Source organism: Ochotona princeps, chromosome 8 (genome assembly GCF_030435755.1).
Source record: "Ochotona princeps isolate mOchPri1 chromosome 8, mOchPri1.hap1, whole genome shotgun sequence".
Lineage (NCBI taxonomy): Eukaryota > Metazoa > Chordata > Mammalia > Lagomorpha > Ochotonidae > Ochotona > Ochotona princeps.
The window spans coordinates 26,103,016-26,391,373 of NC_080839.1; the positions used below are offsets into that span (position 1 = coordinate 26,103,016).

The window sequence follows — 288,358 nt, forward strand, 5'->3', positions numbered from 1 at the left end:
TGTAGGTAGGGAAGAGAGAGTCAGGGATATGGACCAGTCCATTTTCAGAGGAAATGAGTGGGCCCAGGGAACAGACTGGTTGGCAAGTGATTTTCTTTGGAACCCAAGTGGACCCACAAAATAGACAAACCCCCTGATTCTGGTGCTGACAAGTTTTGGGGAGGGGATGGGTGGAGTGTACTGCTGACATACTGTCTTACTAGGCACATGTCTCTTCAGATACGCCTCGGAGATGCTCTCAGAATGATGTGGGCAGTGAATACATTAATTCCCAAAAACCCCAGTTCTTGCCTCCCACAGAGATTGAAATATTAAGCAGAGACTGATATTGTATGTAAATAGGAGCAGAGTTTATTTGGCAGTGAGTGAATAGAGGTGCATTGATGCGTGAGTGTGGGCTGTGCCACACACACAGTTATCCAGCGTAAGTAGGCCAGACGAATCGCCCATGGCAGAGAGAACTAAAGATGGAACCTCCAAGTGAGTAAATGAGCACAGGAGAGGTCTAACCAAGGCAGGGCTGGCAGAGAAGAAGCTGAGCAGCGTGATGCTTCCACGTGCATCCCATGGTGGAAAGCAGTGGGAGCAGTACCTCTAACTGAAGTCCAAGACCAGAAGAGAGCTCTCTCTCCCTTCTACCTCTTTTTATAAGGAAGGGGGTGGTAACTGGATATGCATACAGCATAGGATCTTAGCATGTGCCTTGGTCCCAGATACAATAAGTTTATCTTGTAAGATGGGCATATCAAATAATCAAGGGTTCAAGTGATGGTGTTATATTGCAAAGATCAAGAGATTCCAGCTCAGTCCACCTAACTCCCCGCCTACTTAAACCTGTATCAAGAAGAGATGAAAAGTCTGTGTAGGGCGACAGCATTATGACATAGCACATTAAGCTGCCACCTGCAATGCCAGCTTCCCGTAGGGTGGTGGTTCAAGTCCTGGCTGCTCCACATATGTTCCACCACCCTACTAATGTGCTTGGGAAAGCAGCAAAGAATGGCCCAAGTGCTTGGGGTCCTGTGCTCATGTAGGAAACTTGGAAGAAGTTGTTGATTTCTGGCTTTGGCCTAATCCAGCTCCAGGCATTGTGGCTGTTTGGAGAGTGAAACAGCAGATGGAAGACCTCTCTCTATCGTTCTTTCTTTGTAAAATCTGCCTTTCAAATAAAAATAGATAAATGCGTAAAAGAAAGGAAGGAAGGGTGTGTGACAGGTGGGCATGAGGTGATCAGAGATTTGCCTTGAAAACTTTGTCTCCACTGGTTTAAAGTATTGATCATGGCCCCAGCTGTAACTGCCTAGGTTTTGTTGTACCTTAGGCAAGTGTTACACTGCTGGGAGAAAAGCAGCTAGTAGCTGGTGGGCATTCAGGGCCTGGTTAAGGCCAAATTTGTGTTATCGATACTAGTGTCCCAGCATAGATGCCTATTTTTTTTAAAGATATGTGAGGGGGCCCAGTGTGGTGGCCTAGTGGCTAAAGTCCTCACCTTGAATGCACCAGGATCTCATGTGGGCTCTAGTTAAGAAAGGGGAAGGCAGAAGGATGTCTCCCAACAATCCTCCCACCCAACAACACTGTAATTGGCTAGAAGGCATGTCTATCTCTCTGGTTCCTCCAATCATGTAGTAGGTCACATACAACATGAATGGCTGGCAGATATGCTGCAGGTCAAGTTCACCACATGTGCCTGTGGGTCAGCTGGAGGTCACACACACCACATGTGGCTGGCAGGCAATGTGGGACCACAACAATTGATTCTCAGAGTTGCTTATCAAGGAAATGCCAGGACAGCTCTTCCAACGACAGAGAGACTCCACCACTCTCGCCTGTATGAGCAGTGATCAGGCCAGGTTGAGGTCTCAATGAGCCAAGCCCATTGACAGGGGTTCCCCTGGGGACACACTGTGCCATGTCCCTGTGGCCTCCCACATAGGTCAAGCAGGCAGAGAGCCAGGGGCAATCTCCCACAAGAGCTGAGAATGCAGGTGGGCCATGCCAGGCTGGGTGGAAGCACCTGCCAGTGCCCACCAGCAGGCACAAGGTCCAGGGCTGAGAATGGGCCTGGTAGGAGAACTTGGGGAATCCCCTACTAGGCTACTGCTCCCACTAGGAGTATGAGCTGGGGCTGGAGGTAGATCAGGTTGGGCAAGGCTGCAGCAACCATTCGTATGCGTATGGACTAGGTTTGGGGGTAGCCCAGACTGGACTAGATTTTAGCACCCACTGGAGTTGACAAGAGTGAGAATGGGTGTGGGACAGCCAGGCTAGGCCACAGCACCCACTGGTTCCCATGAGAGTCAGGTCAGGGGGTGGACCAGGCTGGGCTAGGCTGTAGCACCCACTGGCGAGAGTCAAATTGGGTGTGGGCCAGTCAGACTAGGCTGTACCTACTGGTGAATGCCAGAACTAAGGGGCCTGCCATGTCAGGCTGGGCCTCAGCTCTTGTCAACACACGTGAGATCCAGGTCTGGGAGCAGACTTGGTAGGGGAACTTGAAGAACTCCCCTACTTAGGCCGCAGCTCCTTCTGGCAGGTGCCACGACTGGGTGCAGATCATATCAGGCTGGACCACAGTACCCCTGGCAAACTCATGATTCAAGGCTGAGAATGGGCCTGGTAGGAAGTGTATGGGCACTCCTCTGAAAGGCTGCAGCTCTCTCTTTGAGCATAAGAGCCAGGGCTGGTGGTAGACTGAGCTGGGCAAGGTGGCAGCACCTATCGGCATGCATGTAGGCTAGGTCTGAGGATGGGTTGAGCTGAGCTAAGCTGCAACACCCATAGGTGTGCACAAGAGCCAGAGAGAATGCAGGATGGACCAGACCAGACTGTAGTACATCCTAGTACACAGAAAACTAAGGTTTCTGTGTACTAGGGGTTAAACCCCATAATGTTGAAAACTGTTGTTGATGTTATGTTATGGCATTTAATTGGTCGGAATGATATTCTGCCAGCTTTGTCTTCAGACCAGAGTTGGTCTCTCCAAGAAACTGTTGAATTGAGCTGGACAATAAGATACTGGACTCTCTGCATGGCACATGCTTGCATTGAAAGAAACAAGACAAGATTTGAACTGTAATACTGAAATAAGGTGGAGCAATCCACCATGGGGGATCCTCAGAGCCTATGATACGTTGTTACAAAATGAAAAGCAATATAAAAATCTATGTAAAAAAAAAAAAAAAGAAAGAAAAACCGGGGTTAAGTGTAGGCCTGGAAGGGGTTATTAGGGGTCCCCCCAACTAGGCCAAGCATGTGCTGGTGTGCATAAAGACCAGGCCTGTGGCAGGCTGTGCTGGGCCAGCTGCAGCAACCATCAGTTCACGTGAGAGAAGGAGCTGGGGCAGAACTGACAGGCCATGCTGCATCTACCACTGTGTGCATTAGCTGGTGTAGGTGATGAACCTAACCTGATCCTGCATTAGTTGGCACACACTAGAGTCCATCTGTGGTTACCCCAGATCTCCTGAAGCATTTCCAAGACGTGCCCATAACCTTGGGTTCTCAGGAAGACCTTGGGTTGTTGGAAAGTCCCAGGAACATAAGAGACGCCACCCTGCTCCAGGATGAAATCCTGGTTTTCTTTTGTAGCTCAGGCAGTAAGTCAGTTGCCCCAAGGTGGTTTCTGTGTGTGGAATTGGAAGTACCTGTTTGACTCAGTTATTCACCACTAGACAGGCCATAGCACTTACGATTGGATCATGGAGACTACACAAGGCTTAGACTAAGAGTGTGTGTTTTGTGCCACTATTGTTGACTGCATGGCTTGTATCATGCTCTGGTGTAAGCTTGGTTGACTGAATGATTCCTACGAGGTGCCTGTGCTCTCTTAGTTGATTGGATAATTGTTGCTTAAAAGTCCCTAAACATGGCTGACCGGGGTGGCTCCTCTCTTCTACTTGCTGGGTTTCGGGAAGTCCATCGTTCAGCACTGGCTGATAGATTCCTGAGCCTCCAAGAGTCAGCCTCCAGCTCCGGCTCATTTGTGGAATAGATTTGATTAACTCACAACATACCCATGAGGGAGACAGAGCAGTCTCCTGGCTCCTGGCTTTGGGGTGGTTCAGCTCTAGCCATTTCAGCCATCTGGGGAATCAATCAGTAGGTAGAAGATCTCTTTGTTTTTCTTTCTCTGTCGATGCCATTCAAATATATATAACAATGCGTGCACAACACAGAAATCCTGAGGGGGTTGACCAATGAGGGAGTCTGTCCATGTGAGGGTGGAATTTGAAGGCCCAAGTCTGACGTCAAAAGCCCAGATTTAATCAAATCCAAGAGAATTTCAAGAAGTTCCAGGAAGTGGAATTAAAAGATAAGTCTAACAAAGTTGAAATCCATGAATTTCAAGAGATCTTCAAAAAAGTTCATGTGTTATAAAAAAAGTTACGCAGATTTCAAAAACAGATTTACACCAAAATAAACTTAGCTCTCTCTCTCACCTAAAATTTTTTCCTTAATTTAAAAAAAAAATTTATTTATTGGAAAGACAGGTTCAAAGAGAGGAGAGACAGAAAGATCATCAGTCTGCTGTCCCACTCTGCAAGTGTCCACAACAGCCTAAGCTGAGCTGATTTGAAGTCAGGAGCCTCTTCCGGGTCTCCCACGCAGGTTCAGGGTCCCAAGGCTTTGGGCCGCCCTCGACGACTTTCCCAGGCCACAAGCAGGGAGCTGGATGGGAAGTGGAGCTGCCGGGACATTGAACCAGCGCCCATATGGGATCCTGGTGCCTGCAAGGGAAGGATTAGTCACGGGGCCTAAGCTTAACTTTAATTCCAATAACTTTTTATATTTATGGTGTTGTACTTGTTGTGTGACATCACTTTGAGTACGTGTCCAGTAGTGGATCTGACAACCCCGCCCCACCACCCTCCTGCCGCATGGGCATTGGGGCTGCAATGTGCTGTCTTGGGGGTTTGGTTTGAAAGCCTAGCGAGCAGTGACCCCCGGTGGCCGTGCTGGGCTCTGCAGCCTCAACCTGCCAGTCCCCAAGCAGTGGGAAGCCGGCTTCTGGCTTCTGGGCTTCTGGATGACAACGCTGTCTGGGAAGAGCGGAGTCTGCCCAGTGATTGTGAGGGTGTGTGTTTGCACACCAGGGTCAGGCCCACCTCTGCAAGCGAGGCTTTTTAACACGTCCTGCTCAGCTGGCTGACCTGATCACCACTCTATCTCCCCCTGGTGGGGGATCTGAAAAGCGCAGATCCTCAAAGCAGGGACCACGAAGAAGGTGGTGTTGTGGGCGTCGTCGTTCATTTCTGCCACTGCCCGCCCACGGCTGGAGTAGTTCACTTGGAGCTCAAGTGATGCCCTGAGGGGAGCTGATGGTTGCCTTCAGCTTGGTCTTGCAAATCTTCCTTATTATTGGTGAGAACCACAAGTGCCCCCTTGCCCCAGGGGTGCTGATCCCAGGGCCAAGAAAATACTTTTTTTTTTTTCCTAAACAGGGCTTATGGCTTATATCTCCATAACAAAAGAACTGCAAAGCAGTTTAAACACCCAGTAGTCTTTTAAAAGGCAGCCCCAGGGCTGGTTTAGGTTGAAGGACAGGACAGGGCAAGATGGGCGGGGGGGGGGGGGGGGGGGCAGCCTGATGGGTTGTAAGCAGGAGGCACACTGCAAGTTTGTTCTGATTCTCCTCTCTCTGAGGCCCTGCGTGACAGTCCAACACCCTGACTCTGGGACAGGGCTCAAGACCGACTTTGGGGAGAATGGTCTGCTTTGGGGGAGAGAAGGTGGGAGCAAGGAAGGTTGGAGAACATCAAAAGGTCTTGCCTCTGCTGCCCTCCTTCAGCCTAACACATGACCCTGTGGACCACAGAGGTGATGTTCCAGCTCACACTGCGATGGCAGTGGAGTGATGATGCTGCCCCATGATGCAGCTCTCAGAAGGGATCCCGCCTGAAGCTAGTACCCAGCAAGGAAAGCGGCCCCATGTTGGGGTGCTGCATTCTGAGCCCAGTTACATATATGGTCCACATGGGCCTGTCGCTTGGGAGTGGCCAAGAAGAAGCTTGAGCCAGGTCACACAGCCAGGCAATGCCCCTGGAACATGGCCACCTCCCAGTCCAGGCCCTAATAAACCCGCCTGCTGGCTGTTTCCTCTGAGGGAAGCAGAGGCTGGGGTGTTGGGGTGAGGTCTGCCTTCCCAGGGCTTCCTGCTCCACCAGCCCACCCAGTGCTGGGGGTCCCAGTGGCCGGACAAGCCTGGCCATGACTCACCCTACAGTCTCTGTGTATTGTTGACCATATCTATCCCAGAAATGAGTCGGAGGCAGACTCTTAGAAGCTCAGAAATCTTCATTCACTGGCCAGTGGACTATCCCGTTCCACTACACGTGCATGGGGGGAGCAGCCCTCTTTTTTTATTTTTGTTACTCTTAATTGGTATTGTTGTTGGGTGCAAGCAAGATCATGCCAGAAAGTCTAGGGTTTATTTCTTTTTGAAAGATTTATTCATTTTCCTTGCAAAGTCAGATATACAAAGAGGAAGAGAGACAGAGAGGAAGATCCTCTGTCCGATGATTCACTCCCCAAGTGACCACAACAGCCAGTGCTGTGCCAATCTGAAGCTAGGATCCAGAAACCTCCTCCAGGTCTCCCACACGGGTGCAGGATCCCAAGGCCTTGGGCTGTCTTCCACTGCTTTTCCAGGCCACAAGCAGGGAGCTGGATGGGAAGTGGAGCTGCTGGGACTAGAACAGGCGTCCATATGGGATCCCGGGGCGTTCAAGGTGAGGACTTTAGCCGCTAGGCCATGCCACCGGGCCCAAGTCTAGGGTTTGTTAAGGAGTCATTATTAACCAAGCTTGGTAATAACAGGGCCCACTAGAAATAGCAAATCACAAGTCCATATAGCAATCTAGCCAATCGAAATCCCAAGAGGAACAAGTGGTCATTACCCTTAAGTCCATCTGTTAAGCTGAAGACCTATGTTCCAGCTTCCCCAGCAATATAAGTTATCCTAAGGGATGAGCGAAAAACCTGAGTACACTTACTGCATTCATCTTGCCCTGACTTCTCCGCCCACATTCCATTTTTGCTAGGTTCCACCTTTCCTGAAACTCTTGACAGTATACAAATTAAAAATACAAAGATACCTAGCATTAACATCTTTACTGTCCTGCCCAAACAGTAAACAGCGGGTGGGAACACAGTCATACAGACACACGGGGCCATGCTGAGGGGCTACCTGTCCTCAGATTCTGTCCATGGGAAGCCAGAGAGCAAGCAGGTACTGGGGAGGTCAAGAGTTGGAGTGGCAGGGGCAACGAAAGTATGTGACCAAGACAGTAAGAGCCCCTCCCTATGATGGGTCTGGGGGGGAGTGGTTACATAATAGTGCAGTACTGCCCCCTCCCTCCGAGGTTCCAAATGATGATAGGTGAGCATCACAGGTGCGCGGGAGGGAACACCTAGATGCAGTGGGGAGAGTGGCTTCCAAGCTTGTTACCCTGAACTCGCTGCCTACTTCGCAAGGGTATGTGGTTGGAATCATAGAGTCAACTAGCTCACATCAGTGTATAATACCAATTATCCAATCAACTGTAGTGGCATGGAACACGGATAACCAATCAGTTTAAACATCCTGCACTCTAAACTGTCCAATCAGAAGAGCTGCATCCCACCTAGTAGTGAATAATAATACAGCCAGGCAAACAGGTCCTTCCAGGTACAGAAACCAAAGCAAGATCTCATCCCAAAATAAGATACCTGCTTGGGACAAGCACTCTCATTCCCCTTTCAGGACTTTCCAGGATCTCAAGGTTAGGGCAAAGGTCAGGTTATGGGCACGTGCCAGAAATGTTTCAGAAAACCTAGCCTTACTGACACCATTTATTGTTGTTTGGGCTGTCACAATATAATTATGTACCAAGTTTTCTATGTCAGAATTTTGTTTAATTACTAATTTTTCAAGATAGAGTATTTTTTTAAAAGATTTATTTATTTTCATTGCAAAGTCATAAGAGAGGAGGAGAGACAGAGAGGAAGATCTTCTCTGTGCTGATTCACTCCCCAAGTGGCTACAATGGCCAGAACTAAGCCGATCCGAAACCAGGAGCCTGGAGACTCTTCCTGGTCTCCCACGCGGGTGCAGGGTCCCAAGACCTTGGGCTGTCCTTGACTGCTTTCCCAGGCCACAAGCAGGGAAGTGGATGGGAAGCGGGGCCGCCAGTATTAGAACTGGCGCCCATATGGGATCCCGGTGTGTAAGGCAAGGACTTCAGCTGCTAGGCCTCCATGCCGGGCTTGAGACAGGTATAGCAGTTCTTCTCTTCCAAATTTTTTTTTTAGACTTGTATATTTTTACAAAGACAGAATTTCAGAGACATAGAGACAGAGGAAGGCTTTTCATCTGCTGGTTTACTCACCAAATGGCTGTAGTGGCAGGAGCTGTTTTTATCTCATCCTAGTATATCTACTGTGGGGATAGGAATGTGTGTGCACCCCGCTTCTGATGGTCATGAACTGGGGGCCCCAGATGGTCAAGAAAAGGAGCACTTTCCAGGGGACATTCATTCTCCCAATGCCTTTGTGCCATGGGCCTTGTTATTTACCCAGTGGTAGTGATGTGCCTCATTGAAGCTAAGACAGCCTAAGTTATTTGCTTCATGATAAATCCAGATGTATTTATTTACTTATTTGAAAGGCCAGGTTAGGTTCACATTAGGAAGTTGACTGATCTATCTAGGAAAAAGTGTCATTGGTGCAAAAAAGAGAATAATAAGCAAGCCTAATTTCTTTTCTTTCTTTTTTTTTTTTTTTATTAATTACATTGCATTATGTGATGCAGTTTATAGGCTCTGGGATTCCCCCAACCCCTCCCCATACCCTCCCCCCATGGTGGATTCCTCCACCTTGTTGCAGTATTACAGTACAAATTCAGTCAAGATTCTTCCTTTGCAAACAAATACCAAGCATAGAGTTCTGCATCTTATTGTCCAGATAAATTCAACAGTTTCTTGGGGGGACCATCTCTGGTCTGAAGGTAGAGCTAGCAGAGTATCATCCTGATCAATTAAAAGCCCCAACATAACATCAACAGCAATTTACAACATTATGGAATTAATTGACATGGTATTGAATAACCAATATGTTTTAAAAAAATGCAAGTTCTTAACCACATCCTGTGACTACTTAATTGACATTTCAATTTTAGTTTATATACAGAACCAGCAAGCCTAATTTCTTTTAAGAATTATTTTTATCTTATTTGAAAGGTAGAGAACAAGAGTGAGTACCCAGCGTAGTGGCCAAGTGGCTGGAGTCCTCACCTTCTGTACACCAGGATCCCATACAGGCACTGGTTCTAATCCCAGTGGCCCCACTTCCCATCCAGCTCCCTGCTTGTGGCCTGGGAAAGCAGTCAAGGACGGTCCAAAGCCTTGGAACCCTGCACCCACATGGGAAGCCCAGAAGAGGTTCTGAGCTTCTGGGTTTGGAAAGGCTCAGTTCCAGCCATTGTGGCCACTTGGGGGAGTGAATCAATGGACAGAAGATCTTCCTCTCTGTTTCTCCTTCTCTTTGTGTATCTGACTTTCCAGTTAAAAAAAAAAAAAAAAAAAAGAATAGAATAGAATAGAAGGAAGGAAGGAATGAACCAACGAACGAACAAATAAAATGGATCTGTGTAGGGACCTGATCCCAGAATAGTGAAGATAGAGGACAGGAGTAGCCAGTCTCCTGCGAAGCAAGAACGGGCTGAACAGCGGCTGCAACCAACGAGGCAGGAAGCTAGAACAACCAGGCAGTCCTACCCAGGATGGCTTTGGGGAGCTGGGGAAGGGCTTGTGCTGGCCCCTTGCCCTCCCTACCATCCCTGGTGGTCAGGGATCATAACGGAAGTTTCCAGGAAAGCAACGGCAGGCTGGGGGAACCAGGAGCTGCCTGCCTCCTCCCTAGGTGGTCCCAGCCGACTCAGCAAACCTCTGAAAGGCTCCCCTCGGGGACACCAGTGATCTCCATCTCCTGGAAAGGGACTCCATCCCACCTGGCTGCCATGTAGCTCCAACCCTCCTCTTTTCTGAGGATGAAAAATAGAACATGAGTATGGGCTGAGAAACTTGAACTTGAAAGCCCCTGCCCTGCGCTTCATGTAGCTGTGATAAGAAAGAGGCAGCCAGGCACCTAGTCAAGGACAACCTACAGTTCCAGTGTGGCTGACGGAGTCCTGTGGCCTCACTCTTGGGCATTTCAGACATTGTTGTGCAAAGCTGCAGGCTGAGGAGGCTTTGCTCCTGGGAACAGTGGGAACAAATGCTCCCCTCTGTCTGCCACCTGTAGTGCCTATCTTACTTGAGCAGAAATCAGCCTGGATTGACAGCCCAGGCATGCAGCTAGATACAGGGGACTTGGAGACACATTGTAACTGTTGTGTCTAAGGAGACAGGGTCTTGGGTCCCCCTGGCCACTGACTTTATTTTATTTTATTTAAAGATGTATTTATTTTTATTGCAAAGTCAGATATATAGAGAGAAAGGAGGAGAGACAGAGAGGAAGATTCTCCGTCCGATGACTCACTCCCCAAGTGACCACAATGACTGGTCTGCGCCGATGCGAAGCCAGGAGCTAGGAACTTCCTCCAGGTCTCCCATGTGAGTGCAGGGTACCAAGGCATTGGGCTGTCCTTGACTGCTTTCCCAGGCCACGAGCAGGAAGCTGGATGTGAAGTGGAGCTGCGGGCGATTAGAACCGGAGCCCATATGGGATCCCGGGCATGTTCAAAGCGAGGACTTTAGCTGCTAGGCCACTGCACTGGGCCCTACAGCAGTCTTCATACCAACTCCAGGGGTGTTGGATGATCCTTACAAAACACAGAGGGTCTCTTAGGTAATTCTTGGCGAAGTTGGTGCGAAGCATCCAGCATTTGGTCCACACATATTAGGGAAGCCAGTTCAGAGACAGGAGATGACTGGGCCAGCCATCCAGCTGGTGAGCTGTGGGGACAGGAAGCAGGTCACCACCAGGCACTCTACCTCTGCTCCATTTCTGGTGCACCCCTTCCAGACTCCCCTCTGTAAAGCTAAACCAACACTGTCATATTTTGCTAAACCAAAAATAATCACTTCTTTAAACTTGAAAAACTTTGGCTGCTTCATACAGTTCCACACACCACAAGGTGGCTGTCGGGATTAAGATAAATGCAAGTCTAGTTGAAGGCTGTCAAGCATTTCTGCTAACTGGACTAGGCCCAGCTTGTGTATAGTGTTTAAATCCCTACTCCACCACTTCCTTGCCATTTGTACTTGGCCAGGTTACCTGACTCTTTGCATCTCAGTTTCTTCATCTAAGTGGTAGGGGTATCATATAGGTTAGCATTCTTCCATTCTGGAAGGCAAACACTCTGGGTGAATTCACTTGCTATCAAGTTTGGACCCGAGCCTGTGTGCAACTTTTATGAGCCCCACTTAGTGTAAACAGCATGGGAATTTTTGCTTTTTTTTTAAAATATGTATTTATTTTTATTTGAATGGTAGTTTTTACAGTGACAGAAGGTGAGATAGAGAGAGGTCTTCGACCTACTAGTTACTAATGCCCCAACGGATGGAGCTGAGCTGATCCAGAGCTGGGAACCAGGAGCTTCTTTCCAGTCCTCCACAGGAGTGCAGGGGCCCAAGCCACTTGACTGGGCAAGCAAGTGTCCTCTGCTGCTTTCTCAGGGAGCTGAATCAGAACTGGAGCAGCTGGGACTGGAACTGGCACCCATATGGGATGTCAACCTCACAGGTCTCCCCAAAGCACTGAACTGACTTCATATTGCATAGGGTCTTTTCATAACTGCAGCTGTTCAGTTTTGGTAGGTTTCCCAGGTGCTGTATTCTAAATTTACACTCTGGGATGAGGGGGCCAAGGCATTGGCAGTCTCCCAGAATCTTTTAACAATCCGAATAGGAACTTTGTAATCACACTCTTATCTTGCTAATCGTTATCTCCTGTGAATGGGGCTTCAGACCCACCTCCTGGCTAAGGGCCTGGCAAAACTGAAGATGGCGGCCCAGGAACTTGGCTACCTGCCACCCACGTGGTAGGCTCCCGACTCCGGAGTTTTGGCCATTTGGGCAATGAAAAGCACATGCAGGATCTCTCAATTTCGGGGGAGAAAAAAACCCAAAACCTCACCATTGGACACACCTGGGCCATACCGTAGCCCTTAAGTACCTGAGAGGTTATCGAGAGAATGAAATCACTTAATCCGGCACGTAAAAATGCTTGACAAAGGAAAGCTTTGCATAGCTGCAGGCTTTTAAAAATAACTGTGCAAAGGGCCTCGCCGTCAGCTTTCCTCAAGTGTTTACAAAGTGCTAACAGCCGTTTCCCTCGCCCCGTCCCTAGGAGCCCGCCCTCGAACGACAGGGGTTTCCGCCAGCCGCTGCAAGCCGCCGCGGCGCCAGGACCCCTTCCGGGCCGAGTGTGGGTGCCCCGCAGGGCGCGCAGGCCACCGTGCCCAAGCGGGCAGCGCCCCCGGCGCACACGGCGCTCCGGTGCTCGCCCGCTTCCGTTTCGGAGAGGGAGGGCTTTCCGGGGGCGCAGAGCCCGGCCAGCGCGAGCGCCTCGGGGCCGCTGGGGGGTGGGGAGCAGGCGTCCTGAGGGAAGGTGCGGGCCTCCGGGGCCGCCGGACGCAGCTGTGCGCGCCCCGGGGCGGAGTCTGGCGCTCCGGCCGCCCGCGCGCGCGGAGCCGTCTGCTGATTGGGCCCCGGAGCCCGGGGCTTCCGGCGGCGCGCGCCTCCCCCCAGGTTTCCCGCCAGCAGGAGCCGCGCGCTGGACGCGGTGCTCGTAGGCAGGCGCTCCCTCCGAGCGAACGGTTGGGCCTCGCCGAGCGCCGCTATGTCACGGCAGAGCACCCTGTTCAGCTTCTTCCCCAAATCTCCGGTGCTGAGCAAGCCCCCGGCCAGGGCCTCACGCGAAGGCGGTGACGCCCGGGCAGGCACGGGGGCCTCCGCTTCCCCCGGCGGGGACGCGGCCTCGAGCGAGGCTGGTGGGCCTGGGCGCGGGCCCGCGGCGGACTCGGCGTCGCCACCGAGAACGAGAAGCTTCAACGGAGGACTTCGGAGGGCAGCGGCGCCCGCTGCTGCGCCTGTCAGGTAGCAGCTGGGGTCAGGCTTGGAGGAAGCAGGAGTTGAGAGAGAGCTTTTGTATTTCTCTGGTGGCGGAGGCTGTAGAGGAGAGCGGGCTGTGCAGGGAGAGAGCTCGGGCTCTCGGGGCCGCGCCGAGTTGAGGCGCCGTGCGGGCTGAGGAGACGCGTCCCGCCAGGTGCGGGGCCGGGTGGGGGAAGGGAAGGTGCGTGCCGCGTTGTGCTGGGAGCCCCCGGGGGGCCACTTCCTGTCCCTAGCGCGGCTGCCGACCTGGGCCGCCGGGACAGTTTACCCGAGTACAGGTGGGGGTCCTAGGCTTGGGGAGGGAAGCATTCGAGAACGGATGGAGAGGGGGTGGGGATGGGGGTGTGTCGCGGGGGCCGATTGGGCGGGGCGGGGTGTGAGCTTTGTTGTGCGTCGGGGGAGGAGCGGAAAGTTCTAGGGGTCCGCTTGAGTTGGCCACGAGTGTGCACCCTAGTCTGAAACTAGAATCCTGGCTTTGGTGCGCGTGTCGCTAGGGGTGGGGTGGGGGGACGTTGGTGGCGGGGTAGTGTCACTGCCTTGAGCGAGTCCGCGGAGAAGGAGGGCACCGTAGTTGGTTGTTTCTCCGGGCGCTGAGAAACTCCTACAAGGTCCTGAAGCGGCCGGTGTGGACGTGACGCCGGGACGCCTCGGACTCAGGGCTCCTCTCGGTTCTGGGCACTTGGACGCTCTTTCAGAGCTTGGCTGGTCTTTGGGCAGCGGCGACATTTTGAAAAATTCGTTTTCACGGCATTCATCGGCTAGTTTGAGACACAAAGTATTAATGGTGGAAGGTTGAATGGTTGGGGTGAAAACGCATTTGAGATCAGAGCTAGGTTAGTGGTTTTGAGTAATCGATTTTGTATGTTTGGAGTGTAAGGTGTACCGTGGGAATTCTCAGATAATTTTTTTAAGAAGTCAGACTAGTAACAGGGTGGCTGTCATTTAAGAGAATCTTATAGCTGTGATTTAGTAGACTTCGTTTATGGGCAACAGCCAGTTTCGCAGTAACACCCTGGGGTAATGCCAAATGCAGGCTGTGTTAATGAATGGATTCTCCTTGCACCCAAAATAAATGGTACATTTGTGGTAAGGTTACACTTCACATGCATACTGAATAGCATTGTTTTTTGAAGTCTGAGTCTATGAGACTTGGAAACAAAACAAAACAAAACATGATCTCCAGTGAGAAGCTGCATACTAGGTTTTTAAAGGTAGGTTATTGAACTGGTCCCTGCTCTGCTGGACACAGTCCCAGTTGCTGTGGGTGCAGCAGTGACAAGAGGCAGTGCTGCAGCTAAGGTGAGGAGCAGGCGCCAGGCTTTGTGCCATACACGAGGGCAAAGATGTGAGTCTGCTGAGCTCTCAGCTCTTGTAGCCCACTGAGACCAAAAGTTTACACCCAGGGAGCCAGATCCTGCTGGGGGGATGAGGAAAGCCAGGAGCTCCTCACCCTCAGGCTGCTGCAGCACTCAGTTGGACTGGCTTGGAAATCTTTAAAAGGCTGGGCCAGGCATGGTAGCCTAGCAGCTAAAGCCCTCGTTTTGCATGTGCTGGGATCCCACACGGGTTCCTGGCAGCCCCACTTCCCATCCAACTCTCTGTGGCCTAGAAAAGCAGTCGAAGATCGCCCAAAGCCTTGGGACTCTGCCCCGGTGTTGGGACCTGGAGGAAGTTCCTGGCTCCTGGCTTCTGATCAGCTCAGCTTTGCCCTTTGCAGGCACTTGGGGAGTAAATCAGTGGACAAAAGATCTTCCTGTCTCTCATCCTCTCTGTGTGTCTGACTTTCCAATACAAGTAAATTAAAAAAAAAGTGTTCAGCTTTGACCTTTTTCCCTAGCCACACTGTCTTCTACTCTGAGTTGCCCATTAAGTCAGCTTCTGATGAACAGGAGTTACTGGTTGGAGTGTCTAGTCTGTCCATCTTTTTATTTATTATTCTTGGACAGACTTACAGAGAGAAGGAGTGACAAAGATCTCTGCTGGTTCACTCCCCAGCTGGCTGTAATGGCCAGAGCGGACCAGTTCTGAAGCCAGGAAAGAGCTGCTGCTTCTGGGTCTCCCACGCAGGTACAGGGTCCTAGGATGGGCAGTTGGGAACTCGAGCAGCCAGGACATGAACTGGTGTCGGTATGATATGCTGGTGTTTGGAGGTGGAAGATTAGCCAGTTGAGCAGCTGTGCTGGCCGCTAGCCTTTCCATTCTTACAATGTGTTTACAAATGTTTGTTTTTACTTACTTGAAAAGCAAAATGACAGAGAGGCATGGCTGGTGGCGGCCCAAGGTACCCCCTGTACCACAGCACCCTCTTTAGTTTGGCCATCTTTCATTCAGGAAGTCCACTGTGGGATTTTTTGGAAACATCTCTGGCTGAAGGGCTTGTGGAGGAGACTGCTTGGGTTGATTTGGTAATGGCAGGAGAGCTTGGGAAGGCGCTGCAGTAATGAAGAGGCTCCAGAGGCATTTGAAGAGGGGCAGGCAGTAAGGAGATTCGTTGGTGTGTAGGATGGTCAGGTGAGGGGAGGGGAAGGAGCCAGAATGATACGTGCTTCAAGTCAGTGGCTCAGAAAAGTAGAGGACATCACGTGCACATTTAAGGATCTTTTCCTTATGTTTGATCGAAGAGAGCTTGATTGTCATGTGTTGTGAAGATTGCTTTTGGTCAACCCTGTTGGGAGTTCTGTGCCCCTCCTGGATGTTGTTTCCCAATTCTTTCTCTAGATGAGGGAATTTTTCCCTTACTATTTCACTAAATACATTGGTAACCGCCCCCCCCCCAAAAAAAAAAAAAAAAAAAAAGAAAAGCAGAGGACATCCAGAGAGGGTACTTCAGAAGGCAGTGGGAAATGTGTACTCTGCAGAAAGAGACCTGGTGGGGACTGCAGACCTGCTTTTCACCTAAATAGAGTGACTGCAGCTCCATTTTTCCGTGAACACTTGATTTATTGGAATGGCAGAGAGCTGCCAGCTGCTGGTTCACTCCCCAAGTGCTTGCAGCGGATTTGAGGAAAGTGGAGGCTTGGAGGCAGGTGCCCCTCAGGGTGGGCATCCGGGGGAGCTGAGGGTGAGGCTTGGGTGCTCTGGTGGAGCTGCCACACAGGTTCCCCATGGTTCAATGCACCCGGTGTGGCACCCCGGGTCAGCTGCTCGGTTGTTAGCAGGCCTGCGAGCTGTGGGTGAGACTTCTGACCATCTCACTGTGGCTGTGCACAAACCTTGGCTGCTGTCCCATATTGGTCCCGTGTCAGTGAGGTCACTCTTACCTCTGTTGATGACAGGTGCTAGAGAAGTCTCTTCTGACAAATGTCTTTAAGAGACTCTCAATAAAAGATTTATTGACTTATTTGAAACTCAACTTCAGAGACACAGGGAGAGACAGAGAACCTCTGTCCGCTCTTTCACTTTCCAAAATGGCCCCAGCAGCCAGACCTGGGTCAATCCGGAACCAGGAGGTCTGATCCTGTTCTGTGTCTCCCTTATGGGTGCAGGGGCCCAAGCACTCAGACTGTGCTTGACTGCTTTCCCAGCACAGGAAGGAACTGGATCAGAAGTGGCCCCAGCAGCCATATGGGATGTTAGTGCTTCTGCCTGCCACGTCACCAGCCCTTGCTGGTATACTTAAATTATGTGTACACACGCACACATTCATATGTGTTTTTTTGGAAGGCAGTTACGGAGAAGAGGGAGAGTGAGAGATCTTCTGGTTTACTCCCCGGTGGCCAGGGCTGGAGCCAGGAGTCTGGCGCTCCATCTTCTGAGGTTCCTGTGACTGGCAGGAACCCAAGGTCTTGGGCCAATCTGCTGCCTTCCCAGGAGCATTACCAGGGCGCTGGATTTGAAGGCTAAGGCCGGCTTGGTCCCAGGCATGTTGATGAGTGGTGGCTTACTACGCCACACTATAGTATCGCCCCCTGGGGTATTTTTTTTTTATTCACCATTTTTTTTAAAAAGGTTTACTTCTTCCACATGTATTGGATGACACAGAGAGATCTTCCATTGCTGCTGATAATGCTTCCCAAATAGATGGCTTCAGGGCTCAGGGCTGGACCTGGCCAAACAGGAACCTGGCACCCCATCCAGGTCTCTGACATGGGTGTGTCAGGGACCATCTTCCACTGCTATCCCAGGCATCTTAACTCCAGCAGGGAACTGGCTGGCTTCACAAGCCGCCGCTTAACTCACTGCCACAATGCCTGCACACTGATTTCTGTGGAGCAAATTTCTTTTCACATCTGTGACTGTTAGGCCTTATTTATCTTGAGAAAGCAAACATGATGTAATTTAAAGCTAGAATTAAAAGAGAAAGAAGGGAGATAGCACCATCTTCCATCCAGTGATTGGCTCCCCAAGTGGCTGCAACAGCCCGGCTGGGGGTCGTTCTGGAGCTTCATCTGTGTCCCCCGTGTGGGTTCAGGAGCCTAAGCATTTGATTGCTATCTTATGCTTTCCCAGGTGATTAGCAGGGAACTGGTTCCACAGTGGGGCAGCTGGGACTCAAACCAGTGCTGAGATATGTGATGAAGCTGTCACAGCTGATGGCTTAACACAGTACACCATGATGCCTGCCCCTGACTTTAGTTATATGGAAGCTTTTATGTTGATCATTTTGAACTGTCAGCTTTTCCTCTTACCCTTTTCCCCCACTGGTTTTAAAAATCCCAAGAGGGCCCGGCGGCGTGGCCTAGCGGCGAAAGTCCTTGCCTTGAAAGCCCCGGGATCCCATATGGGCGCTGGTTCTGGTCCCAGCAGCTCCACTTCCCATCCAGCTCCCTGCTTGTGGCCTGGGAAGGCAGTTGAGGACGGCCCAATGCATTGGGACCCTGCACCTGCGTGGGAGACCCAGAAGAGGTTCCTGGTTCCCGGCTTCGGGTTGGCGCAGCACCGGCCGTTGTGGCTCACTTGGGGAGTGAGTCATCGGATGGAGGATCTTCCTCTCTGTCTCTCCTCCTCTCTGTATATCTGGCTGTAATGAAATGAATAGATCTTTAAAAAAAAAAATCCCAAGAATACCAAATATTTGAGATGGATTGTTTAGAACTCTGTAATTACTTACAAAGCATGATTAAATCTCATTTCAGTCTATAAATTGAAAAATTCCAACATTTTGGTATTCCAGTTTGGTTTATTTGATAGATGGAGCAACGAGGAGCTGGAGAGTTCTTCCATCTGCTGGTTGACTCCGTGGTTGGCCACAACAGTCAGCTCTGGTCCAGGCCAATGCTGGGTGCCGTGACTGCCATTCCAACAGCAGGGTGGCGGGGTGGGAGGCGAGCTCCCGGGACCTTCTGCCTTTGCAGGTGTATGGGTAGGAAGCTTGATGGGAAGTGGAGTAGCTGCATTTCCAAGAGCATCCATGTTGTAGGAAAATGCAAATATTTGCATAGATTAAAATGTTACTTTTATTAGCATTTTTGAAATGTCACAAGTGTTAGATGCATTTTTTAAAAAAACCCTTAAAAATGAAAGTTGACACATTAAAAATAATAGATGTGAAATTTTTCCTTAAACGGAGTGAAGAAAAACTTTATTGAGGAATATGAAAAATATCTAGCTTTATTACATAGTACATTGATAACCTGCTGAAATCTCTTTCTGGCTCAGAAGCCACTATTTCTTAGGCTAGGATTTTTAAAGAGCATGGTTTTGTTTTTTTTTTTTTTTAATTTTTATTTTTGAAATTTATCATACAGTTTTGTATAGTCTGGGATTCCCTTAAAGAGCACATATTGTCTTCAGACTTTTTACCCTTGAGAGAGCTGTGTATTACTAACTCTTCCAGTTAGCATTTTAGAGCATACTGCCTGCTTGCCCTTTCTTCTCTCCTGTTCCCCACTCAACTCTCCTGCTAGTGTTGGGTCACTCCTAGAGTGGCCACAGCTGCCAGGCCTGGCCCAGACCCGAACTCCAGCCAGCTCTCCCATGTGGGTGGCAGGATCAGAAACCAGAGTAGCCAGGACCTAAACTGACATGTTGATATGGGATGAGGACATTCCAAGCAGCAGCTTAACCTCCTGGACCGCAAAGCCTGCCCCAACCAGCTATTTTCTAGCAGCATTTTATTTTATTTTTAAAAGATTTATTTTTATTGCAAAATCAGATATACAGAAAGGAGGAGAGACAGAAATATCTTCCATCTGATGATTCACTCCCCAGGCGAGCGCAACAGTTGGTGCTGCGCCGATCCGAAGCCAGGAGCTAGGAACTTCCTCCAGGTCTCCCATGTGAATGCAGGGTACCAAGGCTTTGGGCCGTCCTTGACTGCTTTCCCAGGCCACAAGCAGGGAGCTGGATGGGAAGTGGAGCTGCCGGGACCAGAACTGGCGCCTATATGGGATTCCTTTGTGTTCAAGACCAGGACTTTAGCCGCTGGGGCCTTTTTTTTTTTTTTTTTAAATATTTGAATGGCAATCTAATGGATTCCCCATGTTCCCACAACCACCGGGGCTGGTCCTGGACGAAGCCAGCACTCAGCCAAGAGCTTGTTGGCAGGGACCAGGTACCTGAGCTACCGCCTGCATCTTCCTAAGATGAACGTTGGCAGGAAGTTGGGTTTTGGAGTGGAGCCCCGCTGATGAGAGTTTTGTGTGTCCTAAGCCACATCTTAACCACTGCACAAAATGGCCACCCCCATTTTTGAGGTCCTGAGACTCTGAATACTATGTAAAGCCATTTCTACTATATTGGTATGAGTTCTGAGATAACTTTGGAAGTCTCAAAGTTTTTCCTCTGGGATAAAACTGGGATAACATATTTACCAAAATCAGTGGGGGGGGGGGGAAGGGGAAGTCCTAGAGCCTTTGAACTGTACCATATTATAAACAAAACTACTCTCAAATATTAAAAATGTTTTATACCAAAAATATATACCAGCTTATTGCTGTCATACTAAGATTATAAGCTGAAATTAAAAATGTTTTCCCTTACCAGGGTTTTTTTTAAGATTTATTTACTTTTGGGCCCCGGCGCAGTGGCCTAGCTGTTAAAGTCCTTGCTTTGAATGTGCCGGGATCCCATATGGGCACCGATTCTAATCCCGGAAGCTCCACTTCCCATCCAGCTCCCTGCTTGTGGCCTGGGAAAGCAGTGGAGGACGGCCCAAAGCCTTGGGACCCTGCACCCGTGTGGGAGATGTGGAGGAAGTTCCTAGCTCCTGGCTCTTGGCTCCTGGATCCGGATCGGCACAGCACCGGCCATTGTGCTCACTTGGAGAGTAAATCATCAGACAGAAGATCTCTCTCTCTCTCTCTCCCCCTCCCTCCCTCCCTCCCTCTCCTCTCTATATATCTGGCTTTGTAAGGAAAAGAAATTTTTTTTTTTAAGATTTATTTTATTTTTATTACAAAGTCAGATATACTGAGAGGAGGAGAGATAGAGAGGAAGTAGAGCTGCCGGGATTAGAACCAGCGGCCATATGGGATCAAGGCAAGGACCTTAGCCACTAGGCCACACTGCCGAGCCGGGAAAATAAATAAATCTTTCAAAAAAAATTTTATTTACTTTTATTGGTTCACTCCCCAAGTGACCGCAACGGCCATAGCTGAGCCAATCCGTAGCCAGGAGCTTCTTCCAGGTGTTCCATGCAGGTGCAGGGTCCCGAGGCTGTGGACCGTCCTTGACTGCTTTCCCAGGCCACAAGCAGGGAGCTGGATGGGAAGTGGGGCTGCCGGGATTAGAACCGGCACCTGTATGAGATCCTGGCACGTGCAAGGCAAGGACTTTAACCACTATGCTATCGCACTGAGCCCTCTCCTACCTATTTTCACATTTAAATCAGAACAGAGTTGTGCTTGAGGACAGAAGGAGCTTTAGAGAGGCAGGTTTGTCCGTCTCATGTTTCTGCTCAGGAAAATTTGAACCGTGTCCTTTGGTTTTCCTTAGGCGCAAATTCAGCTGAGATTCCTGAAATCTGTCGCCTCAGACAGACATGCAGAACACTGTTGTACTGGGGCCGAGTGTGTTGGGCCCCTCCAAGATGTGCATTCTGCCTGCCTGTGTGGCACTAACACCACTCTAGAAACTTGGTAGTCCTAACCCTTCACCACCGCCTTTTACTAGTAAGAGACATTCCTGGCCTCCTTGTCTTCAGTAAACACTTTGTGTGTGTTGTAGCCTTCCTCCAAGCCCCTTGGGAGGGAGTTTAGCTGGCCAGTGAGGGGAGAGACCCCACCTTGTTCACACCAGGGCTTCCCATGTCCTTATGATTGGCGTTGTCTGCCTCAGCCAATGGCAGTGTGATGCCCCAATCTGCTTCAGTTGCTGTTTGCTGGCCTCCTTTGGTCTGTTACTCAAAAGTTAATGTTGGGGTGTCAGGCTCAGAGTTGAAATTGCCACTTTGGATACAAATTATTTTCCTACTTTAGCAGCAGAAATGAAGGACTACAGTGCTGTAGTTTAAATTTCTAGCCCCCATCTGCAGTTGCTTTGGTGACACCAGATCAGATGGTTTCCCGGACCTTAGGACAGCCTGTTTGGCGGTTGTTTGCTACCCATTTAGGGGCAAAGTTTGAACTTCGTTTTTACCAGCTACACCTGTGATAAGTATTTTTGAGTAGCTAAGGGCTCTAGTAAAGGGGAAAGCCTGCAGGCACTTTGTGAAGGAGATGTTTGAGGTTTGACTCCTGGTTGATTTAGCTTGAGCCTGAGGCAGTGTTTGTCACCAGTGCAGGTCATCATCAACTTCCGTTGAGAGAATGTAGGGATCTGTGAAGGCCCTTAAAACAGCACAGTCTGAAATCATGATGCTGTTTGCGATTCCCTATCTTAAGATTTCTGTAATAAGAGTTTTAAGCTTTTATTTAAATTTTTTTAAGATTTATTTATTTTTATTGGAAAGGTAGATAGAGAGGAGAGACAGAAAAGATGATCATCAGTCTGATGATTTACTCCCCGAGTGGCTACGATGGCCAGTGCTGTGCCAATCTGAAGCCAGGAACTTCTTCCTGGTCTCCCACACGGGTGCAGGGTCCCAAATCTCTGGGCCGTCCTCGACTGCTTTCCCAGGCCACAGGCAGGGAGCTGGATGGGAAGTGGAGCTTCCGGGATTAGAACTGGTGCCCATATGGGATCCCGGCACATTCAACGAGAGGACTTTAGCTGCTAGGCCACCGCGCTGGGTCCTTAAGTTTTTATTTTTCCTTTGAAAAATAAAATTCATTTGAGAGCAGAGTGAGCAAGCTCCTACATACTGGTTAACTCCCCTAAGGTGTACAAGGGCACCAGGCCTGAGCCTGGGCACGGGAGCTGTCAGATGGGTGTAATACATGGTTTGTAGTAACCAGTCTCTTTGGAGCTGGAGCCAGGAGCCCAAGGCACTATGGAATGTGGTCAAGCGAGTTTTAATTCCTAAGCCAAACACCCTGCTCAGTGCTCCTGTTTTATGGTTTGTGATTCCGGTTAAATCAGGTGACTTTCATTAACTAAATGCTGTTCAAAAATATAACCAAAAAAGTTTTGTGATGTGCTGAATTTTGTAGTGGTTCCACAGAAACATAAAGGAGGGAGGGCCCAGTGTGGTAACTAGTGTCTAAATCCTCACCTTGCAAGCACCAGGATCCCATATGGGTGCTGGTTTGTATCCTAGCTACTCCTCTTCACATCTAGCTCCCTGCTTATGGCCCAAAGTCTTGGGACCCTGACTTAGGTGGGGGACCTGGAAGAGGCTCTTGGCTTTGGATCGGCTCAGCTCCAGCTGTTGCAGTCGCTTGGGGAGTGAGCCAATGAGTGGGAGATCTTTGTCTCTCTTCTCTGTAAAATTGTTCGTCCAATAAAAATAAATCTTTTTTTAAAGGACAAGAAAATCTTGGTTTTTATTTTTAAAACAATGTTTATTCTGACTGGATCCTGGCACATACAAAGCGAGGACCCCAGCCACTAGCTGCTGGCACCAGGACTGAAATCTTGACTTTTAGTACTTGGCCAGGATTATCAGCGGTCTGGCCTTTCCATCACGAAGGGGGTGTGCTGTTAGCTAGCTTCTCCCCATGGGGCTGAGTGAGTGAAGATGGAATTGCTGTTTTGATTCTGGACATGCATGCACTGCCCATGCACTCATTTGTGCCTTGAGCTTTCCCATAAAACTAGCTTGGGAGCAGAGAGGATAGCAGGGTTCTGTGTAGTTTTGCAGTGCTTGCCACACATCATGGTTTAGCAGGAAGCAAGTTGCAGGCACAGGCTAATGGGTTAGTTAATTAGTGTAATTATGTAATCAGGATATTTTAATGCCACGGGTTAGTCTGCTTCAGAAAATCCATGAAAAAGCCATGATTTCAACTTTTCACACTAAAAGTTTTTAGTATACTACCATCTGTAGTTACAGGCACAGCTCCCTGTGATTTGGAGAGCACTTATTACTAGCGTGCGCCTTTCTCCTGGCACCAGAGTCCCGCTGTAGTGCCAAGTCTTGGATGGATGATTCAGAGACATGGTTTTTCACTTTACTTCCATTTGTGTCTTGCAAGTTAAGTATTGTATTAGCTGGCTTAAGTTTTAACGGTTAATTTTAGAATTTGTGTGTTTGAATAGTGGCTCTAGATTTCACAGGTGTCTTAGTGATACCTTCCTTGGAATTGGATTTGCAGGTAATTGCTTTTAAAATAACCTAATACCAAACATTAACCAAATTATGTATTTCTTTTTGACAACAGTTGTGACTTTTCACCTGGTGACTTGGTTTGGGCCAAGATGGAGGGCTACCCCTGGTGGCCTTGTCTGGTGTACAACCACCCCTTTGATGGAACATTCATCCGCCAGAAGGGGAAATCGGTTCGTATCCATGTACAGTTTTTTGATGACACTCCAACAAGAGGCTGGGTTGCCAAGAGGCTATTAAAGCCGTACACAGGTAAGAGGGTTTGGGGGAGGGGCGTGATTGCAGTGGCCGGGGTGAGTGGGTGATAGATCCCAAACAGTGAGTTGGAATGTATTTTGCCACAATAAATGACAAGAGTGGAAGGTGTGAAAGATTTTTGGGCATGGGAATAAAGTGTAGCTTAGGAGAAGTGTGTAGCTGGTCTTCAGTTTATTTTGTGGAATGGAGTTTTTCTGTTTGATTTCCTTTGAGTGGCTTAGAGTGAAATTATGTCTTTATGGGGGGAAAAGTCATCTCATGACTGGCATTAATTATCAGAGTACCAAGTTCAGGATTATAAGGCTGGAGTTTTAAACTGTCTCCATGTTGAAGGAACCAAATGATAGTGTAAACATAGTGTTCAGGATACTCGGCGTGCAGATGAGCGACAGTGTCTGGGAGTTGGAGACAGCATTGCCTGGCCTCCAGACTCCTCCGTCATAGCCCTCAGCAGTTCCTCAGAATAGTCTCTTCAGTGACCTGAGACAGTAGCGCTAACAGGTGCAACATATCTCTTCAATGAGGCAGGAGCTGTAAAAAAGGGTTTGTATTGAGACCCTTTCTTAACATTATGCTTCCAAGAAAAACTGACTACACTTTTACATGAAACTAGTTTTCTCCTAAAGATAAGTGCAAGTGAAGTGAGAAACGGAGCACAATAACCAGGTTCAGACTTTGTGCTCAAAATATTTTTTCCACAATCCAGTTTTAAGGGGCTCATGCTGTAGTGTAATAGGCTAAGCCTCTGCCGGCAGTACCAGCATCCCATACAGGTGTCAGTTTGCTGTGGCTGCTCCACTTCGAATCTAGCTCGTGGCCTGGGACAGTAGCAGATGGCAACCCAAGCCCTTGACCCCTGCACCAAGTGGAAGACCCTGGAAAAGCTCCTGGCTTCAGATTGCCTCAGCTCTGACCACTGCAAACACTGGGGAGTGAATCAGTGGAATAAAAATGTGTCTTTGTGAGTCGCATTTAATAAAAACACTAAAGTACAGTTTTAAAGTGTCTCTGTGATCAAGTTAAAGTTCAAATTTCGTTATAAGAAATGACAGTTCAACATACTAAGCAAGAAGATAAGGAACGGAGCTCTCCCAGTCAATTGGGGTATGACTGAGCTCTTTGCCATGTATGTGATTGGCCTGTTTCTCCCCAGACACAAATATGGAAACCATACTTGGAAAAGAACTTGAATTGGTCAAAAAGCAACAGATTAAAAACACTGCCGTGTTTATATACCAAAAAAATGGAATGGCCTACATATCCATGTAATCACAGCTTAATGTGTCTTACAGCTGCATCCCCTTCACCAGCTATCTAGTGGTAAAACTGTTCTGGAGACATTTGATCCAATCTCTGCTTTACAAGTAAATCTAAAACAAGAATGCAACAAAAAGGCCTCCTTTTTTCACCCATGCCTCTCTGCTCATTTGTTTAAAGATTTATTTGGAAGACAGAGTTAAGGGAAGTGGCCGGGTGGGTGGGGGAAAGAATCTCCTAGCTCGCTCCCAGTGATTTGGGCTGGGCCAGGCAGGAACCAGGAAACTCCCATCTGGGTGTCCCACATAGATGGCAGGGCCCAAAGATGGGCCATTATTTGTTGCTTTCCTGTATGCTTTAGCAGAGAGCTGAATCAGAAGTGGAGTAACTGGAACTCAAATTGGGATGCTGGCATCAGCAAGTGGTGGTTCTGTGCACTTAGCCACAACTCTGGTCCGTGTGTACTGGTTTGGGTAACCCAACAGGTAACCATGGGAGTTAAACTTGGTAATTTGAGGTTCACTGGTAACCTCTCCTTGATTGTTGTCATTCTTTTTTTGGGCAAGTGCTACAGGTTGAACCAACGATCCAACAAGTTCTTGTTTATGAATGTATTTCTAGGTTCAAAATCAAAGGACGCCCAGAAGGGAGGTCATTTTTATAGTTCAAAGCCTGAAATTCTAAGAGCAATGCAACGCGCAGATGAAGCCATGAGTAAAGACAAAAATAAGAGGCTTGAGTTGGCTGTGTGTGATGAGCCCTCAGAGCCAGAAGAGGAGGAAGAGATGGAGGTGGGACATTGCTGTTTTTGCCGTTAGGACTGGGGGCAGGGAAGGGAGAGACTGGTATTTTCTTGTTACATATCTGTTAGGTTTAGGACGCACACATGTACACACCTGCACTCCAGGTAGCAGCTAGCACCTCCCTACTTGTTGTTCACAAGCCTACTTGGAGGACGAGGCTCTGCAGGTAGCAGTGCCATTTTGGAAAGCAGCAGTCAGCCAGGAACAGTCTGGTTGTGGTCATGGAATCAGGTAGTAGTCCTCCATAGGAGGGTGGACCCAGGTCCTAGGCGGTAAGTATCTAGGTTGATGCTTTTCATTTTAATACTTTGTGTTGTATCCTGCATTAATAAAAAGTAAATAACTACAAAATACAACTTGGACTTCAGATGGCAACCATTATTGATAATTAGTTCATTTAAAGTAAATAAGAGGTCAAGAGGTATGGTCTCTAGTTCAGGAAATTAATGTACCGCATCCCACAAGAGATTGATGTTTTGTTCCTTATACATGAAATAAGGAATAAGATAAGCAAGTTAAATATAATGGGTATTTTCATCTTAATATTTAGGGTTGTGGTTAGGAGCTGTGGCATTAATTGGAGGTTGAGAACTTGCTGTTAACTATGAACAACATTTAGCTTACTACTTAAACACTCAGCTATAGCTGGTCTTTAGAGGAGCGAGCACTAGCATCATTATAGATGGCTTATTTTTTTTACCCTAAATGTATAAAATGGTAAATCTCAAAGTATGTCCACTCTTGTGGTACTTGTGACCTGGTGATAGTACTGAACTCACTTGAAGAGCAATCTCTGAACCTTGTGTGATACTTCTTGATTGTTAGGTAAACCTGAAATTGATACTCCTTAAGAAAGGGTTTCTTTTGGAAGCTTATGAAGTTGGAGGTGGAGAGCCCCAGCACAACTGCAATTTCCCAAATTGTGCCAGCTATTTTCCAAATATTTTTTTCTTGCCTGGCAGGTAGCTGCAGGTAACGCATCAGAGAAGAGTGAAGAAGATAATGTAATTGAGAGTGACGAGGAAATGCAGCCTAAGGTGCAAGGATCTAGGCGAAGCAGCCGCCAAATAAAGAAACGAAGGGTCATTTCAGACTCTGAGAGTGACGCTGGTGGCTCTGATGTGGAATTCAAGCCAGATGCTAAGGAGGAAGGGAGCAGTGATGAAATCAGCAGCGGGGTGTGTGACAGTGAAAGTGAAGGCCTGGACAGCCCCATCAAAGCTGCACCCAAGCGAAAGAGAATGGCGACGGGCAATGGGTCTCTTAAAAGGAAAAGTTCAAAGAAAGAAGTATCGTTAACCACCAAGCGAGCACCTGGCATTGCAACAGAAACCAAGAGCACTCTTAGTGCTTTTTCTGCTCAGAATTGCGAATCCCAGTCCCAGGCTGGCGGAGCAGCTGATGATAGTGGTCGTCCTGCTACCTGGTACCATGAAACTTTAGAATGGCTTAAGAAGGAGAAGAGAAGAGACGCATACAGGAGGCGGCCTGACCACCCTGACTTTGATGCATCCACGCTTCATGTGCCCGAAGATTTCCTTAATTCCTGTACTCCTGGCATGAGGAAGTGGTGGCAGATTAAGGCTCAGAACTTTGATCTTGTCATCTTTTATAAGGTGGGGAAGTTTTATGAACTGTATCATATGGATGCTCTTATTGGTGTGAATGAACTTGGGCTGGTATTCATGAAAGGCAACTGGGCCCATTCTGGCTTTCCTGAAATTGCATTTGGCCGTTATTCAGATTCCCTGGTGCAGAAGGGATATAAAGTAGCACGAGTTGAACAGACTGAAACCCCAGAAATGATGGAAGCAAGATGCCGAAAGATGGCACACATATCTAAGCATGATAAAGTGGTCAGGAGGGAGATCTGTAGAATCATCACCAAGGGTACACAGACCTACAGTGTGCTGGAAGGTGATCCTTCTGAGAACTACAGTAAGTATCTTCTTAGTCTGAAGGAAAAAGAAGCAGATTCTTCTGGCCACACTCGTGTGTATGGTGTGTGCTTCGTTGATGCTTCATTGGGGAAGTTTTTCCTAGGTCAGTTTTCAGATGATCGCCATTGTTCCAGATTGAGGACTCTAGTGGCACACTACCCTCCAGTACAAGTCTTGTTTGAGAAAGGAAATCTCTCCATGGAAACTAAGTCAGTCCTGAAGGGTTCATTATCCTCTTGTCTTCAGGAAGCGCTCATCCCAGGCTCCCAATTTTGGGATGCAGGCAAAACTCTGAGGACTCTCCTTGAAGAAGGGTATTTTACAGAAAAGGTAAACGTGGATAGTGGGGTGATGCTACCCCAGGTGCTTAAGGGCATGACCTCAGAGTCTGATTCCATTGGGCTCACACCAGGAGAGAACAGTGAGTTGGCCCTCTCTGCTCTTGGTGGTTGTGTCTTTTACCTCAAAAAATGCCTTATTGATCAGGAGCTCTTATCAATGTGTAATTTTGAAGAATATATTCCTTTAGACTCTGATGTGGTCAGTACTGCCAGACCTGATGCTATCTTTAAGCCCAGTCAACGGATGGTGCTAGACGCAGTGACCTTAAACAACTTGGAGATTTTTCTGAACGGGACAAACGGCTCTACTGAAGGGACCCTGTTAGAGAGGATCGATTCTTGCTGTACTCCCTTTGGTAAGCGGCTCCTCAAGCACTGGCTTTGTGCCCCACTCTGTAACCCTTACGCTATCAGTGATCGTCTAGATGCCATAGAGGACCTCATGGCTGTGCCTGAGAAAGTCTCTGAAGTTGTAGACCTTTTGAAGAAGCTCCCAGATCTTGAAAGGCTGCTGAGTAAAATCCATAATGTCGGCTCTCTTCTGAAGAGCCAGAACCACCCTGACAGCAGGGCCATAATGTATGAAGAAACGACTTACAGCAAAAAGATGATCATCGATTTCCTTTCTGCTCTGGAAGGATTTAAAGTCATGTGTAAAATCATAGAGATTATGGAAGATGCTGTCAGTGACTTTAAGTCTAACCTCCTGAAGCAGGTCATTACTCTGCAGACCAAAAATCCTGCAGCCCGCTTTCCTGACTTGACTGCAGAGCTGCACCGGTGGGACACAGCTTTTGACCACGACAAAGCACGCAAGACTGGACTGATTACTCCTAAAGCAGGCTTTGACAGTGACTATGACCAAGCTCTTGCCGACATAAAAGAAAATGAACAGAGCCTCCTGGAATACTTGGAGAAGCAACGCAGTCGACTTGGTTGTAGGACTATAGTTTACTGGGGGATCGGCAGGAATCGTTACCAGCTGGAAATCCCAGAGAATTTCACTACACGAAACCTGCCAGAAGAATATGAATTGAAATCTACCAAGAAGGGCTGTAAACGATACTGGACCAAAACTATTGAGAAGAAGTTGGCCAGTCTGATCAATGCTGAAGAACGGAGAGATGTATCCCTGAAGGACTGCATGCGGCGACTCTTCCGTAACTTTGATAAAAACTACAAGAACTGGCATTCTGCTGTAGAGTGCATCGCCGTGTTGGGTAAGACTGTTAATGTTCTAGGATGCCTAAGTGACAAGTTGCACTAAGGGGGCTTTCAAAATAGTCCATGGATTAATGCACATACATGCATATTTGCCTGTCACTCAGCAGAATGGCTAAATTGGCCACAGCAGTTACTCACTCAAAGCTTGCTTTTAATTAGGAGTTGCCCTCCTGCCTTCAGGTTTGAGTAACTGAACAGAAAAGACTGATAGAGGGTCTATGAGGAAAACTCCCCCCCCCCTTTTTTTTTTTAAAGATTTTATTATTGTTATTGGAAAGCCGGATATACAGAGAGGAGGAGAGACAGGAAGATCTTCCATCCGATGTTTCACTCCCCAAGTGAGCCGCAACGGGCTGGTACGCGCAGATCCGATGCCGGGAACCAGGAACCTCTTTCGGGTCTCCCACGCGGGTGCAGGGTCCCAAAGCTTTGGGCCGTCCTCGACTGCTTTCCCAGGCCACAAGTAGGGAGCTGGATGGGAAGTGGAGCTGCCGGGATTAGAACCGGTGCCCATATGGGATCCCGGGGCTTTCAAGGCGAGGACATTAGCCGCTAGGCCACGCCGCCGGGCCCTCCCCCTTTATTTTTGACAGTCTTTACATAGATGATTAGGACACAAAGGGTCAAGGGCTACAGGAAAGTGGGTAAAATGGAAGCTTTATTTTTAGATCCTATTTCCTAAACCAGAGAGGAAAGCGGTGATCGCGGTCTTCATCCTCTGGTTTACTCCCCAAACGGCCACAATGACCAGAGCTGAGACCTTAATCTGGGTCTGCCAGGTGGGTGCAAGGGCCCAAGGAGTTGCACCATCTTCATTGTTATCCCAAACATGTTAGCTAGTGCCCATATAGGATGCCACTATAGCAAGTGGAAACCCAGCCCAGTGGCCCCAGATTTACTTTTTATTCTATGCGTGTGCACCGTAAAAGATGGATCTTCCTCGTGTTAGGCAAAATTATTACACTTTGTTCCCCTAGTTTATTTTAAATGCCCTGATTTATGCATATAGATGATGCTAACCTTTTCAAAAAGCTCCCTTGCTGTTTTGCACTTGTTTATGTCCCATGTTCTTTTAAAACCACAACAACCATAGTGTCCCCAAACTTTTAACAATTTCTTTGATGAACACTTCTATCTAATGTAATGTAATAGAATGGGTTTTCAAAATGGTTATTAGCTTTTTAATATACCATGCCAGTTAGATTATTTGTTAATCACAGGGTTTCATCAAGAGAGACAGGTAGTTTAGCTCTGTGTTGTACGTTGTTGTTGTGGGTTGTCATACATTGGTTCAATGTCTGGATTTTTCATGTGGTCACAACAGCCTGATTACTTGACCGCTTACTGCTTCCTCCCAGGGTCTGCCTTAGTGGGGAGCTGGGAGCTGGTGTTGAACCCAGGCATATCTGCACTGTCAGGCCTGTTTCCTCCCATTAGTCTTCCAGTCCTGATACTGGAGGCTCTATGACCTTTGAGGGGAGAGAGATATTTGGGTCAAAACATGAAAATACTGAGACTGGTAATTTAGCAATAAGGTTTTATGTGTTGGGCATTTACGGATAAATGTTACCTCGATGCCAACTGTTAGGTAACTATGTGTGGTACTGTGGTGACTATAGCATACTACCTGTGAAGGAACACCAAATTAACTAACTCTTGTTGCCTCTCTAACAGATGTCTTAGTGTGCCTGGCTAATTATAGTCGAGGGGGTGATGGCCCCATGTGCCGCCCAGTAATTCTGTTGCCAGGAGAAGACACTCTTCCCTTCTTAGAGCTCAAAGGATCACGCCACCCCTGCATTACCAAGACATTTTTTGGAGACGACTTTATTCCTAATAACATTCTGATAGGCTGTGAGGAAGATGAGGAAAATCACAAAGCCTACTGTGTGCTTGTTACTGGACCAAATATGGGCGGCAAGTCTACCCTCATGAGACAGGTAACTGATTCTTACCTTGTAAACACCACAGAATGTTACATAAAATGAAGTCCCTGGTGTACTAGAAGAAGTGCCTTGTGTTATAGAAGTGGTAGCTCTTGATGAGTTGATTAGACAGTGTCAAGCCAGGAGATACTTTGACGTGACAATTCAGAAGGTACATGTATGCAGGAGTATAATAATAACAGCTATATGAAATCATGTTTGTGGGAATCTTTTTAGGCTAATGGCTGACCTCTTCAGATGAAACTTGGGAAGTGCTTTTAGGGGAAACATGTGGCTTTTTGATTTCTCCGGGACTGGTTGCTGACGCTGCTCCCCCGCACTGTCACACTTTGTCCACAGTTCTCCATGTGCAGTGGTTCTCACTTGCTACTGAGAACACATGAAAAACCTTCAGTGGATGTATCCTCTGAGATGAATTAATTTGATCCAAAAAGTGAAGGAGAAAGCAGTTTTGAAGAACTCCCGGGTTAATTCCACTCTGCGGCGTGGGTTAGAAAGCAGGCTCGAGTGCTGTATCTCCTTAAGGGTTTTTTAAGTTTGTTGTCTATAGGTATTTTTAATACCAATCATAAAAAGACCTTTTCCTCCCTCATTCACAGGCTGGCCTATTAGCTGTAATGGCCCAGATGGGTTGTTATGTACCTGCTGAAGTGTGTAGGCTCACACCAATTGATAGAGTGTTTACTAGACTTGGTGCCTCAGATAGAATAATGTCAGGTGAGTTTGCTTTTTCCACCAAGGGATTTAATGATCTGCCTCTTAAATTTGACTTTTCTAGTGCTTCAGCTGCAGTTTAAGAATCTCAGATTCTTGTCACTTATGTAGCTTGTGATAAAACTCAAACCTGAAAATGGGATCTTGCTATATATAGGTTTATTAACATGACCATGTATTTGATTTTTGTGACCTTTTTTTTAAAGGTGAAAGCACATTTTTTGTTGAACTGAGTGAGACGGCCAGCATTCTTAAGCATGCAACAGCACATTCTCTGGTTCTTGTAGATGAATTAGGTAAGAAATTTAAAACATCTGAAGCACCTGGGGGCCTTTACCTTAGTGAGATCAGAAGGGATCACTTTTTAAAAAGACCTTTTAAACTCCACTTTACACCCCAAGGACTGCTTGGATGGATCTGTTCATGGAATCCTTATTCACTAACTGATCATCCTCTGAGCTTGTTTTGAACCTCCTGCACAGCCTTTTTGATGTCAGAAGGCAGATCATGTAACATGCAATGTTCAACTTTCACAGGAAGGGGTACTGCAACCTTTGATGGGACAGCAATAGCAAATGCAGTTGTTAAAGAACTTGCTGAAACCATTAAGTGTCGTACTTTGTTTTCTACTCACTATCATTCATTAGTAGAAGATTATTCTCAAAATAACGCTGTGCGTCTAGGACATATGGTATGTAGAAATAACTTATAATCAAAAGTTTGTTTTTTGAGGCAAAATGGGTACATGACTAGAATAGCTAATTAAGCTTTGTTTTTCTGTTTTTAAGGCATGCATGGTGGAAAATGAGTGTGAAGACCCCAGTCAGGAGACTATTACCTTTCTCTATAAATTCATTAAGGGAGCTTGTCCTAAGAGTTATGGCTTTAATGCAGCAAGGCTTGCTAATCTTCCAGAGGAGGTCGTTCAAAAGGGACATAGAAAAGCAAGAGAATTTGAGAAAATGACTCAGTCACTACGATTATTTAGGTAATTATGCATCCAGCAGACTGCTGATGGTTGGGAGGAAGTAAAGGGGCGAGGAATGGCCAAAAGTATAACTTTAAAAAAAATTTTTTTTTTTAAGGGAAATTTACCTGGCTACTGAGAGGCCAACTGTAGATGCTGAATCTCTCCGTAAGTTGCTGACTTTGACTAAAGAATTATAGGCTGCAACTGGAAACTTTGACTTTTGACGAAGTTGGTAAATTCACACAACATTATGATCTAATAAACTTTATTTTTTAAAAATGACCATTTTTTCCATTTTCTTTCTAGGAAATTAAACCCTTTTAATTCTTATCTACCTTCTACATAATGGTTATTGAATACTCCACAATATATTAAGTCTAGATGTTATGGTACATGCATACACTTTCAGGCTGTTTATACCCACTGTCACCAATACACATAAATGGGGGGAGGGGTTATGAAACTGTATAGGGCTGTATATATATACTTGTCTCAGCTTAATGCAGGAAATTGTGAATTTCCAGCAGTTTTGTCTAAACTGTTCAAAAAAAACTATGAACAGAATTCAAATACAGGACTGTTTTGAGGAGACTTTCTAAAGTGTACTTTAAAACATAGTAGTTTTTTACCTTTCACAAAACTGAGTTACAAGAATACTTTTGTTTTACAGTGCATCCCTTCCTAGGAAGTCTCATTAAAACACTCACTTTTTCTAACGGGTAGGGAGATTTTGAATGCTGCACAGGGTAGGAAAGGAAATAATAGTCTTAACTTTTCTTAAAGGATACCAGAAACATTGCTGGATATAATTTAAGATTAGTGTTTTCTCTTTCATAGAAAGAACGTACATACTGGGACATGAGTACAGTTACAGCAAGTCTAGGTGTGCTAACAAAACAGGGCACATTCAAGTACAATAAGATTTTGCTTGAAATTAAAAACAAACTACATGAGATTAAAGCATTAAAATCATATTTCTCAATCTGAATACATGTTTTAAAAAAAATTCAAAAGAAACGCCAGAAGTGCTAGCTCACATTTTTACCATATTACAAAAGCAATTGGTACCCATGTCCATAAAGGCAGCAACAAAGCTGCTTGTCTATTGGAGATTACTACTGCAAATTGGACTGCATTCAATGCTAGTTGTAAAAACACCAGCTTTTCAGAAGTTGGTATCTGTACAAAATTGCAGCTTATTTTCTTCACTTCTGTCCCTTCAAAAGTCTTTACACCGTAATGCTAAAACACCCAGCTTTGAGATCCTGAGTCAATATATTGCCACTTTCTTTTTGGTAGCTTGAGCTTCATAGTGTCAATTGACCTTGTGTATCCATTTTTTAAATACAGTCTGTTCCTGTAGCATGGGCAAATATTTTAAATCTTCTTCCAAAAATGTTTTAAGTTATGATGTTAGAATGGCAGGACTTTGTTTCTTTAAGGGAAGGAATTCAGTTGTGCTGCAATGTATTAGATTCTATGGGTGGAGCAGAGTCATATAGTGTATCTGTATCATGTGTAGGCTCACCAGCTAATGTACAAGGGTTAGACAGTGTTCCAGCACCACAGTCACAGAAAAACCTAAAGCAAAAATGAAAACCCAAAAATTAGGATAAAGTGAGGGGGAAAACAGTTGAGTAACATAGCAAGCAAGCGTGTTACATACCTATCATGTCTAATAAATTCTACATCATGTCCCTGATGGCACTTCTTAATGCAGTTCACACATATGGCATTTCGATCTGTGGTGTTACACGTATGACATCTAAAAAGCAAAACCTTATATTACTTTTCTCAAACATGTCATTAATTAAATAATTCTGTTTAAATTCCCATTGTTTGGTATCTAATTTCTGGGCTTAATTCAGAGGGGAGCTGTTACACCCATCAGACAATGACAGCTGCACTCTGAGCACACGGATCCTAGTGTGGCTCATGTTAGTTCGCTTGCACCCTCCCCTCCCCTTCTCCTTCCCCACACTCATAATTTAGAAAAATACCTGTAGAAATCATGCATGGGATAGCTGGTATAACTTGATATTTTATATAAACATTGGCCTCTACTAACAGCCTTTTCTATGGCATCTTGATTGTTCATTATTTTGTTATCTGTGATAAAAGAAAAGTGAATAAGTAATCCGTGACAACACAAAACTGTAAAGATTAGAGGACTAACAGTTTCTATTTTCAAGAGCTTTTAAATGATGCTAACCAATGAGGTAATTTTAAGAGGTCAGCTAATAGATACAGCAACAGTTCAGAGAAACTTTACATCTTGGATTCTTTCCAAATCTCAAACTGCTGCTAGCCTGCAGTGTGACAGAAGGAATCCAACAGTAGCTCCCGATTGTTTTCATGGCATATTTCATGTATCTATAGGCAGAATAAACATACCTTTCATTGTCACATTAACACCAGATGCTAAAAATAAGCCTCCAAACCGGTTGTTAAAAATCTGATTGCCTTCTAGTGTTGCAGTTGCATGATTTGTAATTTCAATACCTGAAGTGAAATTTTACAAGTAAGTACAAGCATCACTTTATGCATATATACTGTTCACTGAAAGACTAAAAAGATGTATTACTCCTCTGCAGCTGTTTTCTACATTCACTCACAGCACTGCACAGCTAATTTTTATTAATGGCATCTTTAAGCCAACTTATTTGAAGTATGGTTAAGGCAGTTATGTATATATTTGGTTATAACCATGGTTTGTGTGTGTGCATGTGTGCTCCTAATGGCAATACAACTTATTTCAATGAAGAGTTTTTGGGTTTGGCTCAGGGTGGAGAAATCCAGAAGCTGGATTAAGCAATCTCAGATAAATCTATAACAGATAAGGCATTCAGCTATGCAGGCTTCCATTAATGAATGGGGTCATACCAAAAATCAAACTGCACAACTATAAACAAGCCACAGGCAAGCAAAGGAAAGTACAAACCTGCAGCAAATCCATCAAATATTCTGTTTTTCCTTAAGACTGGATGACTATTAGTGCTGATGAGAACGCCTGCTTGAGCATTCCTGAAAATATCGTTTTCTTCAAGGAGACCTATAATAAAATATTTCCTTAGATTAAGCCTAATGCATGTGACAAATATTAGCCTTTCTTGGTTCATATTTAATACATTTTCTTTTAGCATTTTAACTTGTGCATCTCAAAAAGATATTTTCTCCAAAATAATATGTAAGAACGTACTAACCCCTAAACAAAGCTTACTGGCAGGGACAAAATCCAAGGTAACTTACTTATTCCTAGTGCCCAGTACACAGCTCACTCTCAATGAATATCTATGTCCCTTTGCTTAACATATCAATTCTCTGGAAGATATCCAGTCATCTTCTGTTTTATTAACCTGGACTCTAGGGCAACTTCTTGGATTTTAGGTATTAAAGTTGACTTTGTTTTTTATACAGTTTTCTAGCTCTGTTTTGGCTGAACACCAACTACTTTGGATATCCTATACTCCTTTTTCTGGTAAAAAGTGCAAGCTAATCCAGAATTTTCAGTACTGGATTTAACTTTTTCCCCGTCAACCCTATACCTTTCCTAACATACGTGTCCCCCCCCCCTTTTTCCACCTGCATGCCATTGCTTTAGTTCAAGCACTATTGGTTGCCTCTCAAACTCCTTACTGCATGTAGAGAAACCTCATTTCCCAGCTTCAACCACTCTGAGTTTATGGACATACTGCTGTTTTGATTCACCCTTTAGCACATTAGTAGAAGAAATGAAGTACAAAACTTAAGCTAGGAACAGCCTGCTCACTCATCATCTTCTGTTTACCATGAATCCCCACATGAAGTCCAGCCCAATGATGATTTTATTGCACAAACCTCTTACACACAGCCATTCTGTGTTGTACATGTCATTATATGTGGCCCAAACTCCTATCAGATGCCACTTTAGAAAGTCTTTCATTGATGGGATCATCACTGCTCACTGAATTTTATAGAATGCTGGGTTATTGACTTAGGAAGGGATGGGTTTGCATTTACCATTCTCCAGTCCATAAACAGCATGGATTTGCAAGGGTACTGTGGAACTTTTGCCTCAATGCCAGAGTTGACCTGGATTGGATACCTAACCAGGTACACCTTGTCTTCATTAATTTCGGTGTCCAATGAACAGTTGTAAGCAGTTACAAAAGCAATACTCGATGGTATGACAGACATTTACAAACCAATTAATTTGCACACCTAGTTCTATGACTTTGAAGTTTATTGTAAACATGTCACTATTCTGAATAAAAAGATCCAGAGAGAGGATATGAACAAATTTCTGCTATCTTAAAGGCCTCAACTAGCAAAGTCAAGATGGCTACAAAACAAAAATTACTGTGAACATTCATCTCCTTTTACTCTTAAGCACTTAGCTCCTGGACCATGAAGATTAATCTAATGTAATTTCTATTAGTTGACAATGTCACTGATCATTAAAGATATGGAATAATAATGGAGAACTGGGTTTTTCACTAATGCAAAATTAACAACAATACCTCGACCCCCATTAAATATACAGATGCCACCATCTCTTCCATCATGGATTTTGTTTCTTCTTAGTGTAGGATTACTATCTGTTTTAATCCAGACTCCAGCCATTGCATTGTCAAATATTTCATTGTCTTCTATACAGCCTAGACCTATAAGTGCAAAAATTTAGGATTATTTATTTTTTGAAAAACAGATCTGGCTGCTGGTTCATTCCCAAGAGGCCAGAATTCCATCCAGGGCGCCCTCCCAGGTAGCAGGGGCACCAGAATTTGGCATCTCCTGCTGCCTCCCAGGATGCACTAGCAGCTGGACCTTTGTGGCCTGGGAGTCACAAAGGATAGCCTAACCCACAGTGCCACTATGCCCTCCCCTCACTTATGGTAACTACAAGACAAATCTATTCAAAGCGGGATAATAAAAAAAACCGACTTACCAGAATTATAAACTAGAATTCCACCGTTCTGTCCTCCCCAGATTTTGTTGCGCCTAATTTTGGGGTTGCTTCCAGTCCTATGGAAAATAGAAATCCACATTACTCACAGTACTCACACTACCCAATACAATGGTGTACTCAATATAATAAAGTTCAGAGAAATTCAGCAGTAAATGATTCAGTTTTGCTTCATCATCCATGCATTTTCCCCCCAAAGTACACTAAATAAGCTGGGGGGGGGGAAGGAATTAAATGCTTATTTTAATAGAAACTCCCTATTATATAGAAAACGAAAATTTATGATCATTAGGACTACCAATTTCAAGAGGGATATAAAAACTACAAATTATATAGAACCAGCACAAAGACAGATGCTTTCATTTTACTCTGCGCCAACTAACTACACATGCAATATTTTTAAATACACACTTGTCAGTTGAGTTCAAAGGGGTGCATTGGCAGCCAATAATGCTCAATGGGTTGCACAACAGTAGAGCTGAATTCTTATACTACTTTGCTCACCTATACCAACAAAAGCTACACTCTTGACAACTGAAGCCCAGAGTGTGCTGAAAACAATATGGCAATTTCTTCCCTGCACTCTGCATTTCCCTCATAAAGAAAGCCTAATGTGGAAACTTTACCTTATCTGAACGCCAGAATACATATGATTATAGATGTCATTGTCCTCTAGCACTCCATGTCCATTGTCATAAAAATAAACACCAACCTAAAATTTAAAAAAGATTTATTTTTTTGGGCAAGTGACAATTGTTAAACAATAATACTGCCCATTCTAGAGTCCATGCTAATCCTACCTGCTTGCCACTGTGTATACGGTTTCTTCTTAGTACTGGAGTGCTTCCAGTTGTCACCCAGACTCCAGCCAAAGTATTACTATAAACTTCATTCTCTTCTATCACACCTTGTCCTTTTTCATGCTAAATAATAAGTTACATTGGTTATGATACATCCACATCTTGCATAAGTAAAACCAAGTAATTTAAATAGTTACTCTCCCTTAAAAATTTACTTATTCCAAAGAGACTAGATCCACTCCAGATACCTGTAACAGCCAGAGTTTAGCCAGCTAACAGCTTGACCTAGGTCTCACATGTGGGTGCAGAGATCCAAATCACTGGGCTATCTCCATTGGCTCACCCAGGCCCAGGAGGGAGCTGACCTGGAAGTGGAGCAGCCTGGACTCAAATTGGCCCCCAAAAAGGTTGCCAGTGATGCCAGGAGGCAGCTTTACCTGCTACACTATGGTCTCTTGTCTTACTGTCTTAATTTTGTTTTGTACTTTGCAATCTGCCAGAGTGGAAGCATTCTGTTTTCTGTAGGAAAATCTATTTTATCCTAAGATGTATAACAAACTGAAAATTTAATTTTTATTGGAATAATCATTTCAAAATTAGTATGCTTTTTAAAAATAAAAATTAGTACTTTTTATAAATTTTTTACAATATTTTTATGTAAAAACTCATTTAAAAATTCTACACATGTTCAATGTCTAATCAGTAAATAAAATTTTGAGTTACAGTTGCTTTAACACAAAGCCTTTTTTGAGATTTCCAGTATTATTTGAATCAGTTCTACAGTTTCAGATACCACCATGCTAACTACATAGGGCTAATTCACAGGTTCCAATCACAAATATAACTGTTTAAACAAGAACTGCAATTAGAAATTCACTTTTTCAGAAGAAAAATATTAGTACTTTCAGTGACAGCATTTTATTTAATGCTTTTATAGAATTTCAGAGATTCAGAAATCACATTAGCAGAAATATAACACTTCAGTCAGTTCTGAGACATTATATCACGTATGTTTTCAATTTAATCAACTGCTGATGAAATGTTACAGATATATAACAAAACAACAACATCGCCATAAAATTGGAAGTCATACAAATCTTGGCAGGGAGAATAAGAGTCTTATTTATACAGTCTAAATGTAAAGACAGCTAACAAAAAAATTCATATTCAAAAGTTGAGTATATCCTTTCAAAAGTTAGATGTGCTTCCCCAAATCCTTTCCCCCGATTTTGATGCATCAGTTTCCCAAACTATGCTCATGAACTTACCACATAAATCCCACCATGCTGGCCATCATGAATTTTGTTATGCCGAACAATGGGACAACTGTTTGTCCTAATCTGAATTCCTGCTAATGCATTACCTATTTAAAAATAAAAGTTAATAATGTCAACACTTAGAGCCTAGTGGAATTTGATAAGAGCTCTGCATTAGTTACTGGAATCCTATTCCGTGACTTTTTGTAAGCTCTTCATGCCTGACCAGTAAGTAGGGGGAGTTGCGATCTCTCATAGGGTTGCTGTCAAGATACAGACTTAATTCAGGTACAGTGATGAGCAAAGTGCATGGCTCTCACGTTTAGTCAGGAGAGAAAGCCCAGGAACATCAGTATGTAACAGACACTAAAAAATTGTCACTAAATTAATTCATTTACAGATAGTGAAAAATGAGTGCTTCCCCAAACTTCCACAGAAATTTTATGCAATGAATTTGTAAAACTTTATGTACTATTTGAGACTAAGGTATTATTTTATCTCTGATACCTGACATTACATACAGTATCTAGAGTACAGTCGATACTCAGTGAATTTAAGTACTATGTCAGTTCCCCCCTTGGATAGTTTCACAATGGCTATTTTGCTAATATCATGAAAACAGACCAATCTGTTCTACAAAACAAAATCAGACACTTACCATAAATGTCATTTCCTTCAATAAGGCCTCGTCCATCTCCAAAGATGTAAACGCCTCCTTGATTTCCATTAAATATAGAATTTCCCCTAAAATGATGTGAAACAACAGGAAGTATATAACCATCTATCCAGTAAAATAATTGTTTTATAGAAGCAATCGCTTCCTGCAACTTTGAGATTGCTTATGATCACATGACAAATTTTAATTTCCACTGGTTCAGCTAATTTCTCAACTGTAAATTCTCTTTTAGTTCTAACACCTAAAGCTTAGGAACAAAACAGATTCCTTAAAAATTATTTTCAAAACAATGTTTTTAATGTCCCTAAGAAATATGTGGTGAATATTAGCAAGGCAAATCCCACAATTATTTGATAAAATTGGTGAAAAAACTTTGACAAATAACTCATACTTTTTGATTAAATAACAGTAAGTTTTGTTTTTTTGATATTCTTAGTTTCTCTGTCCAAGGATCTTTAAGAGTACTGTGTTACTAAAACAAAACAACAACAACAACAACAAAGAACACTCAGGTTCCAAAGGAAATTCACAGCATCTGCAGCTGCTAATAAAATACTGTGACTGGCTGAAAAAAAAGTAATAAAGAACAAACCAAAACCAAGAAATAAGCGTGTAGTGATACCGCTAGAAAACTTGTTTCAGAATACTAAGATGCCTAGGAAAAACTTTTATGTCAATGCCACCTCAGCTTCTTGACTTTTCTTATTAAATCCTGAGAAGAAATTACCGTCAATACTTATATGAAAATACCTTATTGTTGGGTCACTATTTGAGGTAATCCATACACCTGCAAAGTTGTTTGCATAGATTTTATTCTCTATAAATTGCCCTCTTCCTTTTTCATGGACATATATCCCTCCAGTCTGCCCATGGTGAATTTCACATCGAACCACAGTGGGATTAGCATAGGCTTTTACTTCAAAGCCTGCTATCCTATTCCTGTGTATGTTGCAACTTTCAAAGTAACCCTGTAAAATACAGAAATTATTTTGTAAATGAGTAAGAATGCAAAACAGATACACACTAAATGCCAAGTGATAAATATGCAAAGAAACATTTCAATGTTCAAGTGAAAACTATACAAACCTTCTCAATTAGTCTCACTGTGTATATTCAAAAGTAGGAAGGAAAAAAGGGAAAATATATTCAATGATTGGAATTAAAAGCCAGCATTTAACACAAATTTAGAGTGATGGTACTGTGGTGTCATGGGTTAAGACCCTGTGTGCACCAAATGGTCAATGACTCAAGTCCAGATTTATTTCTGATCTAGCACCTCTCTGCTGAAGTGCTTGAAGACTCACAGAAAAATATCTCAAAATGCTTGAGCCACTGCCACCCATGTGGGAGACTGGATAAAAGTTTATGACTTCTAGCTTGGCCTGCCCCAGTCTGGCCATTGTGGACATTTGGGGAGTGAATGAGCAGATGGGAGATCCTTTTCTCTGTAAGAAAGTAAGCTGAAAGTTCCAATAGGGGTCAGCATTGTGGTATAGCAAGTGAACCAGCTATCTTGGACACCAGCATTCCAATATGGGTACTGGTTCTGTCCCAGCTGCTCCACTTCTGATCCATTCAGCTTTCTGCTAATGTACCTGGATGAAAGATGGCCCAAGCACTTGGTCTCAGGCCACCCACAAAGGACACCCAGATGAGAGTTCCAGGCTCCTGGCTTCAGACAGCCCCAGTCTGGCCATTGTGACCATTTAGGGAATGAAACAGTGGACAGAAGATTTCTCTCTCCCCAACTCAATAACTCTATCTTTCAGGCAATTAAATAAACTCTTTATCTTGAAAAGTTTCAACAAATCAACTTATAAAAAAACGTTGCAACAACATATTCAGAGACTGACAGAGCAACTTAAAAATATTCATCATAGGGGCCTGGTGTTACAGCCCAGTGGCTAAAGTCCTCGCCTTGAACGCGCCAGGATCTCATATGGAGGCCATTTTATCCCTCAGCGGCTCCACTTTCCATTCAGCTTCCTGCCTGTGGCTTGGGAACGCAGTCGAGGATGGCTCAAAGCCTTGGGACCATGCACCTACACGGGAGACCCAGAGGAAGTTCTGGGCTCCAGGCTTCGGATCAGCTCAGCTCTGGCTGTTGCAGCCACTTGGGGAGTGAATCAGAGGACAAAAGTGCTTCCTGTCTCTCCTCCTCTCCAATAAAAATAAATAAATCTTTATAATCCCTAACTATAATCTAGTAAACACTTGCCAAACACTGTGAAATATGGAGGAGGAACAGGAAAATGCATGGAGTTAGCACAATCTGCTTTTCAACTTCAGTGAAGTATCCTTTTTCCAACACCTTGTAAGCCTACTCAACTATCTCCTACTTAATGTGATGAGTTCTAGTGGCATGGATGAACCACAGGGAGGAATGCAGGCCCTGTCTTCCACAATGGCATTATTATTAATTTTTGTTTATAGCTTTTTTAAAAAAAGATTCTTTTTTTTTAAAAATTGGAAGATATAGATAGAGGAAGACCCAGATGAAGCTCCTGGCTCCTGGCTTTGGCCTGGCCCAGCTTCAGCCATTGTGGTCATTTGGGGAATAAATGAGCATACTGTAGATCTCTCTCTCTACCTCTCTCTTCATAGCCTCCTTTCAAAAAAAATGGTAAGAAGATGGCCCAGGCCCTTGGGCCCCTGCACCTGCATGGGAGACCTCGAAGAAGCTCCTGGCTCCTGCCTCTGGACAGGCCCAGCTCTGGTCATTGTGGCCATTTGGGGAGTGAAAACAGCAGATGGAAGGTCTGTCTTTCCTTCTTTCTGTAAACCTGCCTTTGAAATAAAAAATAAATCTTAAAAAATTTGAAGCCATAATACCCATAAAGCTTTTCTTTTTAAAATTGTTGGGAAAAAAGTTGAGATGACAAAATCTACTGAGATTGGGTCAAAATTTAAATACTTACAGAACAACTGAAGAAATGACTAATGGTGTGTAAATATATACCCATCTCTGTAGGGACGGTAGTGCTTTGATCTTTTTCAAAAGACTATGAAAAGTAAGGTGAGGACAGGTTGAAATATAAAATACATTCCTCATTTTCCACAGGTAGAGTTCATGCTTTATTCTAAAGTTCAAACATCCCATGAACAATGAAAACTCTACCAAGAATGTTTAGACACATTATTTTTCACATTTAAAAAAATGAACTAGAGTAGAAAATCCTTCCTCATTCTTACAAATAAAGGAATGTAAATTTTTACTATGCTATAGATAAGGAAAAGGATAATTCCAGAAAAGTCTTGAATATAATTAAGCTGAAGGGCTGTACAGAAGTTAGTTCAAATATTTACGCTGTTCATTGAAGCTCTACAGAAAACAAAACCTCAGGACAGATGCTATCCTACCAAATATGAGCTCTAAGACAAAATCAAGTCAGAAGAAAACCTGGAATGGAAGACTATTCTACCAAGTTTTTTAAACTATTATTGTTATTTAAATTTTTATTGGAAAGGCGGACATACATAGAGGAGAAGAGACAGAGAGGAAGATCTTCCGTCCAATGATTCACTTCCCAAGTGACCACAACGGCCGGTGCGCGCCGATCTGAAGCCGGGAGCCAGGAATCTCCTTCAGGTCTCCCACGCGGGTGCAGGGTCTCAAGGCTTTGGGCCCCTCCTCAACTGCTTTCCCAGGCCACAAGCAGGGAGCTGGATGGGAAGTGGAGCTGCCGGGATTAGAACCGGCACCCATATGGGATCCCAGTGCCTTCAGGGAGAGGACTTTAGCCGCTAGGCCACAGTGCCGGGCCCCTCTACCAAGTTTTTAAGAACTGTGTCATAATACTAAATAACAGTCTGGTAGGCCCAAGACACACTTCGTTTCTATCCTTCCCTTACAAATTTGTAATATCTTACAAATGCTCAGTTGTGGCACAGTAGGTATAGCTTCTGTGAGGCCAGCATTCCATGCAGGCGCTGATTTGACCCTGAGCTGCTCCACTTCTGGTCCAGTTCCCTGCAAATGCACCTGAGAAAGCAGGGGAAGATGGCTCAAGTGCTAGGGTCCCTGCTTCTACATGGGAGACCTGGGAAAAGCTCTGGGCACTTGGTTTTAGCCTGGAATAGCTCCAGCTATTGAGGCAATTTGGTGAGTGAAGCAGTGGAGGAAAGTCTGTCTCTCTGCTTTTCACATAAATGAATAAATCTTTTAAAAAATGAAACTGAAGAACACTCTGGCTAATATTATCTTGGTACTTCAAATAATTTCTGAGTTAAAGAATGTATAAACATGAAGTTTCAACTACATTTAGCTCTGGGAGAGGGTGGCAAAAATAGGTAATGAAATACAACATAGTAGAGTTTCATTACAAAATAGGAGTTCCATTTAGGAACGACAGCTAAGGTGGCTGCTGTGGCACTCCCTACAGCCAGGACTGTGCCAGTCTGAAGCCAGGAGCTTCTTTCAGGTCTCCCATGTGGGCACATAGGTCATCTTCTGTCCTCTCCCCCAACCCCCTGCCCCGCCACCTCCATGAAAAAAACAATCCAGGAAGCTGGATTTCAACTGCAGCAGTCAGGATTTGAATCAGTGTCCATTTGTGATGCTGGCATCACATGCAGCTGCTTTACTTATTACACAACACTGGTCCCAGAACTGATATTTTATCATCACTGTTTTCCATTAAAATTCTACCACTTGAAGAAATTTAAGAGGAATAAAATGGTAGCCTACTTAATGAGACTACTGTCTCTCAAAGTGGTTTCTACAACTGGCACTAGAGTCACTCACAGTAATCTAGGTCCTGTCCTTGGAAATTCTCATTTATTGTATCTGGGATCGAAACAAGAATTTTGTAACAGAAATTACATCTTATTCCCAAAGATCACATCAATTCTCCAAGGACTCTATCATCTCTACCAAGATGTCTGTCATGCACAAATTAAAAAAATGTTTTTATATTATTTTACTTGAAAGAGTTACAGCGATGAGGAAGGAAAGGTGAGACAGATATCTTCCATCCACCGGTTCACTCAGCAAATGGTCATTAAACAGCCAGAGCTGGGCTAATTCAAAGCTAGGACCTAGGAGCTTCCTCTGGGTCTACTTTGTGGGTGCGGAGGCCGAAGGCTTTTGTTCTGTTCTTTACTGCTTTCCCAGGCCATTAGTAGGAAGCTAGATAGGAAGCAGAGCAGCCAGGCCTTGAACTGGCAACATATAGGATACCAGTGCTAGAGACAGAAGATTAGCTTGCTATGCCACTGTGCCAGCCCTTCACTCATGCTTTTAAAATGAATATTGCCGTTGATTTCAAAATATAATGTCTAAATCGCTTTTAAACCCACATTTTTCAATTCAGATAATAATGCTGAAACATATGTGCACCTGAACTGATATAAAGTAAACTTTACTATGAATACAGTTTTCTTACCATGCCATGATCAAATGTGAACACACCAACATCACGTCCATGATGAATATGATTTCGTCTAATGATTGGATTTCCATGATTTTTAACCCAAATCCCTGCTAACGCATTGTTGGAAATTTCATTATCTTCATATATTCCCTAAAATAATCAATCAAGAAATAAACATTTGTAGATCTTTAAAAAAATACTTAACAAAAAGAGAAACAAAATTTAACAGTACCTGTGCATGATCTGTTATGTAAAGTCCAACATTTTCACAGTCACTGATATTGCAGTGCTTGATAGTGGGACATGCTCCTTGACCACTAACACATACGGCAGAACCAACTGAAAAGAAAAATATTTGTTAAAAATCCTTTTAAACAACAACAGTGACTCAATTCTATTACAAAAGTACAACTAACCTGTACATGTACTTCGAATGATACAGTGATCAATAATAGGGCTACAATTTACTGTGATCTCTAAGCAGTGATGGGCATTGTGGTGTTGAGCAGATTTGTCATCAGGGTTAAACTGAAACACAGAAATTTTATTTGCAATAACCACTGCCTTAATCATTTTCAAACTACAAATTTTAAATTTTAAAATTTCTTACCCTTATTGTCATATATCCAACATAGGCATCTTCAGAGCCTTCCATAAAAACAAAGGTTGAATCTCTAGTGTTTTCAATTATAACTTTGTCCGCTACTTTCCCTGGTGCTGTTGAAAAGATGTTTTAAAGTCCATTATTTTAATTCCACTTCAACAAACACTTTCATAAGAGGGAAACTTTTTAAAAACTTAAGTACACCTGAGTTGTAAAGTTATTATTCATTTTATTGGTCATTGATGTTTAATTAGCTTACAGTAGCAATCCTTTAATGAGTGTACAATGTGATTATTAATATATTCAAATCTACACTTTTATGATTTCACCTGTAAGCAGTTTCTTGTATAAACAAAATCACCATCATGAGTAGCCTCAGGAAAAGCAGTTTAATTATAGAATTGAAAAAGAGATCTCTTCCAATTTAGTTCCAACAGTGGTCTCAATCAATTTACCTAGTAAAATCACTAGAGTAAAAAGTTTCTTCAACTCTCTCCCCTTTCCTTTTACTTTTTCACTTTCCCAACTCTATTTTCAATTGGATTTAAAGCTTTAGATCGACATATAATTGAAACCTAAGATAAAGATACAGGAACCTAGAGTGAAATTTTAGTCAGATTTGAAAACCTTTAGGCTGAAAAGTCATCAACACCAATTTGTCTCCCACTCTTATTTGAGGGATAAGCAAGGGACACAGAAGAAGCAGTAAGCACAAATTTCATTAGTAAATATTAATTACTAGTTATCTTATAACGGTCTATGTAGTGTATGAACAAAAAACCAGAGTCCAAATAATAAAAAGCAGCTTTGAAAAACTACAAAGTATTCAAAACATTTTAATTCCTTTTAAATAGAAACTTACCACATTTAGTTTCAAATAAAGGATAAAATAAGCAACTTTTACATTTTTTAAAGGATTTAATTTTAATTTCTATTTGAAAGCTAGAGTTATAGAGAGGAGAGACACAGAAAGATCTTCCATCCACTGGTTCACTCTCAAATGATCATAATAACCAAAGCTGAGTTGATCCGAAGCTAAGAGCTCGCAGCAGGGGGCCTAAAGACTTGAGCCATTCTCTTCTGATTTCCCAGGTCATAATCAGAGAGTTGAATTGGAAGTAGAACAGCCAGGAAATGAACCTGTGCTTATATGGGATGCTGGCATCACGGGAAGAGGCTTAGCTTACTATACCACGACACTGGCCCCAGCAATTTTCTTTTCTTTCTTTTTTTTTAGTATTTATTTTTAATGGAAAGGCAGATATACATAGAGGAGGAGAGACAGGAAGATCTTCCAACCGTTGATTTACTCCCCAAGTGGTCACAATGGCTGGAACTGAGCCAATCTGAAGCCAGGAGTCTGGAGCCTCTTCCGGGTCTTTCACATGGGTGCAGGGTCCCAAGGCTTTGGGCCGTCCTTGACTGCTTTCCCAGGCCACAAGCAGGGAACTGGATGGGAAGCAGGGCCATAGGGATTAGAACCAGTGCCCATATGGGATCCTGGCATGCTCAAGGTGAGGACTTTTGCCGCTAGGCTACCATGCTGGGCCTACAATTTTCTTTTTTCAGTGAGTATCTTCAACGGAAGGAAAGTAATGCTTCCAAGAAATACATACATGGGGTCAGTGCTGTGGCACATCGTATTAAGCTGTCACATCCGATGCAGGTATTCCAAATGAGTGCTAGTTTGAGTTCTAACTATATAATTTCTGATCCAGCTCCCCGCCAACTCACTTGGAAAAGTAGCAGAAGACGGCCCAAGTACTCAGGTCTCTGTCACTCACATGGGAGACCCAGAGGGATGGCTCCTGGATCCAGCCTGGCCCAAGCCTGGCCACTGCAGTGATTTGGGAGTGAACCAGTGGATGGAAGCTATCTCCTCCCTCTCTGTCTGCCTTTCAAATAAACAAGTAAACTTTAAAATACATACATAGATACTATAATTCAACTGGATTTTATGCCAGAAACACTTTAAGAAATCATTATGTAATTCAAATAATATAGAGTGCTAAAATTTTAATGATAATGCATTTCCAAATACCTGCACCGATCATGGTGATTGGAGATTCAATGTATATCCATTCATCAGTATATATTCCAGAATGAACAAAGATAAGTCCATCAAAATGAGCTTCTTGTACCCCACCAAGGGCATCTTCAATAGTATCATAGTACTGTGGGGAGGGAAAAAAGCGTCAGTACAGAACTGAAAGATTATCATTTCTAAGTCATAAAAATACAAATAAAACATACCAACATATTCTCTCTTCCTTTATATCTTGCAGGGTTACTGTAGAAATGTTCAGCAAATCCTGGCTTTACATGTGCACCTTTATACTAGAATGTTAAAAGAAAACCAAATTGATTATTAATGTAAACAAAACAGCACTAAATGAGTAATGTTTATTAGGTATGAAGCATAATTCTCAACTACTTCAACTAATTCTCTATCATAGACCATAAAATGTAAACATCTAGAAAAAGCTGCAACTCAGTCACTATCCAGGAAAGAGTCAGGCTTCTGAACCTCAGGACTGACCTGTGCAGTGTAGATGTACTGTACTGCAAAATCCCTGCCTCCACCCAACCACACAGCACAAGGGCCCTCACCTTCCCACATGATTATCAAACTTATTTCCAGATGTTGCCAAAATCATCCCCAGGTGAGAACAATTCGAACATTAACTAAATGTGGAATTTTAAAACAACTACTGAAAAATAAGTTAAGTAGAAGTTCAGAGAGACCCATTAATATCACAGTTGTTCACAGAAGACTGACATCTGCTGGACTGAGTAAGTTAACATTATCAGTAGTGAAAAGAACATTTACCGGTGGAAAAAATATATTAGTACCCTTTAATATCTAATTTTGAGATTAAAAGGACATTTAGCCACAAATACATAAATCACTACTTTGTATTTATATTTCATACCAATTGCTGGAAACTTTCTTTCCAAGGATTTGGGTGTTCATATTCCTCTGGATTAATTTGGTAGAATTTACCAGGTTCAGGATGCATCATGGGGCGAGTGTATTCAAATACCTCCATGTATAATCGTTTCCTGAAGGGAAAAACAGGGATTAGTTCCTCTGGAAAAAAAAAAAAAATTCCTTTGGATTAGTAAAATTTTAATAAATTGTAATTATCTGAGGGCACCAAAACACTACTAATAGCAATGAGCAAAAACATTAACAAAACACAGTTTTTGGCTAGAACAATGTAATTGCATATGAAAATTACTCCACCCTCAGAATCAAGTCAACTAAGTCATCCTTAATGCTACAAGGGTACTTCAAAAAGTTTGTGAAAAAAATTAATTTTCGGAGGATTCCTCATAAACATTACACACATTTTAAAATGTAATTATCAATAAAATACTTGGACCTTAATTTTTCCTACATCTCCTCTTCAGTCCCCTGGCATTCTAGCAGGAACCATCAAATTCTAGAACTGGAGTAACAGTAACTATTTTATACAGTGAAAAGTGCTTTTATAATATTTTTACTCTTCATCTTCAATGTATACTTTTCCTCTCTTTAATTAAGGCATATAATTTTTCCTTCATAAAAGTAATGTATATACCTTGCAAAATACAAAAAGGCACACAAAGCCTGCATTGTGGCATAGTGACTGGTGTGCCATATTCAAGTCTTGGTTGAAGTCCTGCCTGCTCTGTGTCCAGTCCAGCTTTCGAATAATGTACCTGGGAAGGCAGTGATGATAGTCCAAGGGCTTGGACCTCACCACCCACCCCTGGTGGCTCTCTGGAGAGTGACCCAGAAGAGGAAAGATATTTATCTCTGTCTCTTTGAAATGAACGAATAAATAAATCTATTGTTGCTCTTACAAATCTTAAAATAGCTCCACTTTTAATCTTGCTTATGGCCTAGGAAAGCAACAGAGGATGGCTCAAGTCATTTATTGGTAAGCTGCTACTCACCAATACCCAAAAAGTACTTTCACTCCCCAAATGGCTGCAATGGCCAGAGCAGAGCCGATCTAAAGCCAGGAGTCAGAAGTCTCCCCTGGGTCTCCCATGCAGGTGCAGGGTTCTAAGGCCTTGAGCCATCCTCAACTGTTTTCCCAGGCCCCAAGCAGGGAGCTGAATGGGAAGTGGGGCTGCCAGGAAATGAACCCGTGCCCATATGGGATCCCAGAGTGTGCCAGGTGAGGATCTTAGCCTCTAGGCTATCGCACTGGCCCTTGTTTCAACTATTTAACTGTAACTATCAGTGCACACTTCAGGTCCCTTCTGTATTTGCCTTTTTGGGTAGCACACATCTCAAGACAATAGGGAATAAGTTATCACTCACCACAAAATTGGATCATTAGCAAGTTCACTGAAACGCTTACATACACAAGCTGCTCTACAAAGATCCTGTTCCAGCAAATAAGAGAAGATTTTTAGAACCACTTCATCTGGTAATTTCTCTTGAAGATACTGTTCAGCAGGTGCTGCTACAAAGAGATCAATAAAAAGAATATAAGGAATCTACCCATCACACTAGCCACAACATTCTCAGTATTCCAAGCAGTTTTCATTTTCTCTAACAAACTGTTTTCTTTAATGACAATCATTTATTAAGCATTTGGCTTTCATAGATGGTATACATTTATTTGCATTCATCCTGACGGAAGTATTCTTTCTTTTAGATACAAACCATCTCAAAAACTGGTTAAAATAAGTATGTAAGTATCTTTACATAACAATAGGTCAATGAGGTAAACGTTAGGATTATAGTGTATATTCCATAATAATCACACTTTCTCAATTGAAATATAATGCTCATTTAGCTTTCTTGGTATTTAAACAACAACAATTACATGATGTTACTCTATCCCTCAGTTTCGCCATAGGAAATACCTGACAGATCTTGGGATTTTCCAGATACTCTGGCACGTTTTGCTCGATGGCCAAAGTTCTCGGTAGCTGAAGTTGAGGCACCCTTGAAAAACAAAAACAAAGTGAAAATTAATTAAACAAGTAATTTTAACACACATATTCATCAGTTCTAAAAAATTAATACTCCCTTCTTTGTTACTATTTAAAAATTCACTACAAAAGAAATGCAATTATATTTAACTTACTTCCATACTGTTCTTTGTGGGACACGCTGTTCTTTTCGGCAAAAGAGTTTTTCTACGAAGTTGGTATGGACTATTTTGTGCACCAGGACCTGATTCTTCTGCAACCATATCTGCAGGCACATCATCATCTGTTATAAACAAAAGTAATAAAAGAAATGACATCCATTTTTAAAAAAGGCCCTATGGATATAGTCAATTTTTTTTTTACAAGTTCAAATTTCAAAGAAGTAGGTACAACTTTTATGTGAAATTCTAGTAAACTAGAAAATCACCTAAAAAATTTAGAAGATATTTTTAAAAACGAGGAAGATGTCCATTTGATTAGTGGATTGAGAAGGAAACTGGCATCATTACATGCTTAAAATCAAAATGAGGTGGGGAACACAGTCTGGGAAGCAGTGTCTTAGGTCAAAGGTCTGGTAGTGTTTACAAAGAGGGACTGCTCAGAGTCCAGGGCACTGAGACACCAAACAGGACAAAAAGGGTTGTCCACGAAGAGTCTTCCTGGCCTTGAATGGGCATTCAGAGAGCAGAGAGGAAAGAGGATGGCACGGGAGTGGCAATGGCTGACAGGGAAGACTATATACAACAGAGGATCAAGTAAGTAAGTAGAGCAATGGAAAACAGATGTCTGGCAGAGAAAAATCCAGACTAGATGTTTCCTTAGGGTTTAGGAGATATCAGTGTGAAGTCTTGGTTCCCACACAGATACAGATGGTACATGTTTGATACTGCATATGATCCATAGCCCTACCCTTTACCACAGTCTAGGAACGGTCATATTTAAAAACCAGTGAAAATTCTTCATGACAGATATTAATATCCCTCCAAAAACAAAAACAAAACAACAAAAAAGGTGAATTTTTAGGGTAACACAAGGTGAGCCTGAAATATCTTGTGACAGAAAACAAGAAAGTGCTCAAAGGTTTAGTGATAGCAAGTCAAAAGCATAAGAAGTTAAAATTGAAGAAGTTATCACAACAAAAATTATACTGGTGCATGAAAATTAATACTAAAGGGAAAAACTAATATCAAAGCAACTATAAACCAGAGATTGGCACCCCATATAAAAAAAAATCAAAATAAGAAATAAAAGGGTAGAGGAGGGAGGAATCCCTGTATCTATAAAACTATATCATGGTAAACAATAATAGTAATACAAGAAACTAAGAAATAAAAACAAAGTTGCACCCTGCTTCCCATCCTGTTCGCCCTCTGCTTGTGGCCTGGGAAAGCAGTTGAGGATGACCTAAAGCCTTGGGACCCAACACCCGTGTGGGAGACTCGGAGGAGGCTCCTGGTTCCTGGTTTTGGATCGGTGCAGCTCCGGCCGTTGCGGCCTCTTGGGGAGTGAATCATCAGATGGAAGATCTTCTGCTCTGTCTCTCCTCCTCTCTGTATAGCTGACTTTCCAATAAAAATAAATCTTTTAAAATGGGATAAAGTATCTCCTCATAAAATACCAAAGCAGAAGGAACGGAACAACTCTATACCGAAAATGAACATCAGAACAAAGTGAACATTATCAACAGGACAGAGTGAAATTGTGTGCCACCTGATGGCATAAAATAGCACAGTGCTTCCTGAACAAAGAGGCAAAAACCTGAATAGAATTAAAGAAATATCAACATTAAACTGGTTTTAAAAAATAACTGATCAGGCTCGGCAGCGTGGCCTAGTGGCTAAGGTTCTCGCCTTGATCCCATATGGCCGCTGGTTCTAATCCTGGCAGCTCCACTTCCTCTCTGTCTCTCCTCCTCTCAGTATATCTGACTTGGTAATAAAAAAAAAAAAAAAAAAAAAAAAAAAAAAAAAAAAAAAAAAAAACTGATCTACAAATGTAATAATTGTCAACATCACAAGTCAAGTATTCCAGACTCAAGGTTGCTATTTCTGACTGAAAGAGACTGAAACAACTAAATGTAAGAGTAAAGAATGTGATTCGGAATTAGATCATTTTAGAAAAAGTATGCTCGCAGGACAATGAGTGAAAACTTGGATGGAGTATAAAGATTGGGAGATCATAATCTATTGTTGTTAACTTCATGATTTTTTTATCTCCTACTCTCTATTTTTTTTTTAAGTCATTGATTACATTGTATTATGTGATACAGTTTCATACGTACTGGGATTCTCCCCACCCCTCCCCGTACCCTCCCCCATGGTGGATTACTCCACCTTGTTGCATAACCGCAGTTCAAGTTCAGTTGAGATTCCCTCTTTGAAAGCATAAACTAAACATAGAGTCCAACATCTTATAGCCCAGTCAAGTTCCTTGGCTTCTTGGGTAGACTCTGTCTGGTCCGAGGGCAGAACCAGCAGAGTATCATCCTGATCAATTAAAAGCTCCAACATACCCTCAGCAACAATTAACTTCGTTGTAGAATTAATTGATATAGTATTGAGTAACCATTATGTTGAAAACAAATGCAATTTCTTAACCACATTCTGTGGTCACCTCATTGACATTTCAATTTTAGTTTATACACAACATATAACATACATAAAATAACATGTTTTACATAACATCATATCATCTTAAATTAAGGCAAACATGTGGTATCTAACCATTTGGTATTGGCTCATTTCCCTTAGCATTATGGCGTCATGATTTTTTGAAAACTTCTTTTAGTTCTTCATTTTTAAAAAAAGATCTTTATTTTATTTTAATGCAAAGTTAGATATACAGAGAGGAAGATCTTCTGTCTGATGATTCACTCCCCAAGTGACCACAATGGCTGGTGTTGTGTCGATCCGAAGCCAGGAGCCAGGAACTTCCTCCAGGTCTCCCACGTGGGTGCAGGGTCCCAAAGATTTGGGCTTGACTGCTATCCCAGGCCACAAGCAGGCAGCTGGATGGGAAGTGGAGTTGCCAGGATTAGAACCAGTGCCCATATAGGATCCTGGCACGTTCAAGGCCAGGACTTTAGCTGCTAGGCCACCACGCTGGGCACAACTTTATGATTTTAACAGTTACACAATCTGGATATACAGACTATTCTTGCTTACAGGAAAAAAATTATGAAGTATACCACAGCAAGAGGCTGGCTACTTAACTCTTGCAGTCAGCAGGGTGGGGACTGGTGGTGGTGGGAGTCAGTGTGGGTACTGGAGCACAAGAGCCAAGTTACCCTTTCGGGATGAGCCAGTTAGTTTCCAGCCAATGTGCTGGGAAGGCAGCAATGGTTCAATTACTTGGGTCATACAAGAGACAAGGATGAGGTTCCTGATTCCTGGCTGCAGCTTGGCCCAGCCCCAGCTGTTGCAAGCATTTAGACAGTGAACCATAGATGAAGATGATTCTGTTCTTTCCTTTTTTTTCACATTCTCAACCCCCATCACCATTTTCCAATAAATAATCTTTAAAAAATTATTTTATTGATTTGAAAAGCAGAGTTACACAGAGAGAAAAAAAAACAGAGACACTCAGAGAGATCTTCTATCTGCTGGTTTACTTTCCAGGTGGGTGCAATGGCTGGAGCTGGGCCAAGTGAAAGTCAGGAGCTTCACCTGGATTTCACATGTAGGTGGCAGGGGCCCAAGCAATATGGAAAAGATCAAGAATCAACAGAAAATTGGATTAAGGACATAGACAGCTCATAACTAATAATGAAATAATATTTATCTTGTTGTTCACCCATTTTCAAAACAATGGGCTAGTTATCATTATCATGTCCCGATGTAACTTCCACAGGGGCCAGCCCTGAGGTATATTAGGATAAGCTCTTGCCTTTGGCACTGGCATCTCCACTGGCTGCTCCATTTTGATCCAGCCCTTTGCTCCTTTGTTCACAGACTAGGAAAATAATGGAGGATGGCCCGAGTCCTTCAGCCCCTGCATCCATGTCGGAGACCTGGAGGAAGTTCCTGGCTCCTGGATTGGTATTGACAAATACACTTACTCCTCAGATGGCCAGAAATTTGCAACTGGCCCAGGCTGGAGCTAGGAGCTAGGAGCCTCATTTGAGTCTCACACATGGGTAGCAGGGACCAAAACACTTAAGCAATCTTTTCTTGCTTTTCCCAAGCTGTTACCAGCAAGCTGAACTAGGAACCATCACATCAATTTTCGGAGAACCTTTTTAGGGTGCGGGTGTGTGTCACTTTAATTTTGAAGGCAGAGTTTCTCTAACAGAATCTTCCATCAGCTAGCTCACTCCCCAAAGGAATGAGCTAGGACTGGGCCAACTGAAGCTATGAGTTTCAACTAAACATTCCATGTAGGTGCAGGTTCCCAAGCCCTTGCACCACCTTCTGCTGCTTTCCCAGATGCACTGTCAGGGAGCTGGATGGGAGCAGAACAGTCACTGAAACTAGAACCTGTAACTACTCAAGTCAAAGTGAACTATGATGATCTTACATCCTACTTTACCTACGTTACAGAAGAAATAGGAATTGCTTCAACTTCTTATTTCCAAATCCACACACTCATTTCATGCACATCAATTACTTTTTGTTCCCTCCTGAAATTACAGAAAATTCCTAAGACATTTTTGGCTCACATGCAGCACACACAAAAATATTTGTTACATAAGCAAATGAACAATGAAGAAAGCCAAAAATCCATGGTAGCTGTCAAACTGGCTCCAATTCAAGAACCATGAAATCACGAAGGTTACAGCTAGTAATTTTATGCCAGCAAATGCAAAAACAAGATCTCAAAATAATTTGTTACAAAGTTTAATCATATAGCTTTCACTCTAATTTTAGAACATACCAATAATTCAATGCCCATCTATAACCTACAAAAGTAATAACACTAAAATGCTCCATTTTTACCACAACTTAGAGAAATTTAATTAGAAAAACATTCTAGATCAAATAGATCCAAAAAAAGAAAATGAGATTCATATATGCACTTTTAAGTTTTCCACATAAGATGGTGAAATTAACTGAATACTTTATCCCATTCTAAAAAATTAAGTCATGGCAAAAAATTGGCACAGTAGTTAAGGCACTTCTTTAAAAAAATATTTAAAAAATTTTTATTTGAAGGAGTTGCAGAGAGAAGGCAAGATAAAAAGGGTTTCCCATATGGGTGCAGTGGCCCAAGATTTTGCTGCATTCCCAGGCCATTAGTAGGGAGCTGGGTGGGAAGTATAGCAGCCTGGCATGCTACACAAACTACTTAAGACTGCCTGCATGAGTTTGGTGCCTAGCCCCAGCTGTTATAGGCCATTTGGATAATGAACCAATTGATGGGAGATTTTTGTCTATTTTAAATAAGTAAAATCAAAAACTTTTGAAAATAAATTGCTTCAACATACTATTAATATAAAATTATGGCTGAGATATTTACATTCTTTTTTCAGATCAAATATTTTAAATCAGTATGTATTTTATGCATGTATTTTAACATAACATGCCTTGATACTAGCCGTATTTCAAATGCTCAACAACCATAGGGCACCAACTATTAGCCTAATTATAAAGTGCAGATGTGCACATATCCTATTCATTAAGCTTTTTAATTTTCTTTTAAAAGATAAAAATTTAGTACCACAGCATCTAAAAGGATGCAATATACACAAAAATAACATCAAACTTTATATTGTAACTTCTAGATTTTCCTACAGATCATACAAATATAGTAGAAATGTTTACTACTAACAGGAACCACAGAAATAAAGGCTTCAATAAAATAAACACGCTTCTTTGAACAAGTATCTTTTAATTCTTAGATATTAAACAGCACTGAAAATTTCTGTTATGATTCCATTCTAACAATAGCAGAATAACACACGTTTTACACACCTTTATAGCTACCTAGTAGATTAGCAAAGACTGATTGGCTGAGGTTTAGAGTCCACATCCAATAGGTTATAAACTAACCTAAAATTAAAGAGTAGCTAATGAAATGTAGTCTGTAGAATTGCTCCCCCACAAATATCACACATATTCTAAACTACTTACCCACAGTCACAGATCAGATTGGAAACTTAGGCCAATCTGTGCTACTAACAACTGTGTGTTTAGAAACAGCTCTCAGTTTCACAGTGTAAAGAACCACACTTGACAACTGTTTCTAACACAGTTGGGAACTACCGCAACTTTTCTCCAACTACTAAAAAACAAAACAAAAAACAGAAAACCAACAAAAAACAAAACCATGCAAATAAACTGACAAAGACAAAACTTTAAACACTTTCTAATGTAAACAGCTGCTTTTTAGAAACTTTACTTGGTAAAATAAGAATGATACAAGACATTTTAAAGTTTATTGGAAACAGATTTACCAAAGATTTCAGTGCAAAAATTTTTTGAAATCCATACAGTTTTCATAATATATAGTTCTGTCAATTTGTTGAAAAGGTAAACTTCTTAGATTCCTCACAGAGGGTTCATGTGGTAGCCTAGTGGCTAAAGTTCTCGCCTTGCATGCACCAGGATCCCATATGGGCACTGGTTCATGCTCAGGCTGCTCCACTTCCCATCCAGCTTTCTGCTTGTGCTTGGTTGAGGATGGCCCAAAGCCTTGGAACCCTACGTCCATGTGAGAGAGGGAAGAAGCTCCTGGCTTCAGAAAAGCTCAGGTCTGGCTGTTGTGGCCACTGGGGAGTGAACCAGTGGAGGGAGGATCCTTTTGTCTCTCCTCTCTGTGGATCTACCTTTCCAACAACAACAAAAAAATACATCTTAAATTTTAAAACTTAGTTTGGCAGGTATCCAGTTTGTCTATCCAGTTTGTCTATCCAGTTACTATAAACACACACTTCTGTTGAATTTTTATTGCCACATAAATTACTGACTACTGAATGAGTGAATACATCTATATGCCATGCACTATGCTACACAAATTGCTGAGACAGGTCAATCAAACTTAATATTGTATTTTCCCCCAAGGACAGTAAGGCACTCATTGACAACCTACCAAAATAAAGCAGTATATCACACTGTTTTAACAGGGGCAAGCAGACAGAACCATGGGAACATACTAGAGCAGCAAATTCTTCTTTTTTTTTTTTAAAAAAAAAAGATTTATTTATTTTTACCGGAAAGGCAGATCAGATCACAGAGAGAAGAGATCTTGCTCCTCAGGTTCACTTTCTAAATGATCACAACAGCCAGAGCTGAGATGATCCAAGGCCAGGAGCCAGGAGATTCTTTCAGGTCTCCCATATGGGTGCAGGAGTCCAAGGACTTGAGCAATCTTCCACTGGGGAAATGGAGGAGCAAAGAAGGAATCCCTATACCCAAAAACTGTATCATGGAAAATAATAACAATTAAAGACTGCTGGAAATTGTAAGTACTAGTGGTGGGAAACTACTGAGAAAACAGTGACAGAACTGAAAGATGAAGGTGGTCTGAAGATAATGGTAATAAAAATGGAAGCGACAAATGGGTTTGAATTAATTTACAAGGTAAAATTCTTTTTTAAATTTAATTTTTGAAGATTTTTTTTAAATTGGAAAGTCAGATATATAGAAGGAGAGACAGAAAAGAAAATCTTCTGCCTGATGGTTCACTCCCCAAGTGCCCACAATGGCCAGAGCTGAACCGATCTGAAGCCAGGGGCTGCTAGGAATAGAACTGGCACCCATATAGGATCCTGGCACGTTCAAGGTAAGCACTTTAACAGTTAGGCCATCGTGCTGGGCCCACAAGGTACAATTCTTTTTTTTTTTTTTTTTTAAGATTTATTCATTTTTATTACAAAGTCAGATACACAGAGAGGAGGAGAGACAGAGAGGAAGATCCTCCGTCCGATGATTCACTCCCCAAGTGAGCCGCAACGGCCAGTACTGCGCCAACCCGAAGCCGGGAACCAGGAACCTCTTCTGGGTCTCCCACGCAGGTGCAGGGTCCCAAAGCTTTGGGCCATCCTCGACTGTTCTCCCAGGCCACAAGCGGGGAGCTGGATGAGAAGTGGAGCTGCTGGGACTAGAACCGGCGTTGAAGGCGAGGACTTTAGCCACTAGGCCATGGCACTGGGCCCACAAGGTACAATTCTTAACACCTCATGATGACTGAAGATGGATGGAGGTAAAGAGACTGGAGGACCCAGCGCAGTAGCCTAGCAGCTCAAAACCTCGCCTTGGGCCCAGCACCATAGCGTAGTGGTTAAAATCCTTCCCGTGAACACCCGGGATGCCATATGGGCACCGGTTCTTATCCCTGCGGCCCCGCTTCCCATCAGCTTCCTGCTTGTGGCCTGGGAAAGCAGTGGAGGACGGCCCAAAGCTTTGGGATCCTGCACCCATGTGGGAGTCCTGGAAAAAGCTCCTGGCTCCTGATCAGCTCAACTCCAGCCGTTGTGGCCACTTGGAGAGTGAGTCAAAGGTTAGAAGATCTTCCTGTCTCCGTCTCTCCTCCTGTCTGTGTATCTGCCTTTCCAATAAAAACAAAACTAAAAGGAAAAAAAAAAAGAGAGAGAGAGAGAGAGAGAGAGAGAGAGAGAGACAGACAGACAGACAGACAGACAGACTGGAGCTCAATACTCCGATCTGGAAATACTAATCTGGGTAAACTAAGAAATGGTGGTGTCATGTACTAAAGTAGACTTTTGGAGGCTGAGAGAAGAGGAACAAAAAAAGAAAATGAGCTAAAGTTTAAATTTTGAGTTTGGAGGCACCTATAGATATTCAAATGAAGATGCTCAACATAAACCAAAACATATTGATCTCAGATTCCAGATAATCACTTGTATTGAAAATCAAGAATTACAGAATTTCGTCACTCTGAAAACATACCATAGCAGAGAGTCAGGAAGCACAGATTAGCTATTATCACATATTCAACTCTTCTACTTCAAAAACATTTTTTTTTTTGAAAAGCAGAAATCAGAAACAAAGAGTCAAAGAGAGAGCTATGTTTTACTCAATAGTTCACTCCCAAATGACTACGACAACCAAGAACTGGCCCAGATGGAAACCAGGAGCCTCATGTGGGTATCCCACATGGGACAGAGTTCCAAGCACTAGGGTCATCTTCAGCTGCTTTCAGGACACAACAAGTGAAATAGCCAAGACCTGAACCTGTGTCCACATAATATGTTGGTAACACAGATCTCCCATGTCAACTTGGCCATCCAACTCTTTAGAATGTCATGTAATATGGAGCTGACACCAACTGTCGTGCCAACATCCCATAAGAGTACCAGTTGGAGGGCCCGGCGGTGTGGCCTAGCGGCTGGAGTTCTCGCCTTCAACGCGCCAGGATCCCATAGGGGCACCGGTTCTAATCCCGGCAGCTCCACTTCTCATCCAGCTCCCTGCTTGTGGCCTGGGAGAGCAGTCGAGGATGGCCCAAAGCTTTGGGACCCTGCACCTGCGTGGGAGACCTGAAGGAGATTCCTGGTTCCCAGCTTCAGATTGGCACAGTACCGGCTGTTGCGGCTCACTTGGGGAGTGAATCACCGGATGGAAGATCTTCTCTGTATATCTGACTTTGTAATAAAAATGAATAAATCTTAAAAGAAAAAAAAAGTAACAGTTGGAATCCAGGTTGCTCTACTTCCACTCCAGCTTCTTATTGATACAATTGGGAAAGCAGTGAAATAAAGATGGCCAAAGTCCTTGGGCCTTGGCTTTGGACCAGTCAAGCTCTGGCTGTTGTGGCCATTTGGGGACTGAACTAATGATTGGTAGACTTCTAACTCTGCCTTTCAAAAAGTCATATAATGTAAAGTGGACTGTCCTTTTCAAAATTAAAGCAAGTGAGAGAAAGAGAGAACACTTCCACATATATCGGTTCATCACTCACATGTCAGTGATGGCTGGGACTGGGCAAGGCTATCACACAGGGTGAGTAACTATCTCATGAGGGTGGCAGGAACTCAATTATCCAAGCCATCAACTGCTGCTTTCCCTTCTTGCATTAGTAGAAAGCCAAAGCAGGATCCAGAGATGAGCACAAAATCCAAGTTCTGTTATGACACACTAATGTTTAAAGCTTATTTTATTTGAAAGGATGAGATTAAAGGAGGTAAGGAGAGGAAGGGAAAGTGGAAGAGACAGGATATCTTCCACCTACGGTTCACTCCCCCAAATCCCCAGAACAGCTGGGGTTGAGTTAGCTTAAGCCAGAATTCCACCTTGGTCCTCCACATGGGAGGCAGAGGTCCAGGTACCTGAGCCAAGACCTGCCGACTCCCACGGCACACAGTATCAGGAAGCTGTAGTGGGAAGCAGAGCCAGGACCTGCACCCAGATGCTCCTGGATGTGGGTATGCCAGGAAGCAACTTGATAACTTGCACCACAATGCTTGCCCTGCAACACAAGTGTCTTATTAAGTTATACTAGTATCTTTTTATGTCAATATTATCGGCCTTACACGTACAATAGGCTTGTGGGTTCCAAAACTTTGAAATTTCTTAACCTTAGTTCGATGAAAATTAAAGAGAGCAGATGTTTAATCTACCAGTTAAGACATGTTCCCACATGAAAGCTACTGGGCTTAATTTCATGCTCACTGCAACTTTCTGCTACAGCTTGAGAAACGAAAGTTTCTTTCCTTTGTGTGGGAAACCCAGATTGTGTACCCCATCCACAGCTCCAGCCCTAGAATGCTGAGCATGTATGAAGAGTGGAGTGGGAGGATGTGAGTGCTTTCTGAATCTCTCTGCTTTTCAAATAAATAAATGAAAAAATATTTGCAAAGAATCAATGTCCTCCAGGAAACAGCTTAGTTTTACTTTCATGTTTCCGGTTTCATTTCTCCCAAGATATTCTCTCCAACTGCTTGCAAAAAAGTAGTATAGAATTGATACAGGCAGGTACCTAGCAAGGAGAGGGTTAAGATCACCAGCCCCTCCCTTCAGTCCTACCTGTAATACACACAACTCCCCATGTTGGTGCTGTAATGGTTGCTGCCTGTGTCCTTGTGATGAACTGTAACTAATTATAACACAATAACAAAATTACCACTACTGACACTACTAATCATGCACCTGATGTTGACACTTCCAAAACTTCCAAAAAGCAGCGAAACAAGTGGCACTCAAATCCCAATTCCTATTACTATTCAATTAAATCATGTTCCAAACGCCGCATAAAAAGGGATAATGCTGGACTCTGCTGGGTGCAGCTCTTTCTCCATTCCTTCAAGAGGTTACTTTCATTTTGCCAACAATAACTCTTACTCCTCTGTTAGCTTTTACCTACATTTTGTCCTCAAATAATTTCTAGACTGGAGACAAGAATCTAGACTCGGCTACTGGATCTCACAATAGCTATCCGCTAAATGGAATGTTTAAGAAAAACCCCTCTATTTTAGGGCCCAGCACAGTAGTCTAGTGGATAAAGTCCTCACCCTGCATGTGCCAGGATCCCATAAGGGCGCTGGTTTTAATCCAGCAGCCCACTTCCCATCCAGCTCCCTGCTTGTGGCCTGGGAAAGCAGCCAAGGATGGCCCAAAAAGCCTTGGGACCTTGCACCCACGTGGGAGACCTGGAAGAGGCTCCTGGCTCCTGATTTTGGATTGGTGCAGCTCCGGCCATTGCTGCTTCTTGGGGAGTGAAACAATGGATAGATGATCTCTCCTCTCTGTGTATCTGACTTTCCAATAAGAATAAAAAATATAAATCCTAAAAAAAAAAGCCTCTATTTTCATATTTCTTCCTCCAGGTTTGCATTTTTCAATTTCTGAGGGGTGATAATTTAAAAAATATTTCATTTCCACTTTGTGAAATAAGAAAAAATTTTATATATATATATGGAACAGAAGATCAGATTGGAAAAAATTTATAGAAATAAATTTTAAATATTGTAAAGTTCAAGCCAAATTTAACTGGAAAACAATGTAACTAAAAAGTAGCATTACACTGGGGGCTGGCACTGGTTCATATCCCAGCTGCTCCACTTTTAACCCATCTCCCTAACATGCCTGAGAAAAACAGTGGAGGACAGCTCAAGTCCCTACACTCCTGCACACATGTGGAAGGCCTGGAAGATGATCCTGCCTCCCAGCTTCAGATTGGCTCAACTTTGGTTGTTGCAGCCATCTGGAGAGAGAACCAACAGACAGATCTCTGTTGTTCCAGCTCTCTAAAACTCCACCTTCAAGTAAAAATAAGTCTTAAAAAGAAATCTAGTGTTACACTTAAGCAGATGTAAGTATGACAACAGCATCAAATGCATTATTAAAGAGTACAATAACCTTGGTCCCATATTAGCAATGACGTCATTTAACTGAAGGCTAAACTAAGATACAGATAAATCATCAACTAAATTGTTACTTTCCATCTATTTGCTAGTCATTCAGAATATAAAGTTCAGCGACTCACAGTGTAAGGGAGTAAGGCATATAAAGTAAGCAATACAAGTAAGTGTACTAAGGAAGCAAAGTATTACTGAAGGATAAGACAGGACAAGTCACAGCGACAGACACAAGCCATAATTTTTCCTGCTACATGAAAAAATTTTCTTAGATTTATTTTTATTTGAAAGTCAGATATACAGAGAGGAGGAGAGACAGAAGATCTTCCATCTGTCAATCCACTCCCCAAGTGGCCGCAACAGCCGGAGCTGAGCCGATCAGAAGCCAGGAATTTCTTCTGGTCTCCCAGGTGGATGCAGGGTGCCAAGGCCTTGAGCCATCTTAGCTGCTTTCCCAGGCCACAAGCAGGTAGCTGGATGGGAAGCGGGGCTACTGGGATTAGAACTGGCACCCATATGCAAGGTGAGGTCTCTAGCTACTAGAGGACCACACCAGGACCTGTCACATGAAATTTAGATTTTCAGAAATGATTTTCACTGGCTCAGCTTTTTGGAGAAGAAATAGTCAAGATCAGAAAAGTATGTCAAAATGTGAATAAGGCTGCTTTTTCAGGCCATAAGCAGGGAGCAAGAAGGGACATGGAGCCTCGGGGATTAGAAATGGCAACCATATGGGATGATCCTGGCGTGTGCGAGGACCCTTAGCCGCTAGGCTACTGCACTGGGCCCTGGTAAAGACTTCTTAGAAAAGTTGCCAAAAGCACAGGCAGTCAAAGCCAAAATAAACAAACAGGGCTACATCAAGCTAAGAAGCTTCTGTACAGCAAAGGAAACAACAAAGTGGAGCAGTAATCAACAAAGTGGGAGAAAATCTTTGCACAGTACACAATGTACAGGGGACTAATATTCAGAATTTACAACAAGCTTCAAAAACTCAATGACAACAAAGCAAACAACCCTGTTAAGAAATGGGCAAAATGAGCAGGCACTTTTTTTTCCCTTTCTTTTTTTTTTTACTGGAAAGGCAGACATACAGAGAGGAGGTGTAGGCCCCGGTCTCCCAAGGGTTAACTCCACAGCTTACCTTGTTTCTAAAGGGTAACAGGATGGGCAATCTTGGCCTAATGCATTTTAGGCCCTGGCTTGAATGCAAGTTCCTCTTCCCTGCTTCCTCTTTTGTTAAGATGCCCCCAGGGGAGCTTAGGAGTTGACTGAGCATTGGGATAATACTGGGAGAGACTAGGAAGACTATAAAACATGCAGGATGACCCCAAATAAACGGCATTCTGTTTACAAGAGTGACCCACTGCATGTTGTCTTGTGTTGTCTTGTGTGTTGTTCTGTTTGTAACCCTAGTCCCTCCGCTCGGCTCAGGGTACGTGGCGTTGCCGGCAAGGAGGAGAGACACAGAGGAAGATCTTCCGTCCAATGATTCACTCCCCAAGTGACCACCATGGTCGGTGCTACGTCGATCCGGAGCCAGGAGCTTCTTCTGGATGACCCATATAGGTGCAGGATTCCAAGGCTTTGGGCTGTCCTCGACTGCTTTCCCAGGCCACAAGCAGGGAGCTGGATGGGAAGCGGGGCTGCCAGGATTAGAACCAGCGCCCATATGGCATCCCGGGTGTTCAAGGTGAGGACTTTTACCATTATGCTAATGCTATCGTGCTGGGCCCAGCAGGCATTTTTCAAAAGAACAAATTCAAATAGCTAACAGACATATGAGAAAAAATGCTCAGGCTTCCTAGCTATTAGAAAAATACAAATAAACACCACACTGAAATTTCACCTAACTCCAGGGATTTTGGTCTACATTCACAAATCTATTAAAAACACCTGCTGGCGTGGATGTGGGGGAAGAGGTACCCTACTTTTCCACTGTTAGTGGGAGTGTAGGCTAGTACAATCACTATGCAAGTCAGTAAAGAGAGCTCTAAGACAATTGAAAATTTATTTATTTATTTATTTATTTATTTTTTTGCATAAGTGCAGTTTATTCAGGATGGCCTGGGCTCCCAGCCATCACCCCAGCCCAGCAGGACTGGGGAGAGAGAGCCCCAAGGTTGAACAGCACAGAGTTTTTTTTTTTTTTTAATTATTTATTATTTAACTTCAGTAATTACATTGTATTATGTGACACAGTTACATAGATACTTGGGTTCTCCCCACCCCTCCCCAAACCCTCCCACCATGGTGGATTCCTCCACCTTGTTGCATAACCACAGCTCAAGTTCAGTTGAGATTTCCCCATTGCAAGCGTATACCAAACATAGAGTCCAGCATCTTATTGTCCAGTCAAGTTCAACGGCTTCTTAGGTATACCCTCTCTGGTCTGATGACAGAGCCAGCAGAGTATCATCCCAGTCAATTGAAAGCTCCAACATACCATCAGCAAAAATTTACATCATTATGGAATTAATTGACATAGTAATGAGTAACCAATATGTTAAAAGTAAATGCGGGTTCCCAGCCACCTTCTGTGACCACCTGACCTATACTTCAATTTTAGTTTATACACAACATATAACATTCAAAACATAACATGTTATACATAACATCATATCATCTTAAATTAAGGCAAACATGTGGTATTTAACCTTTTGGGATTGGCTCATTTCCCTTAGCATTATGGTTTCCAGTTTGGCCCATTTGGCCACAAAGAACTGCATTTTGTTTTTTTTAATAGCTGAGTAGTATTCCATGGAGTAGATGAACCATAGCTTTCTTATCCAATCCTCTGTTGATGGGCATTTTGGTTGTTTCCATGTTTTTGCAATTACTGATTGTGCTGCTATGAACATAGGAGTGCATGTTGGTTTCTCATAGAACAAGTGTTCTGGATATATTCCTAGGAGTGCTATTGCTGGATCATACGGTATGTTGAATTTGAGTTGTTTGAATATTCTCCATACTGATTTCCATAGAGGCTGTACCAGCCTGCAGCCCCACCAGCAGTGGAGTAGGGTTCCCTTTTCCCCGCAACCTCGCCAACAAGTGTCGCTGGTGCTTTTATTCATGTGGGCCAGTCGTGGTACCTCATTGATGTTTTAATTTGGATTTCCCTTATTGCCAGGGAACTTGAGCATTTTTTCATATGTTTATTTGCCATTTGGGTTTGTTCCTTTGTGAAGTGTTTGCCCATTTCCCGTGCCCATTTCTTGAGTGGCTTGTTTGTTTTGACATTTTGGTTGTTTTGTAGCTCTTTGTATATTCTGGATATTAGCCCTCTATCACCTATGTCGTGTGAACAAAAATCAACAGCCATAGTGTATGCGAACAGCCCCAAGATGGAAAAAGACTTAACCAGCAAGATACCATTCAAAATAACAGAGAAAAGTATGAAATATCTGGGAATAAATCTAACCAAAAATGTAGAAGACTTATTTGAAGAAAACTACAAACTGCTTAAAAAAGAAATTGAACAAGACCTCAAAAGATGGAGTAACATCCCATGCTCCTGGATAGGTAAAATCAATATCATTAAAATGTCTATACTGCCAAAAGCAATATATACATTCAACGCAATCCCAATCAAATTGCCCAAAATATTCTTCATGGAACTGGAAACAATGATCCAAAGGTTCATCTGGAAGCACAAAAAACCACGGATAGCTAGAACTATCCTGAAGAACAGGAAGTTAGCAGGGGGAATCACAGTTCCGGACCTCTGGACATACTATAGGGCAGTGGTTATCAAAACAGCGTCGTACTGGCACAAAGATAGAGAGGAAGATCAATGGAGCAGAATAGAAACGCCAGAAGGAAACCCACACAGATACAGCCAAATAATCTTTGACAAAAAGACAAACGACAACCCAGGCAAATGGGAAGGTCTGTTCAATAAATGCTGTTGGGACAACTGGTTGATAGCCTGCAGAAACAAAAAAATAGATCCACATCTCTCACCATACACTAAGATCAGATCTAAATGGATAACAGATCTAAACCTACATCCAGAAACCTTCAAACTTTTGGAAGAAAATGTTGGAAACACACTGGAACACTAAGGGGTAGGCCCTCACTTCCTAAAAAAGACTCCAGATGCAGTAGAAATCAAGACCAAAATAAACAATTGGGACCTCATCAAACTAAGAAGCTTCTGTACAGCTAGAGAAACAATCAACAAAGTAAAAAGGCAACCCACAGAATGGGAGAAGATCTTCGCACACGACAATTGAAAATTTATACATGGTATGACCCAGCTAATCAACTCCTTGGAATATATCCAAATGCAGTGAAATCTGTATGTGAGAAAGTGACAATAGTTCAAGACATGGAACAAAATGGCCCCAACTGAAGAGCATTATGCTCTGTTAAATAAACCAATCCATAAAGGACAAAATCATGTTCTTCAATGATCATGCAAAGTACAGAACAAATAAATATATAGGTGAGCAACTACATACATATATTCTTATAATGGAGGCTAACATACCTATAAGTGAAGATATTTTGCAGAATCCATTTCTACTCTCAAGTAAAGGGAAGACTTCCAGTGAAACAGTTAAACAGACCTCAATAATCTGATGCTAGATTTTCAGTTTTTGTCTATTCTTTCAATACCATGGTGCATGTGGGTAGCAGAATGTTGAACTTGTGACTGTTGCTTCAGGACTACAATGCTGTAATTAATATGAGTAGGTGGGGCAACAGTGGGAAAGAAGGGGGGAAATCCTCAAACCTACAAAACTGTACCATAAATTAATTTTAAGAAAAGAGTAATCTATAAAAGAATGCCATGGAATGGGACACATACTTCTTGAAAATATTTAATTTTAGAAAACGTAAAATCAAAATCACACTTTCTTGGTTTTTAAGATTTATTAAAAAAAAAAAAAAAGATTTATTTTTATTGGAAAGGCAGATATCCAGAGAAGTGATACAGAGAGAATAATCTTCAATCTGCTGCTTCACTCCCTAAGGGGCTGAGCCGATGTGAAGCCAGAAGCCTCCTCTAGGTCTCCCACATGGGGCACAGTCCCAAGGCCTTGGGCTGTCCTCCTGCTTCCCCAGGCCACAAGTGGGGAGCTGATGCGAAGTAGAACAGCCAGGACACAAATGTGTTCATATGGGATCCTGGCACACGCAAGGTGAGAATTTAGCTATTAGACTATTGCACCAGGCCCAAGATTTATTCATTTTTAAATTCAGAGTTATAGAGACATGAGAGTCACAGATTGTGCATCTACTGGCCACTCACCAGATGGATGCAAAAGCCAGCACTCGGTCAGACCAAAAGCAGGGGCTAGGACTTTTAACCAAGTCTTCCACACGGATGTCAAAAACTAAACACCAGGACCATCTTCCATTACTTTTCCCAAACCACTACAAGGAAGCTGAACTGAAGTAGAACCAAGATATAAACCAGTACCCATATGAAATGCAGACATCACAGTGGTGGCTTTATCACAGGTGGCAGCTTTACCTACACCATGGTGCCATTTCCAAAGTCATACTTTTCACATGGTATTTTGTTCAAAGTATGCACAGATCAACTGCGTTTTCTGTTTTGAGGTGAAAACCAAGTGAGTGAGCTTCCATCCACTAGTTACTCTCCAAATTTACATGATGGCCAAGGCTGGGACAGGTCAAACATTGGGAACTAGGAATTGAGTAAGTCTTATGTGGGTGGGGACAGTCCTAACTACTTGAGCCTTCACCTGGTACCTCCAAGCGTCTGCATTAATCAAAACCAAGACTCCTATCCAGATATGTGGGAGTTCTTAACCAATCTGTTAAACATCTGCCCTACGAGTTAACATTTTATACAAAAACACCACAGCCTGTACAGCAAGGAGAGAAAGGTTTTCCATCCACTGGTTCACTCCCCAAATGGTTGTAGAGGCCAGAGCCGAGCCCACCTGAAGCTGGGAGTCAGGAGTTCGTTTCAAATCTCCCACATGGATATAGAAGCCCAATCACTGGGACTATCTTCTTTTTCCAGGCCAAGAACAGCAAGCTGTATCCATAGTGAAGGAGCTGGGACTCATGCTGATGCTGCAGGTGGAATCCTAGCCAGTGTCAGTCAACAATGTTTAAGAATATTCTGGACCCGGCGCAATAGCCTAGAGGCTAAAATCCTGCCTTAAGTGTGCTGGGATCATATCCTAAGCTGACCCACTTTCCTTCCAGTTCCCTGCTTGTGGCCTAGGAAAACAATCAAGGAAGGCCCACTGCCTTGGGACCCTGCACCTGTGGAGGAAACCCAGAAGAAGCTCTTGGCTCCTGGCTTCAGATCAGCTCAGTTCTGGCTGTTGTAGCTGCTTAGGAGGTGAACCAGCAGATGGAATACCTTACTCTGTCTCTCCTTCTCTCTGTAAATCTGACAAACAAACTAACTTTAAAAAAGGAATATTCTTCTGAGTCAATGCCGTGGTGCAGAATGTTAAGCTGCTTGTCTGGTTGGCACCCCATATGGGCACCAGTTAGTTCTATGCTCCACCGGGCCCGGCAGCGTGGCCTAGCAGCTAGCATCCTTGCCTTGAACGCACCGGGATCCCATATGGGTACCAGTTGTAATCCCGGCTGCTCCACTTCCCATCCAGCTCCCTGCTTGTGGCCTGGGAAAACACTTGAGGACGGCCCAAAGCTTTGGGACCCTGCACCCGCGTGGGAGACCCGGAAGAGGTTCCAGGTTCCCGGCTTCGGATTGGCACGCATCAGCCCCGTTGCGGCTCACTTGGGGAGTGAATCATCGGACAGAAGATCTTCCTCTCTGTCTCTCCTCCTCTGTGTATATCTGGCTGTAATAAAATGAATAAATCTTTAAAAAAAAAAAAAGTTCTATGCTCCACCAGTTCCTGGTCCATCTCCCTGCTAATGTGCCTAGTAAAGCAGCAGCAGATGACCCCAGTCACTGAGCCCCGTCTCCTCATGGGGGAGACTAGTTTCACCCTAATTGCAGCAGACATTTGATGAGTGAACCAATGGAGGGAAGATTTCTTCTCTTTTTCACACTAATTTTGGCTTTCACATAAGCAAATGAATGTTTGAAAATATTTTTTTCTGGTTCTTTTCCCCTATACAAATTATATAATTTGAAGCTTTGTGTATTGCTTTCTATCTTGCTTTTTTTCACTATGTCATGAATATGAAATGATCATGACACACATTCACAAATTTTCTAATGAAACATGGTTTGCAATGGCTACAGCCATACAAATTTACCTTGATTTACTTAAATGGTCCTTTGCCATTTAACTTTTAGGTTTTTGAAGTCGGCTTTCCTTGTGAACTCTTTCAATCAAGACAAATTTACCTTTAAGAACAGACATGGGGGCCCAGCGGCATGGCCTAGTGGCTAAAGTCCTCGCCTTGAATGCCCTGGGATCCCATATGGGCGCCGGTTCTAATCCCGGCAGCTCCACTTCCCATCCAGCTCCCTGCTTGTGGCCTGGGAAAGCAGTCGAGGACGGCCCAATGCATTGGGACACTGCACCCGCGTGGGAGACCTGGAGGAAGAGGTTCCTGGTTCCTGGCTTCGGATTGGTGCGCACTGGCCATTGCGCTCACTTGGGGAGTGAATCATTGGACAGAAGATCTTCCTCTCTCTCCTCCTCTCTGTATATCTGACTTTGTAATAAAATAAATCTTAAAAAAAAAAAAAGAAAAAAGAAGACATGGGGCAGGTGTTATTATATAGGGTGTTTAGTCATGACCTGCAACTTGCATTGGCGTGTTTCGAAGTGATCCTGCCTCTGCTTCTAGCTAATACACCTGGGAGTCAGAAGACAATAGGCCAAGCACTTGAGTCCATGCCATCACAGCGCAAGATGGAGATGGTTTCAACCTGGCTCGACCCTGGCTAAAATAGGCTTTGATGAGCAAAATAAGACATTTTTCTCTTTCTGTTCTTCTGCCTTTCACATAAGTAAAATGGGTTTGGCCTATGCCATTCAGAATTAAATAACATGATTTATCAAGATAGGACATATAACAACAACTGACATGTATTATAGAACTTGCTAGCAAGCAAGAATGGCACCATTATGCATTACTTTTAGTGTTAATACTAACTTATATAGCTGATACTGTATTTTACAACTGTGCATACAGAGATTTAGGATAGATTAATTCTTTAGCAGACAGCCAGTAGGTGTTAGGGCTAAGAAGTGATTCTGGAACTCACAGTGGTAACTTTCGTGCTATGTAACAACCCCTACCACCAAGAACAATGACAGAAACAACATCAGCCACCTAATCAATAACATCCATCTATAGAAATGACAAAACATAACATTTTTATCAATGTCATCATCATTTTACACACATTTATCTTTCTACTCATAAAGGAAGATCTAGTTATTATTCTGTTCTGTTACCGAGATTTTTTTTTACAGATTTGTTTTTATTGCAAAAGACGATTTACAGAAAGGAAAGAAAGAGCTTCCAACCACTGGTTCACTTACTAAGTACCACAACGGATGGATCTGAGCCAATCTGAAACAAGGAGTCAGGAACTTTTCCTGGATCTCCCACAAGGGTGCAGGGTCCTAAGGCTTTGGGCCATCCTCCACTGCTTTCCTAGGCTATAAGCAAGGAGCTGGATGGGAAGTGGAGCAGCAGGACACCAACTGACACCCATATAGGATTGCAGCACATACAAGGCCACTGGGCCACTGCACTGGAACCTACTAAGATATGTTTTCATAAATGCATTTATGTAGCTTTATTCATTGTAGGCTACCTATTTATTAGAACACCCATCTCTCTACTTCACATTACCATTCAGTATTCTATGTGCTGTCTTTAAATAAAACTTTTGACAACTTTTCCATCTCAAACCCGGTGGCCCCAATGGCCTCCTCTCAGGCCCGATCTTCCCTGCAGTCTGCACCCATGCTCCATATTCTTGAAGACATGTGACCAAAATCAAAGACAGTCATGAAGTGAAATGGTGCAAAGCAGCAGATAAAATGGGCAGCATCACTATTTCTGTGTGGCATGAGATCAGGGTCTTATACAACTAAGGGAATATTATTCAGTTAACCAGAAGGAATGCATCCATGTGGAAAAGATGTCTGACACATTATATTGGAAGAGGTGGTAACAACAAGAAACCTGAAGGCTTTGTAGTTTATTCTGAAATGTTACATTTCAATTAGGCCAATCCAGATTACGAAGGACAGCAGAACAAAGGGGCATACTGTGAACAGAGTAATTCCATGAAAAATAACAGGGTACAGGTACATTATAACCAGTGGGAAATGGTGTTCAATCTGGTTCTGAGTCCTGAGGATACCACTTTTCATATACTGGTAAATGAGCCACCAGTAACCAAATGGTCCTGTCCACAATAAGTAATGTCAGGGACCCTTGGAGAGCCTACAAGAGATGACTTATGCCAATACTCGTATGTAGTAGTTCTTCTTCTTCTTTTTTTTTAAATTTAGTTTTGTTGGAAAAGCAGATTTACAGAGAGAAGCAAAATCTTCCACCAGCCACTGGTTCACTCCCTAACTGGCTGCAACAGCCAGAGCAGAACTCAGCCCACCCGAATCCAGGAGCCAGAAGCTTCCGACTGGCCCCTCACACAGGTGCAGGGTTTTAAGGCTTTGGACCATCCTTTCTTAGGCCACAAAGCAGAGAGCTGGATGGCATGTGGGGCAGTCAGGACATAAACTGGCACCCATAAGGGATCCTGGTACTTGAATGGGTAAGATTAGACAACTGAACCACTCTGTCAGGCCCCTCACACGTAATTATTAAGCTACATGTTTTACATAAATACTTACTGCACTGTTATTTAACTGTAAAAACTTTTTTATTGGTTTCTTTTTCCATTTTTGGTTTAAGATGTGTGATTTGTTTTTATAGCGAAACTATTAAGCTGCTCAACTACTTTGTGGAATGAAAACAGAAAAGCAGGGATATTCATTTTTAGAGCAAAACCCTATACTCGCTTCATGGGTGAGTTACTTTAGACATCAGTGTTATAGCCTCTGTGAGTCTATCTTCAGTATAAATTTTGTAATAAAAATAAAGCCAGCCAAAGGGCCCAGAGCATGGTAGTTCTAGTGGCTACAGCCCTTGCACTGCGTGCACCAGAATCCCATATGGGCATTAGTTTGTATCCTGGCTTCTCCACTTCCCCTCCAGCTCCCTGCTTGTGGCCTGGGGAAGGCTGCCTAGGAAGCCTTTCCTGTAACCGCATGGGAGACCAGGAAGGGCTCCTGGCTCCTGGCTTTGGTTCATCTCTGGCCATTAATAGCAACTTGGGAAGTGAACCAGCAAATGGAAGCTCTTTCTGTGTCTCCTTCTCTCTATAAATCTGACTTTCCAATAATAAAAAAAAACATTAAAAAAAAAAGTCAAGTGAAGTCAAATGTGTAATAATACAAGACTGGTCAAGCCAATCAATCTCACAAAATTTAAATTCTTGGTAAAATGAGAGGGACAGACCAAACAAAGCACACAGCATCAGAATTAGGTTAAAGTTCTGTGAAAACAGATTGCTGTGTTCTACCATCAAAACCTGATTCTGAAAGGTGAACACTGCGCATTTCCATTGCTAAGAAGTTTCTAGGGATCTGTTGGGCTAGGATCACATGTAGAATCACATGTAGAATCACCTCTGGGGCCAAAGCTCCTAAATGCCAAATAATGGACTCAGTCTTTATTCTGTTTTTGCTTTTCCCTAAAGAGGATTCTTTTTGACTAGTGTGGCAACATTTTTCAAACAATTTATGAGATTTTAAGAGGCAGCGATGTATGTATAAGAAACTACAGAGCAACCAAAAGATTCCTTCAATAACAGAAATAAGCTGAGGGGCTAGATTCAGTTTGTGTTAGTGAGAACAGGAAAAAAACAAAGGAAAAACTCAAAATTATATGACTCAGCCCTGGCAATATTTTTGCCATTTTCCACTGGAAAGCTACATTGACATTTATCATTACCATCTGAAACCAGTACATGAAATGAGAAATCATTTTCTGATACAGTGAGATCACTGAACTATTTCTTGCTACATTTAAGTTTTAAACCTGAACAGGAAAAACGTGGGGAAAAGTGACAGATGAGATACTCACGTTATCTCCCAAACTCTTTAACATTGCCACTAAGCAAACATTAGATATAAATGCCTAAAAAGACAACAGGATGTGGCAGGGAACCAACAATGCATGAGAAATTAACAAATTTCTGGAATTCAGAAAAATAAGGCAACGCTGACTGGTAAAGCAAAGCCAGAGTACCTGCTGCCTAGCAAAGGATGGAAGAGTAGACAGATGAAGGACTGACAATTTCCCTCCCAACCTGAAAACACTGAGTACAACACAGGACATAAGTGATCATGTGGGTCTCAAAAATGACAACATTCATTGTAGGCCTACAAAAGGAAGTCAAGTCTCCACCACTCAACAAATGTCAAGATTGAAAAGGGAAATTCCTGGATATTCAAAGACTTAGTTCATAATCTTTCCTAGAAAATCATTTCAAAATACAGTTCAGCAGAACTAAGGACTAAACACACAAAAAACAGGTATTTAGCAATTAATGGAGTCATCTCACAAGAGCAACAAAGCAAAGAAGTCCCAAAATAAAGGGCAAGAAAGTTCAAAGAGTGGCTTGCACTGTGGTCTAGTAGACTCAACCTCTCCCATATGAGCACCAGTTCTAAGTCCTCATTGCTCCACTTCTAATCCAAATCCCCGCTAACGCACCTGGGAATACAGCATTAAAATGGCTGTGGTGCTTGGGTTCCTGCAGCCATGTGGAAGACCTGGAACAAACTCCTGGTTTCAGATCAGTCCAACTCTGGCTGCTGTGGCCATTTGGAGAGTGACCCAGAGGATGGAAACTCACTCGCATGCTCTCCTTCTCTGTAATTCTGCATTCTCAATAAAAATAAAGGTAAAAACAAAGACCAAAGAAGCCAGAATACATTGGAAAAAGACTCCAGAAACGAAGATTTCTTGCAGGATGGGGACGACAAGGGTAGGGGTGACATAACTGACCTTGAAAAAAGCTTTAAGAATGATAAAAATAATTTCAAAAATATAGAAAGAATCCATCAGAATAGCAATTACTTTCAGTGACTTAGAAGAAAGAAATGTAATTCTAGTTCACAGCACTACAGTTATAACATCTCTGCATAATAAGGTGAAGGCTTACTATTTTTCAACTTCTACACAACCTACACAAATTACTGAAAAAAATTTACTGTTACTAATCATAATGAAAATATAGAGCTAAACCATCATAGTGATGAAACAAACCACCATACCCTAGTCATATACAAGAGGGGGAGGTATTTATAGTTATTACTCAAGGAGAGGAAATTTAAAAATTAAGCATGAAGTGTGTAAAGTAAACATGCAGTAATTAAAATTACATTGCGGTTTGGGGGGCAGTACTGAGGTGCAACATACTAGATCACCACTTGTGATGCCAGCATCGCATACTGCAGTGCCAGTTCAGGTCCAAGCTGCTCCACTTCATATCTAAACTTCCTGCTAATGTGCCCTGGAAAGGCAAAACAGATGGCAGGCCAAGTGCTTGCCTGCCTGACACTCATTGTGGAACAGCAGATAGAGTTCCTGGTACCTGGCACAGTTCTGGGTGTTGCAGCCATTTGATGAGTGAGCTCTCTGTCTCTGAGGTCCTTTCAAATAAAACTTCAAAAAACAAAATTTAAAGATACATTGGGATGAGATGAGTGACGAAAATGCTGCAAGAAAGTCATCACAAAAGAAATCAACAATGTTCACTTACAATACAAATACAGTGGGATAAGCTAGGAGGAGCCATAATAGACAATATATATGTGTACAAAAATTCACTCACCATACTCAAAAGTTAACCAATCAGGGAACATAAATCTTCACACACAATTCTTGTTATTAGAGAACGCATTCTTTACATTCTTTTGTGTCTATTTTTATATATTGCTATACCAAACAGAATCAGATCATGTAAAGGCAATGGGACCTAATCACTGTATTTGCAGAACAAATTATTTATATAGAAGACAATATGTAACAGCAATAAATATATAATTGCAAGGAGGACTTTTACAGCACAGAGGTGGGGTTTAAGAGTATGACATGGACAGACTCTGATGGGTAAGAAATTGTGCTACATGAAAAGGGGCACATCCTAAGACAGGAGTAAAGCAATAAGCAGTCTGATGAACCTGCTGTACTCAGAAGCCGTTGTCATGAGAGAGAACGGAGAAGGCAATCTTCAGAATATAAATGTGCAAAAGTGGCAGAGGAAATAGTACACAAATATTTTTTAGACAGCCTATTTCTTAGCAGAATTACAAGATAGCCATGACAGATGGGAACATATGTACACTTAAAAAAGTCTGTGGTGGGCTGGGTGCAGCAGCCTAGCAGCTAAAGTCCTTGCCCTGCATGTGCCAGGATCTCATCTTTTTTTTTTAAAAAAAGATTTATTTATTTTTATTGGAAATTCAGATATAGAGAGAGGAGAGACAGAGAGGAAGATCTTCCACTCACTGGATTCGTTGGCTGCAATGGCCAGAGTTGAGCCGATCCGAAGCCAAGAGCCAGGAGAAGTCTCCTCCAGGTCTCCCACGCGGGTGCAGGGTCCCAAGGCCTTGGGCCGTCCTCGACTACTGCTTTCCCGGGCCACAAGCAGGGAGCTGGATGGGAAGTGAGGCTGCCGGGATTAGAACCGGAGTTCATATAGGATCCCAGGAAGTGCCACAGCGAGGGCTTTAGCCACTAGGTCACTGTGCTGGGCCCCAAAATAAATAAATCTCTCTTACACACACAAAGTCTGTGGAGAAATGGGTATGAAAGTACAGAGCAAAACAAAACAACAAAAAAACCCAAACAAAAAAAAAATAAAAAAACCCACCCACCATACTTTTTCATAATACAATTTTTTCATGAATTTTAAGACCCTAGGAATTATTAACACAGGTACAGACTTTGCTAATTTTTAAACAAAATTATAGTTTAAGATTTATTTTAGAGACAGAGACAGGAAGAGACAAGACAATGAGATTTTCTATCTGGTACTTCACTCCCCAGACAGCAACAACAGCTGGGGGTGGATGGGCCAGGAATCTTCACAGATCGCCCCCACATAGGTTCCACAAGCTCAAATATTTCTAGGACAGTAACTCCTTTGTAAGAAGAGGTAAGTTTTTTGTAAAACCTAAAGTACTTGGGTCATTTTCCACTGCTTTCCCAGTGCTTCAGTAGACTGGATCAGAAGCAAAGCTAACTCAGGCAGTCTGATAAGGGATGCAAGTTGCAGGTGGAAACTTAAGCTGTTACACCACAATGGTGCCCCAAGGCGGGCACAAATTTTTTAAATTACCATTTTTTAAAAAAATGTGCAAACAGCAAAAAAAGGATATACTGCTCAATGAACTATTGATACAATTTTATTGAACAAACTAAAGAACAGCAGATGGCGCCAAAATATTGTTTTAGACATGTTACTGTCTTGGGCCACTAGCAATGATTTATTCAAACTCCAGGGAGAACCTTTTACATCAGAGGAGTGAAAGCCAGGAAATTGTTACAAATTACCCAAGTTTTCATGTAATATACCCTTAGAATGATGTCAATACCAATGTTTAAAAGCATGATTATGGAATAACATGGGAACATAGCTACATCAAGTGCAAAAACTGCAACAGATTCCAAGTACTTCAGATGTTTACTAAAAACTTTGCAGTTACTATCCTAGAAACAGTACTACCTAACATTTATAACATTAAAGTGACATATTATTCACTTAATAAGTAATGGTGTTAATGGTACTGATCACCAACTGGGTATCAAAGCTAATCCTCACAGAAATTGTATCCTTTCTTGATTCTAAGATGTGTAAAGGAGAAATTTTATCATAGACATATCCACTGTTCTTAAAATCAATCACAGTTTAAAATACTAAAATGTACAAGCATTAAAACCTGGGGGCTTGGGGAACAATGCATACTGAAGTCAACGGTCCAATTCTATGGTGACATGTGGGTTGACATTTAACTATTTTGCAGTGATTATGGTTAGGGCGTAGAGAGGAAAACTTTTGCAAGATTTAGAAGTAATTTACACAGAAATAAGTACACTTACGAATTTATAAATGGACGAGCCTTGAAGAAAATTTCATTCTAATCCCTCACATACATTTTTTTAAAGAATTATTTATTTTTATTGCAAAGCCAGATATATACAGAGAGGAAGAGAGACAGAGAGGGAGATCTTCTGTCCAATGATTCACTCCCCAAGTGAGCGCAACAGCTGTGCTGCGCCAATCCGAAGCCAGCAGCCAGGAACTTCCTCCAGGTCTCCCACACGGGTGCAGGGCCCCAAGCCACTGGGCCGTCCTCGACTGCTTTCCCAGGCCACGAGCAGGGAGCTGGATGGGAAGTGGAGCTGCCGGGATTTGAATAGGCACCCATAAGGGATCCTGGCATGTTCAAGGCGAGGACTTTAGCTGCTAGGTCACCACGCAGGGTCCAATCCCTCATATATATTTAAACAGCTAGAGTTGTAAAACATGATTTATTTGCAGTCTTCAAAAACAGCTGTTTTCAGTATAGCTGAGGTTTATATCCTTCAAGTACTAAAAAGAATGTTAGTTTTAATCACTTACAGTATTTTCAAAGTAAATTATTTTCTTTTTAAAAGAATATCCTTAAAATGTTAATGTTTTGCAACGTCCTAAGATGATTGCTACAATCATTACTATTTTGTAATATGATGAAACCTGAAACTCCACATTTATTAGTAAAAACCTATTTTCTAGAATAAGTGTCCTATACGTTATGATCCTAGAGAGGAGAACAGAGGAGAGGGGAGGGGAGGGAATTTGGGGGAGAGCCTACCGCCAACTAAATTGTTTCAGTCTCACGGAGTATCTTCTCTTCCCTGCCAAATTCAAGACTCAAATTTTTAAAATATATCTATTTTGTAAAGTAAATGAAAACAGGTACTAAACAGGAACTAAAAATACGTTTATAAAAGTACATGCGTTTTAAAACTGTTATGTTGTTGTTTTTGTTGCTACCGTTGATTAGTGTTGTTTAAGATGAATGAGACTTCTGGGCACTTTATTTCAAATAGTTAAGAGTGCGTGCGTGTGTGTGTGTGTGTGTGTGTGTGTTTAAATCATTGTGCCCTAAGTGCTTACTTAACTCATTTGCAAGAAAGCATACAACCAAAGGCTCACCATTATAAACTGGCTTTATTTCAAATGGCTGGGTAATAAATTTAAATGACAATTATGAATACAAGATTTCAATTCTTATCCATAATTAAGACCAATTTTTACACTAGAGACTTAAGGAAGGTTAATAAAAACATCAGCCACTTCAGGAGAAATAAAGTAAGTTAAATCATAAAGTCACACAAGGAGCTGGCACTGTGGTGCAATAAGCCACCGTCTATGATCCCAGCATCTCATGTGAGCACTGTTCAGCCCTAGCTGCTTTACTTCCAATCCAGCTCCATGCTAATAAACCTGGGAAAGCAGCAGCAGATGATCCAAGTGCAAGGACCGCTGAACCCACACGAGAACCAGGGTTCCTGACTCATGGCTCTGGCCTGGCACAGAGGTCATCATGTCCATTTGGGAATCAAACCAGCAGATGGAAGATGTATGTTTTGAGCACAAGCTCTCTCCTAACCCCCACCAACTCTCTCTTTCAAATAAAGAAGTTTTTCTTTTATTTTCCTTTTAAAGAGAAAGGTCTCTTAGTAACTATGTTCTACTGGAGTAAGGGGGAAAACGGCTTAGAGTGTTAAATTGGGAAAAATCTCAACTGTATACCAAGTCACCTGTAGGCCTTATAGAGACATCCATCCGTCCATCCACACTTTACCTGCCATGGAGCATATACTTTACGTAACTGACTTCACAATATCCGCCCCACCCCATATGAACAGTCTCACCATTGGGTAATTTTATATCCCTCAAGGATAAGCAGATACTAGCTCATGTGGCCTAGTCAGAGGAAGGCAGAAAAAGAGAGATCTTTCTTTTCTCTTGGTGGATAATGATAAGTAATTGTTGCCTCATTTATGGTAAGCAGTCCATCCTAGTTTCTTACGGAGATTTAATCTAATGCCCATGCTTAAAAATTGAAGACAAAGTTACAACTACAGAATGTAAGACAAAATCTCTTGTCATGTCAGTTTTCTTAATATTAGTTTTCTTAATATTTAAGGCAGCCTGAGTAAGATTTCAAGTTATTCCTGTTCAAAAGCATCTTACAATCTGGGACAGCTTCACTGCTTGTGATGCAAAACCAGGACTGAAAGCCACTGGGCTACAGAAATAATAACCTGAAATTCAAAAAAAAAATTAGTGAACAAAGTGGAATGTTGTGAACAACTGGCAAGAACAAGTGAAAATTAGAATCAGAACACTTGTTGCTGCTGCCACTGCTATAGTCTCACGGAGTATCTCCTTTCCTCTGCCAAATCTGTGAAATAAGTTTGCAAGATATATCTGCTTTTTAAAGTACAGATAAACTCTAAAGCATAAACTGCCAGGACACATTTTAAATATGCACAATGTAATTTTTTTCACTGGACTCTTCTTCAACAGCAATTACCACAGTACCTGGCATATAATCTCTATTTAATACCTATAATAAACCTAAAGCAATTAGCTCAAATTTCAATAATTTCCCGTCTTTAAATCGATTCTGACTTAGAAATTTTTGAAAAATTGTCAAATTAGCTCAATATGAAGCAGTCTAAAGTTGTGCTTCAAGCTTGGGGGTATCATAGGAAAGCTTAATGAAACAGAACACATTTGTAAGGAATAATACTTGGTTCATTTGAGATCTTCCACTTTAAGACCAATACTGAACAGGATTAAATGAAAATACATTTTAATTTCCCAGAGTGTTTTTAAATAGTTCACTTATACGGCTCTCAAATAACCCAGTTACAGAAAACTTAGGTAAAACCAATCATCATAAAACTACTAATTTAATAAAGTTTTCTAAACCAAGGGTCTATAAATAGCTCCCAATTTGTGAGGTATCTGAATGAAAGCTCTGAATTCATATCAAAAGTTTCCACTTCAGTTTTTATTATCTAGTTTTTAGGGCTGTGGTATAAAAATTTTCAAATGGAGCTGACACGATAGTTTATCAGGCTAATCCTCCGCCTGAAGCACCAAATCAGTGTTGTTTCATATCCTGGCTGCTTCACTTCTGCTCCAGCATCCTGATTATGACTTCAAGGAAGCGGAGGATACTCCAAGTCCCTGGGCCTCTGCTTCCACGTGGGAGACTTGGAAAAAAGTTCCTGGCCTCTGCTTGGCTCAGCCTCAATTGTTGCACACATTTGGGGTGTGAACTAGGAAATCGAAAACCTCTCAGTCTCTTCTCTCTCCAATCTGCCTTTCAAAAACAAGGAAATAAATCTTCAAAAGTATTTTTTTTTTCAAAGATATTGGAAAATTCTGAAGAAACATGGCATCCTCCATTAGAAAACAGAAATAAATCCCAGGTTTTGCTTGAAATTCCAAAAATGCTAACTTAGGAAATGAAATCCTTGTTGAAATTTCTAATTCGACTCAAAAGCAGGCAATTAAGGCACATTTACACAGGTATATAACTTCACTAAAATACAGAAGAGAATTGTACTTCCTGAGAAAGCCATAAAAACAGAATGCACAAATATCTCTAATCATTAAAATAGTAATAAAAAAATAGGCATTCTGAATTTAATAACAAATAGGAACTTGTCAAGATAAATGAAAAGTCAACAGAGATTAGGTAAATTAACTTATTCATTAGGGCAACTGCATGCATATGAATTAGGGTGGACTAACAAGTGATGGACATGAAAACCAAAGAGAATTTTTAAGATTCTTTATAGGGCCCGGGGTGTGGCCTAGAAGAAGCTAAAAGTCCTCGCCTTGAACACGTCAAGATCTCATATGGGCACCAGTTCTAGTCCCGGCAGCTCCACTTCCCATCCAGCTCCCTGCTTGTGGCTTGGGAAAGCAGTTGAGGATGGCCCAGTGGCTTGGGACCCTGCACTCGTGTGGGAGACCTGGAGGAAGTTCCTGGCTGCTGGCTTCGGATCAGCATAGCACTGGTCGTTGCGCTCACTTGGGCAGTGAATCATTGGATGGAAGATCTCCCTCTCCGGCTCTCGTCCTCTCTGTATGTCTGACTTTCCAATCCAAATAAAATAAAATAAAATAAAATAAAGATTCTTTATAATCCACATGCATTGTTTTAATCAACCAGATTCCACTTGCTATGTTAAGATTTCTGTTTTGCCAACAATTTCTTTCTAAAACTGATTTATTTTCATCGGAAAGGCAGATTTTATAGAGAATAGTGAGATCTTCCATCCACTTGTTCACTCCCCAAGTGGTCGCAACAGCCACAGCAGGGCTGACCTTCTTCCTGAAGCCAGAAACACAATTCTGGCATTTGAAGGTAGAGAATTAGCCACTGAGCCATTGCATCAGCCCCACTAATAATACTTTTAAAGTCAAATAATAATAATCAAATACTCATCCCAGAGCCTATGGAACTGTACTGTAAAATAGATGCCTAAAAAAATCAAATACTTGGGCCTGGTGCAGTGGCCTTAAACGCGCCAGGATCCCATATGGGCGCCGGTTCTAACCCCGGCAGCCCCATTTCCCATCCAGCTCCCTGCTTGTGGCCTGGGAAAACAGTCAAGGACGACCCAGAAGCTCTGGGGCCCTGCACCCATGTGGGAGACACGGAGGAGGTTCCTGGATCCTAGCTCCGGATTGGCACAGTACCGGCCATTGCAGTAACTTGGGGAGTGAATCATCGGATGGAAGATCTTCCTCTCTCTCTCTCTCTCTCTCTCTCTCTCTCTCTCTCTCTCTTCCTTTCTGCATATCTGACTTTGCAATTAAAAAAAAAAAATCAAATACTTAATCAGACTTTTCTTCTGTCTGTATAAACAAAACGCCTGGGACCTCTTTAACCTATTTAGAATAAACTTTTCATTTACTGTAAATGAACACAGTAATTTACAGTTTATCATACTGTATGTGTGTGTGTATACATGTTTAGTTGACATGTAGAATCAAGTTGACATTTCTTGGCGTCTCTTACTATTAAAATGACTATCAGATTACAGTTTGTCCAATAGGATGTAAGTAGATGTGTCATGGCTCAACTGGCTAATATTCCCCCTTCAAGAGCCAGGATCCCGTATGTCTCTGCCAGTTAGTACTCCAGTTCCTCCATTTCCCACCCAACTCCCTGCCTGTTGCCTGGGAAAGTAGTGGAGGACAACGGCCCAAAGCCTTGGGATCCTGCACCTGTGTGGGAGACCCAGAAGCTCCTGACCTTGGATTGGCTCAGCTCTGGCCCTTGCGGTCACTTGAGAAGTGAACCAGAGAATGGAAGACTGTTCTCTCCGTCTCTCCTCCTCTCTGTAAATCTGACTTTCCAGGGCCCGGCACAGTAGCCTAATTGGTAAGCTCCTCACCTTGCATCCACCAGGATCTCATATGAGTGCCAGTTCATATCTTGGCTGCTCTACTTCCCATTCAGTCAAGAACAGTCCAAAGCTTTGGAACCCTGCCCCATGTGGGAGACACAGAATAAATTCCTGGATGCTGGCTTTGGCTGGCTTGGCTCCAGCCACTGTGGCCACTTGGGGAGTGAACCAGTGGACAGAATATCTTTCTCTGAGTATCCGTCTCTCCAATAAATACAAATCTTTTTTTAAAGTCTGATTTTCCAATGAAAATAAATAAATCCTTAAAGAAAAAGCACAAATGTCTCATCTGATTTTTGGAATATGTTCTAAAATAAACAAAGATCTTGCTTCATTCTTTCTGCTTCCACTCTGAATCTTATTAAAGCTCTGTGTTTAAGGATAGTGATCTAATAAAACAAAAACCTAGGTCCCTAATGACATGGTGGAACATCAGAATTAATCCTAGATGTTCACCATTAATTTTAACACAACCACTATTGGGGGTTTCTGTTACTCTGACAAATCTGATTTTAATAATCACACAAAATAAAAATATTCTGTACATTTCGGTAAAAATATTTAAGACATGTGTGGAGACTAAGGGGTTATTAGAGACAACAGAAATCCTTCAAATACCAGTTCTGCTCCTTAGCTAAATGATCCTGGGCAGATAACTTAGCCTCACTGAGCCTCAATTCAAACGTAAAAGGGCAGTGAAAAAACAACTTTTTTACAATTAGTATGAGGATTAAACAAAAGGGAAAGGGGAAAAAGAAGTAAAAAGGGAAATAAGTATGAACAATGAGAAGTAAAAAATATCAGCTGGAGTGCTGGTGTGGTAGCTTATTTGTTAAAGTCCGCACCTTGCATGTGCTGGGATCCCATTTGAGAGCAGGCTTGTATACCAGCTACTTCATTTCCCTACCAGCTCCATGCTTGTGCCCTGGGAAAGCAGCATAGGACAGGCCCAAAGACCTGGGACTCTGCACTCCCGTGGAATACCCAGAGGTGGCTCCTGGCTCCTAATCAGCTTATCTCTGGCCACTGCTGCACTTGGGAAATGAACCAGTGGATGGAAGATCTTTCTGTCTCTTCTTCTCTGTAAATCTGCTTTTCCAACAAAAATAAATAAATCTTTTAAAAAAGGTTTTGTTAACAAAATTGGCTGGGAAAGGAAAATCAAAATGTTATTTTAAAAATTCAAATATAGGGTCCAGTGTGGTAGCCTAGCAATTAAAGTCCTCGCCTTGCACACGCCAGGATCCCATATGGGCACTGGTTCTATTCCCGGCCAACTTGCTACCCATTAGCTCCCTACTTCTGGCCTGGGGAAGCAGTCGAGGACAGCTCAAAGCCTTGGTTCCCTGCACCTGCGTGGGAGACCTGGAAAACGCTCAAAGCTCCTGGCTTCAGATCAGCACAGCTCTAGCCACTGGGTCCGCCTGGGGAGTGAATTAACGGACAGGAGATATTCCTCGCTGTCTCTCCTGCTCTATTTATCTGATTTTCCAATAAAAGTAAATAAATCCTAAAAAATTTCAAATAATGTAAAAAGTGAGACAATTCAAATATGTTTCATCACTACATGACAAATACCTCTAAATCTACCAAGTTATCCACAAAACGTTTAGCTCCATCTCTTACAGGAAAATCTGCCCCTCCACCAAACATACTTTGACAACACAATAAGCTTCAACCATCTTCAACCTACTTTAAAGTGTGAAATGTTATGTTAATTCGAATGTTCTCTGGTATCCATCATCTTCTGTATACATTCTCAGTTGTGATTTTGAATCACCAAAAAAACCCCTCTGATGAGGCTTATAACTTAAAACTAAGAATTACCCTAAAATATTTCTAATTGCTCACAGGTCCCAGATTTTGCTTAACACAAACAACTTCCTCTAATTAATTGTTTTAATCCACTGACTTCATTATTTTTTCCTCACTTCACTGGTACAGGGTGGTACTACTCAAGCTAGGCTAAGATACAGTATAAGACAGTATCTAACGGTTATTTTATGTGTTTATTAAGGCTGGTAAAGGATTCTGCTCTGTAGGAATCATCTTCCTCTAAAGTTAGGTTTATGAGCAATCTCTCTCTCTGAAACACAGCCAGTTGAAACAGCAGAAAGAATTCTGAAAGGCCTCATATTAGCAATTCAATCATTTGCCTAAAAACAACAAATTCACTTCCATTCATAACTGTTGGTCAGATATTCATACTCCATGTTATTAACATTCAGCAAAGGATGATATCAGCAGAAGACTTTAATGATCAAATGGGTAAACTGATCCACTCTCCGGATACCTGTCAATATTTTCCCCTTGCCACACCTCACAGCTAAAATATGGCAGCAATAGGTCCATGCTTACAGAAATCATTGATCTTACCATATTCCTCACCTTCCTAAAGCAACTGTCTCCCCACAGATTCAGTGACAGTGTAAGATATGTGGTAATACGTTGTAGGGTATTATGGCAAGGTTCTCCAGACTACACATATTCTGAATCACATCCAACTTAGAATGCTGTTTCTTTCACAGCCAAGGATGCACAGGTCCAAAAGTCAAGAGGTCAATGTGAGTGACAGCACTTATCATTTACTGTTAGTCACCCATGACAAACTTTCTACATTTTGTTCTTATAAACTTATGGTCTGCTGGCCTACACCTTTAGTTCCAGAGAAAGGCTCTGGAAAGTTAGGAGTGTGACTTGGTCATTATTGACTCCTCAGGCCTGTGAATCAAAAGGCAAATAAAGCAGTCACTTTGTTGGCTGGAGTGAATGATCCTCACTAACAAGGAGAAATTCAACTGCTATTCTACAATGGAGGAAAGGAAGATTATTTCTGGAATATGAGATCCTTTAGGGCATGGGTGGGGAATGCCCAGCCCATGAAATCATTTAGTCTGACCCTGCCAAGGCAGCCACAGGTGGGGCACAAATTTCAGTAAATATGTAACAAGTTCAAGTTAACTTTTAAGTTAATATTTGGTTGGTCCACAGACGGTGTTATAAATATCCAAACGGCCCCTGGCAGAAAATAAGTTTCCCAACCTCACTCTTAGAGTATCACTTTGTTCTGAAAGGCAGAGAAAGGATTAATATGCACACAAAAGCTTTCCCATCTGCTGCTGGTTCATTCACTAACTGCCCACAATGGCTGGAGCTGGATGTGGGCTGGATACAGAGAAGGGAATTCAACACAGGGCTCCCATTCAAGTGGCATGAATCCAACTACTGGAGCCACCTCTTAATATTATCAGACCTCTGATGAAAGCAGAAAACTAAACCTGACACGAAAGCAGGACTAGTAACAATAAGACCCTTCATGAATGAAGGTTTGGTTACCCCATAAGGTAAAGAACCAAACTAATAGAGATACATGCTAAAGGCTAGGATATCACAGAATCATGTGATCTGTTACAAAAATGAAAACTGAACTGAATATTTTGGTTGTTAAGAATATGTGTAGGGCCGAGGCGTGCTGGCCTAGCACCTAAAGCCCTCACCTTGCATGTGCCAGGATCCCATATGGGCACCGATTCTAATCTGGGCAGCCCCACTTTCCAATCATCTCCCTGCTTGTGGCCTGGGAAAGCAGTGGAGGACAGCCCAAAGTTCTGGGATGGACCCTGTACTCACGTGGGAGACCCAGAAGAGCTCCTGGTTTCGTATTGGCACAGCACCGGCCGCTGAGGTCACTTAGAGGGTAAATTATCTGACAAAAGAGCCTCTCTTTCTCACCTCCTCTATATATCCAACTTTCCAATAAAAATAAGTCTTAAAAAAAATATGTACACATAACATAAAAACAAGTACCTCGGGCCCGGCGGCGTGGCCTAGCAGCTAAAGTCCTTGTCTTGAGCGCGCCGGGATCCCATATGGGCGCCGGTTCTAGTCCCGGTAGCTCCACTTCCCATCCAGCTCCCTGCTTGTGACCTGGGAAAGCAGTTGAGGACAGCCCAATGCTTTGGGACCCTGCACCCGTGTGGGAGACCCGGAAGAGGTTCCAGGTTCCCGGCTTCGGATCGGCGTGCACTGGCCCGTTGTGGCTCACTTGGGGAGTGAATCATCGAACGGAAGATCTTCCTCTCTGTCTCTCCTCCTCTCTGTATATCTGACTGTAATAAAAATAAATAAATCTTTAAAAAAAAAAGGTACCTCATTTTCCCTTCTTATGTAACATAAGATAGATTAATATCAAATATTATTTCAGGGCCTGGTCTGGTAACTTAGTGGCTAAATTGTCATCTTACAAGTGCTGGGATCCCCTATGCGTGCCAGTTCGTGCCTTGGCGGCTCTGCTTTCTATCCAGCTCCCTGTTTGTGGCCTAGGAATGCGGGTGAGGATGACCCAAAAAGCCTTAGAACCCTGCACCCACTGGGAGACCCAAGAAGAAGCTCCTGGCTCCAACCACTGCAGCCACCTGGGAAGTAAACCAGCAGGTACATCTTTTTCTCCTTCTCTCTGTAAACCTGACTTTCCAAGAAAAATGAACAAATCTTTAAAAGACACTTCAGTGTTGCTTTGTATCATAGTACTTCAGCTGTAAGTTATGAAGAAGAGCAAATACCACTCCAGATTTTGCATCCTCTTGTGGCTTTGAAAAAAGGGCTAGTGCATTTTTGGTTTGCAGAACAGCTGTATTATATTAGACCGATGTATAACCTTGTCTTTATTTGTGGACTAAGTATGGTTTTTAAAGGAGAGGCATAAGGGGGGTCAATGCCTTGATTGTTAAATTTTATCTGTTGGGCCCAGCACAGTGGCTAGCGGCTAAAGTCCTCGCCTTGAACGCGCCGGGATCCCATATGGGCGCCAGTTCCAATCACAGCAGCTCCATTTCCCATCCAGCTCCCTGCTTGTAGCTGGGAAAGCTGATGAGGACAGTCCAAAGCCTTGAGACCCGGCACCTGCGTGGGAGATCTGAAAGTTCCTGGCTCCTGGCTTCAGATTGGCACAGCACCAGCCGTTGTGGTCACTGGGGAGCGAATCATCAGATGTAAGATCTTCCTCTCTGTATATATGACTTTGCAATAAAAATAAATAAATCTTACAAACAATTTTATCTGTCAACTTCAGCATTTTCCAGATCAGATTAAAATTTAAATTAATGAACTCTTGCTTAAACAGATTGCCTTCCATAATGCATATGTTGTCCAATCAACTGATTGGCGTTTTATATTTCTCTAGGTGACTTCAGAGTAGATGCATGCCATTTGCCTTCCTGGACCTCAAGCTTGCTGGCCTGCACTGAGGATTTTGGACTTCCTAATCTCCATTACTGCATAACATCAACTCCTTAAATATATAAACTACATATTATAAAAATAGACTCGCTACTGCTTCTATTTCTCTGAATTTTTTTTTTAAAGATTTATTTATTTTTGTTGGAAATTCAGATATACAGAGAGGAGAGACAGAGAGGAAGATCTTCCATATGATGGCTCACTCCTCAAACGGCCACAACGGCTGGAGCTGTGCCAATCCGAAGCCAGGAGCCAGGAGCTCTTCCACGTCTCCCACGCGGGTGCAGGGTCCCAAAGCTTTGGGCCGTCCTCAACTGCTCTCCCAGGCCACAAGCAGGGAGCTAGATGAGAAGTGGAGCTGCCAGGATTAGAACCGGAGCTCACATGGGATCCCAGTGCGTTCAAGGCAAGGACTTTAGCCGCTACACTACTGCGCCAGGTCCAATTTCTCTAAATTCGTATACCACTTTAAATGTATGCTACTGTTGCTACCTTACTCTGTTTCTTTAGACCGTATACTATGTGCACATCTACAGAGTTGCTTCTGATTGCTACCTGACAGTCCATGTGAGTAAAAACTATGTTCCTAAAAAAGTTATGCTGAGGTTCTAATACCTGATACCCACAACCTGGACTCAGATTCTTTGCAGATCAAAGTGAGGTCATGGGAGGTGGGCCCTAATCCAATAGGACTGGTATTAGGAGAAAAACGCCATGTGAAGACAGACACATATAGGAAGAATGCATGAGGCAGAGAGTGAAGTGATGCAGCAGCTAATCAAAATCTAGGTTCAGGTAATGAATTCTAACCACATTCTCAAGGAAATAGGATGCTACAGCTACCTTGATTCTTCTTGAGAGAAGAATTAGAGGGTAAACTTCTCTCACATACCTGAGAGAACTGAGAGAATAAATCACTGCTGTTTTAAGCTCCCAGTGCAGTACTTTTTTAATGGAAACTCTCAGTAAACTAATTAAATGTGCAGTCACAGGCCTGGAGCAATAGCATAATGGCTAAAGTCTTTGCCTTCAATGTGCCAGGATCCCATACGAACGTCAGCTCTAAACCTGGCAGCCCCGCTTCCCATTCCCACAAAGCAGTCAGGGAGAGCCCCACAAAGCCTTGGGACCCTGCAGCTGTGTGGGAGATCCAGAGGAGGCTCCTGGCTCCTGGCTTTGGATTGGCTTAGCTCCAGCCTTTGCGGCCGCTTGAGGAGTGAATCATCAAATAGAAGATCTTCCTCTGTCTCTCCTCCTCTCTGTATATATATCTGCCTTTCCAATAAAAATAATAAAATCTAAAAACAAAGAAACAAACAAAAAACCAGGTAGTCACAAAGTTTACTTGTTTACATTCAGAACATGTGGAACAACCAAAATGCTTCCAACTTTCTGAAACTACAAATAACATAATAATGAATATTCCAAGTTAAAAAAAATCCCCTTTGCATCTCTTACAAATACCTTATGATATATCTAAAAATACAATTACTCCAGAATTGCTAGTGACTATACCTATTAGTTGTTGGCACTACCTGGTATAGGGATTTTACAAAGTCCACCAAAAAATTTTTTTTTGCTACTCCTGAGGTAAAACCATGGTCCCTCCCCATTAAGTACTGGCTGTTCTTGTTGAATTATTCCTTAAGACCAGGAAGTGACAACATCCAATTTAGGAGAGAAGATCATAAAAAGTACAGTAATTTCCTGTTTGCTCTATCAGATCACTTGCTCTATGAGGCTAGATGTCAAATGGTCAGAAACCTTACGGATCCACTAAGCCCTCTGGAAAGGGAACAAAGATATTCTGCTATTAACCAGTAAAAAAAACAAGAAGCCGGGCCCGGCGGCATGGCCTAGCGGCTAAAGTCCTCGCCTTGAAAGCCCCGGGATCCCATATGGGCGCCGGTTCTAATCCCGGCAGCTCCACTTCCCATCCAGCTCCCTGCTTGTGGCCTGGGAAAGCAGTCAAAGACAGCCCAAGGCTTTGGGACCCTGCACCCTCGTGGGAGACCCGGAAGAGGTTCCTGGTTCCCGGCTTCGGATCGGCGCGCACTGGCCCGTTGCGGCTCACTTGGGGAGTGAATCATCGGATGGAAGATCTTCCTCTCTGTATATCTGACTTTGTAATAAAAATAAATCTTAAAAAAAAAAAAGTTATGTGAATGAGTCATTTTGGAAGAAAATATTCCAGCAGTCTGAGAGCTCAAAAGCACAGTAACCTAATTAGAGATCTTGACAGAAAATCTCCCAACTAAGCCCCTAGCAGAATCCTGACCCCAGCATCGCAGATAAAAAAGAGTTTATTCCATTTTATAACACAGTTATGTGCTTCTGATGTCTTGAATATAAATACACCTGGGGAAACAGCAGAGGACAGTCCAAGTCTTGAACCATGGACCCACATGAGAGACTGAAGAGGCTCCTAGATCTAGACTGGCCCAGTACCAGCCACTGCAGCCATTTGGGCGGGAAATGAACCAGGGGATGGAAGAGCTGTCTCTCCCCCAAATAAACAGATCTTTGTCCTTCTCTCTGTAAATCTGATCCGCCTTTCAAAAAACAAAACAAACAAAAAACCCAAACTTTTACCTTTTAAAAAAATAAGTAAAACTTAAAAAAAAAAACTGTACATGATTTTCAAAATTTTACATCAAAGTAAGCTTATAATTCCATTTCCACAATTTTTCTTAAATACACTAATATAGTAGCTTCTTTTGGCCCTTTTAATCAGAGTTTCTCAAATTTGTTTTTCTTCCTTCGTATCATTCCTGATTTTTCTAAGTTACTTATTCCCATCTTTCTGCTTTGGTTTCCATCTGTCAGGTTTTACTTAACTGTGTGGTAATCTCCACTTGTCCATTCTCATTACAGTAAAGCACTAAATTCTGTTTGGACATTCTGTGGGAGGGGCTGGTGCTGTGGTGTAGTCAGTAAAGCACTGTCTACAATGCTAACATCCCATACTGAGAGTGCCAGCTCAAGTTCAGGCCGTTCCACTTCAGTTCCGGCTCCCTGCTAACAGCTTGGAAAAAGCAGCAAAAGAGGACTCAAATGTTTGGGCCCCTGCCACTCAAATAAGAGACCAAAAGAAGTTTCTGGCTCTAAATCAGTTTTGGCACTGCAGCCATGTAGAGAGTGAACCAGTAGTTGGAAGACCTCTTTCTGTTTCTTCTCTCTATATAAAATTTGTTTTTCAAATTAAACTTTAAAGAAAGGAACATTCACATTTTGGTTTTACAATACAGCAAATATCGACGGCTACAATACACATTTGTGAAAAAACTGTATGTGCATGTGTGTGTAAGTGTGTGAGTGTGTGTGTTGTGGGGCGAACCCCTGTAGCTTTTAAATACTGAGTCCATGATAACTTGTGGCATTCATATTGGTGGTGGTTATAGGTTTTAGACAGCTTAGTTTTCTTCCAACGGGTATTCTCCTAACCTCTTTTTCTGAAAGCAAAAATCCTAAAGCTGGTGTTCTAGGAGACAAGGGGGTGAAGACAGTGGAATTCTCATTTTTCACATATAGATTTTCTGATTGTCAATTTAGGTTTGAAGCCTCCTTCCTCATTTTTCTCTAGTATATTTTAACAAGCCCCAGTTTTCTACTTTTAATAATGAAAATACCTGGTTATTTAGCAAATACAGAAAGGACACCAGAAGTCTAACTGATTTGCTTAAAATTTTAAAATCAGTACTTTTCAGTTTTGTTCTTGTACTCTACCCACTCTTCAAAGATATTCTTGTACATCTATTGCCTAATCTTTTTGGAGTTCTTCAACATGATTTGGCTTGTTTCTTATACATCATTCCTACAGGCTTAAACTTCAACTTTATTTGGTACTTAAGTTGCTTGTTACCCGTTCAATTGAACCTACAAAAAGTTGAGAGTAAATGAACAGAAACATATCTGTCAGAGACAGAACTGTGGTGAAGCAACCACTTGCAATGCCAACCTCCAGCTGGCAAATCAGTTCTTGCCCTATCTGCTCCATTTTTAATCCAGCTTCCTGCTAATGGCCTGGAAAAAGCACAAGACAGCTCACATCTTGGGCTCCTGCTACCCATGTGGGAGACCTGGATGAGTTGCCTAGCTACAACCTGGCACAGCTACAACTGTTGCAGCTATCTGGGGAGTAAACCAGCAGGTGGAAGATCTTCTTCCCTCTCTGTAACTAATTTCCTTTTTTTTTTTTAAGATTTATTTTTTTTTTAATTGGAAATTCAGATATACAGAGAGGAGGAGAGACAGAGAGGAAGATCTGTCCGATGATTTAATCCTCAAGTGGTCACAATGGCCGGAGCTGAGCCAATATGAAGCCAGGAGCCAGGAGCCTCCTCTGGGTCTTCCATGTGAGCTCAGGGTCCCAAGGCTTTGGGCTGTCCTTGACTGCTTTCCCAGGCCACACACAGGGAGCTGGATGGGAAGTGGAGCTGCCGGGATTAGAACTGGTGCCCATATGGGATCCTGGTGTATTCAAGGCAAGGACATTAGCCGTCAGGCCACGCTGCCGGGCCCCGAGGATCTTTCTTTTTTTAAAGGAGATTTATTTATCTGAAAAGTAGTTGCAGGGTTTGGCACAGTAACCTAGCAGCTGAAGTCCTCTCCTTATGTGCTGGGATTCCATATGGGTGCCAGTTCTAATCTCGGCAGCCCCACTTCCCATCCAGCTCCCTGCTTGTGGCCTGGGAAAGCAGTCAAGGACAGCCCAAAGCCTTGGGACCCTGCACTCGTGTGGGAGACCGGGAAGAAATTCCTGGTTCCTGGCTTCAGATCGGCACAGCACCGGCCGTTGCGCTCACTTGGGGAGTGAAACATCGGACGGAAGATCTTCCTCTCTGTCTCTCCTCCTCTCCGTATATCTGACTTTGTAATGAAAATAAATAAATCTTAAAAAAAAAGAGAAAGATCCTTCTCTTCCTGTCAAATCTTTAAAAATGCTATTTCACATACACATAACATTATAAACACATACACAAGTTCAGTTCGCTGTTTTCATCCTTTTGTTTACTCTGTGCCCTTTTGCTTTGAGCAGTTCTCGTAAATAGCCGAACTACCTTTTTAAAAAAATTTCACTTTTTAAATACATAGATTAAATCTGTTAACTATGGTTCCACTACTTTGTTCTGTTAGTTTATCTCTTTGCTTCCTAGTCCTCTCCCATTTTTTTTTCACAAACCATTTACTACCTCAATCTAAAATTTTAAATGTTACACATAATCCAAAAATAAAGGGATAGAGTAAAATCACTGTTTTAAAAAATTTATTGAACAAACCTCTTTGTATCATGCAAATTGTTACATACAAAAACATCATAAAAGATTAAGAAAGTGAGGTAGGCACTGTGGCAGTAGGTTAAGCTGCTATTTGAGTCACTTGCATTCCCAGAAAGCTTGGTTTGAGTTCTAGGTACTCAGTACATGTCATCCAGCTCCCTGCCAATGCACCAAGGTGGCAACAGAAGACCCAATTTCCTGGATTTCTGCTGTTCATGTGACTCAGATGGTGTTCAAGGGCCTTACCTTCCATCTTGTGGTCTTAGCCACGACCATTGCAGGCACTTGGGGAGTAAACCAGTGGGTGGAAATGCCCCTTTCCTTGACTTTTCTCCTCTGTCATTCTGTTTTTTATTTATTTATTTTACATTTTTTAAATTGGAAAGGCAGATATACAGAGAAAAAGAGAGACAGAAAGATCTTCCATGCACAGGCTCACCTCCCAAGTGGCCCCAGCAGTCAGACATGAGTCAATACAAAGCCAGGAGCTTGTATTGGGTCTCCCATACCTGCACAGGGATCCAAAGCCACAGGTCATCTCCACTGCTTTCCCTGGCCACAAGGAGGGAGCTGGATGGGAAATGGAGCAGCCAGAACACAAACTGGAACCCTTATGGGATCCTAGCAGATGTAACAAGGATTTAGGCACTCGGCCATCACAATAGGTCCTGTTATTCTGTTTTTTCAAATGAAATAAATCTTGAAGGAAAGAAGGATGAAAGAACACCTATAAGACTTTTTTGGTATAATTTGGCTCATGTTGTAAAATATTCCTTCTAATCACTGACTGGACAAAAATATGAATTTTCTTTTTGTACTTGCAAATATCTTGTGCATTCAACAATTCTTATGTTTGACAAAATTCATACAGGATATGTTCACCTCATATCACTGAAATTTCACTTTATGTGACCAATTTAATTCACCACTGAAGAGTAGAGCTGCAACATATAACTTTTCGCAATGACACAATACTTTTGTGCATAGTTCAACATTGTGACGAGTAACTGACTGTCACAATCTACCTAACAAGCTGCTGTATTATAGTCAGTGGTACAAATGAATGGAATTTTAAAATGCAATAATTTTTATTATCTTAATTATATGTGGTGGGCCATGATATTAGCTAAGGTCTAGAATTAATTTTTTCTCAGCATTTATTTTCTGATTTGTACATCTCTCACTTTGTACTTCTTTTGAAAAGAGAACGCAATATTTGAGCATACTGCATCCTTCTTCAAAGAGATTGTATCATTCTTTCTTTGATCATCTTTTTTTAGTACAATGTAACTGTAAAATGATAAAAATTCTTGCATTAAGGAACAAATGTTTCAATACACTAAAAAAGTAGGACCACTAAAAATCCGTGACATACCTCAGAATTAAAAAATGTTTAATGATTTCACAGTGATTGCAAGGTAGAAAATTCTTATTAAATCTTCCTTATTAAATGTTCCCTCTCTTCACTGGAAAAGCTCTAAGAAAGAATTAAAGTACTAAGGTATCTATCATTAAGTGGTTAGAAGTGCTTAAAAATTTAAAAATTAAAAACAACTCAAATTGGGCCAATACAATGGTTCAATGAGCTAATCTTATGCTTGTGTCAGTGTCAGTTCCTGTCCTAGCTGCCCCCATTTCTCTTCCAGCTCCCTGGTTGTGGTCTGGGAGAGCAATGGAGGATGGCCCAAAGTCTTAGGACCCTGCACCTGTGTGGGAGACCTGGAAGAAGCTTCTGGATTAGATTGGCTCAGTTCCAGCCACTGCAGCCATTTGGCAAGTGAACCAGTGGACTGAAGATCTTTGTAAATATGTCTTTCCAATAAAAAAAATAAAATCTTTAAAAGTATTCCAGCTGACCAGAAGGTATACCAATGGGTTAAGTTTGCTTCATTCTTTTATTTTCTTCTGCTGGCCTGAAAGACATAGATTCTGTTCTTTTCATGGATGTTCTTAAAAACAAAAGCAGCAGCAAAAACAGCAAACATGTATGAAACATCTGAATGTTCTAAGAACTTTTATTTTATTTTTAAAGATTTATTTTTGTTGGAAAGGCAGATATACAGGGAGGAGGATCTTCCATATGATGGTTCACTTTTCAAACGGCTGCAATGGCTGAAGCTGAGCTGATCCGAAGCCAGGAGCCAGGAGCTTCTTTCAGGTCTCCCACATGGGTACAGGGTCCCAAAACTTTGGGCTGTCCTCAACTATTTTCCCAGGCCACAAGCAGGGAGCTGGATGGGAAGCGGGGCTGCCAGGATTAGAACTGGCACCCATATGGGATCCCGGACATTCAAGTCGAGGACGTTAGTTGCTAGGCTACCATGCTGGGCCTTCTAAAAATTTTTCTAATGGCTTTATGTGTATTCATTTACTCCTCCTTTTAACACTGTATGTATTATCCATTTCCATTTACAGAAAAAGAAATTTGGGCATGGTAAAGTAAGGTAATTCCTTAATGATACACAGTAATAAGGTAGTCTGCTGTAAAACCACAAAAATATCTATTTTTAAAATATACATTGCAATTGAGTCTCTGTGCTCTCCTACTATGGACAAGGCAGGAACACAGCAACTTCCTTGGGGAGACATTCAAATTCAGAAAGCCCAGAGAACACCTGACAGATTGTACCAAGAAAGCATACATACTATAGTCAAATTTTAAAAAGCTAAACTAAAAAAAAAAAAAAAAGGAAGAAAAAAGTGTTATGTCACTTTTAGATGAATTCATGTTAGATTAATGGGAAAAATCTTAGTTGAAACTTGATAGGTCAGGAAAAAAAGGTGATGACATATTCAAGGTCCAGACAAAAACTGCCAGCCAAGAATACTGTATTCACCAAAACTATCCTTCAGAAATAAAGAGAAATGCTTTCCTTGATAAGTAAAACCTGAAGGAATTCACAAACACCAGAGCAACCATACACAAAATGTTTAAAAGAATCCTTATTAGAAGCAAACTAACTAGGGCTGGCCCTGTGGCTCAACAGGCTAATTCTCTATCTTCAAGTACCCCATATGCCATTGGTTTCTGTTCTAGCTGTTCCATTTCTGATCCAGTTCCCTGCTTATGGTCTGGGAGGGCAACGCAGGATGGCCCAAGTCCTTGGGAGACTCAGAAGAGGTTCCTGGCTCCTGGCTTCAGATGGGCTCATCTTTGGCTGTTGCTGCTATTTGGAGAGTGAACCAGCAGATGGAAGATCTTTCCCTGTCTTTTCTTTCTGTAAAATCTGCTTTTCCAATAAATACAGGTAAATCTTAATTTAAAAAAAAAAGTAAGATAACTGCTGTCATGGAAATACAAATTTTAACAGAATAGATACTTAATATGTAATCCATATTTCTGTTTTCTCTAGAATTTGCTGTATATCCAATTAATCAATCAGTACCTATATTAGTTAGGACCTTAATTCTATAACTTTCTTGTGATCACTAGGTTTTGATATCATAATTACACTGCTCTCTTAAAATGAGATGGAAAGTACTTGAATCTTTTCTCCTTTCTCAAAGAGCATATTACTGTAAATTTCTTCTTTAGTTTTGTAGCCTTTTAGTTATCTCTGAAGAGATATTTTTAAAATGAGTTTAATTTCTTAAATACATGACAGCATTCAAGATTTTTATTTCCATGTCAGTTTTTAATCTTTCATATAAAACTGCCAGATACCCTTTATGAAGATAATCCATTTTTTTAATGCTTTTCCCCCCACCTAACTGAAAGGCAGAATGACACAGAGTCACACAAAGACAGAAAAGATCTTCTAATAGCTTCCTCCCCAAATGTCTGTAACAGCCAGGGTTGGGCCAGGCCAACAGCTCCATCCAGGCCTTCCACACAGGTGGCAGGGATCCAGGCACTTGTGCAATTATCTGTTGTGGTCCAAGAAACATTCCTAGGAAGCTGGATAGGAAGTGAAATAGTTAAGACTAGAACCAGTACTCCAACATGGAATGTAGGCATTGCAAGCAGAGGCTTAACCCACTGCATCACAGCACCTGCCTTAAAATTGTGAAAGGGAGATTAAAACAGTCTGTCAAAGAGATATCTACACTCCCACGTCTACTGCATTACTGTTCAAAACAGAATACTTTTCACAAGGTAGGAAATTATTCCAAATGCTTATCAATATTATATTCCTTCTACACAAATAAAATGGGTCCCTCTATCTGCTGAAAGTTTTTGTTCTGATAAATATGCTGTCACCTGGATGCACTGGTGCTGATACTACAACTTTAAAAAAAAAAAAAAAAAAAAAAAAAAAACACTACTGTTATGTTTTGCCATTTCAACACTGAGTGGCTAGAAATAGATTCGATAATTACTCAGCAATGTGTAATTTAAACATGAAAACAAATCAGAGTAGGTATATAGTATAACTGGTCAAGCACTCACTGACATGTTTTCATCCCAATTAGGAATTCCTGGGTTTTGATCCCAACTCTGTTCTAATTCCAGCTTCCTGCTAATGCAGATGCTGAGAGACAGAGGGGGATGTTGCAAGATTTAAGGTCCCTGCCAGGTGACTAGTACTGAGTTCACAGCTTCTGACTTCAACCTGGGCCATCTCCACCTGTTGTAAGCATTTGGGGAGCAAATCAGTGGAAAGGAATTATCTGTCTTTCCTGGCCTTTCAAGCAAGTGAAAAAAATTTTAAAAAAGAAAAGTTTAGAGAACCAAGATGACGGAAAAGGGTAAAGGCACATTTAAACAGACGGAGAAATATTGGCCAGTGTGAAGCAGAGAGGGCACCTGGATTCTGACAGACACAGGAAAGCGGCAGACACAATGTGTGGTGCTGCAGTGACTGCTACGCAAGCAACATTCAGCATTCAGCAAGTTCTGGCACCAGCAGCCAGAACTCCACTAACCACCAGGTGGGAAGGGACTTTCACTGGGAGCTCAGGAGGTGAACCCAGACAAAGAACTGCTTGTCCTGTTGGTCTGTTTGATTTAACCAGTAGCACAGACAAAGCATCAGGTCCCATTGCAGCCACTTGGGGAGTGAACCATCGGATGGAAGATCTTCCTCTGTGTCTCTCCTCCTCTCTCTACATCTACCTTTCCAACAGAACAGAAAATAGTTCTTTAAAAAAATAAATAAATAAAAAAGACTGCAGAGACAACAGTGAGCTGCGCACACGCTGGTCCTACAGGACATCGTAAGGGTCATCGTACTGGTCAAAATAGGTTCGTGTGGCCCTCAGACCTAACGGCTAACAGCGTCTGGCAAGATCAGCACCACCAACAACCTAACTATAAAGGACACCTGTTGTCTCACTAATCCTGGGACTTGCTCCAACTGAAGTGGGAAAAAGGTTGTACAGACACAGGTGCATCTTCAGCATGGTATCACAGGAGGTGGAGACTGGTGAGCCAAGAGCTGGGACTACAGAGAACATGGTAGAAATCTAACATAAGAACCCAGACCTGGAACTTGCTGGGGAGCGTGACACAAGTGGGTGCAAACAAACAGTCCATGTATCAACTGCAAATAAGTGAAATTGAACCATAGACCTTGGGTCACAGAGCTTAAAAATCTGCCCCAAGGGGAAGAATCTGATAACCAGAAGTACAATAACCAAGAGCAAAAGAAAAGACAGAGGCACAATGAATATTACTGAAGACTCCCCTGCAAAGGAGCAAAACCCTTTGCCAACATCAGAGTTAACTGAGGAAGACATTGAGAAAATGGAGGATACAGAATTCAAAACACTTGTTGTAAAACTTCTTATCAACAGTGAGAAGCAAGCACACAAAAGCAGGAATTCAAGGAATATGTCACACTGGAAATGAATCAAATGAAAGCTGATATATCAGAAATGAAGACTACAGTGGAGTAAACAAAAAGTTCACTGGAGAGTCTCCAAAGCAGAAATGAAGCAGGTAGAAGAAAGAATCTCAAATTGGAATATACTTCCTGTCACCAGGGGGAAATAAACAAAAAAGCTGGAAGCAGAGCTGGATCAGGCCAAAAAAAGTATTGAAAAATTGAAAGACACTATTAAGAGGCCAAACATAAGAGTTATGGGAGTCCCAGAAGGTGCAGAAAGAGAAGCTGGGTTTAAAAAAATCTATTTAAATGAAATAATAAGGGAAATTTTCCCTAATCCAAAGAATTGGGAGACAACACCCAGGAGCGGCACAGGAACTCCCAATGGACTTTGACCAAAAGTGATCTTCACCACCACACATGATAATCAAGCTCTCTTCAACTGAACACAAGGAAAAGATCCTTAAACGTGCACGTGAAACAAATGAACTGCCAATTAAACTCACAGGAGATCTCTCACAGGAAACTCTACAGGCAAGAAGAGAATGGAGCAACATATTCCAGATTCTACAAGCAAAAAATTGTCACCACAGGATAACGTACCCAGCAAAGCTTTCCTTTGTCTTTGAAAATGAAATAACATTTTTCCACAGTAAAGAAAAGTTAAAAGAATAAGCTTCTTCCAAACCTGCCCTACAAAGGATGCTTAAAGATATTCTCTTGACAGAGAAAAGGAATAGCATCCACCAAAATCAAAGGCAAGTGTGAAGAACAGCCCAGTAAAATAACAGAAAATTAAATCAATGAACAACCTATCGCCTAAATGACAGGACCAAATTACCACCTATTTGTATCAACTCTGAATGTAAAGGGCTTAAACTCATCAATCAAACATAATTAGTAAACTGTATTAAAAAACAAAATCCACCTATTTGTCGCCTACACGAGACATAGCTCACCAACAAAGATCAGTGGACACTATATCTCATGGATTTTGATTTTTTTTTGTTAGGTTCATCTCTTCAAAACACTTTCTTCTAATTAAGTTCTTCAATGACTCATAGATCATACAGTAGCATCATTTTCTTCAAGAAGGGTATTCGTTTTCTTTTTATTTCTTCAGCGACACATTAGTCATTCAGTACCATGTTATTCAACTTCATGGTGTTGTTAATTTCTTTTTTTTTCTTCCTGTTGTTGATTTTGTATTGTGGCTTTTCATTTAAGGCAAAGTATAGTAACTGTGTAATGGAGACTATCATATCTAGATGTGAGGATACAATGCAGTATGCATCTCTACTTTCAAAGATGGACTCGCAATGAAACTGTTTACCATATCTTGACAATAGGATGCTGGACTCTCTGCCATTGTCCATGCCCGCAATGATGGACATATGACTGTTTATGAAAAACTATACTATAGTAATGATAAAGGGAACTCAGTGAGGGGGTATGGTAATTGTGGAGGGGATAAAGGAAATCTCAGGCCTATGGAATTATATCATAAAATGATAATGATAATAAAAAGTAAAAAAGTTGAAAAAAACTATAAAACTGTGTCACATAATACAATGTAATTAATGAATTAAAAATAATAAATTAAAAAGTTGAAAAAAAAAGCTTAGTTCAGTATGAAAAACTTAACTATCTCACTAAATATTATTACTATTCTGCAATCTCCTAAATTTCTTTTCAATATCTGTATTTGAATTTTTATGCAATTTAAAAAAATGTTTCTTGCTGAATAGACGAGTATCACCAATTCTTTCATTCACTATGTTCCATGTGGCATACCATGTGGGTAATAGAGTTCTAGTATTTTCTTTTTATATATAGATTATTGGCATCTACCTGATTTGCAATCTTGTTAGCTTGGGTATAAGTTATACACCTTAAAACTATTCTATTGTTTATATTCCTTAGACTGACAGTGATTTCCCCTCTCCTACACAAAATACACACAGTACAAACAAATCATTATAATTCCCTGCCCTCTCTACTGTGTAACCAATTATTTCATTCTTAATAAAGGTTTTAAGTTTACTAAGAATAAACATGGCATGCACACACGTTTGTGTGTATACTTGTGTGTTAACCTCAGTCTAACAATTTTCAATTTGCTACTACTTCTCATTCTAGAAGTTTTAACAATATCTGTGAATGCCTCTTCCTAGAGTTAGTTACTCAGTCACAGGCACTCTAATCCAAAAAGCCTTTACTGTTTTCTTCCAACTCTGTGAACATGGAATCTATTTAAGACGTATCTTTAACACCCTAATCCACATCCTTTTTCAGTTCCTTCCTGACTCAGCCATGTTTTCTGGATTGCAAGTATGAATTCTGCACCTTACACCCCAATTGTCTATTAACCAGTCTCTATCCTGCAGGAGATGACCTACCAGCCATATGCTTGCTTCCAAAGCAGATTCTGGTATTTCATACTGAATGTTGTTAAGATTTTAATTTTTTATAGATAACTTTTTCTTTTCTGAATAAAAACTCAATACTCCTACTTGCTCATTTGCTTATTTTTGTACATCTTTCCAAGTTTATGAGTGCACAAAAACATACAAAAGTAAGCTATTCAGCCTCAAAAACTCTCATTTTTCCCCCCTTGTGGATTCCAAGTATTCCATTCACAGCATTTTCTATCATTTTTAAAATCAATTTCCTCCTGGTAGACCTTTGGGTTTTTCTAACCTTCTGCTATTACAGACCTTGCTACCAAATAATCTGATCATATGTGCAAGTAAGACACGTTTCAGGAAATACAACCTGCTGCGTTAAACAGTAAATACACTTTTACTGTAACAGATATGGCCCAATTGCCTTCCACAGAGTTTATTTCAATTTGTATGCTCAACAGCAATGTATCAGTCCGCTTTTCCCTCCCACAGTTCTACAACCAGCAGTGTTGCCCAGCTTTTTTGCTTTTGCTTGAGAGTCTTCCTGATCATTTCTCCTTACAGTGTAATTCATTATAGAAAAAAAAACTACAGGTAACCTACATGTCTAACAACAAAGGTTAAATTCATATGGTAGGGATTAAATGTATTCAAGAGTAAATAGCATATTGTACATTGGAAATATATTATGCAGTCCTCAAGAACCATTTGCAAAGACTACACATATACATATTAAATATGTTTACACTGGGGGAAAAAGGATACATTAAATGGCATGGGGTAGTATAAAAATGCACACAGAAGATGACTCCTGTAAAACATAATTTTACATATTTACATATTACTACATATTATATTATTTCTCTGGTTTGCTGGCTTGTTGCTGATTTTTAATTTTTTGTTTTTCTGTGTATTAAAAATTTTCTCTACACCTATAATTGATCACGCTTCAATTTTTTCAGAAGCAGGTAACTACAGTAAATTTAGCAATAATTTTATGTAATAATTTACTCTTCCAAGGAATCTGATTTTTTTTAAAAAAAAGATTGTATAGCAGATACTAATTATTTATACAAAATAGTAGAACAATTAAAAATTTTCTCAGGTTTTAATCAGCCACGGAAATAGTTGTACAGCTGCTTTTGATAGCTTCTGAAATGAAATTATTTAACCTTCTGTTTACTTATATGATACATGGGTAAAATACTATTTACTTCATAGGGTTGTACGAATAGAAAAATTCCTTGTATTATTTAATTGATCTATCAAGGTAACTAACAGTACACGCTTAAATGCTTTAGAAAATACTTCGTTATTTATAATACATAAATTATACAACATTCTACTGTTTACTGTAATTACATACACGGATACTAGGTACCTATTAACAATTACAAAGCAAAAAAGTTTCTAAGTTTCTAAGTATCTTCACTGCCAAAAAGTATTATAAGTTGAGTATCCTTCATCTGAAATGTTCAGGAAATAAAATGTTTCAGATGTCAAGTTTTTGGATTTTGGATTATTTACATAGACCTTACTAATTATACCTAACATGAAAATCTGAAACCCTCCAAAACCTAAAACATGATGATACTCAATCTAAATAAAGGAAGCATTTAAGACAGTTAACAAGATGTTTACTATGCAAAATACTATCAAATATTTACAGTTAATTCCTCACTCATTAAACAAATGGGTTTAGCAATAACTGTAAATGACAGCAAGCATCTGAAGCACTAAGACACGAGAACACTTAAAGTGATCACATACTAAACTGTAGCAACTCAACAGTTCACAACTTTACAACAGAATAAAAAAATCTTAAAAAGCAATGTAAAAGAATAGATGTGGTTCACAATAGTACAGTGAGTAAATGAATCTGTTTAAAAGAAAAATCAAGTGAAAGAGAAACAGCTAGACAAAGTGCAGAAGGCTTCAAATTCTCAGTTAAAGAATTCAGATTATTTCCCAGGTGGTACAACAAAGCAATGGACATGAAAGAATCTTATTGTAACTGATTGCAATTTGATGTCCTTTTGGCAAGATATACCAATATAAACCGGGAAGAGATGAATAGAGGGCAATTACAAAGTAAAAACAATGTTGTCCCGGTAACTCTTCCATGACTCTTCCACCCTTTGTCTGCCCTCTTTCCTCCCATTAAGAGTACCCCTCTCCCTGACCCTGGACACACACTGATCTCTCCCTTTTCTTCATCTAGGGCAGATTCAATTTTTCAAGATTCAGTTTAAGTACTCTCTATCTGGGAAGTGTTTCCAAATCCTCTCACCACAAAAGTCCAATCTCCCTTCTAAACTATTACACGTAAAAATAAATTCATTGTATCTCATAAATTAATGGTGGAATTATAAACTACAGAGCTCTTTAAAATTACAGATTTAACAACCTTTACCAGACACTAAAATACAAATGCTCCCTTCAAATTCATCAAAATGTAAACATCAAATAATGTTTTGTGAAACTGGAACTGAAACATGTAAAGGTATTTTTGTAAGACTGCTGCACAGTTTCGTAACAGCAAAAATAGCTTAAATATCAACACAAGAATATTTAATAAAATATGGTACAGTCATGTGATGGATTATTTGCAACTCTCAAAAAGAACAAGGCATACTGATACGTATGTATACTGATGTCCAGGGTACTATAAGTAAAAATAAAACTTTAAACTGACTGATTAATAAATGCAGTGGCTTTTAAAAAATATTTTATTGTTTACTTTAAAGGCAGTTACAGGGTTGGAAAGCAGTGGGGGGACAGACACAAACATAGAGTAATCTTTAATCTGATTTGCTCCCCAAATGACCAGAAGTGAGCTGAACTTCTTCCCGGTCTCTCATATGGGAGGACTTGGGCAATTCTCTGCTGCTCTCCCAGGTGCATTAGGCAAGCAGTTGGATCAAAAGTGGAACATCTGGGTCTCACACCAGCGCCCACACAGCACTAACCTTCATTTTGGTTTCTTTTAATGAAAAACAGTACGTTACATATACATACATTAAAAAACTCAAAAGTAACAACTCAATAGGAATTGACTCTGTAGACAGCAAAGTATGATAAAATAGTTGTTTTCTCTCTAAATTTTATCTATCTTGTGTTCTTTCATTCACTTAGCAATCAAAGAATTTCCAGGGTGCCAGGTACTCAATAGCTCTATCACTGACTTTGTACGTCATTATTATCTCTTTTCCAAGAATATTCCATGTATCATCTACACCCAGGAACTGTAAATACACTGAAGGTAAGGTCTCTTAATTTCCCATAGCAATAACCATTAATAACTGACACTAAATGTTTGCAGATACATACAAATATGTATTTTTAATGGTATTAGTAATTTTTCTTTTTTTAATCTAATTGTGGTTGCTTCTTGGAAGTCTGAAAGAAGAATGGGACCAAAAGCAGTTTTTAGGAGGAACTCAGTTTCATAAATAGAGTTTACATTTATATTATTTTTGACATTTCACAATTACTGAACCAACCCACAAGTGCAGGGCATAGAAACAAAGAAAAAGGGGCTGGTACAGTGGCACCAGCTTCTCATATGGGTGCCAGTTTGTATCCTGGCTGCTCGACTTCAAATTCAGCTATCTACTTACAGCCTAAGAAGGCAGCAGAGGGTGGCAAACATCCTTAGGACTCTACACTTATGTGGGAGACCCAGAAGAAGCTCCAGGTTCCCATTTTGGATCTTCTCAGCTCTGGCCTTTGTGGCATATGGGAGTGAACCAGTGAATGGAAGACCTTCTCTGTATCTCCTCTCTCTGTAAAATCTGCCTTTCAAATAAAAATGAATCTTAAAGGAAACAAAAAATGACATCCCCAATTAAACATGCCTAGCTGTATAGACAGTGGCGTGACATTTTCATCCTCATACAGGTTATGAGGATGGTGACGTTGAAAACAGTCTTAGTATGTGGTTTTTGTCATGTGGAATTCCTCTTATACATTCAATCTAGTTTCAATCAGTTGTCATCTGATTTTATTATCAAGTTAGACCTAAATGCATTGGAGGAATTTGGTGGTTTTGCCTTTGTTTTTAGGCATGGGATATCCTAGTAGGGAAAGTCCTGTGAGAAAACATGGCAAAGAGACACACCACAATGTGGAAGAATAGTAAAAAGGATTAAAAAATGTTCGAATAAAAACATGCAGTGAGCTGAGCATCTGACACTGTATTTAGGACACTGCTTCGGATACCCTCACCCATATCTGACTGACTGGGGGAGTGGGGATCAAGTCCTGATTCAGCTTCTTATTTGGCTTCATGCTAATGAGCACCAATGGAAGCAGTGAGTAATATCTCAAGTACTTGAGTCCCTGCTCCCCATGTGGGAGACTTGAATGATTTCTGGGCTTCTGCTTTATGCCAGGACCAAACCTGGCTGCTGTTAGGCATTTAAGGAGTAAATCAGCTAATGTAAGTTCTGACAGTCTGTCTGTACCTTTCAAATAAATTTGAAAAATTTCTCATGAATGATGTTTGTTATTTTTAATGTGACATGCTTCAACTTGTCATTTGCCTTAATTTACACAGAACCCTCACTGCAAAAACTTTTATGTAGTCAATTTCGTGATTTTTCTTCTGACGGTTATTGACTTTCTGAGATTCCTTTGGAAAAAAAATGTTTTTAAAAAACTTATTAAATCATTTGTAATGTTATTTTTATATTGAAGAGAATTACCTGAATATTTTCCAAATGAATAATCGATAGTGTCATATAAAAATATTTTTTATTGAAAAGGCAGATTGATAGGAGACAGAAAGATCTTCTGTCCACTGGTTCACTCCCTAAGTGGCCATAAATGGCCAGAGATGAGCCAACCCAAAACTAGGAGCCAGGAGCTTTTTTCAGGTCTCACATGTGGGTGCAGGGTCCCAAGGCTTTGGCCATCCTTGACTGCTTTCTCAGGCCACAGGCAGGGAGTTGGAACAGGAGTGGTGCAGTAGGGATACAAACTGGTGCCCATATGGGATCCTGACGCAGGCAAGACAAGGACTTTAGTCACGACCCACTGCACCAGGCCCAGTATCATTTATTAATCTCTCTCCTCACTGATGTGAAATACCCATCATTACACATAGCTGAATTTACAGTGGTAAAGAACTTTTCTTCTCCAAAAGCATTAACTAGCTTAAAGTATCTATAATCAATTCCACTAGGAATCAACACATGAATCTACTCACAAGATGATTCCTTCACACTGAATAATGTAACTCCTTTTCTCTAGCCACACAAAGCCAAAATACACAAAAGTTAAATTAGCAAAAAAATAATCCATAATTTATTTCAACAGTTCTTCTAAGTTATCAAATAAGCATCCTAATTTAATTTCTGATTAAGGAATTGCAGAAAACTTTCAAATCAACAGGTTTAACTCACTAAAATAAAAAATGAACAGAATGATAGATAATACTGGAACAGGAATCAAAAACACCATTATCACAGACTGAGAATTTAGAGATGTCATCTCTAAGTCCATGTTACTTTGAAAAAGCTAATAAACTTTTAGAATTGGGACTATGGATCCTTCTATTTTAAATACTCCAGAATTTTAATTGTTTCTGATTTACTGTCTCTACAAAAGTGAAAAATCTAATACTGATAGCTTCTGTCAAAGAAGTATACACTTTTCTCTATATTATATTCTTTTATCAGTCTAAGACAATCCAATCATAACTTTTTCTAGCTATCTTTAGAGGATACAGAAAACAAGTGAGCAACATTTTTTGTTGGATAATTACTTTGAATCACATTAAAGGTTAATTTATTATCCTTAGGTGTTGGCATTGTGACGTATTGGCTAGTGTCACTCATCTGCAATGCCAGCATTCCATATGGGCACTGGTTTGATTCTCAGTTGCTCCACTTCAGACCCAACTCCCTGCTAATGGCCTGTAAAAGTAGTGGAGGATGAATCAAGTGCTTAGGCCCCTGCACCCATGTGGAAGACTGGGAAGAAGCTCCTGGCTCCTGGCTTTATCCTGGCCCAGCCCTGGCTGCTGCAGCCACCTAAGAGGTGAACCAGTGGATGAGAGATCGATATCTCTCTCTTGTTCTGACTCCTAAACAGATGTGTGTATCCTCTCTGTAGATGTGCCTTTCCAATAAAAATAAAGCTTATAAAAGCACATTTTTTGGGCCCGGCATGGTAGCCTAGTGGCTAAAGTCCTCACCATGAATTGAACCGGGATACCATACGGGCACTGGTTTCGATCCAGCTGGTCCACTTCCCTTCCAGCTACCTAGCCTGGGAAAGCAATAGATGGCCCAAAACCTTGGGACAGGATGCTGTACCATGTGGGAGACCCAGAAGAGGCTCCTGGCTCTAGATTGGCTCAGCTCTGGCCATTATAGCCATTTGGGGAGTGAACCAGTAGATGGAGGATCTTTCTCTAAGTCTCTCCTCAGAAATAAAAAAAAAGTACCAAAAAGGCACATTTCCTTCTTTTAACAAATGACTCAACTGTATGTATTCTTGATTTAGCAAGTGTTTAAACCACTGGATCCTTTATTAATATTATTTCCATTATCTTTTTTTTAAAGATTTATTTATTTTTATTGGAGGAGGGACAGAAAGGAAGATCTTCCGTCCGATGATTCACTCCCCAAGCAGCCGCAATGGCTGGAGCTGAGCCAATCCGAAGCAAGGAGTCAGGAGTTCTTCTGGATCTCCCGTGCGAGTGCAGGGTCCCAAAGCTTTGGGCCGTCCTCGACTGCTTTCCCAGGCCACAAGCAGGGAGCCGGATGGGAAGCAGGGCCGCCAGGATTAGAACTGGTGCCCATATGGGATCCCGGTGCGTGCAAGGCAAGGACTTTAACCACTACGCTATGGTTCTGGGCCCGAACCACTGGATTTTTATATAATCTGTGAACATTCTTTATTTATTTATTTATATTGTAAAAGCAGAGTTATAGGGAAAAGGAGAGATAAAGACCTTCTGTCCAAGGGTTCATTTCCCAAGTAGACATCATGGCTGGAGCAAAGCCGACCCAAAGCTAGAACCCAGGAACCTCCTCGGGGGTCCATTTATTTTAAACATTCTAAAATTTAACAGCTTTGGGCCATCCTCCACTGCTTTCCCAGGCCACAGGCAAGGGGCTGGATGGGAAGTGGAGCAGCTAAGACACAAAACGGCACCTATATGGGACCCTGGTGGATAAGACGAGGATCAAGCCACAGAGCCATTATGCTGGGTGATATAACCCTATTTAATGCAATGCAGTTAATATAACATGAATATTTTTAACTTAATGACAACCAGTAGCTCTTAAGACCTGAAATCAGAAGGAAGTTGGAGACAATTTCACTTAGTAAATGCCTATTTGTAAATGGTGAGTGCTATTTTTACATTATAGCTTCCATATAACCTATCTTTTAAAAAAATCTTAAAAAGGGGGGGCCTGACAAGGTAGCCTAGCAGCTAAAGTCATCGCCTTGAACACTCCAGAATCCCATATGGGCACCGGTTCTAATCCCCACAGGTCCACTTCCCATTCAGCTACCTGCTTGTGGCCTGGGAAAGCAGTCAAGGACGGCCCAATGCCTTGGGACCCTGTACCCGTGTGGGAGACCAGAAGAGCTCCTGGCTCCTGGCTTTGGATCGGCACAGCACCGGCCGTTGTGGTCACTTGGGGAGTCAATCATCGGACAGAAGATCTTCCTCTCTGTCCTTCTCTCTGTATATCTGACTTTTCAATAAAATATAAAAATCTTAAAAAAAATCTTTAAAAAAATCTTCCAAGTGACTGAACATTAATATGACTACTCCACCAAACAACAAAAGCTTTATAAAAATCTGGATATGGAAGAGGTTCCTCGGTCCCTAGCTTTGGATTGGCTCAGCTCCTGCTATTGCGGCTGCTTGGGGAGTGAATCATCGGACGGAAGATCTCCTTCTCTGTCTCTCCTCCTCTCTGTGTATCTGACTTTCCAATAAAAATAAACATTCAAAAAAAATCGTCAAGGAAATGCAGATCAAAACTGGTGATGAAATATTTTCTTACCCGTGTTAGGATACTGAAGATTATACTCACCTGGGAACATAGAAAAGTATAGTTGCTATCAAAAAGTTAGAATTCCTTAAGAAATCAAAAGTAAAGGTTCTACGTCTTCCAGCAATCCATTTTAGAATTTAATTCAGTTCTTGAAAGAAATGAAATCAGTTCTTGAAGAAATATTTTATCGCAACACTGTTTACAATAGCCAAATGGAAATAACCTATCTATTGACATGAATGGTCAAATAAAATGTGGTATATTCATACAATGGGAGATGATCACATCCCTGCCCCGGTTTTTTTTTAAAGGGGGGAATTCTACAAATGGAACATACTGATCTACCTTGATGTTTGTTAGGTTGATTTGCTAGTCACAGAGGAAAAAGGGCTGGAAGAGGGAAATGAGTTATGGTTGAGTACGAAGTTTCACTTAGCATATCTCAGGGTCTGCTATGCAATACTGTACCTATTGTGAACAGTACTGTATGATATACTTCGAAATTTTGATAAGGGGTGGCATTGTGTTGTAGTGTTAAACTGCCTCTTTGGTGTAACATGCCACATATGAGTGCCAATTTGAGTCCTGACTTCTCTGGACTAAATCTAACTGCTAGTTAATGCAGCTCTGGAGATATCAACTGACCTAAGTTGGGTCTCTGGCACCCATAGAGGAGACCCACATTGATTGCCTGGCTCCTGGCTTACATCTAGCCCCAACATCGTGGAGTGAACCAGCAGATGAGTAATATCTCCCACTCGTACCATCTTTGTTTTTCAAATATAATATCTATTAAAAATAAAAGAATACTTTGAGGCCAGTGCAGTAGTATAGTAGGCTCCACTTCCAAGTGCTGACATCTTATATGGGTGCTGGTTCATGTCCTTTCAGCTCCCTGCTGGCCTAGGGAAGCAGTAGAGTATGGCCCAATTCCTTGGGATCCTGTACCCATGTGGAAGTCCCAGAAGAAGCTCCTAGCTCCAGATTTACTCAGCTCCAGCCATTGCAGCCATTTTGGAAGTGAACCAATGGATGGAAGATCTTTCTGTCTATCTCTATAAATCTACCTTTCAAGGAAAATAAATAGATCTTTTTTAAAAATAATGCTTCAATAGTAATTTGTGATGTGAACTCCCACTGTTTGCTTGGTAACATGTGGTTCTATATTGGTCATTTTAAATTTGAATCAAAGCTTCAACTTTATATTTTTCAATGCTACAATGTTAAGTATTCATTTATGAATGTTTTTAGTGTTTGTATTCATGGCAACTTTTAGAGTAAACATTGGCCATATCATTTCTAGGGAACAGATAACAATGATCAGGAAAAATTATTTTGTAATTAAAAAAAAGTTATTTGGGACTTTAAGCCAGTGATTCTGGTTTGCGTAGGTAAGTTTGTAACTTCAGCATAGACTTTTTTGGTATCAAGTCATTTGACTAAATCACATCACCACCTGTAGTGCTGAACCCTGTATAGGCACTGGTTCCTGTCCTCAAGCTCTATTTCTGATCTGGTTCCCTGCTGACATGTCTGGGAAAGCAGTGCAAGATGGCCCAAGTGCTTGGGTCCTTGCCAACCCTGAGTGAGATCTGGATGGATCACTGTCCATTGGGGTGGGTGGGGGTACATGTGAGCATCCCTTTTATTTCTGCTTTTCCTTGTAGTCTATATTTTAACAACTATACTGAAAGACATCAGAATATTGGTTTTCCTCTTCTTTGAGTTAAAAATAACCATTCCAAAGCGAGGAACTCAATTTTTTAAAAAAAGATTTACTATTTCTATTAGAATGGCAGAGTTACAGAGAGAAGAAAAGATAGGGAGTGAACCAGCAGATGGAAGATCTTTCTGAGTGGCCACAACAGCCAGATCCAAAGCTAGGAGCCAGGAACTTCATCTGGGTCTCCCACGTGGGTGCAGATCTATCCCAGGACTTTAGGCCATCCTTGACTGCTTTCCCAGGCCACAGGCAGGGAGTTGGATGGGAAGTGGTGGCGCTTCTGGGAACTGGTGCACTTACGAGATCACATTGCATAAAAGACGAGGATTTAGCCACTGAACCATCACACTGGGCCCTCCTTTTATTGTTTGCTTTTTAATAAATTAAGGATTTATTTATTTATTTATTTATTTATTTATTTATTTATTTATTTATTTATTTATTTATAAGGCAGGGGTTTGGACAGTGGAGAGATAGAGCTCTTCCATCTTCCACTTCACTTCCAAAATGGCTATAACTGCTAGAACTGGGCTGGTGTAAAGCCAGGAGCCATCAGCTTTTCCTAGGTCTTCCAAATGGGTATGGGAGCCCAAACACTTGAGCCATCTTCTGCTGTTTTTCCTGGTGCATTATCGGGGAACTGGACCAGAAGTGGAACAGCCAGGATAGGAACTGGTACCCATGTGTTAACTGGCTACAACACAGTGCTAACACCTTATTTTTATAAGGAACCTATAAGATAGTCAGATGATTAATCAAGTGAAATGTTTACCTAACCGAAGTTGGAAAAGGGATAAGAAAAACACACCCAGATTTTTTAAAAAAAGATTTATTTATTTTTATTACAAAGCCAGGTATACAGAGAGGAGGAGAGACAGAGAGGAAGATCTTCCGTCCGATCATTCACTCCCCAAGTGAGCGCAACGGCCGGTGCTGCGCCAATCCAAAGCCGGGAACCAGGAATCTCTTCCAGGTCTCCCATGTAAGTGCAGTGTCCCAAGGCTTTGGGCTGTCCTCGACTGCTTTCCCAGGCCACAAGCAGGGAGCTGGATGGGAAGTGGAGCTGCCGGGATTAGAACTGGTGACCATATAGGATCCTGGCGCATTCAAGGTGGGGGCTTTACTTGCTAGGCCACGCTGCACTGCACCCACCTTGATGATTTCTAAGACCCTTTTACACATCTGCTTACCATGTATGTTTCCTCAGAGAAACGCCTTTTCAAATCCTTAACAGGGTTATTAGTTTATCTTCTATTGAATTACAGGAGTTCCTTAGGCATTTTTTGAAATTACAAACAGAAAGATGGTTTACAGACATTTTCTTCCACGCTATAGGCTGTCCTTTCAGTTGGTTTACTGCTTCCTTAGCTGTGCAGAGCACTTTATTTTGTTGTCTCACTTGTCTATTTTTTACTTTCTTGCCCATTTTCTGGTATCAAATTCATGAAGTCATTAGCAAAATTAATCCTATGTAGCTTTTCTCCCTCTAAATTGCATATAAAGCATGTGAAAACCAGAGGGGCTAACACTGTGTTACAGCAAGTAAAACCACCACCTGTGACGCTGGCATCCGTATAGACATTGATTCAACTCCTAACTGCTCCACTTCAATCCAGCTTATTACTAATGGCCTGGGAAAAGCAAAGGAAAATAGCTCTTACCATCCACATGGGAGAGCTGTAAGAAGCTCCTGCCCTAGCCGTGGCTGTTGCAGTCAACTGGGGAAATGAATCAGTAGATGGAAAGATTTCTCTCCACCTCCCTGCCTCTTTCTGATAAATAAAACTTAATAAAAACAAATAAATAAAAAGAAAGGAAGGAGAAAATAAAGAATAAGAAATAAGAGCAAAATCACCTCCACCATCTTAAGACAGAATTTCACCAAAATTTTCCAGACATTTCACCAAATGAAGACAGCATGTTCCCATTTTTCACCACGTATGTGCTAGGTTTCTAGCCCCCTAAAGGCAGAGAGTTAATTTTACAGACCATGTCATGCTCCCTACATCTAGATCTCCCTTAGTTTTTTGGCTCTAGAGATTTCAGCTAAGAGGCTCTCAAATCAAGTGATGCAGAAATAATGTACAGGCTCCCTGTGAAATGTCGCAGCGGAGATACTAAGACTCAAAGATCCATAAAGGTACCGGGGCAGTTCAAACAACTACTAGTGATTACAGATGCTATCAGGAATGCTAGAGTTGTCTAATCTCTACATTTGAGCTGCTTAGATTCTAGCAACACATAATTTAGACCTGTCCTACCTTCAATTTTTAGATGCAAGGAAAACCAGTGAATATAATGAAAAACAATACCACAAAGCCAAGTTGAATGATCCCAAGTCTGCAGGTACTTTCCTCAAGCTAGGTATGTTTCTTTTCGTAACCACTTACACAAAAATGCTGCAACTTAGCTTAATCATTTGGCTGCAAGAACTTTACAAGTGTGGCAAAAAGGTAGTTCAATAAAAGACTGAATGGCAGAATATACACCACAAAGTAGGGGGTCAGAACATGCTATCTTCACAGCATTTCATACAAATGCTCTTCCCTTACAAAAATCCTAGTGATATAGTTATAAATTAAATTCTAGCTACATTCATATGTAACTAGAAATGTAACTTTGCATCTGGCAAAGGCAGAAAATGCAGATTGGCTCAGGAGACAAAGCATTAAAATGATCAGCAGAAATGTTGGCATCTACTTGTTAGGGAAAAAAAGTTATAAAAAGGGAAAACAATGCCAGTTAAGTTTATATGCAACTCATCCTTCATCCTGATCTCAAATTTTCCTTCATTTTCTTAACAAGTTCCATAAAGGACCTGGGGCCAGAGTTGTAGTATAGCAGGTTAACTGCTGCTTACAACACCAGCATCACATGTCAGGGGACCAGTTCCAGCCCTGGCTATTCTGACTCAGATTCAGTTCCCTGAAAATGTGCCTGGGAAGCCAACAAGGAAATGGCGCAGATATATGGGCCTCTGCCATCCACACATGAGACTCCATATACTATGAAGTTCCTGGCTCCCAGCTTCACCCTGGATCAGCCCTAGCCCCTGCAGCCATCTGTGCGAATGAACCACCACACAGAAGATCTTTCTGTCTTTCCCTATCACCCTGCCTTTCAAAACAAATAATTTTTTAAGGTAGTGATTCTGTCTATATACAGTGACATAAAATAAAAACAAAGAATTTTAGATATCTCAGAAGTGATCTTATTTAAAAGTCTCCTAATTTGGAACTGGAGATTTAAGAAACCACTTTGAAAAAAAAAAACATCACTCTGGACCAGCTCAGGCTCCTTATTCTCAAATTTAGTAGTAAAGCTTAATAAACAAGGCTATATACTTTACCTTAAAAAATAAAATAAAAAAGACAACTGCAGTCTCCCCAATGCCACTTAAAAAAAAATGTTTTTCTTAAAAATTTCTTTTAACTTTTTATGGGATACTCAGCTATACAGAGAAGGAGAGACAAAGATCTTCCACCCACCACTGGTTCACTTCCCAAGTGGCTGCAATGGAGCTGAGCCAATCAGCTCCTCCAGGTCCTCCATGTGGGTGCAGGGTCACAAGGTCTTGGACCATACTCCACTGCTTTCCCAGGCCACATGGATGGGAAGTAAAGCAGCTGCGACATGAACCAGTGACTTTATGGGATCCTGGAGGATGCAAGGCGAGGATTCAGCTACTAGGCTATTGCACCAGGATCTCAATGTCACTTTTTGTGACCAAGAAAGGTTAACTATCAGTATTGAACAGTCAGGTGCTGCAACAACAGATACAAAATAATGAAATCTTTATCTTTTGGAATCTAAAGCTACTACATCAATTTTATGTAACTAGTTCTTTAAGAACACAGCCCTGATATCTCAGGGAATATTTGTGTTACAGGGAATAGAAGCTCGCATGCCCTTTACTCTTTAGCACAAGCTCTGACTAAGAAGTCAGCAGGATGCTGGCAGCACTTTTTCACCCTCTTCCTTCCTATACATAGAAATAGATAAATCTTGTCAGGATTGGATATATTGTTGTAAACACAATGTGTCCCATTTTTTATTTCTCCTCTTTTAAAAAATAAACTGACAGATAACAGAAGGCAATTAAAGACATGCAAAAAAAATGACTGATCAAACAACAATAAAACAGTATTATTTTTACTTATAGAAGTAAAAAGAATAAGCTTAAATAGACGTTTGGCCTAGTCGCTGAGACCCATATTTTACATACAAGTGGCCTGAGTTGAATTCTGGGCCCAGAATTCAGGCTTCCTGACACTGCAAAGAATCAGCAGATAATGGCTTGAGAACTTGGGCTCCTGTCACTCATGTGGGACACCCAGAAGCTTCTGGCTTAAGCCTGGTCCAGCCCTGGCTGTTGCAGACATATTATTTGGGCAGAGAACCAGCACCTGAAAATTCTTTCTGCTTCTTGTTTGCCTCTCAAATATATTTTTAAAATATTTGCAATGCTCCAACAAAAAAACAAAAAAACCAGGCTTTAAACACAAAAGAACCATTAAAAATAATTACAACCACTTTAGTAACAAAAGGAGACAATGGTTTGGGGAAAACTTGGAATCATATTAAACCCAATTGTTTTTTAAAGTTTTGGAATAAAGCAAAGACAGTCCTCCTCACAACCCAATCTACAATTTTTAGGGAAATTAAAAAGGAGGGGCCATCAATGTGGAGTACCTAAACCTTTTCCTGTAGTACCAACATCCTATTTGGGTGTCAGTGCTTATCCTAGATTCTCTACTTATGATCCAGCTCCCTGTTATGATCTAGTACAGCAGCGGAGGATAGGATGGTCCAGGTCTTTGGGTCCCTGGCTTTAGATCGTTTCAGGCTCCAGTTCCTGTGGCCATTTGAGGAGTAAACGCGTGGATGGAAGATCTCTGTGCCTCGTCCCGCTGCCCCCTCCCTCTTCCTCATCCTGCCATTACCTCTGTCTTTCAAATAGAAAAAGCTCCTTGAATTTTCAGACTGCATACTTGCAAAAAGTTTGAATACTAAAAAATTTTTACTGAAATACTAATTTCCAAAGTTTTTAAAAAATCAAACATGCAGGGGCAGGCATTTGGTACAGTGGTTAAGCTCTTGGGACACCGGTATCCACTTTCAGAGTGCCTGGGTTCAAGGCTGATTGCCTTCCAATTCCAATTCTGTTAGTGCACACCTGGAAAGCAGCAGGTACTTGGGTCCCTGCCATCCACAGTGGAAAATATGGATTGAATTCCTAGTTTCGAATCCAGCCCAAATTTTGCAGTCATTTGGGGAGTGAATTCTTTGGGGGTGGGGGGAATGTTGTAGCAATCTGCCTTTCAAACAAAAGTAAAAACCAACAATACCATTCTGGACAGCCAAACACAAAAACAACTCTGCTCATCAACTGTGTAATGTAAAATATACTATACTTTATTCATTCAATTTAACATTAAACAGTTACCAGAGGCTGAACTAAAGTTAACAGCAACAAAGATGGAATGCACAGACTTTATGGAACAAAGCAAGAAACAGGAATACACATTGGGTGATTACCTGAAAACATGGATGTAACTAAAAGAACCAATTAAAAATGGGTTAGGAGCCCGGGTGCAGGAAGGCAGGGGTGCAGTTTCCCAGTCCCAGGGACTGGAGGAGCCATAAAGATATGGGTGCCAGGATGGGATGAGCCGTGGGACCGGAGTAGACTGCTTGCACTTGGGAGCCGTAAAAGTCTAAAGTTGTTAATTTTAAGTTGATGTTGATGTACGTTATAGCCAAAAGGGCCTATATAATCTCGAGCCTTGTGTTGGGGGGGTTTCGATCCGCTTGACTGGCCTGTGTGCCCCAAGTACGATCTGACCCCAGCATGCTGGCACAATAAACTGTTTACTTCTCTATTGGATTACCTGCCAATAGTGCTTGATTTCTACACCCAGACAGCATCTATTATATAGTTCTGGGTATCATTGTTTAATCTAGATGTTCATTTTATGAAAAGTAATTAAGCTATACACTGATTATTTGTGTACTTATTTTTTAAAGTAAAAATATATCTGAAAGGCATAGCAACATAATAACAGGGAGAAAGGGAGACAGACACACACATTCCTTCTACCTGTTAGCTCACTTCTCCAAATGGCAGCAAGAACCAGGGCTGGGTCAGGCTGAAGCTACAGGCCCTTAATTCCTCTGGTGTCTCATACAGGTAACAGGGGTCCAAGCACTTGGGCCATCTTCTGAAACCCTTCCAGGCACTTAGGTTGGATTGGAAGCAGAGCAGCTAGGACTCAAACTGGCATTTAAATACAGGAAGTCTATCTTGCAAGTGGAATCCTAACCCACTGAATCATAACACCAATCCACATATTTACATGTTAGTTTAGAGCTAGGTTTAAAAGGTTTAATTGAGGGCCAGGTGTGGTAGCCTAGTGGCTAAAGTCCTCACCTTGAATGAGATCCCATATGGGCACTGGTTCATATCCCAAAGCTGCTCCACTTCCCATCCAGCTCCCTGCTTGTGGCCTGCAAAAGCAGTTGAGGACGGCCCAAAGTCTTGGGACCCTGCACCCCTGTATGGGAAACCCAGGTGAAGGTCCTCGCTTCGGACTGGCTCAGCTCTGGCTGTTGCATCTGTTTTGGAAGCGAATCAGTGGGTGGGAGATCTTTGTCTCTCTCTCTATAAATCTGCCTTTCCAATAAAAATAAATAAATCTCCAAAAAATTTAATCAAGGGTCAGTGTTAAGGTGCAGTGTGGCTAAGCACCACTTGCAGACTAGCACCCCATACTGCAACAGAGGTTTGAGTCCCAGCTATTCTGCTTCTGATCTAGTTCCCTGACAATGTGCTGGGAGAGCATCAGAAGAAGGCCTGGCCAACCTCACGGAAACCAGCATGAAGTTCCCGATTTCGGGCTTCAGCCTGATCCAGTCCAAGTCACTACGGATATGTGGGGTGTAAACCAGCAGGTAGAAGATCTCTCTCTTCCCTCTGCCTCTCTATCAAATTAAAAAAATTATTAGAAAATTATTTTCAGTTTAAATACCTACATACCTTTATACACATACAGCCTATTTATTTTTCTAATTCAAATTGCCACTGCTGATTCAGATAATCCACACATTCTACCACTCTCAAATTGTTCCAACTCTACTCTTTTATAACCCAATGCTCATCCAAAATTAGTCTTTAAGGAGAGAAATGAAACATTGTAATGTTGAAGTCAGAAGCAGATCATGAAAAGTGATAAAGGGCAGGCCAGGATTATGAAGCAGATGATTAAGGCTGATGCTAAAATGACGATATGCCATGCTGGTGTCAATTAGAGTCTTGGCTGCTCTGCTTCTCATCCAGCTCCCTGCTGACGGTGAGGTAAAGCAGGGGAAACAGCTTAAGTGCTTGGACCTGTGCACCCATGTGGGAGAACAAGATGAAGTTCCTGTTTCTCAGCTCCAGTCTGGCCACTATTACCTAGGGAGTAAACCAAGGGACAGAAGATCTCTCTCTCTCACCCTACCACTCTTTCAAACCGGGGCGGGGAAGGGGAGCTTGTACAATGATTCAGCTAGCTAATCCTTTGCCTTACAGAGCAGGCATCCCACATGGGCACCAGTTTGTGTCCCTGATATTCCATGTCTTATACAGCCCCCTGCTCATGGGCTAGGAAAGCAGTTGGGGATGACCCAAAGCCTTGGTCCCTGCACCCACATGGGAGACCCAAAAGCCCTGGCTTTGGATCAGCTCAGCTCTCTCCTCTCAGTAAATCTGCCTAGTAAAAATGGATGAATCTAAAAAATACATACAATGCGGTTCTTCAGAGAATTCGCTACTCTTCCTAACCCAGGAAGTACTTATCTAAACTTCCATAGCAAACCTTCTACCCATCTTTCTCCAAATGACTTAATTTCTCTTGTATCTATTACTGGGCATAAAAAAAAATACGGCTCAATTGGCTAATCTTTCCCTTCTAAGAACCAGGATCCCATACTGGATGCCGGTTCATGATCCCAGCTGCTCCACTTCCCATCCAATTCACTCTTTGTGGCCTGCAAAAGCTGTGCGGGACCCAAAGGCTAGGGACCCTGTGCTTGTGTGTGAGACCCGGAAAAAGCTCCTGGCTTGGGATCGGCTCAGCTTTGGCCTTTGCAGCCATTTGGGGAATAAACCAGTGGATGGAAGATCTCTCTCTGTATCTCCTCTGAAAATCTGCCTTTCCAATAAAAATAGATCTTTTTAAAAAGTATCAAATGTCTCTTAACACTGTAAGTTTGATACTTTTTTCATAAGTCTCTTAACACCATGAATACCTTTCAGAGGATTATGCAAAGCTCATTTACACATAATTGGGAAGACACTCACTACTTTTAACATTGCTGACCTTACATGAAAAGAAAAATGAATGAATCCATAATTTCCTTTACTGTAAGATCATTTACTAAAAATACTCAATTTCAAAATGCAATGCACTGCCCCTACTCTCATTTCTTTCAAATTTTTGAACTTGACCTCTCTTTTCTATCACTGATACAAGGATAGAAAGATTCCTACTTTCTTTTTTTAAGATTTCTTCATTTTTATTACAGCCAGATATACACAGAGGAGGAGAGACAGAGAGGAAGATCTTCCGTCCGATCATTCACTCCCCAAGTGAGCCGCAACGGACCGATGCACGCCGATCCGAGGCCAGGAACCAGGAACCTCTTACGGGTCTCCCACGAGGGTGCAGTGTCCCAATGCATTGGGCCGTCCTCAACTGCTTTCCCAGGCCACAAGCAGGGAGCTGGATGGAAAGTGGAGCTGCCGGGATTAGAACCGGCGCCCACATGGGATCCCGGGGCTTTCAAGGCGAGGACTTTAGCCGTTAGGCCACGCCGCCGGGCCCGAGAGATTCCTACTTTCATTTACTAAATTCTATTCATCTGTAATTCTCCGTAACATCTGATTTTTTTCTTCAAAAGCTTACCAACAATTTTGTGGGGGAAAAAACTGCTAGTAAAATATATGCTAATCCTGCTCATATGCTCTTCTTTCCAGAGCCCCTATCTCCTCATACAACCACACATACTTACATATACCATGCTATAAACTGTAGATGCAATATATAAAATTAACACTCATGTGAAAATAATGATTTTCTTACCCAGAGTTGAAAAACCAGCAAACACTAAACTGATTAAAGTAAGGGGCTATATCATGATACTGAAGAAACCAATGCCAAAGTAGCCAGGTTAATTCCAAACTAAACAAAAATGAAAACTTTCAATAAAGCTTTTGCCACAACCCAACTAGTCATCTGAAAACATGATGAGCAACCTGATGTTATGTTGCTCATTACAGGAAAATGGTGAAAGCAAAACCATCATTATTACCAGAAATTTAAATAATCCGAAGCACAAGTTAACCCCGTTTCTACCCTTCAAAGATTGAGAAAATAGAAAAGAGTAGGATATTTTCCAGGAGGGGAAGAAAAAGACACCTCTTATGATATGCAAGTATTACTTAACTTTAAAGTTTAGTAACAAAATAGCTTTTAATAATTTTTGCCTTTACTGAACACAGCCCCCACAACCTTTCATTTCTTCAGAACTTTTGATTCTGAATTTGAAAAGCAGAATAACAGAGACAAGAAGAGATAGAGATCTATCACTCATTAGTACATTCCCCAGATGGCCACAATGGCCAGGGTAGAGCAAGACTCAAGCCAGGAACCTGGAATTCCAACTGGATCTCCCACAGGGGTGGAAGGGGGCCCAAGCTTTCTCAGGCACATCAGTTGGGAGCTGGGTCACAAAGCAGAGCAGCCAGGAATTGAACCAATGCTCTAATACAGGATGCCAGTGTTGCAGGAGTAGTTTAAGCCAATAAGCCACAACTCTGGTCCTTTCCATTTGTAAAAAAGAGTAGATTATTTGACAACTGGATGAGTACAACCAGAAGAACATGCAATTAATTTGTAGAACTTATATTTACTTTATCATGCTACTTTATTTTGGGTATTTTAAGTTCATAAAAACGCAACTAATGTGTTCAATTTCTAATTCTGATACCTATCTAAAACAAAATAAATTATATAAAGGAAGTTATTTGGTTTCATTTCTCTATTTTCTAAAGATTAAATTCAAGCACATTTCTTACATTAACCAAACATAAAAACCTTAAGATATGCATATTATAAACACCAAAATAGATATGAATAGTTCATCCACAAACCAAAGTTTAATATTGAAGTCTAACACTAATTTAATTCACTTTTTCTCTCCTAAAATAGTCCAGCTATAATCATGAGCTAAAACTGATTTATCATCTTTATTCATAACTGATGAGTAACACAGGAGAAATCTATCCTTTGTACTAGCGCTTGATGATCTCATCAACACTGGAAAAACACACTGGTCAATCAGTGCATTCTCAGGACAAATCATAGGAACTAAAAACTATGATCACAAGTTTATGTGGAAAATGAAAAAACAGATAATTAAACAATCAATGGCATCAAACTGATGTATCTATCTCTGATAGGTCAGATGGGACAGGGGAGAAAATAGATTTGCTGCAAGGGGAGGTTATTCCTCCACTAAAAATAAAGACTTCGGGCAGATGCATGTTGGTATCTCTCCTTGCTTATGGAAAGACTGGGTGATATAAATCATTTATGCATCTTTCCTGCTGGGTATCCATGACTGTAAGCTCACTTGTTTAAAAAGAAAAGGGGGGAGCTGTGCAGTTGCCTAGTGGCTGAAATTTTCACCTTGCACACCCTGGGATCCCATATGAGCGCCGTTAGTGTTTGGCAGCTCCACTTCCCATCCAGCTCCCTGCCTGTGGCCTGGGAATGCAGTCGAGGACGGCCCAAAGCTTTGGGACCCTGCAGCCATGAGGGAGCCCCGGAGGAAGTTCCTGGCTCCTGGCTTTGAACTGGCTCAGCTCCAGCCGTTGCGGTCGCTTGAGGAGTGAATCAACGGACGGAAGAAATTCCTCTCTGTATATCTGCCTTTCCAATATAAATAAATAAATAAAACCCACACAAAATAAAAATGGGGTGGACATAAAATCTACTTTAATTAAATAATTTCTACAATCATTAAGAAAAAAAGTGCCTCCCAACATGCCAGCACACAGCAGAAACAAAGTTAATGTTTCAGAATCCATATACCTGAGGCCCGGCAGCGTGGCCTAGCCGCTAAAGTCCTCGCCTGGAACCCACCAGGATCCCATATGGGCGCCGGTTCTAATCCCGGCAGCTCCACTTTCCATCCAGCTCCCTGCTTGTGGCCTGGGAAAGCAGTCAAGGATGGCCCAAAGCTTTGGGACCCTGCACCCGCGTGGGAGACCCAGAAGAGGTTCCAGGTTCCCGGCTTCAGATCGGCGCGCACCGGCCGTTGCAGCTCACTTGGGGAGTGAATGATCGGACGGAAGATCTTCCTCTCTGTCTCTCCTCCTCTCTGTATATCTGACTTTGTAATAAAAAGAATCCATACACCTACTTCTTCTATTTCCCTATTCTTTACTTAAAGACTATTTTAGTTCAATGCAAGATTAACTTATTTACAATTACAAACCAGTCTTCCTGATGTCATAGCAAATTATCTATGGTGTATTTTAGGGTGTACCAGAAAATAACTGACACACATTTCATTTCTTGCATTTAATTTCTTCTAATCCAATTATTTTTCTATGCTTAAAAAAAACTGACATTTATTGATAATATCACATTCAAGGTAATTTACCATTACTTATCTTTACAAATACTCAATAAGGCAAATGTTAGCTCAATTTTTAAAGATTATGAATTAAGGCTCACAGAAGTTACACTGCTTGCTCAATGTCAAAAGGTTAACCAAGGGGATCATCGTTGTGCTGTAGCAAGTAAAGCCACTGCTTGCTACATGTTACATATGGGTTCAGGTCCTGGCTGCTCCACTTTTTCCATCCGATAGTTCACTTCCCAAGCGGCTGCAACAGCCAAAGCTGTGCTGATCTGAAGCCAGGAGCCTGGAACCTCTTCCAGGTCTCCCATTCGGGTGCAGGGTCCCAAAGATTTTTGGGCCACTCTTTTTTTTTTTTTAAAAGATTTATTCATTTTATTACAGCCAGATATACACAGAGGAGGAGAGACAGAGAGGAAGATCTTCCGTCCGATCATTCACTCCCCAAGTGAGCCGCAACGGGCCGGTGCGCGCCGATCTGAAGCCAGGAACCAGGAACTTCTTCCAGGTCTCCCACGCGGGTACAGGGTCCCAATGCATTGGGCCGTCCTCAACTGCTTTCCCAGGCCACAAGCAGGGAGCTGGATGGAAAGTGGAGCTGCCGGGATTAGAACCGGCGCCCATATGGGATCCCGGGGCTTTCAAGGCGAGGACTTTAGCGGCTAGGCCACGCCGCCAGGCCCTTGGGCCACTCCTGAATGCCTTCCCAGGCCACAAGAAGGGAGCTGAATGGGAAGCGGGGTTGCCGGGACTAAAACCAGCGCCAATATGGGATCCCAGCATGTGCAAGGTGAGGACTTTAGCCACTAGGCTACGGTCCCGTAGCTTTATTTATTTTTATTGGAAAGTCAGATTCACAGAGGGGAGAGACACAGAGGAACATCTTTTTTTCTGCTGGTTCGCTCCCAAAGTGGCAACAACAACAGGAGCTGAGTCGAACTGAAGCCAGGATGGGAAGCGGGACTACCGAGATTAGAACTGGTGCTCATATGGGATCCCAGCTTGTGCAATGTGAGGACTTTAGCCACTAGGCTACTGTGCTGAGCCCTGCTCCACTTTCAACTCAGCTCACTACTAAGACACCTTTGAAAGCAACAGAAGATGACCCAAGCACATGCGCCGCTGCACCTACCTGGGAGATCCAGAAGCAGCTCCTGGATCCTGGCTTCAGCCTGTACCAGCCCTAGGCATTGCGGCCATTTCGTCAGTGAGCCAGTGAATGAAAAACTTGTTTTTCCTTTCTCTGTGTAACTCTGTCTCAAATAAATAAAAAATTCTAAAAACAAAACAGGGGCTGGTACAATTACACAGCAGTACGGCATCCCATACTGGCACCGGGTCATGTCCCAGCTGCTCCACTTCGCATCCAGCACCCTGCTTATGGCCTGGGAAAGCAGTAGAAGAGGGCTCAGGTCCTTGGGCACTCTTGTGGGAGACCCACAAGTAGTTCCTGGCTCCTGACGCTGGAGCAGCCCAGATCCAGCCACTGCAGCCATTTGGGGTATGAAGCAGCAGACAGAAGATACATCTCCCTCCCTCTTTTGGTAACTGTTTGAAGTAAAATAAATATATCTTTAAAAACAAAAGTTAATCAGAGGCTAGCAATGTGAAATGTAAGTTAAAGCTGCTACCTGCAACACAAGCATCCAGTTCATGTCCTAGCTGCTCCACTTACAATCTGGTTCCCTGCTGATGTCGTCAGAGAGCAGGGGAAGATGGCAAAAGTGCTAGAATCTCTGCCACCCATGCAGAATACCTGGAAGAAATTCCTGGCTCCTTGCTTCCGTCTGACCAGTATTGACTATTCTGGCCATCTGGAGAGTGAACAAGCAGATGGAAGATCTCTCCAACTCCTTCAAATAAATTAAATCAAGAATATAACCAAGATTGTAACCCATTTATGTAGTTTTAACTCTATACCTTTTACATCATACTTTTCAACAGTCTCATAGCTTGTATTTTCTGTTTGAAAACAATCTCAAACCAACCATAGATTTTTGAAAGAATGCAATTCCAAGGGTTGCTAAATTAGTAAAATGGAAAGTCTAAAACAGAGTAATATTTCAAAGATACGTGTAACCAGACAGAGCAACTTACTAATAGTTAGGGATAAAAAGTGAGACAAAACAGGAGATCTCATGTTCAAATAGCTTATTAATGTATACCAGTTATGTTAATGTTAAGACAAACTTTTTAAAAAGGTGAAAAAATACAGTTGGTCTTTGCTACCTGCAGGTTCTGCACCCATAGATTCAATCAACTATACACCAAAAAGATCTAGAAAAACACTAAACCTGTAGTAAATACATATACATTTTTTCCTTGTTATTCTCTAAGCAACAATGTGTAACTATGTACATGGCATTTACACCGTACTAAGTATATGCTTAGGTCACATGAAACTAGTATACCATGCCATTTCATGAATATTATAATGGAGAGATTTTTTTCTGTGCACCATCCTGGAACCAAATGTCCATATACTGAGGAATGAATATACTCTCTAGCCTTTGACCTCTGCCAAATCTAAGTCCTAAGAGGTCAGGAACTACTGGAGGTTCTCACTTTCCTGGTAGGTTTCCAAGTTGTGAGCTTTTCCTTGGATTTGTCAGGATTTCCAATAAAGAAACAGAAAAAGCAACACGGGGCAATCCTACACCTCATCAGAAGACTTCAAACTAACACTACTCCATTTCTATCCCTGAAAAAGTGGTCTTTATGATTTATTTATTCACTTATTTAAAAAGAAGTGACAGGGCCCAGCGCAGTGGCCTAGTGGATAAAGTCCTTGCCTTGAACGCACCGGGATCCCAAATGGGCACCGGTTTTAATCCCGTCAGCTCCACTTCCTATCCAGCTCCCTGCTTGTGGCCTGGGAAAGCAGTCGAGGACGGCCCAAAGATTTGGGACCCTGCTCCCGTGTGGGAGACCCGGTAGAGGCTCCTGGCTTCTGGCTCCTGGCTCCTGGCTCTGGATCAGAGCAGCACCAGCCGTTGCGCTCACTTGGGGAGTGAATCATTGGACGGAAGATCTTCCTCTCTGTCTCTCCTCCTCCCTGTATATCTGACTTTGCAATAAAAATAAATAATCTTTAAAAAAAAAGTGACAAAGAAAAAGAGATCTTCCATCTGTCTGCCATTATCCACTGCTTTCCCAGATGGATCAGTAGGGAGCAAAATTGGAACCAGAACTGGGACTCCAATTAGCACTCCAGTAAGGGATGAGGGTGCCACAAATGGAGCCTCAACCCACTGTGTTCACAACACTAAACACCCTCAAATTTTAAGCTTGAGAAAACAGGTTGTCTGAGACAGTGAGAAAATAAACCAAGCCATCAAGAGTGAACTAGATGTGGCCTAGCGGCGTGGCCTAGCAGCTAAAGTCCTCGCCTTGAAAGCCCTGGGATCCCATATGGGTGCCGGTTCTAATCCCAGCCGCTCCACTTCCCATCCAGCTCCCTGCTTGTGGCCTGGGAAAGCAGTCAAGGACAGCCCAAAGCTTTGGGACCCTGTACCCGCGTGGGAGACCTGGAAGAAGTTCCTGGTCCCGGCATCGGATTGGCGCATACCGGCCCGTTGCGGCTCACTTGGGGAGTGAAACATCAGATGGAAGACCTTCCTCTCTGAGACCCAGGAGGGAAATAGTGGGTTTCCCCCTCTTGGGTTACTACTCCCATGAAAACTAGGATGGGGGGTGGAATGGCTAGACAGAGAGGCACTCAACAACATCCGTGAGGGCTGGATAGTTGAATTGGTTAGATGGAACAAAGCTTTAATACCCATTGACAAGTACAAGAGCCAAATGGGATGGGGGACAGACTGGTCTTCTGCTACACATACTGGCAAGCCAGGGTAGGGGGTGGGCCTGGTGGGGGTTATTGTGGGTCACCCCGACTAGGCTGCAGCTCCCACTGGTTGAAGGGCCGAGTATGTGCTGGGCCGAACCAGACCGGACAGCAACACCCACTGGTTCCAGTGCAACTCGGTACTGAAAACAGAAACAACCCAGCAATTGAAACCACCAGCTGATCGGGGTGATGGACTGTGCCAGGCCCTGTGCTTGCTAGAACATACAAGAATCTAGTGTGGGAATACCTCAAAGTTTCTTTGGAGATCTCCCCAATCGAACTGCTGGACTCAGAACTCTAACCAAGAAAAGACAGAAGACAGAACAGGACAATCATTCATCTCAGCTATATGTTGGCAATGAAATATGGGGCAAACGGAGACTTTATGATGGACCATATCAATCAGTGGACGACCTCATCGAGCGAAACTGGCAGCGATTCATAACTGGAGAACTATTAACACCACTTGAGCAAATATCTCAGAGCATGCCCCACATCCGGGACTTGGGGTGGGCGGGAAACCGGGTGGGGCTTCTCCCTCAATATCCCCCTTTACCTCAGATACATGATGGAAACAATATGGACATAACAGTATTACCCACTTCCCTATACCCCCTGAACCTTTTTTTGTTAACCATAATTAACTATGTAAAGATTGTCAACAACTATACAATAAAATAAAAAATAAACAAACAAACAAAAAAAGATCTTCCTCTCTGTCTCTCCTCCTCTCTGTATATCCGGCTTTCCAATAATAATAAAATCTTAAAAAAAAAAAAAAAAAAAGAGTGAACTAGATGGCACTTGTCTCATGGGAATGTGGGACACTGGTATCCCTCAAATGTCCATCTATTCAGGTTGCAGATGTCCTTTATTCTACGAGAAGCAGGAAGAACCTGGCAGTGAAGTGTCGTCTGCCACAACATCGAAGGCCTAACTGAGATGCATGAACATAAACCAGAGAGCTCTGACTGCTACACAGTTATCAAAATTCAACTCCATCAGAAACAGCTTGCACAATACTGTACATACTGAATTATTCCAATTTGTTCAAGAAAGCCCTAGGATTTCAATGTCAAAGGTGAGATTTTTATCACACAAAAGTAGGATTAAACAGATTATGTCTTTGTCCTATATAACTATACATAACAAAATTATTAGTAATATCACATTCATTAAATTCCTTGAGTTATAAACATAACACAATTTTTAGCACTATGGGGCTAGCATTATGGCATAGTGGTTAAAGCCACTATCTCCAAAACAGCATCCCATAAGGAATGCAAGCTGAATTTAATTTCTTTTTTACTCCACTTCCCATCCATTCTCTGCTAATGCACGTGAAAAAGCAGCATCAAGTGCTATGGCCCCTGTCACCCACGTGGAAGACTTCTAAGAGGCGATTAGGGGAGAGAAGCAGTGGATGGAAGACCTATCTAACTCTGCCTTTACAATTAAAAACAAAAACAAAAACAATACTTCAAAACAGTTCTACGCTTTTCCAATAATTACAGAAACTTATGTATATTTTCAGGAGCTTTCATGATATTTCCAGAATCTAAATTTCATCTTTCCTCAAAACACGACAAGAGGCCCGGCACAGTGGCCTAGTGGCTAAAGTCCTCACCTTAAAACGTGCCAGGATGCCATATGGGCGCCAGTTCTAATCCCAGCAGCCCCGCTTCCCATCCAGCTCCCTGCTTGCGGCCTGGGAAAGCAGTCAAGAAGAGCCCAAAGCCTTGGGACCCTGCACTCGTGTGGGAGACCTGGAAGAGGCTCTGGGCTCCTGGCTGCGGATGGGCTCAGCTCTGGCCGTTGTGGTCACTTGGGGAGTGAATCATCGGACGGAAGATCTTCCTCTCTGTCTCTCCTCCTCTCTGTATATCTGACTTTGTAATAAAAATAAATCTTTAAAAAAAAAAATCATGTTCCTACATACCTGCCTCTAGTTGCTAAATTCTACCTGGGGTAATCATTGTTACTAGTTTCTTGTTGTGGTTTATTTTTTAAGATTTATTTTTATTGCAAAGTCAAATATATAGAGAGGAGAAGACACAGAGAGAAAGATCTTCTGTCCGATGATTCACTCCCCAAGTGAGCGCAATGGCTGGTGCTGCTCTGATCCAGAGCCAGAAGCCAGGAGCCTCTACCGGGTCTCCCACGCGGGTACAGGGTCCCAAAGCATTGGGCTGTCCTTGACTGCTTTCCCAGGCCACAAGCAGGGAGCTGGATGGGAAATGGAGCTGCTGGGATTAGAACCGGTGCCCATATGGGATTCAAGCACGTTCAAGGCAGGACTTTAGCCGCTAGGCCACGCTGCCGGGCCCAGGAACATGACTTTTTAAATTCAGTGCACTTGTTATCCATTCAAAGTATTAATTTAACAACTAAAAACAACTGATCTGAATACATCACATCTCCGTAGACTGGAAATTTTTCCTTGTACTTTTAGAAAACAAGACTACAAACACAATCCAAGAATATAGAAATTGCAAAAGCTAAACTTAGAATGATATGTATATGTACATATACTTATATAAAATGAAACCCCATGGGATAAGTCATCAAATTGTTACTATATAGAACATATATGATTTTCTAGGAATTTAAAGTGGTTTGTAAAATAAACTCAGTTAAAACTTAAAAAACAAAACAAAAAAAACCTAGTGACTAGTATTAGTTTCACAATGAACCATTTTAAATAACACAAACGAAGACATTTCATGAAACATCCAGGCCAGTGCTTCCCAATTTGGAGTGCAAAAAATTCTCCATGGAGAGTTTAACAATTCTCACTAGATTTCACTCTGTAAAATTCCATTTCTTCTTCAAATACAGGCCGTTACAAAGAAAACTCTACATACACACATGTACATGTGGGGGTGTACACATACATGTGTTGTAAAGAAAGTTTTTATTCCATCTGACCGGTGGGTGAAGGCAAAAGAGAATGCGACAAAATTTTTGCTTAAAAAAAAAAAAAAAACCCACATTATTTTGTAATGATTCTACTACCACTAGCAAACTTAAAATGCATCTTCATATGAAGTTATTTTATATATAAACCAACAAGCTGCTTCCAACACAATGAATCTCACCTTTAATTCCCTACCTGGAAAACACTATTATGTAACTCTATCCAAAACTCTTCATGCAAGGTACATATCCATGAAGTTGGTACAAGTTTTTAAAAGAAGGAGAAAACCACAAGTACTTTTTAATCCTTCGTTCCTTAAGTACTTTAGGAATATGCTGGGTTTAATTTTGATAAACAATAACAAAACTTCTCCTTTCCAAACCAGAAATAATGAGACTGTGCATGCTCCATGAAACTTTTTTCAAAATTTTCTTCTTAGCTACCTTAGTGAATTGAACATTTAAAAATGTAACAAAAAATAACAATTTTTAAAAGTGATATTTTTATATAAAGTTAAATCTTTCAATTCCTCTTACTGCTTTCTTCATTTTGAGACCATTTATATGTCCTCTGAAAAGACACTATTTTCCCTGAAGGCTCATCAGCAAGTTCTTTCCTTTCTGTGCCAAACAGAGAACTTCCCGAACAGATTTCTACTAGCTGCAGCAGGGCAACAATTTTACAGTGAATTTCATTTACCATTTGGTTAGGTACATCCTGACTGAAATTTTGATTCATGAACATCTTTGTCAGTGTATGAGCACCAATGAAAAGAAATTGAAGCTGGCATGTGACTGCCAACAAAGGAGGCATTTTACCTCAAATTAAGTGGAAATAAATTTCAGTAGTTAATACTTTTAAACAAATGAAGTAAAGTGTCCAAAAAGATTATCTCAACAAAGTCTGAAATTACACACAAATCGTGAACTGGAGATTCAGAATATTTATAAGCACACAATGGGACTAAATTAAGTCACGCTGACACTCACTGCTCGATTCAGTGCTATTAAGAACAAATCACTACATCTGTGGCACTGAACTCCTTAACATTAGATGCTAAGATTTCAACTGAGTGCTTCGTCCTTAATTAAATACATATTTTTAATTTTGTGAATCTTATCACACATGGTGCCAATTCTAAAAGGAGACCTGCGTACTAACTGACCAGAACACCAGAACTCCAATATACACATAAGGAACTGATGGGACCACAGGTTTTTTAAATTTACAAAAAAACAGCTACATGAAAGAATCATTAGACATTTATACTATGTTGCACAAACCCTCTAACTGGCTTTCAGCATCACATTCTTTGAAGCAAAATACAGCAAAGTGCTTTCTCAAAGACTAACAGTGTCCAGTGACAAACCTTTAAGCTATCGCTCAGATTACCATCTCACTCCCTCGTTTATTACAAATTCCGACCAAGCACAACAATGAAACAGTTGTAAAGAATGTATAAATTTTAAAGACGTTTAATAGCAGTCCCCTGGATTAAAGGAAGTGTGACAACGCATGTAAATTTAACCTTAATCCACCAACTAAAACACACGCATGTCTCCTAACAATTCTCCTTCTTAAAACAACCGCGGTACACAAACACACGGTACTGACCTCCACCCCCCACTTCGAGCTGCTGATTAATAAAGAGAATAGTTGCATTTGCAGATTAAGGTGCAACACCCCCACCTCCTCCCCTTCCCCCAAATAACCACACCATCCAAGTACAAATGAAGACGATTACTGTCATGATTATTACTATTACTACTATTATTATTTGCTAAAGCAGGACTCCAACCCCGGGGAGCCTCAGTCCTTAGACAATGGTGGTTACCAGACAGTGCTGCACAGTTGGGTCCAAATGACACATTTCACTAGGCCTTGGGCACCACACACACACGCGCGCGCGCACACACGATCCCAAGGGGCCGGGTCTCAGCAAGGGGCGTTCAGACCCCACTCGGAAACGGAGGGTCGCACCGCGGTGTGCAGGGGTCGCCAAGGGAGAACAGGCCCAGAGAACGGAAGGGTAACTGCACTGCACACGAGGGAAGGGGGCTGGAAATGGCCGATGGGAGGGGGATCCTATATTTATTTATTTCAAGGTCTTGATTAAATGGGTCCTGACCAGGGTATCTGCAACTAAAGGCAAACTGCGCAGCAAACACCGCGGGCTTGGGAGAGGAGTCGCGGCTCCCCCTACCCCGTGACCGAGGGCGGGTGGCGGGGGAAACAAGTTCCCCGGCCAACACCACAGCCCACTCGGATTCCCCAGCGCCCCTCCTCTCCGCGGGAAGGGGGAGGCTCGTACCAAAGAAAGCGGGATGGGGGGAACAAGTTCCCCAGCCGGCCCCACCGCCCCATCCCGGCGAGGCGTTCCCCCACCTACCATCAGAAAGGGCAGCCCAGAGCGTGGAAGGCGACACAGGAGGGGGGAAATTCCCCTCCCCCTCGCCCGCCCCCAGCCACCAACAGACTCCCGCGGGGTCCGCGAGCGGGCGGAGAAGCCGAGGGGATGGGTGTGTGGAGGGTGCCGAGCCCCCAAACCAAACAAAGCGCGGCCTGGGCGAGCAGCCCAGGCGAAGGGGGTGGGGGGAAGCCGTGGCTTTCTGCTGCCGGCCCGGGGCCCGGCCCCGGCTGACACTGCGGCACCGAGGGGACCCGCCTCCCCTCGGCCCCGCTCGCCCACCCCCACCCGCCACCGGCGCCCCGGCCGCCCGCCCGGCCTTCCTCCACGCAATGAGCACGGCCTTACCCCGCTCGCCGGCGTTGTTCCGCTCCTGAGGCAGCGGCGGAGGCGGCGGTGGTGGCGGCGGAGGCTGCTGCTGCGGCGGCGGCGGAGGCTGCTGCTGCGGCGGCGGCTGCTGTTGGGGCGGCTGCTGCGGGGGCTGCTGCTGCTGGGGCTGCACCGGGCGCGGCCGCGACACTCGCCTGGGTCTCCGGTTGGCGGCTCGGACGGAGTTCATTTGCCGGGCTGAGGTGGCGGCGTTGGCGGAGGGACACACACACACTCACACACAGAGTCTCACACGCACCGCCGAGCTCCGGGGCAGGAGGAGGGGGTGGGGAGAAGGGGAAGGGAGGGAGGGAGGAGAGGGGGCGAGGGGAAGGGGAGAGCCGCGGAGGGCGGAGGTGAGGGTGGGTGGGTGGGCGAGGGGGGACGAGCGGGACCCCGAGTCGAGAGAAAGGGCTGGGGGAGCAGGCAGACGGCAGAGCGAGCTAGGCCAGCCGGCCGGGCGGGCCCGACGCGCGGGGAAGGCCGAGGCCGCCGGGCGGGGCGGCCGCGAGGGACGGAGACAGAAAGACGGGCAGAGCGGGCGAGAAAGAGAAGAAAGAAAGGGCGTCCGCCCGCCCGGGGCTCCCGAGGCGAAGAGCGGCGGGCGGCCGAGGGGAGACAGAGCCCGGGCCCGCCGACTCCCGAGCGGCGTCGCGAGCGGCGGGGGGAGTGGGCGGGAGAGGAAGGGAGCAGGAGAGGGAGAGGAGGGAGGGAGCGCGGGGCGCCCGGCTCCCTTTTTTTTCCCCCTATTCCTCCCCCCCACACCCCCTGAAAGAGATTTCGGAGACGAATTTTTTTCTCTTTCTTCGGCCTCTTCTCTCTCCTACCCCCCCTCCTGCGCGAAGGGGAAATGAGTGTGAAGGGAGGAGATAGGGGGGAAAAGAGGCGTCGTCGTTCCTCCTCCTTAAAGGAACCCTTCCTCCTCCACCACCACCTCCTCCTCCTCCTCAGCCTCGTCGCCGCTGCTTCTGCTGCTGCTCCGTGGCAGGAGGAGCCATTGACACCGCCGGAGACTCCCCTCTCGCCCAGTCGGTCCCTCCCCGCCGCGGGGCTGGCCAGGGGCGCGGGGGAGGGCCGCGGGGCGGCGGGCAGGGGGGAGGGGAGGAGGGGCGGGGAAGGAGAGGGGCGGGGAGTCTGGCCGGGCGGCCAATGGGAGCTGCCCACACATCCTTCGGGCCAATGCGGCCTCCGCTCTTATCGCGGAGCCCTCTTCCTTCAACGCCCTGTTTCCTCTCTTGGGTTTCCTCCCTCCTCCGCCGCGGAGAGGGAAGGAGGAAAGGGGGAGTGTGTGGCGGGGCGGGTGATAATGGGGAGGTATCAGGGCATATAATAGAGCCGAGGGGGTGGGCGAAGGGAGCGCCTGTGCATGGCGACGGTTCTGGGAGAAGAGGTTGTCGGAGGAAAGGGCGGGGGCTGCTGATGTAATGGGGAGAAGTGATTAATCCTTCCTGGGCTCTCCGTTTCTGCCGTCCCTTCCACCCCAACCTTCACCCGAATTTTAGAGCGGAAAGAAAGTGCAGCGAGGGAGCAGATCTTGGGTAACTGGGGTTTCCTGGGGTGGGTAAGTTCAGGTGTTAGCTGTAGGGCGCGCTAGAGAGCCTGTGCCCTTTAGCCCAGCTGAGGGTATTTGTAAACCTTGGAGAGCCACTTTACCGAGCTTTGAGCTCAGCAACCGAAGTTTGGAGTCTGTTCCTAATCATTGCCTTCCAAGCCTCTGACCTTTTTGTCCATTGGCTTTGCTTTTTGGAGAAGTGGTCTGTCTATAGGGTGTTCGGGAAAAACGATATGTAAGACAAGTAAACGTGTTGAGGTTCCTTGTTTATATGATTTACAATTATTATTTTAGATTTCACAAGCTCAAAGGAAAAGAAAAATCCCAGGAGGAATGATCTTTTCTCTCTGTATCTGCTCAGCTCCGCATAATCTCTCCCCAAGGAGAATGTTTTACTCCCTCGCTGCTGTTGTGATGACTGAGAAATGTACTCTCCTCAGTTCTTCGCTCCCTCTCTTTTGTTTATATGATTTTTTTTTATTTGCATGGGGCGAAACTGGCAGTTTACTCGATCCCTGATTTTCAGACCTTTGAATGATTTACCTCTCATTTGAGTTTGATCAATTGTTACCTAGGCTTGAGATACACAATTAAGCCATTACAAAGCACGAGGAAGAGAGAGAGACTGAGAGGAAACAGAGTTGCGGCCAAGGGGAGGCTCCAGGAGCCGAGGTGAGTGTTGCATTGTCCCAGACTGAGTATGTCAATCTAGACAGAATCCTTTTCTAAATACCACGGCTCCCCACGCCCTGAAAATCAAAACTCATTTGGAACTACATAATCCTGTGCAGTCTTTAACAATTCTGAAAGTTTGAGAACTGTTTTTGAAAAATAGGGAAACTAAGTTTCCTTGTCGACAAATTAATTGAGGAGGGCAGCTATTTGAAAACAACCAGAGCCCTGCACAGGGGTTCAGTTGGCTAAATTCTTGTCTTGCAAGTGCAGGGATTCCATATGGGCGCTGGTTCATGTCCCAGCTGCTCCACTTCCCATCCCAGCTCTCTGCTTGTGGCCTGGGAAAGCAGTAGAGGACGGCCCAAAGCCCTGGGACCTTGCACCCACGTGGGAGACCAGGAAGAAGCTCCTGGCTTGAAATCAGCTCTGGCCCTTGTAGCCACTTGAGGGAGTAAACCAGCTGATTGAAGATCTTTCTGTCTCTCCTCTTTATAAATCTGCCTTTCCAATTAAAAAAATAAATCTTTATAAAAAGTTAAATGTTTTATGTTGGTCATCTTGGTATAAATGGGTAAACCTTTAGATGTGATTCAGATAAACATGGGGCAGTAAAAATAAGGGACATGATACTTTTTTGTGTGCCCATAATTCTGAGATTTTTAATGGTCTTTATTCAACAAGTACTTATTCCTCCATGTATCATTAATATATAAGTTGCTATGGGAAATACCAGTTAAATACAAAATCTTAGGCTTAAAGATTTACATCACCTCAGGTGTACAAAGCGGCTTATTTTCTTTAACTTTTATCCTCAAGTCACTGCATTATCTCATTTTTTTTTCCTCATAAATGCTTTTTTCAAATTTCATTTCACTACTTACCTTTCTTTTATTTTTTTTTTTTAAAGATTTATTCATTTTATTGGAAAGACAGATATATAGAGAGGAGGAGAGACAGAGAGGGAGATCCTCCATCCGATGATTCACTCCCCAAGTGAGCCGCAATGGGCCGGTGCACGCCAATCCGAAGCCGGGAACCTGGAACCTCTTCCAGGTCTCCCACGCGGGTACAGGGTCCCAATGCATTGGGCCGTCCTTGACTGCTTTCCCAGGCCACAAGCAGGGAGCTGGATGGGAAGTGGAGCTGCCGGGATTAGAATCGGCGCCCATATGGGATCCCGGGGCTTTCAAGGCTAGGACTTTAGCTGTTAGGCCACGCCCGCCGGGCCCCCACTACTTACCTTTCAATCCAAAATATAATTATGCATATATCTACCTGTATATATAGAGAAAGGCTTATTGTATAAATTTAGCAGTGATGATATATAAGCTTAACCTACTAAAACCACTCTAGCATATGGTAGTAAAATCCCTCGTTGTAATAAGATCAGTAACTTTTGGCCATTTCCTGATGGAAGAAGTGAAGAGTCTTGAGAAACACCTTTCTCTGATTCACCCGGTGATTCTGTGCTGGTAGTGGCTCTGAGGGACTAAGTGCCAGCCATGGTGTTGTCCTCCATTATGGAGCAACTGGTGTGGTCTGACTTATAGCAAAACTTATAGCCCTGGAGATAAAACTGGTCATTTTTGTCACTGGGAGCTATCATGTCAAAATCCATACCTGAGCCATAAGTTCTAGCTCCTGTAGCACAGCCTGTTTGACTCTGGTGTCAGTTGCTCCTCACTGCATCACCGTAGTGCCTCTGGAAGACATAGGGGTACCTCAGCATCAAGGCCTACCCCGTGCAGGCCTTGATGAACCAGGAGCCTTGCTGTGGGCCCATCCTTTGAGCCTCCCCCCACCATTGTTGTGTTACTCTCTTTATGTCATATTGAATGGGCTGGTCAGCTGAAAGCAGAGCTCTCAGAGATCTGGGCCTTTCTCGGCCATGCCAGGGGAAGCAAACAACCAGCCCCAACTCTCTTGGATTTCACTATATTAATGTGAATACATCCACAGTGTACGTCAGATCCAGGGTAACCATGTGGGAGGGAATGGAAAGCAAGGATCCTGGGTCTGGTTACAACTCCTGTTTGTTGCATCTTTCCCCAGGGTTGTGAAGAATGTATTTTTCTCCTTCTTGTACATCTGGCATTTTCCTTAAGTTCTGGATCCTCTTCATGCTACTCTGCTCCCAGGATGGCTGATAAAGTACCCAAGATAAACAGTTTAACAATATTGGAACATCTAAGAGAAGATAATAAAATATCTCCATTGTCACTAGTTTCTATGTATTTTTTAGTTTCTTTCATAGGATTAGATGTGGGAGACTTCCTTGTTTCAAAGCCATCTCAGAATTGTGAAGCATGGGAATTTTGACAGGCCTTGGAGATCATTTCATTTCTGTGTTTGACAGACTGGGAAACTAAAGCGCAAGGTGACAGAACCAAATCCCCAAACTGCTTAGCAGCAAAGCCACTGCATGCCAATCCAAGGCTTTTCCCATTCACAGGTGAAAAGACCCTGAATCGTGCTGATGAAAACCCAAAATATTCCAGAGGATTTTATCCACTCTCAGATCCCATAGTAACAAATACTCCTGCCCATTAGTTTTCAGAGAAGCTGTGCAGGATTGAAAAATAAAACAATGAAAAAACGCAAAGGGGTTTCTGATTTGGGGTAGGAGTCTCCTGGAATTATTTCACTGACACTTAGCATAATTTCAGAGGACCGGATTCCCTCAGGGTTGCTCTCTATTCAAGAATGTTTGTATTTGTTTTTCTCAACTAATTGCTGGTGTTTAATAGGTTAGTGTACTTAAAATCATTTGTTTATAAGCCCCATCACAATGGCAGCGTAGAAAAAAAATAAGCTCTTTAATTATTTCTAATATCTGGCAGGTGATATTTACTGTGATTTTTTAATTATAATTTTTGCCATTTCAAAGATTCCGCTTTTCTTTCCTCTGTCATCCCATTATCCAGTCCCAAGCCGAGGGCACTCACTCAGTTACATAAGACACCTCAAAGCTGCTCACTCCTTTTATGTCATTTAAGAAATAAGTTTGGGGCTCGGCAGCCTGGCCTAGTGGCTAAGGTCCTCGCCTTGATCCCATATGGCCGCTGGTTCTAATCCCGGCAGCTCCACTTCCTCTCTATCTCTCCTCCTCTCAGTATATCTGACTTTGTAATAAAAATAAAATAAATCTTTAAAAAAAAAAAAAAGAAAAAAAAAAAAAGAAAGAAGTTTGATCTGAATATGGTTTCCCTGCAGAAATAACGAACTCTGTTTAAAAGTCCTTGTTAGAGTATCTATGACTTATCTCACTAAGCGGGAAAAATTCTTTCTGTAATACATGCTCAGATAATATTTTATCAGCTAGGTAGTGAAAATTAACTTGGAACTAAGGATTTAAATTTAATGTATATGTGGAAAAACCTGGTAAGCACGCAATTCAGTGATACTCATAATACAGGTTATCTTTAAAGAATTATAGAATGTAACTTTAATACACTTCCCTATGGAATAATACAGACATAGCAGTATTAAAAGAAATTAATTATGTTCAAGATTTAGGATGGGCTGTACTAGATGGCTGTACATCTTTAATTGTGCTTTTTAAATGGAGAGCCCAGTAGCTAGGTGTTAAGAGAAGCCTAGGCTGAAACAATAAAAGTGATGTATTTTTGAAGGACTGTTAGGTCTGTGACACAAGTGTGGGCAGGTGTGAGATTAGCACTTGAAAAGTGAGCTCTGCAACAAGTAGGTTCTCTGACCTTGGGCCAATTCCCCCACCTCTCTGGGCTTGTTTCTGCATCTGTAAAATGGGAGCGATTGTGGGATTGTCATGAGGTTTCCTATACAGATCCTAGAGCAGTGCCTGGTGTGTGGCAGAGGCTCAGGAAATAATTGTTGCTAGTATTGTTGTTGCTGCTGCTGATGGTCTCAGTGTTACTTTAAACCTTTATGAATTCCAAGATTGCATGGATGTTGTGCGTAGAGAAACTGTATTCTTCTAAGGAGGAAATCTGACTAGAAAATGGGTAGCATTAGGAAAAAGTTTTTTAAAGATAGAGGAAACACAACACCAAGGGAAAGAGGTAGAAAAACAATAAAATTAGGGGGTGGAGGATGGGTAGGACATGTTAAACCTTAGCCTGTGACATCTACGTCCCTTACTGGTACCAGTTAGAGTCCCAGCTGCTCTACTTTCAATCCAACACCTTGCTAAAGTGCTGGGAAAGCAACAGAGGATGTATTTGGGCCCCTACACCAGGGTGGAGGAGGGGCAAGCAAGGGTTAACCTAGAGGAAGGACTCGGCTACTAGCTTTGACCTGGCCCAGCCCCAACCACTGCAGCATTTGGGGAGCAAACCAGTGGATGAAAGATTCTAGTTCTCTCTAACTCACTCTGCCTTTCAAAAAAAAAAAAAAAATCAGACCCAGGGAAGTAGCCTAGAGGCTAAATTCCTCATCTTGAGGGATCCCATAAGGGCACTGGTTCTACCCCATGGGGCACTGCTTCCCATCCAGCTCCCTGCTTATGGCCTGGGAAAGCAGTAGAGGATGAATCAAAGCCTTGGAACCCTGTACCCACCTGGGAGACCTGGAAGAAGCTCCTGGTTTTGGATCAGCTCAGCTCTGGCCACTGCAGCCACTTGGGAAGTGAACCAGTGGACAGATCTTTCTCTTTGTCTTTCCTTCTCTGTAAATCTGCCTTTCCAATAAAAATAAAATAAACCATATATAAAATGTGTGTGTAAGAGAGACAGACACCCCCATCCAGGACTCCTTGAAAGTAGCTTTTGATAGAAAAGAGTAACATGGGTGAGAGTGATACAAAAAGTGGCAAATTGATCAAGGCTGAGGAAATATGAAAGCCTGGGAAGAAGAGCAAGCTGCAAGGCAAGCATAATCCTAATCTGACCTTTGAGACAGCATAGCAGTGTCACGTTCAGGAATCAGCATAAGGTGCCGGTTGGTTACATAGCTAACATACTTTTCAGTATTGAACATCTTTTTTGTTTGGTTTTTGTGATTGTGTTTAACAATTTATTTAGCAAGGTTAATAGACTGAAAGAATTATAGATCAGAAAAAAAGTGCTGTCAGTAAAGTTTTAAAATTCTTGAGTTCCTGCTGGGAATAGACATACCCTAAAAAAAAAATCAACTGGAAGGCCATAAGCATTGAAAATTTTGCAAAATTTATTTGAAGACAAAATGTGTGAGAGATCTTCCATCTGCTGACTCACTCCCCAGATGGCTACAACTACCAGAACTGGGCCAGACAGTAGCCAGGAACCTGGAACTCTATCTGGGTCTCACATGTGAGTGACAGAGGCCCAAGCACCTGAGCCATCTTCTGTTGGTTTCCAGGCTATTGCTATCCCCTTAGCAAGGAGCTGGATCAGATGTGGCACAAGGACTCAAATTGGTACCTGTATGGGAAACAGCTTTGTGTGTGGCAGCTTAATCCACTGTGCCACAATACCAGTTCCAGAGTTGCTTACTTTTTTAAGCAATACAGTACTGTGGTCATATGGGGGTAGGGGGAGCAATGTCACTCAGTGGAAGTCAACTTTAATTCAACACTGTGCTTCCAAATCAGAACAGAGTAAAAAGGGAAATAGAAGTATTCAAAAATGTGGAAAGACTACCAAGAGAAAGAAGGAAGATTTGGATATAATCTAGATATTGCAGATGCTACTCCTAAAACCTCCTCATGTCTTTTAACTAACTGGGCCCAGTGCCCATTCTGGAATTAATCCCTGGCAAGGGTAAGGGATTATTCTTAAACCAATCAGACTTGTTCTTGTCACTTCAGATAGGATGATTGAGAAGCAGCAAATGAAGGTCCCTAGAAAACACTGGAATTTCGGAGAGATTGGGGAGAGGAAGATATATAGTGTAATGTCACAATTAATCTGGCAGGTTGGGGCTATCTCTCTTTGTTCCAAACTGTATGATTCTAGAATCCAGTCTCATTCATGTAGGTGGACTCATGCTATACTATGGATACTTCTCTGTTTGACCCTTGTTCCTATCCTCACTCTCATTCTTTTTCTATCACACTTAAGAGGGGATCCCAGGATTTAGAATTGGAAAAGCAAAAGGCCCCACTTGAGCTTCCTGGCCTTCTACTCAGCCATAGCCCAAGATTTACTTAATTTATTTACTTACCTGTTTATTCTTAAAGAATTATTTACTTATTTGAAAGATACAATTAGAAGAGGAGAAAGAACAAGGTTTTCTTTCTGGGAGTCCACTCTCCAAAAGGCCACAATGGCCAGAGCTGGGCCAGGCAAAAGTCAATAGCCTGGAATTCCCACAGCTGAGTCTCCCACAGGGTGGCAGGAACCCAAGTACTTGGGGTGTGTACTGCCTTCCCAAGTACTTTAGCAGGGAGCTGGATCAGAAGTTGGAACAGCAAGACACTAATTTGTGTCCATATGTGATGCTAGCTTTGCAGTTTTAACTTGCTATGTTGCAACACTGCCATATATATATATATATTTTAAAACATTTATTTCTTTTTAATGGAAAGGCAGATATACAGAAAGGAGAGACAGAGAGGAATACTTCCGTCCGATGATTCATTCCCCAAGTGGCCACAACAGCCAGAGCTGAGCCAATTTGAAGCCAATCTGAAGCCAGGAGCCTCTTCTGGGTCTCCCACACGGGTGCAGGGTCCCAAGGCCTTGGGCCATTGTCGACTGCTTTCCCAGGCCATAAAAAGGAAAATGGATGGGAAGTGGGGCTGTCTGGATTAGAACCGACACTCACATAGGATCCCAGTGCATGCAAGGCGAGGACCACAGCCACCAGGCTACTGTGCTGGGCAGCCCCCCATTTTTTTTTTAATTTGTGGAGTCCAGTACAGTTGCCTAGTGGAATCCCATATGGGTGCTGGCAAATGAATCTAAAAGAAAAAAGAAAGGGCAGAGGAACATAGTGAGAGACTTGTCACTTAGCCTACTTACCAGTAAAATGGTTGCAGGGATGGATGCCTTGGTGCAGCAGGCTAAACCTCCACCTGTGTCACAGGCATCTCATATGGATGTCAGTTTGAGTCCCACTTGCTCCATTTCAGATCCAGGTCCTTGCTAATAACCTAATTAATCAGCAGAGGATGTCCCAAATTCTTGGGCCCCTGTACTCACATGGGAGATCCAGAGAAAGTTCCTGCCTCCTGGCTTTGGACCAGCCCAGCTCTGACTGTCGTGGCCACCTAGGGAGTGAACCAGCAGATAGGATATCTCTTGCTCTCTCGGTCTCTCCTTTCTCTATCACTCTGTCTTTCAAATAAAAATAAATGAATATTAAAAAATATTTGGGCTGGCATATTGGTTCAACTGGCTAATTCTCTTCCTGAAAGTGCTGGCATCCGATATGGGTCCTTGTTCATGTCCCAGCTGCTCTATTTCCCATCCACCTCCCTGCTTGCAGCTGGGAAAGCAGTAGAAGATGGCGCAAAGCCTTGGGAGCTGCACCCGCATGAGAGATCCACAAGAAGCTCCTGGCTCCCAATTTCAGGTCAGCTCAACTCCAGCAATCGCGGTCATTTGGGGAGTGAATCAGAAAATGGAAGATATATTCTTTCTGTCTATCCTTCTCTCTGTAAATCTGCCTTTCCAAGGAAGATAAATATACTTTTTTAAAAAATGCCCAAGCTGTAGACAATGGCCTAGGTTTCCTTGTATCTAGGTAAGTGTTACACAGCTAGCAGAGAAGCAGCCAATAGCTGGCAGGCATCCCGGGGCTTCGTTAATGCCACATTTGTGCTAACTATACTAGTGTGCCAGCATAGTTGCCTATTCTATTATATCTTTTTTAAAGATATGTGGGGAGATTTGGAACCATGGTCCCCAGCCTGGCTTGGACCAGCCCATGTGAGTGCAATTTGGTAATAGGTGCTCCATGTATCCTGGGGTGCAGGGACTGTGGATTGACCAGAGAAAGGGACAAGGGAGGGAGGACCACTGAGGGAGTCTGCTGCAGATGAGGAATGACTTTTGAGGGACTTCCATCAACAAGGCCACTGTACTTGCTGACCATGGAATGCATGTATCAGAACTAGGCCTCCTCAGTGGAAAAGACAGAGCAGTGGACGGCATACCCAGATACACATGGAGGATACAACAGTCCATTGAGGCCTGTGAGGACATCTGGTACCATAGTAGAGGATGGAGGGCAGAACAAATTGTTCAACTACCCCAACTAAGTGATAACAGCAAATATCTGGGTGAATGGAGACTCTAAGATGTACTATGTCAGCCAATGAACCTTGGAAGGATTTCCTTGTCCTTGGAGTGGTGAGATCGATGGCATTTCAAATCTATTGACACCACTTGAGCAGAACCCTCACAGCATGCTCCACATAGGGGACCCTTGAGTGACATCGGGTGGCTGTTCCCCATCTCTGGGTACTAAGGTGGTTGGGAGGCTGGTTGTGGCTTCTCCTCTTATCTCTGCCCTTTCCCCCAGATATAGGAAGAAGAAAAAGAAAATTTGGAAATAACATTCGCATTTACTTTCCCCTAACCCTCTGCCCTTCCCACCCTCACCAGCTATTTAAGCATCATCAAAAATAAAATTAAATAGTATTTTACAAAACTGGTCCTGGGGTTCTCTTTGGAGTATAAATACTTGTAAGCATATTCCCCAAGGGAACTCAGTTGGGAAAAGAGAAATTGGGTTTGGAATTCTACCCCAAGCTTCTAGCACTATTGTTACAGACAGATGGTCATTTTCTCCATAAGCTGTGAGCACAACCTACAAGTTATCTAGCTCTGGAATTCCCAAAAGAAAAATGAAGAAAGGAAAAGAATTTTGAAAAAGTTAGGACTGTTTCTATGAAATAAAAAAATCAATGGGGGAAAAATAACTTGTAAATATATTTTGAGCAAGATTTTGTAACTGTAATTTATCTCTGTGCTTGTTAACAATTGCAACACAAGTTTAAGTGACAAGAGAAGTGTGAAATGAAAGACAATGCCAAATGGAAATATTATTATATTCTATGTTTGTAATAAATTCTTTGTTTTGATCATAAGGAGACACACAACTTATAATAATAGAAAATGAATTTCTCTCTGTTGTCAGCTATTTAAAGAATATTGGTTTGAAGGGATGCCAGACAGCTCCCTTTCCCAGGGCTCCCATGTGATTGGAGCCAGTGGTTCCTCAGCCTTACTTCCGCCCTGTGGCATATCCACTGCTGCTCAGTTTGTGCTCCTACTGCACAGGGTGGCACAGCCATCACTCACCTTCCATGCTCCTTCTGCAGACAAGCTGTTGGAAATGGTGAGACTGAGGGCAATACAAGACTAACAACTGGAAAAAAAATAAGAGAAGAAAAATGAGTTTTCTGTATTTTGACTCCCTTCCTTCATGCACACACCAAAAACAAACAAAAAACAAAAACTGTTTAGAAAACAGACTATTTACACCTGGTGGACAGCCACTGCCCATGTGCTGCTCCCTGTGTGTTCGCTAGGTCAAATGACACTGACTTCATGAGAGCCCTGCCCCTGTCATCCATTTCCATCCAGTGGCTCTGTCTGAATCACCAAGGTCAGCATATAAATGCAAATAAGAAAACAGGTTTATTTTTTTTTTTTTTGAGAAAATGTTAATAATTCTGTTCAGGTAAGGGGGGCCTGGATGAGAAATTTCGGGTCTTGGAGTATGAACCCATCAGCGAGTCTTCCCTTATCCCTTCTTACAACTTTCCCTGCCCCTCCCCTCCCCCGGTTCCAAGACAGCCTCTCACACCTCAGAAATGTACACTTGCGGAAATTGAAAATTAGGGAACTGATCTTCTCATATAAGTAAACCCCTTCAAGCTACTACTTACCTAGGATCACAAATGAAAGGAGTCAGACTTTTGAAAACAAACCGATCAGGAGATTAAACACCTTCTAACGTTCTAATAGCCTTAGTTAAAAACCCTTAGTTAAAAAGTAAACAATCTAGAGATACTCATCAAAGGTGTATGGCTTTTAGCACAGCAGCCTGTGATTTGGGGAGTGGAAGGGGGAGCACTACTTAGAACCTATCTTGTTCTAACAAGAAGGAAATAAGAGCTTTCCAGTCATTACAGACCTCATTTAAAGGATGTGTTTCCATCTTGATACAGATCAACTTTATTGTGTGACTTATTTTAATGAATGCTTAACATTAAAATTTAAGTTATTTTTGTTTTAAAACATAGTTTGTTACTCTGGGTCAGGATCCTTTGGAGAGGTAAGTGGGCAGAGTAAAGATGTTTCACCTACAAACTGGAGTTGGGGAACGAGTACAACCAGATCTCCTGCTGTCAATGCTGAAGAGCCCCTTTTGAGTCTTACTGCGCTAACCTGAATGGTTTCCCTTATTCTCCCTCCAAATGCTGCTGTCCTTCCTCTGATGACCTGTGTTCTGATCACTTTGTGTTTCTTACCTGCTGCCTCTCTGCTCCACCAGATCCTCCCAAGATTCCAAATCTCTGCATCGTAGACCCCAAGCTTGGAATCGAATCAGGATTTCTTGTTTTCTTGCGTGAACACTTTGTTTGGCACTATAATGAAGTCAGGCTGGCTTGGGTTTAAATTTGGACTATACCACTAATTGGTGGTCTGCCATAGGGAATGTACTTCTCAGAGGAATAGTTTCCTTCTCAGTAAAATAAGGATAGTAATACCAACCACAAAATATGATTGTGATTGGGAATAGTGGTGATTATTCCACAACATTGTACTTAACACCATAAAATTGCACACCTAAGAATGCTTAACATGGGAAATTTTACACTGTATATATTTTACCACATTAAAAAAAAATAAAGAAAGAAAAGGTTATGGTTGTGAGAATTGGTCTTCGTAGACCTTTGATTGCAATGCCTGGTGTGTGTAGTATGCTCTAAGAAAAAGTAGTTAAATAGCATGAAGCATTTTATGTCATAACTCACACACACACACACACAAAACAAACACGACACAACTGGTTGAAACTAAGAGTATAGATTTATGTATAGTATGGATTCATATAAGAGTATAGATTCAATTTCATGAAATTGAAAAGTCTAGGAATATGGCAAACTTTTGGGATCATTTCTGTCACTAAAAATTCAGATTCTGTAAGTCTTCAGTCCCTAGAGAGTGTCACTAAGGACTCGGGCATATCATTAAGGACTTTATTCCTTTCCACCTTTCCTACAATGTCAGCCTTATGCTACTGCCAAAAACCCTTATATCACACAAGCTGATTGGTAACCACTCCAAAGGAGTCCATGTTCCCTCATCTAGAAAGAATGAGTCAGTCCCAGCAGTCCAACAAAGCATCCTGACATTTATTTGCTTAAGCCACATGGTTGCCCTGGAACCAAAAACTGTGCATAGGGAGAAAGAATATGATGGTGTCAACTAGACAGAGAGTGGTCAGCTCCTCTGGAAGAAAGGGAGCTGCACAGGGAGCAGCACAGGGAACAGCAGAGTTCCCAGAAGAGAAGGTTCGTGCAGGAGATAAGGCAGGCTTAATGTCCCAAGGAGGAAAATAACAAATGTCTGTGATATTAGCTGTTATCATTATTACTGGATTTCTTGGCACTTAGCTCTTGGCTCTTGAGCATTTCTTTATAGTCCCAAAGCTTTGGGCCGTCCTCTACTGCTTCTCTAACTACAAGCAGGGAGCTGGAAGTGAAGTGGAGCAGCCTGGACATGAACTGGCACCGATATGGGATCCCAGTGCCTGTAAAGATGAGGATTAAGCCACTCAGCCATTACACAGGGCCCTAAAACCTTTTTAAAAAGACAAAAATCTAGAAGAATTTGTATTTTGAATAGCTGCATTTTTTCTAGCAAAAAAAAAAAAAAAAAAGTCAATGTGTATAAAAATAAGTTTGGGGCCTGGCACGGTGGCCTAGCAACTAAAGTCCTCACCTTGAACACACTGGCATCCCATATGGACACCGGTTTTTTTTTTTTTTTTTTTTTTAGTGGGCGCCAGTTCTAATCCTGGCTGCTCCATTTCCCATCCAGCTCCCTGCTTGTGGCCTGGGAAAGCAGTCACGGATGGTCCAAAGCTTTGGGAACCTGCATCCGTGTGGGAGACCTGAAAGAAGCTCCTGGCTTCGGATTGGCTCAGCTCCGGCTGTTGCGGTCACTTGGGGGGTGAATCATTGGACGGAAGATCTTCCTCTCTGTCTCTCCTCTTCTGTGTATATCTGCCTTCCTAATAAAAATAAATAAATAAATAATAAGTTTGATTTGATTCAGTTTTACATATTTGGAGCTTCAAACAAACATCTAAGTGCACCAAATGAAGGAGTTCAATGAGAATGAATGGCAGAAAAAGAGAACAAGAAAGAAGCAAAAAATCATGAGTTTCCAAATCCAGAAAGGTGAAGTTTTTGGCTATTGTTTACTGGAGCCAGGCTGGAAGCCTAGACATGAGTAAGACAAAGGAACCAATAAATAAAGGGGAAGATCCCTTCTCAAAACAGAGTCAATAGAAGGAAGACCTGATTTACCTCATTTGACTTCTCTGCATTCCCATTGTAGCTTCTACCTGGGCATCTATGATAGTTTTTTTGTTTTGTTTTGTTTTGTTTTTTGTTTTGAGAGTGGGGGTCCCCAGTTCCTATCTTTCTTGATCTGGCTAATTCCTATCTTTTGGTTAAGAATAAATCTGGTTTCTGGGCCCGGCAGCGTGGCCTAGCAGCTAAAGTCCTCGCCTTGAAAGCCCCGGGATCCCATATGGGCGCCGGTTCTAATCCCGGCAGCTCCACTTCCCATCCAGCTCCCTGCTTGTGGCCTGGGAAAGCAGTTGAGGACGGCTCAATGCATTGGGACCCTGAACCCGCGTGGGAGACCCGGAAGAGGTTCCTGGTTCCCGGCATCGGATCGGCACGCACTGGCCCGTTGCGACTCACTTGGGGAGTGAAACATCGGACGGAAGATCTTCTCTCTGTCTCTCCTCTTCTGTGTATATCTGGCTGTAATAAAATGAATAAATCTTTAAAAAAAAAAAAAAAGAATAAATCTGGTCTTTGTTTCTCTAGGAGGGCATTCCTATACAACACTGTCACCCATCTCCTACTTCCAGGACACAAACCACATGCTGACTTAAAGTGATCCTGTTTGATAATCCTTACCTGTAATCAATACCCAGTAGCCTACTGGATTGTTAACTTGTCAGACCCCAACCTTGACCCCTTTTCCCCTTACCCATATCACAGCTCCTCAAGGTCAAGGACTTCACTTTCTTCAACTTTAGTTCCATGATGACCAGCACACCACTCAGCTCAATGAATCATGGAGGCAGTTCCTTCGGTGAGTATCTGAGATCCTCTATCCAACTCCTGCAAAATAGAATGGCATGAAACATCCAGTGTTTCTCAACCCAAGGACAGTCTGTCCTCTCCACCTGTGAACAAGAAGTCAGGGACAGGGATGAAGAACACCAAGGCATGTTGAGCTTATTTTGTAGCAGTTTGTATTCATTTAGACATTGGAACTGATAAAGGTTGCATCAAAACTCCCTAAAAGATCCAAGATGCCTTTGTTCCTTTTTTACTCTCTATCTTTGAACATGTTCCTATTAAAAGATACTTATTTCCCCTATTTCATCACCAAGTGCTCACAACTTTTATGTTCTTAATTCTTCAGAGAATAAAGATGCAATTATTACATGAAAGTGACCATTTTGGTAGTTCAGACTTACAAATACTAGTTACTGGCATTTACAGAATGAAGCAAGCTACCCAACTAAATACCAGGTGCTCTGCACACTTGCTGTAACACCTCATTCCTGAATACAAACAACTCATATGACCTTTACATAAAGAATTTGTTTTCTGTTTAATTTATTTTTCCATTCTGAAATAGAGATTCATCCGTTATGGAAAAGAAGTCAATTACTGGGTAAACACCTCATAACTAAATCCTCTGGTATTTAGTCTTAAAACATCCTACACATCCTGACACTTTGAACTTAAAATACTTAACATTATGCTAAAGATTAAGTATAATTTAAAATGTTAAAGGAGTTAGTATTCTCATCTTCATTTATTATTAATTAATCAATTTGAAAGGCAGAGTGTGTGAGAGAGAGAGAGAGCTATCTTCCATCTGCTGGTTCATTCCTCAAGTGACTACACTAGCCAGGGCCAGAAGCAGGAGTCTGGAGCTCTTCCAGGTCTCGCCTATAGGTGCTCATGCCTAAAGACTTGGGCTATCTTCCACTGCCATTCCAGGTGCATTAGCAGTGAGCTGAATCAAAAGTGCAACATCCAGGACTTGAATAGGAACCCATATGGAATACTGGCACAGCAGGTGACAGTATAACCTGTTATGCCACAGCGACAACCCCATCAGTCTTACTTCTTAACTAAACTAGTTGAGAGATTGTGTACTTTCCCTGGTAATTAGGTTTTGACAACAAAGCTAAGGAAAAAGTTTCATAAGGAAAAAGTTTGTGCAGAGCCAATCTGGATGAGGTCTTGTATACGTTTCTGACTAGGATTACTGGAAGTCAGAATAGAATTCCTGATGTAATATGCTTTTATGTCCCATCTCTGCACAAAAGCTACTTTCAAGTCTCCTTTCCCCATTTGTGGTCCAACTGCTAGGTCCTGAATACTTGAATGCTTTTTGTTCTCAAGAGCTGAGGGCCACCAAGTTGTGTGCCCATCATGACCCTTGTGTATACCATTCTCTGCCTCCTGTCACTCTCTAAGGCCTTCTATAGGAATAAAAACATTTACATTCTAAAGCACACTTAAAAAGAATAATTTAGGGGAAAACATTGTGGCACAGCGGATTAAAGCACTACTTGAGACACCTGCATCCACACTGGAGTGATGTTTCAAGTCTTTGACACACCACTTAAAATCCAGCCCGCTGCTAGATCAAATGGGGAAGCCAATGGATGACGGCTCAACAGCTTGCGTCCCATGTGGGAGACCTGAGTGGAGCTCCTGGTTCCTGGCTTTGGCCTGACCTAACCTGACTACTGAGGCCATATGGGGAGTGAACCAGTGGGTAGAAGATTGATTCTCTCTCTCTGCTTTTCAAATAAATAAATCGTCAAAAATATTTTAGTGTTTTCTCAATTCTAAAGCATCTAGTATGTATTTTTCACCTTTAAATGTTTGTAAAATTGGAATTTTACAATTATTTCATTTTCTTTTTTAAGATTTATTAGTTTGTTTTTTATTTAACAGGCAGATTTTAGAGACAGATAAGGAGAGAGAGATCTTCCATCTGCTGACTCACTCCTCAAATAGTTGCAATGCCCAGAACTGAGTTGATCCAAAGCCGGGAGCTTCTTCTGGGTTTCCTGCATGGTTGCAGGGGCCTAAGGACTTGGGCCATCCTGTGCTGCTTTCTCAGGTGCATTATCAGGGAGTTGGATAGAAAGCAGAGCACCTGGGACTTGAACTGGTGCTCTGAAATGAGGCTATTGCAGGAAAGCCCATGGACTTGCTGTGCTGGACCATCTATTCTGACTAAGCAGAAGTGGACTACTTTTGGAGACTGGCAGAGTATCATCACCACTATGCACGTATTTGTTTCCTCTTGAAGGTAAAATATGAAAAGACAGATAAGCCGGGATGGGTGTGTTGGCTCAACTGACTAATCCCCCACCTGCAAGCACCAGCTTTCCCATTTTGGCACCAGCTCATGTCCTTGCTGTTCCACTTCCAATCCAGCTCCCTGCTTGTAGTCTGGGAAGGCAGCAAAGGATGGCCGGGTCCTACACCCACATGGGGGACCCAGAGGAGGCTCCCAGCTTCTGACTTTAGGTTGGCTCAGCTCCAGCCATTGCAGCTGTTTGGGGAATGAACCAATGGATGGAAGATCTTTCTCTTTGTCTCTCCTTTTCTCTGTAAGTCTGCTTCCCCCCCCCCAAAAAAATAAATAAAATCATAAAAAGGAAAAAAAGATATGTGAGTCTTTTTTCTATAATAATAATGAAAGCATTTTAAGATTATACAATACTTTCCTATAATATTTTGGAGAAGACAGTTTTATTCCTATGAAATGCTTATTATGGAAATTGTTATCCAAACATTCCTAATTGCTAAAATTGAGAACAAATGGAAATTCAGAGCACAACATGCTTGCCCTAACATTTGCAATTTCCAGGACAAGAGTATAAGTAGAAGGCTACATACCATAAACCTCAATCATTGAATACACTACTAAAATAATAAATAAATATGTTCCAATCACATTTATTGACGACTTCTCAAATATATCACATTATGACACAAGTTTAAAGACATGGAAAGCATTGGTTTTTATATGACTGAAAGACAACAGTTAAATAATTAGGTTCTACACTGTGCATTTGGGTGTCCACTGATGGATTGGTGATGTTTGGGTGAGTAATAGATTACTACGTATTTGTTACTTTAAAATATTTTATTTCCCTTTTTAGCAAAATAATTGTTAAAAGTGAGGGATCATGTAATTTGTGTTCTGTTGACAAAAGCAGTTGAGAACTTTTCTTGAATTGGTGTACTTGGAAGTAACCAGAGTAGGCCACTCAAAAATATACTACTTTACCATGAAGATTATCTTGAACTAAAGGCAGTAAAGAAGCAGAAAACAGAAAGAACTCTTTGTCCTGTCATATACTGTAATGCAAAATGCAAGTTTCTCCCGGTCAGAGTGCTAACCTCTTCTCTCCTTTTCCAGGAGGACAACCCTCATCACCCAGACGAATCTGCATGAACGAACTTCTCTGAAATAACTCCTATCATCCATTCATCCCAACACACATATACCTTCCTACAAGTTACTGCTCTAAGAAGCCCTTGTCACTTCACAATGTATTACCTTTCATTAAAATAGTATGCAACATTTTATGTAAGAAACATAAAATAGTTTCTTACCATTTCTTTGAGTCTTCACTTGTTTTCTAGGAAGTCCTTCACATATGTAAAAAGTAAGATATAACATTAAATGAAATTTACACACCTTTTCTTCTGTTAATCTCTCTTTTGTCAGTTTTGCTTTCAGGCTTCAGTTACAGAACCCATGAGGGCGAAACAAATTTTTTTTTGTCCTACACAATTCTTAGATTAGTGTTAAATTTTTTATCACAGAAAACTTAAAATATTTATTTACATAGATAATCCCCCATGTCTCCCTCATCCAGTTTTGGTAATTATCAACTCTTGGTCAACTTTGCTTCATTTATATTTGTTAGCAGCTTCTACTCAATTATTTATTTGAAAGGCAGAAGGTCAGAGAGATAGAGAGAGAGAGAGAGAAAGATAAAAAGAGGCAGAGTGATAGAAAAGAGAAAGAGAGATTGATCTTGCATCTGCTAATTCACTTCTCAAAGTCCGCAACAGTCAGGACTGTGCAGGACTTAAGTCAGAAGCCTGTCACCCACTCTGGTTCTCCCACCTTGTGGCAAAAACACACGTACTTGAGCTGTCACTGCTGCCTCCAAGAATGTACATTAATGGGAATCTGGGATTGAAATCCAGAGACTCCAATATGAAATGTGGGTATCCCAAGCATTATTTTTTTGTGTGTGTGTTTCTTTTTTTTTTCTTTTTTTTTAAAATTGTATTTTTGACAATCTTTGCATAGTTAATTAGGGTAAAAAGGTTCAAGGGCTATAGGCAAGTGGGTAAGACTATTATTTCCATATTGATTATTTCCTTCATGTATCTGAGGTAAAGGGGGTTTTAAGGGAGAAGCCCCACCCAGTTTCCCACCCCAGGTTCCGGATGTGGGGCATGCTCGAGGGTCGTGCTCAAGTGGTTGTGATAGTTCACCAGTTATGAATTGCTGCCAGTGTCACCACTCCAAGCATGATGAGGTCGTCGAAGAATCCACTGATTGACATAGTCCATCATAGAGTCTTCGTTTGCCCAGTATTTTCATTGCCAACATACAGCTGAGGTGGTTGATTGACTTGTTCTGTCCTCAGTCCTTTCGTGGTTAGGGTTCCGAGTCCAACATTTCGATTGGGGAGATCTCCAAAGAAACTTTGAGGTGTTCCCAGTCCAGATTCTTTTATGTACTAGTAAGTACAGGGCCCGGTACAGTCCATCGCCCCGAACAGCTGGTGGTTGCAATTGCTGGGCTGGTTCTGTTTTCAGCCCCGACTTCCACTAGAACCAATGGGTGTTGCAGTCCAGCCTGGCTCTGCCCAGCACATACTCGGCCCTCACATAAACCAGTGGGAGCTGCAGCCTAGTTGGAGCGACCCATAATTACCCCCACCAAGCCTGCCCCCTACCCTGGTTTGCCAGTATGTGTAGCAGACTAGTCCAGTCCCAAGCATTATTTTTTTTAAAATGTATTTATGTATCTATTGGAAAGTCAGATATACAGAAAGAAAGAGAGAGATAAAGATCCTCCATCTGCCAGTTCACTGGCCACAAAGAAATTGAGCTGATCTGAAGCCAGGAGACAGGAGGCTCCTCCAGAGCTTTGGCTCCATTCAATTCTTAATTTTTTTTAAGTGAAGGCATTACATAATTTAACCCATGAATCATCAAAATGCATCTCTAACAAAAAAAGGGCTTCTTAAAATTTACCTTTTTTCTTTGAATCAAAAATAATAATTTATCAGGCCTGGCGTGGTGGCCTAATAGCTAAAGTCCTTGCCTTGAACATGCCGGGATCCCATATGGGTGCTGGTTCTAATCCTGGTAGCCCGGCTTCCCATCCAGCTCCCATCCGTCCTCAACGACCCAAAGCTTCAGGATACTGCACCTGTGTGGGAGACCCGGAAGAGCTCCTTGCTCCTGGCTTCAGATTGTTGCAGCATTGGCCACTGCGGTCACTTAGGGAGTGAATCATCAGACATAAGATCTTCCTCTTTGTCTCTCCTCCTCTCTCTATATATCTGATTTTGCAATAAAAATAAATAAATCTTAAAAAAAGCACTACTTTCTCAATATTTAATTTTTTAATTCACTCTTTTTTAAAAGATTTATTTAATTTTATTAAGATTTATTTATTTATTTATTTATTTATTTATGATATACAGAGAGAAGGAGAGACAAAGTGGAAGATCTTCCATCCGATGGTTCACTCCCCAAGTGGCAGCAATGGCCAGAGCTGAGCCAATCCGAAGCCAGGAGCCAGGAACTTCTTCTGGATGCAGGGTCCCAATGCTCTGGGCCATCCTTCACTGCTCTCCCAGGCCATAAGCAGGGAGCTGGATGGGAAGCAGGTTGGCCGGGATTAGAACCGGCGACCATATGGGACACTGGTGCATTCAAGGCCAGGACTTTAGTTGCTATGCTATTGTGCCGGGCCCAATACTTGATTTTTAACAAAACTTTCATAGGATTGGAGAACTCTTTATTTTACCAAGGAATTAAAAACTGACAGTGTCAATATAATTTACAAATCAGCATTTATATTTAGAGATGAGCCATTCTTTTTACATATCAAGGTTATATGTTTTAGTATAACCTGATTCTATATAATTTAGTATAACTTGGTTATAATATTGATAATAATTACATAAAATATTACTTAAAATAACATCTATCCATACAGTATTAGTTTTTTTTCATTTTTGTTTTCAATACTGATGTGATAAAGAAGACAAAAGAAGCACCCTATATGAACTGAATTGCTTGAATCTCTCTTCAAGGAGTCAAGCGTATGTGTATAAATGCGTATAGATATAGGTTTATTCAAGAACTTCTTTATATTCATATAGATTGTTTTTTATTTTGATTTATATTTAATTTTCTTAGAATATCATTTTGTCGATTATTCCACATTTTGTATTTTCTACATAAAAATACACTTTCTCTTATGATTTAAAAAGTATTTTAAATTACTTAAAAAGTGAACTAGTCAAACTTAAGTTGGTCTGCTAATGCTTTTTGTAAGCTTCTGCTAGCATCATTAATAGCAAGCAAGAATCCATCCCAAACCACTATGATTAACACAAAATCAACCATATCTTCCACAGTACACCACAATTTCTTTTTTATTTGATCATCCTTTACTGTTTCATGTAACCATCCCAGCACAGCTTCCTATCTTGTCCAAATCTGACCACTTGAAAAAATTTACATCTCTATTGTTAACCAAGAATAGCTGTAAGATCAATTTTGATGTATGTTTAATTAAGATGGTCCGTTTTGGAAACATCCAGTAAATACTGCATGTGTTTGAATCAAAAAACATCTTTGGGGGCCCGGTGACGTGGCCTAGCAGCTAAAGTCTTCACCTTGAACGTGCTGGGATCCCATATGGACGCTGGTTCTAATCCCGGCAGCTCCACTTCCCATCCAGCTCCCTGCTTGTGGCTGGGAAAGCAGTCGAGGATGGCCCGAAGCCTTGGTACTCTGCACCCATGTGGGAGACCTGGAAGAAGTTCCTGGCTCCTGGCTTCAGATCGGCTGTTGCGCTCACTTGGGGAGGGAGACACGCTGATGCTGAATGAATGTGAATGCCTGTGTGTGTCTGTAATAGCAAGGCACAAGACTGGGGCAGAGGCCTCCCTGTCTGAGTCTTAGAGTTGCACTGCAGACGAATAATGCGTGTAATATTAATAATACCTGACCATACTCATGTGTTACATTTTTTGAAGTGCTTCCATATTTATAATTTCTTTTGATCTTTACAATAACCTACGGACTAGATAGGGTAATTAGAGATGAGAAACAGAGGTCTAGAGAGGTTAAGTGATTTATCTAAAATTACACATCTAATTAGTGGTAATGCTAAGAGTGGAATCTAGAATCTCTGCATATAGAATAGAATCTCTACCTGTTTTACTACACTATGCTATGCTGTCTCATAATGTTTCTGAGACAAAATGACCTGACAGTTGAATAGGTTACATCCCAATGTTTTTCATTCCTTAAAACTATAAATTTTACTAGAGAAAGTAAATATAGCACAAGAATGAAAGACAAAAGCCATGTGCTCTTTAACATTTGCTCACACCATGTGGAACCAATAAATCCCTATTGACCAGGGTTTCAGAAACTGGAGATCTATCTACTCAGGAGCAAAGGTTCACTTGAGTGGTACACAGCCACTCCTCCAGGCCTGGGGAGCCATATTCGTAACTTAGTCCTACGGCCCTGAAAACAACGCCGGGAACATAAACAACCACTTCTAAAAGCCAGGACTTTGGAGAATGATTACCTCTTAGGAGTTCAACCTAGAAGTATAGAACATTGCATGAAAATGAATATATACTCTTTTTTTAATGAAAATGAACATACTCTTAATCCTGCCATCCAAGATTTTTGATAGTTCTTTTGCATAGTTTGCCCAAGTCTACCTCATGGCCTCTGCCCTCTGCTCACATTGAGCCAAGACCTCAATTGCTTATTAGAATTCTTTTTTTTTTTTTTTTGTGGGCTCAGCATGACAGCCTAGTGGCTAAAGTGCTTGCCTTGCTTGTGCTGGGATCCCACATGGGCCCCTATACCTGTCCCGGTGCCTGCTCCACTTCCCATCCAGCTCCCTGCTTGTGTCCTGGCAATGCAATAGAGGATGGCTCAAAGCCTTAGGACCTTGCACCTGTGTAGGACACCCGGAGGAAACTTCAGGCTCCTGGCTTCAGATCCATTCAGCTGTGACAGTTGTGGCATTTGGGGAGTTAACCAGGGGATGGAAGATCTTTCTCTCCTTTCTAAAAATCCACCTTTCCAATAAAAAATAAGTAAATCTTAAAAAAAAAATCAAAACTTTTCCCCTTCATTTTTTAGTGTGCTTGAACTTAGAATGCATCGTCACTTGATGGCACCTTAAGTGAAACAGAATACTGGAAATTGTTCCCGATGGTTACCTTGAGAACTCTGTTGGTTGCAGTTTTTACAACAACAATGCATTACTTTTATAATAAAAACAAAATTTTAAAATGCTACACAGAAAATCTCATGTGGTTTATGTAATGTATCTTTTAGCACTGAAAAACTAGTGAGAATGTAATAACTGTAATCAACATTTCATAAGGTTTTATATTCATAGTGGAGTTTATAAGCTCTTCCATGCTAGCAATTGGCTTGAAAAGTTCTGCGACATTCCTCACAGCAGTTAGCCACTCCTTAAAGCTCCTTAGAAATGGCCATGTTATACTGTATACATAATATATGTATATATATAGTATATATTATATATATATATAATATCGTACTTGCTTATATACTGGATAATTTTATTCCATCAGAATGAGAAACCCTTGAAGGAAGGAGCTATGCTTATTAATTTTTGTGTCTCCAGCACTTACATAGAGTCAAGCCTATGACATTTATCAAATATATGAATGAATGACCAGCCTGTAGGAACTTGATTTTTTTTTTTTTTTAAAGATTTTTTATTCATTTTATTACAGCCAGATATACACAGAGGAGGAGAGACAGAGAGGAAGATCTTCCGTCCGATGATTCACTCCCCAAGTGAGCCGCAACGGGCCAGTGCGCGCCGATCCGATGCCGGGAACCAGGAACCTCTTCCGGGTCTCCCACGCGGGTGCAGGGTCCCAATGCATTGGGCCGTCCTCGACTGCTTTCCCAGGCCACAAGCAGGGAGCTGGATGGGAAGTGGAGCTGCCGGGATTAGAACCGGCGCCCATATGGGATCCCGGGGCTTTCAAGGCGAGGACTTTAGCCGCTAGGCCACGCCGCCGGGCCCAAGGAACTTGATTTTTAAAAAAGATGTATTTCATGGGCCTGGCATGGTGGCCTAGCGGCTAAAAGTCCTTGACTTGAATGCGCCAGGATCCCATATGGGCACCAGTTCTAATCCCGGCAGTTCCACTTCCCATCCAGCTCCCTGCTTGTGTCCTGGCAATGCAGGACGGCCCAGTGGCTTGGGACCCAGAAGAGCTCCTGGCTTTGGATCTGCACAGCACCGGCCACTGCGGTCACTTGGGGAGTGAATCAATGGACAGAAGATCTTCCTCTCTGTCTCTCCTCTGTGTATACCTGACTTTGCAATAAATATATCTTTTAAAAACATATATTTCATTTTTATTTGAAAGATAGAATTAAAAGAAAGATCTTCCATCCACTGGCTCATCCCCCAATGGCTTCAACAGCCAGAACTGAGACAATCTGAAGCCAGGAGTGAGGAGCTTCTGCTGGGTCTCCAACATGGGTGCAGGGGTCCAAGGCTTTTGGTCATCCTTGACTGATTTCTAGACCATAAGCAGGGAGCTGTACCAGAAGCAGAGCAGATAGGACATGAACTATGGCATTCAAATGGGATGCCTGTGCTGCAGGTGGAAAATTAGCTGCCTATACCACAGTTCTACCCCCAGAAACTTGATTTTTTTTTAATATTTCTTTTTTGTTTTATTGGAAAGGCAGATTTTACAGAAAGGAGATACAGATAAAGGTCTTCTACCCACTGGCTCACTCCCTAAAAGTGGCCACAAAGTCCACAGCTGAGCCCATCCAAAGCCAGGAGCCAGCAGCCTCCTGCAGGCCTGCCTTCCTTATGGGTGTAGCACTCCAAGGGTTTGGGGCATCCTCCATTGCTTTCTCAGGTCATAAGCAGGAAACTGAATGGGAAGTGGAGCAGCCGGGACATGAACCGGCGCTGATACAGGATGTTGGTACTTGCAAACTAAGGATTAGCTGCTTAAGCCTTGCACCAGCCTGATTGTTTTTAAAGTATTTATTTTCATTTATTTGAAAGGTTGTAAGACTGGGACACACACACACAGTGTGGGGAGAGAGAGATCATCAAAGGTTCACTCTCCAAATGTTTACAAACAGCCAGGTTTAAGTCAAGCTGAAGCCAGGAGCCTGGAACTCCATCTGGATTTCCCATGTGGTGGCAAGGATGCAACCACTTGAGCTATCACCTACCACCCCAGGGACTACATTAGCAGAAAGCTGAAAGGAGAGCCAGGACTCAAATCCTGGCACTTCAATGTGTGATAAAGGCATCTCAAGCACAATTTCTTTTTTTCTTTTTTAAAAGATTTATTCATTTTATTACAGCCAGATATACACAGAGGAGGAGAGACAGAGAGGAAGATCTTCCGTCCGATGATTCACTCCCCAAGTGAGCCGCAACGGGCCAGTGCGCGCCGATCCGAAGCCGGGAACCTGGAACCTCTTCCGGGTCTCCCACGCGGGTGCAGGGTCCCAATGCATTGGGCCGTCCTCAAGTGTTTTCCCAGGCCACAAGCAGGGAGCTGGATGGGAAGTGGAGCTGCCGGGATTAGAACCGGCGTCCATATGGGATCCCCGGGCTTTCAAGGCGAGGACTTTTAGCGGCTAGGCCATGCCGCCGGGCCCTCAAGCACAATTTCAACTGATGTTCCAAAAGCCCACCTCTCAACTGTTTGAAATGTTATTTCCACCTATGAAATCTGTTTGCCTCTGGAGAAAGCATTTGCTCTCTGCTAATATATGGCCTGCTGGTTTTTCGTCTGTGATCAGTGAATGGCAGCCATATGCAAGAAATATTATTTTTAAAAACTGTCTCCATATTCTAAAGTGTACAACCTTAAGTTTCTGTGTCAGATGTGTTAATCTATCTAATTTACATCTAATCATTGAGTAAGAAAGTAAAGGAAACCACATTCAGGCTTGTTATTATATTAGATATCTTTGAAAGACATGTTGTGATGGGAAATTGGAAACATTTTTTCAAATTACTCAAATCTAAAGAAAATCATTTTGCCAAAGAGAAGGCCTCTGACCGCTAAACCATGATATCCTGAGGATAGAGAGGAAGTCTGGGTGTGTAAAGCCCCATGGTGAAGGATTGAGCATATTTTTTTAAAGGTTTTGGTACAAGAATAAAAAATAGAAATTCTTGACAACATCTGAAATGTGAGAAAATAAGTACAAATCATAATCTGATATGCAATTAATACCCAGAATATATAAAGGACACCTGCAATGCAAAAACCATCTAACAACCCAACTTTAGAATGGATAAGATGGGCCCGGCGGCATGGCCTAGCGGTTAAAGTCCTCGCCTTGAAAGCCCCGGGATCCCATATGGGCGCCGGTTCTAATCCCGGCAGCTCCACTTCCTATCCAGCTCCCTGCTTGTGGCCTGGGAAAACACTTGAGGACGGCCCAATGCATTGGGACTCTGCACCCGTGTGGGAGACCTGGAAGAGGTTCCAGGTTCCCGGCTTCGGATTGGCGCGCACTGGCCCATTGCGGCTTACTTGGGGAGTGAATGATCGGACGGAAGATCTTCCTCTCTGTCTCTCCTCCTCTGTGTATATCTGGCTGTAATAAAATGAATAAATCTTAAAAAAAAAAAAAGAATGGATAAGATTTGGTAGACATTTCTCCAAAGAGAGATAAGTGGCCAATAGTACAGAAAAAGATGCTCAACATCACTAATCAAGTTCCCAAATGTGAACCAAAACCACAGTGGCATACCACTTAATAAACATGAAGATGCCTATTATTAAAGCCAAAAAAATGGAGTGTAACAGGTGTTGGCAAGAACATGAAGAAATTCGAAATCATGTGCATTGATGGTAGGATTACAAAATGATGTTGTTTCCATGGAAAACAGCATAACAGTTCTTTCGAACTTTAAACATGGAATTGTCATATATTCTAACAATTCCACTTCTGGATATTAACCCATAGATTTGGGAGTGGGGATTTGAACAGTTATTTGGACAGCAGTGTTCATAGCAGCATCATTCATAATAGCCTAAAAGTGAAAGCAACCCAAAAGTTCACTGACAGATGAATGGATAAACACAATATATTTAACAAAATATTTTTCCACTATGAAATGAAAGAAAATCTGATACACGCTGCAACATAAATAAACTGTGAAGATATTAAGCTAAGTGAAACAAGACACAAAAGGACAAATACTTTAGGATTCCATTTACTTGAAGTACCTAAAGTAGTCACATTCATAGAGACAAAAAACAGGATGGTGGTTGCCAAGGGCTTGGGGGGATAGCTACCCATTGTTTTATGGATGCAGAATTTCAGTTTGGGAAGATGAAAAGCTGTTAGAGATAGATGGGTGGTGAGGCTTATACCATGATGTGACAGTACTTAAAGCCATTGAATTGTAGATCTAAAAATCGCTTTTAAAAGCTCATTTTAAAAAACATAAAAGTAGATATCCTTGTTAGTTTTTTAGTACTTTACAGTGTTCAAAGCATTGTTCACTTGCATTATATTATTTCTTCCTCACAATATCTCTGACAGGTAGGTGAGGCAGTTATTACTACCCTCATTTTATAGATAAGGAAATGAAAACTCACTTAAGTGAATCATCAAAGGACATAAAGCAAAAAAAGGAACTGGATCACAATTCCCTGCTAATGTGCCTGGGAAAGCAGTAGACAGCCTAAGTTGGGCCACTGCCACCCACATGGGAGAGCTGGATGGAAGCTCCTGGCTCCTGGCTTCAGCCTGGCCAACCCTGGCCATTACCACCATTTGGGGAGTGAATCAGCAAGTGGAAGAGTTCTCTCCCTCTATCTCTGTAACTCTCTGCTTTTCAAATAAATAAATAAATCTTAGAAAAAAATGAAAAAACAACAAAGGATCAGAATTAGTACCCAAGATCCTGGATAGATGCCCTGGAGCAAATGGCCTTGTCCAGAATGGTTCCTGGGCTCTGATGACTGACACTGACATCCAATTTGTTAGCAAATGCTCAATTTCTGCCTGCAGAACACATGTAAAGCCTGGTTCCAAAGAATGATCTCGAAAGGGCTTTCTGAAGAACGTAAGCAAAACAACAGGCACAGAAATGATTAACTAGGTGTACCTTTTCCCCCTCACAACAGTAATATTGTAAAGGGTAAAACAGAAATAGGAGAACTGAAATAACAGCCAGGAAATGCTCAGTCGCCATTTGCTAACTTACTGTTGTAGCTGTAGTTCCTTTTTAATACTTTTTTAAGGAACAGTATCTTGCCGCATTGGAATTTTTATTTTGTTAAATAGTCCTTCAAGGTCATTTGTAGGATGTTAGATAATTCTTCAGAATGTTTTTATTGTTATTAAAATGAGATTTTTTATAGTTATCACACACTATTGACCTGTATCTGATATCCTCTTTGAAAAAGTTATAATTTTAAAAATTAGAGAGACACGAAGAACAACAAAACAGACTTTCATCATACAACTGTTCTGCATTGTTAGTGCAGTCCTGTAAAATCTTTTCAGTATTTAATTACTGCTAAAAATCAGAGAAGACCAGAGAACACAACTGTGAGGAGTCCCCGCCAGATGTTCTTTAAAAATGGAACACTGGTTTTTATTTTGAAGAATTCAACAGTCCTGAAACGTATATGGACTCTGAGGTTTTGTTTTGTGTGCTAAAAAAAGAGGGGGAAAAGTCTGTTTTTTAAACACCAATAGATGATTGTGTTTTCAGGTTATTTTTGTGGCAGGCTAAGAGCTAAAATGTAGTAGTAAAGACTTTTGAAATTTAAAATGTAGTATTAATTACAGAGAAAAAAATCAAGCACTTCAAAATGTTAATAGTGATTTTATTCATGTCTGAGGTGATTCTTCATTTTACCTAAAGTTTTAGTTAGCTTTTGTTGCCTTAACTAAAGTGCCTAAGAGGACCTTCCTAGGAAGAAAAAGGGTTTTATGTTTGTTGTTTTTCTTTAAAGATTTAATTATTCATTTGAGAAACAGTATTATATAGAGAGACAGATCTTCCACCCAGTGGTTCACTCCAAAAATGACTGTAACAGCTGGTACTGTACTAGGAAGAAGCTAGGGTCCTGGAACTCCATTTGGTCTCTCCACATGGGTGACAGTGGTCTGAGCATTTGAGAGCTATCTTCTGCTGTCGCAGGTGCATCAGCAGGAAACTGGATTGGAACTGCAGCAGCTGGGACTTAAATTGCTGCTCATATGGGATGCCAGTGGTGGCTTAAGTCACCGTGCTACCATGCTGGCTCCACGAAGGTATAGATTTACTCTGTTTTACAATTTGAAGGGTTACAGTTCAAGACTGCACGGCCTCATTAGTGTGATGTATGGTGGAGGCTGGTATTGGCAGAGGGTGTGTGAAAGAACCAGGGAACAGTGAGCAAGCAAGCTGAGGGAGACTTACAGAGAGTACTTTTTTTTTTTAATCATCTATGTGGCCTCTCCTTAAAACGCCATCAGGATTTGATCATGGAGCTCCAATCTAATCCAAGCCAATCAATTCCCAAAGACCACACATGTAGATACCATAACTGATGTCTGCCCAATTCACCAACTGTAAGATAAGACGTTTGGGGTTAAACATCTGCATGAGTTTGGGAAGCCAAATCTTATTCAACCCATAACCTATTCAACTAGACTTCTCTTCAGTGGTTTCAATATTTTCTAAATGAGCATGTCTTAAATCTACACTGAAATGAACTGAAGTTTATTATAAAATGATAATCATAAAATCATGCAGGCCAGGTCTCTAGACAGTTTTTTTTTATTGTTGCTGTTTTTAATGTTAATTAAAATTACTTATAGTGAGCCAAAATATAAGTAATTTGTTCTCCAGCTTTCAAATGAGCAAATATATTAATTTTTAAAAAGATTTATTTATTTTTATTGGAAAGGCAGATTTACAAGGACAAGGAGACAGAGAAAGATCTTTCTTCTGCTGGTTCACTCCCCAAATGGCCACAATGGCTAGAGCCGGCCCATCGTTGTCAAGAGCCTGAAGCTTCATCTGGGTCTCTGACATGGGTATAGGGTTCCAAGGCTTTGGGTCATTATCCATTGCTTTCCTAGGCCATAAATAGGGAACTGGATGTGAAGTGGAGCAGTTGGAACATGAATCAGCACCCACATAGGATCCTGGTGCTTGAAAAGCAGAGGATTAGCCAATCGAGCAATTGTGCAAGGACTTAAATGTATTAATTTTATAGACAAAATATAGAAATACATTTATTGGGATAAACATGGTGGCATCTCAACTTAAGCTTCCTCTGCTGCACTGACATCCCAAAGAGGTGCTGGTTTGAGCCTCAATTGCTTAATCTCTGATCCAGCTCCCTGCTTATGGCCTGGGAAAGCAGTCGAGGACGGCCCAAAGCTTTGGGACCCTGCACCCGCGTGGGAGACCCGGAAGAGGTTCCAGGTTCCTGGCTTCGGATCGGCGCAGCACCGGTCGTTGCGGTCACTTGGGGAGTGAATCATTGGATGGAAGATCTTCCTCTCTCTGTCTCTCCTCTTAAAAATAAATAAATCTTTAACAACAACAACAACAACAACAACAACAACAACAAAAGAAGTACATTTAATTATAAAGTAAGTACATATAAATATATAAGAGTGTGTGTGTGTGTATGTATATGTATTTTTTTTTGTATATGTATTTATATGGTAAACTTATTTACTTTATGGAACAAAAAAAGGTCCTGTAAATTTAACAGCTTGTTGAGGAGCAGTGTTGTGCAGTGAACTAAGCTGTCACCTGCAGTGCTGGAATCCCATATCAGGGCACTGGTTCAAGTCCCTGATACTTTGCCTCAGATTTAGCTCCCTGCTGATATGGCTTGGGCCCCTGCCACCTATGCAGGAGATCCGGATAGAGCTCTGGTTTGGATCAACCATGGTCACTGTTCCCATTTAGAAAGTGAATCAGCTAATGAAAGATCTCTCTTTCTCCCTCTCTCAATGTTACCATACTGCCTAAATAAATAAATCTTAAAAAAAAATGTTAAGAATTTAGGGCTAAAGTCACCCAGCTAGTAAGCAGCAGAGCAACAAGTAATCCCAGCCTTCTGTCCTGCTGGCTGAGAGACGGCACAGGGAAGAAGATAGGTGGTTCATTTTCCTCCTGCCTAGTCTACATCTCACCAGGTGATTCTGAGCAGGATGGGAGCCCTTTAAATGCACACATTGGTACACCATGATTATCTCTGGTTTGCTCAGCTTGTGTGTAATTAAAGAAGCTCCTATATCACAGAAACATGGTTCATTTGCTCTGAAGCTTCTTTCATTTTCATGATTTAAAATCTTAGTTCTTCGGTTACAAATGAGTCATGCCTGTAACCACAATGAGTATCCATGCCTGTTTTGCAAAATTAAAGTATCATTACACCTCATCACCCATGTGTGCACTTCCACAGTATCTATCACTAAGGCTGTCTTGCTGGTACCTTGGGGATCTCTTAAGTAATCCCCCCTCCTATTTCAGTGAAGGCTCCATTTATCCTCTTCCTTCTCACAGGTTAGCTATTGCTAAATCCTGTAATTGCAGGCCTCAGTTTTGACCATCAATCTTACTACCTTAAAGGTGTTTTCTAGTTCCCACATACGACACATCAAATCAATAATATCTGCGATTTACTGAGTGCAGATCACAAATCACTCACTTTCTACCTAATATTTCTAATCTGTGACATAAACTTTGACTACTCCTGCAACTTCATTTCTGACAGCTGCCTAATTCGCCTTTATTTTAGCTCAGAAGTCAGCTAACTATGTAGCCTGTGGCCTGAATTTTGCTTGTTGTTTTTGTGTGGCCTACAAACTAAGAACGATTTTCACACTATAAAAAAAAAACGGTTGATGGAGGTGGGTAATGTCTGCATCCCACATTTGAGTACCTTGTTTGATTCTCTGCTCTGCTTGCTATCTTGCTGATGCATGCACCAGGAAGCACCATGGTACTCAAGTTCTCCTGTAGCGGACCTACACTGGTTCTGGACTCCTAGCTTTGATCTGGCCCAGCTCTGATTGCTGTGGATGTTTGGGGAGTGAGTAAGAATATAGACGATCTGTCTTTTTGACTTTCAAATAAAATGAAAAACAGACAAACACTTAACAAAATAGTTGTAAAAAGGATAACTAATACTTTGTTATATATGAAAATATATTAAACCCAATATTTAGTGTCTATAAATTATTGTTGGAACAGTCAGTCTCCTTCGTTTAGGTGTTGTTAGGACTAACAATATGTGTCAACTTGACTGACCCAGGGTGCCCAGATTAGATACTATTTCTGGTTGTATTTTAAAAAGGGTTTTAGAAACAGATTAGTAATTTTTAAAAAGATCTACTTATTTTTACTGGAAAGGCATATTTAGAGAGAAGAAGAGATAGACACAACGATCTTCCATTTGCTGGTTCACTCCCAAATGGCTGTAACAGCCAGAGCTGAGCCAATCCAAAGCCAGGAGCCAGGAGCCTCTTCCAGGTGTACTATGTGGGTACAGGGTTCCAAGAACTTGGGCCATCTTCTGCTGCTTTTCCAGGCCATAAGTAGGAAGCTGGATGCAAAGTGGAGCAGCTGGGACACAAACCAACACCTATATTGGATGCCAGCAATTAGAGGAAGAGGATTAGCCAGTTGAACCATTGCACCAGCCTGAGAATAGTATTTTAAGAAGCAGATGGAGAAAGAAGTCTACCTTCACCAATGCAAGGCAGGCACTGTCCAATCTGATAAGGAGATTGAACAGAACAAAAAAGTAGAGGAAGAATAGAGATCCTATGTGTGTAAGCTGGCTGTCCATAGCCCGTCAGCACTCCTGGGTCTCCAGCCTTCAGACTAGGATGCAATTCACAGCATTGATTCATCTACTTCTCAGGCCTTTGAGTGTGATTGAAACTACAAAAGACTTAAAAAAGTTCTTAGGGCACAGTGCGGGTGCCTGGGTCCCTCAGGCCTAGCGATCCTTCCTTCAGCCTGAGCCATGAGATGGGGTTCAGCAGGTAGCCACTGGTTGTGCCTGCTTAATGGAATAAAGGACCCAAAGTTGAAAAAGAAAGTTTTTAGGAAAAGCATGGAATTAAAAGGTAAGTTTATTGTGGTGCAAGGCATTTTTAAAAGTTATGTAGTTATTTTCTTAAAATGCGTTTTCCATATATTTTCTGAAGACCTTTCATATGCCGTTGGCTTTCCTGGGATATCCAGCTGGCAGATAGCAGATTAGGGGACTTTTTAGCTTCCATAATTGTAAGTCAGTTCCTCTTGGTATATACTTCCTATTGGTTCTCCTTGGAGAACCTCAACCAAAGCAGATGTTTCTGGTTTGCTTTTATGCTATGCTATCAGGTGAGCTGTGATTGACAAAATATGAGAACTACAAAGTCTAAAATGTTTATGATCTGGCCCTTAACCTGAAAAACTTATCAACTTTTTAAAAAGATTTACTTATTTTTATTGCAAAGTCAGATATACAGAAAGGAGGAGAGACAGAGAGGAAGATCTTCCGTCTGACGGTTCACTCCTCAAATGACCGCAATGACCAGAGATGAGCAAATCGGAAGCCAAGAAGTAGGAGCCTCCTGTGGGTCTTCCACGCAGGCGCAGGGTCCCAAGGCTTCGGGCTATCCTTGACTGCTTTCCCAGGCCACAAGCAGGGACTGGATGGGAAGCAGGGCTGCCAGGATTAGAACTAGTGCCCTTAAAGGATGCCAGTGTGTTGAAGGCGAGGCCACCATGCTGGGTCCCGATTTATCAACTTCTTTAACTAACACCATTTCTGTACTTATTTTTCGTCCTTATGTATGCCTACCCCAACTGGAATACTTTTCTTTCCTTTCTTTATGTTTCCCTATTGTCTTTTTTTAAAGATTTATTTATTTTTTATTGGAAAGACGGATATACAGAGAGGAAAGACAGAGAGGAAGATCTTCCATCTGATGCTTCACTCCCCAAGCGGCCGCAATGGCTGAAGCTGAGCCAATCTGAAGCAAGGAGCCAGGAGCTCTTCCGGGTTTCCTATGCAGATGCTGGGTCCCAAAGTCTTGGGCCATCCTTGACTGCATTCCCAGGCCACAGGCAGTGAACTGGATGGGAAACAGGGCCATCGGGATTAGAACCGGTGCCCATATGGGATCCTGGTGTGTTCAAGGCGAGGACCTTAACCGCTATGCTATCATACTGGGCCCCTCCATATTGTCTTTTTGCATTTTGATTCTCTCAAGGTGATTTTATCCAAACTCATTGCACTACATTTGATATATGTGTGTATTTAAACCACACAGATTTAAACCCAACCTCTACCCTGAATTCTAGAACAAAATACACAACTATCTGCTTGATGTTGTTAGTTGGATAACAAACATTTCAAATCCAAAGTCATGCCTTAGTTTTAGCTTTGTGAAACAGCTCCTGCCACTCTGCCTCCTTTCAACTGATGACAACTCCCTCTTTTCAACCAATCAGGTTAAAAACCTCAGTGTTGGGCCTGGCACAATGGCGCAATGGCTCAATGGCTACAATCTCAGCCTTGCCTGCACTGGGATCTGGTATGGCCTCTGGTTAATGTCCCATCTGCTCTACTTCCCATTCAGCTGTCTGCTTATGACCTGGGAAAGTAGTGGAGGATGGCCCAAACCCTTTGGATCCTGTACCTGTGTGGGAGACTCAGAAGATGCTCCTGGTTCCTGACTTTGGAACAGTTCAGTTCCGGCTGTTGTGGCCACTTGGAGGGGTAAGTCAGTGGATGGAAGATCTTTCTCTATCTCTCCTTCTCTCTGTTTATCTGTCTTTTCAATAAAAAGAAGAAAAAATTCTTTGAAAAAAAAAAGATTTCAGTGACTTTCTAACACTTCTCTGTCTCACAGTTCACATTTAATCTGCCCATAAGCCATTTTGGCTCTACCTCAAAAATTTATGTGGGGCTCGGCAGCGTGGCCTAGTGGCTAAGGTCCTCGCCTTGATCCCATATGGCCGCTGGTTCTAATCCCGGCAGCTCAACTTCCTCTCTATCTCTCCTCCTCTCAGCATATCTGACTTTGTAATAAAAATAAAATAAATCTTTAAAAAAAAAAAAATGGGGCTCGGCAGCGTGGCCTAGTGGCTAAGGTCCTCGCCTTGATCCCATATGGCCGCTGGTTCTGGTCCCGGCAGCTCCACTTCCTCTCTGTCTCTCCTCCTCTCAGGATATCTGACTTTGTAATAAAAATAAAATAAATCTTTAAAAAAAAATTTATGTGGAATTTGACCACTTATCACCACCCTTTTGCTATCACTCTAGTCTAACACACAAGTTTTCTTTGTGCTTTTGAAATCACTTCCAATAGGAGTTGTCTTCCCTTGCCCTGTGAACATCTCATGCTGTGTCACCTTCTGAAACCTCCCAGTGTCTTCCTATTTAAAGTTTGCTTTCCCCCTCTCTGGTTGCCTCATCAATCTCATTTGTTCCACTCTAGGGTCACTGATCTTGCTCTTCCTCAAACATTCCAGGCACTTGTCTACCTCAATAGCTTTGTGCTTGCTAATCCCACTGCCTTCTCACACCCTTCTGTCCCCAAGGTGTGCACCTTTCTGACCTATAATATTAACTCCTCATTTTCTCTATGATTTCTTTCTTAGCAGTTACCACTAGCTATACAGTGGCAAGTTAAATGTACCTACTTACCTTCTGTAGTGTCTGCATAAGAATGTAAATTTCCTCCAGAGCAACCATTTTCATTTGTTTTGGTCATGTCTATAATCTCAGGGCCTTGGTCTGATGACATAGAGAATGCAGTAGGTAATCTGGAGTGAGTGCATTGATGAAAACAGCCAGCTCAAGGACCTCCTGTGTGAGGCTTCTTGCAGCACCCACGCTGAGCTCTGCCCTCCTTCCTCTGTGCCAGTGAGCATCTTCACTGCTCTCACCTCAGTGCAGAACAATGCCTGACATGCCTCTTTCCACTAATGACCTGACCTTCATTCCTTTTGGCATGCCAATGAACAGCATAGCTCCTCACATGTGACAAATACTCACTGAATACTTCTTGAGTGAATGAGTAATTGTTCGACCTTTAAAAACATTTTTCAAGAAGGCACTTCTCAGAAATCTGTTCAAGGGCTGAATGATACTTAAATTGGCTTTCATAAAATCACAGCAACATTATATAGAACTGTGCTCCTCAATGGGCACTGAAGCCTAGTTCAACCCAACCAACCTACTATTCAGCCCACACACTTACTGGCAGGTCCCTTTCTGTCTAGCCATCCCTGTCCCTGTCCTGTTTTTCGTGCTGTCCAGTGGGAGTGGTAACCCAAGAGGGAGGTGCCCACTATCTCCCTACTAGGCCACTCCCACTCCCAGATTATGCACTCTCCAGGTGGTTCTGGCATTTGACTTGACAAAATTAGCTCCCAGTGCCAGCCTCTGCCAGTTGATGCTGCAGCTAAGCCCAACCAACCCTCACCCACTCTAATTTTGTTTGCACTAGTAGGAATAATCAGCCCAGCCTGGCTGTTCCCTGATCTAGTCCATATGAGGCACACAGGTGTTGTAACCCTGCTTAGTCTGGTCTGCCCCATCCCAACTCATGCTCTCCAGTGGGAGTAGCTGTCCAGAAAGGGAACCCTCCCCGCCATATTCCCCCTACTGGCTCCGCCCCCTCCCTTCCTGGTTCCTGTGTGCTGGTTGGGCGCTGCGGTCACATCCGGTACAGGCAACCTCACCTTGGCATTCCGTATTGTGCACTGGTTTTTGTCGCGACAGAACCTGGCTCGACCCACACTAAACTCCTTGCCTTGCACACACCAGGATCCCATAGGAGCACTGGTTCTTATCCCAGCAGCTCCACTTCCCATCCACAGCTCCCTGCTTGTGGCATGGAAAAGCAGTTGAGGACAGCCAAAAGCCTTGGGACGCTGTAACCTCATGGGAGACCTGGAAGAAGCTCCTGGCTCCTGCCTTCGGATTGGCTCAGCTCCTGCCGCTGTGGCTGCTTGGGGAGTGAATCAACAGCTGGAAGATCTTCCTCTCAGTCTCTCCTCCTCTCTGCATATGTGAATTAAAAAAACAAAATCTTAAAAAAATTAAAAATGTATTATGTTTGTAAGCCAAAAATCCAATAAGATGATGTCAATTAATCCCATCGGGGTTTGAAAAGGAGGGGAAGCAGGGCTAAATATCATAGAGCTACATGAGAAATAGTTTGAAGGGGCAGCACAGTGGCTCAGCAAGCTAATCCTCCACCTGCCAGTGCCAGCATCTCATATGGGCACTGGTTCGTGTCCCAGTTCCTTCACTTCTGATCCAGCTCCCAGCTTATTGCCTGGGAAAGCAGTGGAGGATGGCTCAAATCCTTGGGTCCTTGTACCAATGTGGGTGACCCAGAAGAAACTCCTGGCTCCTGGCTTTACATTGACTCAGTTCTGGCTGCTATGGCCATTTGGAAAGTGAGCCAGTGAATGGAAGATTCTCTGTGTCTTTCTATAAATCTGCCTTTCAAATAAAAATAAATAAATCTAAAAAATAGCCTGAGTATACACCCAAATTAATTGCCATATAGCTGATTAGACTCCAAACGTGATACATGCTTTTTGAGTCAAATAGTTCCTTTTTCTCCTTTTTTGAGACTAACATGTTTTATATAGCATAAAATTTACTGTTTAAAAATATACAATTCTGTTGTTTTGGTATAATCACCAAGACCTAATTCCCAAACTTCATCACCTCCAAATAAACCCCTTAAATCCATTACCAGTCACTGCCCTCACTCTCTTTCCCCAGTCCCTGGCACCCACCAATCTGCCTTCTGGTTCTATGGATTTGCCTATATTTGACATTTCACATAAATGGAATCTCACACAATGTGGTCTTTTGTGTCTGCTTTTACTTAGCATACAGTTTTCAAGGTTCATCTCTGTTGAGTCACATTTTTCTTGATCTTCTTTTTTGAAAAGCTTTTCCTTTCATATCACAATAGCAATCACACTGGCCCTCAATCTTTGCTGTATGATCTGCACAATGCAAAAAGACTCAGAGGATCTTGCGCTCCAAAGTTGCATTACCTGTTCTGTGGAACAGTTCAGTGTTACAGAAAATTATTCACAGTGATCCATCAAACATTTATATTTGGTTTTGGAATATGTTATATCTGGAGCAATGCTGAGGTGAAAGCTAGGACAGTGTTGGGATCACTGATTTAGTTTTTCTAGAGTCTAAGTTTCATATTTTTGAAATTTACAGAGAACATACCACAAGTGGGATGCTAAGGAGTCTGATTTATTTATGGAGTAAAAAGATTATATTACGCATTTTATTATGGATAACAAACTTTCTCAGGTGGATATTAGCAATGTCGAACAAATAAATATGTGTGTCCTCTTGAATTTTTCTTATTTCATCATGTTTGTTAACATTCCTAGATAGTGTTCATGTCTTCAAGTAGGAAATAAAGGATCCTAATCCTGAAGCTTCCTGTAATTCTATATATAAGAATAGAAGGCTCACTATAATTCAGTGGTCTATAATCTTTTGGGGGACATAAGTTTGTTGTCTTGAATCTTCGATGAGAGTTAGAAACCACCTTTTGAAAATAATTATTATTTCTAAGAATCTAAAATGTTTCTGGACCAAAGAATCAATGGTGTCTTATCCTGGATTGTTATAACACAATATTATGGATTAAATGGCTTAAACTACCATTTATTTCTCAAAGTTCTATGGTTGGGAAGTTATACTGAAGGACAGGAGAAAAGGTCTGAGAGATACAAACTTGAATTTGAGCAGCAGAACTTTCTAAATGGACAATTCAAGTCTCTGGATTCCCTGTGTTACAGAATCTGGCAAAGCTCAAGTTCATCCTTAAATCACTATAGAATTAAGCATTTGTGTTGTTGCATAAAGAGATAAGCATTTTATTAAAAAAAAAGTTGTGTTTTCTTAGTGTCTGCTTTAATTTACCCCATTTATATGTACTCCAATTCTGCCTTTATTTGGCTTAGATAGGCAGGAGTAACTAGGTGAAACTGTCATCCTATCTCCTTAGTAGGTGAGTTGAAAGATTCTTTTTCCATTCTAGCTTAGGTAAAAACATGAAATTTCATGTCATCTGCAGGAAACTCAAGCTAGGACCAAAAGCTATCTGACCTTGTCTTGGATACTGAGTTTTAGGTGTTTTCTGAGAAAGACACTGTAAGGCTGAAAACCTCTAGCAGACTGACATTAAAAGTATACAGTAGACAACAAAATAAAGTCTTTAACTGTATAGCTCATTCTCTACTTGTGAGAAATAAGCAATAAGTACATTCAAAGCATAGCATATCAGCTGCTGGCAAGTGCTATAAAGATAAAACCAAGCACTGGTATGATAACTAAATTGGCTAAGCCTTCACCTTACAGCACTGGCATCCCATATGGGCTTGTTTCGTGTCCTAGCTGCTCCACTTCACACCCAACTCAACTCCCTGCTTGTAGTCTGGAAAAGCACTGGAGGTATCTAAAGCCTTGGGATCCTGCACCCATATGGCAGACCTGGAAGATGCTCCTGGTTCCTGGCTCCTGGCTTCAGATTGGCTCAGCTCCGGACATTGTTGCCATTTGGGGAGTGAACCAGCAGAAGGAAGATCTGTCTCTCCTCTTTGTAAAACCTACCTTTCCAATAAAAACAAAACAGAAAAATCTAAAAAAAAAAATCTTTAAAAAAGAAAGATAAAACAAGATATGCAAAATAGGAAGTGCAAGACAGGAGTTATTATTTGTTGATCTGTTGGTGATCATGAAGGCTTCACAATAGGATGACATATGAGCAGATACTTGAGCACAGAAGAAAGTGTGTGAACAAGTCACAGGGACAGAGAAGGGGGAAAGATTCAAATTAGAGGGAAGCCAAGGAAATTCATTTGTCCTCTTAAGTTCATTTAAATTATTTCTTTAAAAAGATTGTATTAATCTATTTGAAAGGCAGGGTTACAGGTTGAGAGGTAGAGAGAGAGCAAATAGTCATTCCCAAATAGTCAAAGTGGTCAGGTTGGGGCCAGACTGAGGCCAGGAGGCTGGAATTCCATCTGCATCTCTCATATGGATAGTAGGATTTCATTTACTTGGGCTATCTTCCACTGCTTTTCCAGGCTCATTAGAAGAAAGTTAGACCAGAAATGCAGCAGCCAAGATTTGAACCAGCATCCATATTGTGTGACAGCTTCCCAAGTAGCAGCTTAATCCATGTGTCACAATGCTGTACCCCATATCTTTTTCACATAAGTATTAAGACACTGAAAGATTTCTAAACTATGGCTCACCTGTGTTTGGGATATTTTTAGAAATGATATGAGCAGATATCTCTTGCCCAGACATGCTTGTGACTAAATAGCTGGTAGGAGTTCAAGCGTCCAAGTGAAGCAGTCTCTATCAAATGACTATCAAAAGCCTATATCAAATAACTATGAATGTGATTCTAGAACAGGAATATATGCAAGAACATCCCATTTCTGCCATGTGTGCCATTTGTGTGATCTAGGATGACTCACTGCCTTCTAGGCCCAAGTTCCCAAATCTGCATCACTGAGAGGATCAGAGAGATTTGATTCTTCAACTAGCATTCATTCATGCTTTATTTTGATTGGTTTGTCATATCAGTTCACAATTTTCAGTATCATCTTAGGTTATAGAATCTACACCAGCAGAGCCATTATGATGACTAAATGAGGTAAATACTTATTTTGATATTTATTATACTTTTCATTATTATTAAAATCTAAATCAGGGGTCAGTTAATGAAATACCATCTATAATTAAAATCAGCTTCCACCTGCCTCTTTACATCCTTGTAGGTGAAGTTTTATTGACACACAGTCGTGCCTGTTCATTACGTACAATGGCAAAGCTCATAGTGGCCCTTTATAGAACAAGTTTAGTGCTGGACTAAACGGACAGTGAATCCTACTTTGTGTTTATCACTAAGTTTTGTAAACAACCTTACTTTGTATCAAGATATCAATATTTTCTACTAACTTCTTGTAGCCAATAAAAGACTTTTCCTTTACCAGATTTTTTTCAGGACAGTTTGCTAGACTCTACTAGAAAGTGAAGCAATCTTTCCTGCCCACCCCAAGATGAGGGTGTTAAGGACGGCAGGGGGGAAGCGATGTCCCAGATTAATTGTATGCTTAAATTCCTAAAAACAAAAGCTAATCAGGAGACCTATCACATTTGGGTGCACAGTAAGATGCATTAGTATTTCCCCTTGCCTTCTAGTCTCCCATCTTACGTCGGCCTTTGCTTTGCAATGCCGCAACCAGGCAGGTGAGGGAACGTCTCCAGGAAACACAAGCAGTGAAGAGCATTTCAGCATTTCTCTACCAGTAGGATGATGGCTGAGGTCAGACTTACCCTTCACAGCATCTGGGACATTCAAAAAAAATGCTTTGGTCTTTAGTTTCAGCTTTCTTTTTTAGAAAGAGCTACGGGGTGGAGTGGACGGTGTGGTTTAGCAAGTTAAACTGCTTCTTGAGTTAGGTCTGCTCTGCTTTCAATTCAGCTTCCAGGTACAACACCTGGAATGGTGATGACTCAATTACTTGGGGTCCTGCTACATTTGTGAAAGACTTGGATGGAATTCTTGGCTCCTGTCTTCTGCCTGGCCTAGCCCTGGCTGTTGTGCACTTTTGGGGAGTAAAACCAGTGGATATCTCTCTGTCTCTCTCCGTCACTGTCCATTTAAAACAAATAACTCCTTTTAAAAAAAGACCAGGTGATGGGGAAGAGAGTGGGCAAGCATTTGGTGCAAAGGATAGGATGATGCTAGAGACAACTGTACCTCATATTGAAGTGCTATATGGGGAGTGACCCGGCAGATGGAAGATCTCTTTCTGTCTCTCCTCTGTAAATCTGCTTTCCAAATAAGAATAAATAATCTTAAAAGAAAAAACACAACATTTCATATACCTCTTTTTATTCTTTGGTTTAACTGACTCCTGTGAGAATTTGTGTCTCTGGGAAAGCTAACAGCACAACTCAGAAACATGTAGCAGAGCAAGAGGGAAGGAAGCCAATCAATGTGATTAATTAATTCCAAGTGAATATATATTTCCTAGGCACAAAGCACTGTATTTTCCTAGATATTTTATATAGGTCTAAGAAACTTCAAGCCTATAAGCAAAGTTGTATTAATTATATATCCACAAGACATTAAAAAAAAAAAGATTTATTTATTTATTTATTTGAAAAGGCAGATTTACAGAGAAAAGGAGAGACAAAGAGAAAGATATTCCATCCACTGGTTCAGCCCCCAAGTGGCTACAACAACCAGAGCTGAGCCAATCCGAAGTCAGAAGCCAGGAGCTTATTCCGGGTTTCCCACATGGGTGCAGGGTCCCAAGGCTTTAGGCCATCTGCCGCTGCTTTCCCAGGCTACCAGCAGAGAGCTGTGGATGGGAAAGGAGGCTGCTGGGACATGAACTGGCTCCCATATGGGATCCCAGCACATGTAAGGCGAGGACTTTAGCCACTAGGCTACTGCATTGGGTCTCCTTGTCTCCCATTTTTTTTTTAAGGATTTATTTTATTTTTTATTTTAAAAGCAGAGATACAAGGAGAAGGGAACGACACAGAGAGGATCTTTTACCCAATGGTTCATTCTCCAAATGACTGCAATGACTGGAATTTGGTCAATTGGAAGCCAGGAGCCAGGGGCTACTTCTAGGTCCCCCACGTGTATTGGGGTCTCAAGGACTTGGGCCATCTTCTGATGGTTTCTCGGGCTATCAACAGGAAGCTGGATGGGTAGTGGAGCAGCTAGGACTTGAATGGTGCCCATATGGAATATTGGTGTCACAGGCAGTGGCTTAGTTTGCTATGCCACTGCGCTGGTCCCTTGTCTCCCACTTTCCCAGCTTTTACCCTTCAAAACACGGTCTTCTCTCCTTACTTAACTTTAGTTTGCTGAAGAGAATTCACTAATTATGTTAAAAGGAGAAAGGAGACAAAAGAAAAATGTGTTTTTGCAGGGGTGTATGCTTGGCTGCATTTCTTTATTTTTTTATTAGATTCTTTTATTTATAATAGGTGAACAAACTTCATGTAATTAACAACGCAGACTTAGGAGCACAGTGGTACTTCTCACCCCATCCCTCCTCCTGGTTGTGCTCCTCACCCACCCACCCACCCACCCATTCACCATCTGCCTTCTTGATCTCTCTCTCTCTCTCTCTCTCTTAAATTTTTTATAATGACTTAATTTCAGTTCACTTCACAGGCATGAACTTCACACCTCACTAGGTAAGGAATTAAAAAAATAGTAAGTAGGAAAAAAGAAACCTCCCTGTTTCTCAAGAGCATAATCAAAGGCTATAACAGAAATCAAATCTTAAAACGTCAGTTTTGGGACCTGGTGCAGTAGACTAGTGGCTAAAGTCCTCGCCTTGAACATGCCGGGATCCCATATGGGCGTTGGTTTTAATCCTGGCGGCCCTGCTTCCCTTCCAGCTCCCTGCTTGTGGCCTGGGAAAGTAGTTAGGAATGGCCCAAAGCCTTAGAACCCTGTATCCACGTGGGAGACCCAGAAGAAGCTTCTGGCCCCTGGCTTCGGATTGGCGCAGTTCTGGCCGTTGTGGCCATTTGGGGAGTTAATTAACAGCTGCAAGATCTTCCTCTCTGTATATCTGATTTTGAAAAAAAAAGTCAGTTTTGCTCATATAGAACACATGCTTTAGACTGTTTTTAGATACCACAGATCAGGAAAAACATAGTATTTGCAGTATTTACCTTTTTGAGACTGGCTTATTTTGTTGAGCATAACAATTTCCAGTGGTATTTATTTTGTTGCAAAAGATAGTATTTCATTCTCTAATTGATCGAGGTGACGCTCTGCTGGCTCTGCGTTCAAACCTGAGAGGGCCTCCCTAAGAGGCCGTTGATCTTGACTGGACAGTGGGATGCTGGACTCTGTATGGTGTGAGCCTGTAATTAGGGAATCCCAACGGAACCTGAGCTGTGGTTATGCATCATGGTGAAGGAATTCACCATGGGGGAAGGGTTTGGGGTGAAGGGGGGGAAAATCCCAGTACCTATGAAATTGTGTCATGTAATACAATGTAATTAATGAATAAAAAATAATAATTAAAAAAAAAGATAGTATTTCATTCGATAGTGTATATATACCATGTTTTCTTATTTGGTGGATATCTGGGCTGGTTTCATACCTTGGCTATTGTGAATTGAGCTGTTATAAACATAGGAGTACAGATAACCCTCTCATATACTGATTTCACTTCATTTGGGTAAATTCCCAGAAGTGGGATGATTGGGTCTTATGAGAGATCTATTTTCAGATATCTGAGGAATTTCTCAGCTGTCTTTCATAATGATTGCATATTTTTTTACCTTAAATTTTTTTTTTCAAGTGTGTGTGTGTGTATAAGGGGGGGGAGAAAAAAAAAACCTCACCCATTGGTTCATTATCCAGATATACACAACAGTAAGGGCTGGGTCAGGTTGAAGCAGGAAGCTTGAAACTCAATCCAGGGCTTCCACATAGGTAGCAGGAATCCAACCACTGTCTCCCAAGGTCAGTAATCAGCAGGAAGCTGCAGTCAGGAGCCAGAGTTGAAAATTGAACCCAGAAATCCAATGCAGGGCACCATGGGTCCTAAACAGCATCTTGGCTGCTAGCCAAACATCTGCCTGATAATTATGCCGGAGAATCCGCACTTTTCCCCCTCTTTCTTCCTTCTCATTTCATCTCCCCCCACCCCCAAGCAAAGCTTGTAACTTCCTTCTGTCACAAGTAGCCCTAGAGAGAAGTTCTAGTAAAGACAATTATGTTGAGGTAACAAAGCTTACTTTTAATCTGTGACACTATTCATACTTTTTTCCAGGAAAACCTCATTAAAAGGTCAAACTTCAGCATGAGCTCTCAGATTTTATATAGTAAGCAGAGGAATCATCCAAAGGTAATGAAATTCTCACTATACTAGCAAAATTACAGCCCACAAAGACTGCAGGTTGTTGGAGATTATCTCAGGTATGTGAATATAAGAGCATAATTTGAAAAGAAGGAAAAAAGTTGTTTCCATCTAATTGGCTAATTTTAGCTGTTTTGAAAGTTAGAAATTTAGAGACTCAAACAGTAGAGCCAGCAGATTATCATCTTTTAGCCTTTCAGAAGACTTTAGTCCTTTTTGGCTTTTCTCCAAGAATATCTGGCCAAGACATTACGAGGCTGAAAAGCCATATTTTCAATGTTTTGTAACTGCAATCAATCCTATGCATTAATTTTTGGAGAGGAATAAATTATGAAAGTCATCTTAAGTCAAGAAACTATGGGTTTTCTTTCTTTTTTGGTGAGGAAATGAGAGATTTTATTTTAGTTGATTTTTTTTTTGTTTTTGTTTTTACAACCATGGATGAAGAAAAAGAAAATGCTTTCCTGGCACACAGCAAACTTTCCCATAAAATGTTCTTTGGCCATGGACTAAGTACAACACATATTATGCCAACAAAGGTTTTAGGTCTTTCCTTTTTTTCTCCTACAGAGAAAAAAATAAGCACAGGATCGAAATAAAGCTAGAATGAGAACCACATTTCCATCTCATCAGTTGGGCTTCCATCCTATCTGTTAACAGTCACTTCAAGGGTTTGGTTTTGTTAAAAAGAAGTCAAGAAAATCAAACTACTACTGGGGACCATGCCACCTCCAGAAGAATTAACAGGAAGTCTGTGAACTGCAATACCGCTGCTACATCAGTCAGGAGCACCTATAAGTTTCAGGATTCAGTTAGTAGTTTCAAGGGAGTATCCTATGAGCCGCAGTGGCTGAGACATTGTTCTGAAGACAGGACTATTGCCCTGTCCTGGAAGGCTCTTGATTAATTGAGTACTGCTTACTTTGGAGAAGGCTGACAGCTTGGCTGTTAACCATAGCTCCAGTCTTTGAAACTCAGGGCCCACTAATTCCAGTTGCTCCTGAGTCAGCAATCCACTTTATTGATTGAGACATTCTCCTGACCAGACAAGTAAGAGGAAATAGAAAGTATCTATATATATATATATTTTTTTTTCTAATTTTAAGCAGGACTGATTCTCCCATATATATCCCCAAATCAAATTCCTTCTCAAGAATGTAAGGAGGATTTTCATTTATTTTATGGAAAAGATAGTCATACTCATGTAGCCATATATTCTCTGTATTATGGTTGGAAACATTACATTTAAACTTCATGGGGACTGGAGACTTATAGAGCATGAAAACAGGGGAAAGTGGGGAAAATTCCCAAATAAAATTTCAGTAGGTTTTACTTCATAAGAATGTGATACTTCTGGGCCTGGTGGCGTGGCCTAGCGGCTAAGGTCCTCGCCTTGAAAGCCCCGGGATCCCATATGGGCGCCGGTTCTAATCCCGGCAGCTCTACTTCCCATCCAGCTCCCTGCTTGTGGCCTGGGAAAGCGGTCAAGGACGGCCCAATGCATTGGGACCCTGCACCTGCGTGGGAGACCCGGAAGAGATTCCTGGTTCCCGGCATCGGATAGGCGCGCACCGGCCCATTGCGGCTCACTTAGGGAGTGAATCATCAGACGGAAGATCTTCCTGTCTGTCTCTCCTCCTCTCTGTATATCTGACTTTGTAATAAAAATAAATCTTAGAAAAAAAAAAAGAATGTGATACTTCTATATGGCAAGAGAAACTATGCATAAAATTGAAAGTAAAATAATAAATGGGAAAATATAGCATAAATAACAAAGATTAATATGCTTACCTATAAGAACTTCTTACATAGCAATAAGAAAACCATTTGATGTTATCCTATCGTAAAAGTAGAAAAACAAATCAATCTTGAAGAACAAATGGAAGTACTTATATTATGAGCTTCCATAGTAATTAAGAGACTGTGTTGTTGGCTCAAGAATAAATAAACCATGGTATGGTGGTTAGGATACTATCTGGGTGCTCACATCTCATATTCCCAGTTTGAGGCCCAGCTCCCAGTTGTGATCTAGCACACTGCTAATGCACACCCTTGAGGGTAGCAGATGATGGCCCAAATGCTTAGGTCCTGGTAACCCATGTGGAAGACCTTGAATGAGCTCTGCCTCCTGGCTTTGGCCTGGCACAGCCTCAACTGTTGTGAACATTTGGGAGGATAAAGCAGCAGATGAAAGATCTCTATCTCTCTACTTTTCAAATAGATCAATTAAATATATTTTTAAAAATTATATTTTAATTTTTTTTATTTGAAAGGCAGATTTACAGAGAGAAGGTTGTTGTGGTCATCTGGGGAGTAAGCCAGTCGATAGAAGACGTTCCTATCTCTTTCAATAACTTTTCAAGTAAGTAAGTAAATAAATAAATCTTAAAATAATTCATGCAATGCATATATATTCTCTGTAATTTAGGAATACATGCAACATACGTACATATTCTGTATTAAACAAGGAAGGAAACATTGTACCATATCAAAATTGGTCATTTTTGTAAAGTGGAATTATAGGGCACTTATAATTTGCCAAGTTATTCCCTAGCGTTAAATCAAAGCTTCTATTATAGTCTTTGGCCTGTCACTAAACAGGACTCAAATCTTGTCTCATTCCATTAGCACCAAATGTTGCTTTTTTTCTAAAGATTTCTTAGAAAGACAGGAGACTCTCACACTGTTCTGTGCATAGCCCTCCGTGTTTCCTTTAGTTGTGTCTCACAATTCTTTTCAGCCAGAAGCAAAGAAGTTTCTCTCCTTGTTTTTGTCTTTGGTAGAGCCTAGACAGGTTAGTTTCTGACTTCCTCAATCCCGACCTTCTCATCCAGGCTTCCAAATCGCTGTTCCTTTTTAAATGGAGAACAATTCACCCCTACAATTAGGTTTATGTCCCTCACTCCACCCGGCAAAACTAACAGGAATTCTTGTCACAAGAATTTTTTAAGTTTTTATTTTTTCTAAGTTTATATTACTCTCAGACAGAAAATCCTGAAACATCCACAGCAACTCAGTAGGGGGAAATTTTTCTCTAGGCAGCAGCACTATTAATGAAAGCATGCAATTTGCAAGACCAAATCTGGTTAAGATTAACCTTAGGGCCAGGCATTCTTCAAACCGAAAAAAAAATTATGCACATCAAGTACAAACTTATCTGATATTTTGAATCATCTGTGAAGCAGCTCTCCTTGGTGAGGTCAGAGATTGAAACAATTTGCATTAGCTTTACATAGCATCAATCGATAACCAAATGAAACACTTAATTCTAGACTCTGAGAAAGTAGTGGTACAAGCAAACACAAGACAAGCGTTTGGAAACCCAGGGCTGCTTGCTTTTAAAATATTTTAATATCTAAATAGTTATCTCTTTTAAACATTTATTTGTTTGAAAGCCAAGGTTATGCACAGAGAGGGGGCGACAGAGAATGGGAGAGATCTCCCATTTGTTGGTTCACTCTCTAGATGGCTACAAGGTCAGAGCTGGATCTGGGCTGGACCAGAAATCAGGAGTTTCTTCTGGGTCTTTCATGTGAAGCACATGTGCCATCTTCAGCTACATTTCCTAGGCCACTATCATGTAGTTGCATCAGAAGAGAAGCAGTCAGGACACAAGCTGGCACCCTTATCAGATGCCAATGTTGCAGGCAGTGGCTTTACCCTGTGTACTTCAGTGCTGGTCCCTTATTCTGATCAATGCAGCATAAGGTAGTGCCCTGCCTATCTGTCCACTCCTCCAGGAAACACATACGCCCTTCTTGTGTGCCCTGCTGTAATATGGATGAACCTTGAAAACATGCTAGGGCTGGAGTTGTGGTTTGAAAGTTAAGTCACCACATGTGATGCTGGCATCTCATGTGGGTGCTGGTTCAAGACCTGGATGCTCCACTTTCAATTCAGTTTCCTGATAATGCATTTGGAAAAGCACTGGTTGAAGGCACAAGTGCTTGGGCCCCTTGACCCATGTGGAGACCCAGAAGATTCTGACTCCTGGCTCCTGGCTTACTGGTACACCCCCATCCATTGTGGTCATTTGAGAAGTAAACCAGTAGATGGCAGTTCTATCTCTCTGCCCCCCTTTAATTCTTTCAAGTAAATAAAAATAAATATTTTTAAAAAACCCCACATTATGCCAAGTGTAAGAGGCCAGATACAAAATATATATTTTTATATGATTCTGTTTATATTATATAAACTATGCAGAACAGGCAAATCCAGATTAGTGGTTGACAGGGGCTGGGGGAAAGGGAAGATGGGAAGTGACAGGTGGTTAGATGCTGTGGGTTTTTTTTAAGGTGGTGAAAATGGTAAATGTCATGTTATACACATTTTATCACAATAAAAATATGCAAAGCAAAAAAATCCATTTCCTAAGTTATGCTGGGGCCATTTTGGGTGCTCAGCAGCCATATGTAGCTAGGACTGCTGTTTGTACTGCACATATTACATTGTGTTTCTGCCATGCTCAAAGTTCTATTGAAGTGCTGCTGTAATTGTACACTTAAAGTGTATGAATTCATGGTATTTCAAATATTCTTTGGTAAAGACACGCAAAAGCTTAGAAAAGGAACATTCCCAGGGCAAATACTGATCTTGTCAAAGATACCAATCTCGTCAAAAAACAGTATTTTTATTTTATTGATTTCTCTCTCTTTTTTTGTCTTGAACTTAATGGGTTTCTTCTCTACTTATGGTTATTTTTTCTTTTGCTTGATTCGGGTTTATATTACTTTTTTCTTCTATTGAGCAAAGGTAGATGCTTAAATGACTGATTTCAGATTTTTCTTTTTAATATATGAAGTTAATACTCTAAGTTTCTCTTTTAGCACTGTTTTTGCTGCATTTGGGAAAAATTGAGGAGTTGTAATTTCATCTCAAAATATTTTTTAAAATTGAGAGATTATTCTTTGATTCATATGTTATTTAGAAGCATTTTTTCTTATCTAAATGTTTTGGCATTTATATCTACATTTCTGGTGTTGATTTCTAGTTTAATTCCTTTGTGATTTGAAAGCATAGTATGTATAACTTATAATCTTTTAAATTTGTTGGGGGTGTGTTTCATGACCTTAAATGTGATCTATCTTGGTAATCATTCTATATGAGCTTAAAAAGAATGTGTATTCTGCTGTTGTTGGATGGGATTTTCTCTGTCAATTATATCCAGTTGATTGATGGTGTTGTCCATTTTAACTGGATCTTTACTGATCTTCTGACTACTGATTTTGTTATCATAGAGGGATGTTTAAATCCTCAACTTTAACAGTTTATCTCTCCTTGCAAGTCTTTCAATTTGGTTTTACGTATTTTAATACTGTGTTGTTAGGTACACACACATTGAGTGTTTTCTGAGTTGACACTCTTAGCAATACGTAATCTCATTCTTCCCTGATAATTTTCCTTCTTTTAAAGTTTATGTTGTATAACATTAATATTCTTCAGCTTTCTTTCGATCAGTATTAATCATGGAAAATCTTTTTCTCTCACTTTACTTCGAGTATGTCTGTGTTTTTTTATTTCAAGTGGGCTTCTTGCAAACAAGATAGAGTACTTAGCCGTCTTGTCAGCCTGTCAATCGCCATGCTCAGACCATTCTCATTTATGCTGTCAAATCAATATTTACTATAATTTTATTTTTATTATTTTAAGAAGATTTTATTTGAAAAAGTTTAAATATTTATTTATTTGAAAGGCAGAGTTAGAGGGAGAGAGATCTTTCATCTGCTGGTACATCTCCCAGACAGCCACATTGTCCAGTACTGGGCCAAGAGCCAGGAGCTTCATCTGGGTCTCTCACCTGGGTGGAAGGGACACAAACACTTCAACCATTTTCCATTGCTTTCCCCAGGCCACTATCAGGGAGCTAAATCAGAGGTGAAGTAGCTAGGACATGAATTGGTGCTCAGATGGGATGCTAGTGTCAAACACTATGCCACAATGCCACAATGCTGACTCCCAACAGAGTCTACATTTTAGAGCAGCTTAGATTCACAACCAAATCAAGTGGAATGTATAGAGCATTCCCAAAGGGCCTCTGTCCCTTCTCATGCATAGCCTTTCCCATGATCAACATTCTCTGCCACAACTGTGCATGTGTTACAAATGAGGAATCCACATGCTTACATTCTTATCGCCCAGTGTCCACAGTATGTTAGGATTCATCCTGGTGTCATGCATTCTATCTGCCATATTTTAAAATATTTTCTTTTTTTTAAGGATTTATTTTTATTACAAAGTCAGATATACAGAGAGGAAGAGAGACAGAGAGGAAGATCTTCCATCCGATGATTCACTCCCTAAGTGAGCCGCAACGGCCAGTGCGCGCCGATCCGAAGCAGGGAACCAGGAACCTCTTCCGGGTCTCCCACGCGGGTGCAGGGTCCCAAAGCTTTGTGCTGTCCTCGACTGCTTTCCCAGGCCACAAGCAGGGAGCTGGATGGGAAGTGGAGCTACCGGGATTAGAACCAGCGCCCATATGGGATCCCGGGGCATTCAAGGTGAGGACGCTAGCCGCTAGGCCACGCTGCCAGGCCCAAAATATTTTCTATGTGTGCACTTGTTTCTTTTTGTCTTCCCCTCTTTTTGGCTTTTTCTTTTTTTAACTGGACATTTTCTATGACTCCTTTTTTCCCTTAGCACATCAGTTATACTTTATCAAAAATTTTTAGCATGGTGGTCCTAGATACAAATTTACATGGTATAAATTTACATGACATAAATTTAGCATGGTGATCCTAGATATACATTTACAACTAATAAAAATCTGTCTCAAATATCACTATATCCCTGTGCAGGTAGAGCAGGTACCTTATAACAGAGTAGTTCTAACTCTGATCTCTTATTCTTTAAAATATTGCTATAACTATCTCACTTTTTATAAGCTATAATCACCCAATACAAGGCTGCTATTTTTATTTATGAACAAGCAGCTATCTGTTACATCGATTAAAATTTAAAAATACAAGATTTTGTTTCATTTTCATTAATTTCCTTGTCTAACACCCTTTTAAAAATGTAAATCCAAATTTTGACCTATGTAATTTTCCTCCTTTCTTTCTTTTGTATAGATTTATTTATTTTAATTTAAAAGGCAAATTTTGCAGAGACAGAATCCTCTATTCTTTGATTCATTCTCTGACAGTCAGAGTTGAGCTGATACAAAGCCAGTATCCAGGACCTTCTTTCAGGTTTTCTACGTGGGTGGGGGCCTAAGCACTTTGACCACCTTCTGCTGCTTTCCCATGCCATAAGCAGAGAGCTGGATCAAAGATGGACTGGCTAGGATATGACCAGTGCAGGTGGAGGATTAATGTGTCATGCCACCATGCCAGCCCAATTTTCCTCCTTTCTGAATATTTGTTAACATTTCTTGTAAGGAAGATATAGTAGCAGTAGTCTTGTTGTTTGTTTGCTTGTTTGTTTTTTGATTTGCTTATCTATTTTGAGAGGCATAGAGATAGAGAAAGATCCCCTATTCTCTGGCTCATTTCCCAAATATCAATGATGGCAGGAGTTGGGCTCAAATCAAAGCTGGGAGCTGGGAACTCAATACGGGCCTCCCTCAGTGCCCATGGCTTGTCTGAAGTTTGTATTCCTCTTTCACTTTTGAAGGATAATTTCACTGAATGCAGAATTCCAAGTTTGTGGACTTTTCTTTCTTTTAGTACTTTAAATATTTTATTCCTTTCTTTTCTTTTCTTTTTTTTTTTTTTTTTTTTTTTGCCTTGCCTGGTTTCTGAAGAGAACTCTAATGTAATCCTTACTTATTCTTCTGTAAATACTACTCCCTTCTCTCGCTGTCTCCAACTTCTTTCAAGATTTTGTCTTCCATGGGGGGAGGGCGGGGGGAGGGGTGGGGTGATTCCCAGTTCCAACGAAACTGTATCACATAATACAATGTAATCAATGAATAAAAAAAATAAAATAGAAAAATAAATAAAAATAAATGATACTGTACAGGAAGTTTCATACACAGTTCTGAATTTTATGAAATAAATCACTAAAATTGGATATAACAATGGCTCATACTTTTCAGTTTTGTAATGTCCCTGACAACTACTAAGAAAAAAAAAAAGATTTTGTCTTCCAAACACAAATAATACTTACATTTTTCTGACTAAAAGTTTAAAAATACAGAAAAAACAAAAGACAAAAATAAATACCAGAAATATAAAAAACAGGGGGCAAATAAAAAAAAGAAGAAGAAAAAAATAAGGGGCAAACTGGAATATCTGTAATCCACATGGTGGGCAAAAGGGACAATATAATTGTGTGCACAGGTAAAGAGTTCTTCGGAGGCTAGCACTGCGGCATCGTAGGTAAAACCATCACCTGCAGGGCTGCCATTTCGTATGGGTCTCATACGGGTCCCACTTTGAGTCCTGGCTGCCTCACTTCCAGCTCTCTGCTAATGGTCTGGGAAAGCAGCAGAGGATGGCCCAAGGCCTTGGGATCCTGCACCCATGTGGGAGACCGAGATGAAGCTCCTGGCTCCTGGATTTGGACCAGCCCTGCTCTGGCCATTGAGGCCATTTGAGGAATGAACAGGAAAATTGAAGACTTTTCTCTATTTCTCTCTCTTCCCCACCCCTCTCCTCTCTCCTTCTCTTCCTCTCTCTGTGACTCTGCCTTTCAAACAAATAAAATAAATATTTCTTTTATTTTAAAGATTTATTTATTTTTATTGGAAAGTTAGGTATACAGAGAGGAGAAAGACAGAAAGAGTTCCTAACTAGTAAGAAGATACAGCAAAGTGTGATGAAAGAAAAAGCCAAATAATAGGAAAAGGGAGCTCACCAAGAGATTAAAATGTCCACTGAACATATGTAACGAAAATTTCTCATAACAAAAAATGAAACTAATTCAGGAAGGAGGCTTATTTTCTAAGTTCTTCAGACTAGTAATGCTTTAAAATGTTTGTTGTGGGCCCGGCGGCGTGGCCTAGCGGCTAAAGTCCTCGCCTTGATCCCATATGGGCACCGGTTCTAATATCGGCAGCTCCACTACCCATCCTTTGGGATGGCCCAAAGGCTTGGGACCCTGCACTCACATGGGAGACCCAGAAGAGATTCCTGGTTCCCAGCTTTGGATTGGCGCAGCACCGGCCATTGCGCTCACTTGGGGAGTGAATCATCGGATGGAAGATCTTCCTCTCTGTCTCTCCTCCTCTCTGTATATCTGACTTTGTAATAAAAAATAAATAAGTCTTAAAAAAAATAAAATGTTTGTTGCAGATTAAGAAAGGGTACATTCATAATTGCCCAATGAATCTATATTTTGCTATAATTCTCAAGGGTTGTTTGGCAAATTTATTAAATTCTTTGAAAACCCCAGTTTAGTTTGAGCCAGCAATTCTGCTTTTAGGAATCTGACTGCAAAAATTAATTGAACAAATACACAGATATGAATGTACAAAGATGTTTGTCATGCTGGTGTTTGCAACAGGGAAAAATCAGCAACAACTTGAATGCTCGAAAGTGTTTTTCTTGAAAGTTGATTTAAAAAATTTTTAAAATGAGAGATAAGAGACATAGCCCAAAGCTAGCTTGAAGTAGGTAAAGAGTGGCTGTTTATAGTAAAGATTTGTCTTCCCAAGTGCCAGAGAATGGAAGGAGTAGAATGCAGCGTGGCAACCCGCACACACGGCTCCCTCAGCTCTCTACAAAGATTGAGATGATTGCTCTCCTGACAAAGGGTCCTTCTCCCCTGTGAAGGTGGCGCCTAGCTTCTTGGTTTCACAAACATGCATCATTCTGTCTCCTTCTGCAAATAACATCACCTACTATTTCCTTTGAAGACTAGGAATGTGGCTGCTGTCTTTCAAAACACCCAGGTGTGACAGCGTGTAAAGGTTTCCACTGCCATCAGCCTGATTCTGGGAACACTGATAATAATGGAATGTTACTTCGCTGGGTATGCGGAAAGGGATGAGGCATAGGGAATATAGCAGGTATTCATAAACCCTCAGGCACAGCCAAACATCTAAGGTGACCCCAGTACAAACAGTTCCTGCTGGCCTCTTGAGTGGAACTGACTACTTAAAAGCAGAGACTGAACACTCAAGGCAAAGCCTATATGTCTAGAATGTTCCCCTTTCACTCCTTACCTTGGAATGACTCTTTTACCCATGGCTTTGAAGTTCTTGTAGCCTCTGACTTGCGTTTTGCACCAGACCCTGACTTCTGGATCTCCCATTAGGTGTCAATGGCTCTGAAGATCTCAGGCAAGCCACTTGCACCTGGCCATACCACCTCACCTTCCCCTCATCACTGAGAAAAAATGAAAGGTGCTACTCCCATGCTTTTCCACAACTTGGTGGGCCTAAACTCTATCCCAACCTTTCCAAGTCAAAACAGAGAGATTCAAAGTAGTAGTGGGGAATGCAGTGAGTAGAAGCCCCAGTTCTGTGAAAGAGGGGCAGGGCTGATGGTCCAAGGGCTAAGGAAGTATGGTAATAGACTGTGGTGGTCAGGCAAGGGTTGAGGAGCAGAGGAATTAGAAAGATAGAAAGGGAGGTTGAGCTCAGAGGAGCCAACGTGTAGGTGACAAATGAGGATGGGGTACATGTACTACTTCACATCTGCTGGTGAAGGTGTGTAATGATGTGGCCCAATTAAAAGCTCCAAAAGGAGAAAGATGTGTGGCTTTACTGAAACACCGCATTGTCAAGTCCTGCCTCCAGTCAGAGAACATAGCAAGTCCAGTTTTTCAGACAGTTGCAGGAAAGCATTGTAGCCGAGCGAACACTTTCTACAGACTTCCTCTTCCTGTTATGGGGTGCAGCCAGCGATAGCCAGCACCCATCGACAGTGGGCAAATGGAATGTGGCTGTGTCCCCAACCCTCTGTCCTGAAGGTGGGGCCTAATAGCAATGTGAATTCCATCCTCAGTCACTCTCCCCCACCACCTAGATATTCACTTCTGTCCACCTGTGACTCACCTATCATCTGAGAGGGGACAGTATTGCATTGTTGTGTAAATACTCCCCTCACAAGCCCCTTTAAAAAGCTTGTGAAGCAGGGGCTCCCTCTCTTTCTGGTTAGATGCTTCCGTTGCTCTGGCACCTTGACTCTTTTTTTTATTATTACGTTGCATTATTTTTTTAAATTTATTTATTATTTTTAATTCATTAATTACATTGTATTATGTGACACAGTTTCATAGGCTCTGGGACTCCCCAACCCCTCCCCGTGCCCTTCCCCCATGGTGGATTCCTCCACGTTGTTGTAGTATTACAGATCAAATTAAGTCCAGATTCTTTCTTTGCAAACATATACCAAGCATAGAGTCCAGCATCTTATTGTCCAGATAAATTCAACAGTTTCTTGGGGAGACCATCTCTGGTCTAAAGGTAGAGCTGGCAGAATATCATCCCGATCAATTGAAAGCCCCAGCACAACATCAACAACAATTTACAACACTATGGAATTAATTGACATGGTATTGAATAATCAATATGTTAAAACCATGTAAGTTCTTTACTACTTCCTGTGACTACTTCATTGACATTTCATTTTTTGTTTATACACAGAACCGGCTGCTATACACCCTAAAGTGGCTATAGGGTACTATTTAGGTGTCTCGTGTCTATTTTCATTTTAGTATTTAGCAGATTATAGTGTTGAAGCATAATTTTGCTGAACTTGGCAAATTTTAGGATAGTCTAAACTGGCTTATAATGGCACCTTGACTCTTGGCTGACCCAGGACAGGTAATCCCCTGTGCATGGTCCCTGTGCACAGCTTAGATGGGACAATGGATATAGCAATGTTATTTCTGGTTTGTGTACTAACCGGAGTTCCAGGAGAAGTGAGGCCTAGCAGTGTTGGATGTGGGCAGAGAAACCAGGGAAAGGTGAATGCCTGCAGCTTTGTAAGTATGTCCAGGTTATTCGTTGCATATCTCTTACGATAACTTATATTGTTGGGGAAGCTGGGACATAGGTCTTAAACTTAACGGATGGACTTCAGGGTGATGACCATTTGTTCCTCTTGAAGTTATGTTTGGTTGGATTATGATTGATTGGATTGCCATATGGATTTGTGACTTGTTATTTTTTTTTTTTAAGATTTATTTACTTTTATTACAAAGTCAGATATACAGAGAGGAGGAGAGACAGAGAGGAAGATCTTCCGTCCAATGATTCACTCCTCAAGTGAGCGCAATGGCTGGTGCTATGCCAATCCAAAGCCGGGAACCTGGAACCTCTTCCGGGTCTCCCACGCGGGTGCAGGCTCCCAATGCATTGGGCTGTCCTCGACTGCTTTCCCAGGCCACAAGCAGGGAGCTGGATGGGTAGTGGAGCTGCCGGGATTAGAACTGGTGCCCATATGGGATCCCGGGGCGTTCAAGGCGAGGACTTTAGCCGCTAGGCCACTGCACCGGGCCTGTGACTTGTTATTTCTAGTGTGCTCTATTATCACCAAGCTTGGTTAATAAAGACTCCTTAATTAGCCTTAGACATGTCTGATATGTTCTCGCTTGCACCCCGTAATATTCCTACTGCTGACCTGGTCACAGTGCCCTGGAGAGGTGCATGCATAGGAGCCCCATAACCCAGGCACTTCATACTCTGCTACTGTCAGATCCAGCTAGGCAGAATCTGGGCAATTTTCCCCCTAAAATCGGATTCCCTGATTGTCTGTACCCCTGGTGCTAGTCACCCTTCTCAGATCCCTGGAGTCAGCTTTGATGTCATTCGTTCATTCAGAAGTCATTGTGCCTCGCTACATCACATATATCTTGGGAGTTCTTAGATACCCAGTGGCTAACAAGAAAGCCTTATGGACTTACATACTTTCTCTGCGTTTGTAACTCTTTTTTTCCTATCACCATTTTAGTTCTGAGTCCAGCATTTGGATTAGCCTCTTCTCTGATGACTTGTCTGCAATCTACACCCCAATTCATCCTGTGTTCCATTCACTCCCAAATGTGACAGAACATCAGAACACATGAGGAACACTGATGCAGGTTCCCGGAGCCCAGCTTGAATGTTCATTACAGGCCCCAGAAATCCAGCCAGGAAGCCAGCTAGCTAGTTAACGATGTTTAAAGCAATCCTGTTAGGCAAACACACAGTTGGGTGTGGGAGCAATAGCACTCTGTCATTGCTAGATGAAATTCTTTAAGAAATTCTCATTGCTGGGGACAACATAGTGGCACAGCAAGTTAAGCCTTCCCCCTGAGGTGCTACCATCTCATATACGTATTGGTTCAAGCTCCAGCTGCTCCAATTTCCTTCCAGCTCCCAGCCTGGGAAAGCAGAGGAGGATGGCCCAAAGCCTTGGGATCCTGCACCCATGTTGGACACTCAGATGAAGTTCCTGGTTCTGGACTGGCCCATCTCTGGCCATTTCAGCCATTTGGGCAGTGAACCAGCAAATGGAAGACTTCTCTCTCTCTGTGTTTTTCTCTCTCTGTAACTTTGCTTTTTCAATAAAAATAAACATAAAGAAAATAAATTCTCATTGTTTTCAGAATAAATTGAAACACTAATGTAGTATTCAATATTCCAACTCACTGACTCAAACTTTTTAAAATTAACATTTTACTTTTCATTATGTAAATACAAAATCAAAGATGCAGTCTTGATTAGTTATTCTTCTGGAAGGAGTTAGAAATTTGAAGTGAGAGCACTTTCACTTCCATTCTCAACTCCCTTTTTGGTGAGAATTTCTGTTTCCACACTTTGCTCTTTCTCTCCTGTCTCCTGGCCTTTCTGCTTCTAATTTCTCTTGATCTTCTTTTTTCAGTTAGTCATCCTTACTCTTGATAAAGCGTATTAATTTATTTTTGTGTTGCTAATCACAAATACATGTTGGTAGTAAACACCTTTTTAAAAATATTTATTTTATTTTTATTGCAAAGGTAGATATACAGAGAGGAGACACAGAGAGGAAGATCTTCCGACCGATGATTCACTCCCCAAGTGAGCCGCAACGGCCGGTGCTGTGCCAATCCAAAGCCAGGAGCCAGGAACTTTCTCCAGGCCTCCCACGTGGGTGCAGGTTCCCAAGACCTTGGGCCGTCCTTGACTGCTTTCCCAGGCCACAAGCAGGCAGCTGGATGGGAAGTGGAGCTGCCGGGACCAGAACCTGCATCCATATGGGATCCCAGTGCCTTCAAGGTGAGGACTTTGGCCGCTAGGCCACCAGGCCGGGCCCAGTGTAAACTCCTTTAATGATATGGAAGAATAACAGAAACAACAAAAATGTCACTCCCTCCTTCCACATCAAGTACTCTTATAACAGTTCCACAATGTGAAGCTCTTTGCATTCCCACAGGAATTACATGCCTGTCCTCTTGTCCTCTCAACCACATTCTTCTCTGCCAGGTTTTGCTCTGGCTTTAACACTCTTGTCTGACAACACACCTGAGAACATACAGAATGATTCATCCTTTCCCATGACCTTTTTTTTCTTCCAAAGGCAAATAGTACATACTGGTTTACTCCCCAAATGGCTGCAATGGCCAAGGCTGGGCCAGGTGAAAGCCAGGAACCTGGAGTTTCCTTCATGTCTCCCATGTGGGCACAGGAGCCCAAACACATTTGAGCCATCCTCTGCTGCTTTCCCAGGCACACTAGTAACGAGCTGGATAGGAAGTGGAGCAGCTGGGGTCCCAAGCAGCACCTATATGTGGTGTTGGCACCACAGCTCACAGTTTTACCTGCTATGACACAGCACCAAACCCTATGAATTATATTTCAATAAAGCTTCAGTGAAAAAAATATTGGAGAGATTTCAAAAGCTTACCCCTGGCAGAGGAAATATTGGGGAGTAAGAGTGATGGGAAATCTGGTGTGGACATGGCTATTATTTTTTGAATAGGAATAAGACTTTAATTTCAAAATGCTATTTTCATTATAGATTGTGGATTTTATAGCATATCACAGTATAAATGAAAAGATGCATCTGAACATGGGTATTTTAACTTGTAGACTAAATGCTGGTTTCCTGGTTTTCACTAAGCGGTAGGATTTCTTCACATACTATAGATAAAAATCCCTCATCAGATGACATGGTATGCAAAACTTTCTTCCATTCTGTGGGCTTTTAACTTTGTTGGTGGTATTCTTTGAAGCACCAAGGCTTTTAATCTGTCCTGTTCATCTCTTTTTTGTCATTGTTTGTGCCTTTGGTGTCACAGGCAAGAAACCATGAAGTCCAACATCAAGAAGATTTGCAAAGCCACAGCCTGCAACACTGCAATCCCATATCGGAGTGCCAGGTTGAGTCCTAGCCAGTCAGGTTCTCATTCAGCTCCCTGCTTACAGTCCTGAGAAAACAATGAAAGATGGCCTAAATGTGGCCCCTGCCATCCATGGGGTAGCTTTCAATGAAGTCCCTGGCTCTTGGCTTTTGACTGGTGGCCACAGCTGTTGCACTATTTGGAAAGTGAACCAGCAGACAAAAGAGCTCTTTGTCTCTTCCTCTTCCTTTGCTGCTCTGCCTTTCAAATAAATAAGTCTTTTTTTTTTTTTTTTTGTAAATTTACATCTATATTTTCTTCTAAGAGTTTTATAATTTTGCCTCTTACATTTGGGTCATTGATCCATTTTGAATTAATTTTGTATATGCTATGAAGTATGGCTTTCAACTTCATTTTTAACCTATTGTCATTCAGTTGTCTCACCATTATTTGTTTAAAAGGTGACTTTCTTCCTATTAAATTGACTTCGTATCTCATGCAGCAGTTTAAAAAGATAGAACGCCATAAAAATCCTCTAATTTCAGAGTTGGAAGAGACTTCCGGCTTCTAGTTGCAGGCAGCACAATGCATTCTAGCTATTTTAATTGGGAAGGAATTCCTGAAAGCATTATTGGACGGCAAGAGTCAGAGGCTCATGTCCAGAGGCTGTCAAAGTTGGCTGCACCCAGGGATCACTAAGGAGCTAATGCCCATGTTGTAGCTTATATCATAAATCAGACTTCTGTGAAGGAATCCAGGCATCAGCATCTTAAATGAAGTACTCACATGGTTTCAATGCAGAGCCAAGGCTGAAAATCAGTACTCTAGACTGACTGCTAAGGACTAACATATGCAAACAGTGCTGAACAGATTTGGTGAGAGAGCTGCTACATTTAATACCTTGGAATAATACCACCACTGCCACCCTTACCCTGCACCATAATCTTCAAACTATAATAGTGACTTCTAGTCCCCTCCTCCCCTGCCCCTGCCCACCACCATGCCACCTCTGCAGTGGTTTGTGCTTTAGACAGCCAATGTCAAGGTTGTTTTCATTGGTAGCTCTTTTTTAATTAAAGCTTTATTTGGGTACATCTAAGTGACAGAAGCTGATTGTGATAGAAGCAGTATTGTGGTTTAGTGAATAAAGCTACTCCCTGCAACATCACTATCCCATATGGGGACTGGTTTGAGTCCTGGCTGCTCTACTTCCCATCCAGCTCCCTGACAATGGCCTGGGAAGGGCAGTGGAAGGTGGCTGAAGTGTTTGAATCCCTGCTCTCCATGTGGGAAACTGAGATCAAGCTTCTGGCTTCTGTTTGTCTCAGCCTGGCTGTAGCAGCCATCTGGAGAGTGAACCAGCAAATGGAAGATCTTTCTTTCTCTCTCTGACTTTTAAACAAACAAACAAACAAATAACTCTATGTGCCTCTCCTTCTCTCTCTGTAAATCTGCCTTTGAAATAAAAAAAAAAGGGGGGGGGGCTTAAAAACAAAAGGCCTGGCGCCATGATAAATTAAGTTAAGCCTCTGTCTGCAGTTCTGGATCCTGTATGGGTGCCAGTTCAAGTCCTAGCTGCTCCACTTCCCTTCCAGCTCCCTGCTAATATGGTTGTAAAAGCAGCGTAGAATTTCCCAAACCTGGGCTCAGCGGCATGGCCTAGTGGCTAAGGTCCTTGCCTTGATCCCATATGGCTGCTGGTTCTGATCCCGGCAGCTCCACTTCCTCTCTTTCTCTCCTCCTCTCAGTATATCTGACTTTGTAATAAAAATAAAATAAATCTTAATAAAAAAAAAAAAACAAAGTTATGTGACCATATTTAAAAAAAAAAAGAATTTCCCAAACCCTTGGGTCCAAGCATCCACATGGGAGACCTGAAGCTCCTGGCTCCTGGCTTCAAACTGGCCCAGCTTGGACCATTGTGACCACTTGTGGAGTAAAACTAGTGGATGGAAGATCTCTTGATCCTCTCTGTAAATCTTTCAAATAAAAATAAAATCTTAAAACAAAGCATAAGTAAATCTGTAAAAATAATAATAAATGGTAGAAGCTGTCATACATCTACATCTTAACAATGAAGGAAACTGGATAGTTTATTTGGATTTTTCAGTGAGGAGATGCACAATGTAAATGGCTATTAAAAGGTTTGAGAATTTTAAAAGATCTTGGGGCAGCCAAGAAAGTCAGGGATAATTGGCTGATTATAAATCAGGATGTGTATCATGTTGACCTGAGAAGATTTTACACTAATAAAGGCTCCCAGGGTACATCCCTGGACAAGTCTGTTCCGTGGGTTTGGGTGGGTTCTGAATTCTACAGAATGGGGGAGTTTCGAATGTCCACCTCCCATTTCGAAGAGGCGCAGTTTTGAGTAGACCAGGCTTATTCCACATGTATCTCCAGAGAAGCAACTAATTTCATGAAGATTCAAACGAGGCCATAAAGCACCCATAGAACCTTCAGCGGGGAGGGTAAATGCAGGAATGGTGCATAAAAGGAGGGCAGAAAAAGGGATCTGCAGTAGTGGGTGCTGGGAAAATGATAATTTTGATCTTTTGGAATAGCTATTTTCAAACTACAGAGTTTGAAAAGTGAATTTCTGCATCTAAAAGCATTTGTTAAAACAAAATATTACGATTTCCATAAAAAACAAACAAAAGAAAAATGTGCAATCTTGCAGACCAGTGGGGGTATGCAGAAGATAGTCATTTCTCAGTTGAGCGAGTGTGGAGGCCATCAGAATCTCTGTAGGATCTATAATGAGGTGTTTTCTTTCTTTGTTTATTTAATTTATATTTATCTGAATAAGGTATGCATTCAGAAAAGTTGGGTTAACAGTTCCCTAAACTGACTGATTCTTTGTGGAGAGAAGTTGCGAATTCCAAAGCAAAACAGGAGGGAGGGACCTTGGAAGAACACACCCCCACAGCTGTCCCTGGGGCCCAGCAAATCAAGTGTGTCCCTTAAATGACTGCAGTTTCAAAGTCCTCCCTGGAATCTTCAATGTACAACTTTTAAGAATTACTGGGGACACTTAGCTGTAATCCAGGTGACCACCACTTATTTAGTGTGCTGTGCATTCTCCATGTCCTGGGCCAGGGCTACTTCAAATCACACCTTTCCAGAAAGCTCACTGCTTTTTATCAACAGCTTGATTTACAAGTAGCAAAAACCCATAACCCTCTGCAACCTTCTGAAGGGCCTGCCTTTCATACCTTTCATACCATGTCCTCATCAGAGGGAATCAAACAGCCTCGTTTCTCAGATCTGTGAGCTGTTAGGAACGCTACTGGGCCAGTAGGTTATTGGAGAGAGACCTGTGTTCATGGGGAGTAGCTGTAACCAGAGGGAGTGAGCTTACAGCACAGAGCAATGTGTAACAGCCTGTTCTCTGCAAAGAATGCAAGAGCAGGAATCTGCACACATTCATGAAGGCAGCTAGGGCTTACAGGCAGTAAGGCAGTACTCATAATAGTTCTCTCTATATTTTCATAACCTCATGACTATTATGAGGGTGGGAATGGGGGAGGAAAGATCGGCCAAAGGAATGAATCAGGTACTGAATTGACTGAAGGAAAAAAATCTCTAGTAATAGGCATAGGTCTTAGACAACACTTATTAATGCAATAGAATCTTTTTCAACGGTTTATTTTATTGATTTGAAAGGCAGTACCAGAAAGAGAAAAAGAGAGAGATTTTCCATCCAATGGTATACTCCCTGAATGCCCACAATAGCTGGAATGGGGCTAGGCTGAAGCCAGGAGCCAGGAGAGAGGAATTTAGCCCTGGTTTCCCATGCAGGTAGCAGGGCATCAAGTACTTGGGCTGTCTGTTGCTGGCTTCCCAGGCACATTATCAGGGAGCTGGATTGTAAGCAGAACATCCAGGATTTGAATCAGTGCTCCTATGAGATGTTGGCCTGCTGGTAGGAACTTAACCCACTGTGCTCCAATGCTGGCCCTGAATCTGATTTAAAATATATATTTGAAAGACAAAGCATGAGAAAGGAAGGAAGAGAGGGGAAGGGAGAGGTATCTTCCATGTGCTGATTCACTCCCCAAATAGCCACAACAGTCAGATCTGGTCCAGGTTAAAGCGCAGCCGTACAAAAACTTGAGATTCCTCACATTCAATCTACATAATTAAAAGCTGAATAACTAAACAAGTATTATCAATGGAATGCAGTAAAAAAGACAAAGTATCACCTGTGAAATATTCACAAAAATACAAATAGAAAAGTCTGTATTTTTAAGTATTTATCGGTAGGAAGTAAACAGATAAAGAAAATAAGTTACATCATGAGGAAACAGGTACTCAAATGCAGAATGAAGGAAATGGGATAGGACAAATGACCTGTTTTTTGTTTGTTTGTTTGTTTTACAAGTATTTAGCATGAGAAAGAGGGGGTGTGCAGCACTGTGCAACAGCACAGTAAGCCTTTAGCTGTGGTGTCAACATCTCTTGTGGGCACTGATCCAAGTGTTGGTACTACTCTGCTTCCTGTCCAGCTCCTTGTTGACGGCCTGGAAAAGAGGCGAAGGATAGCCCAAGTCCTTGGCCTTTGTACTCATGAGGTTGGACTCAGAAGAAGCTCCCAGCTTCAGATCATTGTGGCCATTTAGGGAGTGAAACAGTAGATGAAAGATCTTGTCTCTCCTTCTCTCTTTGTTGTAACTCTTCCATTTGCATAAAAATAAATAAATCTTTAAAAAGAAAAAGGAGAGGGGAACAGGAAGCTATGATGTTTTTAAAAAGACAGTAATAACAAAAAATATATATAATTTGAAAATGGAATAGGATTTGATAGACAGTTCCTCAAGTAAGATACACAAAATGGCCAAGAAACCCATGAAAAAGAAATGTTCAACACCATTAATTATTAGGGAAATGCCAATCAAGCCATGATGAGATACCACGTCACCATTCTGATGGCTGTACTAAAAAATGTAGGAAAAAAAAAAACAGGTGAAGGCAAGGATCAACAGGTACTAGCACCATCAGACATCACTGGCAATAAAGTAAAATAGTGCAGTCCATGTGGGAAACAGTTTGCTAGTTCCTCAAAAAGCTCAACAAAGAAATACTATATGACATAGAAATTTCACTTCTAGGTTTATACCTGAAATAATTGAAAACTGGTATTCAAATACAAGTAAATGCATATTCATAGCTCACAGTGGCCAAAAAGTAGAAACAACCCAAGTGTTCACCAATGAATAATGGATAAAGAAATTAGAGTACATCTAAACAATGAAATGCTACTTATTCATAAGAAGAAGTGAGGTACTAAAATATAGGATGACTGAGACACTCATATCCCATGTCAGAGTGTCTGAATTCAGATCTTGCCTTCACTTTCAACTCCAGCTTCAGCTCATGCACACTCTGGGAGGCAGCGATGACAGCTTACGTATGAGTCACTGGGGTCCAGCGCGGTGGCCTAGCGGCTAAAGTCTGAGTCACTGCCAACCACATAGAAGATCTGGATTCAGTTCCAGACTCCATCCTTCTGCTTTGCCCATTCCCAATTGTTGTTGGCACTTGAGGGAATGAATCCACAAGGAAAAGATTTTCTCCTCTTTGCCTGAATCTCTCTGTCTGTGCCTTTCAAATGGTCATAATAAAACTACTTTGTGGGAAAAAAAAAATCAGATGCACCAGGAAGATCACACACAATTTGATGTTATTTTGTGAAGTACGTAGAGTGGGTAAATCCATAGAAACAAGGAAAACTGAAGGATGTGGAGGCTAGTAGTACAGGAGATTGGAGAGCAATAAATATGGCATTTTGGTTTTATTTTGGTATTATTAAAATGTGCTGGGCCCGGCAGCGTGGCCTAGCGGCTAAAGTCTTCACCTTGAAAGCCCCGGGATCCCATATGGGCGCCGGTTCTAATCCCGGCAGCTCCACTTCCCATCCAGCTCCCTGCTTGTGGCCTGGGAAAGCAGTCGAGGACGGCCCAAAGCTTTGGGACCCTGCACCTGCGTGGGAGACCCGGAAGAGGTTCCTGGTTCCCGGCTTCGGATCGGCGCGTACTGGCCCGTTGCGGCTCACTTGGGGAGTGAAACATCGGATGGAAGATCTTCCTGTCTGTCTCTCCTCCTCTCTGTATATCCGGCTTTCCAATAACAATAAAATCTAAAAAAAAAAAATGTGCTGGAACTGTATACGTCACAACTCTAACTGAATTAAACGCCCCGACTCCCTTTGGGACTAAGGAGAGAAGCTTTCTCTGGTCCTTGCCTGCTTCCAACTTTGGGTCCCCACCCCCTCTCATAATAACCACCAGGAGCACTCCAGAAACCCCTCAAAACAAACAAACAAACAAACAAACAAACAAAACTAGAATAGATAGAGAACAATAAGGAAAGCTTAGAAACAGACAGGAAACGGTCAGCGGGGATGCACTTATACCTCACTGGGTGGGACACAAAGATTAGTTACTCCTCACTGGGGTATGGAAGATTTCTCTGCACATCCCTCCTAAACATGCTCACCTAAACTGTTGACATATATCCTGTTAGAATTATAGAGTTAGACCACCCGAAAAACAGCCAGGTTCAGCGAAATCATGCTTCAATGCTATAAACTGCTAAAGACTAAAATTGAAATAAGCATGAGACAGCTGAATAGCAATCTAAGCCATTTTAAGGTGTATAGAACATTGTTGAATGTAAACCAAAATTGAAATGGCTATGAAGAAGTCACAGGTTGTGGTTGAGACCCTGCATTTTACTATTAACATATTGGTTAATCAATATCATGTCAATTAATGCCATAATGTTGTAAATGGTTGGAAATATTATGCTGGGGCTTTTAATTGATTGGGATGATACTCTGCCGGCTCTACCTTCAGACCAGAGATGGTCTCACCAAGAAACCATTGAACTTACCAGGACAATAAAATGCTGGACTTTAGGCTTGGTAAATACCTCCAATGAAAGAATGTCAACTGAATTTGAACTATGGAAATGCAACAAGGCGGAGCAATCCACCGTGGGGGGAGGGTGTGGGGAGGGGCGGGGGGAATCCCAGTGCATAAAAAAAGTATCACATAATGCAATGTAATTAATTTAAAAAAAATGAAATGCAATAAAAATATATGTTTTTAAAAAATTAAATGCCCCTGAATTGTTCATTTTAAAATTATTATTTTGGGCTGGACATTTTGTATAGTTGTTAAGTTGCCATTTAGGACAATGGTTTGAGTTCTGGCCCCTCCATTTCTGATCATGCTTCCTGACAGTGTACACCCTGAGAGGCAGGAAGTGATGATTTAAGAACTTGGATTTTTGCTACTTTTCTTGGAGTAGCAAAATGAATTTTAGGCTCCTGGGGGAGTGAGCCAGCAGATGGAATACTGATTAATCTATCTATCTCTACTTTAAAAAAAAAAAAAACATTCATTTTAAGTGACTTATTTTATATTGCTTCAGTAAAAACAAAACGTTGATAGGCAGATGGATGATATATGGATGGATAGATTTTTTTTTTTTAAGATTTATTTTGTTTATTTGAAGACAGAGTCACAGAAGGAGAGGGACAAAGAGAGGGATGGGCAGAAATAGATCTTCAACTGTTGCTTTACTCTTCAAATACCGCAATGACTGGGGCAGGGCCAGGTCAAAGTCAGGAGCTTCTTCTGAATCTTGCACATGGGTACAGAAACAGTACTGCAAGGACTTAGGCCATCCTTCGCTGCTTTCCCAGGCAGGGAGCTGGAATGAATATGGAGTAGCACTGTAAGCTGGGCCTTAACTCACTATCCCACAGTGCCAGCTTCAATAGATTTTTTTTTCCTTTCCATTATATTTATTTTATCATTCCATGATACAGTTCCATAGACTTCAGGATTTCCATTACCCTCTCCAAATCCCCACCTCCCTTCTCTCCTCTAATTTCCCCCATGTCATTACAATAGTATAGTTCGTCACAAAGAGTCATAAGCCCATCATTCTGCTATTTAAGTGTATCCTGACATTGTAGGCGTGGGCAATGGCAGACAGTCCAGCATCCTATTGTCAAGATGCATTCAGCAGATTCATTGGGAACCCATCTTTGATTTGGAAGTAGAGATACACACTGTATTGTATCTTCACATCTGCATATGATAGTCTCTACTACACAGTTACTTTACATCCCCTTAAAAAATTTACAACTACATGAAGTTAAATAACATGCTTTTTTAAAGACTTGGGAACTGGGGCTTGCACCATGATATAGTAAGTTAAGCTTCTGCCTGTGGCACCGACATCCCATATGGGGCCCAATTCATGTCCTGGCCTCTCTACTTACGACTCTCTATGTATGGTCTGGGAAAGCAGTGGAGGATGGCCAAAGTTCTTGGACCCCTACACCCATGTAGGAAGAGACTCCTAACTCCTGCTTTCAGAGCAGGATGGTCAGCTCCATCTATTATAGACATTTGGGAAATGAATCAGCAGACGGAAGATCTTTCTCTCTTTCTCTCTCTGTAACTCTGCCTTTCAAATAAAAATACATTTTTTGAAATAAATAAAGATGTGGGGACCATACTAACCAGCAATATATAAATTTTATTTTATTTCTAATTCAAGCAAAGCAATTATGAAAATGTATTTAAATTTTTAATTTCTCTATTTTATATATTTGAGTGATTTTGAGTTTAGTGTTAAATAGTGTCAAGAAATTGTTAAAGAATTTGTGAACTAATGACATTGTGTTTTTAAATTTTCTTCTCAATTAAGGGTTCATTGTAAAATACTTATAAGTGAGGTCATATGTTTCGGATATATTTTTTTCAAAGATTTATTTATTTTTATTGGCAATTCAGATATACAGAAAGGAGAGACAGAGAGGAAGATCTTCCTTCTACTAATTCACTTCCCAAGCAGCTGCAGTGGCAAAAGCTGAGCCAACCTGAAGCCAGGAGCCCAGAGCCTCCTCCAGATCTCTTACGTAAGTACAGAATCCCAAGGCTTTGGGCCATCCTCGACTGCTTTCCCAGGCCACAAGCAGGGAGCTGGATGGGAAGCAGGGCCACCAGGATTAGAAACCATATGGGGGACCGGTGCAATGGCCTAGTGGCTGAAGTCCTTGCCTCTAATGCGCCAAGATCCCATATGGGCACCAGTTCTGATCCCGGCAACTCCACTTTCCATCCAGCTCCCTGATTGTGGCCTGGGAAAGCAGTCGAGGACAGCCCAAAGCCTTGGGACCATGCACCCGCATGGCACACCTAGAGGAGGTTCCTGGCTCCTGGCTTTGGATTGGCACAGTACCGGCTGTTGCGGTCACTTGGGGAGTGAATCATTGGACAGAAGATCTTCCTCTGTCTCTCCTCCTCTCTGCCTCTCCTCCTCTCTGTATATCTGACTTTGCAATAAAAATAAAATCGTAAAAAAAAAAAAAAAAAAAAAAGAACCCATACGGGATGCCAGAGCATGCAGAGCAAGGACTTTAGCCACTAAGCTACCCTGTCAGGCCCAGGATGCATTCTTAAATACTCAAGAAAAAATTCAGAGGGATAATAGTTGAAACAAGATTGCAAAATTTGAAAAGTTAATGGGGGTAAGTAATGGAATTATAGGCATTGTTGCCACTTTTGCAATCATTACAAATATGCATAATTAAAAATACAGTTGGAAACTATGGATTTATTGACTGCCCTTTATGATCTTTTGTGAAGGATATAGGTCATATGTCAGGAGGACATTAGAATTCGTGGCCAAAAATGGAGACAAGGGGGGTGGTGGGGTGGGGAGGAAAAGCAGCAGACAATAAAGAATACTGGAAAGTAACACTGAAACCACATTCTGCAGGGCTGTGTAAGGGCTGGGTTCTTCAGGAGGAGAGAACTATACTTCCTCAGCCACAGATCATGACCCCACCCTGAGTGCTTCCAGAGACAGCATTCCCAGGGAACCTGGACAGGGAGTAGGAGACATGCAGCTTGCCCCTCCCAGGGAAGAACAAAAAGCACCCTTGTCTTGATTACCACCAGAGGTTTACTGGGAACCATCCCTACGTGAGATACTGAGTTTATCAGCAGCTCTAAGTTAAACCAGATTCTTACACAATGCCCTGTCAACAGTTAGCAATTGCATTTAAATTGCCCTCACAGGATCTAGAGGCCTGCAGACAGAAAGGCTCAAACACAGCACAGCTCCCTGTTTTATTAACATATATTTTTAAAAGATTTAATTACTTATTTGTTTGGAAGACAGAGTGACAAAAACCTATATTGGGGAAGAGGAATGGGAAGGGGAGAAAGAGCTCTTTGTTTTAGCTGATTCTCTCACCAGGTGGCCACAACAGCCAGAATTAGAACAGGCCAAAACCAAGAGCAGGAACTGCATCCTGGTCTCTCACATGAGCAGCAGGGGCCCAAGCACTGGGCCATCATCTGATGCTTTTCCAATTGCATCAGCAGGGATCTTGAGAAGAAACAAAGCAGCTGGGAGTAGAACCAGCATTCTGCTATGAGACACCAGCACCACGAGCAGTTGCTTAACCTTGTGCACAGTGCTGGCTCCATGACTCCCTCTTAATTCCATAACTTTTGTGACAGATCTTCAAGATGAGTCCTCCGAGTCAGAGCCTTGGGCTGTAGCCTTGTTCTGTACTTAGTAGTCATGTGCATCCATAAAAGTCCCTAGTTGCCAATTCTGAGTGTCTTGTTAGTAGAATGAGAGTTTGAATAGTTTCTCTCATCTTTTCGATCTCTACAAGCACTTATGCCATTAATTAATTTATTGTATGTGCTATTATTTTATGGCTAGCTTTAATGCATCCACAGTTAGCGAAGTATTTAAGACTGTTAAACGCAAAACTCCAGAAAGTTTTCCCTTAGTGAAGCTTTCTAAAGTTATCTTGACTCTAAAAATTCAGAGCAAGTACTCAAGGCTTCCTCTCTAAACAGGAAAGTGCAACAAATGTCTTTCTTTTTAAACTTGAGAGAGTTCTTCCTTCTACTGGTTCACTTCCTTAATGGCTTGTTGATTGAAAGTAGGCCAGGACAGGAGTTCAGAAACTCAAACCAGGTCTCACTGGTGGAAGGCAAGAAGCCAATCACCTGAACCGTGATTTGCCACTTCCCAGGGTCCTGTATTTGCCGGAAGCAGAGTCAGGATCCAAGCTAAGAATCAAACTCAGGTACTCTGACATGGGATGTGATTATTTTACTCACTAAGTTAAACACCTGCTCCTCAAATGACTTTCTTTTTTTATTTAAAGTTTTATTTTACCTAGTTGAAAGGCAGAGAGAGAGAGAGACAGAGAGATCTTCAATCCACTAGTTCATTGCCCAAATGCCCACAATGGCCTGGGGCTAGACTAGGTCAAAGCCAGGAGCCTGGAGCTCCATTAAGGTATCCCACATGGGTGGCAGGATCCAAAATCTCAGCCTACTTTCTTCTGCCTCCCTGTGCTCATTAACATGGAGCTGGATCAGAAGTGGAACAGCAGGCTCTGCATGGTGGCCTAGCAAATAAAGTCCTCACCTTGCACGCACTGGGATCACATATGGGTGCCAATTCTAATCCTAGCGGTCCTGCTTCCCATCCAGCTCCCTGCTTTGGCCTGGGAAAGCAATCCAGGACGGCACAAAGCCTTGGGACCCTGCACCCACGTGGGAGACCCAGAAGAGGCTCTGGACTCCTGGCTTCGGATTGGCGCAACTCCAGCTGTTGTGGCTATTTGGGGAGTGAACCAGTAGACAGAAGATCTTTCTGTCTTTCCTTCTCCCTGTAATTTGCCTTTCCAATAAAAGAAAAATAAATCTTTTTTTTAAAAAGTTCACTAGAAAAAATATTACACTAATTTTTCAAAATATAAAACTAAGATAATAATACAGAAAACCTTTTCTAAAATGTTAGCTGATTTGGTGATTTCATCTTAATTTGGGACTCTGGAAGTCAACAAGATTTTACAATTCAAGGGGCGGGGGCGGGGGGAGGTCCTTAATGCAGGCAATGAGCAGACCTGATAAGAGATAGAGTTGATTTTCTCTGTTGTCCTTCAAATCATACAATATGGGAATCATTGTACTTTCCTCAAATCTATGGCTACAACCCATTAATATCCAAATCCCTGTCTCATTAAAGAAGTAGACTTTGGATGCACTTTAAAGTAGGGTTCAAAGTTTCATGGGAGCATTATGAAACCAAATGGAAGGTTATTTGGGAATAGCTGAGGACCTGGCAATTGCTTCTGGCATAGTGTACATTTGCCCTTCAGGTGTCTTTTGCTGGAAAGATCTATAATTCTGGTCACAACAAAGATCCCCCATCTCTCTAACATGGAATGTACACACTTTCTATGACACCTTAAATCAATACTTGATCATCTACCAGCCTCTTTCCATGGTGTTCCATTAAAATTGAGTTCCTCTCTATAACTGAATGTTGAACACATCAAGCTGATGAATGGTGCATTAGCCCTTGTCCTCAGGATTTTGGAGGCAAAATCTTCAGTCTTCTCATGTCTAAGAGAAGATTTATGAATCTCTGCTTCAATTCCAGTTTAATCCCCAAGTGTCTGCTCTTTAATTGTCAAATAGGAGTAAGCAGGATCTACAGAGAGCAGGGTCACAGTGCAAGCAGAGGGGGGTCAGCACTGAGTTCCTGCTATATTCTCTGAAAGTGAGGATTCCAGTTCTGGTGAGTCCAACCCTCTGTTCTGTAGTACTGTTTCTTGATTGGAAGATTTTTCCACAGTTAATGCTTACTCTGTGATTATGTGGGTCATCACCATTGCATTGCCATCATCATGCCTCTAGCAAAATATAATGTCACAAAAGAGAGACAATTATTGCCTGTCTTTACCTTTGGTAACTGAGGAATAAAAAACACACACATGCACACAAAACAAAAAAACAAGGGCTATAGAAGTAAATGAGGCACCAGCAGCCTATTCAAGACTCAGATCAGCTGCTGGTCCTACAAAATTAGAAGTTTCTGCAGAAGCTCAACTGCCTGTCTGATTTTCCAGACAGAATTCTCAAGAACTGGTTATGAAGAAGATTTTGGTTAAATGTCACCAGGTTTTATCCAAACTGATGAGAAGAGGTATATATAATGAAAGTTAATTTTTCGACACAAATATCAAGGTTTATCAGCTCCCTTTCCTCAAGTCCATCTGCAGTCAATAAGTTTCAGAGTGATGAGTGCAAGCCAGGAACTGCAGAGGCTGTCAGCAGAGTCACCCCAGACATGCACAGAAATCAAAGCTACAAAACAAGTCTTTCTCAGCCTCTTCTCTGTTCATCAGGCTGCACTTTTTGTGATACAGAAATCATATTGCATATACAGATTCAGGTATAAGATGTCCATTGTGTTGAACAAATAAATGGAAAGACTTTACGACGAGGAAGTGTAATTAAATTCTGAAACATTAAAGAGGATGCTGCAGGAAATTTATTGATGTGGAAAGATGTTCATGATATATTAGTAGAATAATAAAGTGGGAGAAAGTCTACATATTTATAATTTTTCTTTTCGGGTTAGGGCATTTTAAGTCTTGAAGGAACTATGTGTGCTTTATCTGGAAAGGGAAGGAAAATTTTATTCTAAGACTTTAGGTATATTTGCATGGATGGGCATCTCAGGGTAACTTACTGTGGAAGACACAGACATCCTAGTTCAACGGAAATGAGGCAGAGAGTGAGAATGGTTCAACTTGGGAAGACGAGGGGAAGCCTGAACGACAAGATTAAATAATTGGTGTGGTACTGTTTAGTTAGTGAAGAAGGGAGTAGATGGAAAAAATGAGTGGAGTAAATGAAGACTAACTTAATGCAGAAAACTCCAAACTAAGCCCTTGGAGAGAGCAGTGGGCACCAGTTGAAGGAAGATGAGAACAGTGAGACTGCGATGTTTCTGCTTGTGTTATTGTTTTGACCTCCTTGTCTTTCATTACTTAGCTGGCTCTAGTTGGGGAAGCTGATCACAGGAACACTCACGTGTGGAGCCTCTTTTCAAGTGGCAAAGTTCACTGCTCTTAATGTATTGCCCTCAGTAGAAATTCAGGTTAGGATTCAACTCCTAACATCAAAGATGGGGTACTGTGTTTCAACAGGTTAAAAACAACTCATGGTATCCCTAAAAAATGTCTGAAAGGTGTTCCCAACTTCAAAGGAATTCATTAAGAGATCTCCCCATTAAATTCCCTGGAAGTTCACTAAACTGCATGAAGGTGCTGTTATAAAAGTAGGTCCAGAAGGCATTTTAGTCAAGACCTCTAGTTAGATGATTGGACTAGGAGAGTTGTATTGAAGGCCTAGCATGGGGAACAGTTGGTTAGGATGCAGCGCCTAGGGAAAAATTCTTTAAAACTTTTAAAAAATTACTTATCTGAAAAGCAGGGTTACAGGGAGAGAAAGAGAGAGAGAGAGAGAGAGAGAGAAATGAGAAAGATGGAGAGAGACTGAAGGAAATTTTAAAAATCTGTTGGTTTACCTGAATTGCCACAACTGCCAGGAATAAGCCAGGACAAAGGCAGCAACCAGGAGATTCTTCTGGTCTCCTACATGGGTGGCAGGGATCTAAGCACTTGAGCCATCCTCCACTGTTTTCCAAGGTGTGTTAGCACACACCTGAAGTAGAAGTGGAGCAGCCAGGACTCAAACTAGTATCCACAAATGCAGATGGGTTGCAGCTTAACCTGCTATACCACAGTGTCAGCCCGAGGCAAAGTTTGTAATCCATCTCATCTCAGTTTCATCTGCTTTAACATGATAGTAATGATACTCATTCTTTTTTTTTTATTAATTATTTTGCATTATGTGACAGTTTCATAGGCTCTGGGAATCCCCCCACCCCTCCCCATACCCTTCCCCCCTGTTGGATTCCTCCACCTTGTTGCAGTATTACAGTTCAAATTCAATCAAGATTCTTTCTTTGCAAACATACCAAGCATAGAGTCCAGCTACTTATTGTCCAGATGGGTTGAACAGTTTCTTGGGGAGACTATTTCTGGTCTGAAGTTAAAGCTGGTAGAATATCATCCCAGTCAATTAAGAGTCCCAATATAACATCAACAGCAATTTGCAACATTATGGAATTGACATGGTTTTGAGTAACCAGTATGTTAATAAAAAAAAAATGCAAGTTCTTAACCACATCCTATGATTAGCTCATTGACATTTCAATTTTAGTCTATATACAGGACCGGCTGCTATATACCTTAAAATGGCTATAGGGTACTATTAAGCTGTCTCGTGTCTATTTCATTTTAGTATTTAGCCATTTGTTGTGTTGAAGTATGATTTGCTGATCTTGGCAGATTTTAGGATAATCTAGACTGGCTTGTAACTCTAACAAGACATTTGTCGACAATTAAGGTGCAGAACATTTTTTTTGGTGGGGGGGGGAGTGTGCAGGTAAATCCTCAACACCATGGTGAGGAGTGACTAATTTTTGTGTCCCACCCAGCGAGGCATGAGCAGATCCACGCCAGCTCTTGCCTGTCAGATTCCAAGCTCTACTTTTTGTTGTTTGTCTATTTATTTTAGGTTTTTTTTTAGTTTGTATGATTGTTTGTTTGCTATGAGGGGTTTTCGGAGCGATCCCGATGGTCATTGCGAGGGAGAGTGGGGAATGATACTCATTCTTACAAGTATAATAAGGGATTAAAAAAAGTTTGTGAACAAAGCCTGTCATTAAATAGCCACTTATTAATACTAACTCCTTGTAAGTACAAAAAGCTCAAAATCTGTGGTTCTTGCTTTAGAAAGATTCTAAGTTTTCCCCCACGAGAATCATATCTCAAATACAAGCAGTAGAAGAGGAAGCAGAAGGTTGAATTCAAACCACGCCTCAAAGAACAAAATGGTGAGATGTAGAAGGAAGGAGGCAGGTAGCTGGAAGGTCAGCATTTCGATAAGAACTGAATCAAATATTCCCTTCTTGTCCAAATGATCTCACTTGGTTTTAAGAAGTGAAACATAAGGACTGTCAAAATTTTGAGACTTTGGGCCCGGCAGCGTGGCCTAGCGGCTAAAGTCCTCGCCTTGAAAGCCCCGGGATCCCATATGGGCACTGGTTCTAATCTGGCTGTAATAAAATGAACAAATCTTTTAAAAAAAACCTTTTTTTTAAAGATTTATTATTATTGGAAAGCCGGATATACATAGAGGAGGAGAGACAGAGAGGAAGATCTTCCATCCGATGATTCACTCCCCAAGTGAGCCGCAACGGGCCAATGCGCGCCGATCCGAAGCCGGGAACCTGGAACCTCTTCCGGGTCTCCCACGCGGGTGCAGGGTCCCAATGCATTGGGCCGTCCTCTCCTGCTTTCCCAGGCCACAAGCAGGGAGCTGGATGGGAAGTGGAGCTGCCGGGATTAGAACCGGCGCCCATATGGGATCCCGGGGCTTTCAAGGCGAAGACTTTAGCCGCTAGGCCACGCCGCCGGGCCCCCCCCCAAAAAATTTTGAGACTGTCTGCAAGGTTGCTCAGAAAGAGAAAGAAAATGCGAAGAATCATGGTTTAAGTGACATGTCCTCGGATGCTGTAATATCAAACCCTGGACAGAAAGGTCCACCATGATCACAATGCAGGGGCCTGGGCAGTCAAATATTTTGTTCATGCTGTTTAAAATTCAGTGTTGAGTATATAAAAATGTCTGCTATCCAGATGAGGTTGTTAAATTCTTTCTTAAGAATAAGACAGAAAGGAGAGGTGATTTACTACAGCTATGTTGCCGGGTTTGTTTTTTATTTTTATTTTTGCTGTTCTAATCCCCAAGCCCACAGCAGCCCGTCTAGTTGAATCTTGATTTGTTTTTGTCTCATATGAATGCGAACATCCATCCTCCCAGCAGAAATGGTAAATAGCTGCACACATCTATGTCATGAAGTGGTCATAAATAACAATCATTTATGGGGCTGGCGGGAGGGCAACTCCAAGCTTACAGAACTGTGCAACAATACTGTTCCGTGAAGTTTTCTGTAGCTAAAAGGGTGAAAGCCCAGTTTTTGTGCTTTTTTTTTTTAAGATTTATTTTATTTTTATTACAAAGTCAGATATACTGAGAGGAGGAGAGATAGAGAGGAAGTGGAGCTGCTGGGATTAGAACCAGCAGCCATATGGGATCAAGGTGAGGACCTTAGCCACTAGGCCATGCTGTCGAGCCCTTGTTCTTTTTTTTTAAGCCTTATTTGAAAGTAATTCATTTGCACAGTCAAAAAAAAAAAAATTGATGTGCTATAGAGTGGTGTTAAATGAAAACACTCTATGTCCTGCCACCTCTATTTTCTGTCCTAGCAGTGATCATTTAAAAATAATCAGTTTTAGGCTATCTATATCATGCATGAAGACCTGTAAAAATTTAAAACCACATAGAGAAAGCTGAAGTCCCTCTTGATTATCACCCCAACTCTATTCCCCTCCCTAGAGGTAAGCAGCTTTGTTAGCAGATCTCTTTACAGGTATGCCTGCTTTGGCTTTTATTTTACTCAGATGGAACATTCTGGTTTTGTACTTAACATTATGTCTTGGATATCTTCCTGTTTTAGTGCATATAGATCCAGCTTACTCGTTTAAACTCCCATATGATATGACTGTGCCATAACGTATTTATGCACAATGAACAGTTAGGCATTTCCAATTCTTCACTATTATAGAACAGGGATGCAATGCAGGTTGCTGTCCTTGCTTCCTAGCACACAGGTGGAAGCTTTTCTCTAGAATAGATAAAAGGGACGCATCTTCAGCCATTCCTATTTTTGTTTTTGTGGGTCACCATGATCATTTACAATAATGAGCTAATCATTGATTTCACTTACCAAATTTAGATCTTGACTCCTTCCTATAAAAGATGAGGAATTTGGCTAACTTTAATGACTTTTTACCTCCCTACCTGCTGTCAGGTTTTAGTGGCTATATTTTATTATTGATTTTATACCAACTACCTTACAACTTTAACAGCTTACAGTTGCCTTTATACAGTACATTTGCATTCTCTATGACTAAAAATGAGATATTAGCACTTCTTCTTTTTGCTCTCCTTTCTTCCCAACCTATGTCAGTTACAGTGATACTTTTTTTCCCTGTCTTGCTTTATCAACTTTCCATTCTATCATGTAATGATAATCTTCCATAGTCTCCCTGTGGACTGACTCTAAGAATGGGAAAACATTTTGATAATGTTTGACTATTACATATTTTTCAAGAATTTTCTCAGATTACCCTAATGTTGTTGGTGAATCTTTGTAGAAGCTGCAATAATGCTCTAAGAAATATGTTCAAGCATCAATTCTGGTGGATTGCATTTCCTTACTCTCTATAATATTTTAAAAATAATGCCATATTTAGTTTAATTCACAGGAGGAACTTAATTTCCAAATAAAGTCTTCCTACCATGACATTTCTAGTTTTCTTCCCTTCTTTGTTCTTTTCCTCCCCACCTCTTCTATTTCTTCTCTAACTCTGCTTTTATCTTACGTGCATTTGGGTTTATAGGTCCCTTTGCTGTGTTTTCATCTGTAATATGGTCTTTTTTTTAAGATTTATTTATTTTATTACAAAGTCAGATATACAGAGAGGAGGAGAGACAGAGACAAAGATCTTCTGTCCAATGATTCACTCCCCAAGTGACTGCAACAGCCGATGCTGTGTCAATCCAAATCCAGGAACCAGGAACCTCCTCCGGGTCTCCCACGTGGGTGCAGGGTCCCAAGGCTTTGGGCTGTCCTTGACTGCTTTCCTAGGCCACAAGCAGGGAGCTGGATGGGTAGTGGAGCTGCCAGGATCCTGGCGAGTTCAAAGTGAGGACTTTGGCCGCTAGGCCACGCCTCCAGGTCTTAATCCTGTTTTCTAGAAAGTTATCAAGTGCTGTTGTCTATGAATTAATCTTTACTTCCTCCTGTCTTCCCTCTCTTCTTTCAAATTTATTTATTTGAAAAAGTGACATGGACACAGTCACAGAGAGAGAGAGAGAGAGAGAGAGGGAGAGAGAGAGAGAGAGAGAGAGAGAGAGAGATGGGTGTTCCATCCTCTGATTCATTCCCCAAAGTCAGCCTGGTCTGAGTCAGGCCAGAGCCAGGAGTCAGGAACTTGAACCATTTTCCACTGCCTTCCACGTATGTTGAAGCTGATCTGGGTGCAGAATAGCTGGGACTTGAATTGTCACGAGGCCAGCCTCTGACTCCTTTGTACTCTCTCTCATAAGTATGGAGGTACTTTATTTTTTTAATTTTTATTTTAATTTTTGAATTTTATCGTATAATTCTATATAGTCTGGGATTCCCCTCTCCCCAATTTCCACCCCTGACCGATTTTTCCCGTATTGTCACAATAGTACATTTCATCATAAGGGGTTACAATTTCATCAGCCTGATATATAAGTGTGCCCTGACGTTGCTGGTACAATGTCAGACAGTTCATCATCTCATTGTCTAAATAAGTCCAACACTTTCATTGGTAGTCCATTTTTGTTTGGAAGTAGAGAAGCATGTTGCATTGTGTCTTCACATCTGGATATGGTAGTTGGTATGAAGGTACTTTAAAAAGTTTGTGGAAAATGGATTTAAAAGTGAGTTTATTTCAATTTAAACAATTGAAATTTATACATAGCTCTTCCATGTAGGCCCCGGTCTCCCAAGGGTTAACTCCACAGCTTACCTTGTTTCTAAGGGGTAACAGAATGGGTAAGCCCCTGGCTTGAATGCAAGTTCCTCTTCCTTATTTCCCCTTTGTTAAGATGCCCCCAGGGGAGCTTAGGTGTTGCTTGAACATTGAGATAATACTGGGAGGGACTAGACAGACTATAAAAGATGCAGGCTGACCCCAAATAAACGGCATTCTGTTTACAAGAATGACCCACTGCGTGTTGTCTTGTGTTGTCTTGTTTTGTCTTTTTTTGTCTTTTTTGTAACCCTAGTCCCTCCGCTGGGCTCGGGGTATGCCGCGGTGACGCGGGCATTGCCAACACTTTCATAATATGCCCTCCCTATAAGAGCTTTATGAAGATCTCTTGTACAAGTATATCAATCTTGTTTTAGTGAGAATTTGGGTGAGGGAAATGCATATTAAGTCATTCATCTTGAATAAGATTAAATGGAAATTTCTGAAAGATCCCTTGAAATTCCATTGTTCCTTTTAAGGCATTTTCAAAATTACATGCCAGATAGTTTCGACAAATGAGGTTAACTCTTGACTTTTCAATTAGCCAAAGACAAGTGAAAGTGTTTTTTTTTTTTTTAAAGATTTATTCATTTTATTACAGCCAGATATACACAGAGGAGGAGAGACAGAGAGGAAGATCTTCCATCCGATGATTCACTCCCCAAGTGAGCCGCAACGGGCCGATGCGCGCCGATCCGAAGCAGGGAACCTGGAACCTCTTCCGGGTCTCCCACGCGGGTGCAGGGTCCCAATGCATTGGGCCGTCCTCGACTGCTTTCCCAGGCCACAAGCAGGGAGCTGGATGGGAAGTGGAGCTACCGGGACTAGAACCAGTGCCCATATGGGATCCCAGGGCTTTCAAGGTGAGGACTTTAGCGGCTAGGCCACGCCGCCGGGCCCAAGTGAAAGTGTTTTATAACCCAAACCACAAAAACAAACCTAAAATCTGGAAGAAATAGTGTTCACCACTGATTCAGTTATAAGGTGACATACAGAGCTCATATTTTCCTAGTCTGAAATGGTCTCTATATCCTTGCCTGTCAATCCTGATGAACAAAGGAAGGGGCTGAGGAAGATGCCATTGTCCATGGCAGGCCACAGAATTAAGTCTTTTTTTTTTTTTTTTTTAAGATTTGTTTATTTACAGGGGGCCTGCCACTATGGCTTAGTGGCTAAATCCTTGCTTTGCATGTGTCAGGATCCCATATGGGTACTAGTCTGTGTCCTGGCTGCCCCACTTCCCATCCAGCTCTCTGTTTGTTGCCTAGGAAACCGTAGAGGATGGCTGTAAGCCTTGGGATCCTGCACTCATGTGTGAGACCCTGAAAAAGTTCCTGGCTCTTGGCTTTGGATTGGCCCAGCTCTGGCCATTGTGGTCATTTGGGCAGCAAACCAGAAGACAGAAGATCTTTCTATCTCTCCTTCTCTATGTAAATCTGCGTTTCAAACAAAAATAAATAAATATTAAAAAAAGAAAAGTAGGAGTTACAGAGAGGAAAGATGGAGATACAGAAAGGAACAGAGAGAGAGAGAGAGAGATTTTCCATCCATTGGTTCACTATCTGAATGACCACAACAACTAGAGCTGGGGCAGGTTGAAACCAGAAACCTGAGGCTTCTTTCAGATCTCCCACATGGGTACAAGGGTCCAGGCACTTGAGCCATCCTCTGTAGCTTTCTCATACCATTAGCAGGGAGCTGAACTGGATGCAGAGCAGCCAGGACTCAAGTCAGTACCTATATGAGATGCCGGTGCCTGAGATGGAGGCTTAGTCTACTATGCCATAGTACCTGCCCCAGTTGGGCTTTTTAACGTCACATCCTTTATGGGTACTGCCGCAGAGAACTGGCGCTCCCAGGAGCCCATGGGAGAGCAGCAATTCAGAATTTGAAATTCAACCATCTGATCCTTCATAGTGGTAAGGTTTTCACCACTTAATTTCTTAAGTTTCAGATTCTTTTCTATAAAGTGGGGTTAACAATAGTGACTAACTCTTTGGATTGGATACTTGTTTCAGCACCAGTACACAGCATGCATTCAAATAAATATTAGGTTTTTTTTTAGATAATAAAACTTGCCTTCTGAATATACACAGCTCTCAACTGGAAATTCCAGGGGACTGAAGGAACATAATTCCCAATGCAGCCACTGTTCTCACTCCATATCCTTCACATGTCAGGAGTTCAATGGCTATTGGTTGGCTAAATAATCAAATAACAATTCCATGGTCCTGACAGAAGGCACAGATTCTTTGCTCAGGGAAAACTTGGCTTAAGGGAAGTAAGATAGATACTACATACAAAAGTACTGAGAACACTTAATCACAGCTCAATTATGTGATAATTTGTTCAATAACTATGACTCACTGCCAATGTGAAGACATTGTGTGAAAGCATAGCAAGACACTGTTTCTGTCTTCACAGATAAAATTATCTGTCTTCAACAGATAAAATTCACAAATGACATACATACATCACGGTGAGGGTGTTTCTGGTCAATTGGAAGAAAATAATTTTCTGAGTCACTTCATTACCATGTCAAACTCTTGTCTCTCAACTCTAGCCATTGTTGTCTGTGGCAATGTTTTGAACTGTATCTGGGAAAACAAAATTGAGGGCCTGGCATTGTGGCAGCCATAGCACATTACGTTATTGCCTGTGATGCCAGTATCCAAAATGGGTACCAGATTGAGTCTTAGCTGCTCTCTGCTAATATGCTTGGGGAAAGCAGCAAAAATGGCCTGAGGTCTTGGGGCCCCGCTCCTATGCAGGAGAGCTGGATGAAGTTTCCAGTTCCTTGCTTTAACCTGGCCTAGCTCTGGCCATTGTAGTCATCTGTAGAATGAACCAGTAGATGGCAGATCTTCCTCTCTCTCACCTGTTTATTTGTAACTGCTTTCAAATAGACAAAATAGAAAAAAATTTTAAAGGAGGTAGGTGATAACCCCATGCCTCTGAATAAACCTATGAGCATAATCTCCCTGCAAGGAAATGGATCTCCTAGAAAATACACATTGTTCATGCTCACATCTTCAACTTGTTTATTCACTGACTTCTTTTGTCAGTGATGTACTCTACATTCCATCAAGTAAGCTTACAAATTACATACCTATGGGGAAGTTGGAAAATATATCATATTTGTGAGTTCCACTATAACCTCAACCCAGTATATTTCCAGAGGTAGAGAAGATTGTAGACAAAACAAAACAAAAAAACCTTTAAAGCTAGACATAGATCCACAACTCCTTCACTTACTAGATTTATAAACTGGAGCATATTAACTTAAGTTCACTGAAGCTTAGTTTCTTCTTCCATAGATCTAAAATAAGAGCATTGAGCCAGAGACCACTAGTTCTTTCCCCAAATCTAATCCATTCTTTACTGTAGCAATACATTTTTAGCTAGCCATGAGGTTATGCAAACTAAAACAAGTTTTCCTTGGCCATGTAAATAAAATTCTAGGTGAAGAGATATAGGTGGAAGGAATGATGTATGGGTAAGTGCATGTATGTACGTTTAGTATACATTTTACTGGTGGTAAATAGACACAATTTACAGATAATAAAAAAGCAAATACACAGGGCTCTTTACCACAGAGCCAGCGGAATCTTACAGAATACTTGGATTTTTTCTGAATTCACATCCTCTTATAAACCACCACTGCAATTCCACCAGGATTTGTTGGAATTACATTTTGCAAACTATTTTTGGTAATAAATGCTTGTCAATGAATATGAGATATAACCCACTAATATAACTAAACCTAATCTGGGCCCGGCAGCATGGCCTAGCGGCTAAAGTCCTCGCCTTGAAAGCCCCGGGATCCCATATGGGCGCCGGTTCTAATCCCGGCAGCTCCACTTCCCATCCAGCTCCCTGCTTGTGGCCTGGGAAAGCGGACGAGGACGGGTTCCCAGCACAGCACCGGCCTGTTGCGGCTCACTTGGGGAGTGAATCATTGGACGGAAGATCTTCCTCTCTGTCTCTCCTCCTCTCTGTATATCTGACTTTGTAATAAAAATAAATCTTAAAAAAAAAATAACTAAACCTAATCCAACTACAAATATATTCACTAAACTGAAATCTTTTTCAGCTTTAGCACTACATATTGGAACCTAAAGAGTGACTTCTTGTGCTGAATTGGGTAATAGTTACCAAACACGGAAATAAAATTTCCTTAATGCTTTCTGTTATTTATAATATAATGGGTACAGATACACTACACATTTAATTTGGTCAGTTTAAGTAAATTTAATATCCATTAAAACATTTTCTTCATCACTTTCTTAAGTTAGACAATTAATTAATAAATCCAATCCTGACTTGTTGTATTTGCTGATTTCCATGGTATGGATAGTCTCACCATAGCAGTGTTCAAACTACCAGCATGAGGTCCCGAACATAGAGTTGGGAAGAAATATGCAGTGTTTACACTGTATAACTGTAATAGTTATCATTTCATACCTTTATGGTTATTTGGAATTCTTCTCTGAATTGTCTATTCATCTTATAATCTTTCTATTGCTGACTTCTTTTTCTCACTTATAAATGCTCTTGGTGCATTATCAGTCACACATCTTCTGTCAGTATAACGTAAGTGCCATGAATGTAAGGATGTTGTTTCTTTTATTCAACATTGCATCTAGTAGCATCTATCACACAAAAGGTGTTCAAACAAATATTTGTTAACTGAATGGATGTATTGCAAATATTTCCCCAGACGATCATTTGTCTTTTCATTTTATTTATGCTTTTTTTTTGCTATATAAAAATGTTAAATTGTATGTTGTCAAATGTGTCTGCGTTTTCATTTATTGTGTCTGAGTTTTTCATCCTACTTAAAAATGCCTCTCTCATCCCAAGGTTGATTATTTTAAATTTTCTCAAAAACTTTTTTTGCTACATTTAAATCTGGAATCCATCTGGAATTTATTTTTATATGTGACATGCATTTCTTCCAGAGTGCTAGCTCATTGTGACACCTCTGTAAATAAATTATTTTTGTGTGTTAAACCAAAATTCTAACTTTGTAGTACATTATGTGATCAAGTACGCTTGATTCTATTTATGATTCTTTAATGTGTTCAATTATATCTCTGTCTACTTCTAGACCCTTGTGACTCTTTTGATGTAATTGTAGTAACAGTACAATTGCAGTGGAGTCATATATTTCTTAAGGATGGATACCCATTCTGAGAAAAGGATTGTTAGGTTATTTGCACCACTGAAACATCACAGTTAACACAAACCTAGATGATATAGTTAATCACTTGATGTGGCCTCTTGATGCAATCAGGAAACAAGCTAAACATGTGATGTATAAAGCTGGTGCTGGCTCACACAGCACACTGTTTTGCAATAAGCCTTTTTTTTTTTTTTTTTTAGTAAGCAGAAGGTGTATACTGTAAAATAGTGATAAAATACAACATAATCATTTATCATCAAGTATTATGAACTGTACATAGTTGCAGGTGCTATAAATTTGCAACTCCTTTAGGATTTTATGGGGACTCCTTTAGTGTACTCAGTATGAAACATCTCCATGTGGCATATGACTACACTGACTCCATACTATCTTAAGCAATTTATACTTAATCCTCACACAGAACCTATGAGGTAGCTACCATTCAACACATGCTCATTTTATTATGGATGAGACTGAAAGACTGACAGGTTAAGAAACATGTCGAACATCACTGGACTACAAACTAGAACTACTGAATAACAGAACTAGGTTCCATGTTCGTTTTTTCTGATTAGCTAATAAGCTAATTCTTTACATTTGAAGACTGGAGTTAAAATGAGAGAAAGAAACACACCCTTACATGTGGAGGATGAGCCAAATGAGCCATTGTTCTGGCCTCAAACGAGAAATTTTAATATAGTTAATTCATTATTGTGAACCACAGTTACTCTATCATATCATAGAACATTAAAGATTATTTTTTGAGCCCAGTGTGATGGCTCAATGATTAAATCCTGACCTTGCAAGCATCAGGATGACATATGTCGCCCGTTCATGTCTCAGCTGCTCCACTTCCCATCCAGTTCCCTGTTTGTGGCTTGGGAAAGTAGAAGAGGATGGCCCAAAGCCTTGGGACCCTGAACCTGAGTGGGAGACGTGGAAGAAGATCCTGACTTTGGATTGGCTCAGCTCTGGCTATTGTTTGGTGAGTGAACCAGCAGATATAAGATTTTCCTGTCTCTCCTCTCTATAAATCTGGTCAGCCTTTATAATAAAAATAAATAAATCTTACAAAAAGATTATTTCTCCCACTATATCTCTGTACTCATTAACTATCCTCTCAACATCCCTCTCTCCCCACAATTTTCCTCAGGCTGTCTGGTAACACACTATTCTATTTTGTACTTCTTTTAGCTCTCATGGGTAAGTAAAAACACATGGTATTCATCTTTCTGTGATGGACTTATTTCACTTATTATGATACCCTCCAGTTTTATACAGGTTGCTGCCAATGACAAACGTCCTTTCTTTTGTAAGGCTGCATAATGTTCCATTGTGTATTTTTACCCCATTTTCTCTGTCTACCCAGACAATGATGGACTTCTAGGTTTATTCGATGTCTTGGCTTCTTGATTCATGTTACAATAAATATGCAAGGGCAGATGTCTCTTCAGCATGCTGATTTTAGCTCCTTTAAACATATACTCAATATTGGGATTGCTAGATGATATGGTAGTTATATTTCTAATTTTTTTTGAGGAACTATATAGTTTTCAACAATGACTGTATCAAGTTACATCTCCACAAACAGTGTATGAGAATTCCCTTTCCTTTTCTCCAGACAGATTTACAGAGAGAAGGAGAGACAGAGATAAAGGTCTTTGCTCTACTGGTTCACTCCCCAAATGGCTGCAGTGGCTAGAGCTGAGCTAATTTGAAGCCAGGAGCTTCTTTTGGGTCTCCCACATGGGTGCAAGGTCCCAAGGACTTGAACTATCCACCACTGATTTCCTAAGCCATAAACAGGAAGCTGGATGGGAAGTAAAGCATCTGGAACACTAACAGGTGCCCATATGGGATGCCAGTGCTCGAAGGTGAAGAATTAGTCTGTTGAGCCATATTACTGGCCCCCGTTATTTGTCTTTTCACTAATAGTTCTTATACATATGGTGACATGATGTTTCAGTGATTTTTAATTTGTATTTCTTAATTATGAGTGATAATGAGCATTTAAAGGAAAATATTGGGAAGGGGCAGCAACAGTGAGGTGTAGTGGGTAAACTCTCCACCTGCAGCACCACTGTTCTATAAGGACACCAGTCAATGGTCCAGCTGCTCCACTTCTGTCCCAGCTCCATGCTAACTGTTTGAGTCCCTACACCCATGTGGCAGACTCAGATAAAGCTTCTGCGGGGCTCCTGGCTTCAGCATAACCCAGTCTTGGCCATTCTGGCAATCTGGAGTGTGAAATAGTGGATGTAAAATTTCTCTCTGTGGCACAAAAGACACTTATTGTAAGACTGGAGAGGGGAATGTTGGGGAGGGGAGGGAGTTTGGTGAGGAGGAAGGGAGACCCTAATGCCTATTATACTATGTCATAAAATAAACAAATTGGGCCCGGTGCGGTGGCCTAGCGGCTAACGTCCTCGACTTAAATGCGCTGGGATCCCATATGGGCGCCGGTTCTAATCCTGGCAGCTCCACTTTCCATCCAGCTCCGATTGTGGTCTGGGAAAGCAAAAGTCGAGGACAGCCCAAAGCCTTGGGACCCTGCACCAGCGAGGGAGACCTGGAGGAGGTTCCTGGCTCCTGGCTTCAGATTGGCATAGCACCGGCCGTTGCGGTCACTTGGGGAGTGAATCATCAGATGGAAGATCTTCCTCTCTGTCTCTCCTCCTCTCTGTATATCTGACTTTGTAATAAAAATAAGTAATAAATCTTTAAATAAAATAAACAAGTTAAAAAAAAAGATTTCTCTCTTTGGTCTTTCCCCTACTTTTTGTGACCCTGCCATTCTAAATAAATAAATAGATAGATGGATAAATAGATAGATAGATAAATCTTCTTTTAGAAGGTTAATGATAAAAAATTATTTGAAAGAGTGCTAGAGAGTAAGAGACAGAGTGAGTTTTTTCCTTTCACTAGTTCACCCCAAATGACCTCAAAGCCAGGATTTTCCAGGCTAAAGCCAAGAGCCTGGATCTTTGGGTCTCCTATGTGGGTGGCAGAGTTCCAGGTGTGTGGGCCATCATCTGCTGCTTTCCCACGCACATGACTAGGGAGCTGGAGCACAGGCAGAGAGCCAGCACTTGAACTGGTGCTGTGTTACAGCATACAGGCACTGCAAGTGTAGACTTAAAATGTGGCACCACAACACTGGCTCTTGCATTATCCTTTCAGATGCCCAGTTGTTTTCTTGATGTCCTTTAGCCCACTTTGAGATAGTTTAGACAATTTTAATCTGTTCTGTGCACATACTTGAGTTTTTCATTGCCTGTTTAGGAGTGGGAAATGCCTGGCGTACGGAATCATTTGGTCTGGCTTTGCCAAAGCAACCATAGATGGGATCTGAAATTCAATAAACATGTAGCAGGGCAATTTTTAAGTTCATCATTTTGTATGGCTTGCAAATGATGCTATAAATATCCAAATGGCCCTTGGCAAAAAAAAAAAAAAAGGCACCCCACCAATAATCTTGAAGTATTATTCAGGGACTGTCTAATGCATAGTGAGATAAGAACAATTTCCATTCTATTACTAAGATTTTATTACTTTTGCTGTGTTGACATTTATGATGATAGTGCAAGTAACAAGAGGTAATATTGCTACTGTTTTATCATTAATCAAGACAGTGGCACCAAAGTGTGCAACTAATCATTTTACAATTTTTTAAGTTAATTTCATTTAAGAAAGTCCTAGATGAAGCAGCAAATTACTGATTTCTTTTTTAAAAATATATTCATTTATTGGAAAGTGAGAGTTACACAGAGAAATGCCAGTCCTAACTTATTAATTTCTTCACTATACATCTTTTTATCGTTCTCTGTGACCAAATGGGAACTATACATAGTGAATGTCTATACGCCACATTGCAGTGTCTAGATTTAATACCCAGTTCTAGCTCCTGACTCCAACTTCCTGACAATGCAGACCCAAAACGGCAGGTATGACGGTACAAGTGGTTGGATCCCTGACAGCTATGCGTGAGACCTGGACTCTGTTCCTGGCTCCTGGCTTCAGCCCAGTCCTAGCCACTGTGGACATTTTGAAATTTCTCCATCAGTTTACCCAATTAGCCACTTTATATATCTGTGTGTGTGTGTGTGTGTGTACATCTCACAAATAAATACATAATTTTACAAAAGCCGTGCTGCTGATGTATGATGGTCGTTTCTTGGAAAAGTTTTGTTGTAAATGTTAGTTGAAATCACCAACCTTTTTTTTAATGCAATGTCACCTTTTCTTGAAAGAATGACTAACAGATGAACTATGATAATTCAGATTTGGGCATTTGGCAGGCATATTTTGAGAATTAACTAAATGAGCCTGAGACTTTAAGAAAAAACAATGAGAGTATTTATTGTTTGTTGTAAAATTTGAGCTCTTAAGTAGACATTAAAATCTTGGCAAATTCGTATTTACCATTGTGAGCTTGACAGCTTTATAACACAATTTTTTTTTCTGGTGAAATTGATGGTAATTTTCCCAAAATTTTTCTTGTTATTGCATAATGAAATGAATCAACATTTGGAAGATTTACATAATTCAGAAACTAATATTATCTATATAGTAGATAGTAGGCAGCAGAGAGGTGATCAAATGGTTTGTCCCTAGTACTCACACAGGAGAGCTGGATTGGGTTCTGGGCTCCTGGCTCTGACCTGATCTAACCCCAGCAGTTACAGGAATTACAAAGTCAATCAGAAGATCTCTCTCTGGCTTTGCTCCTCTTTTTCTGCCTTTCAAATAAATTAAACTTTTTAAACAATTAGCACCTCAGGGATGGGTGCAGGGGAACAGCAGGCTAAAGCCTCAGTCTGCAGTGCTGGCATCCCACATGGGCACATAGTTCACTTCCCAAACAGCCTCACTGGCCAGAGCTGAACTGATTTGAAGCCAGGATCCAGGGCCTTCTTTTGGGTCTCTCACATGAGTACCAAGAACTTGGACTATCCTCTGCTGTTTTCTCAGAACACAAGCAGGGAGCTAGATGGGAAGTGGAGCAACTAAGACATGAACTGGCATCCATATGAGATGCTAACTTTTTTTTTTTTAAGATTTATGTGTTTTTATTGCAAAGTCAGATATATAGAGAGAGAGGAGGAGAGACAGAGAAGAACATATTTCGTCCGATGATTCACTCCCCAAGTGGCCCCGACGCAAGGAGCCAGGAAACTCCTCCAGGTCTCCCACGCAGGTTCAAGCTCCCAAGGCATTGGTCCGTCCTTGACTGCTTTCCCAGGCCACAAGCAGGGAGCTGGACGGGAAGCGGGACTGCCAGGATCAGAACCAGCCCCCATATGGGATCCTGGCACATTCAAGTCGAGGACTTTAGCCGCTAGGCCACAGAACCGGGCCCAGGATGCTGACTCTTGAAGGTAAAGGAAGGTAGCCTGTTTTGTCATGGCACTGGCCCCTCTGCTAATTATTTAAAATATTAAACTATTTTTTTTGAACTCTTGGAAGGATACGTGGTTCAGGGCAACATTACAGACTTCTGTCTTTTTATTATTTTTTAGATTACCTAACAAATATAGGAACTCATTTTCTGAGATTTTCATAGGAAAACATTTTTTTCCTCTGTATTCTCAAATATTCAGCAACAGAGCTTGAATGAAAATTCACTTTTAGGATTTGCTCATAACATCTATTTTCTTTTTCCCAAACTTGTATTTATTTTTTCTGTACTTTTTTCACTTAATTAGATTTGAGACAAAGTAACTCCAAAAATTATTGGTCTGTTCTCAAATATCAAACTTACAGCCTTTGCTTCTATCATTTTTTACATGATAATATTTTTTTTTGCATATCTTATCTTCTTTATTCAGATCCCAGAATGACAACTGTAGTGTCAAATGAGTGTCCCTGGAACAAACGCATCCATTTAGCAAGGATGGAGGAGGCTCATTAAAGTTTCTAACTTAATAAGTCAGTATAATGTGTCATAGTTTGCAATAAATTCTGCCCAATTAATTCACCCAAATATACATATAGCTTACCTAATATAAATGTAAATACCTTGTTACTGTATGTCATGATAGTATTTTAAAATGCATATTTATTTGTGATTTCCTAGTTCCTTCTTTTGACTTTCTCGATGTTACATAAGTACAAAGAAAACTGTATGTTTCGATACTCAGGCTGTAAACTTTCCTTGGAATGCAGTTTTAGATATGTCCATTAGTTTTCTTGTAAGGCACACTTCAAGTATACTTTCTGCTTCAATTTGTGATATAAACTGTGATTTCAGTTTTAACTTCCTCTTTAGTCAAGAAAACGTCATATAAAAATTGGTAGACTACGAAATAAAGGCCTTGCAGATGAACAATGACATCAGGAAGTGATTTTGACATCTCCAAACTTGAGGGTCACACCAAAAGCAGTAATTAATGAAGAGGAAATGATTTACTTTGAGTAGAAACAACACACACATTCTGAATTGTTTGATAACTCTGTTAAGAAAGATCAGAAAGTCATAATAAACTGGAAAAGAATTTATATTATATGGTAATGATTTGACATAATATACTGGACAAAAAGTTATGTAACACTCATATAAGGCTTATTATAAGGACAATGATGTCAAACTGATAATGAGAATAACAAGCTCAAAGAGAATTTAGGGTTAGTCACCAACTAAGAAAAATAAACGGTGGCTGGTGCAATGGCTCAATTGGCAAATCTTCTGCCTGCAACTGCTGGCATCCCATATGGATGCTGGTTCATGTCCTTGCTACTCCACTTCCCATCCAGCTCTCTGCTTGTGGTTTTGAAAAGCAGTAGAGGACAGCCCAAAGCCTTGGGACCCTGTACCCACGACTCCTGGATCCTGGCTTCGGATCAGCTTAGCTCTGGCTATTGTAGCCATTTAGGGAGTGAACCAGCAGATAGAAGATCTTTCTCCCAGACTCTCCTTCTCTCTGTCAATCTGCCTTTCCAATAAAAATAAAATAAATCTTTAAAACAGTTTTAAAAAATTTGAAATGGCCTTAAATCGTATTGTTTATATAGAAAAGAAACTCTATGGAGATTTTCCCAAATTCTGCAAAATCCTAAAACGTTATGTTATAATACCAATATGATATTGCAATGTTAAAAGAAATTTTCTAAACCATCACTAATACAATGAAAAGTTCAGGCAAGATGAAAAGCAGAATTATCTTTCTAGTCTTTCTTTGAAAAGTAATATAAAATCTAACAGCTGAAACAGTAGTCAAAGAATAGGCAGCCAAAGTACTATAGAGGTATACCATTATGTTATCTATAATAGTGAATAAAATATTATTTTCTACATTTCTAGTGTTAGAAAATGCAGTTGCTTTAAAATTTTAATGTGTTCTAACTTCCCTTTTCCTTCTACATATATATTCATATATACCTCTAATTTTGTATTTTTCTTAAAGAACACCTCCACCTTTCCTCCATACATGTCTATGCTTTAAGGCTCTCGAAACTTGTCATGAGTAGAGTTGGACTAACCCTAGACCTCCTGCTTCTCATTCACACATATACAAGTATTAGCTCTGAATAAAGGATTGTGATAGTGCTTTTCAAGTACCATGTGGGACGGGTTTTCCAAGGGACCTATAGCTGAAGGTAACACCAATTTCCAGATGCTTTCAAGCAGTATCTAAAAATAATGAAATACAAAACGGTGTTTGGACCACTTGGCAGGTATTTGGAAAGCTAAAATAAAATTGGATTATTACCTTGCTTTTATACCTAATACATTCCAGATGGAACAAAGATTTAAACATAAAAAATGAAGCCATAAAATGCTAGACAAAAGCATGGAGAATTTCTATATAATATCAATGTGGGAAAAGACTTTTTAGGCTTGATACAATTCCCAGAGGCAATAAAAAAAAGAATTGATAAATTTTAATGCATAACATGAAAAATTTTTGCCTGGCAAGAAATAATAAAGTAAAAGACAGGAAACAAATTGAGAAAAATCACTATAACCCATATTGCCTAGGATTTATTTCTTTAATACAAAGAGTTCCTACACATTAATAAGAAAAATAACCAACAACCTAATAGAAAAATAAGCAATGGAGATTAACAGATAGTTTGTGAAAAATGAAATACAGGTTACTTACAAACATGTAAAATTTACTCAAAAACTAAACATAGGGGTGGGCATTTGGTACAGCAGTTAAGACACTGATTAGGATGTCTGTGCTGCACGTAGAGTACGTGGGTTTGGTTCCTCGTTCTGGCTCCTGACTCCAGTTTTCTGCTAATGCGGGATGTGGGAGACAGTGGTGATGACTCGAGGTGTTGGGTTCTGGCTATCCACATAGGAGCCCTGGATGGAGTTCTCAACTCTTGGTTTCAGTCCCACTACCATTACAAGCAACTGGGAAGCAAACCAATGGGTGGGAGGTCTCTTTCAAGCTCTGTCTTTGTCTTTCAAATGAACAAATAAAATTTATGTGTAAAGAATATACAATGTTCAGGATAGAACACTGGACTTCAGTAGAAAGTTCATAGAAAATGTATACAATGAAAAAAATGCATGGATTTCAATTTTTTTGTGCCAAAATAAAAACGTCTTCTAAAATTCCCTTTTACACAACCTTTTTGAAGTCCCCTCCTATTATATCACTATATCTTAAAGATAGGGACTGCCTCCAGGCAGAGAGCAATGCACAGGGAGAAGTGGTGGGTGGATAGGGTAGGTAGGAAAATTACTTCCACTGTTTATTGTTTCGTGCTTTTTCAATATTTTTTCACGCACTCACATTACTTATTAATGTGATACAATTTATTTATTAAACCTAAGAGATACTGTGTAATGAGGCTAACTCCTATCACAATGTGTTAGTTATTTAAAAGTTTGAGTTATTTAAAACAGTTTGAGTTCTAGTTCATATGATATTATGATATTATTACACGCAGCTAATTCCTGCAACCTGGTTCTTTACCGCGAGCTGAAAACACCAGACACAACGAGGTATCTTAGGAGGTTTATTCCAGTGGGGCAGGAACAGGGGTAGAGGTGGTGGGGAGGCGAGGAGGAAAGGGAAGAAGGGGGGGAAGGGAGGCTGGAAGGAAGAGCGAGGGAGAGCCGCACCTGGGGGCCTTTTTGTCTGCCAGGTGTGGGGGGCGGGGATTGGGAGGGATTGAGGACAGGCCCCAGGGGATTGGTGCCTGCAGGTGAATGCCTAGGGATGATTGGTGAGTGGGAGGGGTTGGGGAAGGGGCTGGAAGACTGGGGTGTATTCTCAGGTGAAATGCTGGGTTACATCTGATTGGTGGATGGCTGGACTGGCGCGAATTTTGTGAGCTGTGAGAAAGAAGAAATGGCGCTGGATCGAGGGTGGGATATTAGAATAACTCCCTACACAATGTACATGTGAATATTTGAGTATTATTCTTAGTACTTTCTCTAACAGTGCAATATTTAGCACATAGAGATAAATAAAGATAGTTCAGGTTAAGTATAAAGTCATTCTATGCAAACGCGATTATCAATCTAGGAGCTGATGTTGAGATGCAGGTTACCGTCCCTCCTACATCAGAATGCTGGTTCAAGTCTGGACTTCTCCACTTCTGATCTAACTCCCTGTTAATGTACCTGAGAAGGCAGCAGTCAATAGTCCAGCTACTTGGGACCTTGATACCCATGTGGGAGACCTGAATGGAGTTTTGGGCTTCTGGCTTCAGCCTGGCCAAATCCTATCTGTTGTTACCATTTGGGGAGTTATCCAGAGTAAAAATTTCTCTTTCTGTCTTTTCCTCTTAGTCTGCCTTTCAAATAAATAAAATAAGTCTTTAAAAGAAAAAAAAAAGAAGACTATTCTAACAATCTATGAATGTAGATGAGAAATTTTTGAACTATTAAAATCCCCATCATGGTCTGACCTGAGGACAAAAATAAAGATTCAATTATCTAAAGATTATGACTGGCTGGATCACTTCTAAATTGCCAATGACAAAAGCCAGCATTCTTCCTCTTAGCTGGTGGCAACCCTAACACCCTCATGAAGCTGGGAAAACTCAATGCACTCATATTACTTTACAGCATAAGGAGACCCGTTAAAAATCAAGAAGCGATTCAGTGCAGTCTTAAAGAGCTAGGAGATAGCCCGTAAGTGGGGTTTTCAGTTGGACACCATAGAGAAATGGCTCATTTTCTCCCTGGTTGAGTGAATTTTTGCTGCTGACCTGTAAATTCTACAGTGTTTCAAAGTTACTGGCTGGGAAATTAACGGAAACTGAGCTGGGGATTTTTTCTTTCTTTCTGACTCTTATGTGTGATACCTTATTTAAAATAATTCAAGCTCAAAGTGAATTTCTAGCAAATGGTGCAGTGGCTGCTTTTAAATTTATTGATGGAGAATACATCACCTCTGCTTTGTATGTCTGATGTTGCATTTGTTTTTGTTTTTTGTCTTTTTTTCTTAAGGCTCTACGGTGAGACTTTCTTAAAATTCACCTCTTCCATCTGCCCCTTAGTGCTATAAATGACTTCAGATTAGGATGGTATTTAGCAAATTAATCTACTATGCTGATACTTTGTGGTAAAGCTTTGCAAAACCATTAAATAAACCACAATTTTTTTTTGTAGATCGGGTTGTTTTTGATGTGCAAAGATTTTATATATATTTGTTATTTATCTTGATGGAAGCCAGATAAATAAATGCTCCTATTGTACCTAATAACTCAACTCTTTGCTTTCACAAGGCCAGAGCAAGGCTGAAAGGAAATTCATCTCAAAGCTATTAAGAAAAGCCAGATAGAAAGGGAGCATAAAAATGAAATGAACTATGTTGAAAGGGCCAGACCCTCTTCCTGCCTGCTCTACATCATCCCAGCTACCCAGATGGAACAAAGATTTAGAGTTCCAAACAGAAGTCAAGAATAGAAAGAAATGATGTGGAGTAGTTTGAGAAAGAGATCCATCTAGCCTGTGTTCATAGACACCTGGAGAAAGAGAATTCGTTTGAGAAGTCTTAACAGCCTAACCGAGAAATAATATGCTCACTCGCCAACTGCCACCATAGCCCCCTGTTTGAATCTATCTCAAAAGCAGCGCTTGTCTCCACTGCCATAGTTTCAAGGAGATGAGACAAAGGAAATTTAGAAACTAATCATGGAAGCCCTTGGTAGTCAGAATACAAAGAAAGTGAAGGTAATTTGGACCCTGAGGACTTCCCCTAATGATCTACTTTGGGTGAATTTTCTTTTAAATTCCCTAAATTGAGAGTTTGCTGTCCCTTAGATCATGAGACTGGATTTGCATATCTTATCTCTATCAAGCTGGAGGCCTATTCACATTCCTGAAGAAACCAGGGTTCAATTCCCACCTATCTATTGGCCACTCCCTGGGCTTTAATGTTCTGTTTTCTTCATCCAATTGTTGTTTATCCTGCAAAGAATAGCTAAAGCTACTTTCACTTTGGTAGCACAATGAGGTATGCCTCCGGCCATTTTTTGCCTGTGTCTCAGGAATTACCTCCTAAGGCACAGTTAACTTTCTTTCACAATTCCTTAAAGCAGTGAATATTCTCTTTTCCAGGCTCCACTGCAGCTGAGGTGTGGCCAGGCATCTTAGAGCCACTCAAAATGCTTGTACTCAAATTAGAAATGAGAAAAAGTTGGGACAGTGCAGAACCATTTCCACTGTTCTGTGGGAGCAGCAGTAAGCAGCAGCAGATACTGAGGCAGTAATGGCTGCAGCCCTTATTACTGAATTCTGTGTTGGTGGAGCTGTCTGAGAGCAAGCAGCACAGGCCTTGCCCAGCGGCAACAGCTGTGACATTTTTTGTTGATCGAGATGCCTCTATAATTTAGAGCACTGTTTCTGCCTACATAATCTCTAAGAATGGATTCTGGGGATTCTGTAAACTACCTACTAGTAGTTTAAAAGCAGTTTTATTGAGATACAATTCATGTACTATATAACTCAGCTATTTAGTTCATTTTTTAAAAACTTATATATTTTTACGGGAAAAGCAGATATACCAAGAGGAGGAGAAACAGAGAGGAAGATCTTCTGTCCGCTGATTCACTCCCCAAGTGGCTGCAATGGTCACAGCTGAACCAATCCGAAGCCAGGAGCCAAGAGCTTCTTCCAGGTCTCTCATGTGGGTGCAGGGTCCCAAGGCATTGGGCCATCCTCAACTGCTTTCCCAGGCCACAAGCAGGGAGTTGGATGGGAAATGGGGCTGCTGGGATCAGAACTGGTGCTCATATGGGATATTGGCGTGTGCAAGGAGAGGACTTTAGCCACTAGGCTACCATGCCGGGCCCAGTTCATTGTTTTTGAGTCAATTCATTATGCAGTGCATGATTTTTTTTTAAATTATTTATTATTTAACTTCAGTAATTACATTGTATTATGTGACACAGTTACATAGATACTTGGGTTCTCCCCACCCCTCCCCAAACCCTCCCACCATGGTGGATTCCTCCACCTTGTTGCATAACCACAGCTTATGCAGTGCATGATTACCACACTCTTATTTTGGAACAATTTTGTACTCTTAAAAAGCCCTATGAACTCACTAACAGGCACTCTGCATTCCTTCTTCCACTTGCAGCTCTAGGCAATTACTACATTACTTGTATTCTGTGGATTTGACTGTTCTGGGCATTCCACACAGATGTAATCATATAACATATGTTGTTTCATGTGAATGACTCTTTGCACTAAGCACATTTCCAAGGTTGATCTATGTTATATTACCTATTAGTCTCACTAGTTTTTATGACTGAATAACGGTACATGTATAGATATACCACATTTTCTTTACATATTCATCAGTGCATGGGTATTTGAGTTGTTTCCATTTGCTGGCTATTATGAACACTGCCTCTAAAAATTGATGTTCACATTTTTAATTTTAATTTGAAAGGCAGAGAAAGAGATTTTTCCATCCACTAATTTATTCCCTAAATGCCTACAAAAGCCAGGGGTGGGCCAGACACACCAGGAGCCAGGAACTCCAGCTATGTCTCCCACATGGGTAACAGAGATTCAAGTACTTATGCCATCCTCTACTACCTCCCAGAGTGTGCACTGACAGGAAGCTGGACTGCAAATACACTAGTTGGGACTCAAACCAGGCATTCCAACACGGGACATGGTCATTCCAAGTGCAGACTTTACTGATTTGCCAAGTACCTCCCTCCATGTACAAGTTAGTAGATGTTATAATCTTTATTTATTTTGCATGTATACTGAAGAATGGAACGACTGGGTCATATGTAACCATATCTAACCTTCTAAGGAACTGGGAGACTATTCTAAAGTGGCTGTTACTTCATATTATCACCAGCAATTTATGAGGATTCTACTTTATCAATATCCTGTCAATAGTTACTGTCTTTTTATTACCACTATCCTTGTGGGTGTGAAATAATATCTACTGCAATTTTCCTCAATATTTTAAAATTGTATTTATCTGGGGCTAGCACCATTACACAGTAGGCTAAACCTCCACCTGTGGTGCCAGCACCCCATATTGGCACTGGTTCATGTCTGGGCTGCTCCACTTTCAATCCAGCTCCCTGCTAATGGCCTGGAAAAGCAGAAGAGGATGGCTTAAGTCCTTGGACCCCTGCACTCCAGGTCTTTTGGGAAGACTTAGAAGAAATTTGAGGACTTCTGGTTACTGGCGTTGGCTAGGGATCAATTCAGCTATGGCCATTAACGCCATATGGGGAATGATTCAGCGGATGGACCCTCCCCCCCCCCCCGCCTCCATCTCTCCTCTCTGCAACTCTACCTCTCAAAATTAACATAAATCACACACACACATAAAATTTGGGGCATGGCATGGTGGCTCACTGGCTAAATCCTCTCCTTGTATGTGCTCTGGGATCCCAAATGGGTTCTGGTTCATGTTCCAGCTGCTCCAGTTGCCATCCAACTCCCTGCTTGTAGCCTGGGAGAGCAGTAGAGGATGGCCCAAAACCTTGGGACCCTGTACCTGCATAGTAGACCTAGAAGAGGCTCCTGTTTCCTGGCTTTGGATCAGCTTAGCTCCAGCCATTGCAGCCACTTGGAGAGTGAACCAGTGGATGGAAGATCTTTCTGTTTCTCCTTCTGTCTAAAATGTGCCTTTCTAATAATAATAATAATAATAATAATAATAATAATAATAATAATAAGTAAAAATTTATTTCTTTACTTTATTGGAGAGATGTGGTAGGAGATTGGGAGAGAAAGAGAAGGGGGACCTGGCAGATGACTCAATGGCTAAATCCTCACCTTGCAAGTGTCAGGATACCATACAGGCGCCAGTTCATGTCCTGTCTGCTCCACTTCCCATCCAACTCTCTGCTTACAGTCTGGGAAAGCAGTGAAAAATGATCCAAAGCCTTGGGACTTAGCACCCACTTGGGGGACACAGAAGAAACTCCTGGCTTCTGACTTCAGATCTCAGGTCCAGCCTTTGTGACCATTTGGGGTGGTAGAAGCAATGGGCGGATCTTTCTCTTTGTCTCTCCTTCTCTCTATAAATCTGATCTCCCTTTTGAATAAAAATAAATAAATTTTAAAAATAAAAAAGAAAGAAAGAAGGAGAGGGGAAATCTCCCACCTACTAGTTCACTTCCAAAATTCCTGTAGCAGCCAAAGTCGAGAGACTTCGAAGTCGAGAGACAGGGACTCCATTTGGATCTTCCACATGGCAGCTGGGGCTCATATTTCTTGAACTATCACACATAGTCCCTCAGGGTATGAATTAGTAGAAAGTTCGGACCAAGAATGGAACAGAGACTTGAACCCAGGCATGCTGATATGAAATGTAGGCATCCCAACAGCATCCCAATTGCCAGATCAAACACCTGCCCTGTTCACTAATTTTCAAAGTAATTATTTCTGTTCAATCTGGACTTTTGCAACTAGAATATTGATGGATTCATTCCTTATTCAGTGCATACTAGTCCATCCTATCTCTAAATTGTATACACAACTGAGCATTTATCCAATTGTAGATAAGATATAAGATATATGATACTTTTTTTTCTCTCCTGGGTTGTAACCTTCTGAAGGTCAGAGAGCCCGTCACCTGTTCCTGTATGTGCCCATAGTGCACAGCCTATAGTTTAGCAAGTATCAGGCATTAAGTATATACTTGGTTATTGGAGGACTGTTGATTGGTTCATCAAAAATAGTTCCTTGATTACCTTGCAATTCTGGAAACGTGTCTTTCATTTTCTTTCTTTTTTTTTTTTTCTTCCACACTAAGTAGACTCAATCTTGGAGACACATAACAAACGTTGGGGACACACATTTCAGAAACTGGTCAGATTTGGGGTCTGACTTTATTTGGACTAATTACTAGCTGTGGAACCCAGAGACAGCGAAATCAAGCTCTCTCAGCTCTGGCTTTTCTCTTTACAGAGAGGTAAGTGTGAGGAGACTTACACTACATCCTGCATATATAAAACATAGAACAGTGGTGCATAGAAGTTACTTCCCAATATTAGCTTCCTCTATACTCTCACACTGTTTCCAATATTGTCTCTTGTAATCTGTTTTACAGATACAACCTAGTTATACTTGCTGTTTTACAGTTTTCTCAGGAAGATAAAGCAGGACAGCTGCTTATGTGACTTCAGTGACATTCTTGCCCATGAGCATGACATTGTGGGATTAAAGTAATGGAAATCAGGTGGGATTTGGAGAAATTTGCCCAAACCCATTTTGGACAGTAGAGAGTTGTTGACTTCAGAGGTCAAAGCTGGTGTTGCCACTGGGAAGGAAGGAACAGGATGCAAAGGATGCCTGAGCCATGCTGTTTACATGTTCTGTTTTCCCCAAAGGACTCTTTTTTTGGCTTATGACTACACAAGCATAGAATCTTTCTGAAGCAAAGTTGATGTTTATTTCAGATGACCTACTTCCAGGGGTATTCTGAGATCTAGCTGGAAGAAGCCATTTGCACACCACAGGCCGAAGGATTAATCGTAGGGGTGGCTGGCAGGAATGTTGATGTGTTAGGGGAGGATAGTTGTCTCTGGCAGCTGTCTTTATTCACAGTATATTCAGAGAAAGCTTCCATCCTGGAGGGCTTAAAATAAAGCATCTAATTGAGTGAAATGGTTCCTAACATGGTTGGAATGGAGTTGAGCTGACATGTGTGTGATAAATTAATGGCAGCTAAATCTAGTTTTTGAATGAAACTTCTCTGGAGGACAATATAATTTGCTACTTATTTAGTGTGAAAATGTTCTTTATCTTTTACCAGGTGATTTAAACTCTCTTAGCACAGATCAAATTCTCTACAGGTGACTCAGTGAGAGCTCAGATGACAAATGTAAAAGGGTAAACAGACCAATATTTTTCATTAAGGCGCAAATTACTGGCTTCAAGGCCTTTGTGTGCATGTGTTAGTAGTGAGCACAGGAAAAAAAAATTCACTATGGAATCAGATTTTTAAGTAGAATTCAATATGGTTGAGAAAATAGGGTACAAAGTGGGGAGGCTACAAGTACAGAAGTTCATTTTTTGAGTTCCCCATAAGTCAGCCCTATCTGGCTTCATTCAGTCACTCAACAAACATTTACCAAGCATCTGCTGTGGACCAAGTTCTAGGCTGAAAACGTGGATGTCAAAGCAACTCTTACATTTTTCTTTTTTGGTGAAAATCTGTCATTTGCAGACCTGAACCCAATCTTCTTCCTGAGCTTGGATCCTTGACTGAGGAGCCTGAATTCTCACCTACTCTAGGGAGTTGTAGCCTACTAATACACTTGTGAATGCAAGGGACCATTGTTGTAAACCTCTGTTTGTTTGTTTTTTTATCAACCCACTTTAATTTATAAGTTTAATGTGCAATATGAAGCCCATAATTGCTTGGAACTCTCACCTGGCTCCTTTGAGGAACTGAGTCCACATATTTAGTCTTCATCTGTCCACTTGGAAGGGTCTGGCTATGGAAAGTGACACAGCATAGCATCGGAGTCATGCCAAAAACGCCAGAGAATCCAGAACCACATGGTTGCGCTGAAGAGCTCCGCCCTGATCGCCTGGGCTTTGGTCAGCGGGGAAACTGTCTGTACCGGGGCTCGATATGCACGTCACCACCTGCATGACGGATGCCGCTGCCTCCAGCCGCCTGCGCACGGCTACCTCTCCAGCACGAATGACAGGAGCTAATCTGGTCAGAGCCCACATGTTTACCCAGATTTTTTTTAAAGATTTATTCATTTTTATTGGAAAAACAGATTCACAGAGAGAAGAGACAGATCTTTCAGCCACTGGTTCACTCCCCAAATGACCACAACAGCCAGAGTTGAGCCAATCCAAAGTCAAGATCTTCTTCCAGGTCTCCCACACAGGTGCAGGGTCCCAACACTTTTGGCCATTCTCTACTGCTGTCCCAGGCCGTAAGCAGGGAGCTGGAATGAAAGTGGAGCAGCCAGGACATGAACAGGCACCCATTTGGGATCCTGATATTTTCAAGGTGAGAATTTAGCATTGAGCTATCATGCTGGGACTATAAACCTCTGATTTTTAAGTAATTTATTATAGAATGTTGTTGTGGCTAATGCATGGTGATAAGCTGGAATTGTTGTATAAAAGCCTTAGGTAGCCACTGAAGAATCTTAGTTAATGGAAGAGTTGATGACTTTTGCATTTTAGGATATCTCTGGATGCAATGAACTTCTACATTACCGTTACCACTGCTCATTCTGTTGGAGTACCCAATGAAACACACAGAGGAGTACTCAAGCCCCAAAGCAGCTGCTGATCCAAACACAATAAGAACCAGGTATAGCATATCTGAATCAACAGGTAGTTTGTTGCCCTCAAAATGTGCACAGGGAGACAATTGAGAAGACTGCTGCAATCATTCAGGTTTTAACTAGAGAACCCAGAAAGAGAAGATTATTTGAGAGATCAAAGTGATTGGCTTAGGTGACTGACTGGAGCTGAGAGCTGTAGAAGAGGAGGGTTTTTAGTTGGTCAACAGGATGCATGACAATGTCCCTCACTGACATCAAACACTCAGAAGAAAGATTTTTTTCATGGGGAGCATGGTGGCCTAACGGCCAAAGTCCTTGCCTTGAATGCACCAGGATCCCATATTGGTGCTGGTTCTAATCCTGGAAGTCCCACTTCCCAAACAGCTCCCTGCTTGTGGTCTGGGAAAGCAGTTGAGGACAGCCCAAAGCCTTGGGACCCTGCACCCACATGGGAGACCCAGAGGAGCTATTGGCTCCTGGCTTTGGATTGGCGCAGCTCTGGTTGTTGCGGTCACTTGGCAAGTGAATCATCGGATGGAAGATCTTCCTCTCAGTATCTTTTCCTCTCTTTATGTATCTGACTTTGCAATAAAAATAAATAAAATTTTAATAAAAGCATATTGAATCTGTAATGTTCATGAGATATCTGAGCTATATCCAGGAGGCATTTAGGTATTCAGATTTGGACACCAGGAGAACAATAGGGTTGGAAACAAAGAGTCAGTGTCACCAGGAAATAACAGCAAGAGAAGCTCAGCTGATATATGAACCTTCCCAAGGAGTGTAGTAGCCTAGAGGCTCAAGTCAAGAGTGGAGCTCCAGAGAGCACCGACACAGAAACCATCAGTCAGCAGAGAGGAGCTTGGAAGAGACTGAAGACAGCAGAAGGAGATGGTTGACTCATCCAAGCCAGCAGAAGAAAGAGCTGCACAACGACGGAGGGGTAATTGGGTGAGTTTTGCAGAGAGGGAAAGAATGTACATGAATTCAATTGTTTATACTAACATAAAAAATAGTTGGATTTCTGTCCCAGCTCAGTGATTTATAGCAATGTGACACTTATCTTGCTTCTCTGAGGCCTTTTTCTCAAATATAAGGAGGGAACAGTCTCAGTGTTTATCTCATATGGCCATGGAAAGGACATCTCATATTGTAAATATGAGCATTTAACTAGAACATCATCAAATGCTAATTATTGTTAAGAGAAAGGGAACCTTCAATGACTGAGATGAAAGTAGTTTCAATGGTGTGGTAGGGCCAAACTCAGGTTGTTGGGAGGTGACAGAGTGAACAGAAGATGAGGAAGTACAGAGGCCAATGTATCTGATCAGGAGGGAGAAAAAAGCAACCACAACAGGATAATAAGGTGAAAGGAACACAACAAAAGACAATTTTATCGTGTTGGTTTCTTTTAAAGTGGAATGGTCATGTTTATAAGTAGTGGAGTGAATCTCAAGAAAAGAAGGAAAAAGAACTGGTAGTCAGAGCCCTAATAAGAGAGACATAGGATCCTAACTCTGGAATAACTCTTTAACTGCTAAAAGAAAAAAACAAAAACAAAAACAAAACTTTTCCAATGAAAATGAAAGTTAAAGTATCAAAAAAAGTAAGTACAGCAAAATTCTGAACATTTTACTTTCTAGAATCCCTAAGGGCCAGAGAGACTGGGTAGACCTGCCAAGCAGGCCTGCACAAGAAATAGGCATCATCATAAGGTTGGCTGTTAGGTCTGGTGTTGTCTTTCAAGTTAAGACACCACCTGAGAGGCCAGCATCCCATTTATGCACTGGTTCAAATACTGGTTGCCCTACCTGCAATCCAGTTCCCTGCTAATGCACCTGGGAAGCAGTGGAAGATAGTCCAAGTGTTTGGGCCCCTGGCACCCAGTGGGAGAATCAGAAGAAACTCTTGGGTTCTAGCTTTGTTCTGGCCCAGTGTTGACCTTTTGGGGAGTAAACCAGCAGGTGGAAAATTTTGTCTCTAGCCACTTCCCTCCCCTCTCTAACTCTGTCTTTTAAATAAATGAATTTTAAAATACATTTTAAAAAGTGGGCTGTAGTCCTCAGAAGGTTAATGGAGTTGAAGGTCAGGGTCATGAGCTTCTCACGAGGAAGGGAACAGGGTCACTGTGCAGAGGCTACTGTGTGCTCCATGTGAGACCAACTTATAACTTCATACTTTCAATCACAAAGTCACTTCTGTAATAGGATTTCCTGGAGGAAATGACGAGAGGGGCCACGGTAAGTAGCCCAGCTGCCAGGGCCTGTGAGACTAAACACAGCTGCAGAGGGAATAAGTCAAGCAAATATAAGGAACATAAGGAACTGGCTAATCTAGATAAAGAAATTGAGGGTTTGGGGCTTAGGTTGTTAACTTTTGTCTCTTTTGGGCAAAGGAACATCTAAAGTCACCTCTCAGTCACACAGCTTTGTTGGGGAGGTGCTGAACACAGCAACAATTTTGTTGAAGTTTTTCTACCTTATGATATATATTCATATATCTATATCTTTAATGGAGCTTCTAAAAGATCTTGGAAGCTAGCACTGTAGTATAGTGGGTAAACCTACTGCCTCTGATGCTAGTGAGTTCATGTTGTGGCTGCTCCATATCCAATTCAGTTCCCTGCTAGTGGCCTGAGAAAAGTCCAAATGTTTGGGATCCTGCCACCCATGTGGGAGGTAAGGATGAAGATCCTAGCTCCTAGCTTTCACCTTACTCAGATCTAGCTGCTGAATCCATCTGGGGAGAAAGCAAGAGGATGGAAGATTTCTATCTTTTTCTGAAACTCAGCTTTTCAAGCAAATAAATACACCTTAAAGGTCCAAGCGTTTCATGGAAATGGAATTAAATTATGTTATTGGTGCAAAAAAATATGAAATACATATATAGCTTTTTCATAACATACGTTTTCCATGCATTTAAAAAATATTTATTTTTTATTGGAAAGGCAGATTTATAGAAAGAGATACAGAAAGATCTCCTGTCCACTAGTTCACTCCCTAAGTGGCCACAACAGCCAGAGCTGAGCTGATCCGAAGCCAGGAGCTTCTTCTGGGTCTCCCACATGGCTTTTGGGTCCCAAGGCCTTGAGCTGTCCTCAACTGTTCTCCCAGGCCACAAACAAATGGTGCAGCCAGGATACAAACTGGCGCCCATATGGGATCCTGGCACATGCAAGACAAGGACTTTAACAAAAGCATTTTTCCATGCACTTTAAAAAAATTTCTCAAGTTATGGGTTTCAAATTTTTTTAGATTTGCAAACACTTTTGGAAGTCTTTCTTTTTTTCTTTCTTTTTTCCTTTCCTTTCCTTTCCTTTCCTTTCCTTTCCTTTCCTTTCCTTTCCTTTCCTTTCCTTTCCTTTCCTTTCCTTTCCTTTCCTTTCCTTTCCTTTCCTTTCCTTTCCTTTCCTTTCCTTTCCTTTCCTTTCCTTTCCTTTCCTTTCCTTTCCTTTCCTCTTCCTTTCCTTTCCTTTCCTTTTTTCCTTTCCTTTCCTTTCCTTTCCTTTCCTTTCCTTTCCTTTCCTTTCCTTTCCTTTCCTTTCCTTTCCTTTCCTTTCCTTTCCTTTCCCCAGCAACGTGGGAAGTAAAGTCACTATTAACTATTTATTTCAACTCAATTTGAACCATACTTTTTTCGCTTTTTCACAGTCCCTACTGTGATTTAACTTCTTTTTTAAAAGTTTTTTTTTTCTGCTTAATTTGAAACACAGAGTTATAAAGAGACAGAGAGAGACACACACAGAGAAAGAGATTTCCATCTGTTAGCTCACACGCCTCCCCCCGCCCCAAATTGGCACAATAGCCAGGGCTGGGCCATGCCAAAGTCAAGGGCCAGGAATGCCATCTGGGTCTCCCAAAAGGGTAGCAGGACCCAAAGTGATTGAATCATCTTTCGTAGCTTTGCCAGGAACATTAGCAGGGAGCTGGATAGGGAACAGGACTCAAACTGGCACTCATAGGGGATGCCAGTGTGGCTGGAAGCAGAGAGGAGAGACAGAGAGAAAAATCTTTCATCTACTGTTTTACTCTCTAAGTAGCCATAAAGGCCTGAGCTGAGCCAACCCGAAAACAGAATCAGGAGCTTCTGTCAGGTCTCCCAAGCATGTACAGCGTCCCAAGACTTTGGGCTGTCCTCTTTTCCCAGGCCACAAGCAGGGAGCTGGATGGGAGGTGGAATAGACAGGACATGAACCAGAACCCATATAGGATGCCAACACTTGGAGGTATAGGATTATCCAATTGAGCCAACACACTGGCCTCAAGCCCCCTAACTTCATAAGTGACAAACTTGTATCAAGAAAAAAGATGATTTTAAGATAATCAAATCAGCAAAAATAATTTTCATTCAGTTTTTCAGAAGCAGATCCTTTGTGTAAAGTGAGACACACTTGTGCCAACAATTTACAGTAAGCTTAAATTTAAGCTCATTTATCTTACATGAATTTTAAAATGACAACATTAACAGTAGCATTCTCATCTCTCAGTGTAGCAGAGATCAGCAATTATAGCCCTCTCCATGTTGCAGCCTGGAAACTAATGCTTGGCGAGACTGATTCACTACCTCAAGGGTCCTTTGTATTCCAGAGCATCCCAGTGTCAGACTATGTGGTAAATCATGTAAACTTCCAAACAAGAACAGTGAACAAATAAGCTATCATCTGTTAATATTTATGGAACCCTTGTGTCACGCTCATCCTATGCTGTACTGTAAATTATTAAAATAAAGATGTACAACGTACGTTCCTGGACTTAAAAATCTTATAATCTGATTAGAGAGATCAAACCTCAACACATTAAAAGTTTACAAAGAATGCTAGAGATAAATAGCAATTTAAGAAAATAATATTAAAAAAAAGCCCAAGACAGATGTGATGTGAGCAGCAAGTGGACCAGACGATATATTGGAGGTTAGCGGGAAGGAGAGGTCAGTGAAAGCTGGAGTTGACAGAAGGCTTCAAATGGAGAGGAAATTTAACTGAAACCTACAGAACAAACAGGGGTTAGGGAATCATCATTATCATCATTATCTTGCTTATATGAGAGGAGCTGTATTAACATCGAGCTTCATTAGTCTTTACCTAAGGGGACATTTTCAGACAGAAACTTGAAAAGAAATTCCTTTGAGTAACTATCAAAAGAAGGAAGAGATTGGAGAAAATGCACTAAAGGCTAATCACCTCCCAACCCTCCCTACCAAGAAGTAGCTCTTCCAGATGGTTGAGTTTTTTTACGGTTCTTACAACCCTGTATTTCTTCACTGTGATGTAAGCGATTCTCCAGACACCCTAGTTCTGGCTGCTTTATTATGGTTTGCTCCTCCGTGAAGTAAAGTTAAGAGAACTATGTTCCAAACTTAGTGAATTTTCTAGAACACTTACGTTAGAATTCCCTGGGGTAGTCTCCTGGGTTGGCAGTCATTGTAGCCTGGACAAAATCACGTCAGGGCAAGGTGTTCTCTGTACCTCCATTTCTCAACTGGAAATCTGGATGGCAGGGCTGTGAGAATGGACAGTTCCCACTTACCAGAGGACAGGATAGTCAACTTAGGGGAATAGAATGGTCACTGCATAGAGACTGGAATTAAAATCCTCGGGCTTTATTCACTGGCACCTTCTGGACAGCAGCCCAGAAGATGGAAATATCTTCTCAGGAATGGGTCCCAGGGCCCGGCTCAGTGGCCTAACGGCTTGAACATGCCAGGATCCCATATTAGCAACAGTTCTAATCCTGGCAGCCCCGCTTCCCATCAAGCTCCCTGCCTGTGACCTGGGAAAGCAGTCGAAGATGACCCAAAGCCTTGGGATCCTGTACCCACGTGGGAGACCTGGAAGAGCTCCTGGCTCCTGGCTTTGGATCAGCACAGCTCCAGCTGTTGTGACCGCTTGGGGAATGAATCATCAGACGGATCTTCCTCTCTGTCTCTCCTCTTCTGTATTTCCGCCTTTCCAATAAAAAATCAATAAATCTTTTTTTTTAAAAGAATCACTTCAGAGGAACCAAAATTTTTATCTTGTACTTTCTATGCAGTTTTTTCCTTGCTTATTCAATCACTTGTGCTTGAGCACTAAGCTGTTATGTAAAGTCTTCATGCCTTGTAGTTAGGCGTGAAGGAGCTGATGTTAATCCATGCACAAAGACTGCATGTAAAAGCATGTGACCACATAAAGAAGAAGAGATATCTGACCTTTTCCACTCTCTCCAGTGTTCTGCTGACCAAATTTTAGTCACTACTGATGGCAGAATGATTTAAGCAAAACTTCTGAGAATCTCTGAATTCCTAATACAAAAAATCAGGAGCAAAATAAAATGGTTGCTTTAAAATCTAAGTTTTGAGATAATTTGTTATTCATCAATAACTAACCTGAACAGGGATATCATTATTTTTAACTGTTGCTTGCTCCACCCACATCCCTTATTGGAGTGTTGGTTTGAGTACCAGTTCCTCTGCTTTTGATTCAGTTTTCTGCTAATGCATCCCAGGGGGAAATGGATGATGGCCAAACTGCTTTGGCCTCTAAAACCCATAACAGAGATCCAGATGAAGTTCTGGGATCCTGCCTTCAGTTTTGCTCAGCCCTATCTATGATGGACATCTGGGGAGTGAACCATTAGATGAAAAATCTTTGTTACTCTGCCTTTCAAAATAAATGAAAAAAATTAAAACAAATAAACAGAACTTGCAGAAATCCTGTAAGTCAAACACTGAGCAAGACTAATGCATTAAATACACTTAGATTCACTAAAGATAAAATTACAAAATTATAAGAGAGCAATGGCTCAATTGGCTAATCATCCAAGCGTGGCATCCCATATGGGTGCCAGTTCATGTCCCAGATGCTCCACTTCAATTTCAGCTCACTGCTAGTGGCTTGGGAAATCAGTGGAGGATGGTTCTAAAGCCTTGGGACCCTGAACCCATGTGGGAGACCTGGAAGAAGCTCCTAGCTTCGGGTTGGCTTAGCTCCAGCTGTTGCAGCCATTTAAGCAATAGACCAGTGGATATAAAAACTTTCTCTCTGTAACATCTGCCTTTAAAATAAAAGTAAGTAAATTTTAAAACAGTAACAACAATAACAACAACAAAATTACAGAATTACCAGGCCAATGCTGTGGCACAGCCAGTTGAGCTGTCCCTTGCAATGCTAGAATCCCATTTGAGTAGCAGATTGAGTCTTGGCTGCTCCATTTCCAATCCAGCTTCTTGATAATGACCTGAGATGGTGTCATGCTTGGGCCATGCACCTACTTAGAAGACCAGGAAGAAGCACCTGGTTTTTACCTGGTTCAATCTTGGTCATTGTGGCCTTTTTTTTTAAAGTTAAACTTATATAAAAAATATTTATTTATTTTTATTGGAAAGGTAAATCAGATTTACAGAGAAGGAGAGACAGAGAGAAAGATCTTCCGTCTGCTGGTTTACTCCACAAATGGCTGCAACGGCTGGAGCTAGCCAGGCCAAATCAGAAGCCAGGAGCTTCTTATGGTTTCCCACTGTCTCTGAAATACTGACTTTCAACCAAATGAAAAATGAAAAACATTACAGAATTACAATCTGAAAGAGAAAAAACAGTAGTTAAGAGACATGGAGATTGAAATGAAAGGTTTTACCACATGACTAATAGGGATCGAAGGAAGGAAAACAGAGAAAGGAGAGAAAATATTTGGAATCACCAAATTGGAAAAATTTGGAATCACCAAAAGTGATTCTATTAAGTATTATTTGCTGTGGGAATTACCCTTCCCCTATATTTAGATAGGAAGTTAGACAAAATGTATTAACCTACTTATACCCTAACTTGTGAACAGATACAGTATAATTTGTTTGTACAGTGAGATACTATTTAGCAATAAAAAAAAAGCTACTGACAAATGCAATAACATGAATGAATGTCAAAGGCATTATAATAATTGACATGGAGAAGATGCAAAAGAGCATACTCTATAGGATTCCACACATGTTAGAGTCTACAAAAGTCAATCAATTCCAGAATGAGAAAAAGCAGTTCTGAGAGTGGGAGGAGAGAATAGATTATGAAGGGTCATGAAGGGACATTCTTGGATGTTGGATTTTTTTAAATGTTTATTTATTTTTATTGGAAAAGCAGATTTACGGAGAGAAGAAAAGACAGAAAGATCCTTCATCTGCTGGTCCACCCCCAAAATGGCCTCAATTGAATGGAAAAATGACTGTTTTTAGTCACATATAGTAAATTTTAAAGTAATCACAAATCATTAAAATTACAGAAGCATAATATTCTTTTTTTTTCTAAGATTTATTTATTTTTATTACAGTCAGATATACAGAGAGGAGGAGAGACAGAGAGGAAGATCTTCCGTCTGATGATTCACTCCCCAAGTGAGCCGCAACAGGCCAGTGCTGCGCCAGTCTGAAGCCAGGAACCTGGAACCTCTTCCAGGTCTCCCACATGGGTGCAGGGTCCCAAAGCATTGGGCTGTCCTCGACTGCTTTCCCAGGCCACAAGCAGGGAGCTGGATGGGAAGTGGAGCTTCCGGGGACCAGAACCGGCGCCCATATGGGATCCCGGGGCTTTCAAGGCGAGGACTTTAGCTGCTAGGCCACGCCACCGGGCCCCAGAAGCATAATATTCTTAACCATTCATTTGACAAAGGGATAAAGCAAAATCTTTACAAAACTATATTTGAAGCAGTACTGATACACATTGGCAGTTCTTTTTGCTTGTTTTTAGCAGTTTAGTTCCTATATATAAAGGAGAACAGGAGGTATCTGTCTCCCTAGGTTGCAGTGACAAAGTGGGAGTGATTGTTCCTGAAAGCAGGTTGTAAGGGGTACACTTTCTCTGCAGAATCTAAAACCTATCATAAAAACAAGCTCATCACATGCCACTGATATATATATCAACTAATGCCAAAGATAAAATACTCTCCCTCAGTAAAATAACTCTCGCACTCTCTCACTCTGTCGTACTCTGTATTTTGGCGTAAGTTCTAAACAATGGCTGAAGTTACTGCTACATTTTAATAACATGTAAACTTCAAATAAGCACATTTTTATTTTTTATCTTTTAACATTATATTCTACATGGAAGTAGATATGGAGAGCTCCCAGTTATAACCTTAGTTCCCCAAAATAAATAAAACCTTTTTTTAAAAAAAGATTTTATTTATTTTTATTGGCAAGGCAGATATACAGAGAGAAGGAGATACAGGGAGAAAAATCTTCTGTCTGCTGATTTACTCCCCAAGTGGCCACAACGGCCAGAGATGAGCTAATCTGAAGCCAGGAGCCAGGAGCTTCTTCCCAAGGTCTCCCATGTGAGTGCAGGGTTCCAAGGCTTTGGGCCATCTTCGACTGCTTTCCCAGGCCACAGGCAGGGAGCTGGATGGGAGGTGGAGCAGCTGGGATTAGAACCAATGTTTATATGGGATCCTGGCATGTGTAAGGTGAAAACTTTAGCCAGTAGGCTATCACACCAGGCCGTAAAAATTAAATCTTAAAAAAAAAGCCTTTGTCATGTTTTTTTCCTGATCATGATTATAATCTAATTTTGTTATTACTATTGAAAATTATTTTTGTCACAGAAAGTAGATGTTAAAATTATCTACTTTGGGAGGCAGGTTTGTGGTGTAGCAGGTTAGGCTGCCACTGTGATGCAAACATCCCATATGGGTGGCTGCTCTACCTGTGACCCAGTTTTCTGCTAATGTACTTGGGAAAGCAGTGGAAAGTGACCCAAGTGCTTGGGAAACTAACCTCATGTGGGAGTCTAAGAGGAAGCTACTTGCTTCAGCCTCACCTTTTCTCAGTGGTTGTGGCCATTTGTGGAGTGAACCAGCAGCTGGAAGCTTGCTAACATACTCTGTAACTGAGCCTTTCAGATAAATAAAATAAATCTTACAAAAACAAACAAACAAACAAACAACCCTACTTTTGTGCTGGCAAGTAAAGGAGGCATATCTGTCCTTTGAAATGATCTTGTGACTATTTCTCCCACAAACTCCAACACAGAGGACAGAAACAGAACTCCCAGGAACACAGGTGGTAGCAGAGCTGCGGTGAGAATCTGAGAGTTGAACTTGTAATAATAGCAGTGATGCAGTGGCCACAATCAATACAGTTAGGCTCCTGCCCAGAAAATAGCTACAGGAAACCCACACAAACTGAATAACTGAATATTGCTTTATAATTGAGAACTGATTAGGTAGGGGAAGCAACTCTGATCTCTAGAAGAGAGGGGAGAGGGAAGTTGGGAGAGTAATCAAGGTCAAACACTACTCCATTTGTCATTGAAGCCTGTGATTGACACTAAAACTAGCGGCTTTAGTAAACAACCCTGCTTGAAAGAATTCATCCTGAGTGCACGCCTGTGACAAGAATCAGTAATATTTTGAGTGATATTTAGTATGTAGCATAATGTGTGTGTGTAAGTATCAAGAAATCATGCAAGGGAACCACCAGGTGTGAACCTAATTAAAAAGTGGATGATGTTCAGCTTAAATATCTGCCTTCCTTCTGGTACTTTCACTCTCCATTGTTTGTCCATCTTCATTTCACAAGGTACCCACGTCATCATGTTTTTCCTGAAAAAATCACGTATCAATTTTTTTTTACACTAACATATAAGAAACTGTAAACAGCTGAACGTGATGTCATCTGGCATGTATTTTTTAGCATAAGCTTTTAATTTTGTGTTAACTTTAGATTCACAGATGGCTGTAAAAAAATAAAACAGAGGTCCCATGTACCCTTTCTTGTCTGGACGCCCCAACACACACAGTGGTGATGTCTTGCAAAACCAGTGTAATACTGCAACCAGGTTACTGAAATTGATGGTCATGTCAATTAATTCCGTAACGTAAACTGTTGCTGATGTTATGTCGGGGCTTTTAATTGATCGGGATGATACTCTGCCAGCTCTACCTTCAGACCAGAGATGGTCTCCCCAAGAAACCGTTGAATTTATCTGGACAATAAGATGCTGGACTCTATGCTTGGTATATGCTTGCAATGAAAGAATCTCGACTTAATTTGAACTGTAATACTGCAACAAGGTGGAGGAATCCACCATGAGGGGATGGTTTGGGGAGAGGTGGAGGGAATCCCAGAGCCTATGAAACTGTGTCACATAAAGCAATGTAATTAATAAAAAAAAAAAAAAAAAGAAATTGATGGTCAAGAACCAGAACATTTCAATCAACACAAATATTGCCCTTTCAGTGCCCCATTCACTTTCTTCCCATCCCATCCATTCTTTAATTCCTGGCATATGTAAATCTGCTTTCCATTTCTGTAATTTTGTCATTTCAGGATTGTTTCATAAATAGAATTATACTTTGTGTAGCCCTTAGGAGTTGGCTTTTATCATTGAGTATAATTCTCCAGAGAATCACCCACTTGTTGCATGTATATGTTCATTCTTGTTCTTTTGTAAGTTTTATTTACTTACTTGAAAAGCAGAACAAGAGAGAGAGAGACAGAGAAAGAGAAAGATAGACACACACACAGAGAACATCTTCTGTCCTTTAGTTCATTCACCAAATGCCTGCAATAGCTAGAGCCAGGTAAGGCCACAGCTTGGAGCCTGGTACTCCATTTGAGTCTTCACATGGGTGGCCGTAACTCATGTACTTGACCCATCCTCTCTCAGGCATGTTAGCAGGACGTTGGATAAGAAGTACAGTAGGACTTGATGCAAGGCACTCCAATATGGAATGCTCCCAAGCAGCAGCTTAACCTGCCCACACCCACCTGCTTCATTCATTGCAATTGCTGAGCATTTTCCGCAGCACGGGTGTACCTCATTTTATTTAACTGTCTATCCATATGCATCAGGACACTTGTGTTCCTCCAGTTTGGGGTTATCTGTGCAAGACTTTTTTGTGAACACAACTACTTTCTCTTCTGGAGTGAATAAGCGAGAGTTCAATTTATTGGTATACAATAATTGCGTGTCAATTTCTAAAAAAGAAACCACCAAATTATTTTCCAGAGTGGCTAGGCCCTTTGCATTCTCATCAATAACATGTGAGGGATCCAGCTTTGTGACATGCTTGTCAGTAACTATGTTTTCCTTTTTTTTTTTTTTTTTTTGTTTTAGTCATTTTGATACAACGATATAATAACAAGATATAGTGATATCTTGCTATGATTCAGTAGGCAGTAAAGCATCTTCTCTTCGTTTACATGTCACTTTTGTAGCTCCTTGTGAAGTGTCTGTTAAATTAATAACTTTTCCCCTTTTATAATGGTTTATTTTTTTCCCTCTTTTTTCCTCTAAATTTTGGGAGCTCTTTGTATATTTGACACTGATCCCTTCTCAAATATATGATTTGTAAATAATGCTTCTCAGCTTGTCACTTGCCTTTTCATCCTTGTAACAGAGTTTTTTCACAGAGCATAGATTTTTGGATGTCTAAGAAATCCAGTTTCTGGGCCCGGCGGCGTGGCCTAGCGGCTAAAGTCCTCGCCTTGAAAGCCCCGGGATCCCATATGGGCGCCGGTTCTAATCCCGGCAGCTCCACTTCCCATCCAGCTCCCTGCTTGTGGCCTGGGAAAGCAGTCGAGGACGGCCCAAAGCTTTGGGACCCTGCACCCATGTGGGAGACCCGGAAGAGGTTCCAGGTTCCTGGCTTCGGATAGGTGCGCACTGGCCTGTTGCGGCTCACTTGGGGAGTGAATCATCGGACAGAAGATCTTCCTCTCTGTCTCTCCTCCTCTATGTATATCTGACTTTGTAATAAAATGAATAAATCTTTAAAAAAAAAAAAAGAAATCCAGTTTCTTCTCTTTTGCCTCTGTAGATTGTAGGCTTTGGGGTTCTCTAGGGTGGGGCCATGTTTTTATTTCTGAGGTATTCTACTACAGTAGAGCAGTGACTATCTAAAAGTTTTCCATCTTGCTGCTATTTAGCTAGAGGGAACAGACTTTTGCTTGGATTGTTTTTTTTTTAATGTCTTTTTGTTAACTGGTGTTTCCATGTTGTCCTGTATCTAAGCACCCAGTGTGGTTATTTGAGATTGCTCCAAGGAGAAGAATCTGATAACCAGAAGTACAATGACCAAGAGCAAAAGAAGAGACAGAGGCACAATGAATATTACTGAAGACTCACATGCAAAGGAGCAAAACCGTTTGCCAACTTCAGAATTAACTGAGGAAGACATCGAGGAAATGGGGGCTACAGAATTCAAAACACTTGTTATAAAACTTCTTATCAATAATGAGAAGCATGTAAAGCAGGCATTCAAGGAATTTAAGGAATATATCACACTGGAAATGAACCAAATGAAAGCTGATATATCAGAAATGAAGACTATAGTGGAGCAAATTAAAAGTTCAGTGGAGAGTCTCCAAAATAGAATGAAGCAAGCAGAAGAAGGAATCTCAGAATTGGGAGATATTTCCTGTCATCAGGGGGAAGCAAACAAAAAGCTGGAAGCAGAACTGGATTAGGCCAAAAAAAGTATTCAAGAACTGAAAGACACTATTAAGAGGCCAAACATAAGAGTTATGGGAGTCCCAGAAGGTGCAGAAAGAAGCTGTGTTTTAAAAAATGTATTGGGGAGAATCAAGATGGCGGAATAGGGTAAGGACACGTTTAAACAGATGGAAAAACACTTAATCAGGATGAAGTAGAGAGGACATATTTCAGGAAATAGGAAAGGACAGAACAACAGCAGAGGGGTACCTGGAGACTGACAGACACAGGAAAGCAGCGGATACAACGGTGTGGTGTTGCAGTCACTGATACTCCAGTGGCATTCAGCTAATAGGCGATCTGAACTCCACCAGCATCCGGAACTCCACCAGCAACCTGGTGGGAAGGGACTTTCACTGGGAGCTTCGGAGGTGAACCCAGACAAAGACCTGTCCGTCCTGCTGGTCCGTTTGATTTGACCAGGAGCAGAGACAAAGCAGCAGAACCCAGATGGGCAGTGCGAGAACCAGGTGGATTTCATAGCCCAGTCAGCCCCCTAGAGCTGAACTGGGCGCCATTTTGCGTAAGGAGGCAAAGGCAAGGGAAAGTACTGAGCATACGCTGAGCTGGGAGTGAACTTATTTCTGTCTTAGTGGACTGCAGCAACATGGCATTCTATGGGTTCCACCCAAGACAGGTCTGGGTATCCCTCAGCTTGATGGCCAGCAGATCAAGAACTGAAGTAGTGGTACGTCAGGAGCCATTTTGCACACTGTGGCAATAGCTTTAGGACTGCAGGGGACAACAGTCAACTGTGCATGTGCTGAGCTTGCAAGAACTCACTGAGTTCCGTGGAATGCACTGGTCCCTCAGGAAAATAATATCTACTGTGGCATCGTACGGATCAAAATAGGTCCGTGTGGTACCCAGACCTAACGTCCAACAAGTTCCGACAAGATCAGTGCCACCAACAACCTAATTGTATAGGACACCTGGTGTCTCTCTAATGCTGGGACCTGCTCCAACCGGAAGTGGAAGAAAGGTTGCAGAGACAATGGTGCAGCCTCAGCATGGTATCACAGGAGGTGGGGAGTGGTGAGCAAGGAGCTGGGGCTGTGGAAACCATGGTAGAAATCTGACATAAAAACCCAGACCTGGAACTCACTGGAGGGAGTGGCACAAGTGGCTGCAAGCAAAAAGTTGTGTACCAACTGCAATAAGTAAAATCGCATTGTAGACCTGTGGGTGACACAGCTTAGAAACCTGCCCCAAGGAGAAGACTCTGATAACCAGAATTACAATGATCAAGAGCAAAAGAAGAGATGAATATTACTGAAAACTCCCCTGCAAAGGAGCAAAACCCTATGCCAACCTCAGAGTTAACTGAGGAAGACATTGAGAAAATGGGGGACACAGAATCCATAAGACTCATTTTAAAGCTTCTGATCAAAAATGAGAAGTGCCATTGTAGTCAGTTGGGAAGTAAATCAGCAGATGTAAGATCCTTCTCTATGTCTCTCCTTTTCTCTGTAAATCTGCCTTTTGAATAAAGAATATATAATTTTTTAAATTATTTTTTAAAGATTTATTTATTTTATTGGAAAGTCAGATATACAGAGAGGAAGAGAGACAGAAAGGAAGATCTTCCGTCCGATGATTCACTCCCCAAGTGAGCCGCAATGGCCGGTGCACGCCGATCCGAAGCCAGGAACCTGGAACCTCTTCCAGGTCTCCCACGTGGGTGCAGGGTCCCAATGCATTGGGCCGTCCTCGACTGCTTTCCCAGGCCACAAGCAGGGAGCTGGATGGGAAGTGGAGCTGCCGGGATTAGAACCGGCACCCATATGGGATCCCGGGGCTTTCAAGGCGAGGACTTTAGCCACTAGGCCACACTGCCGGGCCCAAGAATATATAATTTTTAAAAAAAATGAAAAAAAATGAGAAGCTCATGCAAGAGTTCAAAGAATTTAAGGAAGCAATAAAGCAAATCAAGGCTGGTATATCAGAAATTAAGAACACAGTAGAGCAAATTAAGAGTACAGTGGAGAGTCTCCAAAATAGAATGAAGCAAGCAGAAGAAAGAATCTCAGAATTGGAAGATATTTCCTGTCATCAGGGGGAAGCAAACAAAAAGCTGGAAGCAGAACTGGATCAGGCCAGAAAAAGTTTTCAAGAATTGAAGGATACTATTAAGAGGCCAAACATAAGAGTTATGGGAGTCCCAGAAGGTGCAGAAAGAGAAGCTGAGTTTGCAAATGTATTTAATGAAATAATAAAGTAAAATTTCCCTAATCTGGAGAAAGAATTGGGAAACAAGATCCAAGAGGGGCACAGAACTCCCAACAGGCTTGACCAAAAGCAATCTTCACCAAGACAGCTGATAATCAAGCTCTCTTCAATTGAACATAAGGAAAAGATCCTTAAATGTGCACGTGAAAAAAATCAATTGACATATAAAGGAATGCCAATTAAACTCACAGGAGACCTCTCACAGGAAACTCTACAGGCAAGAAGAAAATGGAGTGACATATTCCAGATTCTAAAAGAAAAAAATTGTTGGCCTAGGATAACATATCCAGCAAAGCTTTCTTTTGATTTGAAAATGAAATAAAATTCTTCCACAGTACAGAAAAGTTTTTTTTTTTCGTCTCCTCATCATATTTTAATCATGCTTCGTGTTTAGTCATCTTAATTTGGATCAGTATGGTGACAGCTCATTCTCTGGACATTGTTCTCATACTGGACTCTCCCTTAAACCTTCAGTAAAATGGAAAGACCTTTTCACAGAACAACAAAAAAAACCTGATTTTCTTCTAACCCCCGAAAAGAGGAACTTCCACAGAACTCAGGCACGCCAATTTGGATCTTGGACAGGCTGATTAGACATCATGTGCCATCTTCCTCAACTCCTGTGTCAGCCCCTGAGGACTACATCCCACCCCACAAGAGATGCCATCCGCTGCTATCTCCACCAAACTTCCATTCTGCTTGCCTGTGAGTTGCCTGCCTGATTCACAGTAAAGAAAAGTTAAAAGAATTTGCCTCTTCCAAACCGGCCCTACAAATGATACTTCAAGATGTTCTCTTGACAGAGAAGAGGAATAGCACCCACCAAAACCAAAGGCAAACAGGAAGAACATCCCAATAAAACAACAATAGAAGACAAAATGAATGGGGCCCGGCGGCGTGGCCTAGCGGCTAAAGTCCTCACCTTGAAAGCCCCGGGATCCCATATGGGCGCCGGTTCTAGTCCCAGCGGCTCCACTTCTCATCCAGCTCCCTGCTTGTGGCCTGGGAAAGCAGTCGAGGACGGCCCAATGCATTGGGACCCTGCACCCACGTGGGAGACCTGGAAGAGGTTCCAGGTTCCTGGCTTCGGATCGGCGTGCACCGGCCATTGCGGCTCACTTGGGGAGTGAATCATCGGACGGAAGATCTTCCTCTCTGTCTCTCCTCCTCTGTGTATATCTGACTTTGTAATAAAATGAATAAATCTTTAAAAAAAAAAAAGACATTTTGGTTGTTTTGTAGCTCTTTGTATATTCTGGATATTAGCCCTCTATCACCTATGTCGTGTGCGAAGATCTTCTCCCATTCTGTGGGTTGCCTTTTTACTTTGTTGATTGTTTCTCTAGCTGTACAGAAGCTTCTTAGTTTGATGAGGTCCCAATTGTTTATTTTGGTCTTGATTTCTACTGCATCTGGAGTCTTTTTTAGGAAGTGAGGGCCTACCCCTAAGTGTTCCAGTGTGTTTCCAACATTTTCTTCCAAAAGTTTGAAGGTTTCTGGATGTAGGTTTAGATCTGTTATCCATTTAGATCTGATCTTAGTGTATGGTGAGAGATGTGGATCTATTTTTTTGTTTCTGCAGGCTATCAACCAGTTGTCCCAGCAGCATTTATTGAACAGACCTTCCCATTTGCCTGGGTTGTCGTTTGTCTTTTTGTCAAAGATTATTTGGCTGTATCTGTGTGGGTTTCCTTCTGGCGTTTCTATTCTGCTCCATTGATCTTCCTCTCTATCTTTGTGCCAGTACCACGCTGTTTTGATAACCACTGCCCTATAGTATGTCCAGAGGTCCGGAACTGTGATTCCCCCTGCTAACTTCCTGTTCTTCAGGATAGTTCTAGCTATCCGTGGTTTTTTGTGCTTCCAGATGAACCTTTGGATCATTGTTTCCAGATCTGTGAAGAATGTTTTGGGCAATTTGATTGGGATTGCGTTGAATGTATATATTGCTTTTGGCAGTATAGACATTTTAATGATATTGATTTTACCTATCCAGGAGCATGGGATATTACTCCATCTTTTGAGGTCTTGTTCAATTTCTTTTTTAAGCAGATTGTAGTTTTCTTCAAATAAGTCTTCTACATTTTTGGTTAGATTTATTCCCAGATATTTCATACTTTTCTCTGTTATTTTGAATGGTATCTTGCTGGTTAAGTCTTTTTCCACATGTTTGCCTTAATTTAAGATGATATGATGTTATGTATAACATGTTATGTTTTGAATGTTATATGTTGTGTATAAACTAAAATTGAAGTATAGGTCAGGTGGTCACAGAAGGTGGCTGGGAACCCGCATTTACTTTTAACATATTGGTTACTCATTACTATGTCAATTAATTCCATAATGATGTAAATTTTTGCTGATGGTATGTTGGAGCTTTCAATTGACTGGGATGATACTCTGCTGGCTCTGTCATCAGACCAGAGAGGGTATACCTAAGAAACCGTTGAACTTGACGGGACAATAAGATGCTGGACTCTATGTTTGGTATACGCTTGCAATGGGGAAATCTCAACTGAACTTGAGCTGTGGTTATGCAATAAGGTGGAGGAATCCACCATGGTGGGAGGGTTTGGGGAGGGGTGGGGAGAACCCAAGTATCTATGTAACTGTGTCACATAATACAATGTAATTACTGAAGTTAAATAATAAATAATTAAAAAAAAAAAAAAAAAAAAAGGCAAAAAAAAAAAAAAAAAAAAAAAAAAAAGACTAAATGAATGAACAACCCATTGCTAAAATGACAGAACCAAATTACCACCTATTTGTTTTAACCCTGAATGTAAAGGGCTTAAACTCATCAATCAAATGTCACAGATTAGTAGACTGGATTAAAAAACAAAACCCATCTATTTGTTGCCTACAGGAGATACATTTCACCAACAAGGATCAGAGGAAACTGTTTCTCGTGGATTTTGATGTTTTTTTGTTAGTTTCATGTCTTCAAAACACTTTCTTCTGATGAAATTCTTCAATGACTCATGGATCATACAGAAGCATCCTTTTCTTCAAGAAGGGTCTTTGTTTTTCATTTCTTCAGCGACACATTAGTCATTCAGTAGCATGTTATTTAACTTCGCGGTGTTGTTAATTTCTTTTTTTTTTCTTCCTGTTGTTGATTTTGTACTGTGGCTCTTCATTTAAGGCAAAGTATAGTAACTGTGTAATGGAGACTACCATATCTAGATGTGAGGACACAATGCAGTATGCATTTCTACTTCCAGACAGACTCCCAATGAAACTGTTTACTATATCTTGATAATAGGATGCTGGATTCTGCCATTGTCCATGCCGGCAATGATGGACATATGACTGTTTATGAAGAACTGTACTGTAAAAATGATATAGAGGAACTGGGGGGGGGGAGGAATTGGGGAGAAGAAAAGAGAAATCCCAGGGCCTATGGAACTGTATCATAAAGTGATAATAATAAAAAGAAATATAAGAAAAAGAAAACTCAGGGAACTCATTCCTATGTCATTCCATGTTGCCCTGTATCTGAGCACCCAGCCTGGAGCTGGAAACTCAGACGAAGTCTGCCATCTAAGTGAGCAAGAATTAGGTTACCTGAGCCATCACTACTGTCTCCCAGGATCTGCATTTGCAGAAAGAAGCAAGGCTGGGTATCAAACCTAGGCACTCTGTTGTGGGATATGAGCATCTTAATATCTTAGCTGTTAGGTCAAATACTCACTCTTACATTTTTTACATTAGGAAAAAAGTCTGACATAAGCATATGGAACATCAGATGTTTCCATTTTTATAGGGAGACTTTCAAACAAACATTTATCCATTTTATTTATTCAAAAGGCAGAGCAACCAAGGGAGAGGAAGAGACAGAAACACAGAGATCATCTGCTGGCTCATTTCCCAAATGGACACAAAAGCCAGAATCTCACTCACATTGAAGATATAAGCCAGGAACTCCATCCTGATCTCCCATATGGTTAGCAGAGGCCCAATGTGTTTTTAAATATTAAGGTTAATATTAATAAAATACAAATTCACAATCCCTTCAAAGTCAAAGACAGAGGGGCTGGTGTAGTTATGTAGCAAGCTAAATTTCTGCCCGCAGCACCAGCATCCTATTTGGGCACTGGTTCTAGTTCTGGCTGCTCCACCTCTGATCTAGCTTACTGCTAATGGCCTAGTAAAGCAGCAGAGGATGGCCCAATGCCAAGGGGGCCCCTCACCCATATAGAAGACACAGAAGAATCTCCTAACTCCAAGCTTTGAGCCAATCCAACTCTGGCCATTGTGGCTATGTGGGGAGTGAACCAAAGGATGCAAGCTCTCTCTCTCTCTCTTATTCTTCTCTATGTCTTCCTCTCTCTCTCTCTCTCTGTAACTCTAATTTCCAAGTTAAATATTAAATACATTTTTTTAAAAAGTCAAAAAACAAACTGGAAATACATGGAGAGATGACTTACTAATCTAATATATCACATTAGGTCAAGCCAAAAATATAAAAAGATACATGGGCATACAAAATAATAATAATGACTTTTAGGAAAACTGATCCAATTTAAATATGGAATAAAGGAAGAAACTAAAGAAATGTCATGAGTACACAGAAGGTGGCTAGGAACTCACATTTACTTTTAACATATTGGTTACTCATTACTATGTAATTAATTCCATAATGTTGTAAATTTTTGCTGATGGTATGTTGGAGCTTTTAATTGACTGGGATGATACTCTGCTGGCTCTGTCTTCAGACCAGAAAGGGTATACCTAAGAAGCCGTTGAACTTGACTGGACAATAAGATGCTGGACTCTATGTTTGGTATACGCTTGCAATGGGGGAATCTCAACTGAACTTGAGCTGTGGTTATGCAACAAGGTGGAGGAATCCACCATGGTGGGAGGGTTTGGGGAGGGGTGGGGAGAACCCAAGTACCTATGAAACTGTGTCACATAATACAATGTAATTAATGAATTAAAAATAATAAATAATTTAAAAAAAATGTCATGAGTAGAGCTCTTTCTTTGAAGTAATCTTGGAAGGCTGCCTAAAGGACATGTCAGCAATTGTTGTACAATATGGAAAAGGGTTGGGCTAGTACTGTGGCACAAGGAGTTAAACTGCCAAGTTTGACGCAGGCATCTCACACTAGAGTATCACTTTGGTTGAAATTCTGCATTGATCCAGATTCCTCCTGATGCACGCAGCTGATGATTGCCCAAGTTAGCCCCTGCCACCCACACAAAATTTTCTGCTTCCTGGTTTCTGCCTGGTCCAACCTTGATTGTTGGAGCCATTTGGGGTAGTAAACACTGCATAGAAGCTCGTTCTCTCTTTCGTGCTCTGCCTTTCAAATAAATAAATAAATACACTTACAAAAATATGAGAAACAAGTTTATCAACTGGAGAGTTAAAAACTGCAAGGTGCAATATTTTCCAGTAATTCTTAGATTTTAGATGTTTTGTTTTCACCACTTGAAGTTCCATTTTTAAAACTTTTCTGGGCCTGGTGCAGTAGCCTAGTAGCTTAAGTCCTCACCTCGCATGTGCTGGGATCTATATGGGCACTGGTTCTAATCCCAGTGACCCACTTCCCATCCAGCTTCCTGTTTGTGGCCTGGGAAAACAGTTGAGGACGGCCCAAAGCCCTGGGACCCTGCACTTGCGTGGGAGACCTAGAAGAGGCTCCGGGTTCCTGGCTTCAGATTGGCTCAGCTCCGTCTGCTGCGGCCACTTGGGGAGTAAATCAGCAGATGGAAGATCTTTCTCTTTCTCTCTCTCTCCTCCTCTCTGTATATCTGACTAATAAAAATAAATGTTCAAAAAAAAAAAAAAAACAACTTTTCCACTACTCTTCATTTTGTTTTTGTTTTTCCTTACCTTCTTAAATGAATGGCGTATGTTAGCAACAATTGTCTGTGGAAAAGGCTGAGTAGGAAATGGATTGCTGAGCAGCTTTACAGAGAGTTGGGATTTAAAAGATGAGACAAAGGTTTGGTATATGCTTGCAATGGGGGAATCTCAACTGAACTTGAACTGTGGTTATGCAACAAGGTGGAGGAATCCACCATGGTGGGAGGGTTTGGAGAGAGGTGAGGAGAATCCAAGTACCTATGAAACTGTGTCACATAATACAATGTAATTAATGAATTAAAAATAATAAATAAATTAAAAAAAAAGATGAGACAAAGAAAATTACAATCAGAGACTTAGAATGTTTTAGATAAAAAAACATGTTTTTACACACACATATTTTGCAGAACCATTTGAGAACATATAGACATAATACCTTTTATACACAAATATTTCAATCCTTCTTTTCTAAAAAAGTTATATTCCCACGCATACTAGCTATGTAATAATCAAATTCAGAAGTTTATTATTGATAAAATAGCATCTAATAATCAGCAAATACTCAAATTTTTGCAGTTTCCCTGACAATGTTCCTTATAGTAATTTGCTTTTCTCTCTTATTAGTTATTCAATGCAGGGTCACAGGTTTCATTTAGTTATCACACTTGAAAGAAGACACACAGGTAGAGTCTTATCACTTTATAAAGAAGAGTTTTTCTACTCTTTAACCTGGCACGGTATTTTAGGCTTTCTTTGTCTTTTGTGAAAGTAGTAGTTTACATGGGCTTTGTTTATTAATTCATTACACTAAAATCATAACATTTAATGTTTATTTATTCATTTATTTATTTTTACTTATTTGAAAAAGTGGTTGAGAGAGAGAGATAGAGAGGTCATTTATTCACTGTTTCACTATCCAAATGCCACAATAGTCAGGCCCAGGCCGACACTACAAGCCAGGAACCCCATTTGGATCACCCATGTGGATGACAGGGAACCAAATACTTGAACTATCATTTGCTGCTTCCTAGCATGTGCCTTAGCAGGAAACTGGGTTAGTAGTGGAATGTGAGTTTGAGCCCAGGCAACCAATATAGGATCTGTATATTCAAAGCAGCAGGTTAGCACATTGTGCCACAATACCCACATTTCAAGTAACATGCTTTTGATGTGAACACTAAGTGAAATGAATGTTTTTCAGAATATCCCATTATGATGTACAAATGTCAATTTATCTTATTACTGATGAAAATGACTTTGATTTCTTGGTTAAGATGATAGCCCATAAGTTTCTCAACCGCCAAATTATCATTTTTGCCTTTGTACCTAATGAAGAATAATTTCTGGAGCTCTTTATTCCCTTTCCAGAAACACATTTGTATCTGTCATTTTCCATTTGTCTGAAATTTATTTTTGTAGGAGCAAGTCTTTTGTAAATAAATCATTCCAGTTTTATTTGCATGAAAATATCTAATGTAGACCAATGGAACAGAATAGAAACCCCAAAGATTAATCTGTATATCTGCAGTCAACTAATCTTTGACAAATCAACTAAATCAATCCTTGGAAAAAGGACAATCTTCAACAAATAGTGCTGAGAATATCAGATCTATGCAAAGAATGAAACAAGAGCCTTACATTATACCATATCCAAAAATCATCTCAAAATGGAGCGAGGTTTTCAATCTAGGAACTGATACAATTAATTACAAAGGAAAACACCAGTGACATTCTGCAACATTGGCACTGGCAAGGACTTCTTGGAAAAGACCATGCAACTAAAGAACCGGCAATTCTGCACAACAAAGGAAAAATTCAATGAAGTGAAGGCAAAACCGACAAATAGGACACAATATTTGCAAGCTACACAATTAATAAAGGATTTTTATACAGGGTCTATAAAAAGTTCAGGAAACTTTGCAGCAAAACAAATTATCTAGTTAAGAAATGGACAAAGGGTATGAATAGGGATTTTTCACAGGATGAAGTTCAAATGATCAACAGACACATGAAGAAAAGCTCAGGATCTCTAGATATCAGGGAAATGTAAACAAAAACCACAATGAGGCCTCATCTTAACCCAGACAGAATGGCTATCATGTAAAAATCAAAAAATAACAAGGATACGGAGAGAAATGCACCATGATCCACTATTGGTGAGAATGTGAACTAGTACAATCATGGAAAACAGTACGAAAATACCTCAGAAATCTGAAAATAGATCTACCATATGACCCAGCCATTGTACTCCTGGGAGTTAACCCAACCAAAATTAAATCAGCATATGAGAAGGTTATCTATACTGCTCTCCATGTTCATAGCAATTCAATTCACAATAGCTAAGATGTAGAAACAACTTAAATGCCCACCCATTTATGACTAGATAAAGAAAATGTGATAAATACACACTATGGAATACTACATAGCCATAAAAATTGAAATGGTATCTTTCACGATAGAATGGATGCAATTGAAAAACCATTATGTTTAATGAAATAAGCCAGTCTTAGACCAGACCAGCTCACTGCACATGCTGGCAGACACAGGAACCAGAGCTGGGGGCCGGTCTAGTCGGAGTTATTGGGGGTTGCTCTGATTGAGCTTCAGCTCCCCCTGGTATACATGAGGGCCGAGTGTGTGGTGGGCAGGGTTGGGCTGGGCCACAACACCCACTGGTTTGCAGAGGAAAGAGGGTAGAACAAATTTATCAACTACTGCAGTGAACTTTGACAGCACATTTCTAGGCAAATGGAGACTCTAAAGTGGACTATGTCAGCAGATCAATCTTGGAAGGATTTCCTCATCCTTGGAGCAGTTGAATCAACAGCACCTCAAAACTATCGAAACCACTTTAGCAGAACCCTCAGAACATGCTCAACAACGGGGATCCTGAAATGACATTAGGTGGCCATTCCCCATCCCTGGGGAATCAAGGCAGCTGGGAGGCTGGGCGTAGTTCCTCCCCTTGTATCCTCCCTCCCCCAGATACAGAAAGAAGAAAAAGAAAATGTGTAAACAATGGTCTCACCCACATCATCAAAAGTAAAATTAAAAAAAAAAGCCAGTCTCAAAAAGACACATATCATGTTTTCTGTGACATACGGCAGTTAATATAAATACAAATATTAATAGGAATGAAATATACTTGTGCTACAATTGTAATTCTTTAGCCCTCGTTTATAGTCTTGTGGAAGAGTGATCTTAATTTTTTTACTTACTGAAATGTTATCATTAGTTGTAAATTAAACCAGTGGTTGTAGAGTGTATTAAAAGTATGCTTTTGCAAAAATTAAAGAAAAAAATAAAGGAAGGAAGAAGGGGGATGGAGGCCGGTACAGTAGCCTAATGCCTAAAGTCCTCACCTTACATGCTCTGGGATCCCATATGCACACTGGTTCATATTCCAGCTGCTTTACTTCCTATCCAACTCCCTGCTTGTAGCCTGGGAAAACAGTAGAGAATAGCTCAAAGCCTTGGGACCCTGCACCTGCATGGGAGACCCAGAAGAGGTTCCTGGCTTTGGATTGGCTCAGCTCCAACTGTTGCAACTACTTGGAGAGCGAATCAGAGGATGGAAGATCTTTCTCTGTCTTTCCTTCTTTCCGTAAATCTGACTTTCCAATAAAAACAAATCTTAAAAAACAATTGTATCCATGAAATATATGAAATTTGTTCCCTTTATATTAATAAAAGTTAAAAAAGAAAAAACCCCTTCATTTCTGAAACGAAACAATTTTTGCTGAACAAATAAATAATTCTAGGTTTTCAAGTTTCTTCTTTTGTAGATGCCTCTCCACTGTCTCCTGGATTGCAGAGTTTCTTTTAAGAACTATGCTGCAATCTTTACAATGGTTCTTCTTTGCACTGTGTTTCTTCTATCTTACAATTTTCTTTTTATAAGGAATTTTCAACTATTTGATAATGATTTGCTTTGGTTGGTTTGGTTTTCTTTAGGCTTTTTTCTGGGAGGTAATAGTTTTTAGGTTCTTGATTTTACATATTTCTATCTTCTAATATAAATAATTAAAGCTACAAGTTCCACAGTAACCATTGTCTTATTTATATGGCATAAAATTTGATGTGTTATATTTTCATTCAGTTCAAGATATTTTCCAGATTTCTTCCTATTTCTCCATTAGGCTATCTATTAGTGTCTTTAAAAAATTTTTTATTTAACAATTTGAGAGGTAGAGTTGCAGAGATAGGAGAGGCACACAAAGAGAAATTTTCTGCTAGTCACTCCCCAGTGACCAGGGCTGAGCCAGGCAGAAGCCAGGAGTCCAGAGCTTCATTCCAGTTTCTCACATGGGTAGCAAAGACCCAAGTACTTGGGCCATCTTCCACTGCTTTTCCAGGCACATTAATAGGGAGCTGGATTGAAAGTAGTGTAGCCAGGACTTGAGCTAGCTGATATGAAAAGCTGGAATCACAGGCTGTGATTTAATTTACTATACCACAACACCAGTCCCACAGTGTTTTGAGTATAGGGGCTGGTGTTGTGGCACAGTGTCATACCGTCATATCATATCAAAGTGCTGATGCGAGTTCTGGTTGCTTTGCTTCCAATCCAGTTCCCTGCTAATGTGTCTGGGAAGGCAGTAGATGTAGTCCAAGTTTTTGGGACCTTGACATTCACGTGGGAGACCTGGATGAAGCTCTTGGCTCCTGGCTTCAGCCTGGCCCAGTCCCAGCCATTCAAGCTGTTTGAGAAGCAGATATATTTTTTTCTCTCTTTCAGCTTCCCACCTCTCACTACCCTCTCTTTCTAACTATTCCTTTCAAATAAAGATTTGAAAGTAAGTTTTTTAAAAAAAGATTAATTTATTTTTATTGGAAAGGCAGATTTATGGAGAGAAGGAGAGACAAAGGGAATGATCTTTATCTGCTGGTTCACTCTCCAAATGGCCACGATGGCTGGAGCTGAGCTAATCTGAAGCCAGGAGTCAGGAGCTTCTTTCTGGTCTCCAAGGTGGGTTCAGTCTCAAGAACTTGGACTATCCTGTGCTGCTTTCCCAGGCCAAAAGCAGACAGCTGGATCAGAAGTGGAACAGCTGACACACAAACCAGTGCCCATATGAGATGTTGGCATCACAGGGTAGATTATCCTGATACACCACCCACCAGCCATGAAAGTAAGTGTTTTTTATATTGCTTACTTGAGATTCTTTTAAATTCTTTCTGTGGTCAACTTCTAATTCAATTCTGTTGTAGTCAGAGAACATATTTCAAATCATTTCAAACCTTTTAAATTTACTAAGACTTGGTTTTTGATTTAATATATTAGCTATCTTGGTGAATGTTCCATGGGCACTCGAAAACAACATGTTCTTTTGTTGTTTGGCATAGTGTTAGTAAGGCTCTGTCACTTAACTGTGTTCTTTGAATCATCTACATTTTACTCACTACCTAGCTCTATCAATTATGGACAAGGGAGTGTTGAAGTCTTCAACTACAATTAACGGAATGTATATTTTTTCCTTTCAAGTATTAGCTTTTGTTTCATGTATTTTAAGACTTTTACTGGGTATTTACATACTTTTGTAATTTTCATATCTTCTTAGCAATGTATTAACTTTTATTTTCATAACATTTCTCTCTTTCTCTAATAATATTTCTTGTTTGAATATTTTTGCCATTATTATGACCACCTTGTTTTTTTTTAATGACAACTGTAGTTATGATATATCTTTTGTCATCTTTATTAGTCAAGGCCCTCCTCTGTTTCTCGGGAGTTGTATGAATTACAGATACATCTTCACAATCGATTTTAGTCTGAGTTAATCCCAAGAAAATACAGTAACTAGTTTTCATTACAATGCCATTTCTAGATCCTTCCTTTGTGCCTCAATAGTCATACACTTCAATTATAGAGCTAACTCAAGAATATAGTGTTATAATTATTGTTTTATGAAATTTTACATTTATTTATAAACCACATTTTATATATTACAAATCTCTAAATATGTATTTCTTGTATAATATAAATATGTATATATTTTTTCTGTTTACCCATTCATTTATTACCATTGTGCTTTTTCTTTCTCCCTGTGGGTTTGCTTTAACATCTGGTGTCATTTCATTTCAGCCTGAAGAACTTTCTTTGGAATTTCTTGTTTGACAGGTCAGCTAGCAACACATTCTACAAGTTTTTGATCATATGAATATGTTCTTAGCTTTAGTTTTGATGGATTTAGAATTCTTGATTAAAAGACTTTTCTTTCAGCATTTTAAAGATGTCATTCTGTTGCCTTATGGTCTTCATTATTTCTGATGAAAACTAAGTTATTAATCATACCTTCATTCTCCTGTATATGATGAATCATTTTCCTTTCATTGAGTTCAAAATTTCTTTCTCATTTCTTTAAGTTTAAATTTTTTAAAAAAGATTTATTTTTTATTGGAAAGTCAGATATATAGAGAGGAAGATCTCCGTCCACTAATTCACTCCCCAAGTGGCTAAAACAGCTGGAGCTGAGTCAGTCGAAGTTAGGAGCCAGGAACCTCTTCCAGGTCTCTCATGCAGGTGCAGGGTCCCAAGCTTTGGGCCGACCTTGACTGTTTTTCCAGGCCAGAAGCAGGGAACAGGATGAAAAGAAGGGCTGCCAGGATTGGAACCAGCACCCAAATGGGATATTGGCGTATGCAAGGCAAGGAGTTTAGCTACTAGGCTACCACGTCGGACTCGACTTTAAACTTTTTAAGTATGCTGTTTCTAGTGGTATATCTTTGAATTTTCTATACTTGGGGATTGTTGAACTTCTCAGATTTAAAGACAAATGTGTGTGATAAAATTTGAAGAATTTTTAGTTATTACTTAATTTTTTCTTACTATTTCTTATGTTCAATATTCCTATTAGAAGTGAATAAGCATTTTTGCAGCTTACAGGCTTTTTAAGTTCTGATAAGTTTGCATCATTTTCAACCTGAAAACTAGACTTCAGATTGGCAAATTTATTAATATATCCTCAAGTACAATGATTTGCTTTTCTGTCAACTCAGCTCTGTTATTGAATCCCTTAAGGGTAGCTTTCATTTTGGTTATTGTATATTAGAACAATGATTTATTAATTTAGTTGTTTGATAGGCAGAAAGAGAGATCTTCACTTATTCACCAAATGACCACAAAAGGTCTGATGCCAGGAGCCAGGAACTCCACCTGGGTCTCACACATGAGTGGCGGGAGCCACCCTAGACACTTGGGTCACATTACTGCCTTCCCAGAAGCTTTAACAAGAATGTGCATTAGCTCAAGCACACGGTAACTGAGGCTTCAACTGGCACTCTGACATGGGCTGCTGGCATCTCAAGTGGCCAGTTAACCTGGTGTGCCACAATAACTGTCTTAGTTATTGTGTTTTTAAATTCTAGAATTAATTTTAGAATTTACATTTGCTTCTTTAAGAAATTTATCTTTGAAAAAGAGAGAGAGAAAGAGAGAGAGAGTTAGTTGTTTTATTAGCTGGTTCACTCTCCAAATGTCTGCAACAGTCAGGGCTGAGCCAGGTTGAAGCTAGGCATCTGAAACCTAGCTGGGATTTCCCACTTGAGTGGCAGGTACACTGGTACTAAGTCGCTATTTGCTAACTCCCAGGGTGCACATTAGCAGGAAGCAGGAAGCAGAAGTGGGGCAGGGACTCAAACACAGGCATTCCAATATGGGACGGGACGGAATTTGGATGTCCTAAGCAGTGTCAAGAGTCCCCTGAGCCAAGTGTCTACCCCTGTGCATGGCTCTTTTTAAAATAGTTTCTATTATCTTATGAGATTCTTTTATTTTTTACATTTTCCTATTTTTTTAATTTTGAACATAATTTATTATTTGAATACAGTTAAAATAGTTGGTTAGGATTTTTTTTTAAGATTTATTTATTTTTATTGGAAAGTCAGATTTACAGAAAGAAGGAGAGATAGAGAGAAAGATATTCCATTCTCTTATTCACTACCCAAGTAGCCACAACAGCTGGAGCTGAGCTGATCCTAAGCCAGGAGCCAGGAGCTTCTTCTGGGTCTCCCATCCAGGTGCAGGGTCCCAAAACTTTAGGCCATCCTCTACCACTTTTCTAGGCCATAAGCAGGAAGCGGATAGGAAGTGAAGCTGCTGGGATATGAACTGGCACCAATATGGGATCTCAGTGGATGCGAGGCAAGGACTTTAGGCACTAGGTTACTGCGCTGGGCCTGTTGCTTAGAATTTTTTGTCAGTTCAGCTCAACATTTGGGGAGATACAACCAGTATCCACTGATTGACTTTTGCTAAACGTGGGTCATACTTTATTGTTTCTTTGTTCTTCTCATAATTCTTTGCTTGACAAGTGGGCTTTTCAATAGTATAATGTAGCAACTTAAAAATTTTGAATTCCCCCTCAATTATGAACAAATTTGACTTAATTGGTGGAATCTTTCTTTCCATGGGTTGCAAGCCATTGTTCCTATCTCTGCTTAGTTTTATGTTAATTTTTAAATATTTATATTTATTTACTTTATTTATTTAAAAGAGAGAGGGAGAATGAAAGAAAGGGAGATGGGAAGAATGAGAGATCTTTGACCTGTTAGTTTATGCTGCAAATGCTGGCAACAGCTGAAAGAGGACAAGGCCAATGCTAGCAGCTAGGAACTCAAACTGTGTCTCCACTACGAGTGACAGACACTCAGTTACTTGAGCCATCACTGCTGTCTCTCAGAGTGCACATTATTAGGAAATTGAAATCAGGAACAAGGCCAGCATTCGAATACAGGCACTTGGTGTGGAATGGAGACATCCCAAGCAGTGTTATATCTGCTACACCAAACTTCTCCATTTAAAAATTCTTTTTATATAAACAGCTAGAATTCATCTCTCAGTCAGCATACTTTAGTGGTGAGTCAATGATTTGTACAGAGATTTTGCTCAAATACCCTGAGTCTACCAGGTTTTCACCTACACTACTGCTTGCGTTTCTGAAGGCTGAAGACTGAATACAAAGTTCACAAGCATGCATGTCTAGGCTTTCTGTTTTCCACTAGGCTTTCTGGGTTTCTCCTGTGTCTGCTTGTGTAGTTTTGTAGTTATCCAGGGATGGCTGTATAGCTAAATCCAGCACTTCTATGGTTTAGTTATTCCAGAATCTCTTTGCTAAATTTCTAACTGGTCCCACTGCCTCCTGCTCCAACTGTGATTACAAAATCAGGCCAACTGAATTCTAAGTTTTACCTCTTTGCTTTTTTAGTCAACAGCAAAGCCATAGCATATGACTTCCTACCTTAATTGTAGCTTGTACCAAAGTAAAGCTACTCATTTTTTCAAAGACCTTCGCCTTTTAAAAACTATCAATATCAGAAAGCAATCTAAGGTTTGGAGAATTGGAACTGACCCAGGAAACAAGGCCACAAATATCTGTGGTTCCAGTAAATTTTCTTTCTCTTCCTCCTTCTTCCACTCCTTCCCTTCCTCCTTCTTATCCTACTCCTTCTTCTCTTTTTTTTTATATTTGTTTTTGTTTTTTTTTTTAAAGATTTATTCATTTTATTACAGCCAGATATACACAGAGGAGGAGAGGCAGAGAGGAAGATCTTCCATCCGATGATTCACTCCCCAAGTGAGCCGCAACGGGCCGATGCGCGCCGATCCGAAGCCAGGAACCAGGAACCTCTTCCGGGTCTCCCACACAGGTGCAGTGTCCCAAGGCATTGGGCCGTCCTCGACTGTTTTCCCAGGCCACAGGCAGGGAGCTGGATGGGAAGTGGAGCTGCCGGGATTAGAACCGGCGCCCATATGGGATCCCGGGGCTTTCAAGGCGAGGACTTTAGCCGCTAGGCCACGCCGCCGGGCCCTTATTTATATTTGTTTTTATTGGAAAGTCAGATATACAGAGAGGAGGAGAGACAGAGAGGAAGATCTTCTGTCAGATGATTCACAACCCAAGTGGCACAATGGCTGGAACTGAGCCAATCTAAAGCCAGGAGTTTCTTTCAGGCCTCCCACATGGGGACAGGATCCCAAGGCCTTCGGCCATCCTCGACTGTTTTCCCAGGTCACAGGCAGGGAGCTGGATGGGAAGCAGGGCTGCTGTGATTAGAACTGGTGCCCGCTATTACACAGGGCCCGCCTTCCCCTTCTTCCTCCTCCTCCTTCACTTCCCTCTTCTTTTAAACCAAACCAAAAATGCTTCTCGATACAATTTGCTTTGGTTATTTTCCAGGGTTCTACAATTTTTTTTTGACAATTTTACCTCTATATATTCTAAAACAGAGATGATGGTTGTCTGGCTTAAAGAAGTTGTGGTTACTGACACAAAGTTTACACACACCAAAAAAAAAAAAAAAAAGAAGAAGACAGGGGCTGGCATTGTGGCATATCAGTAAATGCACCACCTGCAGCACTAGCATTCCACATGAGCACCAGTTCAAATAGTGGCTGCTCCACTATGCTCTTTGTGAATATGCCTGGGAATGAAGTGGAAACTGACCCAAGTTCTCAGGCCATCCATGTCAGAAGAATCCCCTGGCTTTATTCTGGCCTCTTCTGGCTACTGCAGTAATTTGGGAAGTGAACCAGTAGATGGAGGATCTCTCTGTCTTTCCCTCTTTCTCTCTATGTAATTCTGCCTTATAAATAAATAAACAAATAAACATTTAAAAAGACTAGATTTGAAGTAAAAATATTTTGGATGAAAAATGGATTAAGATTTGTTTATTATTCAGATGAAGGAAATGAGGGAAAGTGAGTAAACAAGGAAGGCTCCAGATTATGAAACCCAGTCAATCTTAATTTTGTTTAGTCCTTTTTAAACATGTGGTTAGGCTTTTTGCTTTGCCCTACCACTCTGCCTGTGAGGCCAACTTTTTTCCCTATTTCTTCTTCCTTGTCTCAAAACAGAACATGTCAAATGGCCAACCCTGTAATTATAGAAAAAAAAATTCACCTGGTGGGGACTGAAACCTGACAGACAACCTACTTGGTGCTCACAATAAACTGGTCCCAAAAACAGAAGAGGAATTGGTGGAATTAATTCAGAAAGGCCATGTAGGTAGGAGCCTTTATCACAATCCCATTAGCAAGAACTCAAGCAAGCAAAGATTTAAAACAGCTCTTATCCTTTTAGCATACTCCAAAAGGATGAGGATCTCTCATTGATTATGGCTCTGGAGTAAACTCAGAGCCATGTGGCTGCTCTCATTCTGGGGCTCATAGTGACAGCAAGTACAGCTTTCCTAGACATGAGAGAATATCATGTGTATCTCAGTAACCTAGGCTATTTGCATTCGAAACAGGTGTCACCTCCTCTGGGAAGGCTGATTTAATTGGAAGCTTTGTCTTGGGCAGTTCTAGAGCATGAGGCCCAAAAGGCCAAGGACATGCAGAGTTTCTGTCAGTGCTACAAACACAGCAACCTAGTCACCCTTGAGGACTGGGCAGGAGCCAAGATAGAAATTATTCTGTTTCAAGGAGCCTCTGGATTCCTTTTGTAGTTCTCAGTGTCACAGTTCCACCACTGCATTATTCTATAATTGCTTTGTTATGTCTAATTTTTCCGAGTTTTTAGTAGACCATTGTATTAACTCCCTAGAGTTGCTGTTACAAAGTATCACAAACTGGGTAACTTAATGATGAGAATTTGTTGTCTCACCATTCTGCAGACTAGAAGTTTGAGATCAAGATGTCAACATGGGTAAACTTCCTCTTTCATCACAGAGAAAGACTATTCAGGTAATGAACATACTTATCTCACTGGACCAATCATGAAATACTTTGAAATGTGAGTTCTTATTTTCATATGAAATCTGCAGGGAAAAAAAAACTGCCTTAGCTCTTTTAGCTGGTGGTGTTTGCTGGAATCCTCAGCCTGTAGATGCATCACTGTAAATTCTTCTTCAATTGTCACACATCCGTCTTTTCTGTGTATCTCCTACTCCATGGGTATTCTCCCTCTCTCGTAATCACACCAGTCAAGTTGGATTATGGATCATGCTACTCTAGTAAAACTGAGACTTGACTATTTGCATCTTCAGTGACCCTATTTCCAAATAAAGTAAGATTGGAGGTACTTGGGAGTAGAATTTCAATGTTTCATTTTAAAGGACTCATTCAACCTGTCACAACCACCCGTAAGGAAAGGGAAGGTGTCTGGTGCTTCTTTCAGTTCAGGGAAGCATACCTCAGGGCACTCAGCAAAGTGTTCTGCTTTAGGTAGATGTCAAAAGAATTTAAATACTGTTACTAAAAAAAAAAAAGATTTTATGTAAGACTGGGGAGTGTATTTGATTATAGTTGCATACGTTTTCAGTATTAATTGATATGTGCCTCCTCATGATTATTCTTATGTATCATAAAGCTCTTTCCCCTGCTTGACATAGGAATTTAACAGTTTCATGGTAAGTTGTTAGGAAAACAAACAAACAAACAAAAAGAGTATGTTGAATTTCAAAAGCTTCAGTCCAGGAAGGAGGCAAAAGGGTTAGAATAGCAGTTGGTTAATCAAAGCTAACTCTCCCTTCCTTCTTCCCAATCAAGATTAGATAACTTCTCTAAAACTAAAGGATAAAGAAGGGGAACATTCTAGAGGATGAGGGACAGTATTGGTTTGGTGGGATGGAAAGCCATAAATACTGCAGCTTGTTCTGAGAGCCAGGTCCTGGGGTATATGAAGAAGGAACTGGGATCTTCCCTAGGTAAGTAAAGCGATTTAGGAAAAAAAAAAAAAATCTATCTATCTATAGATATACATATATAGATACTCATATATAGCTGACTTATAGAAAAGTCATAAGACTTACAGAATTTTCCTGTCCAACTGGGATAGATATGCAGGTCAGTGTTTCCTATCCCTCTAAGAGGGACACGAAAGTACTTGGTTTAGTGGTCTGGTGCAGGTAGCTGAGAATGGCTCTAACACTGAGGGTAATCTGAATGACAGACACGTCAATAGATGCAAATGTAGACAGAAGACAGCCAACAGCCAGAGTTCCTTTCCTTTGCCTGCCTTCCTGAATTTCAAGTTCAAGTCAACCCAAGGAAAGACCCCTAAACTGACTCCCTAGGTTTCTACTTTTGCATAGACTGAGGCTCTGATTTAGAAATCATGTTGCTTGTTTAACAATGAAGTTGGTTTCTTTTAATCTTGAATTTGTAGTTTGAAATTTTTTCTCAGCTACATAATGAAAATAAATGCTCTGCCCTTGCAAATTGCTTCTTATTTGTAAGTGGTCAGTGAGAACTCCAAGTGTCCTCTGGCAAGCCAGGTGCAAGCTTGGCATCTTTCCAGACTATTGAGATTGCAGCTGATATCTCAGTGATTGGGCCTCCAGAAGGGAGGGAAAGAAAGAGATCTGGATAGATGGGGATGGGGTATATGATGACACCACTTCAGTTGTATATTAAACTTATGTCTTACTGTTCTCTAAGATGCTAGTCCTGGGCCCAGCGGTGTGGCCTAGCGGCTAAAGTCCTTGCCTTGAACATGCCAAGAACCCATATGGGCACCGGTTCTAATGCCGGCAGCTCCACTTCCCATACATCTCCCTCCTTGTGGCCTGAGAAAGCACTCGAGGACGGCCCAATGCTTTGGGGCCCTGCACCCGTGTGGGAGACCTGGAGGAAGTTCCTAGCTCTTGGCTCCGGATCGGCACAGCAGCAGCTGTCACACTCACTTGGGGGAGTGAATCATTGGACGGAAGATCTTCCTCTCTATCTCCCCTCCTCTCTATTTATCTGACTTTTCAATAAAAATAAATAAATCTTAAAAAAAAAAAGATGCTGGTCCTTTAGAGAAGAACTTCTGAAAAGCCATGAATCTTGAGGTACCTGCAAAGACAACTCAGCTACTGTTGCTAAGCAGCAAGTGTGTTTGAATTGTGGTACCTGTGCCACCAGCTCTTATTCAAATACCAAAAAGTTAAGGAGAGATGTTAAGTTATCAGTCGAAGGAGAGGTTCAGTTTGCTAGTGCATGGGTTATGATTTACAATGGTCTCTCTGAAAAAAAAATAATAAGTCCTTACATTTGTGGGTGTCTCATAATTGGTTCAATAAGATAGAACAGACCATTCCTAGATTAGTCCTTCTTTTTCATGGCAGATAAGTACAGAGCAATGTAAGAAGGAACGGGAAGACAGCAGGGGCCAACTGGCATAAATGATCTAATTGAAGGACACTCTAGAGCGAAAAATTAAAGTCAGAATGATCTTTTGGAATTGAACTGTGGGCTGAGTGTTGATTTTGCTTTTAACTAATTGACCCTGGGCAAATAATTTTTGACTATTCTACAACTTTAGTTTCTAGTCTGTAAATAATCTATGTAGTATGAAGACCTCATGAATTTTGCTATTTTGACTCTTTATGTTTACTTATAAATCATTCGGGATTTAATTTGTATTTCAATAGCCCAACACGGTGGGCAGCCTCTGACATGGTTCCCACTGACTCCCATTCCTGGCATTCATATCCTTGTGTAATAATTTCTCCTTGAATGTAAACTGATTCTGGTGACATGCTTCTAATGAATGGAGTATGATAGACATAGTGAGTTAGCATATCCTTATTATTGGAGTTAGCATTCAGCTTGGCAATAAAAATGCTGTGTGGGATGCCTACATTTGTATTGGAGTGCCAGCTCAACTCCTGACTACAGCTTCCTGCTGGTGCTCACCCAGGGAGATAGCAGGTAAAGGCTCAGTACTTGGGTCCCTGCCACCCACTTGGGAGATCCAGAAAGAGCTCCTGGCTGCAAGATTCTGCCCAGTCCAGTCCCAGCTGTTATGGTGTGGACATTTAGGGGCATGAACCAGCTCATTTGAAATCTCTCTCTCTTTGAATCTTTAAATTTAAAATAAATAAAATAAATTTAAAAATAATTGAATTGAATCAAATAAATTTAAAAATAATTGATTATAAACATTTAAAAACTATCATAGCTTATTTGGTTTGTTCTCTACACTTTCTCTTTCTTTGCCTCTTTCTCTTGGATCATTTGCTTTGAAGGAACCCTGCTGCCATGGTGTGAGTGGTCCTACAGACATGTAGAGAAACTGGAGCTTGCCAATGAACAAGTGAGTGAGTTTGGAAGTGGTTCCTTCATTTCCAATCAAATCTTGAGATAAATGCAGTCCCAGTCAACAGTTTTGATGCAATTTCCTGGGAAGCCTTGAGCTATGAGGTACCCAGCGAAGCTGTTCCTAGATTCTTCACCCAAAAAACTATGGGATAATAAATGCTTGCATTTTTGGCCTCTGAGTTTCAGCATAATATGTTACATAGCAATAGAGACCTAACTCATGGCTCAGGTTCATTTCACAGTGGGACCAACATGTCTCCAAACCCATTATGTGGCCATTTTCCCAGTTCTGGAACACATAATTAGAACAGATACACACAAAAACTGAATAAATCAATACAATGGTTCCCTGACTCATGGAATGAGGACCAAAGTGGTAGGAGAGATCATGTAGAAGCCAGTGGAGCTGTCTTTGCTTGAAAAAAACAGTAAGCTGAGAGCAATTATCAATGTTAGTGGCACCTGAAAGGAAGTGAAAAATGCAAGGACTGTGATTCCACCAGAATGTAAATGGACTACAATAAACTTAATCAGGGGTGACTCCAACTGTGGTTGCTTTTCTGGATGTAGCTTGGTGTTGGAGAAAATGAACACATTCCTGGTATGCACATATTGATCTGGAACCTGCTTTTGTCTTTCTGTTAGTAGAGACAAGCTGAAGCTGATATTTGTCTGCCAAGGCAGCAATGTATCCCCGCTGTCCTGTCTCAGAACCATATCAGTTCTCCAGCTGTATGTCATAATCTAGTCTACACTGATTGCTTTTCCCTTTCCAGGGCATCACACCAGCATATCATATTGATGACATTATGCCTACTGGATGTAGTGAGCAGAAAGCTGCAACTGCTCTAAAATGAACTGGTAAGACATTCATATGCCAAAGAGTGGGAGATAAATCCCACAGAAATTCAAAGACCTGCTATTTTGGGGAAGGTTCTAGGGATCCAATTATCTGAGATATGAAGAGATTTCTCTTTCAAAGTGAAGGTCAAATTACCACACCAAGTTTATTTTGCCATTAAGAAAGAGGCACACACCTAGTGGGCCTGGTAATTTGGGCATATTATTTTGACTCATTTACATAGTGTTCTGAAAAACTGCCTATTTTGAGTAGGTCTCAGAATAAGAGTACAGTATACAATAGATCAAGCTGCCATGCAGGCTGTTCTGTCTACTAGGCCACTTGACTCAAAACATACGAGGGTAACAAGTATAAATGGCTCATGGCTCACAGATATACTGTTGGGGGCTCTTGGGAGGCTAATATGGGTAACTCACATTGAAAATCCTTATAAATCTTTTCCAAAGCCACACCATCCTCTGAGAAACAACTATTCTTTTGAGAAACAATTTTGGTCTTGCTATTGGGCTTTAGCGTATGAACACTTGACAGTACGCTACCAAGTTACCATATGAAATGAGCTGTCCATTAAGAACTAGGTATTATCTGATCTATCAAGCCACAAATCTGAGCTTATTCATTACCACTTCATTGTCAAATGGAAGTGATATTTACAAGATCAGACTCAAGCAGGTCCTGAAGGTACAAGTAAGCTGCATCAGTAAGTATACCCTCTACTCAGGATACATTTAGTTTTTTCTCTAAATCACACCAGTGGCCTCAAAGGAGACTCTTCATGACTGGCTGACAACCCATTTTTGATCATTCAAGACATAAGTTACCTCCTAAAAGTGGACAGCAGTAGCAATACAATCCCACTTTGGGGCAGCCCCGAGAGTCAGGGTTGAAGGGAAATGAACTCTTCTTGTGGACAAGATTTTGAACAGAGCATGGGGTTATTTTGCCTGGAATTATGGTTAGCCAGATGTATGGGTCCACATCAGTTATTGGATTGTGGCTATTAGTTTGGTTGCATGGTAAGAGAATTGGAAGTAAAACTGTTAGAAAACTAGTGTGTAGAAAAGAGAGATAGATGGATAGGTAGATAGATAGATATAATGATAGATCAACCAATCAGACTGACCTCTCCAAATGGACACAGAACGTGAAGATATTTGTATTACATGTTGCTCTCATTTTAACTTCCAATGATCCAATAGAATGATTTTTGTTCCCCATTCCTATAACATCCCTACTCCTTAGAACTGTTAGTTCCAAAGGGGGGAATGTTTTGATAAGGACCCAACAATGAGTACATTAGACTGGAAAATGAGACTTTTATCTGACCATTTTGAGCTACTAGTATCATGAATCAATAGGCAAAGATGGACTTACCTGATGTGGTTAACAGTTCTTGACTATCAAATAGAAATTAAGTAGTTACTGTACAATGGTCCTATCTGCAACGCCAAAAAGGGTCTAAGAAAACTTTTGACATACCCATATTTTGTGATTATTAAATCAGTGGAACAATATGAAACTCCAAATTCATTAGGACTATTAATAGCCCTGGCCCTTCAGAAATAACATTTGGAAAAAGAGAAGAATTGTCCATAACTAGTTAAGGTGCTTGATGAAGCAATATCAATGGGTGCTAGAAGAAAGTAGTAAGATACTTTAATAAACATTATTGTAAAATATGTAATATATTTATATATAAATACATAAAATAATATATAAATAGTAAAATACTTTAATAAATAAATATCTTATTTTTATTGGGAAGGGAGATTTACAGAGAGAAAGAGAAACAGAGAAAGATCTTCCATCCTCTGGTTTACTGCCCAAGTGACTGCAATGGCCAGAGCTGACTGAACCTGGGAGCCAGGATCCTTCTTCCAGGTCTCCCACATGGGTGCTGGGTCCCAAGGCTATGGGCCATCCTCTACTGCTTTACAGACCACAAGCAGGGAGCAAGATGGGAAGTGGAGCAGTTGGGACATGAACTGACACCCATATGGGATCCCGGCAGTTGCAAGGTGTGGATTTAACCACTGAGCCATTGCGCCAGGCCTGAAAGTAGTTATATTATTACATCAATTGCAAAAAAAAAAAAAAAAAAAGAGAGAGAGAGGACTATGTTAATTATGAGTATGTTTTCCTTCTTTTGACATGTATATGTTTGCATATATGCTAGTCAATATTTTTGTCTTTCTCCTTTCCCATCTCCTTATCTAATATAGGATTGCTAAGTCAATTTTATATCTCAGTATCTACAAATATCACAGTCATATGTGATACAGTTAGAATAGTAAAGATTCCTCAGTTTAAAAGGAAAGTTTTGGTGCCAGCACTGTGGCATAGTAAGTCTCCACCTCCAATGCAAGCATCTCATATGACACCAGTTGGAGTCCTGGATGCTCCACTTTTGATCCTGCTCCCTTGTAATACGCCTAGGAAAGCAACAGAAGATGGCACGAGGGTTTTATTCCCTTTATCCCTGTGAAACACCTGAAAGAAGCCTCCAGTTCCTGGCTTTGGCCTTGCCAAGCCCTGGATAGTATGGCCATTTGGGTAGTGAACCAATGACTGAAAGATTCTCTGTCTCTCCTCCTCCTCCTTCCTTCTCTGAAACTGCCTTTCAAATAAGTAAAAATAAATAGATCTTTAAAATGGAGATTTTTCATTCTCTCTTGATGAAAGCACTAACACAGGGGGCAACAAATTATGACTCAAGGTTTTTTTTGTTGTTGTTGCTGTTGTTCGCTTTTTAAAAACACAACCAAGCTATTTGGCTACATGTTATCCATGGCTGCTTTCATGTTACAAAGTTAGCTAGCATTGGATATTGAAATAGACCTATGGCCTGAAAAACCTAAAATATTTATTATCTGTTTCTTTAGAAAAAGTCTTTTGACTTTTGGGTCAGAATGCTTTGGTGTATGGCAATACTTCTGTTGGGCAGAAGTATATTATTATTATCTCTTATTTGAAGATTAAGTAGGTATGGGTGCCAACTGGGCATGGGAATGACTGTGGTGGCTTTGTAATGTGTCACCATGGCCACATTAAAGCACAATTACTTTTCTCTATGTACTCAGTTAAACTGGACCACAAGAAAGATTATTATGGGCTATTTTGGCAAGTGTAAGTCAAACAGTAGCCTTATTTTGTATTTCACATACATTATTTGCTGGATCTCCTTACTGGTGCAGGGCAGTGGCTAAGACTGGAACTACTCCATCTTCCCCTGGGATTATCCTCCAGCTTCTCTGATTCCTACGCCTAGAGAGAGGAAGGAGAAAGAGAGTTTAGTTCTGTGACAAAGGTCATGGCTTCTGCAAGACCAAAATCAGAGGCAACAAGAGCTGACACCTGTTTAGACTGTCTTTATAGGTTCAAGCTTATTCTTTTTTTTTTAAATATTTATTTATTTATTTATTTATTTTTTAATGATCTTACATAGTTGATTAGGGTACAAAGGGTTAAGGGCTACTGGAAAGTGGGTAAGACCATTGTTTCCACACTACTACCATCATTTTTTTCCCCTGTATCTGGGATCAGGGGAGAAACAAAAGGAGAAGCCCCACCCAGACTCCCACCCATCCCTGTCCCCAATATGGGGCATGCTCTGAGGGTCCTGCTCAACCAGTTTTGATAGTTCAATAGTTCTGAATTGTTGCCAATCTCGCTGTTCCAAACACGATGAAATCTATTCAGAATCCACTGGCTGACATAGTCTCTTCATGGTTGGGGTTCTGAGATCAGCAGTTCAGTTGGAGCCATCTCCAAAGAAATTTCGTCTATGGGCCCGGCGGCGTGGCCTAGCAGCTAAAGTCCTCGCCTTGAAAGCCCCGGGATCCCATATGGGCGCCAGTTCTAATCCCGGCGGCTCCACTTCCCATCCAGCTCCCTGCTTGTGGCCTGGGAAAGCAGTCGAGGACGGCCCAAGGATTTGGGACACTGCACCCGCGTGGGAGACATGGAGGAGGTTCCTGGTTCCTGGCTTTGGATCGGCGCGCATCGGCCTGTTGCGGCTCACTTGGGGAGTGAATCATCAGACGGAAGATCTCCCTCTCTCTCTCCTCCTCTCTGTATATCTGACTTTGTAATAAAAAAAATAAATCTTTAAAAAAAAAAAAAAAAAAGAAATTTCGTCCTGCGATGATTCCAGACCTGATTCTTGTGTGCCTGCCAGTACAGGGTCTGGCACTGTCTGTCACCCAAAGCAACTTATACACATGCTGATCATTGCAACTGCTGGGTCAGTTCTATTTCCAGCCCTATATTCCACATGAACCAATGCTTGTTACAGTCCAGCCCGATCCTGCCCACTTCACACTCTGCCCTCACACAAACCACTGGGAGCTACAGCCTAGTTGGGGCAACTCCCCATAACCCTCACTGAGCCTACCCCCTATCCTGGTTCCCGTGCTTACCACTATGTACTGCAGGCTTGTCCAGTCTGTCCCACATCCCATTTAGCTCTCTTTCATGTCAATGGACACTGAAGTCTAGTTCAACCCAATCAACCCTACTATCCAGCCCACACACATACTGGCGAGTGCTTTTCTGTCTAGCCACCCAAGCCCCTGTCCTGGTTTTCATGCTCTCCAGTGGGAGTGGTAACCCAAGAGGGAGGTGCCCACTATTTCCCTCCTAGGCCACTCCCACTCCCTGATTATGCACTTTCCAGGTGGTTCTGGAGAGTTTAACTTGGCAGATTCAGCCCCCAGCACCAGCCTCTGCCAGCTGATGATGCAGCAAAGCCCAACCAACCCTCACCCACTCTAATTTTTGCTTGCACCAGTCAGAACAGTCAGCCCAACCTGGCTTTTCTCTGATCTAGTTCACATGAGGCCCACAGGTGTTGTAGCCCTGCCTGGTCTGGTCTGCCTCCATCCCAACTCACGCTCTCCAGTGGGAGTAGTTGTCCAGCAAGGGAGGCCACATTTCCCTTGCTAGCTTTGCCCCTTCCCTCCCTAGTTCTCACATGTGCTATTTGGGTGCTGCGCCCACATCTGGCACGGGTCACCTCACCTTGGCATTCTGTAATATGTACTGGTTTGTGTCACGACCAAACCTGTCCCGATCCAGGAGCCAAGAGCTTCCTCCTCCATGTCTCCCACATGGGTGCAGGGTCCCAAGCCTTTGGGCCGTCCTCGACTGCTTTCCCAGGCCACAAGCAGGGAGCTGGATGGGAAGTGGGGCTGCCAGGATTAGAACCAGCGCCCATATGGGATCCCAGCACATAGAAGGTGAGGACTTTAGCTGTTAGGCCACAGTGCTGGGCCTGAGCCCAATTCTTCTTCCAGGTCTCCCACATGGGTGCAGAATTCCAAGTATTTGGGCCATCCTCTGCTTCTTTCTCAGGTTCATCATAATGGAGCTGGATTGGAAGTGGAATGTCCAGGATTTGAACCAGTGACAATACAGATGCTAGCCCTGCAGGGGACTTAACCCACAATACCACAGGTTTGTCCTCCTATTATTTTATATGAAAGGCAAAGAGGCAGACAAATTGTCTAGTTGTAGAGAGATTTTCAAAAATGTCTGCTATAGCCAGGGCTAGGACAGGTCAAAAACAAGAATCAGGAACTCAATTTGGGTTTCCCGCATTTGATGGAAGGGATCCAGAGCTATCACCTGTTGCCTCCCAATCAACATCAACAGGAAGGAAAGGAAGCTGGAATTGGAAATGGAGTCAAGAATTCAGGTACTTTGATACAGGATGTATCAAACCAATGAATATAAAATGTCTATGTGTATAGGTATAATTTCTGTTAAGTCCTATAAAATTTAACCATTGCATACAGCACCCACCCAGGAGCATTTGTGCTTTGTATTGTGTGTGTCTGTGTAAGAGTTATTTATTTAGGGCCCAGCGCGATGGCCTAGCAGTTAAAGTCCTTGCTTTGAACGCACCGGGATCCCATATGGGCACTGGTTCTAATTCTAGCAGCTCCACCGCCCATCCAGCTCCATGTTTGTGGCCTGAGTAAGCAATTGAGGACAGCCCAAAGCCTTGGGACCATGCACCCGTGTGGGAGACCCGGAGGAAGTTCCTGGCTCCTGGCTTCAGATCGGTGTAGCACTGGCCATTGCAGCTCACTTGGGGAGTGAATCATTGGACGGAAGATCTTCCTCTCTGTCTCTCCTCCTCTGTGTATATCTGGCTGTAATAAAAATGAATAAATCTTAAAAAAAAAAAGAAACTATATTGTTAGGTGCACAAAGTTCTTTGTTGGTATAACTTTTTGATAGAATATGTATTTTATCAATGTGAAACATCCTTTTTATGCCTTTTAACATCCCTATGTCATGTTAAGGATTTTTCATTCCTATTAATGATTGAAATAACGCAGAGTATTCTTCATCTCTGCTTGACAATAATAAATAGGCAATACATAGTAACATTGTCATTCCTGTCATTGTGTATCCCACTGAGTGCAACTGCCTGGTCTCTCTGGGGAGGGGAGCAAGGAGGGGAAGAAATTGTTGAAGGATTCTAGGTTAAGAGTGAGAAAGACAGAATGCCTCTCAGAATTGTGTAATGATGCTTAGAGTTTCTTCTCCCCTAACAAGGTGATGGAAACTCCAGGAAAGAGAGGCCACAGGCTTGGACAAATCACCAGAAAGCCTGCCAAAAGAGGTCTCTGAGGCAGCCAAAAGAACACAACAGAAACAGATTTTCTGGTTGGATCTTGGCCTTTTTGCTTTTCAGGCCCAACTGAAATTAGGAATGGAAAAAGCAAGACAAGGTCAGACCAGGTAGTCGAGGCATTTGTGGTTGGAAGGTCATAATCCTCTCTTGAGGGATCCCTTTGTTCTTTGGCTTATCTAGGTCTACAAAGGCAATGTGCACAGCAGTGAGGATTTCTTTGGTGTGATTCTCAGCTCTGCAAAAAAAAAAAAAAAAAAATGTGTATGTTCTTAAGGTTCTGATCACCGCCTTAACCCGCCCCCCCACCATCGCCATCTTTCACGTTTGTCCTGTGGTTGAGCCTATTTCTATATTACTGGATGTTTCCATCTCAGTTGTATCCCCACTGATGGCTAACATACAGCTGACCTGTGCAAGTGTATGTTTAGTTCTGTCTTTGGAATCTAAAATCACAGTAGCCTCACCAACCAACTTACCACTTAACTGCTTTAAACCTCTTACCCTGCAAACCTTTTCCTTACTTGTCTGAAATTCTTCACTCCTCTCTACTCTGCTATCTAAAATTCACAGAATCATGGAAGGTTACAGCTTGGAGGTGACTTAAAGATTAAGCACTTTATTTCACTCAAGAGGAAAATGAAGTCCAAAAAAGTGAAGTGATTTGCCCTAAATCACACAAGCTAGTAACAGACAAAGGAGGACTGGAGGCCCACTCAGAATTACAGTGCTGGGAAGTGAAATTTCACAGTGGGATAGTAGTAAGGTGATGCAGTTTGGGATTCCAAGGCACAGACTGTTATCAGGAACCTGAGTTGAGTATAAGAAGTTGGTCTGAGCAGCCATTTTTGCAGCACAGAATGCTAGGAATCTGGTGGTGGGAAAAATAAGATTCTAAGTAGTGGGAAGAGTGGATTGGAAGATACCAAAAGTTACATGGCTCCTGCTGTTCTGGCCCTGTTATCATTCTGAATAACTCTATTAATAATTATCCAGCATATTCTGAAGCATAAAACTCAATTATAACAACAGCACAACAATAACTCCAACTCATATTTGTATAGAGTTAAAATTCTTTTCACAGCCATTGTCTCATAAGCTCACTCCATGAGAAGTTGTTATTAGAATGAATGGTATAAGGAAGATAAAATCAGGAGCTAGGAGAAAATATGGAAAATGTATGATGCACCCCCCAGGAGTATGCTAGTTAAGCTGTCCATTGCCATCCCTCCATTCTCCTTCAGAAGACCACAACGTTAATCAGTTCTTCCTCATTTCTCACCATCACCCCACATGAATGACCTTAGAAGATGACACTATCCCCAAGTTGTAAGGATAGTTTTAATTGTTCCAAAATAATTCCTCTGCATTGACTGTGACAGGTTTGGTAAGAAGCATATGATGCTGTTTGGGCCACTGACATGTGATGTTATGCTATGTGTGGGTTGTGGTATTCCAGGAAAGCTTTCTTTAGTTAGCTAAGAGAATATTTGGAACATCCTTTCCTTTCCTATTACATGGGAATATACAGCCATGCAATTACAGTTGGAATAGGACCTTAGGGCAAACCAGTTTCAGGGTGCACCTGACAGCAGACAGCTAATCAGACAAGTCTTCCAGGATTTCATTGAGTTGCTGAAGCAACCAACTTCAATGTTTGCCTTTGCCTTACTTATGGACTTGTGGTTAAATGAATCAATGATTTAGGCACCAGTGGTAGGGGGGGCAATCTTCTATGAAAACTTACAGAGAGGAGAAATGAACCTCATGAATGTGAATAAATTCAGCTTACTTCTTGGTGGAGGGATTCTGTTGGTGTTTCTGGTATATTTAAATATTTATCTTCCTAATCACTGTAAAGTACAATATGAAGAAGCTAAAAAATATGTTTTTCTTAAAGATCCTTCAAATACAATGCTAGAATCAGCACTCTTTTTTAAAAAATATTTCTTTGAAAGTCAGAATTAGAGAAAACAAATAAAAATCTTCCATCTGTTGGTTCATACCCCAAATGGCCACAACAGCCAAAGATGAGCCAGGCAAAAGCCAGGCACCTCATCCATGTTTCCCACATGGGTACAGGGGTCCAAACACTTGAGTCATCTTCTACTTCCTGTCAGGGTGTATTACCAAGGAGGTGGATCATAAGTGGTGCAGCTGGGATTCAAAACGGTGTCCATATGGGATGCTAGCACTGCAACATCATGGGCTCTGCCACAATATCCACCATAGAGTCACCATTCTTATATGGCCTTTAAAAGGTGCCAACTTTGGGGCCAGCGTTGTGACACAGTGGCTTATGTTGCCAACTGTGATGCCAGCAACCCATATGAGCACCAATTTGAGTCTGGATTGCTCCATTTCCTGTATAACCCTGTTAACGTGTCTAAGAAAACAGCAGAAGATGGGTTAAGTGCTTGGACCTTTACACCCATATGGGAGCCCAGTTGGAGTTCCAAGCTTCTAGCTTTGGCTCGCAATACCTGATGAGCCCCCAGATGTTGCAGCTACTTGATGAATGAGCCCACAGGATGAAAGATCTCTCTCTGTCTCTCTCTCATACTAACTTTGCCTTTCAAACAAATTAAAATAAATATTTAAAAAATAAGTAAAGATGCCAGGTTTGATCCACACTACCTATATTCAATTCCTGACCCTTTTATTTCCCAGAACATAATTTAGCTGAAGTTAGCTAACCTCTCTGTGCCTCAGTTTCCTCATTTATACCACTGGAAAAGTAATAATACTTACAGTTGTTGGGGGGATTAAGTAAGGTTAAAGGGAGAAAGTTTAGAAGTGTACCTAAATAATAAAATGTTGAAATATTTTAATATTCCTAAAAATTTTTATTTATTTATTTATTTATTTATTGGAAAGGCAGATATACAGAGAGAAGGAGCTACAGAAAGTAAGATATTCTGCCTGCTGGTTCACTCCCCAAGAGGCCACAATGGCCAGAGTTGAGCTGATCTGAAGCCAGGAGTAAGGCTTCTTCCAGGCCTTCCATGTGGGTGCAGGGGCCCAATGTGTTGGGCCATCCTCTACTGCTTTTCCAGGCCACAAGCAGGGAGCTGGATGGGAAGTGGGGCAGCTAGGTCACAAACTGGTGGTAGTATAGGATCCTGGCAGATGCAAGGTGAGGATTTAGTCACTAGGCTATCATGCCAGGTCCACATTTCTTTTTTTTTTTAAAGATCATTTTTTTTTTTTTAAGATTTATCTATTTTCATTACAAAGCCAGATATACAGAGAGGAGGAGAGACAGAGGAAGATCTTCCGTCCAATGATTCACTCCCCAAATGACCGCAACGGCCGGTGCTGCGCTGATCCGAAGCCGGGAACCAGGAATCTCTTCTGGGTCTCCCATGCGGGTGCAGGGTCCCAAGGCTTTGGGCCGTCCTTGACTGCTCTCTCAGGCCACAAGCAGGGAGCTGGATGGGAAGTGGAGCTGCCGGGATTATAACCGGCGCCCATATGGGATCCTGGAGAGTTCAAGGCGAGGACTTTAGCTGCTAGGCCACGGCGCAGGGCCTAGCATTTCAATATTTAATTGTAAATACTAGGAATAATTTAGAGAAGCCTAATTGTTAACAACGGCATAATCTATGTGTTACTATATTACTGTGATATGTGAAGCATTTGGATATATTACTTCTAAATATTTTTTTCTAGTTTGAAAAAAAGTACTTTACAGTAAGATTGATCTACTTCATTTCCAGGTGAGGAAACGAGTTCATAGACCAAAGTCACACACCTGGTAGCTGCAGAGCCAGGACTTGAACCCAGGATAGCTCCAAAACCTGCTCTTCCCACTCTACTCTCTAGCTATCCAGAGTACTTTCCCTCCTGGGGGAGGTTGTGAATTGGGGGTCAGGAGCAACTTCCATCAAGAACTAAGAAAAAACTATACAACACAGGGCTGGCTTTGTGGTACAGTGAATTAAGCTGCTGCCTGCAATGTTAGCAATCCCATACCAGAGCACTGATTCAAGATCTAGGTACTCCACTTCTGATCCAGCTTTCTGCTAATGTGCCTGGGAAAATAGTAGAGGATGGTTCAAGTACTTTGGCCCCTGCCACCCACATGGAGACCAGAATGGAATTCTGGTTTTGGCCTTGTACAGCCCTGGCTCTTGTGGGCATCTGGAAAGTGAATCAGCAGATGGACTCTCTCCCTAACTCTCCCTCCCTACCTGGCCCCCACTTTTCTCTCTCTCTCTCTCTCTCTCTCTCTCTCTCTCTCTCTCTGCTGCTCTGCTTTTCAAACAAACAAATCATAAGTTCCTTGCAATAGAAGATAAGACACTTTAGAAACAAAAAGAAATGTTGCAGAAACCCTTAGACCCTTGTAGATGCCACTCTCTGATGGCTGTGCTCTTTCCCAGATGGATAGAACTGTGACAGGAGACAACAATGTTTCCTCTGAGCAATGTTTCACAGCTATGAGAAGACACAGCACACCAGTTTCTTCTGTCCATTGGAGAGTGAAGAAAAAAGGAGGAAGGAAAGGGATACAATTAGAAATTTAAATTATATCTAATGAAATCACTTTTGGTTCTATAATTATTAACCCCAAGTAGGCTCATTCCTTTAAATGTTAAATGCAGCTCAAGAGCACTATATACAAAGTGCCTTAAGTTACTAATCTCTTCTTTTATGTGGATAGTACATCTCCCCACCACTAAAACTGAAAGTAGCAATAAATGCTGAATAAGATGTTTCCTTGGGGAAGATGAATAGCAAACATATCCTGAAGATGGGGCAGGAAGGATGAGTATCCTTCTGAAAAACAGGGAGTTGCTACAGGAAGGAAACATGTCGCTTTGGACGATCTGCTAGGGAATCTTTTTTTTTTTTTTTTAATTAGGAAAGCTCACCAAAGGCATATTCACTCAAATAACAAAATGAGAAGTATGTTTGCAAGAATTTAGAAATATTCTGAAACTCCTTTCTAGCCAGAGTAGATTGTTACAACATGTTCGAGATAGCTTTTTAGAACTTCATTTGCAAAATTTTGACATAAGTCCAAAAACAAATCTCCACTTTAGAAGTTGTACTGGTAGAGTGACTAAGAGTATGTGCTGTTCTTTAAAAAGGTGTTCATTTGATGAGAAATTGGAAAAAGCGTTTTCCTAACAAATTACTGCAGTTCATTGCAAGGACTTCAATAAATTCTGATTTCTGTTGTTGGCTGAGTAGATTACTTATAGTTATGACAATTAGTAATGATAGAGGCAAATCAACACAGGACAGACATGGAGATGGCAAAGGCCAAATTCTAGACTTAACTGCCAAAGGCAAAGGGAATGCTGTTCCTAAATAGGCCTTGGGCCAGATGGTAATAGAATGATCTGATCTATAGAGATCTTTGACGTTTATTAAATATTCATGGGATTCCTGGGATTGCAAAGGTTAGGTAGCCTGCTAAGCCATACTATTTGTACTATTTGAAAAGATAGAGCTGGTAACTTGATTTATACTGCCCCCAAAGTGAGTGTAGCTCCTTACCCAATTTCTGTAACTTGGGGAAATCACCATGCAGAGCTCCTGCTGAAGGGATGAGTAATTATGTCCGAGGAATTAGTTTATGCCAACATAACAAGAACATACTATTAATCATCCTCCTTGATGTCCCCATGAGATCTGAAGGCACTCTGGGCAAATGTCACCAACAGAAAACACTCAAGGGCTCTTCAACACAGACTTAGCCTTACACTAACTTCTTGGAGCTCAGAATCAGATTAGCACTGAAACTTCAGAGAAACAGGTATTAAGCGTGATTTCCACTCAGTGTGCTGCATGGAATTTTGACACAAGTATCACTCTTTCCCATGGTTATCTCCTCATTATCTAAGCAACTGTAAGAATTCTCCTATTGACTCCTTGATTCATGACTTTGGTCTATTGCAATGGGGAAGGTCAAACATAAGTTCTTGGGGTTTCTCTTCATTAGTGAAATATTACAGGGAAACAATATTACACCATGACAGCTATCACTGTTTAACATCATAGTGCATAGTAATCTGCACATGGTCTATTTCCTCTCTTAAAAAGTAATTTCTGTTTTAATACTTTATCCTCAGTGCCTACAACAATGACTGGCACATAATGGGTGCTCCATAAGTATTTATTGAATAGATAAATACATTGTTGGAGGAGATTTCAGAAATCACTATTATCATCATCTTTCTACAACATTCTTGTTTCATTTTCCATTGCAAACAGTGAAGCAGATGAGCCTGAGAGTGGGCTGTTCCCAAGTGTGCACTGTATCAACTTTGCTAAGCTTAAAGAGTATCCCTCAGGGTCTCCTTCCCTAGATACTTCCATGTTAGAATTGTTCAAAAGGAATTTTTTTTAAGATTCAGAAGACAGAAAAGAAACAGCACTGTCACTCTCTGAGATTGGAAGCAGAGTAATATAAACGCAGAGATGCTGACATGTTACAGCTCAACCTGGTTCTGCCCACTCTGTGTCTAGCTCTTCTTCCTAACTGTGGCCCCAGGCTTGCTATCTGATGCTTAGGAAGATGCTTACCATGGACTCCCTAACTCAAAAAAGTTGATGTATAACTGTGGTAGGTCTATAAAGTTGTATTGTTGTCCCTGCCAAATGAAAACAGCCTATCTTAGTCACTTTATTTGTTGGCTGAAGAGCTATAAAAGTATTTACCAGGTTAGTAGTTGTGTCTGTGGTTTTGACCTCCTCTTAGAAGAACATTACATTTTGAAGAAAGAATACAGTTGGAAAAGAATGTTAATTGAGTTTGTGACAGTCCACTCTTGAAACTTACTC

General features: G+C 41.6%; 2 protein-coding genes and 1 pseudogene across 5 annotated transcripts; 2 read left to right on the plus strand and 1 right to left on the minus strand.

Moving 5' to 3' along the window:
• Positions 1–12,713: 12,713 nt before the first annotated feature.
• MSH6 (mutS homolog 6) lies at positions 12,714–33,414 on the plus strand. Of its 2 annotated transcripts, XM_004590662.4 has the most exons (10): positions 12,715–13,079; positions 23,735–23,931; positions 25,816–25,985; positions 26,960–29,498; positions 31,177–31,442; positions 32,048–32,165; positions 32,369–32,458; positions 32,699–32,853; positions 32,951–33,150; positions 33,248–33,414. In XM_004590662.4, exons 1-10 carry the CDS (start codon positions 12,823–12,825, stop codon positions 33,327–33,329), a joined length of 4,074 nt encoding a protein of 1,357 aa, XP_004590719.2. In that variant the 5' UTR covers positions 12,715–12,822; the 3' UTR covers positions 33,330–33,414. The 2 variants fall into 2 exon arrangements, with proteins under 2 accessions (XP_058523732.1, XP_004590719.2); XM_058667749.1 differs by lacking the exon at positions 33,248–33,414 and having other exon boundaries at positions 12,714–13,079; positions 32,699–32,852; positions 32,963–33,128.
• On the minus strand, positions 33,381–138,119 carry FBXO11 (F-box protein 11). 3 transcript variants are annotated; one of them, XM_058667751.1, is made up of 23 exons: positions 137,982–138,119; positions 51,876–52,003; positions 51,652–51,733; positions 51,101–51,245; positions 49,719–49,848; positions 49,039–49,122; positions 48,827–48,959; positions 46,792–46,898; positions 46,598–46,709; positions 46,414–46,520; positions 46,194–46,331; positions 41,560–41,777; positions 40,792–40,877; positions 40,146–40,240; positions 38,878–39,000; positions 38,704–38,789; positions 38,060–38,136; positions 37,632–37,775; positions 36,074–36,184; positions 35,527–35,634; positions 35,133–35,241; positions 34,799–34,897; positions 33,381–34,713 (listed from the first exon to the last, which is right to left on the minus strand). In XM_058667751.1, exons 2-23 carry the CDS (start codon positions 51,981–51,983, stop codon positions 34,584–34,586), a joined length of 2,532 nt encoding a protein of 843 aa, XP_058523734.1. In that variant the 5' UTR covers positions 51,984–52,003; positions 137,982–138,119; the 3' UTR covers positions 33,381–34,583. The 3 variants fall into 3 exon arrangements, with proteins under 3 accessions (XP_058523734.1, XP_058523733.1, XP_004590721.2); XM_058667750.1 differs by lacking the exon at positions 137,982–138,119 and adding an exon at positions 134,114–134,339; XM_004590664.4 differs by lacking the exon at positions 137,982–138,119 and adding an exon at positions 133,748–134,004.
• Positions 52,438–73,370, plus strand: LOC118759797 (SOSS complex subunit B2-like; annotated as a pseudogene).
• Positions 138,120–288,358: the final 150,239 nt, after the last annotated feature.

Excerpts from the sequence above, each read along its gene's own strand:
- FBXO11 (XM_058667750.1), bottom strand. The coding sequence starts at position 134,324 with ATGAACTCCGTCCGAGCCGCCAACCGGAGACCCAGGCGAGTGTCGCGG. Across the intron at positions 46,710-46,791 it reads TTGGATATATGACAATAAGG|TTTAACCCTGATGACAAATC; the intron begins GTAAGAAATTTT and ends TCTGTGTTTCAG. Across the intron at positions 46,332-46,413 it reads ACATAACAGATCATGCACAG|GGAATATATGAAGATAATGA; the intron begins GTACTGTTAAAT and ends TGATTATTTTAG.
- MSH6 (XM_004590662.4), top strand. The coding sequence starts at position 12,823 with ATGTCACGGCAGAGCACCCTGTTCAGCTTCTTCCCCAAATCTCCGGTG. Across the intron at positions 31,443-32,047 it reads AGTCTACCCTCATGAGACAG|GCTGGCCTATTAGCTGTAAT; the intron begins GTAACTGATTCT and ends CCTCATTCACAG. Across the intron at positions 33,151-33,247 it reads CAGTCACTACGATTATTTAG|GGAAATTTACCTGGCTACTG; the intron begins GTAATTATGCAT and ends TTTTTTTTTAAG.